At 34.6% G+C, this 288,358-nt stretch overlaps 1 pseudogene; it reads left to right on the plus strand.

Moving 5' to 3' along the window:
- The first annotated feature begins 224,985 nt into the window (after positions 1 to 224,985).
- LOC137765930 (dystrophia myotonica WD repeat-containing protein-like) lies at positions 224,986 to 242,447 on the plus strand (annotated as a pseudogene).
- Positions 242,448 to 288,358: the final 45,911 nt, after the last annotated feature.

Here is a 288,358-nt window from a genome sequence, read left to right on the forward strand (position 1 = left end):
CATTCTTATCATTTTTTTTCAATATAGTACTGCAAGCCCTAGCCAAAGTAATTAGGTAAGTAAAAGAAATAAAAGACAAATTGATAAGGAAGAAGTAAACTTGTCTCTGTTTGCAGATGATATGATCTTATATATAGAAAATCTTAAATACTGCACTAAAAGGCCATTAGAAGTAATAAACAAATTCAGAAAATTTTCAGGATACAATATCAATATACAGAAATCAGTTGCATTTCTATACACTAACAATGAAATATTTGAAAGAGAAATAAAGAAAACAATCCCATTCATAGTACCATCTAAAACAATAAAATACTTAGGGATAAATTTAACCAAGACAATGAAAGATCTGTACACTGAAAACTATAAGACGTTTTTTTTTAAAGATTCATATGCTTCTGATTTTTTAAAGTGTGCATTGTTTTATTTTTATTTAAAGACCCAATTTTATTTTATTTTAACCTTTTGGCCATGCCACATGGCATGTGGGATCTCAGTTCCCTGACCAGGGATTGAACCCGTGCACCCTGCACTGGAAACCTGGACTCTTAACCACTGGACCACCAGGGAAGTCCCCAAAACTATAAGACTTTGATGAAAGAAACTGAAGAACACACAAATAAATAGAAGGATAGTTTGTGTTCATAGACCAGTTGAATTAATATTGTTTAAATGTCCATACTACCCAAAGCAACCTATAGATTCAGTGCAATCCTTATCAAACTTCCAATGACACTTTTTACAGAAATAGAAAAACAGTTCTAAAATTTGTATGAAATTTAAAAAAGACCCCCAATACCTAAAGTGATTCTGAGGAAAAGGAACACAACTGAAGGCATCACAATTCCTGATTTCAAACTATTTTACAAAACTACAGTAATCAAAGCAGTATGGTGCTGGCATAAAAACAGACACACAGACCAAAGGAACAGAATTGAGAGCCCAGACATAAACTCATGTACATGTGGTAAAATAATATTTGACAAGGAGGCCAAGAATACTCAATTGGGAAAGGATAGTCCCTTCAATAAGTGGTGCTGGGAAAACTGAATATCCAGGTGCAAAATAATAGAATTAAACTTCTATATTACACTACTCACAAGAGTGAATTTGAAGTGTATTAAAAACTTAAACATAAGACATGAAACTACAAAACTCCTAGAGGAAAATATTGGGAAAAAGCTCCTACATTGGTGTTGGCAACATTTTTGTTTTTTGTATATGACCCAAAAAGTACAAGCAACAAAATAAAAAATAAACAAGTGGGACTCTATCAAACTAAAAAGCTTCTGCATGCAAAATAAACAATCAAAAAAATTAAAAGGCAACCAATGGAATGGGAGAAAATATTTGCAAGTCATCTATCTGATAAGGGGTTAACATCCAAAATATAAAAGAAACACATAAAACTAATGGCAAAATAAGCAACAATTCGATTTTCAAATGGACAAAGGACCTAAATAGACATTTTCCCAAAGAAGACACACAGATGGCCAACAGGTACATGAAAAAAGATGCTCAACATTACAAGTCATTGGGGAAATTAAAATCTAAACTACAGTGAGATATCATGTCACACCTGTTAGAATAGCTATTATCAAAAAGACAAGCGATAACAAATGCTGATGAGAATGTGGAGAAAAGGGAACACTCGGGCACTGTTGATGGGAATGTAAGTTGGTGCAGCCACTATGGAAAACAGTATGGAGGTTCCCCCAAAAAATTAAAAGCAGAATTATCATATGATCCAGCAATCCTTTGGTATACATCTAAAGGAAATGAAAATAGGATATTGGAGAGATATCTCCAATGTTAATTGCATCATTATTCACAATAGCCAAGATAAGGAAACAACCTGTCTATCTACAGATGAATGGAGAAATGCGATGTGATATTTTATATATATATATACATATATATACATATATATATGTATATATATATGTGTGTGTGTGCATGTGTATATATATATATATATATATATATATATATATATATATATATATATATATATATATATATATATATATAAAACACCAGTGGCTGAGGGAGCAGGGAATGTAGGAGGTGTTGGTCAAAAGGCATAAACTTCCAGTTAAAGATAAATAAGTTCTGGGGATCTAATATACAGCATAGTGAATATAGTTAACAATATTGTACTATGTACTTGACAGTTGCTAAGAGAGTAGATCTTAAATGTTCTCACCAAAAAAAAAAAAAAAGGAAATTTTGTGAGGTGATGAAAGTGTTTTGATGATCATTTTGAAATATATATGTGTATCAAATCATCATGTTGTACAACTTAAACTTACACAATGTTAAATGTCAATTATATTTCAATAAAGCTTGAAGAAAAATAAAAATAAAAACTTCATACTAAACTGAACACTGAAAAATAAAATGGGAACATTGCTTTCATAATTTTGAAAAAATTGTAACCTTTAAAGATTAAATTTAATAAGAGCCTAGGACCTATAGAGAAAGGTATAAAATTCTGTTGACAGAGAGAAAGGTAGTCTTAACAAGTGAATAGTGCCTGCTATGTTTACCAGTTTCTTGCATGTGAAAACAATATTATTGTGTAGTGATTCAACTAAATTTGATATATTCTACACATTTAAAACAATTCTAATTAAAATATCCTCTATCTTAAACAGCATTCATTCTTCTTAAAAGTTATACAGAAGAATAAATGCTTGTGAAGAGTTAAGAAATATGTGAAGAAATAGTGGTGAATGGTTAGTGTCCTTTTTAGTTATCAGAACATAGCTCTAAAGTCAGTGACCTGTGGAACTGAGTATACAATCCAGAAATAGATTCCCTAAAATGACATTCTAATATATAAGGAATGTGATATTTCAATTCAGTGGGAAAAAGATAGCTTATTTAGAAATAAAATGATACCAGCTATCCATTTAAAAGACTGTAAAATTAGAGCACGATTTAAACCATTTACAAAATCAGTTCCAGATGATTTAAAACAGAAAACAAAAATCAGTGATGCATACGCTGGTAGAGAATGCTAAAACACAAAAGCCGTAAAAAACTGATATATTTAACCATGTAAACATGAAAAGCCTTTGTGTGGTAAAACATACCACACAAAGTCAATAAAAATGATAGATTTGAAAAAAATTTGCAACAAAGATACAGGTAAAGGTATGATATTTATAATATGAAAACTTACAGTCTATAAACAGATACATAAGTCAATGTAAAATTGGGCAAGACATGTGAATACTGAATCACAGAAAATGGTCAAGCAACATAAAAAGTTGAATAAACTCACTAGAATTAAGGGAAATGCAGTTGAAATGATGAGGTCTTTCTTTGTACCTTTTACATTGGAAAAAGTTTCAAATATATGCAGTTGGTGAGGCAGCGGAAAGTATACTATCATATATACTTGGTAGAAACTAAAATTTTACATCCTATTAGGAAAGTATTATTACAACATTCTTTAAGAAAAACAATGCTTATGCCTTCAACAGAGTAATCTACTCCTGGAAATCTATCTATCCTTCAGAAATAAATACACCAGTTGAAAATGTTATGTGTTCAAGAATATCTATTGTGGAAAAAAAAAAACTTGAGAAAATGACCAGTAACAAAGAAACGTTTAAATAAATTGTGTTATATGCCCACCATGAATATCATACTGCTATTAACAAGAATGAATTAGGACTCTAAGAGTTGACAGGCTGAGGGTGGGGATGTGTCAGATTTTGTAAGATATGAAGAAAAGTAAAATGCTCATCAAGAAAATGAAAAGGCAAGCTACTGAATGGGAGAAAATATCTGAAAGTCACACATCTGATAAGAGTTAATATCCAAAATACATAAAGAACTCACAGAACACATCAAAACCCCAAAACCCCCAAACAATCCAATAAAAAAATGTGCAGAGGATCTAAATTTACATTATTCTAAAGAAGACATACAGATGGCCAACAGGTACATAAAAAGATGCTCAGCATCACTAATCGTCAGGGAAATGCAAATCAAAACCACAATAAAATATCAACTCACACCTGTTAGAATGGCTGTTATCAAAAATGACAAGAAATAAGTGTTGGCAAGGAAGTAGAGAAAACGAACCTTTGTGCACAGTTGACTGGAATGTAAATGGTTGCAGCCACAAAATTTAAAAATAGAGCTATATAATATGATCCAGCAATTCCACTTCTGGGTATTTATCTGAAGAAAATGAAAACACTAAATTGAAAAGATATATGTACCCCCATGTTCATTGCAGCATCATTCACAATAGCCAAGATATGAAAACAACCTTATCGTCCATCAATGGATGAATGGATAAAGAGTATATACATATACCATATATATCAATGTATAGCAATGCGTATTTTATATTCATACATATATATATATATATATATATATATATATATATATATATACACACACACAATGGAATACTATTCAGCCATAAAAAGAATGAAATCTTGCCAGTTGTGACAATATGGATGGACCCTGAGGGCACTATGCAACGTGAAATAAGTCAGAGAGAGAGACAAATGCCATACAACTCATATGTGGCATTAAAAAACAACAACAACAAAACAAGCTCATAGATACAAAGGAAAGATTGATGTTGCCAGAGGCAGGAGGTGGTGGGTGGGAAAAATGGGTGAAGGAGGTCAAAAACTACAAACTTCCAGTTATAATTAAGTCATGGGGGATATGATATATAGCATGGTGACTATAGTTAATAATATTGCATTGCATATTTGAAAGTTGCTGAGAGAGTAGATTTTAAATGTCCTCAGTATAAAAAAAATTTTTTTGTAACTATGTATGGTAAAGGATTATTGTGGAGATAAGTTTGCAATATACATAAATATCAAATCATTATTTTGTACACCTGAAAATAATACAGTGTGATATGTCAGTTATACTCCGATAAAAACATAAATTAAAAAAGAAAAGAAAATGCAGAAAACTGTACAGAATAACTCCACTTTGAAAAGAGCAAATTGTGACAAAAACCCATATAGTTATACCATCTGTATCATAGATCTATATCATTTATATATATATATATATGTGTGTGTGTGTGTGTGTGTGTGTGTGTGTGTGTGTGATGAACCTGGGGCAAACCAAGGGAGGATACCCACTAAGTTATTAACGTGCGTTTTCTGGGAGAATTGGGAGTGGTATCACTCAGGTAAAGAGAGTGTCTAGTTAGTCATACTCTCATACAGTCATTTTGAGGGTAATACCAACATTTATGTGGAATGCACATCAAAAAATGAGTGTGAAATATTAAGTACAAAGCCAGACTTTGCTCAGTTTCGTATTCTAGTTTGGTTCTGATCAACTGTCTTGATTTTTTCACATGATTTTTCAATTCCTGACCAAATAAAGGTACATTTTACTTAGCATCTAGAAACAACCACATATGGTTTAGGGCTATTTACTCTGAAATATCCTGTTAAAAAAGCCTTGATTTCTTTTTTATCTGCCTCAGGGCAGAATCTCATTAGTATCCTTCATAAAATCTAACTATATATCTATTTGCAGAGAAAAAACCCAAAACTTCTTCCACACAGGTCAATAAACTACAGATTTGTGTTAGTATCATAAACTCATATTTCTTTATTCCCACTTAGAAATATTTTTCTTGCTTCATTTTATTGGAAATTGTTAATTCTATATATGCCTTAGAATCTGTGGATAAAAACCGTAAGGGTATTCAGCTGAAATGCAAAGAATCCTTATATTCATTAGGGAAATGTCAGTATGAATGGACTTGGATATTTCTTTAACTAATTTCAATGCTTTGTCTGTGTATTGAACATCTAAGAAACAAAAGACCAGACTTATTGTGTGACCAATCATGTCTCCCCAGTGCCCAGGAAGTTAAAGAAAAAAAAATGTTTTTCAGGAAGCTATATTGTGCTAATGTAAAGCAATATATTTAACCAGATCCTGAATAAAGCAATGTGAGTTACATCCATGTATTACAGGTGAAAGAAAAAGAAATATTGTTATTTTAAGAGATAATCCTTGATTCCTCATAGGCAGGGAGCCGTTTTGTACAGGAAATAAATTTATAAGTACTGTTGAGTGTGGACTTAATCTCTGATGTATGGAAGGAAACAGAAAAAAAAGAGATACCTAAGTTCTCCAATTAATCGACAGAAATGTACAAGGATGAGAGAAGAGAGTAGACAGGTGGTTGGAGAATAAGAGAGAATAGATAACAAAACATAGCAGGAGGCTGCCAGTTTGGGAGAAGTCAACCAGTGAAAAATTCTATGTGTCAACCAGTGAAAAATTCTATGTGTTGGTAAAATCAAAGGGTGTATTCAAAGGGCTTTTAATGAAAAGCATACTTTATATCCCAGGACCACAATTGTTAGCTTTGTGACCTCTTCTTTAACTTTGTGTGCTTCAGTTTCTTCAAGTGAAAAAAAAAATAGAAATCATCATAAATTCTACCTCCTGGGTTTGTTATGAGAATCAAATGAGCTAAAACACATGAATCACTTATGCTGATGCATTGTAGATGTCATATGGGTTGGGTTTTACTGTTTTTGTTTGTTTATTTAAAACTGTTGATGTTGTTGCATGTAACACCTTGCATTACTTCTAAATTTCCAGTAAAATCTGCTGCAAACATAAATGAATTGTGTGACTAGTTGGGTGGGGATAGCAAATCAAAAAAGGAGCTGCATAACTTGGCTTTATTGGCTTTATGCCAGAGACAATAGCATAACTGAAACATGAATAGTAACATTTAATCAGTCAGAGACTCCAGAGCTAGAATTGACCCTGCTAATATAAGCTGTTGGTAATTTATAGACATTTGGAGGAAAGCTTTGGACTACCCACCCTATAACATAAGATGGAGATACAAGCCAATTTGTTGAAAACTTCAAAGAAAGGATTTTTTTGAGTAAAAATTACACAATTTCTTTATTAAAGTTATTCATTCAGCTTATTCAAGAAACATATTGAGAATTTAATATGTTCAGGTACACTGTTAAGCACTAGGCATTTATTTAATTCCTGCCTTCAAAGATCTCAAATTTAATGAGAAAGAAAGATAGAAAAAAAATGCAATAAACTGTGATAAATTTTTAATTTAGAAGTATTCAGCTAGCAATATACTTCCTACTATAGCAAGCAAAATCAGACCAAATGACAAGATGATAATGACATACTTATATTCAATATTAACTATATTGCATAATTATTATTCACATATTTTATTGCAAATTATTTAGCAGAAATAAAAAATAGAACAACACGAGTTATAATAAACAAAACCAAGAGACGGTTCTTTTAAAAGTTTTATAACGTAAACTTTTCGAAATATTGTTTTTTGTTCACAACAAAGTAGACTATGAAGAATTATGATTTTATGACTTTAAAAAATGGTTTTAAAAAAGAAACATAACTGTAGATACACTATCAATTTAAAACTCACAATTGAAGTCTATGAACAAGTTATAAGAACAAATATAAAAACTCAGAATACTTTATAAATCTTTAAATTACCAGAAAAAGAATTTAATAGAATAAAAGTTTTATAGAAAATGAACCAATACTTAAAAATTGTCCTTTCCCCAGCCAAACACTTATAAATTAAATAAGATACAGAGGAGTAGTTTTAAAGTTAAATTTCACCAAACCGCCAGGGGCAGATAAATTTCATTCATTTCATATACAATTTGCTATGAGAATTAATGGAGGTGACTCAATTCATTTTACAAGGCTAGTGTGTTCTCAGTACCCAAACTAAATAAGGAAAGCTTGAGAAAATAGAAATAGAGCCATTTTCACTTACAAACATAAATGCAAAAAACAATGAATACAGTATTAACAAATCAGATACATAAAATAGGACAAAATAATAAAATAACAAACAATAAAAATCTTTCTCTTAGATTTAATTCTCAATTATGTATGCATACATGCATATTATATATTATATACATATGTTATATATATTAACATGATAATAGAGAGAGACTATAAGTTTAATTTTGGAATAAGACAGTTCATATTCAAAAAGATTATAAAAAGACATGAACAAAATTTTTATGAACTTTAAGTTATTACTTCTAAAGCCACCATAAATAAGCTTAAAAGAAAAAGAAACATGAGGTGAAAATGCTTTTAACAGATGTAACATATATATAATGGTACAGGAAGAATATTTTAATGTGCATAAAATTACAAATCCACAACAAAAATGAAACAGGATATTAAACATATATTAACAGGTCACTTAAAAATAGTTTATATGTGTTTTAAATAATTTACACAAATGTTTAACGTTAATGGAAATTAAGGAATTCAAATGAGAGAACTTATTAAGTTGTACAAGTTTAAATTTTGATTAAAAATAATGATTAGTAAGAGTGGGGAATATATTACTTTTATACAGTAAGAAAGTAAAGTGGTGCAGCCTCTTTGGAGGAAAATTTGTAAAAAAATGGAAATGCGTAGATCCTAAGAATAATAATTTTCAGGACTTTTCCTAGGTAAATTTAAGTATATGTTGTGTAAAATTTAAACAACTAATCTAATTATTTGCAATGACATAACATAAGATATGATGTCAAAGTGCATCTGTATTAGAGAAGAACTACACAAACAGTGACATATATATGCCATGTGGAGTTTTTAAATAAAGTAGATATACATACCATCATTGATGTATTGCTAGGACATATTATTGGGAGCAAAAGGAAGGTGCAGGTCAACAACAGTGTTATGCTATATTTAATGTAACACAAATGCCTCCCAAACACCTACAAAAGTGTATGTATGGAAAGTTATCTACAATATATGATATATTTGAATATAGCAAAATTTCTAAATGCATAGAGAAAGGCTGAGGGTAGTCACACTAAAGTGATATCACTGGCTACTATTCATAAGGAATGAGAGTTGAATATATATACAATATAATGTTTCAACATTGATAGAAGAAAAATGTTTTCATAGTTTACTTACATAAATAAAACATAAAAACTGGAGGACCTTCAAGATGGCAGAGGAGTAGGACATGGAGATCACTTTCCTCCCCACAAATACATCAAAAATACATCTACATGTGGAACAGATACTACAGCACACATACTGAATGCTGGCAGAAGACCTCAGACTTCCCAAAAGGCAAGAAACTCCCCACGTACCTGGGTAGGGCAAAAGAAAAAAGAAAAAACAGAGACAAAAGAATAAGGACAGGACTTGCACCTCTGGGACGGAGCTGTGAAGGAGGAAAAGTTTCCAAACACTAGGAAGCCCCTTGACTGGTGGAGATGGGGGTTGGGCAGGGGGGAAGCTTCGGAGCCACAGAGGAGGGCGCAGCAACAGTGGTGCAGAGGGAAAAGCAGAGGGATTCTCGCACAGAGGATCGGTGCCGACCAGCACTCACCAGCCTGAGAGGCTTGTCTGCTCACCTGCTGGGGCGGGTGGGGGATGGGAGCTGAGGCTTGGGCATCGGAGGTCAGATCCCAGGGAGAGGACTGGGGTTGGCTGTGTGAACACAACCTGAAGGGGGCTAGTGTGCCACAGCTAGCTGGGAGGGAGTCCGAGAAAACGTCTGGAACTGCCTCAGAGGCAAGAGACCATTGTTTCAGGGTGCACGAGGAGAAGGCATTCAGAGTACAGCCTAAACGAGCTCCAGAGATGGGCGTGAGCTGCGGCTATCAGCGTGGACACCAGAGACAGGCATGAAGTGCTAAGGCTGCTGCTGCAGCCACCAATAAGCCTGTGTGCAAGCACAGGTCACTAACCACACCTCCCCTCCCAGGAGCCTCTGCAGCCCAGCACTGTCAAGGTCCTGTGATCCAGGGACAACTTTCTTGGGAGAACACATGGTGTGCCTCAGGCTGTTGCAACGTCACACTGGCCTCTGCCACCACAGGCTCATCCCGCATTCTGTGCCTCTCTCTCCCCCCGGCCTGAGTGAGCCAGAGCCCCCTAATCAGCTGCTACTATAACCCCGTCCTGTCTGGGTGGGGAACAGATGCCCTCAGGTGACCTACAGACAGAGGCAGAGCCAAATCCAAAGCTGAACCCCAGGAGCTGTGCGAACAAAGAAGAGAAAGGGAAATTTCTCTGTCCAGCATCAGGAGCAGTGGATTAAATCTCCACAATCAACTTGTTGTACCCTGCATTTGTGGAATACCTGAATAGACAACAAATCATTCCAAAATTGAGGCAGTGGACTTTGGGAGCAATGGGAGACTTGGGGTTTGCTTTCTGTATCTAATTTGTTTCTGGTTTTATGTTTAGTTTAGTTTAGTATTTAGAATTTATTATAATTGGTAGATTTGTTTATTGATTTTGTTGCTCTCTTCCCTTTAATATATATATATATTTTTCCTTTTTCTCTTTTTGTGAGTGTGTATGTGTATGTTTCTTTGTGTGATTTTGTCTGTATAGCTTTGCTTTTCCCATTTATCCTAGGGTTCTGTCTGTCCTTTTTTTTTTTTTTTAGTATAGTTTTTAGTGTTTGTTATCATTGGCAAATTTCTTTATTGGCTTGGTTGCCGTCTTCTTTGTTTCTTTTTCTTTTATTACTTTTTTAAAAAAAATAATATATATTTTTTTATTTTAATAACTTTATTTTATTTTTCTTTCTTTCTTGTCTTTTCTCACTTTTCTTCTGAGCCGTGTGGCTGACAGGGCCGTAGTGCTCCAGGCGGGTGTCAGGCCTGAGCTTCTTTGGTAGGACGGCCGAGTTCACGACATTAGTCCACCAGAGACTTCCCAGCCTCACGTAATATCAAACAGCAAAAACTCTCTCAGAGATCTCCATCTCAATGTGAAGACCCAGCTCCACTCAACGACCAGCAAGCTACAGTGCTGGACATCCCAGGCCAAACAACCAGCAAGACAGGAACACAACCCCACCCATTAGCAGAGAAGCTCCCTAAAATCATAATAAGGTCACAGACACTCCAAAACACACCACTGGATGCAGTCCTACCCACCAGAAAGACAAGATCCAGCCTCATCCACCAGAACACAGGTACCAGTCCCATCCACCAGGAAGCCTACACAACCCACTGAACCAACCTTACCCACTGGGGGCAGACACCAAAAACAACAGGAACTACGAACATGCAGCCTGTGAAAAGAAGACCCTCAAATGTAGTAAGTTAAGCAAAATGAGAAGACAGAAAAATACACAGCAGATGAAGGAGCAAGGTGAAAACCCACCAGACCAAACAAATGAAGAGGAAATAGGCAGTTTACCTGGAAAACAATTCAGAGTAATGATAGTAAAGATGAATGAAACCTTGAAAATAGAATGGAGAAAATACAGAAATGATTAACAAGGACCTAGAAGAACTAAAGAACAAAGAAACAATGATGAACAACACAATAAATGAAATTTAAAAATCTCTAGAAGGACTCAATAGCAGAATAACTGTGGAGAAGAACGGAGACGTGACCTGGAAGATAAAATAGTGGAAATAACTACTGCAGAGCAGAACAAAGAAAAAAGAATGAAAAGAATTGAGGACAGTCTCAGAGACCTCTGGGACAACATTAAATGCACCAACATTCAAATTATAGGGGTCTGAGAAGAAGAAGAGAAATAGAAAGGAACTGAGAAAATATTTCAAGAGATTATAGTTGAAAACTTCCCTAATATGGGAAAGGAAATAGTCAATCAACTCCAGGAAGTACAGAGAGTCCCATACAGGATAAATCCAAAGAGAAACAAGTCAAGACACATATTAATCAAACTATCAAAAATTAAATACAAAGATAAAATATTAAAAGCACCAAGGGAAAAGCAACAAATAACATACAAGGGAATCCCCATAAGGTTAACAGCTGATCTTTCAGCAGAAAATCTGCAAGCTAGAAAGGAGTGGAATGACATATTTAAAGTGATGACAGGGAAAAAGCTACAACCTAGATTACACAACCCAGCAAGGACCTCATTCAGATTCAACTGAAATTAAAAGCTTTACAGACAAGCAAAAGCTAAGAGAATTCAGCAACACCAAACCAGCTTTACAACAAATGCCAAAGGAACTTCTCTAGTCAGGAAACACAAGAGAAGGAAAAGACCTACAATAAAAAACCCAAAGCAATTAAAAAAATGGTAATAGGAACATACATATCAATAATTACTTTAAATGTAAATGGATTAAATGCTCCAACCAAAAGACACAGACTGGCTGAATGGATACAAAAACAAGACCCATATATATGCTGTCTAAAAGACACCAACTTCAGACCTATGGACACATACAGACTGAAAGTGAGGGGATGGAAAAAGATATTCCATGCAAATGGAAATCAAAAGAAAGCTGGAGTAGCAATTCTCATATCAGACAAAATAGACTTTAAAATAAAGACTGTTACAAGAGACAAAGAAGGACACTACATAATGATCAAGAGATCAATCCAAGAGGAAGATATAACAATTGTAACTACTTATGCAACCTAAATAGGAGCACCTCAATACATAAGGCAAATGCTAACAGCCATAAAAGGGGAAATTGACAGTAACACAATAATAGTAGGGGACTTTAACACCCCACTTTCATCAATGGACAGATCATCCAAAATGAAAATAAATAAGGAAACACAAACTTTAAATGACACATTAAACAAGATGGACTTAATTGATATTTATAGGAATTCCATCCAAAAACAACAGAATACACTTTCTTCTCAATTGCTCATGGGACATTCTCCAGGACAGATTATATCTTGGGTCACAGATCAAGCCTTGGTAAATTTAAGAAAACTGAAATCATATCAAGTAACTTTTCTGAGCACAAGGCTATGAGACTAGATATCAATTACAGGAAAAAAATCTATAAAAAATACAAACACATGGAGGTTAAACAACACACTACTGAATAAACAAGATATCACTGAAGAAATCAAAGAGGAAATCAAAAAATACCTAGAAACAAATGACAATGAAAACATGATGACCCAAAACGTATGGGATGTAGGAAAAGCAGTTCTAAGAGGGAAGTTTATAGCAATACAATCCTATCTCAAGAAACAAGAAACAGCTCAACTAAACAACCTAACCTTACACCTAAAGCAATTAGAGAAAGAATAAAACAAACAAAAAAAAACAACAAAGTTAGCAAAAGGAAAGAAATCATAAAGATCAGATCAGAAATAAATGAAACAGAAATGAAGGAAACAATAGCAAATATCAGTAAAACTAAAAGCTGGTTCTTTGAGAAGATAAACAAAATTGATAAACCATTAGGCAGACTCATCAAGAAAAAAAGGGAAAAGATTCAAATCAACAGAATTAGAAATGAAAAAGGATAAGTAACAACTGACACTGCAGAATTACAAAGGATCATGAGCGATTACTACAAGCAACCATATGCCAATAAAATGGACCACCAGGAAGAAATGGACAAATTATTAGAAAAGCACAACCTTCTGAGACTGCACCAGGAAGAAATAGAAAATAGAAACAGACCAGTCACAAGCACTGAGATTGAAACTGTGTTAAACATCTTCCAACAAACAAAAGCTCAGGACCAGATGGATCCACAGGTGAATTCTATCAAACATTTAAAGAAGAGCTAACACCTATCCTTCTCAAACTCTTCCAAAATATAGCAGAGGGAGGAACACTCCCAAACTCATTCTACAAGGCCACCATCACCCTGATACCAAAACCAGACAAAGATATCACAATAAAAGAAAACTATAGGCCAATATCATTGATGAACATAGATGCAAAAACCCTCAACAAAATACAAGCAAACAGAATCCGACAGCACATTAAAAGGATCATACACCATGATCAAGTGGGGCTTCTCCCAGGAATGCATGGATTCTTGAGTATATGCAAATCAATCAATGTGATACACCATATTAACAAATTGAAGGATAAAAACCATATGATCATCTCAATAGATGCAGAAAAAGCTTTCAGCAAAATTCAACACCCATTTATGATAAAAACCCTGCAGAAAGTAGGCATAGAGGGAACGTACCTCAACATAAGAAAGGCCACATATGAGAAAACCACAGCCAGCATTGAGCTCAATGGTGAAAAACTGAAACCATTTCCACTATGATCAGGAACAAGAAAATGTTGCCCACTCTCACCACTATTATTCAACATAGTTTTGGAAGTGTTAGCCACAGCAATCAGAGAAGAAAAAGAAATGAAAGGAATCCAAATCAGAAAAGAAGAAGTAAAATTGTTACTCTTTGCAGATGACATGATACTATACATAGAGAATCCCAAAGACGCTACCAGAAAACTACTAGAGCTATTCAATGAATTGGGTAAAGTAGCAGGATACAAAATTAATGCACAGAAATCTCTTGCATTCCTATACACAAATGATGAAAAATCTGAAGGAGAAATTAAGGAAACACTCCCATTTACCAATTCAACAAAAGAAATAAAATACCTAGGAATAAACCTACCTAAGGAGACAAAAGACCTGTATGCAGAAAACTATAAGACACTGATGAAAGAAAGTAAAGATGATACAAACAGATGGAGAGATATATCATGTTCTTGGATTGGAAGAATCAACATGTGAAATTGACTGTACTACACAAAGCAAACGACAGATTCAGAGCAATCCCTATCAAACTACCAATGGCACTTTTCACAGAACTAGAACAAAAAATTTCACAATTTCTATGGAAACACAAAAGACCCTGAATACCCAAAGCAATCTTGAGAAAGAAAACGGAACTGGAGGAAACAGGCTCCCTGACTTCAGACTGTACTACAAAGCTACAGTAATCAAGAGAGTATAGTACTGGCACAAAAACAGAAATATAGATCAATGGAACAGGATAGAAAACCCAGAGATAAACCAATGCACATATGGTCATCTTATCTTTGATAAAGGAGGCAAGAATATACAATGGAGAAAAGACAGCCTCTTCAATAAGTGGTGCACGGAAAACTGGACAGCTACATGTAAAAGAATGAAATTAGAACACTTCCTAAAACCATACACAAAAATAAACTCAAAATGGGTTAAAGACCTAAATGTAAGGCCAGACACTATCAAACTCTTAGAGGAAAACATAGGCAGAACACTCCATGACATAAGTCACAGCAAATCCTTTTTGACCCATCTCCTAGAGAAATGGAAATAAAAACAAAAATAAACAAATGGGACCTAATGAAACTTAAAAGCTTTTGCACAGCAAAGGAAACCATAAACAATGCAAAAAAGCAACCCTCAGAATGGGAGAAAATAGTTGCAAATGAAGCAACTGACAAAGGATTAATCTCCAAAATATACAGGCAGCTCATGTAGCTCAATATCAAAAAAACAAACAACTCAATCCAAAAATGGGCGGAAGACCTAAATAGACATTTCTCCAGAGAAGATATACAGATTGCCAACAAACATCACTAATCATGAGAGAAATGCAAATGAAAACTACAATGAGGTATCACCTCAGACTACTCAGAATGGCTATCATCAAAAAATCTACAAAGAATAAATGCTGGAGAGGGTGTGGAGAAAAGGGAACCCTCTTGCACTGTTGATGGGAATGTAAATTGATACAGCCACTATGGAGAACAGTATGGAGGTTCCTTAAAAAACGAAAATAGAAGTACCATATGACCCAGCAATCCCAGTACTGGGCATATACCTTGAGAAAACCATAATTCAAGAAGAGTCATGTACCACAATGTTCATTGCAGCACTATTTACAATAGCCAGGACATGGAAGCAACCTAAGTGTCCATTGACAGATGAATGGATAAAGAAGATATGGCACATATATACAATGGAATATTATTCAGCCATAAAAGAAACGAAATTGAGTTATTTGTAGTGAGGTGGATGGACATATAGACTGTTATATAGAGTGATGTAAGTCAGAAAGAGAAAAACAAATACCATATGCTAACACATATACATGGAATCTAAAAAAAAGGGAAAATATGGTTCTGAAGAACCTACAGGCAGGACAGGAATAAAGACAGAGACACAGCGAATGGACTTGAGGACACTGCGATGGGGAAGGGTAAGTTGGGACAAAGTAAGAGAGTGGCGTGGACATATATACACTACCAAATATAAAATAGATAGCTAGTGGAAAGCAGCCGCATAGCACAGGGAGATCAACTCGGTGCTTTGTGACCACCTAGAGGGGTGGGATAGGGAGGGTGGGAGGGGGATGAAAGAGGGAGGGGATATGGGGTTGTAAGTATACGTATAGCTGATTCACTTTGTTATGCAGCAGAAACTGGCACAACAATGTAAAGCAATTATGCTCCAATAAACATGTTAAAAATTAACCAAAAAAACAAGAAAACATAAAAATTTTGTGCTCCATCATAGACACACATGCACACCTGTGCATGCACACACAAAGTTTTGTGTGTGAGTTTTTTATACCTCTGCATCCCTACCTACAATGTCACAGGATTCCATATGTTCACAATAAAATACATATATGTATACATATTTATTCGACAAATATTTATTGAATGCATAGTATGTGCCAGACACTATTTTTGGCACCCCATATCAACAGAAAAATAAATAAAAAACCCCTGTCCTCATGAACCTTAACTTGTAATATTTAATATAAATGTTTGTGCAGGGAAACTGGCTTAAGAAGAGTTTATTAATTTGGATTTCAGTCAGAAGCTGAATTGTTTCTATTGCTAATGTGTAAGATATCATAGATGGTTTTTTCCCCTTTAATTTCAGAAGGTCATTTGATAGAAAATTTAGAAAGAATAAGCAGGATTTTTTTACATCTAGGTTTGAAATTTTTGTTACTACCACTCTTTCCCCCACTATAAGACCACTTGTTTCTGCTATTCCAATCTTATAGAATCATTTTAGCATACAGCTGTTGTTCAGTAACCTTCTGTCTATTAAAACCATACATTATCTCATGTAAAGAGGTAGGAGAGAGGGAGGGAGAGAGGGAGGGAGGTAGAGAACATGTCTGTTACTTTTTGAGCCTATGAAATTTTCAAAAGAGAAGTTTAAGGAAACAAAAGGTGATATTGTGATGGTAGAGGTATTCCCATTAAACTCAACAACGTTTTATTACTGCATGTCTTTTTGAACATGAATTCTGGAGATTCTCATATGCTATGATGGGATAAAACTCCATGGATAAGAATCATTGATTTAGAGATTCTGCTTCTAAGTAGATAAAGCCAAATATGATCATAATAATTCTTATGTATATTGGATTCCTTACATATTATTTTCTCTAATGACAGTTATGTCACAGCAAAATATTTTAAACCCAAATGCCTGCAAGAGTATGAGGACAAACATGTAAAGTAAGTAGATGAACAACTATGTTTACGAAAATAGGGGTTTGGAGGATTGTGTTGAAACAGAAAGTATATTTTCGATCTAAAAAAATATATATGTAAGCCCGGTTTTATTTTGACAAAACTTTTCTGAATATCAGTTCATTTTGCTCCCTCTTACTCTCAATATGTGACATTCGTAATCTACAGTCCCCTGCCTAGGGTGCCCCTTTTACCAATACAGGCAGATAATGAGGACTGTGTTCTCTGTTCTTACCAAGCAGAAGGCATATTGTATAGCAAAAAGCAAAGAGAAGTTTGATTTCTGTGACTTTTGTTTTCATAAGCTCTTACTGGAACTAAGAGGATTCAATTTCTAGAAAAAAAATTTTTTGAAAGAAGCAAGAGGAGACAGGGCTTGCCACTCTACCCCAAATCCCATTATAAATAAAGATCTGCTCGTCAAGGGGGAGAAGAAGTAGAAGGGGTAAGAGTGCTGTGTGAGAAATGGTACAGGATTACCTGTAATCCTTGCCTCACGCAGAATTTTGTGATAGTCAAAAGCAACGCATTTAGACAGGTATTACCATAGACAGCGTCATAGGATTTCCCATATCCCAGGTGTAGTAATGAACCAGAAATGTCTACGGTCTCCAAAGAGTGATGAAGTACTATAAATATCATTCACTGGCTAAAGCATGGCCTAGGAGCAAGGCAGGTCTACCTTATACTGACATATCCTGACAGTCTAATAACAGAGACACCTTCAAATAATTAATTGTTACTATATGCATCTCCCAAAATCTAGCCACATTCCTTAGGAAGATAGGAGTGTGGGGTGGTGCTGAAAAGCCTGAAGTTAATGTTTCCTGGAAACCTCACAGGATGGGGTTTGAAATTTCACAAGTGAATTTCTGAAGTGAGAGACCACTCCTGAATGAGAAATCCCATCTATTTTTAACAGCATAAATAGAATTCATTCATTCTTAACTTTACAGAATGGGATTAAAATACACGTTAGTAAAATTTTGAATACTTCAGGGCATGTCTTAAACTGTAATTTTAAATTTTAGGCATTTGAATTCATGATATTACTCAATATTCAATTTAACATTCTTAATGAATTATTAATTTAAATATTAAAAATCTTCCATATTTTCTATATGCTTTAGATACAATTTGAGAATTTTAAAGATTTTCATAAGGTGTATATCATGACAGTAAAAAGGTACTTATAGATGTATTTATAGTAACATTCCTATTTACTGGAAATATGTTCAAATTTACCCTGAAACAAACAAACAAAAAAGCACAAAATTTATCTGGGTAACCAAAAGAAATTTCATGAAGTCTAAGCCTTAAAATCTCATACCCTTCCTTCTTTGAAGGGCCCTCAAGACTTCACTCGAGGACTATTAACTTTAATTATATAGACATCTAATAAAATTGATATCGGCATTACCTTCCCTGACCAGATATAACCATTTTAAGGGAAACTGTAAAGAGTAAGTTCAAGAACTTGAAAAACATAACTGGCTGTATCCATATAATGTAAAGCACTATATCTGTTCCATGTACCTGCACCTTCCATCTGAAGCCCCACAGGGAAGAACTCATTTTCAGAAAAAAGTATTTATTTCAACCCTCCTTGAAGATACCAACAAATGAACATAATGAAATAATCAGTGTGAAACTGCAGTTGTCCCTGTCAGTTCTCCAAATGGATTAATATCATTTTATTTTTTCAGTCCAAACCACTTAATAGAATTTTTCTATTTAGATTTTTTAAAGATGAAAGAAAAAATGGTTTTAATAAACAGAAAACTTTATATATATATATATTTTATTAAGATGATTGTTTTATACTTTTCCTTCATTTATTACAAATATCATTGGTTCAATTAGAATATATTGGGACTTTAGAGGTTGTCTCATCCTCTTCTTCCAATTAAGCTGATTTCCACATATATTTTATTTCTTTTACTCATTTTAATTTGAATAATTTTGCATTTATTATTTCTTCAATCACTTATTTAATACATATTTATTGAGTATTTAATATGTGCTATGTCCTAAGTTTACTTTGGGGAAAATATTAGAAATAACTCAGATAGGAATGGCCTAGTGGTTGTGATTTTACTTCTAGAGACAAATACAGGTAAGGTAACCAGAAATTACAACCTGATAGTGCAGAGGGAATTACTGGAGAGTTTTCAGGAAGGGTATTACATGATACACTTTTGTTATTTATAAAGATCAACCTGGATTTCAAAGTGAAAAATGAATTAGAAGGAGGATTAATAGGAATTAGACCAGTTAACAAATATAAAGAAGAAGCAGAAAAGACAAGCATATATGTGTGATTAATAATTTCAGTTGGACTAGGTGATGAATTGAATGTGAGGGGAGAGAAAGAGGGAAGAACTAGGAAAGACTCTCAGATTTCTCATTTGATGTTGTCATTCATGATCATAAAGAATATGGAGCTAGTAATAAGAGAACAGGGTTGAGTAAACTTTAAGAAATGCTGAGTTTGAGGTGTCAATGAGATATCTTAATCTGGATATTTAAATTAGATATAAAAGGCTAAAAATTCCAGAAGTCATGTCTGAGCACAGAAATTTTGCTATGAAGGAATTTACTTTAGTGAACTAGTTTATACATAGACATCAGTTAGAGAAAGAAGAAAGTGGGTTTAAAGTAGAGAATTTTTAAAATATTTATTATTTAAAAATTATTTACTTAATGTGACAATGCAAAAATATTTCACTAGGTTTTATACTTAACTGGGTTTCCATACTCTCTTGAATGTTATAATAAGAGCAACTATCTGGAAACATGTTGAAAGATTTTGGTTATATAAATGCTAGAAACTATATACCTTTGCTACATTTCATATCTACATCACTTTCCCTGAATTCCAGTCAAATGGATGACATTTTCCACTTGAATTTCCTATGACATAGTGAACTTGGTATTTCCAAATTTGGACTCACCAACATATTTTCCCCTCCCCCTCCTTCCAGTAACTTCTCATATTTTCTCAATCTCTATCAACAGTTTCCAGGGTATCTTTGTTCAAAATTTTAGAGCTACTCCCACTCATTCCTTTTTTTTTTTTTTTTGGTTTCTCCCCTCTATATCTGATCAGTCATTATGGCTGAAGAGAAGTTTGGGGAAATATTTCTGATTTTGGTACATCTGCCTTCATTGTAGCTTTGGGTCCTCAAACCTGGCAAATTTTTTATTATATCAGCTTCAGAGCTGCTTACTCAAATTGCAATTACTCATCTCTACAACAATCTGATGTCATATTATCTTACTTCTTTCACTAAGTGGGTTTCCTGCTCAAAAGCTTCCAATGCCTCCTTTATTTTTTCTATCATGTTCAAAGTCATCCATGTGGCCTTTGGTGTTCTTCATAGTCTAACCACACCCTAACATAGGATCATATTTTCTCCCTGTCTTATAAAACTTATGGAAGCTTTTCCAACTTTACACACATTCTTTCTGCCTTCTAAGTTGCTATTTTCCCTGAACTGCATCTTTTCGACCTCAGTTCTAACACAATTCATTCCAAGACTTAGTTCACATTTAAAGTCTTCCACATCCTTCTCTGATCATGATACCCCATTCCTCATCCCTTCCTATTTTGAACTTCTACAGAACCAGTGATTTCGCTTATGTCACACTACCTTTGAAAGTCTTTCCTTTTAAATTCAGGACAGAATGTAAACTCCTTGAGGCAGGAACATGCCTTATTTAGAGATAATAATAATAGTGATAATAATAACAATGGCAATCATATAACATTGAGCACTTATTATGTTCTACTTATATATAATTTCTACTTTATGTCTTACAAAAACCAAAGATGTAGATGTTATAATTATTATTCCTATTTTATATCTACAGAAATGAGACAGAGAAGTGTAGTTATATCTACAAGGGAATAGAACTATTGAATGGCAGACGCTACATTTAAACACAAAGTATGTCTGACTTCTGTGCCTGTGCTCTTAACTATGACCTTATGTTACCTTCTTACTGTATCCCATGTACAGAGCACACATCTCAAGAGAAAGGACAATTTCAAAAATATTTTTGATAAAATGAATCAAAAATCTTGAAATAATATTCAGTGATTTCCAAGCAACTTTTATATCATTTAGACTGCCTCTCACAGTAATGAAACACCTGGGTTTTGCTACTAACTTTGCTTCTTCACATCCCTACCCTTCTCTTCAGCTGCATGGATAATTTTCCAGTAGCCCCAATGCTTTGACAGTGAGGTTTCATTAAACCTGAAACCAGCAAAGCTAAAACATCCTGAGTGTTGAGCAGTGACAGTGTCAGTAAGCAATTAATCTCCAACAGTTCATCTACCATGTATGAACTCCAGAACTTAATGCAGTACCTCAAATGACACTACATCCTAATTCTCTCCTGGAGGAGAAAGTCTATAAGCCCAAAACAAAACATCAGGAAAACAGTAAGAAATAAATGATGAGATAAAAACAGTTTTTCATCTCTGAAAAAGTATGATCCGTTTTTTTACAGAGAAAAATAATTCTGATCTTGGAACTTTCTTAACTGGTTAGTTTTCAGCTTGCCTCATTTTCACCCTCTGCAAAATGGGTTTAATGGTATTTGTGCATTTCAGAAGGATGCTGTAGGACTTAATTAAAGCTTGTGAAACATAGAGGGAGCTTCTGTGATTACCTTGCAACTCACCTTTGTCATTTAGCTTTCCTCAAGGGGACCATGCCTTTTATAATGTCGAAGAAAACCAGTTGTAATGTCGAAGAAAACCACAGAACACCATGCGATGTAATTGTGGGACAGGATTTTATGCAGCCATAAATAAGTAGCAACATAAAGCAATGCTAGGCAAGATAAAATTCCAAGCATAGAAATGCTGCAAAAATATAACACCAAACCTTGTCGCTGTGTCAGCTTTTACTCTTCTCTTACCCTCCTAGAGCCTATTCCCAACAGAACAGAGCTGGGGTGACCTTTTAAGAATATAAGACTTCCCCCCGCCCCACACACACACACATCACAAAAAGGTGATGGATGTGTTAATTAACTTGATGGGGAAAATCCTTTTTACAATGTATACATACATCAAATCTTCACATTGTATACTTTAAATATCTAACAACTTTATTTGTGAATTATACCTCAATAAAACTGAAAAAAGATAAGACTAATAATGAAATTTTGCTTCGCCAACTCCCAGTAGATTCCCATCTCACTGAGAGTAAAAGCCAACGACTCTACAGGAAGTCACCTACAGGGAAATGTTCTCTAACTTTCCTTCACCTCTCTAACCACACATACCATTCTCTCCAAAATCATATGGCTTCCCTGCCAGGCAAGCACCCACCTCATGGAGTCTGCACTACCTCTTTCCTAAGCTGTTTTAGCCAGATCTCTGGAGGGCTCATTTCCCTGTCTCTCCTTCAGGTTTTTACACAAATGACCCCTTGACAGTGAGGTCTTGTTTGCACACCTTATTAACAATTGGATCCCAGCCTTCACATTTTCTAATGCTCCTCCCTGCTCAATTTATTCCCTCATCTTTACCACCATATGACAGACTATAGATTTCAATGGTTTGTTTATTGTCTGTTTCTCCCTACTAGGTTGCAAGCTCCATGAGCATAGGAATATTGAGTCATTTTGTTTACTGATTTATTCCCAGTACCTAGAAGACTGCCTGTCACAAACTTGCTTTACTGAGGAAAATATTTATTGAATGAATAAATGAAATGGAAAAGTTTCAAATCTCAGAATGGAAATGAGGTAGCATGAAACATAGTCAATCAGGGATTTTCCACAGGAGGAAAAATGCCCAGGTGAATTTACAGATAAAATCTTCATTTTACATATATTATTTGTTGCTATATTAAAAATCATATGATTAGTCAGGCTATTGCATAATATAATATTTCTTTAAAAAATTTGCACGTGTAACATCTTTTCCAGTTTACGGGAAATAGTACAGAAAAGGTGGTACCATATCTAACAAAATAGCCAAGAAAAATCAACATTAAAAGAAAACTAGGATATCCTGTACTAAGCTACCTACTCTTATATTCCTATTTCTTGACTTTATAATCTACACTGCAATGAAAAAGAGGAGAAAAGAGAGAGTAAGAGAGACAGAGAGAGGTCCAATAAGCACAGAATACAAATAGAAATATATAGATTGAAAAAAATCATGTTAAATGGGAACTGATTTAGTGAAGTAAATCTTACTTTGATTTAATAATTAGATGTTTATACCAATAAATGCAATGCAAACTTACACACAAAGTACTGTTTTTATTTATAGGTACTACATTTAAAATGAAAAGTGACTAAGCTCTGGTAGGATTTAAAATCATGTTATATGAAGGTAGGCGAGCAAAGACAAACAAAACAAAACAAAAAAAGAAAAGCAGGGGAAACTGAATACTCATTAAATACATTTATCTATCATGCAGAAGATAAATTAAACTTGCTTGGTTGGTCCCCAAAGCAGTAGACAAGAACCAGACAAAGGATAACATATACGTGAGGAAGAATGTGGTGAATTTCCCACCCTGAAACGGAATGCCAGAGGTAGCACATTTTGTACCACTGAATATGTTCACATATAAACTGGTTGAATACTAGGTGGGGGAGATTTGAAGAAGGATTCAAGTATTATAACAATGGATGACAATCCTATACTATTAATAACTCCTTTCAACTTTAAATACAACTTATCTACATAAATTAATAATCAGCGGTAAACACCAGAGAGAGAACATGGCCACTACCAGATTTCTGATGTGTTGTCTAAAGGCAAATTTATAATTCTATTTCTAATTTTACTTATTTTGAAAGGCTATAAACTTTAAAAACATGTATCAAATTTTATAAAACATGCCCTTCAATTCCATTTCTGGAAATGTATCCTGAAGTATCATTAGGATGTATACTTCAACACTGTTTATAATAGAGAAAAGCTGCAAACCATTCACATTTCTAAATATAGCGAATGGGTTTAAAAATTCATGATATATCCAAATATTTGACCCATATATAGCTACTTAAGTGATGTTATAGAAGAAAATTTAATAACATATGAAGAGTCACATGTTACATATACCATTAACATTTTTTAAATGTATAAAAATCATTTGTATGGTATACTTAAATTATGGTTGTAAAAGTTAGTTTATATATTAATTAATTGACTAATACTGTCTGCAATGTGCCACCTGTAACATAAGTTTCAACTCATTATAAACACACATATATATGCATTGGAATAAAACAAGAAATATTTACAAAAATGTTGTTAGTGGTTTTCATCGCAGAACAAATTATGGGTGGTTTATTTCATTTTTAAAATTAGTTCAGTTTTAAAATAAATGCATATTTCTATTAAAATTATGCTAAATCCCACCTAAGAGAGAAGCCACTAATTCAATTTTATTTTACTTTCTCACATTCAATCATTAACCAAGCCATGCTGATTCTACATTCAAAATATTTCCAGAATTACTATTCCTTTTTTGCTGAATATTTCAAAAAACTCCTAATTTCTGTTTCCAGCCTTTTTGCCCTCAATGATGTCTTCAGTGTTAACTACTTCAATGGAGTTTTGCTGCCATTCACCAAGACAGTTATATAGGAGGAAAAATAAGAGAAGATGATGGATATTTTGAGGATGGAACCAGAACAATTTCTTAGATCACACATTGATCGATAGAGTTTTCCTCCACCACTTTTATGACAGTTTTCAGAGCTGTCAGTCAACAGATAGAGGTTTAGAGAGTATTTTATAGAAATATAATAAAATTACATTCTAAGATTCTTTTGTCTCATTTAGTTGTATTTGCATAACCAGTACAGATTAAAATCCTACCAAATACTTTCAAGGTAGAGATTTTAAAATTATGGAATTTGTCACATTCAAATCACTTCTCAGCAGTAACAGATACAAAATAAAAATCCATATATTTTTCTCACTTTACTATCTATTTTAGAAAATGTAATCTATAAATGTGTTATGTTTCTAATCTAGGTTTTGAAGAATAAGAAATGACTTTCTTAAACCTTTCTGTACAACTTGATATCCACATTGTGTTCTTGCGTTTTATTTAATACCAAGTTCTCTAGAAAAAAGTTGTAAAACAAAACAGGGCATGATTAATATTCTAAATGATTATCTTGGTTTCTCTGGTTACTTACTAGGTTGACATATACCTTAGAACACAAAGATATATTCTAATATTGAGTTTTGCCTAAAAGTCATTGTGACAGGATAAAAAAAGCTCACTGTACCAAATATTTCAGTTCTATGTGTTATTCTTCATATTATTTGTATTATTCTGAAAGAGTTCTTTCAATACTTCTCTACCAGAAAGAACTATTTATAATTTTATGGTAGGTTTTTTTACACACAGAAATATTTGTGTGGAATCAAATAAGGGTTGTGAATTCCTTTAATTTCCAAAAGACTTACTTAGTTCAGCTAAATTAGGTTCTTCATAATTTCTGCCAAGAAAAATATTAGAGAACACTACTACCTGTTCGTCTTACTTCTCTCATGCTTGCTTTTCCTGAGACAGACAAGTTTGTGAAACAATCTTTTGGATAGAGCATCTGGTGCACGAAAGGTGTTTTAAATAGGCTGGAAGACTAAAAACATCAACCAGGGATTTTATATTGAGTGACACATGTTGTTTCATATCTACTTTCAATTTCCAAAGAAAATGCCATTTATTAATTTTATTGCAATATATATTGGAGTGAGCATTTTTACCTTTTCAGCATTAGCTTAGACAATGACACTTTTTAAAAAATGTTGCTTATAAATCAATAGACTACAAAAGTGACATTTAAAACCTATTTTTAAGAGAATGCACTGAAGCTATGCCCATGTCCATATGCTTGATTGAATCTAGTATCCAGGCATGTATTTCAGTCCTGATTATAATTGCTTTTCAGATGCCATGACTGGGACTTCACCACAGTCAATCCAGTAAGGTCATTATTATCATTGGAGTTTTGCTTTTTTTTGGTCATAACTTTTAATGGCTAATTGGATTGGATATGTAGAAGCTTCATTGATCTCACAATGTCTTCAGTATGGAAGAGAATGAAACCTCAAACAAATTATTTTTGTGACTGGAGATTCCCTTTTTCTATATACAATGAATAAACAGGAGAAATGGAGTTATTTATTTGTTTCACTAGTGAAATTACATTATTAACTATAATATGCAAACAAAACAAGTAATTTATTCCCACTTCCTTTAATAGAGAATTAATTTTGCAAGTCTTTTTTTTTTTTTTAACAGTTTTTACTGTGGCTTAAATTTAAGATAAATCTACTTAAAATATACTCAAGACTAAGTCAGTTACTATTTTTTGCAAGGCTTTACATGAGTTTATGCATTAGATATTTTTACCATCACACACCCATAGCACAAACAGACACATACACACACAAACACCATATACATATAGACACACAATCATCAATCTACACCACAGATAGACACACATACACACACAGACCAGCTGTTTCACTGAGCAATGTTCTCCTACAAGGCCTTTGGTTGACCTGTCTCCAGTTATTGATTTTTGGCTATTTCACTTATACCAGAAGGAAATAGGTAGTGATTCAATTTCCTATTACTCAACTTAGAAGTAAGGAATTAGTGTCACAGTGAAGAAAAAAAGAAAGCACATACTGTGTAAAAATGAAATATGGTATATTTTGTGAAGGGAATGAAGAAAAGGGACCATTAACAAGAATGGGAAAGATCTAAAAAAGGTAAAAAGCTTAACGAGAAAAGGTAAAGGAATGACTATGAAAAATGACAAGGTAGACAGGGGAAGAGAGATGGGATTGAATAAAGAAAAGAGATTCAGTGAGCACAGTCTTCACTTTTTCTGTCAGAATGGCTTTCCTTCCTCATAACAAGGGAGAATATTTGCAAAAGGAATGAAGACACATCCATTTTCCTCTGGCATTTTTGGAGGCGGATTCTGCCTCTTTGTTAAATTCCTAAATGTAATGAAAAAAGTAAGCTGACAAGTCTGAAGAACAGGTCAAAAAAAGAGTTCAACTATTTGACATTTTTTTTATGGTTTAGTAAAATTCCTCTTCCACTATCACTATCTCCAGCCAACTTCCAGCACCAATGAACTGCTTAGAACTTAACTGACATAAATTATTTCATTTCTAGAAACATATTTTTAAAATTCCACCTTTGTTTGGAAGTTCTTTTCCCTTACTTTCTAAAAAAGACACTCACTCTCTAATGCTGCACAAAATTTTTTGTCAGATTTTTCTTAAGCTAACATGCTAGCTGACAAAATAGTCTATTAATTATCAGAAATAATCTGCTATTGTTTTTATTGGATACTTGTGACTAGGGAGCAGAAGAATAAGGGTATTTTATTTCTCTTTTTATTTGTTTTTCAATTTACAGCCATCTGACTAAAACCTGAAACTTGTGGCAGGAGTCCCATTAAAAAGAAGAATACAAAAACATGAATAAGCATCGTTTTCATAACTGAAAATTGAGACTAGGTTCACATTTTTATAGAGGATTGGTTAAAAGACCTAGTATGAGTACATATTTCATAAATCTGTACTTTAGGCTCTGTCATGACTTATGAAAAGAAGCAGAAATGTGTGACTTTCCCACAGGAAAAGAATGGATTATTAAATGGGGACTCCTTCTTACTTAGTGATTAAGGATAGAGGTCTGAAATCAGATAACTTGGATCCCTTTTCTGCCACATTCTAGCTGTGTATCTGTAGGTATTTCACAATTTTTTATATAAATGGAGATCATGATACAGCTTCCTGAAGGGGTTGGGTTAATGATTAAATGAGAATAATAGATAAAAACCCATTAGCCCTTTGCTCAGCTCTTCTAATTTTTAAGAAAATTGTGTCATTATTACTTGAGAAGAAAACATGGTTTTAGTCCTACAGTGAGGCCATAGAATGCTGTCAAAACTTTGTTTTAAATGATTTTTCTTCTATATGTGGACTCAAATGTTAACACTGAAAGGAACTTTAAACAGTAATATGTCAGGTTGAATTTCTGCTTAAAATGAAGAATGCCGCAAGTGAATGTCATACACTTAAAAAAAAAAACAAAGACAAAAAACTGAATAATCTACAAAATGACATATTTTGAGCCTATCTGAGAGCTAAGGTTGTAAGACAACTGGATGAATTAAATTCCTGGGAGTACCAAACCCCTCTGAGGAGAGATGGAGACACACAAAATGTCTCAACTTTTGCAGAAAACAGGAGGAAGAAGTGGAAACCATAAAAAGAGAGGAAAAAATGAAATTTTAATAAATTCTTAAAAGCCAAGTGTGGGCTACTGTAATAATGTAAAATCCTTGGGAGACCCAGACAAAAAGAGATATCTAATCAAAGACAATTTCTCTTCACCAAGCTTCTATCAGGAGCTCGACAGAAATATTAGTTGTGACAGATTTGTTAGATCTCCTTTCAGTGTCACAAGCATTCAGGAATGCCAATGTATGAGACTCATTTGTGAGTTTCTGGAGAAGCCCATTCACACTCTGGACACTGTTTGAATCCAAGCTAACAAGTTAACTTAGAAGAACTTAGAAAAAAGTCCTCTTTCTATTTTTTTCAGGTGTTCATGGCCTTTTGAAAAGTCTCGGTCCCTGCAGTCCTCCCACTGAGTACGAGGAAACAGTGGTAGACCACCACTGAAGGGATTGAGCCCTATCATACATTTAAGGTAACCACAGCAATGACAAAACAAATACCACCCAGACTATATTGATTCAGCTCACCACATTAACTGCCTAACAGGAAAGAGGGGTCCATTTCTGGACACAACTATTATTTGCTTTGGCCGCTACTTTTTCTTTATAAACTGTGTTTGACAATTAATAAAAAATTATGGAACATACATGAAAAAAAATTATGCATTATCAAGAGAAAAAACTCTCAAGATAGTTACATTTAGAGATGACCCAGATGGTAGAACTATCAGGAAGGGGCTTTAAAATAACTATGATTAATACATTTAAAAAATCTAGTGAAGAGACTATTTTTAAGGGTTATTTTCATACTCTACATAGCAAAGAATCAGTTATCTTGAATATAGGTCAGTAGGAATAATCTAAACATAAATACACACACCAAAATGTGGGAAAAGAACAGAACATAAAATCAGAGAGTATTAAGATAATGTCAAACAGTCTAAAATGCCTGGAATTGTTACCCTGAAGAGAAAAGTGAAGGAGTAATAAGAAATACTGAAAGAGACAGTGTATAAGAATTTTCTAACATTAATGAAAAATTTTAAAAAGCACAGATCAAAGAAGCCCAGAAAACCCCAAGTAGGAAAAGTAGTAAGAATTCAAATAATGAAACAAACAAAAACATGGCCACATAATTTTCCAGCTGCTGAAAACCAAACATAAAGAGAAAATCATGAATGAATTCAATGAAAAAAATAAATATTGCAGACAGTAAATTGAAAGTCTTGCCAAAAACTATGTCAGATATCAATGGAGAGGCATCTTAAAGTACTCGAAGGAAAAAATGTTATTTTAGAATTATTATGGCATATAAAACTATCCTTCACAAATGAAAGCAAAATAAAGATATTAAAAAGAGGGATAAAATTCATTGTCATCACTCTTATACTAAAACAAATATTAAGAGGAGTTCCTCAGGTAGAAATAATCAAATAGTACATGGAAAGTTGAATTTACAGAAAAAATGAGCATGGAAAATGGTGAAAATTTGAAAAATATAAACTGAATTTTCTTTATTTTTAATCTCCTTAAATGATAACTGTCTAAGTAAAAAATAGAAATAATTTTTACTATTTAAAATACACATAGGTTTAAAATATACATAGAATAAAATATGCGACAAAAATAGTACAATTGTATGGGAGGGAGGAAATGAAAAGATATTCTTGCAGACTTCTTATATTATGTGAGAAGAGGTATAATAATAATTAAAGGTACTTTGTGAGAAGTTACAGATATATGTTGTAATCCTAAATAACTTTTCAAAATAATATTAAAATGTATAGCTAACTAGTCAATAAGGGTGATAAAATAGAAACAACAAAAAAAAAGATTCAACTAATCTAAAAGAGTCCCAGACAAGAGAAAAAATAATTAAAAACAGATGGGGTGAAAAGAAAACAAATAGATTATAGATTTAAAACTCAACTATATCAATAATTACATTGAATACCTGATGGTATAAACACTCCAGTTAAAGGCAGATATTGTAAGATTTGATTTAAAAAAAAAAAAGAGCACTAACTAACAGTACAATGTCCATAAGAAACCCACCTCAACTGTAAAGAAATGAAAGACATAAAAGAGTAGGAAAAGTTATACCATGTTAACACTAATCAAGAGAAAACTAGGATGTTATATTAATGTCACACAAAGGACATGTTGGAAGAAGGAATTTTACTAGAGATAAAAAGAGTCATTACAGAAAGATAATGGGTTAACTAATCAATAAGACAACAATCCTATGTACTTAATAACAGAGCTTTAAACTGAAAAAAAAAAGCCTAGTAGAACTAAAAAAGAAATAGGCAAATCTACAATTATAGTTTGAGATTTCAGCACTCCTCTCTCTGTAATTGATAAAACAAATAGACAAAAATCAGTTAAGGTGTAGAAAACTGGAATAACACTGCTAGCCAACCTGACCTAACTGATACTTATAGAACATTCCAATCAACAATAGAAAACACATTCTTTTCAAATCAAATATAACATTCACTAAAGGTGTGATGTTAACACCTTACTAAATTTCAAAGAATTAAAATACTATAAATCATGTACTCTGATCATAGTAGAATTAAGACAGAAATCAATAATAGAAAGACATATAGAACATGCTAAAACATTTGGAAATTAGAGACCTCACTTGAAAATAAATTGTATTCTCCATTGGGATGAAATCATAGGGGAAATAAAATATTTTTTTACTGAATAAAAATAAAAGCACAACATATCAAAAGTTGTAGATTGCTCTAATTCAATACTTAGAAATACGTAGTTTAAATATTTATTTTAGAAAATAGAAATGTCTCAAACCAGTAATCTAAATTTTCAACTTAAGGAACTAGAAAAAGATGAGCAAAGAAAACACAGAGGCAGAAAAAGAAGAGAAAAATTTGAGGTGAAAATAAAAATGAAATGGGAAACAGGACAACAGTAGAGAAAATGAATAAAAGCAAAATATATTTTTGAAAATAATTAATACAAATGATAAATTTCTCACCTGTCTTTTTCAAGAAATATACATCTCAAATTATCAACATCTGAAAAGAAAAAGGGAACATTATTACAAATTCTACAGAGTTTAAATGGATAATACGAGAATGTTATAAACGATTATATATCAATACAACTTTAAAAAATATGAAGTGGAAAATGCCTTTAAATATATAAAGCTCACTAAGGAAGAAATAGATAATTGAAAAGCATGATCTTGAATTTGTAGTTAACATCTTCCTACAAAGAAAACTCCCAGCCCAACAGGCTTCACTGGTAAATCCTATCATCCGTTAAACAGACAAATACCAATTCTACACTTCGTTACAGAAAATAAAGGAGGGAAAGACACATTCCAAGTCATTTTATGAAGTTCACATTACCCTAATACCAATGCCAGACAAAGTAACTGTAATAAAAGAGAATTATAGCTCAATATACTTCATAATAGTTGAACCTCTATCATTACCTTAAACCATATTTAAAATATTAATTACAAATGGAAAATAGACCTAAATATAAAAGCTAAACCTATGAAATTTCTCTAGGAAAACAGTAAAAAAAAAAAATCTTTGTAACTATACATTTTGTTGTGGTCACCCTATGGAGGTGGCAATTTGTTTCAGATGTAATATAAAGAATAATGGCCTCTCAAGGATGTTCACATCCTAAGGCCTGGATCTAGTGAATATGTTATATTATATGGTAAAGGGGAATTAGACGTAAATGGAATTAAAATTGTTAATTAGCCGACGTTAAAATAGAGAGTTTTTTTTTTCTAGAATATCTGGATGGACCCAATGTAATAATAACAGTTCTTAAAAGTGGAATAGGGAAGCAGAGAGAGGCTTAAAGATGCTACACCACTGGCTTGAAGATGGAGGAAGGAACCGTCAGCTAAGGATTACAGGTGGTGTCTAGAAGTTGGAAAAGACAAAGCAATTAATTTTCCTCTAGATCCTCCATAAAGGAATGAAGGCATGCCAACACATTAATTTTTGTCCAGTGAAACTTCTAACATAAAGAACTATAAGATAATAAATTTGTGTTGTTTTTAAGCCGCAAAGTGTGCAGTAAATTGCTAAAGCAGCAAGAGACAATTGATTCAGATGTCAAGACTGTTGACATCACATATGCACTAAGAGGGCATAAAAAAAAATTTACTAACACATAATAAGGCTTTCTGGGGAGGTCAAGGTATCTCACAATTGAGAGAGCATGAAGGGGCTACTGGCTTTGGGATTTTCTTGTGTTTAAGAGGTGGAACTATGGAGAGGGTTCTCCTGTATTGCCTGAGGTTTACTTGGTTTGAACTTCCTGCCAGCACCAAATGAGGAAGCACCTGAAATTTCTTATCAGCTTTTCAAGATGTGGAAGAGAAGGCAGAGAGGTATGAGTGGAGCATGAAAGCTGTCAACAAACATCAAAAATGAAATCAGACTTTATCATAGTGTACAGTTTTCATCAAAATTAGAATCTTCAGTTCTTTAAGAGATACTGTTAAGAAAATGTAAACACAAGCTACAAATTGGGGAAAATATTTGAAAAAAAAGATACATTTGGCAACAGAACTATGTCCAGAATATTTTTTAAAAAGTGCTCTTACTACTGAATAATAGAAGAAAAATATTTGTATACAAAGTACTAACAAAGATATACCAATGGCAAAGAAGCACATGGAAAGATGTTTAAAATCTTTATACGCCAGAGAAATGCAAATTAAAACCACAATGCAATATATATATATTATATATATATATATATATATAAGTATATGTATATATATCCACTAGGATGGCTAACGTTAAAAAGACAGAGTTTCAAGTATTGGTGATCATGTGGATCAAATGGAATTCATACTTTGCCGCTGGGAGTGCAAAATGGTACAGATACTTTGGAAAACAGTTTGGAAGCTTCTTATAAAGTTATATATATAATTATAATACAATCCTGTGACATTTCTCCTAGATATTTATTCAGGAGAAATGAAATATATGGCTACACAAAGACCTGTACATAAATATTTATAATACCTTTATTCATAATAGCCAAATACTGGAAAATTCCAAAATGTTGATTAATTTGAAAATGGATAAAAAATATTTTAGTGTATCCATGCAATGGAATAGTATGCAATAAAATGGAATGAACTACTTACTGTTGCATGCTACCAAATGTTTTATACTCAAAAATATGTTAAGTTAAATAAGCTAGATACAAAAGTGTAAATGTGATCTGAATTCTTTAATATGACAGTCTAGCAATGGTAAAACTAGAGAGAAGGAAAATAAGAATTTGCCAGGGAACAAGATGAGACAAAGGGATGGACAGCAAAGGGACCAATGGCAAATTTTCAGGGTGATGGAAATATTCTCTATCTTGACTATAATAATGTTTACATTATTGTATATGTTTGTCAATTCATTAAACTCTTAAATCAAAAATGGTGAATTTTTAATGTAAATTACACCTCTCTAGATGGAACAGATAGGGTAAAATGTTAATAAACATTGAAAATTTTGTTTATATGTGTGCTCAAATTTCCATTCTTTCAATTTTTTCCCCTATGTTTGAAAATCTGCTGTAACAAATGCGGGCCATAGGGCTTTGGAGTCCTGAAAACTTGCATTCAATTCCCAACCAACTTTATTTATTAACAAATGCTTAAACTTGGACCATATTTTCCCTACTGCTAAGTAAGGAACACAATGTCTAACTAGTAGGATATGCAGATTAAATTAATCAACTTGTGTAAAGTACCTCTAATATAATGAATGCAGAAGACACGGTCCACTAAATTTTCTATAAAATTTTTCAGTTCCTTAATTTACTTTATCAATGATGCCTTACTACCATGGAACATGAATAAAATTGTCTCTTGTATAAGTAGTCTGCAGGATGTCCATTTAGGTATTTCAGAAAGCTTCCTTGTATCTAAATATTCTTTTCACTGCTACATGTGATAGAGTATTGCCGTTAATCATTGTTTTAAGTTAAATATTGAAGGGTCCTGTAAAAATAAATACATATTATGGAGCATAAACAAAACTTTAATTCTTGATGAAATAGACTGTATACTAGTTGGAGACAGGGAGCAGAGTTCATGATTCTTTCATTAGAATACTTGCACACAGAGTAAGTTGTCTAAAACAAATTCATGTTAAATGCAAAAAACCTGGGAAAGTTTCTACTGTTCTTTTCTATTCTTTTTTAACAACCATCTTCTTCCCCTCCCCTTACCTACTCATCCCGATCTTTTGATGTTATAATTTTTTTTTATTTTTTTCTTTTACTATCTACTTCAAATTGTACTTTTGTCATGAAGCCTCTTCTGATCTTATTTTAACAATCTCATTCTCTACTCACTTCATCATCCTGACCACACATAATCTCTTCCTTTTATGAATATCCACAGCACTTTTATTTTACTCTCAAAATTCTAAACTGAGAAACAAAAGAATTTGGGTTATTTTCCTCATTCTACTAGATTTTAGTCACATAGCATTCAGAAAGTTACATAATATGAAAAGCCACAGTTTTCTCATCTGTAAAATGGATATAAAATTACTTTTTCTGTTCCTTAACAGGAATGGTGAAGAGATATAAAAAGTACAAGGTTCCTGAATGGACAAAAATATATATATTTATTATCTGGTGAGATGCTAGTTTTTAAATATTAAGTAAAGAATGATGTTAAACAACTATGTGAGATTTCTATGGCCCAAAGATTGAATTCTGACTATTTAACTGAGGAGAGCTGGATCCAAAGAAACTTCTGGAAAGGATAAAGAGACAACACAGCAGAGACCTGTATAGACCATAGATTAAAATTTAGAATAGAATAATGACATCAAATTCAATGGCAGAATGAAGAGATGAAGACTCTGATTAATTGCCTAAGATAATTTGCTTCACACATACACACTTCTTGAAACACACTTGAACTCAGAAACAATCCTAGGAAAGCAGGAGAAAATATCTTCAGTTGCTGAAACTGTATTCCTTAATTGTAGAATGAAGGTTTAAAATATAATTGGGATTGAAATACAAAAAAAAGAAAAAATTACATGCTAAATCTGTATTTTCTACAAGCACACCTAATGAACTAAGAACAACAGCAAGACAATATGATGGGGTCAATGAAGAGTATGATTTAAGACTAGTTATGCCTGGGTTCAAATTCCATTTTCCCACTTACTAAATAAATCACTTGGGGTAAATCATGTAAACTCCTTGACTTTTAAGTTTCCTCATCTGTAGAAATGAGATAATATTAGGATATAATTCATTAGGTAATTTTGAAAATATAATGAGATAAAGAAGTGTTAAGTATCATTCCTGGAACGAAGTGAATACTCACTAAATATGTTTTATTATTATTATTATTATTATTTAGGGTGATGTTTTTATTCTGCTTGGTATAATATGTGTTTCCCATCCTGTTAATTATTGGGTTTCTTTTGATTACAGCATCTGTATTATACATAATTTATGTTCCAAACCAAACTTGAACTTTTGCTTGACCAGAGAAGTTACACAATATGTATTTATTGAACTGAGTTGTCAATTGCATTTTTTAGTCACTAATATATTTCCATTAGTTGGCTTATAAAATTATCTCCAAAGGGCAGAGCCCTGAGGGAATATAATACAAGGCAAAGGAGTTTTGATGAGGAAGGGAAAAGAATGTCTTGAATGAGGTGTTTCAGCAAACACAGGATTCAGTAGGTGCCCTTAACAATCCAGAAATTGTATTAGTATCAATATAGTGCATAGTAACGCCAGAGAAAAGGTGCAATGAGAAAGAAGGTGAAAGATGCTTTAAAGTTTGCTTACATTAGGAGTGGAAGTCTTGGTTACATATAAATCTAGTCTAAATTTCTCACCAAACCCCATATCCCACATCCCTTTTAGCAAATAATAGAACAGGAGGTATCTAATGTTCTTTTATAAGATTGCAATTATTCTCAAGTCAGTTTTCTCCTCTCCCTCTTCCTGACTACTGTGGAGCATTATACATTCTTCATTCTGAGAACAGACTTGATTTGTTTTAATTTTGGTAAAATGCACACAACATAAAATTTTCTACTTTAATCATGTTAAAATGTACAATTCAGTGGCATTAACTATATTCACAAGGCTGAGTAACTATCACCACTACCTAGTTCCAGAACGTTTTCACCACCCACCCCAAACAGAAACTTCCTACCCATAAGCAGCCAATCCATATTTGTCCTCCTCACAGTACCAGGCAAATATTATTTTCTGTCTCTATAGATTTAATTATTTTAGATATTTCATATAAATGTAACCATATAATATATAGCCTTTATGTCTGGCTTTTTTAGCTTCACCCAAGGTTTTCTTGGTTTGTCCATGTTGTAGTATGTAGTAGTATTTCATTCCATTTTATGAATGAATGAATAATATTCCCCTATATGGATATACCACATTTTGTTTGTCTATTAATCCACTGATAGGCATTTGGGTTGTTTCCAACTTTTGGCTATTCAAATAGTAGTGCTATGCATATAGTGTACAAGTTTTTATTCGAACACCTATTTTCCACCCTTTTGGTTATATATCTAGGAAAAGAACTGGTGAGTTCATATGACAGTTCTATCTTTAATTTGTTGGAGAGCTGCCAAGTGCTTTCCATAGCAGCTGGACCATTGTATGTTCCCACCCGCAATGAATGAGATTACCAAATTTTCTACATCTTTGCCAACACTTATTTTCTTTTTCCTTAGTATAACCAATGTAGTGTGTATGAAGTGCACCTCACAGTGGTTTTGATTTGCACTTTCCTAATGACCAGACATTGTGCATCTTTTCCTATGCTTGTTGGCCATGACTGTATCTTTTTTTTGTTTTTTTTTTGTTTTTTTTTTGAGAAATGCCTATTCAAGTTCTTTGACCATTTTTTCACTGGATTGTTTGTCTTGTTGTTGTTAAGTTTAGGAGTTACAGGAATCAGTCCTCTGGCCCTTATCATATATATAATTTGTAAATATTTTATCCGATTCTTTTCACTTTCTTGATAGTGTCCTTTGATGAACAGAATTTTTCATTTTGATGAAGTGCAATTTATCCGTTTTTTTCTTTTGTTACTTGTGTGCTTGGTGTCATATCTAAGAATTTCTCCCAAAACCAAGGTCCTGAGGAGATACCCCTATGTTGTCTTCTAAGAGTTTTATAGTATTAGCTCGTTTTTACACTTTCAGTAAATTTTGAGTTAATTTTTGTATATGGCATAAGGTAAGGTTCCAGCCATTGTTTTGCATGTAAATATCCTGTTGCCATAGTACCATTTGTTGAAGGGACCATTGTATGCTTGGTCTTGGCACCCTTGTGAAAAGTCAATTGACCGTAGATGTATAGGTTTATCTCTGGATTCTCAATTCTATTTCAGTTATCTAAATGTCTGAACTTACGTCAGTAATATACTATTTTTAACATGTAACTTTGTAATAAGTTTTAAAATTGGAAAGTATGAGTAATCCAACTTTTTTCTTTTCAAGTTTGTGTTGGCTCTTTTGGGTTCACTGCAATTTTATGTAAATTTTAGGATTGGTTTTTCCATTTCTGCAAAAAAAAAAAAAGAGCACTTAGGATTTTGATAGGAATTGCATTGAATCTTCAGATCATTTTAGTAATCTGTAGATTACTTTCATCTTACAAATATTGTCTTCCAACCGATGAACATGGAATATCTTTACATTTGTTTATGTCTTCTTTAATTTCTTTCAGCAATGTTTTGTAGTTTTCAGTGTAGAATCTTGCATCACTTTGGTTAAATTAATTCCTGGTACTTTATTATTTTTGATGCTATTATAGATGGAATTATTTTCTTAATTTCCTTTTTGGATTGTTCATTGCAAGTGTATAGAAATACCACTGATTTTTGAGTGTTGATCTTATATCTTACAACTCTGCTGAATTTATTTATTAGGGCTAACAGATTCTTTGTCTTAATTATTTAATATTTTCTATATATAAAATCATGTTATCTACAAACAGAGATGGTTTTACTTCTTCCTATTGTATTTGGATGCTGTTAATTTCTTTTTCTTATGCTCTGGCCAGAATCTCTAGTACCATTTTGAATAGAAGTGTTGACTGATATCCAACCTTGAAATTCTTGCAATACCAGCCTCATAGAATGATTTAGGAAGGCTTCCTTTCTCTTCCAGTTTTTGGAAGAGTTTCAGATGGATTGGATTTAGTCCTTCTTTAAATGTTTGGCAGAATTCATCAATGAAATCTTCATGTTCTGGCATTTGTTTGTTGAGATATTTTTTATTACTGATTCAATCTATTTTGTATAATTCTATACAGATTTTCTGTTTTTCCTTTAGTCTGTTTTGTTTATCTGATTTGTTGGTATAAAAGTGTTCATAATACTCTCATAATTCTTTTTACTTCTCCAAGGTCGGTAGTAATATTTCTAATTTCATTTCTGATTTTAGTATTATGTGTACTTTTGCCTTTGTTTTTTGGTCAATATACCTAACAAAATTGGTTTGCCAATTTTTTTGGTCTTTTCAAAGAACACACTTTTGGTCTTTTGGGTTTCTTTGTTGTTTTTCTATTTCCCATTTTATTTATTTCCACTTACATCTTTAGTATTCCTTTTACTCTGGTAGCTTTGGGTTTAGTTTGCCTTTTTTTTTCTAGTTCCTAAAGGTGTAAAGTTATTCATTTGAGACTTTTCTTCTTTTTTAATGTAGATGTCTACAGCTATAAATTTTCCTCTGAGCATTGCCATATGTATATCTTCTTTAGTGATGTGTCTGTTAATCTCTTATGAAGTAAATCCAAAATCTTATGAAGTAAATCCAAAGTAAAACCTTTTTGTTTTTCTTTGATGGATTATGCATTTCAACAGCCATCACCAAGACCAAAGACATGAAGATTTTCTCAGATGCTTTATAGTTTTGCATCTTATACTGTCTATGTTCCATTTTTAGTTAATAATTATCAAAAGTGTATTACCTAAGTCTGGGTACCTTTTCCTTTGCATGGAACATTTGCAGTTGTTCCAAAACCATTTGTTGAAATGGCTATCCTTCTCCATTATTTGATCGTTGCTCTTTTGTAGAAGATCAGTTGACTATATTTGTGTGGTTCTATTTGTAGGCTTTCTATTCTGTTCCACTTATATTTTCTCTAATAGCATGCTCTCTTGATAACTATAGTCATAGAATAAGCTGTGATATCATGTAGTGTGAGTCATCCAACTATCATCTTCTTCCCCACCCTTTCCCTTCTTCCTCTTCTTCCTCTTCCTCCTCCTTCTCCTCTTCCCCCAGTATTTGGTTGGGTATTCTAGGTCCTTTCCCTTTTCATATAAACTTTAGAATATGTTTGATAACATATAGATATAGATATAGATACAGATACAGATACAGATATAGATGTAGATAGATAGAACTTCTTTGATTTTTTATGTGTTTTGTAGTTTTCCACATGCAATTCCAATATATATTTTGTTAGGCTTATACCTATGTATTTCATTTTGGGAGATGTAATTGGAAATTGCATTTTTAAAATTTCAAATTACAAGCAGTTTCATCTAAATACACGGCACAACATAGTGCCTCTTGTATAGCACCCATTAAATAAATAGTAGCTATTATTATTTTTGCATGGGAAACTATAATTAAATAATAGAATGTGAGTTGATAGGGAGAATATAATTCTTAGAGAAATCAGATCATTTATCAGACTGTGCTTGAATGATTTTTATAACAAATAAGTGTATTCTGTATTTTCAATAACCAAACTGATAGGAACTTTAAACTTGGTTAGCAGAAGCAGTCTGTTAAAATTATGGATGAATTTGTCTGATAAATATGTTGGGCTTGGTAGTAAGACACAAAACTTATTTCTAGTGCTTATTATACACTAAAAAAAAAAAATCCTTAAACATCACGTTTAAAGAGATTGTAAGAAAATAACTTTTCTTTTATCAAATAATGTTGGTATTACAAAATCCATCATGGATAAAATCAAAGAAGAAAATATACTTATACCTGAAGGGGGTTCACTTGGAAAGAGTTAACAGTTTGTCCACCACAGAAAATAGAAGTAGTGGCCTTGTCTTACATTTGTCTCTACTCAGTGGATATGGTTTGATTTGTGAACACAATGGCCTTATTGATGTGGTAGAGACTGGAAGACTAGAAAGGATCATAGAAATAAAAGAGAATGAAAAATCTAGGATGTGGTCACCAAATTCAATAATCATTAGTTTTAAGTTTTGGTCAGTACAGTCCTGGTATCCTAAACCTACTAGGTTGTCTTTTCCTTGGCATACCCTGTTGGTTCATGCCACTTCACAGTCATGTACATTGCCTGTCCTGCTACCAGGAGTCCCATCTTTGCTCTCTGGCTACCTTTTTAACTTCTGTTACCATTGCCACAGAAGGTGCAAATACTAACCTAGCTGCTACTATATTGATTTTCTATCCTAATGCTAGTACAACACTTGCATTACATTCCCAATGAATATCTGGTTTCTTCAAAACCTACAATCTCCTCTCTCAAATAATTTGGCAAGCTACACTGACATTCTTGGATATCTATTGATTGTGGTAAATTCTGCTTATATGATAAATTCCTTTTCTTATAGGCTAAATTCCGACTCATAGTCTTTATTTTTAGAATTTACCATGTGATATAGTTCAAGATATAAAGTGCAAGCTTATATCTGTTAAGTATTTGGGGGAAAGCTTTTTTTTTTTTTGGAATAAAACTGACAAATGAGGCATGTGCCATCTATTCTATCTTATTATCTTCACCAGATATTTGAAGCTATAGACCATCTTATAAAATATGGAGTATGAGGGAAATGCCAAGGGATTTGCAAAGATGCCAGCCATAAACCAATGCCTGACTGAAGTCAACTATCTCCAGACTTGTATTTATGGGGAAAAATAAACCTCTAACTACATTAAGTTTTCTGTTACTTTCATATGACAGCAATCCTAATCCAGGTACTTTTACACAGAGTTTAAGTAAAGTAGTGTTGCCTGCATGTGGGCCCTTAGAGTACTGGTCCTTTGTTATTAATCTCAATATGACTTCCAGTAAATCTCATTATTCTTGTGCAAAAAGAGCCTGTTTTAATTTTCCAGATTGAATATATGGGATCAATTACAATAATTCAATTATTAAAGATGGTCTATTATATTTATCAAGAGTCTGTTAAGAAATTTATGGAGAGAGTTTCAGTTTGCTCAGTTTTTGGATCTTTGTTTCTCTTTTGCCTGAGATGAATACAGGTTGATTCCTTTTGAGAGCTGGGAGGGAGAATGTGTCTCATGCCTCTCTACTATCTTCTGGGGTTTGCTGGCAATCTTTGGCATACCTTGGTTTATACATGCATCACCATGACCTCTGCCTTCATCCTCACATGGCATTCTCTCTGCATTTATCTCTGTGTCCAAATTTCCCCTTTTTATAGGGACACAATCATAATGGATTAGGACCCACTCTCATGGCTTCATCTTGACTTGATCATCTGCAGAGATCCTATATCCAACTAAGGTCATAATATATACAGGTACTGGAAGGTAGGACTTCACCATATGTTTAGAGGACATGATTCAGCAGACAAAAAGCTCTTACTTTTCACTCTAAGGTGTGGTTGTCAGGAGCAGCTCTGCTTTAGGCCATCACAGTGAAACGGAGCAGGACCTTATGGTCTATGCCCCACTCCCATGTCCTCAGCCTGCCTTTTATCTGTGGAAAAACTGTAGCCAAAGGATAAGTTTAATCAGAGAAGTAAATAAATGCAGAAACAAAGGACAACAGTCAAAGGAGAACAAATAATAATAGTTTAGTCATTAAGCATAGTCAAGGACCTTTAGTTCTTCTTTAAGGGCTACAGAGAATATTCTGAGCCATATCCTGTGAGCTGTCTTATAGATACTAAAACCCCCACCAGGTGGGAGAAGTTAACTACATGATGACCAGGCTATAGCCATGACATAAGCTGTCACAATTCTGAGAGTTGGCCTCAAAGAAGTGGAAACAAACCAACCCCAGAACTGAAGATTAATTGTACCTAAAACAATCAAGATGATGCTGGTCAGACCACCGATGACCAATTTCAAGATGACTGTCAGAACTGACTGTGCCATTTCTGCATGTAGCCCCCTCCCTCCACCTATAAAAGCTCTTGTCCACTGATTGTCAGAGGAGGGAGTCAGCCTTCGGACAGGCGACCGCCCTCCCCTCCGGTTGCCAGCATACAAAATAAAGCAAACTTTCCTTTCCACCAAGCTTGCCTCTTTATTGGCTTTTGAGCTGCGAGTAGCTGGACCCCACTTTCGGTTACAACAGCAGAGGAGGCTGTGCTCTATGCTGCTTGTCAGTGGTTCAGTTAGGCTGGCTACACGCCATAGGAGCTCATTCTTAGGCTCAGGCTGAAGACACAGCTAATACCTGAAGAAAACTCTTCTCATGGCATAAATGGAAACACAAAAGTCCAACTGCCCAAGCACATCTGCTAACACCCCATTCAGCAAACAAATCACATGGCTAAACTCAAAATCAAGGTGGAAAGAGGTGTACTCTGCCCCTGTGGGACAAACTAGAGAAAAGGGAACACTCCTACACTGTTGGTGGGAATGTAAATTGGTGCAGCCACTATGGAAAACAGTATGGGGGTTCTTTAAAAACTAAAAATAGAACTACCATACGATCCAGCATGCCCACTCCTGGGCATATATCCAGAAAAGATGAAAACTCTAATTTGAAAAGGTACATGCACCCCAATGTTCATAGCAGCACAATTTATAATAGCCAAGACATGGAAGCAACCTAAGTGTTCATCAACAGATGAATGGATAAGGAAGAATGAAATAATGCCATTTGCAGCAACATGGATGGACCTAGAGAATATCATACTAAATGAAGTAAGTCAGACAGAGAAAGACAAATGTTATGTGATGTCACTGATATGTGGAATCTAAAAAAATAATACAAATGAATTTATTTACAAAACAGAAAAAAACTCACAGACATAGAAAACAAACTTATGGTTACCAAAAGGAAAAGAGGGTAAGGGATAATTTAGGAGTATGGTATTAACAGATACACACTGCTATTTATATAAAGTAAACAAGGATTTACTGTATAGCACAGGAAACTATATTCAATATCTTATAATAAACTATAATGGAAAAGAATTTGAAAAAAAAATAACAGAATCACTTTGCTGTACACACCTGAAACTAACACAATATTGTAAATCAACTATACTTCAATAAAATATATATATTGAAAAAAGGAAATAGTTCATCTATTTCAGTGATCTTAATGAAAATGACTACATGGTACCAGCTGTACATTGGTCTAAATTTCTGGCTCACTTTTAATTTTTAGATCATTTCTGATTCACTTCAAACTTTTAGAACAGTGGATTATCCAAACAAACAAAAATCAAACAGGTAGCAGAAGAGAGAGGGAGAGAGAGAGAGAGATTGACAGAGAGAGAGAAAAGAGAAAAGAAAAGTAAAGGAAATAAATGTCCTAGATGTCTAAAATTACTTATTAGAACTTAAATGCTAAATGGAAGATATGTATATGTTCAAGCATTTGTGTGTTTCTGGGCACTAAAGGTAATTACTCCAATCAAGTTAACCACTTACATGTATTGAGGTCATTTTCATCCATTTTCTGGAGATATGTAAGTTTATTATTTTGTGCCTAAACTATGAACACATTCAAATTATATCTTTTTAAAGACTATTTTGGTTATTGGTTTTCCCAACTTGGAAAATTACCGCAGTCATGTCTCCTCTTTGCTGATAGGAATATCTAATGAGATAATTTAACTGGAGGGAAAACATTACTTACTTGAAGGACAGGGGCGATTAGCAGTCAAACAATTTATCTCCAACAAATATTATTTTTTGAAAATCTTGAATGAAGGCAACCATAATTGCCACAGGGAGCTAATGAGTTATTACTACTGCATACCTCAAAAATGTAATGTACCTTTCTTTTCCCTTCTGCTGCAACAAACCTGGGTCCTATATATTTCTTCAATCTCTTTATTTATAGATTCATATATATCTATAAAATATGTGTTGTTGTTTGTCCATGGATGCCCAAATCACTTATAAAATTTAACCCAAATAAAAAATTTTAGTCTACTCTTGCAAAATAGGTGATAAACAAATATATACATTTATTTATTTATCCTATGAAAATATTATCTTTGGCAACAGAACCATACAAGTTTCTGTCATTTTGTGATATAATGTTTATTATCTATATTTTATCTCTAGTCATTCTGTAAAGTACTAAATGTTCCTTGTGGTAGGTATCTTGTAAGTATGGAATAACATAATTTGAAATTTATTTTCGTATAAAAGAGATAAAATATCTTTTAGTCACTGACTGTTACCATTTCTTAAAGGAAATCCTTTTGCTCTCACTTCAAAATCTGTGCAGAATCTAACTACTTTTCACTACTTTCCTCCTGGTCAAAGCTACCATCTTCTTCTACCCAGGTTTTAAAAATAGTTTCTTATCCAGCAGCCAAAGTGGGCTTAAAAAAAATCAGATCACTTCATAACTTTACCCAGAATCCTCTAGTGGTCTCCCCTTTGACACAGAATAAAAATGAAAGTTCTTACTATAGCTTCAGGTCATTAAGGAATCTTCCCTGCTCCCACTTCTAGTCCCATGCTTACCATTTATTTCCTGACCTCTTCTCCTTCACTCCTATCCTTTCCATATTGGTCTCTGACATTATTTCTAGAAATGCCAGGGATGCTTAAAGCCTTTCCACTACCTGGTCTCTCTAATTGGAATGCTCTTCCTCCTTATATCCATATAGCTCTTTCACTCACTTATTTCAAGTCTGTTCAATGATACCTTTTCCAGGAGGCTCACCATCATGAAAAATAGTTAAATATAAACTGTTTAAAACAGTAACATTCTCCTCCTCCACTACCATGACACTCCCAATTCCTCTTACCTATTTTCTTTATCTTTTAAAATAGCTGTTATTGTCTCATTTATTATGGTTTAGTGTCTATCTCTTCTAACTAAAATATTTACTTCTTAAAGGTGGGGTTTTTATATGTTCTCTTTAGCTGAAGTAACCTCAGTGCCTAGAACAATGATTGGAATATATTAGGTACTCCATAAGAATTGGTTGTGTAAAGAACCAAATCACAGCGATAAGAAAATGTTCAAATGACCCAAATCAATGAATGACAAGTAGGAAATGGTTAATCCAGGCCTGTAGAGAAAAGCATGAGTGGGACCTCTTAAGAAATCTTTAAAATGATCCTGGAAGAAGATATTCTCATCCACATTAAAAGAATGAATGGAATGAAGTCAATGTTGAATGTACAAAATAATATATGGATATTTTTGAGCTGTGGCACTTAAACATAGTTATATATGTCTATCCTTGACTATCAGAATGGAGAAAATGGCTGAAAAGGAAGATACACTAATCAAAGACATTCAGGAAAATATATGGCCTCAATCAATAATGAGGTATAAAAATATGATACAATACTAATAACTGGATGACCAATTTAATTTCAAAATATTATGATTTCAATTGTGAAATACTTAAATTTCAGAAAATTATTAAGAATAATATACCATATAAATAAATTCACTTGCTTACATTGCAATAGCATGAGTAAAATTATTTTCTGAAAATCCTAAATATTATAAATTTTCTTACAGTCTTTCTATGAGGAGTTTTGTTGTCAAATAATAGCAAGGTTTCAATTGTTAGAATTATAAGTGAGTCATAACTGAAATGTTGACTTAATTAAACTTTGATGGCTATACTCTAGGACTGTACTCAAAACAAGACTGTAGAAACTTTACCTGGAAGGGTCCTGCTCGTATTTCTAAACATGATTTATTTGAAAAATCAAATGTGCCTGTCTTCAGGATATATAGTGTGCTCAATGTAGAAGTTTCCATGAGGGCACAAACTTTCTATGATTCATTTTTGAAAAGCAATTAGCATTTATTAAAGTAATATTTAAGAAATATTTCTAAAATACATAATGAAAGTCTGCTGTGTTCCAGGCAAATACTGACAACACAAACAATGAAAATGAAATAAAATGAAACAAATAAAAATTTGTTCTTTTTACTTTTGAAATTTAATTTCAAGTTACTTTTAGTCTTCAAAGTGGATTTGTCCAACAAGCTGATGGATATATAACCCTGGAGCTCAGAGGAAAGATATGGACTAAAGACATGAATTATGGAGTCCTAAATATATAGATGATATTTAAGTCTTGAAATGGATAAGATAATCTAAGAAGAAAGTTTATAGAGGAGAAAAGAAGAAGCCATATGTAAAGAGAAAAAGTGTCTACAGAAGCATGGAAAACAAATAGCATTACTAATATCATTTTATGGAAATCATGACTAACCGTATCAAATGCTGCTGAAAATTCATGTAAAATGAAACAAAATAGAGGGAACCTTAAGGTAATGGATACTTTACTCACCCAAATCCTCACTCCAGTTTCTGAGAGTGTTGCTAATTGACAGCTCTCAACTGTCAGTCTTTTTTAGATATGCTGACAAATCACACAGTCTTCCTGAGTAAGCCTAAAACCAATAACTGGACTATTTGGGTTACATATACATTTCTGACTCTTTTCCCCAACTAGAGATAAATCAGAAGGGTCATCTCAGTTCCACAATTCCTTGTTGTGCATCCAAGCTAAAATTTAGTATCCAAACTAAATTCTTTTTCATTCTTCCCTTCTTTCAAAGGTAGGCATTCCCCAATTAATTTCCTGAATATCAATTTCTATCTCAGTGACTGCTTTCCAGGTAACTGACCTGTAACAGTTAATGATGGTAGTGGGCAGAGAAAGTGGATATCAAGTTGGGATTTTAGATCTGGGAAAGACGACTTCACCTGGTGGTAGTGGAACACAGATAGTTCCGGCGTAAGATGGCAATGCAATTGTTAAAGACTTTTATCTAATGGGGAACTGGGATAAAATAATCTGTAAAAGGAAATACACTAGCAGGCACAAGGCATCATTCATTTGAAAAATATAAGGAAGTAAATTGATGGCTTTTGAATTGGATTGCTTTTGCTAGGGGCACTTTCATGAACTTTGTGGATAAAGATAATGAAAGGCTAAACGTAATTAATCAGTAATTAAAGCCTGAATGTGAAAGCCAGAAAGCCTCCTTGGCAGCATATAAAGATACTGTAGTCGCCTGCAGTTAGAGGGCAGAGAAAGCTGAGGATCACATCCAGATTTAAGATGTGATTATGTAGCGGAACTTCAATGAAAGTTACATTTTCAACTGGGCAGGTCTGCTGTGTCAGGGTCAGAACTCTGACTGAAAGGACATGCAATGAAAGTCACTGCAAGGGAACATCTGGATTGGTGCATTAAACACTCAGATTCCCCTGAATTTTCAAGTTTGTAGAAGTGGTCGTACAATCCTCTCTCTTAAGAGCTAACAAACATTCGTTTTCTTGAAGGTGATGCAGAGGTCTCTGCCCTGCAAGAAAACAACCCACTCCACCAGAGTTATCCCCAACTTCCCCCTAACCATTAAGTCAATAATGAGAATTAAGTTACTACCTAACCCATAGAGGAAATCTTGCTAATGGAGCACAGAAGCTATAAATTCTGGACTGGTACCAGGAGGAGTGAGAGTGTTTATAGGTAGGAGACAGAAGATGCTGAATCGTAGGGGAAAGAATATAAAGTTTGACAACGGACAATTTATCAATATGGGAACACATTTTCAGATACATATTTTAGTACTCTACAAAAAACTTCCCCCAAAATTCAAACATGCTGCTAGGATGACCCTTAGAAACTTGGGGAAAATGCAGGACCATGCAAAGTGAAATAGAAATGCCAAATGTTTCATAGGAAATGACATGGGAAGGAATCAAAAGGTCTAGAGGTTTAGTCATTCTGCAGAGTGGATATAATGTGTAAGGCCAGAAAACCCACTAGATGATTATGTTCCACTGGAGGATTTGGAGGACATCAAATTTACAATAGTAGTAATGGCCCAGTGAAAAATGAGAAGCTTATCCATACCTGTATTTTCTAGTCCAGGGCTGATGTAGAAGGTGTTGTGACCGATTTGAGCTTTCCACTAGTAATGGGGATGCTATGAACCCAAAATACTAAAGTCTACAGGGTGGTACTTAACCATCAGAAGCCGGATGGGTACAATGATCATAATAAATGAGAATATTTGAGTGCCAGCAAGGAGGATTGGACATGAAGAGAGCTAAGAGAATGCTTAATAAAATATAGCATGGCTAAGGCAAGATAGAAAGACAGTTGACAAAGGTATTGCTTAAAATATTCAACCCAAAGAAATCATGAATGTGTTTTCAGGAGGCTAATGACACCTGCTCCTATAGAAAGGTATAATCTCTTGCCCAGTTTCCAAAATTTAATTGTTCAGATGTGGAATTCATTGAAGGAAAGGAAGATCCTAGGAGAAGGTATTCTGTAACATTACGTCAGGTATATAAGGTAAGGAATCACTCAATGCTTTCCTAAAGGAATGTATAGCTATTCAGTAGCTGTTACTGGTGTGAGGAGAATATCTACATGTTTGGAGGACTATAGAAGCTAGGATTGATAACTGATACACAGGATTTAAAGGATCCTCACTATACTTATGGTAAGAGTGGTGGCATATAGGAACTAGTTAATAGACTGAGTCCTGGAATAGGGCGAGCTCAGAGTGAATCCCCTGGGTACAAAGATTCTATGATGGTCATTCCTCTTGTTCCTCGATGTGTAATTAGAATGCAAATATGAGTGACAGGCACATCACTATCTTGGCTTGTAGGATAAGAGCAATTGTATTGGTACAGGCAAGTACAGACCTCTGAAACTGCCCCCTCCCTCATGTCCTAGACAATATAGTAGAATAATCATATATTCCTGAGGGAATGGGAGATATCAGAGTCACCACTAAAGGATCCAGGGATGGTGGTTCTCATCATATCACATCATATCACAATTTAATTCATCCAAGGCACCCATAGAAAAAACAGATAGTTCCTGGAGGATAACAGTGAACTGATGGAAATTCAATTAAAGAGTAGCTCCAATTGTACCTCCTGAGCTAATCGTTGTATCTTTACTAATGTGCATTACTAGAGTCTCAGATATGTGATTTGCGGCCATTGTCTAATGAATGCATCCTATCAAAAAAGGGGATCAAAAATAGTTCACATACTTAAGAAAATGAAAAACATTAACTTGAAAATTTATATGCACCACCAGGTTCACTGCAGCATTATTTACAATAGTCAAGATATGGAAGCAAATGTCCATCAATAGACGAATGGATAAAGAAGATGTGGTATATATATATATATATATATATATATATACAACGTAATATTATTCAGCCATGAGAAAGAAGGAAATTCTGCCATTTGGTACAACATGGATGGACCTCAAGGGCATTATGCTAAGTGAAATAAGTCAGAGAAAGACAAATACCATAAGATCTCTCTTATATGTGGAATCTCAAAAAACAAAACAAAACAAGCTCACAGACACAGAAAGTGGTGGTTGCCAGAGGCAGGGAGCCGGGGAGTTGGGAGAAATGGGTAGAAAGAGTCAAAAGGTAAAGAGAAAAAAAAGTTTATGCGCCATAGGATAATCAAAGTAACACCCGGGCAGTGGAGTGGTGGGAAATATATATATTTAACTTTATATTTTTATGAATAATATGTAAGGAATATTTTGACCTTCATAATAAAGGAGAAAAACTTATTTTCAAAAGGACAGTTCAGCCCCAAATTTACTTCTTCCAGTATAATTTATATAAATTTCAATTTCTGATTGCTAATTTTTTGCATAAGTACTTGCAAACTCTGAGACAAAGTGGCTCTACAGGGTGCAGCAGCGAAGAGGCCACTGATGTAATACAGATTATAATCTTGAGTGGAAGTGATTATTTGCAGAAAAATTATGGACCTAAATAAAAAGATAAAGTGTTTAGATCAGGGTCTGGCACACAGTAGGTGCTACTTAAGTATTAGTTGTTATCATTATTGTGACTATTGTTACCATTACTTAGCCTTCTGGGCATCAATTTCTCTCAGCCATTCCTTAGTGTGTAGGAGCTTGTTACTCAAAAAACAAAACAAAAATTCACATTCGCAAACACTAGACAAGAGTGCATACTTACAGTCTTGCCCCAGGGCTATGTAAACCTGTCTGTCCCCCACCCAGCATAGTATAGTTCAAATTCAAAGAAACCTGGATGGTCTGGACATCCAGAGAACATCACAGGAGTCCACTATATCAATGGTCTCAAGATAATAAGAACAAGTGAGCAAGAGGTTACAAGTGCATTGGAAGCCTTGGAAACACATGCTCTCCAGAGGTGGGAGATAAACTCTTCAGTTTCAGATGAACACCTTATAAATCATCCACTCATGAAGAAGTACTAAATCAATTAGCAATATTCTGCAAGTTTCCATCAGTCAGATTCTGTCATTGACCACCCCTTTGCTGGCAAGCAAAGTTGCCCACTCACCAACGCTGGTTAGGTACTGCTGCTGCTGAATATGCAACCTCCCAGCAACAGAAACCAACTCTAGGTCCCCTTGTATGAGACCATTCTCTTGGCCAGGAATTGACAAACTGTGGCCCATGACGCAAATCCAGCCCTGTTTTTACAAATAAATTTTTATTGGAACCTAATCCCTCTTTTATGTTTATATATTTTCCATGGCTGCCTTTGTGCAATAGTAGCAATGTTGAGTTGCGAGAGAGACTGCTAGCCCACAAAGCCAAAAACATTTACTTTCTAGATCTTTACAGAAAAAAATTGCCTACACTTACTCTAGAAAATCAACCAGACACTTTGGTGGCAAATTGCCTATAGTGTACCCCTTCCAACTTGGAACTGAAAGAGATCCATCTGACTAAAATCAACACATATTCTGAGTATAGATTTGCTTTCTCTGCCCAAAGGAGCTCATCCAGATTTGAGGCTTACAATCTAGAAACGTGGAACACCACATATTGCATTGGACCAAGGAACCAAATTAGCAGAAAAGGAGGTGTGTCAGTGGATACATGACTAAGATCCTATTACATACAGCATGATCTATAAGCTGAAGTCCTAATAGAGCAATGGAGAAGAATTTTGAAGAGGCAGATGAGATGTCAGCTAAGAAATGGTACCCTGTAAGCATGGAGAATCATCCTACCACATGTAGTGTACAATTCTCATCAATAATTATCATATGGTGCTATACATTAGCTTGAATACTTGGATTAAGAAACCAAAGGATCGAGACTTCCCTGGCGGTCCAGTGGTTAAGACTGGGTGCTCCCAATGCAGGGGGAGTGGGTTCAATCCCTGGTCAGGAAACTAAGATCCCACATGCCTCACTATGGGGCCAAAAAAATAGAAACCGAAGGATAGAAAAAGAAATGACTCCATGTAGCATGGCTCCTAGTGACTTATTTGGGTCATAAAATTTCTTTTGCCTGATATTAGTTTAGCTACTATAACTTTCATATGCTTACTGCTTTTATCATATCTATTTTTGCCAACCTCTTCCACCTGTTATTTAAAATGAGTCTCTTATAGACCTTGTATAGTTTGACCATCTTTGTTCTTAAATTTGAGTGTTTATTCATTAAATTTAATGCAATTTCAACATGATTGTATTTAACTGTATAATTTGATTAGAAATGATCTATTTTCCATCTTTTGACTAATTTAAAAAATATGTTTTCCTTTTCCTGCCTTTTTTGGGTTATTTAACTATCTTTCATTGTTCTATGTTAATTATTCCTTTTAGCTTTCTAGGTATAGCTTTTGCATTATTTTACTTTATTTTTCTTTTGGGGAATTATACTATGCATCTCTATTATAATCTATTAAGAATTAATAGTTTTCCCTTTTATGAAAAATATTATAAAAGGCTTACAAATTTATATTTCAGTTGAACTCCCAAGCTTTGTGCTATTACTATTAAATATGACAATAAGTTGCTGTAATTTTTGCTTTATATTGTCATCAATATTTAAAAGGAAATGTTTAATCTTCTGTATTCACCTACATAATTACTATTTCTTTTCTTGTCCATTTCTTCTTTTACATACTTTTTTCCATCTGTTGTCAATTCCTTCAAAATGAAGAACTTCCTCAGTATTATTTATAGGAGCAGATTTAGAAGCAAAGAATTCTCTCAATTTATTCATATATATGTATTTTACATTTTGAAAGTTGAAAAATATTTGTGTATATATCTCTGGATGTAGGGTCCTGTGTTCACAGTTTTTATTTTTTTTCCTCAACCGTTTGAATATATCACTCCATTGTCTTCTGGCCTTCATTGTTCCCAGTAGAGGTCAACTGTGGTCTCTATTATTGTAATTTTTCTACCTTTAACTATTTCCAAGATTCTTCTCCACCTTTCTTCATCCTCAGTATTTGATTATTTCGGTAATATAACTACTTTGTGCTGCATAGTGGCATCTATGCATTTGTCCCATTTGAGATTCACTGAGCTTCTTGGAAATGTATTTTATCTTTTTTCAACAAATTTTTGAATATTTGGGTTTTCATAGTTTATTTTATTTGGTCTCTTTTTTCTGTGTAGATTTCATACTTCTCTCCTTGTAACTTCAGATGTAAGTGTGCTAGGCTGTTTGATATTGCCTCAGCTCACAGAGACTTTTTTTTTACTTTTAAGATGTTTTGTGTTCTTCAGATTGCATTCAAGTTTAGTGATCCTTTCATCTGCCTTATCTCTTATGATCATGATCCTTTTCAGCAATTTTTTCATATCAGATATTATATTTTTAGTACTAAATTTTCTATTTTATAGCTTTAATATTTGCTATTATTTCCTTTCAGTTTGTTAAGCATATTTCATATTATATCTTTGAACATATTTATAATAGCTACCTAACCTTCGATATCTGTTAAATACAACATCTTAAACACCTTTAAATCCTTTCCCATTCCTTTATTAAAGAAATAAATTCTCTTGTGTATTTTCCTTCTTTTTCTAAAATCCAGTGGTTTTTAATTAAATGCTGATAATCATGTATTCTACTCGGAACAGTTTTTATGCTGCTTTAGAGAAGCTTCTGTTTTTTTTCAATTTGTTTTGCTTTCCTGGCAGGTAGTTTTTAAGGTTAGCTCAGATTGACCCCCTTGAGGCACGTATTAAGCATTATTAGGGCAGGTCTAGAGTTGTATGTACTATATAATTAGGATATCCCTACTCTTAACTCTTTTCTGGTGTGTCAGCTGAGTTCCTGTGGTGTTTAATGAAGTCTCTACACTTTGCCTAATTAGATATCTTACATCTTCTATGCAACCTCTGGAATCTCTGTTCTGATCAGAGTTTTCCTGTACCTTTTTCTGCCAGGCTTTATGAAGTCAACTTTATTATCAGCCACAGACTTAAAAGGAGTCTGTACAAACCTCTGGAGCTTCTTCTCTTCATACTTTCCTCCTTCCTTAAATTCTGTCCAGAAATTTCAGCTGCATCAGACCTTTGATCATCGCCTGCCAAGCATCTCCATACTCTGCTTAGTCTCTGCATCCCCATGGTGTCATCCAGAATGTGACCTTGAGCAGAAATCTAGAACAATCTTGGATTCATTTTGTGTTTTTTTCCTTTCTTTTGGTGCTCACACCAAAAGTGAGCCTTGTACAGTCTATATTACCCACTATCCAAAAACAGTCATTTCACATATTTTTTCCAGTTTCATAGATTTTTATATATTAAGGTCTAGATAAGTAGCAGTTATTTACTCATTCATGGCCCAAGGACTTATATATTAGGAGAAACACAGCATCAAATGTAACAGGGTGGAAAAAGGAATATGGGTATGAATGTATTTAGCTTATAGTTTCTTAATGTAAGGTAAAAAAAAGTTTCTATCACATGCATTCTACATCGTTAATAAAGTATGTAATCTATTAATAAAGAAAAGAGGGTGTTTGGGTCAAGGTTGGGAAAGTAAGGGTGAGGGGAATTTGCCAGACAGAAGTGAACATGTTTTCTTTTAAAAAATGAAAAAATTCACTTTACTAATATTTAATTTAAAATGTTTTCATCATTGTTTTAAAGTGGTTGTCTGCCTTACCAAATAAAGATATATAAGAATAGAGGATTTAAAGAAACTGAGAGTAAGTTAAAGAGTAAAAATTGAATTCAACACGTCTCCAAGTTGCCGAGAATTTTCTAAATATTTTCTGGATACAATTCTAACATATAAATATTAAATTTAAAAATACATTGTCAACATATTGACCGTTAGAGTAAATTGATTAAAAAAGACTATAGCATAATGCATGTTTCATCGTAACTAAGATGTTGTTATCTATAACGTTTAAACACCTATCATTTGACTTCCTCTTTATCCTACGTACATAAAAAGAAATAAACAGATACATAGGCACACAAATGCATATTAGATCATGGGTATCATAGGAATAGAACTGAATTCAATAACAGAAAATCTCATTCAACTATTTACCAGTCTTGGGAATTTGGAAGTCACTTAAAAATACCTGGGACTTTGAAATTGCATCCAAAAAATAATAGGTAATAAACATTACATATGCTCCTTATGTGTGTAAAAAAAGAACAAATGACATAAGTTATATGAAAGCATGATGTTGAGTTTAGGGAAGGCATAGAAAAGGCAACTTTATCCTATAAAGAGTTTTTTTGTTTCTGTTTTTGTTTTTTTTTTTACTTACAGAGTTTTAAAAATTTAACATAATAGAATGTGGCATATGTTGGTTTTGGGTTTTTTGTTTTTCTGTTTTTCCCCCCATTGCTTTCTACTCAGGAATAGTAAAACTCTGACTCAAGATCAGAATAATTTATTTGTGATAGTTCTAAAAGTCATTTTTTTCTTCCAAGAGTATGGTCTCCATTTAATAAATATGAAGTAATGAAAATTAAATGAAACAAACAAGAAAAACAGTAAGCAGGCTTCAAAGTTCCATCTTAATTTTTCAGAGTCCACTTAGCCCAGTGAAAAGAACATACGTTTACAGATCTAGTCATCTACGTAAAAATTAAATTAATGTGTTAGACACTGTATTAGGCTTTGTGAATTAATAGACAAAGTACCTAAATTTTGCTCTCATGAAACTTAACTTTTGATTGTCACAGTAGAAAATGAAACTGAACATAGAAAATGAAAATGAGAATAATCATAAATTGATAAATGCCATGATTGAGGTAAATGCAAGGACAATATTACCCCCTCAATTTCCACCCTCCTAACACCTGTACTTTAATTCCCCATCAAAAATCTCTCTTCCTGTGCTCTTTACATTCCTTCTATTCTTCTCAAGGGTGCTTCTACTGCCATAGGTCCTCTCTCTGCTGCATCGTAAATGTTATTTTTTTCTCTCATTACTACATCATTTCCAACAGTATACATATATATGATCTTAATCCACATACCCTCTGCTGTATCTTTCTCCTCTCTTTCAAAGCAAATGTAATGAAAGAATCATCTTCAGTAATAATCTATACATGCTCACGTCATTATCACTCCCTAGTCCATTCAAATTGTCCTTCATTTCTACAATTTCAGAGTGTTCTCTTGTCAAGTTTAACAATCTCCTGCACATACTTCTTGAGTGACTTCTTGGCAGCATTCAACTATGTGAGAATTGGTTTAAAAGTACTTTAGGATCTTTTTTCCATCTCACTCTGCAATATCATCTATGTCATCTATGACCACCTTTCTGCTTAATCTCTATGATCTAGCAACTCTGGCCTTCTTTCAAATTCTTCAACACCCCAGGGTGGGGCCTTTGCATAGGCAGTTTCTTCTGTGCAGACTTCTCTTTCCTCTGAAATTCACATACCTGAATTCTTTTTGTCATGTACATCAAAATTAAAGGTCACCTCATTTAGAGCTTTTCTACCTGCTTAAAGCAAAATAGACACACAGTTCATTTCTAACAATCATTTCAATTTTTTTGCATAGCTTGTGTGGTTCTTAATGGTCAACTTATTTTATTTATATATTATCCACATCTCACATTAGAAAATAAACTTCATGAAATCAAGAACTTTGCATGTTGTATTCACTACTATCATCAACACTAAAGATACAAGGCAGATAATTCATGATTAACTGACACTGGTTAAAATATTGAATGAATATATAAATAAATATGAAATAAATAGATGTCCTTAATCCAGACTAAGGTTTTCTGCTGCAGATGATACTTGAACTGAGCCTTGAGAATAAACAAATGTTCTGTTCTTCCAGTATAGGAGAGGAGGAGGGCTATTCCAGTTATAAAGGTCCAAGATGAGAAAGAACCAGGACATGATACAGATGGGATTTGTATGATTTGGCAATTCCTTATATATATTAGGTAAGTTTGGTAAGTTTATTAATATCTCTGTGCACAAATATTCTCATTTATAAAATAAAACATAATTTACCTTATAAGATTGTTTTGCAGAATTAGAGGATAAGAATAAACTTAATTAATTCAGTCCAGTGTATAATAATTCCCATTTTTCAGATACACAAACAATTGCCCATTCTTTCCCACTGTTCTTTAATAATGCATTAGATTTTTGTGTTAAGTAACAAATTACCACACATTTAGCATCTTAAAACAACACAAATCCATTATCTCACAGTTTGGCTGAGTCAGGAATCTGGGCATGGCTTAATTGGGTCCTATGCAAGGTTAGAATCAAGATGTTGGCAAGGGCGCAGTTCTCATCTGGAAACTCAACTGGCAATGAATCTACTACCAGGCTGACTGAAATAGTTGACAGAATTCATTTTCTTGTGGCTGTCTGACCGAAGGCCCTGGCTTCTTGCTGGCTAGCAGGCCATCCTCAGTCTCTAGAGGCCACCCTTATTTCCCTACCATGTGGAACTCTACACATGCCCTCTCACAACATGGCCTCTTCAAAGACAGAAAGAGAGAAAGAGTGTGAGTCTTCCAAGATGAAATCTTATAAAATGTAATATTAGGATTTATGTCCCATCACCTTTACAAAGTTTTTTTGATAAGAAGCAGTTCATAGATCCCACCACCACTAAAAGGGAAGGTATTATACAAGAATATGAACACCAGGAAGAGAGGATAATGGAGGCCTCCTTAAAATCTGTCCACTACAAAACATGATAATAATCTCAAATTCCCAAACTAAACTATCAGTGACTCCTACCTTCTTTATTTCTCTCTTCTTAAAAAAGAAAATCTGAACAGATCAGTAAGTTGCCCCAATTTTCAAATATTTTGTTTCTTCCAAAGATATCATTTCCCAGGTTATTTTTTAAGACCCTTGGCACAAACTCTTAAACCAGAAAACCAGAAACTACAACCTATTAGACAAACTGATGCTTTTTCCCATTGTCACTGCCTTTCTTCATTTCATGGCAATAGTTTTAATACAAAGAATTATAATGTACACTCTGTGATTTTTTTAAGCACAAAATCACCACCCCTCCCCCTATATTCTTAGGCTTTAGTTTACTTAATATTAACCAAAAATTTCAATCACTTGATGTTTTTCACAGTATAGTCTTCCAAACTGCTCCAATGGGCCCTTTAAAAATGATCCGGCTTTTGTAAGATAAGATAATGCCTGGCTATTATCTAGTTTGAATCCTTTAGCCTATCACACATAAAACAGGAATCTTGGGGTTTAGTAACTAATTTGTCTGAGTGACAAGTTCCTCTTTTCTACATTGCCTTCTTGGCCAGCCACGACTGAGGATCATTGCCTCTACCTCATTTAATGTGAAATTTACTCTATCCCACTCCGTTTCCTCCGTCTTACTCAGAAGAAAACAGGCTGTTTTTCTACAAAGAATCTCCTTAGTTCTCCAAGGAGGTTTACTTACTTTCATTTTTATGTTCTTTTCATAATTACAAGTGGCACTAGATTGCATAATGTAAAATAAACACATTGAAGTCAGAAAGAAGAAAAGCAACGTGCAACAATCAACATGGTTTTCTATAAAATCTGCTTTAATTAATAAGTGGACATTGAGTATGAATAGAAACTGTGGCTTTGGGAAAGGGGCAAGAAGTCTGTAGAGATTCAGGCCACATATAATCATGATTGCTATTTCATAAAACATTTCCCTTGAACTTATCTGTGTCACTACCAATTAAACTCCTCTTTTAAAGATAGTTTTCAGTTATAAACTTTTAAAAAAGGGATCAATTAACATATTGTCACAAAAGACAAGGGAAGCCGGAAGACAGATCAGAAAAAAATACCAGAGACAAAGTTAGAAGAAAATATGTTTAACCCTTATTTAGAACTATCTGGGTCTCATTTGAAATAAAGGGAGGAATTATTTGACTTTAAGCTCTTTTGTATTATTAATCCATTTGTAAAAACAGAACCTTTTAAGGAAAAGAAATGCACTCAGAGACTAGAAAGGGAGACTGCTGACAGTTATGCAGTTGTATTCTTGGATTTTTTGGCAAAGTCATATATATTCCATTTAACAATTTTTCATTCCTTAAGCTCCAAGAATATAGGCCCTATATAGTAATTTGAGACTTTGGGATCCTTCGAGACCTTGCATTAATTCCTGACCAATAGCCGTGAAACCACTAAATCGGTAGCAACATTAACTTTACACCACTCGCTATTTATTTAGGACTAGGTTGTTTGACTCGTTTTCCTTTGCAGTAGTCAGTGAGCAGTTTTCCTCTGTGAGGCTAACTTCAGGATTACATTAATAATTTATCATAAAGTTAGCACATAAGTAGACTGTTTTCATAGGATTATGAAATCAATCCACCAATATTAACTATTTTTGGAAATAAGACAATACATGTGAAGATGGTGGGTAAAATGAAGACAACAAAGAATTGGTTTGAGGAGTAGAGATGCAAAAGAAATTTGATTTAGACAAAATGTAAAATGTAATCTCTTTCAGTGGGTTCGACAAGTGAAAGCTGAAGAATATCAGCTTTAGATATTTATACTTAGGCATATAAAACATAAGATTGTTTCAAATATTAGATGCTATGTAAGGAATTCTACTCTGAATAGCACATGAAGATAAACAAAAATATAGGTTAACCTTGCACTGTAGTAAAAATGTGGGAAAAACTATCCTACAACTGGAGGACATCAGTGTCCAATACAGTGGTTAAGCAAGGGTGAAATATTTTCTTCAAGCAAAAATCACCTGCAAAGTTTTAATAGAAAAAGGGAGCATGTAAACTGATATTTCATATACGTTACATCCAGGAACACATTATGCTACCCCATTTATACATATAATTAGATAAATTATTTAGGCTAAAGTTTTCTGAAAACTTATCCCTAACATTTTAAGCCTCTTTCTTTTAAAAAATATTTTTGTTGTAGTTAACAGAATCAATGTTCACTATAATTTCTAGCCAATTTTTTCTATTAGAGTAGTAAGCCATTACTTTTGTGTGAGTCTGTGTTATCTTGTATTCAGCAACTTGGATAGTGTTTTAAGAATTTTATCTGTAATCTGGTATGTTTACACCTACAAATGCATAACCTAAAAGTAATGATATTTTGTTTCTTACTTTTCAATAAGAATGGATGCTAATATTGACTGCACGTTTGTTGTTTCATATTTGTTCTTAGAAATTCAAATCTGATCTTCTCTCTATGCATTATTTGTTAAAAATATTGTGTATTAAGATGAGACCTCAGGAAAGCTCACAATTTGTTTGTATACTAAATTTTGGTTTCATATATACTAATTTAAAACATCAATATAATTTGCAGAACAGTAGAGAAAGAAGGTACTTGTATCTTGTTCTTAACTTAAAAGTGAATACATGCCTCAAATCTTTTACTCTACATGATAATTTCTAAAGGGTATTTACATTAACAATAGCTGTGAGTAGGCAGGACGTGTTTTGATATCACCAATTTATAGATATGAGAACTGAGATTCAGACAAGGTAACTAACATGCTTGCAGTTTTTGACAAATGTTTAGAATTCTTTGACTCATACAGCCCAAGTCTGACTATTTGGTTAAAATGCTCTACATAGCTATATTATATATGGAGAAAATTTCTCGATGACTTAACAATTTTAGGATACAAGACATCGTAATGGAAAATAATTATTTTAAGAGGCTCTTTTTTTTTTGGCCAATTTTGAGCGTAGCTAGGGATAAAGGGACAGCTACTGTGTAATATGCTTCAACTGCAGAGGACAGGAGGCAGGGGGTCCCTGCATTGTGTTGGACAAACCTGTAATGTTTAGTAACAGTCACTAGGATGGCTGGAATTTTAAAGTAACTTGTGCAAGAACCAGAGGTTTCATAGAGCATTGTATGTTGGAAGGAAAGTGATCATTTACCGTTCAGTAGAATTTCCATTTCTGGAAACTCATCCTCTATAATGTCCTTCGATAACATTGAACAGTGTATCAAAGACATCCTCTGGAGCCACTGAGATTGATGAGGAGGAAGCTGTACCCTTCCACTCCAGGCTTTTTAAAGAATTTGCATTTTCAAAATTTCTCCCTCTGCATTTCCAATAGCTATTCACTAAGAGGATGGAAGCTAATATCGACTACATACTGGTTGCTTTATACTTTTTGGGAAATCTAATCAGATATTTTCCTTATGCATCATACTGAAAAGTTTTGTGTATCTTGTTTAATTAAGATGGGACCTCAGAAAAACTCGGTGTTGTTTCAGATACTTTGATCTTCTAATATTTGTTTTTTATATTTGATGTTCTCAGGGTTTGCTTCTGATGCGATGATAATTTTAGGATCGAATTTTGATTCTTTAGCCTTTCACTCCTCTATACCTCAAACTGTGCTTGTTTGTTTTATATTTTTAAAAAATGTGTTTGCTCATAGACATCTACTCCTAAAGGAAAGGATTTTAATTCGGTTACTCTAAAGTAGGGTTTCTCAATCTCAGCACAATTGACATTTTGAACTGGATGATTCTTTGTTGTAGGGAACTGTCTTGCACACTGTAGGATGTTTAGCAGTGTCCTTGTCTTATTTTAACTATATGCTTGTAGCACAAAGTAGTGGTTCTCAATGGAGGGCAATTTTGTCCTTCAGGGAACATTGCTAACAACTGGGGAAATGGGTGCTACTAGCATCTAATGTGTAGTGGTCAGGAATGATGCTAAACATCATACAATACACAGGGCAGACCCCACAACAAAGAGTAATCCTGACAGAAATGGCAATAGTTCTGAAACTGAGAGACCCATCTAAATCTGTTGTAGTTCTTTATTTAAAAGTTAGAATACCAGATTGATTTCTCTAGGATGAAAGCTTTCAGGAAACTTCAACTCTAGTTTTAGATGTGTGGCAGAAAGTAAAACAAGACATTTTGCTCTGTAATTTTGAAATTCTGACCTCCACCTTTCTCTGCCCATCTACATCTGTCAAATTCAGTTACACAGTCACCTTGTGTTCTACAAATGATGCTCTTCCATCAGGTTCTGTGGTTTCAGTTACACACCTTTCATATTTAAGATTAAGCTCATACGTGGGTAAGCTTTCAGATTTAGTTGCTCCTACACTTAACAGTGCTACATTTATAATATAGTCAGGGATATTTCCTCTCACCTTGAATTGCTTCAAACCACACCTGGTCTTTGTCCTCAGTACAGAAACTTAAATCTTAGCTTTTAACAACATTGCAGAGAAAAATGGAATACTATGGGGTCATTCCTCTAAGCTTCAATTTCCAACTGAATGAATATTTAAACTATACACTATAGAAGGGCATCTCTCTTAAAAACTTTAAACTATCTTTCATAAATTTCTCCATAAAATTCAAATCTTGGAATGTTGCTGCATGGCCGTTTCTCTCCCAGGGAACCTTGGAATATCTGAAATTTAGGATAACAAGGCACCACAAATTTTTATTAAGAAATTTAGTGTGCTGTAAAAGAGTGTTTTTCACCCAAAGTGACACTAACTGTGCCTGTACAGAGAGATACAGCCGTTTCCTGGGTCATCACAGCTTTTGCAATACTGAATCCTTTCACGTACCTGTGAAACTGAGGTGTGTGTTGATTTTGATTCAGATTTAACAATCCCATATCTGTTCAGAATTCCAGTGACTAAACTGACTCTGGGCTTATTTAAGGCTGGTACTGGACAATTTTTCATCAATGCATATGCCTGCCCTCTTCCTTTCCTGCACATACAGCAGGTAATGGATCTTAGAAATGGGTTGAAAATCTCTCCATTACATCCCGGAAGAGCAGCTATCTCCTCGCCAACTCCCACCTGTTGGCCTAGTGCTTGTACTGTGATCTGCTACAGTTACTGCCTTCTGAGAATTTATGGGCCATGAAGTCATCACAGGCTGCTTAGCCAGCTCTCAACTTGTAGCTTTGCATCAAATAATCCGTCTTATCCTGCCAAGTGAAGAGAAAGTATATTTTCCCCTGAGAATTCACAACTTTCTTGTTCTCATTTTTTAAAAAATAACTTTTTCTGTGCTGGCCAGACAGTCACTGTCAATCCTCTTCAGGGTCTTTTTCTCTAGATATATTTGGATTTTTCTGCCCAACTTGCCTTCCAATTTCATCTCTCTATTGTATATCCTATTATTATATTGTATTCCAACTATTTCTGAAGAGTAGCTTTCATCTGCCATTTAAATGCTGTTGACAAGACTATATACTCAGTAATAAGAACAAGATTTTTTTAAAAAAGTCTGTAGTGAGTACTCTCTCCAGGAGTATTCTCATATACTCACTCTCTTATTTTCCTGTTCCTCACAGTTTGTTATTTAATCACTCTTTGTTAACTGGATTTCTCAGTTACAAAGACACATTATATTCTACAATCGATGCTTTTCCATCAAATTCTGTAGTTTCAGTTACACACCTTCTGTATTTAAAATAAAATTCATACTTGGATAAGCTTTCAGGCTTAGTTACTTGGTTTTTAAACCTGTCAATGAATCTAGATTTATCCATCTGTGGATTCTACTCTTTGTCTCTGCTCACCTATAGTCCTGTCTATGGCAGTGATTTAAATCTGCTCCAGGTTCTAGCCGACATGTAACTTGGTGAGATGGATCCAATTTTTGCTTTTTAGCTTAAAGAGTGAAACAAATATTACCATAAGTAGAGACTCTGCAGAATTTGCAGCAGCATCTTGAAATACTTAGCCATTTTTGTTATAGCAAGAACAATTTTAAAATTTTTATAAAGAACTGGTAACTCATTCGATTCAGAAGACATGATGGAAGACGTGACGAGAGTAGTGATTTTTAGATACTTTGGCATAGGCTTTTGTATTCTGATAAAAAAAAATTTTTTTTCAGAATATAATACTTTAAATTTCAAAGGGTTCACTGACAGTAAAGACCTTTCATGGACACCTTAGTGGCCCATGCATACAAAGTTAAAAAACTCTATGCTAATGACTTTAAGTATCAAACACGAGACGTGAGATTTGTTATGGATACTCTATCTCTCTAGTCTAGAAACTTTTCACTACTCTCCTAGAATAGCACCAGTCAAATATAGTTGTGACAATTTCCAGAATAAAATAATAATAAAATAAAAATTAACGAGCAAAAACATACTCCAAGTCTTTCATTGCAATATGCGCCCATAAATATGCTCCAATGTAAAGAAACTATTACCAATACCCAGGCATAAATAGAAAAAACAAATAGATATTCAAATGTAGTATACTTTATGCAAAGAGACAATCATAGAATAAATAGTGAAACTAAATTCAAATGACTAGAGACTCATTGCCATCCATTCAAAGTTAAGGGACACTGGTATATAGATAAATTTTTTACACAAGCTTGGATGATTTGTCAAGAATTAGAAAAAGATATAAAAAGAGAGCAAGAGAATGAAAGCAAGAACAGAACAAAAAGAGAAGATGGGGCAGGAGAGAGAGAGAGAGGAAGAAGAAGAAGGAGAAGAGGAGGAGGAGGAGGAAGGGGAAAGGGAAGGAGAGGAGGAGGAAGGGGAAAGGGAAGGAGAGGAGGAAGGGAAAGGTGAAGGGGAAGGGGAAGAAGCAGGAGAAGGAGGAGAAGGAGGAGGAGGAGGGGCATAAGAAGAAGGAGAAGAAGAAGAGAGAGAGAATGTGTCTGTTATATTTACTTAATTTTTAAAAGATCTAATGTTAATTCTCTTTCATTTAATGCTTCATGATCCCATATTTCTTTGGTAATTTTTTCTAATGGCACTAAATAAATCAAGATAATGGAGACTTTAATTTCTACTGCCTTTAACCCCAACTTAAGTGATGATCCCTTTACCAAGATAAGGCAACATAATTACTGAAAGTCACACATTACCCAAGCATATCTGGTTCTTGAAAGTTGTCATGTCAGTAATTCTTTTTAACAGAACTTTTAAAAAAATAGGTTGTTTCTACTTAATGACCCTTATTTTCCTGCAAAATCCCTTCAAATTTCTTTTACTTTTTCTCTCTCTGCTAGTATTTATATTCCTGAATTTATCAGGTAATAGTAAAACTCTTAATAAGTTCTTTAAGATAAATTTCATTTGTATTGCTCACTACTTTCATTGCTGTTGCTCAGCATTTATATAAAAAACTTTTGTTTCTTCAACTTTTAACCATTATGAATAATGTCCCTATAAGCATAGTATTATATTTTTCCAATTAAGAAACCATCATTTTAAGTTGTTTAAATAATTTGTTTTGAGTGATGCAAGCAGATATAAAATTAAAATTTAGCACAGCTACACTTGGGCAAGATCTCAAGAAATGGGGGTAAGGGATCTGACAAACAAGTGCTGCCTCAGTTTTTCAGACTCTATCTCAATCCTACTGTACAATTTCTGATTTAACAGATCATTGCTATGGCAACTTGAGAGTAATGCTCAGAGGAAGGGGTCATAAATACAGCATAGGATTTTGTTTAGATTGCTATACATAGAATCAGGTGATCTCAAAAACTAATCAAGACAAAGCAAATTGTGCACAGATCTATCCCTTGTCAAGAGTGAGCTCTATTGCTGAGGAGAAAAGAGAGCTCTATGTGGGCAACTGAAATAGATATTTTGCAAGTATTTTGTCTTCCTTAAATGGAAGTAAAACATGTCAATACTTGTTGAAACTTACTGGTTGTTATTTCCTTTAGATAATTTATAGGAAATAATGTTAAAATGAGAAAACTAGTGTATTTCTAGTGATTTTTGTAATTAAAATATTAGGAAGAATTTGGGAAATGTAGGGTTTTTTGTTCAATCGACAGTTCATATTGAAAAATAATTTATTAATTCAACAAATACATATTAAATATTTACTCTGTGGATTAAATACAAATCAATTTTAATATATGTCCTTGACTTTGGAAAAATAAAAACATATAGGAAGTCAAGAAATGGAAATTAGTTATATCAAGGAGTCGTAAGTTCTATGGGGTCAGATATTAAGCACCATGCTATGTAATTTTATTATGAGGTTTGAGTGTGGCATATAGGATATGAGGGCCATGAAGTTCTCAGGGCTTCAATTCAAACTTCTGCTAGTTCTGGGAGCTTGATAAGGGTATTAGCAAATTATCAATGGCATTGTCTTGAAGGTGGGTGCTGATTTTACATAGGGTATGGTATAGAGAAACTGAAAAATGAACAAGGTTTGTATTTAATACATTAAGTAATACGTAAAAGATAAGTTGGTGTCTGACAGAGGTAAAATAAGTATAAATAAAAATGAAACAAAGAAAAATGTAAAGGGACATCTAATTCCAGACATGATAGAATCACTGATACTAGATAAGGCCTCTCACCCAGGCTACTACAAAACTGGAAAAAATATATGAAATACTGTTTTAATTCATTGGAAAACAGGTGACCCACAATGTACAAAACCTATATACTGACAACTACAAATCATTTTAAGAGATATTATAGAAAACATAATTAAATGGAGATGCACAGCACACTATATTTATGGAATGAAAAACTCAAAATTGTTTAAGATGCCAATTCTCTGCAAATTGTTTTAAAATTGTAATACAATTCAGTCAAAGTCTTAGCAGATTTCTCCTTTATAAAAATTAACAAGCTGATTCAAAAATTCAAATGAATAATCAACTTTAAGTAATAGTCAAATTTATATTTAAAAGGGGGAAATAAATGAGTAATAACACTACCACAATTTAAAAGGCTACTATAAAACTACATTAATCAAGACACTGTGGTATTGATCTAAGGATAAGACAAAACAATCAACAGAGCAGAATAGAGAATCCAGAAAGATACCTGGATTTACTTGGTAAATTGGTTTTCAACAAAGTTGCCAAAACAAATCTATGTGGAAAAGAAAGCTATTAAAAATAGTGATATAAAAATTGACTACTCATAAGGGTGAAAAAAATGAACCTCTATCCATACCTCACATGTACACAAAAATTAATTTGAAAGGTATAATGGCCCTAAACATAAAAGTTTAACTATAATGCTTCTGTGAATGAAAAATATTGCCTGCCATATCATTAAACAAAGGATGTTGCAGCTACCAAGCCATCACATTACATCCGCCCAGAAGGTGAGCCCTGAGGGAACTCAGGGTAGAAACAGGATGCCTGCCATCAAGCCCCCAGCCACTGTAGCCACCCCTCAACAATGCACCCTGAGGAGACTCAGGATGAGAAAGCACAAGGTACTGGCCCCATATAGCTGAGGTGCATATCAAAGGAATGATTTCAGTGAGCCCAGATTCTTGCATCTTCCCATACATAGAAAAGTACTAAATTCTTTAACTTGAGATACCTGGTTTTCTTTAACTAACAGTAATCTTTTGATGTTCCGACTACTTGGTGTTTGTTGCAAAAGCTCCTATATATCCTGACTCCTCACTTACCTCTTTGGAGCAGTCTCTAGAGGAGGTGTTGTGTCCTGGGCTTAAGTCCTCAGTTTTGTCTGCCAAATAAAACATAATTTTCAACTTTTAGGTTGTGCATTATTTTTCAGTTGACACCTCCAAAAGAAAGTGAGGAAGAATATCTTTGCAACCTTAGGGTAGGCAATGATTTATTAATTAAGATACAGAAAACACCAACCATAAAAGAAAAAAAATTGGCTTCAAAATAATAATTATAAAAATCCTGCTTTCCAATGACACATATTCAGAAGATGAGTAGGCAAGCCACAGTTTTTGAGATAACATTGCTAATACATGTTTTGATAAATGACATTTAAGAATGCATAAAGTACTCCTCAAAGTATTTGATAATCTTAGAACAATTCCAATGAGAACAAATCCAATAAAAATGTGCAAAAAACTTGAATAGTTATTTCATAAAGATAGACATTTTACAAAAATTGTATACAAATGACCACTACGCCCATGAGAAAGTGCCCAGCCTCACTATTTTAGAAGTGCAAATTAAAAACACAATGTGGTAACGTTATGTATAATTTAGAATGGGTAAAAGTAAAAACAGACCAATTTTAGTGATAATGTGAAGTAACCAAAATTTTCATACATTGCTGGAGGGGAAGCAAAATGGTACAACTTTGGCAATAATTTTGATAGTTCTTATGAACTAGTAATTCTACTTTGTAGGGATTTATTCAAGATAAATAGATGTATATGATCAAAAATATTGTGAACATAAATGCTCCTAGTAGCTTTATTCACAATAAACTCAAAATGGAAATAACCCATTCTCCTTCCTTAACAGGAGAATGGATAAACATAATGTAGTACATCCCTCCAAAGTAATTCTACTCACCTATATATGTGAATCACTATTATATTCAACAGGATGAGTAGATCTTAAAAATATTATGCTGAGTAAAACAAATCTGAATACAAAAGAATATCTATTGTATTTTCTATTTATATGAACTTCTAGATCCAGCAAAACTAATCTTGGTGCAATAAATCTGATTAACAAAAATCAAAGGTACAATACAAGAAATCATTCATTCAAGAAATATTTATTGCATGATAGCTATATGCTGAACATTTTTAGTGAGTTACACCAAAAAAAGGCAAAACTCTCTCCCTTTGTAGATTTTTCATTCAAGAAAAGTGGGGATACATACATACATACACGCACGCATAAAACACAAAGTATATCAAAACAATATGTGTCAAGTTGTATAGAGAAAAAAACAGGAGGATATGCTGGAAAGGACTCTTAGAGAACAATAACTTTGAGGGAGGAAATGAAGAGAAAAAAGCTCTACTTACAAAGAAGAAAGATATTCTAGGCACATGGAAGAGCAGGTGCAAAGTCCCTGAGGCAAGTGAATACCTAGATTATTGGAGGAATAGAAATGAAGCCAGTGTGGCTGGAATGGACTGACCAAAGAGAGAAGCAGTAAACAAAATCAGAGTCATGAGGCCATAGGAGGCGGAGCAGATCCTATAGGGTCTTGTATCTGGGACTTATATATATATATGTAAATCTCTGAGTACATTCTTACATTTGAAAGATACTGAAGGCTTGAAGCAGAGGTATGACATGATATGATTTACTTTTTAAAAAATGCTCTGCTTTTTGTTTTGAGAATAGACTTTAGGGCCTCAGGAAAAGAATCAGGGAAATCTGAAGGGAAATTATTGCAACAATTCAGGAAGAAGTGGAGTAGTGAATTATAGACAGATTCTACATATTTTTTTGACAGTAAGGCCAAGAGTATTCACAGACTTATTTGATGTGGGGTAAGAGAAAAAGATAAGAATTGAAGACGACATCAAGGTTTTGGTTTTTAGTTCTTTTGGGTTTCGTTTTTTGCTTTGTTTTGTTTTGTCCTGAGTTTATTTTGGACTGGAATAACAATTTACTGACATAGAGAAGATTGTGAGAAGAGTGAGTGAAATAAAAACAGAAATTCAGTTTTGGATATGTTAAGCATGAGATTTCTATTAGGTATCATGTTGGGTTTAAGTAGGTTTTTCATTACACGAGTCTGATGTTTGCATAAATGCCAGGACTTAAAATAAAAATTTGAGAGTTACTGATATCTGGATGGTATTTAAAACCATGAGACTCAACATCTAAAGGAGTGAGTATAGATAGCATAAAGGAGAGGCCCTAGGACAGAGTCCAGGTACCCTCCAACATTTAGAAATTGGAGAAATAGCCAGAAACCAGAAAAAGAGAATGAGAGGGAGAGAACAGCAAGTTAGGAGAAAATGCAGGAGAGTGAGGTGTCTGCAAAGTCAAATGAAGAATGTGTACCAAAGAGGAAGTGGTTAATGGTGTCAAATGCTAATGAAAGTTCACTTAAGATAGAGACTGAAAACTGGTGGCTTTAGCAATATTGAGGTCATTGGTGACCCTGAATAGAGCACCTTCAATAGAGTGAGTTTATGTGGAAGTCTCTTTAGAGGGAGTTCAACGGAAAGTGGGAAGAATGAAATAAAAGACATTAGTATGGATAGGCTATTTGACGTTTTGTGTTTTTTATCTCTTTAAAAGGTAGTACCTGGAGGTGGATTACTATGGAGTAAAGAGATACTTTTTTTTTTTTTAAGATAGAAGAATTTACATTATGGATATATCTAAAAAAAGAGCAAGAGAACAGCTTAATCTTCAGTTTCTTCTGTGTTGGGTCACCATGAGGTGACTGCAGACCATCAAAGAAAACTACAGGTCCTATGAAGTCCTAGCTTATATCTGCAACTACATTTTCCAGGTTCTATTAAAGTTCCTTTGAGTTACACCAAAAAAAGGCAAAAGCCATCCCGTCTATGGATGGCACTGGTTTCCTATGGTTTCCAGCCCTGCAGACTTCACCATTCCTTTGGTGAAGTGAATTTCACTTGTGAATGGAAACCATTTCCAGCTGGTTTCTCTCAGCTCTGCTCATATTTTGTAAATAGTTCATTTTTGCAAATTTTCCTAAATTAACACAATTTTGAATGTACTACCTCTATTGTGCTAGGATTTTGAGTGATTAAACGGCTTTATAGCTACATTTTTTCCTTAAACTGTATTATCTACATTTGAACATGTGTATAAAAAGGACAATTTCCTAGGTTACTCTAATATTGTACAATTAATTCAAGTAGAGTCATTAACTAAGTTCATAAGAAACAAAGGAGATATGCATAACTATCAGTAAATCATGGAAAGACCTTTCATGAGCAAATTCTTTCAAACTTTCAAGGAACAGAATAATTTCTATGTTACTTAAATTTTTCGAGGGAAAAGAGAAGGAAAAAATGCTTCTCTGGTATATCTTGTTTCATGCTACTAGCATAGACTTAATTTTTAAAATGTTAAATAAATGAAACAAAAATAAAGTTGGGTCTCCATTTATGCATGTAGATTTTAAAAATTCAAAATAAATATATTAGCAAATAGTTTCATTCTAGTTGGATACTTTTGTTTTACAAGAAACAAAATATATACTCCTATCTCAAGAGTAAATTGTTATGATTGATGCATTGATGCCTTCTGGCAATATTGAAATGGACACCTGTAAGAAACTAGGGGAAATATGGGAAAAAGTTATACTCCCATACTTTCATCTACATCATAGGATATCTCTGTTGTAGTATCTCTGCATATCGATTCCTTTCTTTCTTTGATACAGAATAGCATTTCCCTCCTCTAATATGTAATTCTTTTTTTCAATGCTTCATGACTTCCTCTTGACAGTATTGGATTAAAATACAAGTTTAGACTTACATGATACTGCAGAGATTTAAGTCTACCTCATAGCATTTTTCAGATTTGGATCCTATTGCTACTTCCTTTCCTTGGCATTTTAAATTCCTGAAAGGCTATCTCATTGACACAACAAATAGTTTTTAATACTATGCCCTGTCATAGATCACTGGATGGTTAATAAATACTGCTTCCACTTGAGAAGGTTTTTTTTTTTTAAATATAATTTTAACATTATGGTTAAAACTATTCACTCATCAACAGATCTTCACGAATTTCCCTATCATATATCAGGCATTGCACTAAGTGGTAGGGTTTCAAACACAAATAAGAAACACTTCCTTCCCTAATTAATCTTATGTTCCTTTGAGTGAGATAGACAGTAAATGTGTAAACAGATGTGCTACATAATTTCATACAAGCACTATGAAAAAAATAAAGCAGTCTGAGGGCAATATAAATGTGACAGACACATTTCAAAATGGAATCATTCTGGAAAGCCAAACTTGGAACTGCAATTGAAGCATATTTGACAAATATAATGAAAAATACAGTATAAGCAATATTTTCACAAATTGATTAGAGATTGAGATAATTTAAAAGAAAAAAAAAAACCTTACTCTAGGTGTTGGAAGGAGCATGGCAAATAAAATACATTTTCTCTATCCAAATGCTCAATTTATTAAAAAAAAATGATAAAGAAGTAATGTATACGGGCACCCAATTATGACTTGCTGAGTGGTTTATCTCTTTGTGCAAGTAAGTTCTTAATAACAATGAACTGCAGACTGAGAACAATTCTTCCCTTCCCTATCACAAACAGTGTGGGGCCAGGTCTAGGCTTACTATGCAATGTCAGAACATAACCTCTAAAATTAAAGTATAGGCAACAGAGTGGATATGACAGCTTGCTCACCCAAAAATAGGAAACAGAGAAAAAGAATGGGAAATATAAGCCAGTTTCTCCTTCCAAATCAAATTTAATCATGATTCTTTTCCAAAAAAATAAGGAATAAGGTGGTAAAAAGTTGTTGGAAGATTATAGGGAAAGTCACTGTTCTTAAAGTCACAAATAAGGAGGAAACATTCACAATCTGATATTTTCAAGTTTCTTAACAACTGGTTGAATTTAAGGACTTAAGCACTAAGCCTAGAGTTAATCCAGAGTTGGAGGCAAGATCAGCATATCACTGCCCCTACCTCCATATCAGCCACTTTTTAGGATCATCCCAGGATTACTGATGAACAGTGTCAGTTTTTTCCCACAAAAGGTTATGAAAAGGCTCAGAACACTACATTAACTAAAACTTTGAAGAGCTGGTATCTTCTCAAGGCTCAAAATTCACCATTTTATTTTTTGGCTCAAATTTGTTCCAGCCATGTTGTCCAATAAAACTCTTCAGAGGGTCTGCTCTGTGACTAGATAACAATATTAAAATTCTAGAACACAGTGTTAGTGGAGATCTTCCAAATTTGAATATAAATCCTTTATTAATTTCCAAAGAACTTCAAGTTCAATTAATTATCCTTGCAAAATAATGTCCATAGGAATTTAATCCCCAAATAATATTCTCATAATAGTCTAAAGTCTAAAATTGTTACATTAATCTTTTCTCCAATTTCTTATTTTAGTTTAATCCACCATTTTATCTGAGTAAACCAGAAAAGTTCTGCAAGCTGATGGAGATAAGGTCTCTTGAGCAGCTATGGTGTCGATGTCTCACTGGAATGAGTGAGCTCCTTCAGAAATTGTAGAAGATCAGTGACAAACCTCTGATATGTCTCATTTTTAAGAAAATCTAGAATTAATAAGATACAAAACATCATTTCAGCACCGGCATATCTTCCAATAAACTTAGAAAACATGTCAAACCTTGGTCACTAGTGCAGTTAAACTAGGCAAAATTTTGCTTTCAGAAGCCCATACTCAGACCTGCCAAAGACTATAACAAAACTCAATGGTGTTTGAGAGAAGGGGCATAGACGGAACATCTGGGTTTCAGCTTTGCCAATGTACCAGTCAATTTATGCCAGGTGACCGGATCCCATGGTTTGTGAATAGGTGAGATTAGGAAAAATCATACAAAAGAAGTTAATTATGCCACTACGTTTAGGATATCTGGAAGGAAATTCCATTATGCAAATGTTCCCTCTCTTAGAACAGCATTTAAGATATTCCTGCCTTCTGGTAAAGTTTAGAAATTTGTAATGGTGACAGCCTCAATCACCAGGTCTTAGTTGACAAGTCTTTCTTCCCCATCCAGCATATTCAAACTCTTAATTTACAATGTCCCTGGGAGTCCACGTTTTTGGCAGGACAACACTACATGGAGGTAGTCTGTGTTAGTAGCATGGCCTTTACTATCTCTTGTGAGCAGGTCTCTCCATCCTATTCCATAATGGCAGCTTAAGCCTATGACCCCCCTTCTCCTAGGCAAGTTTCTCTCAACCCCATATGTGTTTCAGCTGGAAATTTATCCACAAGGGTTTTCTGAACTAAAGCCACTATTGGTGCATCTGTCATATGCTTCTTATCACACTGCCTTTCCTTTGGAATAATGGAGAACTTTGATGACATTTCTTTATGTTACACATTTCTACACTGGGAATTGTTCTGTAGTGGAATATGTCTGTAGTGTTTTTATTTCCCTGTTGGAAGGCTTATCTGAAATTATAAGAGTTTAAACCATTTGTACTTTGATTCTTTCCTCTTCTATTCAATATAATATCAGCATATCTTGTTGAATCAAAAATCTTTCTATTTTACATTTGCTTCCTGTCTCAGATATTTCACTAACAGCTTCTTTTAGATTTTGAATTGTGGGGTCTCCCATAATTCGAATAAGATTTTACAATCAAAGACTTCTGCATCTACTAAAATCATCTATTATTCAAAAACAATTGTGTCTACATTCATTGTATATACATATTGAATAATTTTACCCAGAAAGTATTCTACCCATGAGGTATTCTCTCAGTAGACTAACTCCAGCCTAGTCTCTATTCATTATTATTCTATCTGGCTCCCTCTTAATATATTTTATCCTTCATCTTCTCTTAAAGTTTTAATTTCAAGGAAACCAGAAAATGTCTCCTCAAAAATGTGCATCTTTGACATAAAAATTATTTTGAGCTGGAGGCAATTAAGAAGCAGCAAACACAGGGAAAGTTTTCTCTACCTTCCTCTTTTCTGCCTAAAGGCAAGGTATAAATTATTTGCTTACAGGATACAGACTCATATCAGCACAGAGATGGCACCAAGGAACCTGCAAAAAACCATACTCCATTAGTACGGAGTATGGTTTACTTACATATTTACTTTCCCACAGTTTACAACACCTAATTCCCAGAGACAATCTTTAGATCACTTAAGGCTATACTTCTCAAACTTCAACACAAGTAAAAATCGCCCAAGGTTTCCATAACATGCAAGTTCCAATTCATAGGTTTAATTTAGGAGAAATGTATCAAGGTGTAAAAATACATCTTGACTGATGCCAATGCTGCTGGTGTGTGGACCACACTTTTAGTAGCAAGGTTTAGAAAGACCTTAGGGTGTTCTGTGACTTCAGAGTTGTCCATCTTCTTCAACCTAAGAAGATGATAATTTCTCCTTACCAACAGAGCTCCTATTTTTGTATGTTTTTTATTATAAAATATATCCTCCCTTCTTTGGGTAAAGTCATAATTTGCATCTCAGAAATCTAAAGCCATGTTTATAGATCTTGTATTCAATAAATACAGAGTCAACTTGGACAGACTACATTAATTCAAGGATAGTCATTTCAGAATTTTCCCTTTAGTTTCTAAAAGACATTTTAAAGAATATTTGAGACAGCACATCTATCATTGTCTATATGACTAAGAATAATGATTTAAAGCTAGAACTCCATTAGAGCTCTGTAGCACCAATGGAGTTCAGTTGCCTTATTATAAGCAGCATTCGTGGTTCTCCTCACCAAGGCTAAAGATTTTTAATCCTGCCTCAGCCTCATTTACAAATCAGGTCAGGATTTCTGTTTAGCAAAAGTCAACCTGACATAAATTGTAACCCAAACCCTGTCATTTTTCTGCAACCTAGAGCCCTGCATGGTTCCCTTTATACTTTTTTTCTTTTTAATATTTATTTATTTATTTATTTGGCTGCTCCGGGTCTTAGTTGCAGCACATTGGACCTTTGTTGCCATATGCAGGATCTTTGTTATGGCATGCAGGATCTTTTAGTTGTGGCATACAGAACATTTAGTTGTGGCAGGTGGGATCTTTAGTTGTGGCATGCAGGACCTTTAGCTGTGGCATGCGAACTCTTAGTTGCATGTGGGATCTAATTCCCTGACCGAACCTGGGCCCCCTGCATTGGGAGCGCAGAGTCTTAGTCACTGGACCACCAGGGAAGTCTGGTCCCCTTTATTCTTGAGAACTTTACACCATTCCTGAGGCTTTTGAGGCCCAAGACCTTTTAAAGAAATTTTTAAGGACTTTCTGTTTCTGAAATCCATAGGGTTTTTGTTAAACTATGGCTTTCCCATTAAAATTTTTAAAACGTATTTGTCCGTAAAAATGGACACCAAAATGTCAACAATATTCATCATTTCAAAATAGCATAAGAGGGGTGGAGTCAAGACAGTGGACTAGGAGGACACGGAATTTGTGTCTCCACAAAACTAGGGCACCTCCCAGGCACCGGTGGGAAGCCACAGACACCTTAGGGGATGGGATGAACCCCCAGTGACTGGGTAGGACGTGGGGCATGGGGAGAGTGAAGGGGGAGGAGAAGTGGAGGCGGGACGAGACTGGTGCCCCTGATGGGCAGCTGGGGGAGAAGAAGGGATCCCATGCCTGAAGGAGGAAATTGGGGGACCATTGGGAGGACAGAGGATCAAAAGGGAGCATGGCCAGGTTTCCTCTGCCCACTTGGACCCCCAGGAGCCTGCTGAGATCCTGGGCCTGATTCTGGGCCTCTGCCCACTGAGGCCCCCTCCAGCTGTATGGGTCCTGAGGGAGTGGGAGGGAGGGAAGGGGGAGAAAAAGTAAAGCCCTGACTTCTGGGACCAGCACCCCTGAGGGGTGGCTGGGGGAGAGGAGGAGTTCCTACACCCCTGAGGGGTGGCTGGGGGAGAGGAGGAGTTCCTACACCCAGCAGGACATGGTTAGGGGTCCAGAGGGGATGGGGGTGACTCTGGGGCAGATGGTGTGGGAGGCATGGAGGAATGGAAGGGAACACGGCCAGCCCTTTCCCTGTCCACTTAGGCACCAGGGAGCCTGTTGGGCTCCTGGGACTAATCCTCTGCCCATGAGCCTCCCTCCTGCAACACAGAGCCCAAACCCACCCCTACACCCCCATCCGGGACCCTACCTCTACACTCAGAGACCCCCTCCAACAAGCTGGGCCTAAACCCCACCCACACACCCTCAGGCAGGGCCCTACCTCCAGACTCCGGAACTCCACATTCCACAGACCCTCCTTTCCGATGTGCTGCCTCTCCCCTCCCGTGCAAATCCTGAGCCTAGGCCCCACCCCACGATCAAATGTCACCCCCCCACAGGCCTAGGTCCCGCCCCCTAAAACCCCACCCCTGCCTAAGTTCTAAACCTGCCTAAACTCCACCCCCATAGCCAATACTGTTTTTTTTTTTTCTTTTTTCCTCTTTTAGATTGGGGTTCTGTTTTACTTTGTTGATTCATTGTTGTTGATTCATTTATATTTTTATTTGTCCTAATAAATCTTTTATTTTTCTATTTTTATTTTATTCTTTACACTTTGTTATTGTTCTCTCCTTTTGGCTTGTTTCCCCTACACCTCCCTTTTTTTTTCTTTTATCTGTTGTGGTTTTATTTTACCTTGTTGCAGTTGTTTCAATTACATTTTGATTTTTCCTAATATATTTTTTATCATTCTATTTTATTTTGTTTTTTAGTCTTTGACATTGTACTCCTCTTTTATTCTTTTTTTTTTTTTCTGCCATGCCACACAGCTTGCAGGATCTTGGTTCCCAGGCCAGTGGTTGGGCCTGACTCCTGTGGTGGGAGCTCCAAGTCCAAACCGCTGGACTAACAGAGAACATCAAATGCCAGGGATTATTAATTGGAGTTAGGCCTCCTGGAGGTCCTAATCTCAGCACCAAGACACGGCTCATTCCAACTACCTGCAAACTCCAGTGCTGGATGCCTCAGGCCAAACAACCAGTAACACAGGAATACAGCTCTACCCATCAAAAAATAAAAAATGAAATGACAAAATAATATGTTACAGACAAACGAGCAAGGTGAAAGCCTACAAGACCAAATAAATGAAGACAAAATAGGCAACCTACCTGAAAAAGAATTCAGAGTAATGATAGTAAAAATGTTCCAAAATCTTGGAAACAGAATGGTGAAAATACAAGAAACATTTAACAAGGTTCTAGAAGAACTAAAGAGCAAACAAGCAGTGATGAACAACACAATAACTTAAATTAAGAATACTCTAGAAGGAATCAATAGCAGAATAACGGAGGAAGAACGGAGATGTGAGCTGAAAAATAAAATGGTGGAAATAACTGCCAGGGAGAAGAATAAAGAAAAAAGAATGAAAAGAATTGAGGACAGTCTCAGAGACTCTGGGACAACATTAAACACACCAACATTTGAATTATACAGGTCCCAGATAAAGAAGAGAAAAAGAAAGGGTCTGAGAAAATATTTGCGGAGATTATAGTCAAAAACTTCCCTAACATGGAAAAGGAAATAGTCAATCAAGTCCAGGAAATGCAGAGAGGCCCATACAGGATAAACCCAAAGAGAAACACTCTTAGACATATATTAATCAAACTATCAAAAATTAAATACAAAGAAAAAATATTAAAAACAGCAAGGGAAAAGCAACAAATAACATACAAGGGAATCCCCATAAGGTTAACAGCTGATCTTTCAGTTGAAACTCTGCAAGCCAGAAGGGAGTGGCAGGCCATACTTAAACTGATGAAGGGAAAAAACTACAACCAAGATTACTCTACCCAGCAAGGATCTCATTCAGATTCAACGGAGATTTTAAAACCTTTACAGACAAGCAAAAGTTAAGAGAATTCAGCACCACTAAAACAGCTTTACAACAAAAGCTAAAGGAACTTCTCTATGCAGGAAACACGAGAAAGAAAAGACCTACAAAAAAAAAAAAAAACAAAAAACCCCAAAGCAATTAAGAAAATGGTAATAGGAACATACATATTGATAACTACCTTAAGTGTAAATGGATTAAATGTTCCCGCCAAAAGACATAGATTGGCTGAATGGATACAAAAACAAGACCCGAATATATGCTGTCTACACGAGACCCACATCAGACCTAGGGACACATACAGACTGAAAGTGAGGGGATGGAAAAAGATATTCCATGCAAATGGAATTCAAAAGAAAGCTGGAGTAGCAATTCTCATATCAGACAAAATAGACTTTAAAATAAAGACTATTACAAGAGACAAAGAAGGACACTACAAAATGATCAAGGGATCAATCCAAGAAGAAGATATAACAATTGTAAATATTTATGCACCCAACATAGGAGCACCTCAATACCTAAGGCAAATGCTAACAGCCATAAGAGGGGAAATTGACAGTAACACAATCATAGTAGGGGACTTTAACACCCCCACTTTCACCAATGGACAGATCAACCAAAAAGAAAATAAATAAGGAAACACAAGCTTTAAATCGATACATTAAACAAGATGGAATTAATTGATATTTATAGGACATTCCATCCAAAACAACAGAATACACTTTCTTCCCAAGTGCACATGGAACACTCTCCAGGATAGACCATATCTTGGGTGACAAATCAAGCCTTGGTAAATTTAAGAAAATTGAAATCGTATCAAGTATCTTTTCCGACCACAACACTATGAGGCTAGATTTGAATTACAAGAAAAAGAACTGTGAAAAATACAAACACATGGAGGATAAACAATACTAAATAACAAAGAGATCACTGAAGAAATCAAAGAGGATATCAAAAAATACCTAGAAACAAATGACAATGAAAAAATGACAATGCAAAAGCTATGGGATGCAGCAAAAGCAGTTCTAAGAGGGAAGTATATACCACAACAATCCTACCTCAAGAAACAAGAAAAATCTCAAATAAACCTTATACCTAAAGCAATTAGAGAAAGAAGAACAAAAAAACCCTCAAAGTTAGCAGAAGGAGAGAAACCATAAAGATCAGATCAGAAATAATGAAAAAGAAATGAAGGAAACAATAGCAAAGATCAATAAAACTAAAAGCTGGTTCTTTGAGAAGATAAACAAAACTGTTAAACCATTAGCCAGATTAATCAAAAAAAAAAAAAAAAGGAGAAGCCTCAAATCAACAGAACTAGAAATGAAAAAGGAGAAGTGGCAACTGACACTGCAGAAATACAAAGGATCATGAGAGATTACTATAAGCAACTATATGTCAATAAAATGGACAACCTGGAAGAAATGGACAAATTTTTATAAAAGCACAACCTTCTGAGACTGAACCAGGAGCAAAGAGAAAATATAAACAGACCAACCACAAGCACTGAAATTGAAACTCTGATTAAGAATCTTCCAACAAACAAAAGTCCAGGACCAGATGGCTTCACAGGCGATTTCTATCAAACATTTAGAGAAGAGCTAACACTGATCCTTCTCAAACTCTTCCAAAATGTAGCAGAGGGAGGAACACTCCCAAACTCATTCTGTGAGGCCACCATCACCCTCATACCAAAACCAGACAAAGGTGTCAACAAATAAGAAAACTACAGGCCAATATCATTGATGAACATAGATGCAAAAATCCTCAACAAAATACTAGCAAACAGAATCCAACAGCACATTAAAAGGATCATACACCATGATCAAGTGGGGTTTTTCCCAGCAATGCAAGGATTCTTCAGTATACACAAATCAGTCAGTGTGATACACCATATTAACAAACTGAAGGATAAAAACCATATGATAATCTCACTAGATGCAGAAGAAGCTTTCGACAAAATTCAACAACCAATTATGATAAAAAAAACCCTCCAGAATGTAGGCGTAGAGGGAACTTACCTCAACATAATAAAGGCCATATATGACAAAGCCACAGCCAACATCATTCTCAATGGTGAAAAACTGAAATCATTTCCTCTAAGATCAGGAACAAGACAAGGTTGCCCACTCTCTCACCTATTTTTCAACATAGTTTTGGAAGTTTTAGTCACAGCAATCAGAGAAGAAAAAGAAATAAAAGGAATCCTAATTGGAAAAGTAGAAGTAAAACTGTCACTGTTTGCAGATGACATGATACTATACATAGAGAATCCTAAAGATGCTACCAGAAAACTACTAGAGCTAATCAATGAATCTGGCAGACTAGCAGGATACAAAATTCGTGTACAGAAATCTCTTGCATTCTTATACACTAATGTTGAAAAATCTGAAAGAGAAATTAAGGAAACACTCCCATTTACCATTGCAACAAAAAGAATAAAATACCTAGGAATAAACCTACCTAAGGAGACAAAAGACCTGTATGCAGAAGACTATAAGACCCTGATGAAAGAAATTAAAGATGATACAAACAGATGGAGAGATATACCATGTTCTTGGATTGGAAGAACTAACATTGGGAAAATGACTATACTACCCAAAGTACTCTACAGATTCAGTGCAATCCCTATCGAACTACCAATGGCATTTTTCACAGGACTAGAACAAAAAATTTCACAATCTGTATGAAAACACAAAAGATCCCGAATAGCCAAAGCAATCTTGAGAAAGAAAAACAGAGCTGGAGGAATCAGGTTCCCTCACTTCAGACTATACTACAAAGCTACAGTAATCAAGACAGTATGGTACTGGCACAAAAACAGAAATATAGATCAATGGAACAAGATAGAAAGCCCAGAGATAAACCCATGCACATATGGTCACCTTATATTTGATAAACGAGGCAAGAGTATACAATGGAGAAAAGAGAGCCTCTTCAATAAGTGGTGCTGGGAAAACTGGACAGCTACATGTAAAAGAATGAAATTAGAACACTTCCTAACACCATACACAAAAATAAACTCAAAATGTATTAAAGACCTAATTGTAAGGGTAGACAGTATAAAACTCTTAGAGGAAAACATAGGCAGAACACTCTGTGACATAAATCACAGCAAGATCCTTTTTGACCCACCTCCTAGGGAAATGGAAATAAAAACAAAAATAAACAAATGGGACCTAATGAAACTTAAAAGCTTTTGCAAAGCAAAGGAAACTACAAACAAGATGGAAAGACAACCCTCAGAATGGGAGAAAATGTTTGCAAACGAAGAAACTGACAGAGGATTAATCTCCAAAATATTCAAGAAGCTCATGCAGCTCAATATCAAAAAATCAAACCCAATATGAAAATGGGCAGAAGACCTAAGCAGACATTTCTCCAAAGAAGAAATGCAGATTACCAACAAACACATGAAAGGATGCTCAACATCACTAATCACTAGAGAAATGCAAATCAAAACTACAATGAGGTATCACCTCACACCAGTCAGAATGGCCATCATCAAAAAATCTTCAAACAACAAATGCTGGAGAGGGTGTGGAGAAAAGAGAACCCTCTTGCACTGTTGGTGGGAATGTAAATAGATACAGCCACTATGGAGAATAGTATGGAGGTTCCTTAGAAAACTAAAAATAGAACTACCATATGACCCAACAATCCCAGTACTGGGCATATACCCTGAGGAAACCATAATTCAAAAAGAGTCACGTACCACAATGTTCACTGCAGCGCTATTTACAATAGCCAGGACATGGAAGCAACCTAAGTGTCCATCGACAGATGAATGGATAAAGAAGATGTGGCACATATATACAATAGAATATTATTCAGCCATAAAAAGAAACGAAACTGTGTTATTTGTAGTGAGGTGAATGGACCTAGAGTCTGTCATACAGAGTGAAGTAAGTCAGAAAGAGAAAAACAAATACCGTATGCTAACACGTATATGTGCAATCTAAAAAAAAAAAAAAAGGTTCTAATGAACCTAGGGCAGGACAGGAATAACGATGCAGATGTAGAGAATGGACTTGAGGACACTGGGATGGGGAAGGGTAAGCTGGGACTTAGTGAGATAGTAGCATTGACATATGCACACTACCAAATGTAAATACATAGCTAGTAAGAAGCAGGTGCATAGCACAGGGAAATTAGCTCGGTGCTTTGTGACCACCTAGAGGGGTGGGATAGGGAGGGTGGGAGGAAGATGCAAGAGGGAGGGGATATGGGGATATATGTATGCATATAGCTGATTCACTTTGTTATACAGCAGAAACTAACACAACATTGTAAAGCAATAATACTCCAACAAAGATGTTAAAAAATAATAGCATATGATTTAAGACAATGCCTTTTTCCTTAAGAATTGGGAAGGATCTGAGATGTTACCTGCAAGCTAGCAAATTAACCTGCCACAGTTTAATGCAAGCTGGCAGAAGAAACAAGAGTCCTGGTCCAGAGACAAAGGACTTAGTTACTTGTGTCACATGCAGTATGAGCTCCCTGTTTGCATTACTTCATCCTTCCACGGGAGGATGAGAAATGAGAAATGGTCCTGGTGGGTGCTGCACATAGTAGATTTGTGTCACAGCTGAGGATCCCCAAGCTTACAACACACTCAGCCTTAGAAGAAGACTGGTAGCAACTGTACTCCATCTTTGCCCCAGAGGGAGACATTGTCTTTAGTATCCTGAAAGGCAAATAAATTTGCTCTGTCCCAAAGGAAGAAGCTATCTTTATAGTCCAAAGCTATTTGCTATATAAACATCTTTAAACAGATTTTCTGGAACAAACATTGTCAAGAGATGTGCAGAAATGCAAGAGAATTATCTATCAACATTGCCCAGGTCTCAGCCATTAACAGCCAACAACTCATCTGTAAAACCAGCCCTGCTACACAAAAAAAGACATTGCAAGTCACTAAATTCAAGAAGTTGCTTGATGCTTATTTTTAAAACACCACTGGAGAATAAACCCATTCACTGTAGCCATGCCAAATGTTTCAGTCTATGCTTAAAATTCACTGCCCCAAATTCCATAACTTTTATTTTCTTTGAATGTATTTTTTCTCACAAGATCTGATTATTTGTTTAAATGTAACTTTTCATCTAAAACTAACACATCTGCCATTCCCAGTCTGATGCACAGAGAAGTAGAAGTCTCAGTCCACATACAGGCTGCTATCCAAGAGAGAAGGAAAGAAAGGTGCTGAGCTGCATGTGCCGAGTTTTGTCCTCCAAAAAACTCCAGTCTCATGTGTTCATTTCTTTTTCCTGAGGTGGAATGAGGTATAGAGAGAAGAGAAAAGAATTTAGGGAAATTTTTTCCTTATGGCAACCGGTAGTAGAGAATGACAATGAATAGTAATTTATAGAAAACAATTTCTAGAATTTAGAGAAGGAATTTATAGACGAATTACAAATAACTAAGTGTATATAAAGATATTTAACTTCATATTTTAATTATCTAGCTTGTTTCTCTAAATGTCTGTGAAGATGTATGTGCCTGTCAGTATGAAAGAAAATGCTTTTTCCTCAACATTGCCAATGCAGATATTATCAAACAATGTTTTATAGGTAGACAAAGTAGAAAACTTGTTTAGAGCTGCAAATATAATAATTACCTACAAAGGTTTTTAAATAATAAAGGCATTTATGATCTAATATAACAAGAAGGTCAAAACCAGGGCAGTTCTAGAATTGGTTCATCGCTTAAATGGCTACTGTCTCTCTCAATATATGTGGCCTGCCATCTTCAGTGCAGTTTTTTTGGCTTTTGGTACCATTTGTTTCTGTTCTTAGCATCTCTTTGAGGTAAGTCTGCTATTTTCTTACTACTTAGATAGAAACAAGAATTTTCATCTGATCCTGTGAAATTTAAATTGTTCTATGACCTTGTGAATGTCCAATTTTTATAAAAGATCCATGTGTACTTGAGAATTGCATGTATCTATGTATTTGTCTATTAATTGCTCACTTTAATTGTTCAAATATCATATATTATTTCTATAATTTTTCATAACTGAGTGATCTATTTCACCCTTCTAGGATGATGTAGATTGGTTTTACATATTTTGAGACCAATTTATAGGGTGCATCAAGTTTATAATTGTTGTCTATTACTGGTGAGACATTTTTTTGTATGATATCAATATACCTATCCCATGTTTCATTTGCTTGGCATTTGCCTGACATTTTTTTTTTTTTTGTCTTTTTTTTACTGTCTTGTATAAAAGATTTTATTTTATACAAGATATTTGTTTTTATATTTTAGATATTTATTTTACATATTTTTCTTTGAGATTTTTTCATTTTATTTTAGTTATTTTAAGATATTTTTCCTAAAAATGTCTTTTATTTTAGATAGTTTTTAGATACTTTTATTTTAGATGTTTTATATTACAGTTTTTCTAAAAAGAGCATATAGGTGTATTTTTAATCCAATCTGACAAACTTTGTTAACTAGAAAATTCAATCTACTTAAATTTATTTTAATTATTGCAATGTTTTGACTTAATTTTAACATAGTATTCTCTACTTTATATTTTTCCATATTTTTCTTTATTCCTTTTAATATTCCCTGAATTGATTTCTTTTCCTCATTTCAATTTCTCTCCTTTGCTGATTTGGAGGCAACATATTTTAGTACTATTCTATTCTTTTATTGGACTCCTTAAAATTTTTCATGCATACTTACCATAAGGGAGTCCCAAACTAATCATGCTGCTGCCATTTATCTGAGAAATACAAAGACACTAGACAACTCTATTTCTAATCACTTCACTCATTATTCTCACTTCACACTATATTATTGTAATTTATTGCAGCTCTATCTTGAATTATTACTTTTAACCTATAGATTAGACATTATTCTTTGTTACAGTGATAATGAGTTTATATTTACTCACAATTATAGCCATTTCTTTGATCATTCATCCTAGCCTTTCTTCCAACTGAAGTATATAAGTTCAAAGCTCATTTTTTGAGGATCATCAGTAACAGCCTTTTTATGAATTTTTAAAAATTTCTTTGAAAAATATTTTTATTTTCCTCAATTTTGAATAATAATTTAGCTGAAGGGTCAGCTAAAATGTCTGAAGTGTCACCATAACCTATCTAGCTATAGACTTCTTTTTATTAAATCTACTTTATATTCTTACTATTTATTAGAAATTTCAATTGTTTCATCAGTTTTGGAAAATTTTTAACTAATGGCATTATCTAATGGCATTAGCTGTGAATAGTCTTTTTAAATTTTATGTCGCAGTCTCTTTTTAAATATCCATGCTTTAGCAGAGGATATATCCCTTCAATTAAATGGAAAAAAATACCTGCTATATCTTACTTTTAATTTTATCACCATTTTAATCTTATGCAATAATTAACTGATATGTATAATTGACATTTATTGAGTCTACTGTGCCAGCCATTTTTCTCCAGGAATTTATCTTTTATCATAAATTCTTGATTGCTTTCAAAAGTAAATATTTATTAAGAATCAATTATAACTCAGGCACTGTATTAGTCAGTGTTCTCCAGAAAAACAGAACCAATAGAATGTGTATGTGTGTGTGTATATATATATATATATATATATATATGTAAATACACATATCTTACATTTATGATATCATGTATATATGATATATATATATATATATATATATATATATATATATATATATATATATATATATATATATATATATATATATATAATAAAGAGTTGACTCATGTCATTATGGCAGCTGGCACATCCAAAATTTTCAGGGTGGACTGGAAAGCTGGAGACAAAGGAAAGCCAAGCCTGCAGGTCCAGTCTGAACACTGACAGGTTGGAGACTTAGGAGAGCCAGTGTTTCAGTTTGAGTCTGAAGTCCATCTGGTGCAAAACCAGAAAGAGTCAATGATGCAGATGAAGTCGAAAAGCAGTCTGATGAATTCTCTCTTGCTCAGGTGAGGCCAGTCTTCCTGTTCTATTCAGACCTTCAACTGATTGCATGAGGCCCACTCATACTATGGAAGGCAATATGTTTTGTCAAAGTCCACTGATTTAAATGTTAATCTCATCCAAAAACACCCTCATAGAAATATCTAGACTAATGTTTGGCCATATATCTGGGCCCAGCCACTTGGCACATAATATTAACTATCACAATCACCATGCACACAGAAAGAAAAGAAATATCCTTGTGCACATGTTGCTTATATCCTAACGGAGAAGTTGAAGAAATAAACAGAAAATACTAGCAAATTCAGCAAATGTTATGATGATGAGATGCATAAGATTGGTATATGTCTTGATTACATTTCAAGTAAAACACCTGATAAATTTTACTCCCTAAAATCCTTAATATGTACCATTAAGATTGGAAACATATGCTAAAAATGGTTAGGATAAGTTAATGTTGCAGGTTGGTTGGGTTTTACAGAAACAGACCCGGAGATAGAGTTTGGGTTACAAGATGTACAATGTATTAAGGATCAACAACAATGAAAGTAAGGTGGAAAAAGCAGGATAGGCCTGTGATAGAATTTTAACTATGATAAAGGCCCAGCAAAGCTTCAGCCAATCCAGTGTGACACACTAAAGCAAATGTTGCCTTTCAGACTTATTCTGTGTTAGACTGAAATGACAAGCCCTTTTTAGCCCCACCTTGCTCAGTCAACAGGTTCAGGCCATCTTGGGAAGGGTGTGACATTGGGTGAAGTGGCTCTCTACTGCTGAAACAGATAATCAAGAAACTGACTGCTGGAGGCTGTCTGCTGACCACTCTCCCTGAAGATGCGCAGCAAATCCTTCCCTGATGGGGATCTGTATGTCACCTTTCTGTGTCTATCCCGCTTCATGCTTGGTTTCCCAATCAAGTGACAAAAAGAAGTCCATACTCTGGAATAATTTGACCATTTCTTATGTATTGTAAACAGTTATAGGTGCCACTATTCAGAGGAAAATCAACACTCTGATAAGCATATAAAGAAGGGCCATCGATAACAGAGAGTGGCTTGCTTTACCATTTGGCATTTTTCAGCTGCAGTTACTGAAACACATAATGTAACTCAAATTCTCTTAAACCATAACCAAATATATTCATTTACATAACAGAACAACTAGAGGTAAATTGGGTTTCAGGATTGGTTAAGATGTGCCATTCACTTATGGCTTCAAGGATAAAACTTTTTTATAACTGCTTTTTTTAAAAAAAAATTTTTGGTCCTCCACGTCTGCATCATTCTAAGCCTCATTCTCATGATCAATGAATAGCTGTCACTAGCAATTGGGGATATATATTTCTAACATATAGCACTTTATGTCCAATTGTCCACAGTTTGGTCCCATAAATTTCTTTAACTACAGTAGATGAACTTACCAGGATCATGCCTACTTTTAGTACTAAGACTAATTCAGTAAACACATATAATTTGGGAGGGAAATAATTTATGCTAGAGATTCCACTATAGTGTCCTCTCTAATTTGAGATATTTTTTCTTATTAATGGTGATTGAGGAAGCATCTAACAGGAATTAAAGTACATGAATCCTAACTTTGGAAGGAAGTGGAGATTGACATCTAAGGTAGGGAAACTTCCAGATCTAAGATTATATGATTATATGCTATTTTTGCTGTCGTTGTTCGGTTGAGACCTCTTTTTTTTTAAAGTGTAGGTAAGTAGAGGAAGATATGTGACTGCTGATGTGAACACACCTGTTAAGTTAGCTGTCTATTGCTCGTAGAGATCTTTCCCTTAGTTTATATAACCTCTGATATAAAATTTTTCTTCTCCCAAATTGATTCATTGTGTCTACAAAAACTTACTTTCATCTCAAAATTCAATAAACCTTTGATGGCTTGTTAATCGGACAGAATTACCTAATCATTTGTTTTGATACACACAGCTTGGTTATTTGTAATAGATGTTTTATTTTAGTATTCACAGATCAACTCTTGGAAACTTATCAAATAACATCTAAACTTGAATACTTTTACTGTGACTGACATTTGGTGCTCATAATTATTAAATTGTGCTAAGTTGAGCAAAAATACATATAAACAAATTCACATTTAGTTGGATCAAATTATTTTTCTCTGCAAGGCTATTTATGCTATTTCAGTTATTTGATAAGGTCAAATCCTTCATAGGAAAAGAATTAAGCTTGCCCTTATTCAAACTAACAAAGAGAAAAGACAAAAATACAAAGAAAACCAGCAGATAGAAATGGAAGACCATGACCAAATCTCATCTAACATTTCCAAGACTAATTCTTTTCCTGTAAAACCTTTCTAAAGAAAAGTGATGCACAGTTATGCAGCTTCTATTAAAAGTATTATGGCCTAGATTTCGCCCTTTGTTTTTTTATCATTTCAAATTCAACAGATCACTAACTTCTCTTTTTCACAGAAGGTGTAGTTAGTGAAAAAGCAAAACTTCTTATTATACTGTCAAGAATAATATAATTCATGGTTGAGATTTTTAAGAAGACCAGTTTAATTTTTAAATGTATTATTGTTGTTAATTAGAATGATAAAGTTCAGTTACCTGTAATGATGCTCAACGTTAATGTTTTCCTTTTGTTTCTAGTTACAACTGAGATTTGCCTTGTTGTGCTGCCAAAATGCTACTCTGATGAAGCTCACTATGGTTAGCATCTAATTCAACCCTTGCTTGCATACGAAAGCCTTACTGATTTAACTTCCAAAGATGATTATCATACATTTAAAAATGAATAGAGGAGGGCTAGGTCAATATAAATGAAAATATTTTATTTAATAGCGCACTATCAGTACAGATTTGTTACAAATGTGTAAGGTTATCATTTTGAGACAGGAAGGAAGGGGGCAGGGCACAACAATTAAAAGAATGACACAATCATTAAGAAGAACAGGACACCACAAAAACCAGTTAGAACCTGCTAGGCCCAAGATGGTGGAAGATTCGACTTCCAGTAGACCCTGAGCCTCATTACACACTCATTGTAATGTATTAGCATGCTAAGTGGCACACCCACAGGTGCCATGACAGTTCCGAGGCTGACCATAAAAGGACAAATGTGGGTGATGCCGCAATTCCTGGAAATCCCCTTCTCCAAGATAATTAGAATATTCCTCCCACTCATTAGTCTATGAAATTACCCAGCCCATAAAAACTAACTAACCACCCCACACTTCACCTTGGCCATTCTCACTTCCCGACATGACCCCAAGCCCTGGGGCCACCTCTGTCACCTTCTGAGACAGCCCACACTCTGTCTATGGAACGTGTTATCTCTCTAAATAAACCTGCTTTCACTTTACTATGGGTCGCTCTTGAACTCTTTCCTGTGTGGAGCCAAGGACACTCACTTGGTGGCTTGTCCCGGGGACTCACCTAGACCTGGAACATGACCATCCTCTCATACCCCATTTTTCCTACAGCAGACTAATACCCCCAATTTCATCTGTCCCCAGTATAGTTTCTGCATAGCAGATAATGCTTTATATAAGCATGTATACACACATACAGATACATAGATGTATACATATATATGTATGTATATGTGTGTATATATATATTATTATTATTATTATGCAGTTTTGATCAAACTATGCAATGGCTCTCCATTGTCTTAGGATGAAGTTATAATTCTAATAATTCTTTATCATGGCTTACAGTGCCTTGATAAAGACACTGCCTCTTTGCTCTAACTCATTTTCCTCTAACTCCATTTTAAGTAGTTATCTAATTATTTTCTTCTCACTACACTGCAATTACAGTGGTCTTTTATTAATTACACTTACCAAGTTTTTAGCCATCTCTGTGTTTTTATACATATGTCTTAATACCTCACTTGACTCAACTTTTGGAGATTAGATTGAATATCTCTTCCTAGAGAGACTATCCATAGAACATCTTCCATCCATTTTTTCCCTTCGTTCTGGTCTTTCTATATTTTGCCTTTGAAATGATTATAGATATTTCATAGTTATATGTTTTTGTGTGTGTGTATGTGTGTGTGTTTGCACAATGCACACATATTTCCCCTTATAGATACAATGTTGTCTATAGTTCTTACATATACAGTATATGAGGGAAAGGATTCTGACTGCCTTTCTTTCACTTAATAGGATCTGGGATAGGATCAGTGGAAGATGAAAAATTCTCAATGTCATGAAAAAAAGAGTTGGAACAGTGTCTCCTTGGCATCTGAGTGCCACTTTTTCCTTTCAAACCTTTTTTGGGACTGATAATGTAGACAATGTAGTAGTGGGTTTACACCCACTACTGCTGTAGCCAAAATGATTGTCACTCCAGAAATAGTGGATTTCACTATTAATTCACAGGAGACAATGTCATCTCAGTGTAACCCTTGCTATCCCTCAATGGTCCATCCAATGTTTCCTTCTCCATCCTATTGACATAAAAGTACTTTGGCAACTTTTTTAAGACTATAAAACAGATCTTCAAAAAATGTGTCTGGGATTGGTACACAAAAGGCCATGTCAGTGAATTTCTCATTTGCCTGAAGACTTGGCAGTGTCTTTGAATGCAGGAATAATATTCTGGGTAGCACAACAACCATCGAATCACAGTCTGCCATCTAATGGCCATCTACTTTCTTTTGGATAGTAGTTGTACATACACTATGGTCATGATGGTGAAGTTGCTTGGATATTCTTGTCTAAAGGAAATGAAAAGTTGTTGGTGTGGGAAATATTGTTGACAGTCTTGAAAGAGTAAGATACTTTCATGGTTCACTTCTATCACAAACATGGAAATATCAACAAAATGGGAACAGATAATGACATTTTTATTCCATGCTGTAAGTGAGCTTAAACTTTCTGAGGCTGAAGATACCTATGAACTCCACATCATATTTAGCACTGTACCACTCCATTCAGGTAGAATTGCACTCCTGGAAAATAGAAATGGGCTTCCCACTGATCACAAACTTCCTATTCTCAGTCAGGATGGTGCACTGAGCATACCATAAGAATAAATTATGTAGTTGAGGATAGTGAAGGAGGTGGTAATTGTTAGAATAGCTTCTATGCTGGTATTGAAAACAGTCCTAGTGACCGGTTGCCCAAGGCTGCCAAATCTTTTTGCTCTAATTTTCTTCATCATGCTTCAAGAATGTGGCATTGAACAAGAAGGTATGACTATTTCATGAAATTTCAAGGGACAGTATGTTTACTTTCCAGACTTCCTTTCTCTTTAGAGAAATTTTGTAAGCTTAGAGACCAGGTCTTTCCAGAAGAAGTATTTGTTAATAAATGATACAAATGTAAATATACACAACTGAGTTCAACCTTCCCACAGTGATATATGGGAAGTCAATGGCTGAAGCAGTCACATAGATCACGTAGCATGTGCTAAATCACTCAAAAAGAAAAATTCCATATAGAAATTCTTTTACTTTTATTTAAATAACTCAATATATATCACCTTAAAACAACTAAAATTTACATGATTTTTATTATCAAATGATTCTGAATGCAAACTTCTTACATGACACACCTGTTTTGGGGATATACATATTATATCGCATGGTTAAGAAACAATAGAAAACATATTCTCTCCTTATATTTTCAAAAAAACCTGAAACTGTAGGTTTGTCTTTGGATTGTCTGATTTTATAATTTTTATTATCTCAGTACACCAAATAGAATGCAAGCACTGTCATGACAAATATACAGAAATATGCAGATCAACATAAAATAGTAATTTAGTTTAAAGGAAGGGAAATCTCTTTAAATGTTATGACAACGTACTCCTAAGAATCTTTTTTTCAGTTAATTATACATTTCAATAAAATACACTGTAATGAATTAAGTGGAAAGATATTATAATTTTTGATATTATAATTTTTAGGGAAGAGGTTTTCTAAATATGAAGGTTATTCTTATCTTGTAGGAATGTAAAATACCATTATAGAAAAATCATAAGATTAAAATGCCACAAGGAAGGATGCAGAGTGTCAGGTATAGAGGATAGCTTGGTGGGGAGGGGGATTCCCTTCTCATTTAATGTAGCTGCTTTCCCCTACTAATAAATAGTGATCTGTATGATTGTTAAATGATCCTGTAAGAGTTATTTTGCAATCTGCAAAGGAAAGTGATAGGTGACTGCAATTAACTTTAGACTTGTTTTTCATTTAGACTTTTTAAAGAATAGAGTAAGAAGAAGAGAACTTTGTTAAAAATGGAAGTAACAGTGGCCCTTAATTCATTTCATAAAATGATATTTAATAAAATGTAGTCAAATTTGCAGCCACTTTTTGAAAAAACATAGCCAATAATTCCTCAGGGCATAATGGTTCACTAATGTACACATGTAATATAAAAGCTTTCAGCCTTAAGCAAGAATAAGACAATACCTCATTCAATTTGCTTAGTAACAAAAATTAGTTGAACAATGTATGGTTAGCTTATCATCACTGACTGGAATTCAATTTCTGCATGTCTATTTATACCAACAAAAGCCATTATAAAAACAGGGATGTGATTATGTGGTAAAGGTAGACTTTAGGAAATGATTTCAAAGAGGTTATGAAACGTATTCTTTCCTAGCAAGATTATACCATTAAAATAAGGCCTAACATGTACACAAAATTAGAATGTTTTTTTTAAAAAATACTTCAGCATTTTTTAAATTTACACAACAGCTAACAAACAATGGTAAAGATTATTTTGTGATGAATAATAAACAAATTTCCTCAGGGTGGTGGAGACAGTGGACATCAGTAAATTCTGTAAATTTTATGAGTTTATACACAATGAAAAAAATCTTATTTTTTTGTGCATTGAGTAATGTGTATATATTTGTATAACCACATAACTCAAAAGTGTTAAAAGGGAAATCCTCCTTGGAAAACTTTCTGGCAATCATAGTTACTAGATATTACTCACTTCTTAGCCAAAGAAGTCTTTTCCTGGTCTCATTTGTGTTGCTCTCTACCTATCTATACAGACTGTTTCATTCTTCCCATTATTACTCAAGCCAAGGCCATCATATCTTGTTTTACTGAAGCTGCCTAACACCTGATCTTATTGACCCATAATTCATAAACCTGGAATTACATTACATTTACACTAATGCAAATCTGAGCATGTGTGCACCTCATAAAGATCTCCAGTCTCTACCCATTGCCCTAGGGTCATATCCAAGTGTCTTAAGGCCTATTTGACCTGGCCTCTGATAACCTCTAAAGCTTTACCACATGGCCCTTTCCTCTTGTAACATAACACTTAGAGCTCCTTATGTTTTCCCAATAGCCCTTGGCCTCTGATCTATGGTACTGGAAGGCACTCTTCCTCCTGGCTAGAATTCTCTGCTAATTCTTCCCCTAAGTCCTGTTCAGACATCAGCCATCAATTTAGGTACTCCTCACTCTAGGAAGAGACCTCATCCACAAAGCCCTGGTGAGGTGCTCAGTCTGTGTTCTTCTACAGCATGAATATATGTCTGTTTGTTAGATGTCTGAGTCCTTCTCAGTGTGTGAACTGCTTGGAGGCAGGCATTAGAACTTCTTTCCTCTCCTATCTCCACTACAAAGAGTAGTGCCTGGAATATAGTTCAGTGAGTAGTTATGGATTAATGAGTTCTGAAGGCCTTTAATAGGTTGAGTTACATGTGTATTTACATTACTATTATAATATACATGTCAATATTAGTATTTACTTATAGATGTTTATAAAATATATAGATATTAGATGTTTAATCAAGTTTCTACATAGTACTTTAAAAAGCCATATTTAGTAACTCTCATTTGTATGTTTTATTTCTACATATTTCATACATATCTCATACATACATATCTCAAGAAATCTAAATTGATTATTTGGCTATAAAATCAAATAATGATAATGTGGCACTCATCTGCTTGAGTGATTATTAAAATATCTCTAGTGAAAATGACAGGAAATATCGAAGAAGAAAGAGAAGGGAACAGAAATCAACACTTTTTCACTTTGTCAGTTTAAGCTTCTTAATGAAAAGAGAAAGTAGAGAAAAGAAGTAGAAAATATTAATTGATTTTAGAAAGTATTAATCAAACATTTAAATCCAAGTTAGAAGAGAGCCAAACACATTTAAGTAATCTAGGTCACGTGACAGCCATGCTATATTAATACAAAATTTACTAACTTACTTAGTGAACTCCTTGTAGTTAAGTGGAATAATTGATGATGGTCTGGGATAATACCAAGATCTGAAAAGGAATAAAGAAAACTGTGATACTTATTTTAAAGTATACAGAAAGCACTTTTACTTGTTACTTTAAAATAACATTTTTATAATAAGATCTTACATTTAAATAGCACTTTGTAATTTAGCAAATAAACTTTCGTATCCATTATCCAAAAGGACAGATAGGAAAGCTGTGAATATTTGTGCATATTTAGAATAATTTAATCCATCATTGCCTACATAAGCAAAATAGATTTTTGAGATAGAAATTATGTTTTAATGATCATTTAATACACAAATATTTTAATGAGAAGGTAGAAACCATCTTTTTTTTTCACCTTCACTTAGTTTCATAAACTGCTCTTTGAATATCGTCTGAATGTATTATACCATGGAATCTCTTTGTAACGTCTATTATACTGTTTCAAACCCAGGACAAACATATTCATCCAAAATATTTTACTACTATTAAAATTACTTTTGATATACTTGCTTAAACCTTTGGATGATTTAAACATAAATGAATCACTACAGATAGACAAAATTTTTAAGGTGTCATGAATTTTAATATTTATAAAAAAATGTGGAGTTAACATAAATAAATTAAGAAAAGCATGAGAATAAAATCAATGTTGTTAGTTTCCTTGACTAATAAGACCACTGAAAATCAAAAGTGCATAAATGTAAAAAATTTATTTAAGAAATTATTTATAAAAATACTTTGAGTTGATTTACATTATCTAAACTGAAGAATTAGTTGGAAGGGTTAAAACTCTGATGAAAACCATGTGAAATGATAAATACAAATGAGAGACTTAATGAGAGAATTTCATTCTTGTCAATCCTAAAGAAGTATTTAGTATTTTATTAATAAGTTTCAATTTCCAGAACAAAGCTTTTTTCTGGATCTAAAACTATAATATCCACAGGTACAATTAACTGAAACATTTCATTTATGATAATTTAGTGACACAGTTGGAAAGAGCTCAATGTTAGATGTCCAATACTGTGGTAAGCTTACTACTTTTTAATAATTTGTAAAAATAATTTTAATATTTTATTTATAATAAAATATAACATATAATTAAATAATGGCATTAAATATATAATGATATATTTATTTTTTTCAATTAAAGGTATTGTATTACCTTTGATTTCACTTTTTTTTTAATCCCTTCCTCCTATCTATCACTAAGTACTCTCAAGTGTGGTCTTTTCCAAACCATTAACTGCAATCCATTTCTGTTATTTCCAATATTCCTTCTTCAAAGCAATTCCCACTCTAAAAACAGCTCTCCCTTTGTCTGTACAATAATCTTACAATTGTTCACCCCAATGACACTACTCTTCCACTGTAATCCATACTCTACAGAGCACACTTTCTCTTCATTAGAAATGTATGTCAGATCTTCTCTCTCTCATAAATAACAGATTGCGTTAGTTCTCTCACTACACTTAATATTTTTAAAACCCCTTATCCCAATTTACAAAACCTTACATAATTTTTGTAAAAAAATAACTTTTAATGTTTCCTCTTGTAAGCTTTTAAATTTTTTCCAACATATTTTTGAACATATAATTATCAGAAGTGAAATAATGTTTTCTGCAATCAATAAAGAAGCCTATATGAGGTCAGAATAATCTAAAGAATCTAAAGGAAACCAGAGGAAGCATAAAATGTAACAGTATAGAACTTCAGATTAGACATCAAACATGTTTCCAATAAACTCTGACACTTGGTTGCTTTTTTTAAAAAATTATTTATCCTGTCTTAATCTAAATGCCTTTATCCTTAAAATATCAATAGCAATAGATCTTACCTAAAAGTGTGGCTATAACAATGACTTAAAAACATAGGTGTAAAAAGGTTATACCTCAAGTAATTAGCAATCTATAAATATTAGCCACTATTATGTGGGATTTAATTTTCTTCCACTTTTAGTTGAGAGTTTTAAAACCATTTTCATTATAGATAGAAATGCAATTGCAATAAATTGCAAAGATCAATATTATTTATAACAATATATTTTTTCTCATTTGGCCATTTGTCTCTTTAAGAAGAAAACTCATTCACTACTAAACATATCCTTTCTTTTTGTGTCCTTTGGAAAAGATGATCAGGTTGGTGATGGTAGATAACATATGAAATTCTGTTGCTGTTTCTCCCATCTATTCATACCTGTCCATATTGTCAAAACATTATTTTTGTGCCTCATCCACACAGTTTCAATTTTCTAAGTACTCACTTTATTTTCAGACTAGACCCTAGCGTATTATAATTAGGCTATTGTATGCATACTCTTAACACACCATCTTAACTGAATCACTCTTGCTCCAAACTGTCTATTACCACTGTGAAGTGAATTATATTTGTTAAAAGAGATTATTTCTAATCAAAGACTCACAAATATAATTGTATCTCTTTCTAATATTGTCTCTTACTTTTTCCCTAAAATGGATTCTATGTATTTAAACTTGATTAATCAATGTATTAGTCAATCTGGAAAGCATACAATTCTTTGGGTCTCCATCTCTTCTTCTATCTCCTTTATCACTCAGAATTTTTTACATTATGACATTTCATAATTTTTTTATGGATTCTATTTTATCTACTTATGAAATTTCACACATTCCTTATAGCCTCAAGTTCTTCCATGATGTCCCTAATTTTATGACCTAAAAACTGATTCATCTGCATTCTTATGATGACAAAACCCATCCTTCGGTATTCTTATGGTACTAGGTTCGTGTCATGCTTGATGACATATTTTACATTGAGAACTACATTAAGCTGTGTATATATATTTGTATATACCTAACTGTTATATTATTTTTAACATTTTTACAGAATCAACTACTTTATTGAATTATATTCTAACTAACGTCCAGATTATAACAATTGTTTATAGTAATCATACATTTCATATAAATTTTGTAAGATATTTAGTACAGCATATATATTTAAACCAAATATTGCCAGTAGCTGAAAGGCTGGGAAAATACAATTCTTTGGGTATCTCTTAAGAGTAATTAGGTAACTATTTAGAACAGAGCTGTCTAGTAGACTGCTCTGTGATAATGGCAATATTCTATATCTGTACTGTCCAATGTGGTAGCATTGAAGGTATTTTGCCTGTTTAAACACTTGAAATGTGGCTAGTGTGACTTAGAAACTAAAATTTTAATTAATTCATTTATTTATGTATTTTTATTTATTTATTTTTGGCTGTGTTGGGTCTTCGTTGTTGCGTGCGGGCTGTCTCTAGTTGCGGTGAGCGGGGTTACTCTTTGTTGCAGAGCATGGGCTTCTCAGTGTGGTGGCTTCTCTTGTTGTGGAGCACAGGCTCTAGGCGTGCAGGCTTCAGTAGTTGCGGTGCTCAGGCTTCAGTAGTTGTGGTGCTCAGGCTTCAGTAGTTGTGGCTCGGGGGCTCCAGAGCGCAGGCTCAGTGGTTGTGGCCTGGTGGCTTAGTTACTCCGCAGCATGTCCGATCTTCCTGGACCAAGGATAGGAGCTGTGTCCTCTGCATTGGCAGGCGGATTCTTAACCACTGCGTGACCAGGGAAGTCCCAATTTATTTAATTTTAATAAATTTAAATTTACATAGCCACATGTGGCTGTTGATTACTATACTGGACAATGCAGAGCAGATCCAGAAGGTCAAGTTGACTGTCTTAGGGGTCATTAAATAATGCCAGGATAACACATGTGCAATAAGACATATTCCTTGACCTTTGCTATGAATTATCTGTGATTACAGCCTAGTATGGACACCAATCTATGCTTTCATTTTCTCAAGGAGAGAATTCCATAGGCTTCTTTTTCCCTCCAAATTATATTTTGATTCACTTTAAAAAATTCATGTACAGAAAAATTCACCTTTCTTTGTTGTAAAGTTCTATGAGTTTTGACAAACACATATATTTGTGTAAATGTCAACACAGCCAAGATATTGAATAATGCCATCACTGTAAAAACTTTCTCATGTGCCTTTGTAGTCAACTTCATACAGACTTCGTTACTGAATGCAGAACATTTTTTTCAGAGAATCACATGTTCAAAAATACTTGGGAAATATTTTAAGAATTCTCAAAAGAACAAGAAAAACACCTTTGGAATTCATCATGAGGAAATATAAGGACATTGGCTAAATGATATGTGAGAGAGGCAGATAACAAACTGTTTATAAACTGTTACTGGCAAAGTACAAACGTCAAAGGAAGGGATGAATGATTTATTTTGCACAGGGGAACGTATTAAAACAGTATAATGGAAAGGGAAAATTTGCCTTTCAGAACAGATAGTGGATCATTGACATATGCATTCATTTAGAATGAATCTCTAGTGCCTATAGCAATGAAATAATGAAATAATGAAATAATAGGTATCCATATATTCCTTTAATTAATGGCAGCCTATTTGCATAGAACTTACTTAAAATGGTCAGAAAAATCAGAAAAAAATATTTTAAAACTCTGCTTTAAATCATTTTTTAGTTAATAGAATAGTGAAAATTTACTAGGCCAGGATTTGGGGGAGGTTGGAGACCTAGTAAATTACCCAGGTCATAGGAGCTACTGCTTTTCTGGGCTTTTACCAATTCAGTAGGAATCAGCTGTATTGCTAACAAATTAATAGAACTGGAGATACTGACCAACACTTTTGAAAGCTTCATGCAGCTACAAGCATCAGGTATTGAAACCTAGGGACGTATAAATTATGGATGAGCTCAATTAAAAATCTCTTCATTGGATTAGGACCCATCAAAGGTGTACCTTAGGCAGACTAATTATTTGCATAGAACTTACTTAAAATGGCCAGAAAAATCAGAAAAAAAATCTTACTACACCAAAGGCCCTCACAAACAGTATTTCAGTTTGGTGGTTCCTCAACAAGTTAAACACAGAACTTCCATATGACCCAGCAGTTTCACTCTTGGTTATATACTCACAAGAATTGAGAACAGGTATTCAAACAGATATTTGTACACAGATATTGATAGCAGCACTAATCACAATAGCCAAAATGTGGAAACAATCCAAACATCCATCATCAAATGGATATATAAACAAAATGTAGTATATCTATACAATGATATATTATTCAGCCCCCAAAAGGAATGAAGCCTGATACATACTTAAGTATGGATGAACCTCAAAAACATTCTAAATGAAGGAAACCAGACACAGAATGTCACATACTATATGATTCCATTTATATAAAATACCAAAAATAGTTAAATCCATAGAGATGGAAAGCAGGTTAGTGGTTGTCAGGGCTGGTGGTAAAGAGAGGTGGGGAGTGAGTGTTTAATGGGTATGCGGTCTTCTTTTGGGGTGATGAAATGTTTTAGAATGAGATACAGTAATGATTGCACAACATTGTGAATGCACTAATGCTACCGAACTCTAAATTTTAACATGGTTAATTTTATTTTGTGTAAATTTTATCTCAATAAAAAAAGAAAAACAAAAGCAAAAACAGTAGGTAAAATTAATATGTGACTACCATATAACCCAGAAATTGTACTCCTAGGCAATTAACTCCAGAGAAAGGAAAATATTATGTTCACACAATATCCTATACAGAAATATTCATATCAGCTGAAACTACCCAATGTCATTCAATGGGTGATTGGTTAAACAAGCTGCGGTATATCTATACCGTGGGACACTACTCAACAATATAAAGGAATAATCATTGATAGAAGCAGTAGCCCAAATGAACCTCCAGAGAATTATGCTGATTGAAAAACATTGACTACGTAATTTATGATTCCATTTATATAACATTTTATATGATTCCATTTACATAACAGATTAGTGGTATCCAGAGTTCAGGGATGGGGAGTAAGGGTTAGGAGGGATGTGGGGTGAGTATGAAAGGATAACATAATATATTATTTTATTGATGGAATTGTTTTGTCTTTATTGTATCAATGTCAATATCTTGATTGTGATATTGTATAGTTTCATAAAATGTTACCATTGTGGTAAACTCATAAAGGGTACATGGGAATCACTTTGTATTATTTCTTACAACTCCATGTAATTTTACAATAATTTTGAAATAATAAGCTTAATTTAAAAAGATTCACACAAACTCTTGTCATGAATATGAAAAGGAACACTTCCCAATCGATTTTATGAGTCCAGGTTAATTTCAAAAGTAAAACTCAAAGAGGCTATTGCAAGAAAGGATAGTTATAGGTCATCATTCATGAACATACTTGAAAAATACTTAACAAAATAGCAAAATAATCTCAGAAATATATTTAAATGGTTATATCTTATTAACAAATTGGTTATAAAAATTAACCAGGAGAGCAAAATTGATTTAACATTTAAAAAAATCAGTCATACAATCCAACACAGCAGCAGAATAAAGAAATAAAGGAAATAACCCATATAATAATTTCAATAAATGTGGGAAAATTATTTAATAAAGTTCAACATTTATGCATAGTTTAAAAAAACTCAAGTTACATATATGGCTTCTAAATATAACAGGAACTCTTTAATCCAAAGAATTCAGCAAACATCATAGTTGAGAGTGACGTTTTAAAACTGTTCTTTTGGAGATGTAGAAAAAAACAAGAATGACCGTGTTTATCAATTTTATTCAATACTGTACTATATTTTCTAGTTAATTAATAATATTAAGTATATAAAGATAAGCGTCAGGAAGGAATAAATAATATTACAGCCATAATTTCATAAAATTCTGTATTTAAAATTTAAAATGCACAGGTACATTATTAGAATTAATAAATCCTTGCTTTTGGGAGACTCAGAATTATTCCAAGGTTTATTATAAGGTGGCTATCAATGGCAATCCAGGCTATCTGCTTTTTCAGTCATTTACCATAAGAAAGGAAGTTTCATGATAATAACAAAGTCTTTCAAAAGACTCTAGCAAACTTTCTCTTCTTGAAGTTTTCTAAATTGCGTAACATAGCTTCCATGTATACAAAAGGGGACAAAACAAAAACCGTACAGCTCAATTATTTACCTCAAAGTGAACTTCTGTGTATCAAATACTTAGGTCAAGAAATAAAACACCTTGACAATTTGCCTCCTCTTAAATATTATTGAGATTCTCAAAGAGCTTTTTCTTAATGTGGGTATATCTATTAATATTCTCCATATTGAAATAATAAAGCAATAAAACATTAAATATTTAATTATTAACTAGGTTAATAATATAAAACCCGTTACATTTTGACAAAAGTTGATATCTCTTATAAAAATGAAAAATGACTACATTTCCAAAACAATAAAAAGCTAGTGAGGTAAGTAACATAGATTTACACTTATGTATATATCTTTAATTGCTGGCTGAGTAGAAGACAATTTTAATTTGCTCTTTTGATTGAAATATATGAAAAAAGTGGGGTTCCCACAAATACATACTTAAAAAAGGGAAAGTATTTTAATAGTATTTTTGGATAATAGTGGATATCCTTTTATGATACGAAACAAAATTCAACAAGTGGTAATTTCTTCAAAGTAAATTGCAATGTGGAATATGAAAGCGTATTACTAAACTTTAGTACTATCTTATATTTAAATCCATTTGTGTAGTTTGCACTTGGAAGGAACATTTTACCCATAAGTGATTTGGAACATCATGGACTCGTCATTTGGAAAATATTTGTTCACTGATTATGTCGTTCCAAATGTTATCACTCGCCACTTAAAAATTTCAAAAGAAAGTTATATCTTTGTTAATGTCACCACTGATCTAATTAGAAAAGTCTTTAAGAATCAGGAAACTGCCAAGCTCATGGTGACAGGTATAAGTTTTCCAAAATTTTAATTTTCTCTTAAAATCTTAAATTTTATCATTTAATATAAATACTGTAATTTGTTTTCCTTGACGTGGAATGCTCATTTTGTTCATTTCTAAGAAAATGTCTGCCAAATGCTGCAGTCTTAATAACCACAATTTGCCTCCCATTTTGTTGCAAGGACTACTTTCTTAAAAAAATATATTTTTAAATGATATATTTAATTTTATTTAATTAAATGAATAAATATCTCTTAGCTTATCTTATCTTAAGTAAAATTGGCATAGCTTAGCTTATCTTAAGTAAAATTGGCATTTTATTTTCTCTGTAAGTGACTACTGTTACAATTTAGTGCCATTGCCTAATTTATACAATCACTTTCACCCACTATTGCTTTTGCACCATTAGTGCAGTGTCAAAGAAGTGAAAATGGCAAGTAACACCTAAGTGTTATTATGAAAATAGTTTTAATCTCCATGATCCGCAGACCAGATGTTGTGAGAAATAGTTTATAGTGCAGAAAGAAATAAAGCAAGAAATACTTTCACAGTGAGAAATGTCTTATCAGCCTTCATGTACATTTCAATTTGGATATATAATATGTTTCTTAGTGTTCATTCCATTGATATTTTGTAGTTAGAAAGAAGATGGTCTATAAATTCTGTGACTTCTTTTTTTAGGCAAATTCAATCAAATGTTTATTTCTTAGAGAACTGGAGTCTAGGAGCTTCAATCTTTTTATTGCTAAATATTTAACATTTCCAGAGTACAAAGAACAGTAGTGAGGAAATAAAAGAGAGGAAGAAACTTGAATGTTAAAAGTGATATTCAACAATTATGCAGTTACACTACTTACAAAAAAACCCCGTAACTGCTAAATAACACATTCTTATACCTTTGAATGCCTATTTTTCACACATATATAGTTCTACTGGAAATAAAGAGTAATATAATTCATTATGAGAATGTGAATATGATACTAATGTTTAGAACCTTTAGTTCCCTTTCTTCAATCAAAAAGTAGTCCTCCTTTAAATACATATTTTTTTGTCATTGAAGTGTTTACTATTAATGAGTGTTAAACATAGGTGACCCTAGGAAATGGATAGGCATAAAAGATTGAAGTGTACATGACAATGTTCATTCTAACAGCTTGTTTTTATTCACAGAGATATAATGGAACAACTGACTATAAAGATAGGAATTTCAGAGTTATTGAAAGACCTTGAGGACTGGTGGTCTGAAATACTCATTTGTTAATGAAATGGAGAGTCTCAAAATGGTTGATAAAGAGATGCTCAAATTAGTAAAATGTCCATGGGGTGTATATGAAGAAAGAAATGAACGAAGAAAAAGTCCAGTACCCATTAAACCAATTTCCATTCAAAATACTAGAGAACAGCAACAACAACACCAAAAGAGTTATTTATAGGTTATGAAGCATTTGCTTTCAAAAAGGAAACACCATAGTGGACTGAGGATGGAGTCATGATTAGATTAGCTATAGGAATTATGTTTGTTATTTTTAAGAGTTGTTAGGTGAACTATGTTGAAAGTGGTTAAATTAAGTGCAAGGTAACCTAAGTTTATCATTAAAGTAAAATAATTATCAATTGATTATATTATTTCAACCTAAAAAATGTTCCTTTTCTAAAATTTAAATATATTTTTTGTGCAATATAATGTTAGTTTCAAGTGTACTACATAATAATTTGACATTTGCATACATTATGATATGATTACCACGATAGGTCCAGTAACCATCTGTCCTCATACAAAGTTATTACAATACTATTGACCATATTGCTTATGCTATATATCCATCTCCAACTTATTTATTATATAATTGGAGATTTGCACCTCTTAATCCCCTACACCTATTTCACCCAGTCCCCTATCCCCTTCCCTGCTGGCAACCACCAATTGTTCTCTGTATCTATGAGTCTTTCTTTTGTTTAGTTTATTGGTTTGTTTCATTTTTCAGATTTCACATATAAGTGAAATCATGTAGTATTTGTCTTTCTCTGTCTGACTTATTTCACTTAGAATAATATACTCTAGATCTATCCATGTTATCGCAAATGTCAAGATTTCTTTTTTTATGGTTGAGTAATATTCATACATATGTCACATTTTCTTTATCCATTCATCTATCAATGGATACTTTGGTTGCTTCCATGTCTTAGCTATTGTAAATAATGCTGCAGTGAACACTGAAGTATATCCATTTTTTTGAATTGTTTTTTTTTTTTTTCTCTTTGGGTCACAGCAACTTTATTTTTAATTTTTAAGGAACCTTCATAATGTTTGCCATTGTGGCTGCAACAATCTATAATCTCACCAAGAGTGTATGAGGGTTCCCTTTTCTCCACATCCTCACCAGCACTTGTTACTTGTTGTCTTTTGATGATAGCCATTCTGCCAGGTGTGAGGTGGTATCACATTGTAGTTTTGATTTGCATTTTGCTGATGATTAGTGATGTTGAGCATCTTTTCATGTGTCTGTTGGTCATCTGTCTGTCTTTGGAAAAATGTCCATTCAGGTCCTCTGTTCATTTTACAAATCTGGTTGTTTGTTTTGATGTTGAGTTGTAGGAGTTCTTTGTATATTTTGACTATTAACCTCTTACTGAACATATCATTTGCAAATATCTTCTCCTATCCAGAAGACTGCCTTTTCATTTTGTTGATAGTTTCCTTCACTGTGCAAAGGCTTTTAGTTTGATTTAGTACCATTTGTTATTTTTGCTTTTGTGTCCCTGGACTGAAGTGACATATCTGAAATATACTGCTAATTCCAATGTCAAAGAATGTCCTGTCTATATTTTCTTCTAGGAGTTTTATGGTTTCAGCTCTTACATTTAAGTTTTTAATCCATTTCAGTTTATTTTTGTATATTGTGTGAGAAAGTCATCCAGTTTTATTCTTTTGCACGTACTGTCTAGTTTTCCCAACACCGTTATTGAAGAGGTTTTTTCCGCATTGTATATTCTGGCCTTAATTAACCATATAAGTTTGGGGTTTATTTCCTATCTCTCTATTCTGTTCCATTGATCTATGTATCTATTTTTGTGCCAGTACTATACTGTTCTGATTACTGTAGCTTTGTAGTAGTTTGAAATCAAGGAGCTTATATCTCCAGCTTTTTCTTCTCTCTCAAGATTGTTTTGACTATTCAGAGTCTTTTGTGTTTTCATACAAATTTTAGAATTATTTGTTCTAGTTCCATGAAAAATGTCATTGGTATTTTGATAAGAATTAAATTTAATCTGTAGATTATCTTGAGGAGTATGGTCATTTTAACAATATTAATTCTTCCAATCCATGAGTATGATATATCTTTTCTATTTGTGTTGTCTTAAATTTCTTTCATCAGTGTCATATAGTTTTCTAAGTACAAGTCTTTTACCTCTTTGGTCATATTTATTTCTAGGTATTTTATTCTTTTTGATGCAATGGTAAATGGAATTGTTTTCTTAATTTCTCTTTCTGATAGTTTGTTGTTGGTGTATAGAAAAGCAACAGATTTCTGCATATCAATTTTGTATACTGCATATGTGGTTCTCCAGTTTTGTTTTGTTTTGTTTTTCTTTCCTGTTCTTTCATTTTCTTAAAGGAGCATGAATCTCCAAGGAGTAGAAAGCACATTATGTTACTTTTTGTGTATTTGCTGTGCTTAGGTATGTGGTGTTCACAAACTCTGATTAACTCTTTCCCATGACAGGATTCCATTTCATGATCGAATAAAATAAAACAATGCAAAAGAAGTCCAGACATATCACTTGTATTATATAAGTATTTTTGGTCACATAGAAATGTATAAAAGCAAAGAATAAATGGATAAAATCTTAACCTAATAAGAGAAGCTAATACCAATATTAGTTTTCACATTTTTGATTTTAAAAAATGTTTCTTGGTTGGAATTCACACATAAAACCAAAATTGAACTAACACTGAGTAAGTCTGGATATCAATTAAATCTTTAATACCTTATTTCACTTTTTTTATATGATGTCATTTTGGTGTCTGCTTTCTGAGCCATAATCCTTCTGATCATGTCAAGTGAAAAAGAAAATATAATTTTTTTCAAGCAAGATTTTTTTTTCAAGTAAAAACCCTACATATGTATTATTAATAACACATCCCATTAACTTTGGGGTTCTTTTAGTGAGAGTGATCCTAGATATTATTTTGCCTCTTCAAAATAGTGTTGACTAAAGCAGCCTAGGGAACCACTCCTTAATTGCTTCTGTACAATGCAGATGCTGTTTCATTTATTGCAGTAGTACAGACTTATCATAACTATTCGGCAGGGTGCCATACCACAACTACCTAACTTGTTCTTTGTCTTTCTTCCTATTGTAATTTTCCACCTTCTTATATAACAGAAATTTGGGGAGCTCTATGGACAAAAGCAAATGTACTTTTTATGCTCAATATCTGTGAGTTTCAAAAATATTGAGTTTCTTCTGCTGCTTATTACTCATTAAGTTTGAATAAGCCTGAGAAGCCTGTAAACACAAGTAATTGTCTCAGTATGTGTCAAGATAATGATGTATCACAAATATAAACTATCTATAATGGACATCAGAGATCTGTTACGAACAGAAGTAATTAAATACCAACAGAACATATTTTATATGTATTTACAATACTGGTATGTGAGAGTACTATATGCAAAAATATACTGCTGGCTAATTTTAAACTATGTGGAAGACTTAGAAGGTGTCCCTCCAGAATTTTAAACATGGAGGAAAATCTTGACTCTTCCTATGCCCACAGAAAAATTAATGTTTTTGGTAATTTGAGTATACTTTTTGTGGGGAGAAATAATCCATCTAGTCTTAAGATGTAACAACAAGCAATACTGAAATAGGATCTCTGCTAAGTGTAGACAGTACACTGATCCTAGAATTTCTTATGACATATTTTCAGTGAATAAAATGTAAAGTTTTGCCCCCCAAAAACTAATTGTATAAAAATTATTTTGTACCTACATTATGGATTTTTGTGTGTTCAAGCTGGCAATGGTCATGGGAGAATGAATGCAATAATTTAGAGGAAAGGAGAAATGAGGGTTTCTTTACATATTAATCTTATATGTGACTCATGAGAGCACCTGCCAACATAGTCACAGCAATGATGTAGAAATTTTGACCTATTGGTCAGGTGAGCAGGTTTGAGTTCAGAACAAAACAGGTTTGGAAAAAAAAATGAGACAGAATGCTATTTTACAAATGAGTACATTGAACTATGGTTGATTATGCTGTGAGTCAAAAATAAATCTTTATTATGTAAAGTCATTGAAAAAATGGGTAGATTAAAAATAAAAGGAAGAAAAAATATTTTAGAAAGTGAAGATCTGGATCAGGGATACTAAGGGATAGAGGGATAGATGAAGTGCACATGAAAAAGAAAAAGAAAGAAAGAAAGAAGAAAGAAAGAAAGAAAGAAAGAAAGAAAGAAAGAAAGAAAGAAAGAAAGAGCAAGAAAGGAAGGAAGGAAGGAAGGAAAGGAAGGAAGGAAGGAAGGAAGGAAGGAAGGAAGGAAGGAAGGAAGGAAGGAAGGAAGGAAAGAGAGAGAGAAAGAGAGAAAGGAAGGAAGGAAGGAAAGAAGGAAGGAAGGAAGAAAGGGAGAAAGAGAGAAAGAGAAAGAAAGGAAGGAAGGAAGGAAGGAAGGAAGGAAGGAAGGAAGGAAGGAAGGAAGGAAAGAAAGAAAGGAAAGGAAGGAAGGAAGGAAGGAAGGAAGGAAGGAAGAAAGAAAGAAAGAAAGAAAGAAAGAAAGAAAGAAAGAAAGAAAGAAAGAAAGAAAGAAAAGAAAAGAAACTAGTCAGAGCACTCTTGCAGGTCTAGCCAAAAGGGTAGACCTGAAACTGAAATAAGAAAAAGGATGCAAGGAGAGCTAAATTCTATTTAACATCTCCTAATTTCTAGGTGTTATGCTACGAAGTTTTATATTATTTTAATTGCAAAAATACCCTATGAGGTATGTGTTATTATCCATTTTAATGATAATTAAATTGTGCCTCAGAGACTTTAAATAATTGCAACAACAAAAAAGATCAGGGAAGTTGAGATTCAAAAGCTTATACTTACCTCATTAAAAAAAAAGTCTAGTTTAAAGAAAGTAAGAAAAATAAGGAAATGTTTCAAACAGCAGGAAATGAAGGAGGAAAACCTGGACTAAAGCTATAATTAACATAATACTGGTTCTAGCCAGTGTTGCATAAAGTGAAATGAACAGTTGTATCCTTTGAACTTGTAATTCAGGCTTTATCATACTGACTTGACACCACGCTGGAGAGCTTACTTTCTTAAATACTATACCTAAAAATGGTTGTGATTTCTAAAAGACGATGAGAATTTGTTCTGAGTTGCAACCTTTAGCAGGCTTCTAGGAAGAGACATAGTCTTAATTCAAGCTAGCTAAAACTGTTGGACTTCTTTTGGCTGCTCTAAAAGTTGCTTTAAAAAAATTGTGATATTGATCACAAGTGGAAAAAACTTGATTTAAAGAGTAATAAGGAAATAAACATCTATATATGGCTTAAATTTTTTAAATTACCAATGCCTTTAATTGCTTCTACTGCACTTCCTACCCATCTCCCTGTCCCCAGGTTAAATTTTCCCATTTTTCCCCAGATGTAGCTGCTATTCTGAATCCTTTGCTCATCATTTCCTTGTTTTACTTTATATGTATAACATATTTATGCATTCCTGGACAACACAGTGTTTAATTATTTTTTGTCTTTCTGAAGCTTGTACACACTGGGTTATATTGCATGTATTCTGCAGTTGGCTTATGTTGTTTAATATCACGTGGTTGAGATCCATTCTTATTGATGTACATGGCTGTATTTCATTTTTTTCCTCTGCTTTCAGGTAGTAAATGGTACATAAATACCAAATGTTAACCATTCTCTTTTTTATGGAAACTTGGGCTGTTTCTATTCTTCTTGTTGTATTTATTATTTAGCTTAGTTTTTGTGGGGTTTTTTTAGTAGTTCCTGTAGGTTTTGGTTAACTTGTTTGTTTTTGTAGTTATTATTACTAACAGTAGAGTCATGGTTATTTCTGTGGATGTCTTATTGCAATGGTTTAACTCTTGGCATGTGCACAGAAAATAATATAAGCATAAATCATAGGTTATGCCCATCCTCATCTTTACTAGGTTATGCTGAATTATTCTCCAACATAGTTGAACCATGTTATATTCTACAAACAGTGTTGTTACTTTTTCTTCCTCTATATTTTGCATTTCTTTATCTAACATGGTATGCACACACAAAAAATCTTGTATTCCATTTTACTTTAGAAGTTTAAAAAGTCTCCTTTTGAGATTAGACAAGTTTGAATTAGTCTTCTTTCATTTACTCATATATACAATAGAGCACATATGTATGTTGATATCTACTGATCATGGATATTTGAGAGACCACTTGGGGCTTTGAAATATTATTTTTAGAATCAGGAAGTTGTGAGAGCCCTTTTTATGATTAGGGTTTCAAAATGCATACTTTCGTATATCGTTTGAATTTAAATGACTTCATGTTAACATTTCTGAAAACAAACACCTTCAAATTTGATGTGAGCCTCACATTTCCAGGCCAGTTTCTTCTTAAATATTTTAGTAATTGTATTACTCAACTTCTTGAAATATTTGCGTTGATTTGGAGAGAAGTGGTGAAAATGTTAAAATGTGGGAAAAGTCTACTAATTGTATCACCATATTTCTTTAAACATCCTTTAAACATTTTTTTTTAACATTCTTTAAACATTCACCTATTGAGGAAACATTTTAGTTGTTTCCAGTTTTATAAATAAAACTTCTATGAACAACCATGTACAGATTTGTATGGACACAATTTTTCATTTCTCTTAGATAAATGTTCAGGTTGAATGGTAAGTGTATGATTATTTTTTAAGAAACTGGCAAACTATTATTCAGAGTAGCTAAACCATTTTATATGCTCACTTGAAATATATGAGAGACTCAGGTTCTCTCTATCTTTGCTAGCTCCTCATGTTCTGTATTTTTATTGAAGTATAGTTGATTTACAATATCACATTAGTTTCAGGTGTACAATATAGTGATTCCATGTTTTTGTAGATTATAGTCCATTTAAAGTAAAATAATGGCTATATTTCCCTGTGCTGTACAATATATTCTTGTTTCTTATTTATTTTATACATAGTAGTTTGTGTCTCTTAATCCCATACCCTATATCACCCATCTCCCTTCCCTCTCCCCACTGGTAATCACTAGTTTGTTCTCTATATCTGTGAATCTGTTTCTGTTTTGTTATATAAGTTTTTTTTTGTTTTATTTATTAGATTCTACATATAAGTGATAACATAGACTGTTTGTCTCTCTCTGTCTGACTTTTTCAGTAAGCATAATACTCTCTAGGTCATTCCACTTTGTTGCAAATGTCAGAATTTCATTCTTTTTTTATGACTGAGTAATATTTCACTGTACATATCCACATAGATACACATATATAGTATGTATGTATGTGTGGGTTTGTATATATATATATGGCCTATAATATATTGGCCTGTAATTTTCTTTTTTTGTAGTGTCTTTTTCTGGTTTTGGTATCTTAGTAATGGTGTTTGTAGAATGAATTTGGGAGTGTTGCAACCTCTTCAATTTTTGGAATATTTTGAGAAGGGTAGGTATTAGCTCTTCACCATATGTTTTGTGCAATTACCCTGTGAAGCCATCCAGTCCTGGACTTTTGTTTTCTGGGAGTTTTTTTATTACAAATTCAACTTCCCTACTACTCATTGGTCTGTTCAGATTCTCTATTTCTTCCTGATTCAGTTTTGGAAGGTTGTAAGTTTCTAGAAATTTGTCCATTTATTCTAGGTTGTCCAATTTGTTAGCATAAAGCTCTTCATAGTATTCTATTATGATTTTTTTGTATCTCTGTGGTATCAGTTTTTATTTCTCCTCATTCAATTCTTATTTTGTTTATTTGGTTCCTCTCTCTTTTCTTCTTGATGAGCCTGGCTAAAGGTTTACCTATTTTGTTTATCTTTTCAAAAAACCAGCTCTTGGTTTCATTGATCTATTCTATTGTTTTTTTGTCTCTCTTTTGTTTTTCCCCACTCTTATCTTTTTTTTTTTTAATTTTTATTTATTTATTTATTTATTTTTGGCTGTGTTGGGTCTTCGTTTCTGTGTGAGGGCTTTCTCTAGTTGTGGTGAGCAGGGGCCACTCTTCATCGCGGTGTGCGGGCCTCTCGCTATCGCGGCCTCTCTTGTTGCGGAGCACAGGCTCCAGACACGCAGGCTCAGTAGTTGTGGCTCACAGGCCCAGTTGCTCCGCAGCATGTGGGATCCTCCCAGACCAGGGCTCGAACCCGTGTCCCCTGCATTGGCAGGTGGATTCTCAACCATTGCACCACCAGGGAAGCCCCCCACTCTTATTTTTATCATGTTCTTCCTTCCACTGACTTTGGACTTTTTTTGCTTTTATATAGTTCCTTTAGGTGTAAAGTTAGATTGTTTATTCAAGATTTTTCTTGTTTCTTGTGGTAAGCCTGTATCACTATAAACTTTCCTCTTAGAACTGCTTTTGCTGCATCCCATAGTTTTTGGAAAGTTGTGTTTCCATTTTCATTTCTTTCAAGTTATTTTCTGATTGCCTCTTTGATTTCTTCATTGACCCACTGGTTGTTTAGTAGCATGTCGTTTTGTCTCCAAGGGTTTCTGATTTTCCCATTTTTCTTCTTCTAATTGATTTCTAAATAGTTTCATACCATAGTACTTGGAAAAAATGCTTGATATAATACCTATCCTCTTAAATTTGTTGAGACTTGTTTTCTGGCCTAGCATACGATCTATCCTGGAGAATATTCCATGTGCACTTGAAAAAAAAGTGTATTCTGTTGTTTTTGTCTCTATTTCTTTCAGCTGTTCCAAAGATATGTAACAGTGTGATACATCACATTAACAAATTGAAGAATAAAAACCATATGATCATTTCAACAGATGCAGAAAAAGTTCTGGTAAAATTTAATATCCACTTATAATAAAAACCCTCTAGAAAGTGGGCATAGAGGGAACCTACCTCAACATAATAAAGGCCATATATGACAAACACACAGATAACATCATACTCAATGACATACTCAGGACAACCTACAGAATGGAAGAAAATATTTGCAAAGGATGCAGCCAACAAGGGATTAATCTCCAAAATATACGAATAGTTCATGCAGCTCAATATCAAAAAAAAACAAAACAAAAAACAATCCAATCAAAAAAATGGGCAGAAGACCTCAACAGACATTTCTACAAGGAAGATATACAGATGGCAAACAGGCACATGAAAAGATGCTCAACATCACTAATTATTAGAGAAAGGCAAATCAAAACTACAATGAGGTGTCACCTCACACCAGTCAGAATGGCCATCATCAAAAAGTCTACAAACAATAAATGTTGGAGAGGGTGTGGAGAAAAGAGACCCTCCTACACTGTTGGTGGGAATGTAAATTGGTACAGCCACTATGGAGAACAGTATGGAGGTTCCTCAAAAAACTAAAAGTAGAGCTACCCTATGATCCTACAATCCCACTCCTGGGCATATATCCTGAGAAAACCATAATTCAAAAATATACATGCACCTCAATGTTCATTGCAGCACTATTTATAATAGCCAATACATGGAAGCAACCTAAATGTCCATCAACAAATGAATGGATAAAGAAGTGGTATTTATATATATATACACAATGGAATATTACTCAGTCATAAAAAAGAATAAAATAGTGCCATTTGCAGCAACATGAATGGATATAGAGATTATCATACTAAGTGAAGTAAGTCAGAGAAAGACAAATATTATATGATATCACTTATATGTTAAATCTAAATAAATGAAACAAAAATGTATAATAACTTATAATGATCATCTTTGTATTTTCAGTCTAATGTCTAGTGATGCTGAAAATCTCTTAACAGACTTATTTTTCTGTACTTGCAATCTATATATCCTCTTTGGTTAAACATCTCTTCATGTGTTTTTTCCCAAGTTCTAATTGGATCTTTTCTTTTTTACTACTGAATTTTGAGGGTTCTTTTTATATTCCCAGTATAAGTCCTTTGTAAGGACTCATGAGTCAAAAATACATGCTTTGCAAATATTTTCTTCCAACCTATAGTGTGTTTTTGATCATTTGAACAGAGTATTTTGCAAAGCAAAAATCAGAAATTTTGATAAATTACAATTTATTGACTTTTTTCTTTTATGGATCATGCTTTTAATTGCATGTCTAAGAACTCTTCACTGATTCGTAAGTCCTAAAGACTTTCTTGTGTGTTATGTTCTAAAAGTTTTAGAGTATTACAATTTATATTTAAATATATGATCCATTTTAAGTTAATTTTTGTATAATGTATGAGATTTAAGTAAAGCTCATTTCCCTTCTCTCCATGGATAATATCCCATTGCTCAAGTACTATTTATGGAAAATGCTGCTTTTCTTCAATAGACTTACTTTTGCAACTTTGTCATGAACCATTTGGCAGTATTTGTATGGGTCTCTTTCAGGGTGCTCTATTCTGTTCAAATGATCTATGTGTCTATGTCTCAAACAATACAACATAATACTGTAGCCACATAGTTACTTTTAGAAGCAGGTAGAATGATTGCTTCCATTTAATTCTTCTTTCTAAAAGTTGTTTTAGCTATTCTAGTTCATTTACTTTCCATATGAATTTTGGAATAATTCTGTCTTTATATACCAAACTTTTTGCTTTGATTTTCATATAAATTGTGTTAAACTTGTATACCAGGTTGGGAAGAATTAACATCATCTCTAGAATGAGTCTTCAAATCCATAAACATGGTACATCTCTCCATTTATTTAGATCTTCTTTGATTTCTTTAGTGTTTCCCATATGTTCCAAACTACATTAGACACTGATATGATTTTTGTTTCAACCACCAAACACATTTTAAAAAATTTAATAGAAGGAAATCTATTGTATTTAACCATATTTTTGCTCTTATCATCATTTTTCTTCTTTCCTGATAATCCAAGATTCCTTCTCTTATCATTTTTTTTCTTTTTAGAGAACTTGATAATTTATCTTGCTTTTCCTTCATCTAAGATTGTCTCAATTTTCCCTTCATAATTTAAGAATAATTTCACTGGATATAGACTTCTGTGTTAACAGTTTTGTTTTGTTTTGTTTTTATCAGCATTTGAAAAACACTGTGCTATTTCTTGCTGGTCTCCATGGCTTTTGATGAGAAATCAGCTCACATTCAAATTGTTTCTTCACTATATGTAATGCATTGTTTTTTTCTGGTCATTTTCAAGATTTTTTTCTTTGTGTTTAGTTTTCAGAATTTTGAGTAGGAGAGGTCTTGATGTGGATTTCTTTTAGTTTATGCTATGTGCAGATTTCTCAGTTTTCGACTCTATTGTTTGGGGGTTATAAGGCCAAATTTGGGAAACTTTAAGCCATTATTTCTTTGAATAATTTTTCAGTCCCATTCTCCTTCTTATCTCCTTTTGAGACTGCAGTGACATGAATATTAGATCATTTGTAATAGTTGTTCATACTTCTCAGGTTCTGATTTTTCCAATTTATTTTTTGTTCAGGTAATAGCTATCATTATATGTTCTACATGTTATAAGTTTTAATTGAACTTAACTGCTGATGATAAAGTAAATAAAATATATCATACTCAGAACAAAAAAAACCAAACATGGTACAATTTAGGAGAAAAATCTAAAATGAAAAATACAAGAGATTTTTAAAACCAGAAAGTAAACAATCATATTTTTGAAAATTAATGAAAGTATATTAGCCGTAATAATAAATGATAATAATTTGAACTAGAATCAATAAAAGACAACAACAGCAAACTCTCTGGAGCCTATAAGAGAATAACTAAACGTTAGATAAAACACAGGAATGAATTCATGTTAACTCCTCGGTTTGACTGTGACAACAGAGTTAGTAATAGAGTTACCCTCCTGCTCTGAACAATTTTAATTTTGACAAAACATATGAAGTGACGCTTTTCAGGTACTAGACAGCAGAATGCACAGTGTTCTGAACCCTGAAAAACAGATGGGGAAATTCAGGAAATGAAAGGAAACTCTAAATAAGGAACAAAATAAAAAATTAAATGACATAAAGTATCTAAAATAATTTTTTGATGGAAATAATAGAAGACTAGACATGGCAGAAGAGAAAATTTGTAAAATAAAGTAAGTAGAAATTGTACAGACTAAAGTATAGTAAGAAAAAAATAATAATTTTTAAAAAGATTAAAGTATCTGAGACCTGTGTGGAAACATCATACTATCGAATCTAGATATGACTGGCATTCCAGAAGGAGAGGAGAGAAAATAAAGGGCAGAATATTTTCTATAATTGATGAAAGATGTTAAGTGACTGATCCAAGGACTTAATGAATTCCAAACAGAAAAACACAGAGAAAGCCACCACTACATGCAACATAGGTAAGCTGCTGAAATCCAAAAGTTAGCAAAAAAAAATTTTTTTAAGCAGTCATGAAAAACATACACAATGCATTCAGAAGAAAAAAAAAAAAGTAAAGAAAAGCATTTGGCATCCCTCATATCAGATACAATGGAGCCAGAAGACAATGTAACATTTTTTAAGTGATAAAAGAAAATAAATCAAACTAGTATACTCTATCTAGCATCTTCTTTAAAATTGAAGGTGAAATAAAGACATTTCAAACAAACATAAGCTTAGAAAATTTGTTGTACTACAAAATTACAATAGAAATGTCTTATTTTGAAAGGCAATAATCTCAGACAGAAGCCTGGGTCTGTAGAAAAGACCCATTGAAACAGTAAATATGTGGATAAATACAAATTATTATTAAAATACTATTGAATGCTTAAGGCAAATTTAATAGCAATATATGGTGGGAGTTATAAAATATGCCCAATAGCATGTAGAGGTATAAAGGAATAAATGGAATTAATCAGTTATAAAGTCTTATATTTTTAGTAAACTGATCTAATATTTATTAATGTTGACTGTCATAAATTCTAGTCCCCAAATTCTAAAAAAAAATTCAAGAAAGTATAGCTAAAAAATCCAATAGAGGAGATAATGTAGAATGATTAAAAAAAAAAAAAACACAAAACTTGATTATCTCAAAACAAAGGGCAAGAAAAAGGAAGAAAAGAATAGATGAGACAGAGACATTTCTTTAAATATTTCTTAAATAAATTTAGCTTCTTTTTGAGTAGCATATCTATGAAATCAGTGGTTCTTAATGCTGATTTTATGTTTTCAACTTAAAAAAAAGGAACACAACTATTAATTATCTCCTAAAAGCACTGTGTGTACTGCACTTAGAAAAACAATGCTCTGCAGGTAATAGGGTTCAAATATCAGAGAGCAGGTCTAGTGTTTCAGTCAGCCTTTCTCATTTACTTGTTAACTACAAGTAATATGTCTTTAAGGAGAAATGAAATATATAAGTTCACCAGACCTAAATTCCCATTGTTAAGATAGAAACTAACATGTTTGGAGGCATCTGAAAAGTATCCTCACTATTTTTAATCAAATGGATTTCCTTTCAGTTGAACCATCTTCTGTGTTTTCCTTTATCCATGGTTTGATTTCTATGATTCACATACATGTGATTTTGAAATAAAATGGCTTCAAATTTTAAAACATAAATATATGATCTAGTATTAGATTTAGTTAATACATTGTATATCTTACATTTCCAGATCAAAGCATAGGAAATGTAGAAACTGAATGCATTCCAGTAACATTTTCCAATACAAAACTCAATTTCTCTCCAAGACAAATAAAGGACTCATAGTGGAAGCTTGTAAAAAATGCTTTCAGAGTTATGTATTGGATTTTACTCTTTTCACTACAGCAGAAAGGCTTTCTACTCAGAAAATGTGAAGTTAATAAACCCCATTTTCAATACATCCTGTGAATCTGCAATTCTCTGTTCCTTTAGCCAACCTGCTTTCTAAATGAGGAGAAAATTGACTTTCCAGGCAAAAAAGCAAGTACACATTAGATACATCGTAAGCTCAGCCAGACTGAGCTAACTAGACTATTTGTATTATTTTCTAAGAAATATGTAAATACACATGTGATATCTTCTCAAAATCCACATGCGATATCTTCTCAAAATCCATTTAGAAATTTTTGGTCTCTGTTGCTTTTTATTATTCTTCCCCATCAATACTCTACCTTCTCACATATAGGCAAAGCCTACTGACAGCCAATTGTTTACGATTTTATCTTAGAGACTTCCAGAAATGTTTTAAACCTTATGCTAAGGCATCTATAGAATCACATGTGAAATATTTGTTGAATGACCTGAACATTTTATTACTTTCAAGTTTACTAATCACCATGCGTTATCCAAAAGGGGGGAAAAAAGCAGACACTGTACTTTTCTTTTTAAAAATTTTCCAAGTACCACTTCTTGTTCCCAGAATAGCAAACTTTCTGAAGCATGCCACTACGTCCCTCCAGGTCTGCACAATTTTTGCTCCACCGATAGTTTATTGCATATAGGGAGGCATATAGGGAGGTAGCTTTTTCTATTGTCAAGCTCTGCTCTACTGCCCTTTCCTCTTTGTTGGAACAGCATATCTATTTGGGGCTGTGCATGATAATCCATGAAATCTCCAATGGCACAGTTTGCTGAACACCCAGTGAGTCAGGTACTGCAGCAGTTACAAAGAAAATTAAGTCTCATTTTGACCTTAAAGATCTTAGGTTTGATGGGAAAACTGAGCTAAAATAAAGTATGTTCTAAAGTCTAAAACATAAGATAGCAAATAAAAACTGCCATAGAGAAGAACACCTCATTTACAGGAGATGACAGTATTTACTCTTACCTGGTGAAATTAGGAAAAAGTGTTATTTCTCTGACTTTCTCTTTCTCTCTCTCTTTCTCTCTGCTATGAATTTCTTATAGCATGTAGGAATATGTGAAAATAACATCCAATTTTTCAAAGTTTTGCTGAGACTTGGAACCTCTATTTTTTCTGGTCCTATCTTCAGTGGCACATCATTCAAACTTCCATAATAAGGACTGACCAGAGAAAGATGAAGCACATATATCATTTGAAATGTTAAACAGAAATTTCATTTGTTATAATTTATTGGAATGGGATTTGTCAACTAGATATGTTTTCATTAAAAAAGCACCATGTCTGCAACATACCCTTTACATAGTTACTTCCAATTCATCACATGTTGTCAGAGAACAGGAACTAGTTAGGCATTCAAAAACAGCTATGTTTTCAGGTACAACTATAAAGAAATTTGCTTGTCTAATGTTGAGGAGCTATGTCAAACAGATGATTATTCGGTCATTCTTCTACAGCATAGGTTATTCAGCATTTTCTCTCTCCCTGAGACAGTGCCTTACACACAGGCCAGCAGAGCCTTGTGAATGTTTGGCTACGTATGTGTATGATGTTTGTGCTTCTCCTCTTAGAGGCACACTTATTGTTTCACATAACGCTCATATAAGGAACTATGATAGCTATAGCTACCTTACTATTTACAGTGCATCTGTACCGGTAGGCATAAACACATTCAGGAAAAGTCTACAAACGTTCATCGTAATTGTTATTTAGTGACATTAAATCCACCATTGTCCTTTTGTGTTTCTTGATATGAGTGCATACCTTTGTTTAAGAACTTAATTCAAGAGGAAAAAATTTTTTGAATGGGCTATTCAGGAGATATATATTTCAGTTATATACAATACCCATGAAGTTTGTGACTGTTTTAAATTAATCCTAGTTTTATACTGGAATGAGCACTAGATTATGACTCACAAAACCAGAGACTGAGTCCAAATTGCAGTATTTAATAACTGCAATGGAAATCATGGAAATCATGGAGATCATGGAAATAATCATGTGACGTCATAGCCTAATCCAGACCTGAGGTCTGGGATCTCTGTCCTGAGATTCTCTGGGATAGCTCTGTATCCTTATTGTGCATTACCTTTAGGTCCTGGCTAGTTCAAGTACATTTCTCCTATTTGCAGTTTTCACAGTTGAATTGTTTCAATTAGATAAATTAGCTGAACCTAATACTTATCACATGGTACACATAAATATAGACAGATACACTACTACTGATATATGTAACAAACAAATGCCATTCTTTTAATGATACATTTAATGATGACCAGATGAGAAGATACAGAGGTGCATTTCTAATACTCCAATTCAAGATGGAAGCCATACATATACGAAGACAGATGTATAGATTTAAAAAATAAATTTAAAAGGTGACGTTAATAGACACATTATTTAATAATCGGTACCTCAAACTATTTTTAATCAAAGGACACATCTTTCCAATAATATAGAGAATTTCCTAATGAGTAATCATAATAAATGGCTGAAAAGAGTCTATTTCAAAGTATAGGGTGAAAATCTAATGGCAAACTCTTGACCTTTCGAGTCATTCTGTCAAAGAGAAAATAATCTGAAACAGAGCTGTGCTACACAGCTGCATAATAGCCCCATTGTGAGAGTGAACTATCCTTGTTTTGTAACTGGGTACGAATCTATGAATAGTGTCAGGACCTTTTAAATGTCAGGATTTTCTGGCTCTGGGCCACCTCTGTCTGTTCTGCATGGAACATTATGACGGGTTTGCAATAGATGGAAAGATACTACTTAAAAATTTCCTGAATTCTCTCCTATGATCACAGATAGCAATAGTTGTATGAAGAAAGATTAAGGGAAGTTAGAAAGTACTGGAAAGAGATTGCTTGAAATTTTGGACTTGTATTAATCTCATAGTGGAAATGTATTAAAGTCAAAACCCCACAGTAGAATTCAAGTAAATACTTTGTTTATTGGATGTCTTATGGAATATAAGTACTTTTAAGGACACACTTCCTATTTTAAATATATATTTGTTCAATATATTGATTTCCATTGTTGAAAAATGGTAATAACCAAAACTTAACAAGTTTGCTTAAAAATAAGTCTTGGAATTCCTAATTGGATCTGTTCTTCTCTCCTTCTCATTTTCCAGACACATCTAATTAATGCATATCCATGTAGCCCTTATGGGTGGCTGAGCTTGTGCTTTAAATAGCATAAATATTCTTTTTATATCTAAGGTTTGTAAGAGAAATTGTCTTCAAGTGCTTCATGAAACATGCATTTATTTTTAATGTAGAAAATTTCTTGTTTTCCTTTCAAAACTATTTTAAAATAAAACTATACTTCAAAATTTCTCCAAGAATTAATAACGTCTGTATAGGATCTCTCCTTGAGAAGTAATCTCCAAGTTTTGTGAGAGTTTAGCATCCAGAACCAAGCACAAATAAGACAGATTAAGAAGTTGATAAAAATATTTTAAAATTTGGACACCACTTTAAGAGACACTTTTAAGTAGAAGAATAACTATAAGAATTCTGATGAATAACTCCCTGAATCTGAAGCATGTGATGGTTCATTGGCATGAGCATTATTTTATTAACAGTAACCAGGATTCTCTCACTTAACAAAGTAAATGTAAACATAGATTTCATTTAAATATATATACAAAGCAGAGTGTAATAAGATTTTTTGAAATTAGAACAAAAATGAAAAGAAAAATGACCCCAGTGCAATATTTATGTGAATGTATTTCTAACAAATTCTATGTCCTAAAAATATCATAGAATAATGATGCATTTACTTAAATCCTATTATTATTTTTGCTTTGTTAAAAAAAATTAAAACTGTGAGGGCAAATTTTTAAAAAAAGTTTTAATTTTCTACTGGATATTTTGGAAAATAAACTATGCATTTATTTGCTGTTACTACCTGTATATGTTGCTGCTTTTCTGGATTTACTGCTATTTAGGATATTTCCTCCAATAATATTTAAAAAATAATTCTTTGTATAGCTAAATTTTGGTAGTTCTATAAACCTCAGAATAGCTTTATTGTGTTCTCACATTTAATAATTGTTTATCTTAAAATAAAAAATTATGTTTCAGATTCTTTCTCTTTTCTACTTTTCAAATATTACTCCCTTTTCTTTTTTATTCCAATTTAGATTTTTCAAATATGATGTCAATGTATTTATTGTTCTTTTTAGATAATCCTTTTTGGAATATTTTACAGTAAAATTTAATTATCCTTTTGTTTTATTAATTTTCATTGTGAAGTGTCTAGGTGTAGGTTTTTTTCATGCATCTGGTTAGCTCTCCATGCATCTTTTCAATCTGAGATCCATCATTATACATTTTTGGAAATCTGCAGTGATTATTTTTTTTCAAATATTCTTCACCCTACATTTGCTATTTTCTTTTCTTTGGGATTCTAGTTACATAGATGTTAACATGTCAATTTCTATGTTTCTTATTTGATTTATTGTTTATTTTTTAGTCTACCTTTCTGATGCACATATATATTTATTTGCATTGAACATTTTTTCATTTTGTTATTCTAGTTCATTCAATTATTTCTTATCTATAACTATTCCTTATTCATTTCATAGCTATGTATTAATGGTCAATGTTACCTATAATTTCTATCTCTCTGAGATTTCTATTACATTTATGTTAAATATTTATTATTTCTCTCTGTTTCTTCTATTAATTCTCCTGACACTTGTACAAGTTGACCAGCTACTTATTCATTTATTTATTTCATGATAAGTGTGGTAATTTTCTGCCTGTCAACTTCTATTTCCCTGGGGCTATCAAGTACTTTGGCTGAAAATACATACACTGAAGAGAGATTTCAATGCTTTGGGCCTAACTTTTTTCCCTCTTGGTGAGTTTAAGTGTATATGTATGTGTGTGTGTGTGTGCATGTTGTGGGTGTTTTTATGGTGGGTACATAGAGCAGAGCCACCTCTATTGGCTGTTGCACTCCCTGACCTCAATCTTACCACTCTCCCATGGTAACTTCTGGAAATTTCACTCTTGATATTGCTCTTTTCCAAGAGTTTTTGTCTTTTTTGTCATGGTCTTTTAGCCTTGGTGTGTAGGTGAGAGTGTGTAGGGAATGAGGTGGTACCTAGCATCATCTATTATTATCTACTCATCTCTCCTGAGAATCTCTGGTTTCCTGGTGTTGCCCTGCTGAGCGCAATGATGCTACGAAAGAGGCCAAACATATGGTCATAACCAAACCGTTTCCATAACTATGGTATTCTGTCCCTTGCCCTGCTCTGCAGTTTTCCTCCCTCAACAAGTCACAAATGAATTTTGAAAGCCTCAGGATTTTTTTTACTATTAATATGGGTTTTTATTTTCCCTAAATCCATTCACATCTCTCCTTTTTGACTTCTTCAAGATTGAAATGTGGGAAGTAAACAGCAGCCCATTCTAGCAAGTAGTCTTTTCTTTAAGGTTTCTCAAATTCCTTTTAAAATATGTATATTTCACATTCAATGTAAGCTCTGAAAGGGAAGGAACCATGTTTAACTGCATCATGCAATATCCACTCCATTTCATATGTCATGTGTCGTTGGTAACATTTTTGTGGAATGAATTAATACTATGAATGCATGGTGGAATAACAAATACAAATGTTTAAATATATACAAAAAGTGTCATATCTGACTACTGAGTGGAAATTCAATGTTTCACCAATAAAATACATGTACTTTTGCTTTGTCATTCATTATATGTATAGATTAGAATTACACAGGCTTCTTAATTTCTGTGGAAAAATCTGGTCTTTATATGACCAGAATCAGATTCTCTGAATCCTGCTCAGACCTAGGTTCCTGGATAAATTCTCTCCCTCTCTCTGTCCTTCTTCCTCTTTCTGTCTCTCTCTCTCTCTGTCTGTCTCTTCATTTTTATTGAAGTCAAATGAATGTTGCTCATGTCCATAGCTGGCCTTTGTTCCAAACACATACATAGTCCCCTCTGTTGGTAAAACTGACTGGCTATTTGTGAGGCCTGATGTCTTCTGTAATCTATACTAGAGTGTAATTTAAGCCACTTCCTTTCTTTTGCCTTCCTTTATTGCTCATCTAGTGCCTGCTTGATATTATAATTTATCTTCTTCAGGCCTCGGACTGTGTGGTAACGACATAAGAAAGTGAATGGCGGTCCCTGAAATCCAGGAACCGGCCTTGTAATATCAGCTGGGCCTTAGTGTTGCTATGAGCTGACCTGGCCCTCACAACTTGGCCTTGGTGTTCTTCTGATGGACATAAACAATTTCACAAAACATCACTATGAGACAAGGCTACACTAGGCCTATGATACATTTAGACAAAAACAAGACCACTTACTAACAACGTGTATATTCAGGAAAAACATGAACATTGTCTAAATTGTAGACACAACAAGGAGAAGAGCACATTTAGAAAAATGACTAAACATTTCCCTAACCTGGCTAATATGGGTGACTGTTACTTCTTTACAATCACAGTGTTAGACTTGCTATCATCTATCCTTCTTTTAGATAAAATGTCTGAAGAGACCCAGTCACAGAACTCTCCTTACTTCATGAAAGCACTGCATCCAGAATAAGCCCTTCCTTGAATCCTTCCCCCAAATCACTTAAACAAAGCTCAGAGAGTCTAAATCTTTTCTAACACCCACTTAGTGAGACTCCCATAGTTCCCCATGGTGTGCATTCTCTTTTCTTAAAAGGTGAAATACAACCAACTTGTTCAAATACAGGTGTGTTCCAAGTAGTTTGGGATTAAAGGATAATGAAAAAAGAGAGAGAGAGAAAAGAAGCACAAAACAACTTATTAAAAATCACTCAAAAATAGTCACAAGAAGGATACTCAAAATATTTTAAATTTTTGTTATGTTCCACTAAAAGCTGTAAGCCCAGGTACGCTTTCTAAGTGAGTCTCTGAAATTCAATTCTATCACATTAGAATTTCTTTTCTCAGATAGAGACAGAGTACATGGTCAATATTGCTTTGGTAGGGAGGAGGTTCTTTTTAAACACATACCAGCTCTACGTCCCATTAAAAAGGGAATAAATGTAAATTAATTCAGAGAATATTGACCTCTGAAAAAATTGCTTGCACCTCTTTACAGATATTTATGTCAAAACATAAGGATTAGTATTATATGATCTTCCGGACCTTTTGTTCCCCATTCTTGAATCTGTTAATAAGTATGCTCTCTGCTTAGCTGAGATGGTCTACCTAGAAAAATGATACAGGCATCTAAGCTACCAATACTGTGGTTTTATTATTGAGAAACTCTGGGTTCTGTTTTCATTTTGGTTCTTAATAAATTTGACAATTCTCGGCATATCACTTTGCCTCTTTGTCAGATTTCCCTGCTGTGAAACAGGGAGAGCTGATCTGCCTGATGGGGAAGTGTGAAGGTGATTAATGTTCAAGAAATATTGTAAGGAAAAGTGCCACCCAAGTTCAATGCATTATTATTACACTAAATCACAATTTTCTTGATGTTCATGTCAGTGGCCTACTCTTTATGCAGCAATAACTGATTCAGACTTCATTAATAAAAAGGAAAAAAAAAAGCAAGAACAAAAGGCAAGAGAATTCACAACACAAAGCAAAGAGAAATTACAGCAATATGAACTCTAACACTGTAGTGTTCTTTCACGGTCTGGTACTTTTTTATCTTGAGCCATAGATGGAAAAAAAAAAGAAAAAAATTAAGGCATAACCATTGTACAGTAGGCAAAGCAAGCGAGATTGCTTGGACTGATTACTCTGAACTCCAGAAAACAGCTAAAGAATGTCTAGAATTCCCCAGACATGACTATTATGGTTCTGAGTAGTGGTTCAACAGCCTTCATTTTCAGGTTACTCTGGAGCACCAATTTTCTGTCTCAAACCCTTTATTTTAGTGTTGAATTGGAAATAACCCATGGCTATAGTATTTCTTTAGCTAATACCTCATAGATGATTTTGTTTCTGATAGCATAACAACTTTTACTCAGCGAATAAGAATTTGAGAAAAACATGTAGTTTATATTAGCTGTTTCATTTCACAATAACTCTACCAGGTTCATATAATTTGGTCTATTGTTTTTCTTTTTTTTTTTAATGTCTCTGATTGAGATCAGGTAGGCACAGTCAATTTGGAAGAGTTGTAGGGAAAATAGCTGAAAATAATGAAATTAGGTATGTGTTATATTGATCTTCATAATTTCTTAAATGTGTAATAACTAAATATTATCTTTCCATGAAAGAGATGCCTCTTTTAGAATATCTGAACTTTCTAAATACAAACACATGCAAACTTAACACACACTAAATTACATGTTGAGTAATATTTCAGTTATATTCAGAAAATTAATCTAAATTCTAAATATCCTCTTGTGAATGTGTACAATATTTATAAATCATTTGGAGGACAAAAATTCTGACATTGTTCTATAGCAACAAGGACGAGAAGCAGCTTAAAAACATCTGTGTAAAGAAGGATTTCAGGCCACCGTTAATGGTACAATTTAAGGAAGCACTTCTTACTATGAAATATCATAAAGCCATTTAAGATTGTGTTTATAACAAATATTTAAATACGTTGAAAAATGATCATAAATTGATTGTTTTTTAAACAGGCAAGCAAAACCAAATGCCACATAGGCCATATGATCTTAACTATAAATAGGTTGAAAGATAGGAAGCTAGATTGATGACAGATTGGTTGATACATAAAAGAGAATGAAGATGAAAGGGACAAAAAGAGACAAACAGAGAAAGAATAAGAGAGGAAGGAAAAAAGAGAGGGAGGGATGAAAGAGACAGCTGGAAGCAAATGAAAAGAATATTAAGTGTTATACTTCTGTGGGGTTCTGATCGAAAGTGAGTCTTACTATATGCTGTTAGATATCCCAAATTTTCTGTATTGGATATATATTTTCTGTAGCTAGAAACATTTTAAGTCAATTTTAAAAAGAAAAATTTTATTATTCTTACCTTCTAAATTCATGCTCCAATAATCATAGTCTAATGTTAATTGACTTGCACACAAGTTCTAAAGTCAAGGCTTTATATAATTTTTTTATTAACATAGAAACATTCATACTAGCACCTCATATTAGGATTTGTATGATTTCCCATGAGCTTGTTTAAACACCATATTGTTCAGTAAATGAAGATTTCTTATGACCCAATCCTAGGAAATTATTATTTTATTTTCATTTTACAAACCTCATTTTGAACAAAGTTTATCTATTGTTAAAACTTACGAGGTCCTATATGTGAAAAAGAAAGTATTGTCAATCTCTATCCCAATTAATACCCACACGTCATGGAAAAGTTAATTCCAGCCAGAGGGGTAACACTCTGTGCACAGAAAAGGGGACCCGCATTATTGTTTATGCTAATTTCTAACTTCACATCAATGACAGCAGTGGTAATGTTACCTCCACTAGTTTGAATCTATTATTAGCCTTTGCTATGAAACCTAACCAAGCTCACATTAACAATTACTTTAGTTGGGGCACATGGTGAATCATAAGGACATTTGTGAAATTAGCATCTAGGTCTTCAAAAATGTTTAATTACTTCTTTCAATAGTCTTCTTTGAGATATTTTTTCCTCTTCTAGACATCAAGTCCCCAGCTACAGACTAGATAGAGATAGTCCCTTCCTCCAGGCTCAGGCTGGTGTCATCACTACTAAGGCAGCACCCCACATTCTTGGTCTTGCAACATGTATGTGTATACAGATATAATGGAAAGAGCATGAGGCTAAGACTTAGAATGAGTGGATTTAAGTCCTGGCTGTTTGACTGTAGCTTTGTAATATAAAGTGTCTGTAAAGGATATTTTTCACAAGTCACACAAGGCTCTGTTTAGGCATTCTACTTAGATAGTTGTGCAGATTAGCCAGCATACCTGGATGATAAGAACTTCATTTAAAAATCTAAAAGTAACCTATTATTTAAACAATGTAGAAAAGACATAATAAAAATGAGATTATATAATATTTCCACCAGCCAGAGATAAATGTTATTCTACCAACCAATGATAGCTATTATTATATTTTATTATATTATATTATATATTATACATGCACAGTATATAATATTTATACGCTTTCTTACAGAGTTTTCTATGACTAAGTTGTATATAAATTTACTTTACAAAATTTTACATTTTTAATATTTTCTGCACATGTACTGTTATGAAATTATTTTCATTGTAAATTGCATACTATTTCTATTACTTTTGTAGTGTTACCTTAGATGTAAGAAAATTTATTAAAGCATATCCCTTATTGAAGTTCAGCTTCCTCTTAGATTTCCCTTGCTATTTACTACCTATTTATTAATATGTAGTTGTTAAATAATATATTTAATATTATTAACATAGTGAGATATGTTTTTATGAATACATTAGTTTTTGTATTTCAAATTGCTATCATAATATATACCTAGTGAATTATAAAATTAGTGAAATATAAAATTGGGGGAATTAAATTTTTCATATTTTTGTAGGAATATTTTTATATATTTATGATATTAAGCCCATGTTTATTACATTTTTTACAAATGGTTTTCCTGATGTTTGTCCCTCTTTTAATAATCTTGGTCTTTCATCATGTGGATTGCTTTTTTTTGCATTTTATATAGCAAAATGATTTCTTTGTTTTACACCTTCTTTCTCATCTGATGATTACTTAATTATCTGCCTATATGGACTTTTTCATATTAAATATTGAACATATCTGAATTTTGCTCTGGCATTAAGTATGAGATACACATTTGTCCTTTACTCACTGGGAAAAAAATACCACATATTTTATGTTTCTAATTTAAAATTTAATGTATTTATTGTATACTATATAACTTCATAATAATTGTACCCATTGATTGAATTGTTAAATTATAGCCTATTATATGATAAATCACCCTTTCTTACATGAGTCTATATATTATACTCCAAGATGAACTTAAGAAACATTATTTTTCAGTTCTAAAATCTAATGAAAATTTTCATTAAAAATCTAATAAATAGATTAATAGGCTAATATGAGAAGCAATACATGTTCGACAATATTGAGTATTCTCATCAAGGGACCTGCTATAACATTACACTTATTTAAATTATTTTGTCCATCAGTTAAATTCCATTTTCTTTATACAGAACATTTATAGATGTCATTAAGTTTATTATTTACTTTGGACAACTTTTGCTAAAGAGATGATTTATTATCATCTTATATAGCTGATTATTTCTTTTATTTAGGAAAGTTGCACTTAAAATACTTTGAAATGGACTAATATTTTTAATTTCCTTTTAGGCAATCAACTATACAACATTAAAATGTTTTCTCTTGTTTTTCAATATTTACTTTATTATTTTACTTTCTTTTGTCATTGTTTTAGGGTGATAGAGAGCTTCCTAAGTCATGTTCTTGATTTCTTATAGAAATGCTTTTGTCAGTGGAATATTTAAACATTAACCATGACTAGGGCTTTTGGTTTGATACAATGCTAATTTTATTATGTTGGAGCAATAGCCTGTTCTGCTTTTGTTGTTTTGCTAGGAGTGAATGTTGAATTTGATCAAATCTATTTTTAGCTTGTTTTAGTCTAATTTGTAGCTAATGAGTTTCCTAATTGGATCAACTTTGAATTTTAAGGATAAACACAAGTTGATCCTGGTATATTTAATTTTTAAATGATACTTAATTTAATTCACAAGTATATTATGCAGTGTTTTGTCTGTGTTTTTAAAAATGTTTCCCTCTGAAAGCTTATAAGGTATATGCTGAGTTCAAAAATGCAGTGAGAAATAGTTTTAACTGTTCCGTGTGCTCAAGAAATTTTAATATTGTAGGCTTAATCTATTGCCTAAAAATGTTATGGAAATCTCATATAAAACAGTTTGGACTCAGTATCATATAGGGATGTTGAAAGATAATTTTCTGTTCTGTTGGTTGTTATTCTGATCTAGTTATGAAAGATTTAATGTTTATCTATCAGTTAAAGAACTAATTCATCTTTGATCAATTATATTTTATTAGAATATTCTACAGTTTATTATGATTTTCAAATTAATTAGCAAACTGACATAATCATCTTTTGTTTTTGAAATGCATTTAATCTATACCGCTATATCACATTACTTATTGATATTGCCATGTATTTGTGACTTTATTTATCCATGATTTTATTTGCAAGAAATATGTCTAATATTTTCGGTCTTTAGAGGACCCATTTTCTGGATTTTCCATTTGTGCTATTTTTTTTTTTCTAAATTACCCATGTCTTTTTGCTATTGTAATTATTCTACTTTATTTTTGATATTTTTTACTATGTTGGATTTGAAGAATTTATTCCTTTTTTAATAGTTAAAACATTTAGGATTATAACTTTTCTTTACATATATATGTTTGCTACATCCCATTATTTTGTTTGCTATAGTATTATTGTTTTTTGTATTTGAGTTTATTCTTGACTCATGATTTATTTTCTTTTTCTTCTTTTTATTTATTTTTTAACTTAGTCCATTTTAATTTCTTTCATTTTTGTTTTTTCATTTCTTAATATTTTGTTGTCTTAATAATATGAAAAATAAGAACTCTTTGATTTCTTCTTGGGGAAATTAATCACATTTTAAATACTCATATATATAAAATATATTTATTAATTTTATTATTATTGATATGATTTATCCTTGTTATTTTTTCAGAGAATATTATATTATTGACTCTGATTTTAGGGCAGTTTTTTCTTTATATTTCTCCAAAATATTACTTTCTAAATTGAAATTCTATTGAATCTGACCAAAAATATTTAGAAATGTTATATATTCACAGTACTTTTTTTTTTTTTTTTAAACATCTTTCTTGGAGTATAATTGCTTTACAATGGTGTGTTAGTTTCAGCTTTATAACAAAGTGAATCAGTTATACATATACATATATACCCATATCTCTTCCCTCTTGTGTCTCCCTCCCTCCCACCTTCCCTATCCCACTTCTCTAAGTGGTTACAAAGCACCGAGTTAGATCTCCCTGTGCTATGTGGCCGCTTCCCACGAGCTATCTATTTTATATTTGGTAGTGTATATATGTCCATGCCACTCTCTCACTTTGTCCCAGCTTACCCTTCCCCCTCCCTATATCCTCAAGTCCGTTCTCTAGTAGGTCTGCGATTCTATTCCCATCTTGCTCCTAGGTTTTTCATGACCATTTTTTTGGTTTGTATTTTAGATTCCATATATATGTGGTCGCATACGGTATTTGTTTTTCTCTTTCTGACTTACTTCACTCTGTATGACAGACTCTAGGTCCATCCACCACACTACAAATAACACAATTTCGTTTCATTTTATGGCTGAGTAATATTCCATTGTATATATGTGCCATATCCTCTTTATCCATTCATCTGTTGATGGACACTTAGGTTGCTTCCATGTCCTGGCTATTGTAAATAGAGCTGCAATGAATAAACCTTGTGATACATGACTCTTTTTGAATTATGGTCTTCTCAGGGTATATGCCCAGTAGTGGGATTGCTGGGTCGTATGGAAGTTCTATTTTTAGTTTTTTAAGGAACCTCCATACTGTTCTCCATAGTGGCTGTATCAATTTACATTCCCACCAACAGTGCAAGAGGGTTCCCTTTTCTCCACACTCTCTCCAGCATTTATTGTTTGTAGATTTTTTCATGATGGCCATTCTGACTGGTGTGAGATAATATATCATTGTAGTTTTGATTTGCATTTCTCTAATGATTACTGATGCTGAGCATTTGTTCATGTGTTTGTTGGCAATCTGTATATCTTCTTTGGAGAAATGTCTATTTAGGTCTTCTGCCCATTTTTGGATTGGGTTGTTTGTTTTTTTTGATACTGAGCTGCATGAGCTGCTTGTAAATTTTGGAGACTAATCCTTTGTCAGTTGCATCATTTGCAAATATTTTCTCCCATTCTGAGGGTTGTCTTTTCATCTTGTTTATGATTTTCTTTGTTGTGCAAAAGCTTTTAAGTTTCATTAGGTCCCATTTGTTTACTTTTGTTCTTATTTCCATTTCTCTAGGAGGTGGGTCAAAAAGGATCTTGCTGTGATTTTGTCATAGAGTGTTCTGCCTATGTTTTCCTCTAAGAATTTTATACTGTCTGGCCTTACATTTAGGTCTTTAATCCATTTTGAGTTTATTCTTGTGTATGGTGTTAGGGAGTGTTCTAATTTCATTCTTTTACATGTAGCTGTCCAGTTTTCCCAGCACCATTTATTGAGGAGGCTGTCTTTTCTCCACTGTATATTCTTGCCTCCTTTATCAAAAATAAGGTGACCATATGTGCATGGGTTTATCTCTGGGCTCTCTATCCTGTTCCATTGATCGATATTTCTGTTTTTGTGCCAGTACCATACTGTCTTGACTACTGTAGCTTTGTAGTATAGTCTGAAGTAAGGGAGCATGATTCCTCCAGCTCCATTTTTCTTCCTCAGATTGCTTTGGCTATTCGTGGTCTTTTGTGTTTCCATAAAAATTGTGAAATTTTTTGTTCTAGTTCTGTGAAAAATGCCACTGGTAGTTTGATAGGGATTGCATTGAATCTGTAGATTGCTTTGGATAGTATAGTCATTTTCACAATGTTGATTCTTCCAATCCAAGAAAATGGTATATCTCTCCATCTGTTGGTATCATCTTTAATTTCTTTCACCAATGTCTTATAATTTTCTGCATACAGGTATTTTGTCTCCTTAGGTAGGTTTATTACTAGATATTTTATTCTTTTTATTGCAGTGGTAAATGGGAGTGTTTCCTTAATTGCACTTTCAGATTTTTCATCATTAGTGTATAGGAATGCAAGAGATTTCTGTGCATTAATTTTGTATCCTGTTACTTTACCAAATTCATTGATTAGCTCTGGTGGTTTTCTGGTAGCATCTTTAGAATTCTCTATGTATGGTATCATGTCATCTGCAAACAGTGACAGCTTTACTTCTTCTTTTCTGATTTGGATTCCTTTTCTTTCTTTTTCTTTTCTGATTGCTGTGGCTAAAACTTCCAAAACTATGTTGAATAATAGTGCTGAGAGTGGACAACCTTGTCGGGTTCCTGATCTTAGAGGAAATGGTTTCAGTTTTTTACCATTGAGAATGATGTCGGCTGTGGGTTTTTCATATATGGCCATGATTCTGTTGAGGTAAGTTCCCTCTATGCCTACTTTCTGGAGGGTTCTTGTCATAAATGGGGGATGAATTTTGTTGAAAGCTTTTTCTGCATCTATTGACATTATCATATAGTTTTTATCCTTCAGTTTGTTAATATGGTTTATCACATTGATTTATTTTTGTATATTGAAGAATCCTTGCATTCCTGGAATAAACCCCACGTGATCATGGTGTATGATCCTTTTAATGTGCCGTTGAATTCTGTTTGCTTGTATTTTGTTGAGGATTTTTGCCTCTATGTTCATCAGTGATGTTGGCCTGCAGTTTGCTTTTTTGTGACATCTTTTTCTCGTTTTGGTGTCAGGGTGATGGTGGTCTCACAGAATGAGTTTGGGTGTGTTCCCCCCTCTGCTATTTTTTGGAAGAATTTGAGAAGGATAGGTGTTACCTCTTCTCTAAATGTTTGATAGAATTCGCCTGTGAAGCTGTCTGGTCCTGGGCTTTTTTGTTTGTTGGAAGATTTTTAACCACAGTCTCAATTTCAGTGCTTGTGATTGGTCTGTTTATATTTTCTATTTGTTTCTGGTTCAGTCTTGTAAGGTGGTGCTTTTCTAAGAATTTATCCATTTCTTCCAGGTTGTCCATTTTATTAGCATATAGTGGTTTGTAGTAAGCTCTCATGATCCTTTGTATTTCTGCAGTGTCAGTTGTTACTTCCTTTTCATTTCTACTTCTATTGATTTGAGTCTTCTCCCTTTTTTTCTTGATGAGTCTGGCTAATGGTTTATTAATTTCGTTTATTTTCTCAAAGAACCAGCTTTTAGTTTTAATGATCTTTGCTATTGTTTCCTTCATTTCTTTTTCATTTATTTATGATCTGATCTTTATGATTTCTTTCCTTCTGCTAACTTTGGGGTTTTTTGTTCTTCTTTCTCTAATTGCTTTAGGTGTAAGGTTAGGTTGTTTATTTGAGATGTTTCTTGTTTCTTGAGATAGGATTTTATTGCTATAATATTCCCTCTTAGAACTGCTTTTCCTGTATCCCATAGGTTTTGGGTTATCTGTTTTCATTGTATTTGTTTCTAGGTATTTTTTGATTTCCTCTTTGATTTCTTCAGTGATCTCTTGGTTATTAAGTACTGTATTTTTTAACTTCCATGTGTTTTTACAGATTTTTTCCTGTAATTGATATCTAGTCTCATAGCATTGTGGTTGGAAAAGATAATTGATACAATTTCAATTTTCTTAAATTTACCAAGGCTTGATTAGTGACCCAAGACATGATCTATCCTGGAGAATGTTCCATGAGCAATTGAGAAGTAACTGTATTCTCTTGTTTTCGGATGGAATGTCCTATAAATATCATTTAAGTCCATCTTGTTTAATGTATCATTTAAAGCTTGTGTTTCCTTATTTATTTTCATTTTGGATGATCTGTCCATTGGTTAAAGTGGGGTGTTAAAGTCCCCTACTATGATTGTGTTACTGTCAATTTCCCCTTTTATGGCTGTTAGCATTTGCCTTATGTATTGAGGTGCTCCTATGTTGGGTGCATAAATCTTTACAATTGTTATATCTTCTTCTTGGACTGATCCCTTGATCATTATGTAGTGTCATTCTTTGTCTGTTGTAATAGTCTTTATTTTAAAGTCATTTTGTCTGATATGAGAATTGCTACTCCAGCTTTCTTTGGATTTCCATTTACATGGAATATCTTTTTCCATCCCCTCACTTTCAGTCTGTAAGGTTCCCTAGTTCTGAACTGGGTCTCTAGTAGATAGCATATGTCTGGGTCTTGTTTTTGTATCCATTCAGCCAGTCTATGTCTTTTGGTTGGAGAATTTAATCCATTTATATAAGGTAATTATCGATATGTATGTTCCTATTACCATTTTCTTATTTGTTTTGTGTTTGTTATTGTAGGTCTTTTCCTTCTCTTGTGTTTCCTGCCTAGAGAAGTTCCTTTAGCATTTCTTGTAAAGCTGGTTTGATGGTGCTGAATTCTCTTAGCTTTTGCTTGTCTGTAAAGCTTTTAATTTCTCCATCGAATCTGAATGAGATCCTTGCTAAGTAGAGGAATCTTGGTTGTAGGTTTTTCCCTTTATCACTTTAAATATGTCCTGCCACTCCCTTCTGGCTTGCAGAGTTTCTGGTGAAAGATCAGCTGTTAACCTTATGGGGATTCCCCTGTATGTTTTTTTTTTTTTTCCTCTTGTATGTTATTTGTTGTTTTTACCTTGTTGCTTTTAATAGTTTTTCTTTGTATTTAATCTTTGATAGTTTGATTAATATGTATCTTGGCGTGTTTCTCCTTGAATTTATCCTGTATGGGACTCTCTGTGCTTCCTGAACTTGATTAACTATTTCCTGTCCCATATTAGGGAAGTTTTCAACTATCATCCCTTCAAATATTTTCAGTCCCTTTCTTTTACCCTTCTTCTTCTGGGACCCCTATGATTCGAATGGTGGTGCATTTAATTCTGTCCCAGAGGTCTCTGACACTGTCCTGAATTCTTTTCATTCTTTTTTCTTTATTCTGCTCGCAGTAGTTATGTCCACTATTTTATCTTCCAGGTCATTTATCCGTTTTTCTGCCTCAGTTATTCTGCTATTGATTCCTTCTAGAGAATTCTTAATTTCATTTATTGTGTTATTCATCAATGTTTGTTTCCTCTATAGTCCTTCTAGGTGCTTGTTAAATGTTTCTTGTGTTTTCTCCATTCTATTCCAAGATTTTGGATCATCTTTACTATCATTACTCTGAATTCTTTTTCAGGTAGAGTGCCTATTTTCTCTTCATTTCTTTGGTCTGGTGGGTTTTTACCTTGCTCCTTCACCTGCTGTGTGTTTCTCTGTCTTCTCATTCTGCTTAACTTACTGTGTTTGGGGTCTCCTTTTCGCAGGCTGCAGGTTGGTAGTTCCCATTGTTTTTGGTGTCTGCACCCAGTGGCTAAGGTTGGTTCAGTGTGTTGTGTAGGCTTCCTGATGGAGGGGACTGGTTCCTGTGCTTTGGTTTATGAGGCTGGATCTTATCTTTCTGGTGGGCAGGACCATGTCCTGTAGTGTGTTTTGGGGTGTCTGTGACCTTATTATGATTTAAGTAGCCTCTCTGCAAATGGGTGTGTTTGTACTCATGTCTTGGTAGTCGTTTGGCATAGGGTGCCCAGCACTGTATCTTGCTGGCTGATTAGTGGAGCTGGGTCTTAGCATTGAAATGGAGATCTCTGGGAGAGATCTCGCTGTTTGATATTACATGGAGCTGGGAGGTCTCTGGTGGACCAATATCCTGAACTCAGCTCTCCCACCTCAGAGGCACAGGCTTGACACCCGGCCAGAGCACCAAGACCCTGTCAGCCACACGGCTCAAAAGATAAGGTAGAAAAAAAGAAAGAAAGAAGGAAAGAAAGGAAGAAAACAAAAAGAAATAAAGTTATTCAAATAAAAAATTAAAAAATTAAAAAGTAATAAAAGAAAAAAGAAGGAAAGAAAGAAGAGGGCAACCAAACCAAAAAACAAATCCACCAATGATAACAAGCACTAAAAACTATACTAAAAAAAAAAAAAAAAAAAAAAAAACCAAAGCAAAAAACGAACAGACAGAACCCTAGGACAAATGGTAAAAGCAAAGCTATACAGACAAAATCACACAAAGAAGCATACACATAGACACTAACAAAAAGAGAAAAATGAAGAAAAAATATATATCTATGTATAAAAATCAAAAAAAGGAAGAGAGCAACCAAATCAATAAACAAATCTCAATCATAATAAACTCTAAATACTAAACTAAGCTAAACATAAAACCAGAAACCAGTCAGTTTTGGTGTGATTCATTGTCTATTCAGGTATTCCACAGATGCAGGGTACATCAAGTTGATTGTGGAGATTTAATCCACTGCTCCTGAGGCTGGACAGAGAAATTTACCTTTCTCTTCTTTGTTCACACAGCTCCTGGGGTTCAGCTTTGGATTTGGCCCTGCCTCTGCTTGTAGGTTGCTTGAAGGAGTCTCTTCCCCGTGCAGACAGGACGTGGTTAAAGTAGCAGCTTATTAGGGGGCTCTGGCTCACTCAGGCAGGGGCGAGGGAGAGGTTCGGAATGTGGGGCGAGCCTGCAGCAGCAGAGGCCAGCATTACATTGCAACAGCCTGAGGCACGCCATGTGTTCTCCCGGGGAAGTGGTCCCTGGATCACAGGACGCTGGCAGTGGCAGGCTGCACAGGCTCCTGGGAGGGGATGTATGGAGAGTGACCTGTGCTTACACACAGGCTTCTTGGTGGCTGCAGCAGCATCCTTAGCATTTCATGCCTGTCTCTTGTGTCCACGCTGATAGCCGTGGCTCGCTCCCATCTCTGGAGCTTGTTTAGGCAGTACTCTGAATCCCTTCTCCTCGTGTACCCCGAAACAATGGTCTCTTGCTTCTTAGGCAGGTCCAGACTTTTTTCCCAGACTCCCTCCCAGCTAGCTGTGGCACACTAGCCCCCTTCAGGCTGTGTTCACGCAGCCAACCCCAGTCCCCTCCCTGGAATCTGAACTCCAATGCCTGAGCCTCATCTCCCAGCCCCCACCTGCCCCGGCAGGTGAGCAGACCAGCCTCTCAGGCTGGTGAGTGTTGGTGGGCACCGATCCTCTGTGCGGGAGTCTCTTTGCTTTTCCCTCTGCACCCTTGTTGCTGCACTCTCCTCCGTGGCTCCGAGGCATCCCCCCCGTCTCCACCAGTGAAGGGGCTTCCTAGTGTGTGGAAACTTTTCCTCCTTCACAGCTCCCTCCCAGTGGTGCAGGTCCTGTCCCTATTCTTTTGTCTCTGTTTTTTCTTTTTTCTTATGCCCTACTCAGGAATGTGGGAAGTTTCTTGCATTTTGGGAAGTCTGAGGTCTTCTGCCAGCATTCAGTAGGTGTTCTGTAGGAGTTGTTCCACATGTAGATGTATTTCTGATATATTTTGGGGGAGGAAGGTGATCTCCATGTCTTACTCCTCCGCCATCTTGAAGGTCTCCTAGAGACACATCCTTATTGTTACATGTAGTAGTAGTTTATTCCCTTTTATTACTCTGCATTCCATTGTATGAAGATGCCACAATTTACCTGTATATCTCTACTGTTGGTAGAGATTTAATGCATTTATTGTTTTGGGCTCTTAAGATTAATACTTCTATGAACATGTACGTGCTTATACATTTCTACAAGTGAACATATGCACGCATTTCTTGTGGGTGTATACCTAGAAGAATTGCTAAGTCAAGAGTCATGCACATATTCATCCTTAGTACACTCTTCCATAGAATTGTCCAAAATAGCTGTACCAGCTTACATTCCAAAGAACGTTATATTAGAATTCCAGTTACTCCACATTCTTTCCAACTCTTGCCATTTTGGTTCTTTACTTTTGCCAATTTGTTGGGTGTAGAGTTACTACAAAGTGGTTTTAATGGCCATATCTCTGATAATCAGTGGTACTAATTTTCATGTGCTTATTTGCCATTTGGATATCTTCTCTTGTAAAGAATCTGTTCAAATTTTTGCTATTTTTATATTGAGTTGTCTGTCTTCATCTTAGTGATTTTTAGCAGTTCTTATATATTCTCATTCAGAGTTATTTGTCGATGAATCATCTGTCATTTGTGTGTATGCAGATGTACAAATATATAATTGCAAATACAATATTTTACTTTTTAGATTGCCTTTTAATGGTATCTGTGATGAACAGATGTTGAAGTTACAACCGTATTAGTTGTTATATAATCCCATGAAATAGTTCTTTCTTTTTTTTAACTTCAGTTTTGTAGTTGCTTTCAGTGATGATGTTAACTTGATATTGGTTATCCCACTTATGCTAGAAGCAGAATATCTAGTTCATTTTCTCTCTCCCTCTCTTTCTCTCTGCCCCAACTTCCTCCCTCCTCTTTCTCTAGGTAGGTAGATAGATAGATAGATAGATACATACATACATACGTAGATTTACCACTGTAGAATATATAATTCAGTAGTTTTAAGTATATTCATAATGTTGTACAACCATTACCACTATCTAATTCCAGATCATTTTCATCAGCCACTTCCAAATTCTGTATCCATTAAGCAATAACTTCTCATTCATCCTCCATCATGTTTGTATTTATAGTAGCTTTATTTATAATAGCCAAAATTTGGAAGCAACCAACATACCCTTCAGTAGGTGAATGGGTAAATAAGCTATGGCACATCCAGATATTGGAATGTTACTTAGCACTAAAAAGAAAGAAGCTATCAAACCATGAAATGACACAGAGTTATCTTAAATACACTTACTAAGTAGATGTCAATCTGAAATGGCTACATACTGTAAAATTCCAACTAGAAGACATTCTGGAAAAGCAAAACTATGGAGAATGTAAAAAGATCAGTGGTTGTCAAGGGCTGAGAAGAAGGAAAGATGAGTAGGTGGAGCACAGGGATTTTTAGGTCAGTAAAACTCTTTTATATAATAATATAATGGAGGGCACATGTCATACATTTGTCTGAACTCACAGATTATACAGCACAAAGAATGAAGCCTAATGTAAATATGGACTTTAGCTGATAATGATGTGACAATGACGGTTTATTGATTATAGCAAATTTACAACACTAGTGTGTTAATGATGATGGAGGCTGTGTGTGGGGGGAGAGGAGATATGCAAGAACACTCTATTTTCTACTCAATTTTGCTACAACCTTAAAAGCTATAAATATATAGTCTGTTAATTCATAAAATTTAATTAAAATGAATTCTTGAAAAATTTTTAATTTTTCTGATTAATCAGAACAGAAAAAGAAATCAATAGTTACTAAGCCAATAACAATGAAAAACAGAAAACAGCAAAGTCGAAATTAAAGAAAAAGCAAGACAGAAGGTATAAATTAAAGTATACTCATTAATACATCATTTGTGAATATATTAAATATTCCTTTAAATACAGAGACTGCATTAATAGATTAGAAATTAATCCCAGCTATATGTTTTTATAAGAAATAAAACAGTAATCTAAAATAGGTAAAAAATGGTTAAAGTTGAGAGATGAGTAAATATTTTAGAAACTGGTAAAAACCTGAGTAGCAATATTACAGCAAAAAATGTGAAATTTAAGGTCAAAACATTAAGTGCGAAGTGGGACCCGGGATGACATTATGTAATAATAATAGGTATAATTTAGGAAAAAAAAATTTAAATCTATAAATGTTTTTATACAGAACAATAATAGCCATAACATGTAAAAAGGAAATATTCCTAGAAATACATCAAGGACCTGACAAAAATATAATTACAGGTGGTGATTTTTTAAATGCCACTTCCAGAATGTGGCAAAGCCAGTTAAAATAAGGACAGTGAGGATATTAATAATAAAATCAACCTCAGTCCTTGAAGTATGTTTCTTCTGACTATAACAAGTACTACCCTTTCCTTATGTTTTTTCTAACTAATTTCCTACTGTTCTCCCTTATTCACCAAGTAGTTCAGCACCTGGGTGACTCTCTTTTTCTTTACCATTAGTCTTATCATGATTATTGATAATTTCAAAATGTATAATGATCCATACACTATCTGGGATTCTGATTTTGTTGATCATCTCACTTCCAAAGATAGTGACCATTATTTCATCTCAAGTATTTTACTCCTATGGATAAACTTCATCATCACCAAAAACCACACTGTCCCCACTATCTTGATTTGGAGAATTCTGTTCTCTAACACACACATGTCACTTTCCATACAGGTTTCCTTCTAGTACACCAAATATGAAAATCTTTTATACCATTAAAGTCGTCAAATCTATTGATCCAACACCTTTTCACTGTCCATCATATATTTCCTACTCTCACTATCCTCCTTATCTAAATTATTACAGATTCCATGAAGGAAATTATAGTTACACTCATGCAAATACTCTCAAATTTTTCCATCTTTCCCTCAGTCTTACTCACTTGGAAAAATCCTGCTCTTTGTGAATCCCAAACTTCTGCCTCTGCCTGGCCACCACCAAAGCACCTGAACATGGATGGAGAAAACAGACAGACGTGTTTTAATGCTTACTATGCCCAGGCATTGTTCTAAGTGCTTCATACATGTGAACTCATTTAGTGTTATCAGCAAGCTTATAAAATATTCAGAATTATTATCCAGATCCGTCTCAATTCAGAATATAGATATAAAAGTATAAAGCAAAATATCTGTACCATCAAAGTATCTGTTATTCATCAAATGGTATCAAATATGCAAACACAATATTTTTTAATGGAGTACTTGTCATATGTTTTAATAATAATCCAAAAATGGATACTTTTTTCCATATTAATTTGTAACTTAATAATTCATGATAGATATGATGGATATGCTAGTTCCATTGCTACTAAATTACCCTATAGACAAAAGCATTTATTTCAGGAATGAAAGAGTTTAACATCAGGAAATATATTAATATAGTGCATTATATAGACAAAAAGAACAGAAGGTATTTACTTTCATAATATATGCTAGAAAACAAATCACCTGATAAAATACAGCCCTTTTAAAATTGGTATAGATATAACTCATTCTTTTTTATAACTGCATTACAAATGTATTATGTTTACTTGTAACAAATATTTAAGTAAAATAGACTTTAAGCAAATAATATAAATATGGCTCAATACTTAATAAAAGCCTATGTACAAAGGGGAAAAATCCTAAAAGTGTTACATTAAATTTTAGGAACAAGAGAGGATAATTATCATTATTCTATTTCAAAATTGTTTGGCTGTTTCTAGGTAATAAAATTAGAAAGGAAAATGAAATAATTGACCATCATAAAAGAGGGGTTATAATTATCCTTATTTGGAAATAATATAATTATCAACATATTAAAACATTCTATTATTAATAAGTTAATTTGTTAAGGTAACAGGATATAAATTTTTTTCCATACTAGACATTATCAATTAGAAAAAAAAGTTTAAAAAATACTCTGTTCACAATATTGTTGAAAACTATAAAACTTAGAATTAATTTAACAAGAAAGGAAAGAAATACGACTTGTATGAGAAACAGTTTAAAATATTATTATAGGGTATAAAATAAGATCTAGAGCAATGGAAAGAGTTAACATAGTTCTCTGTAACAGAACTGTTAGATAAATTCTAGCAAATACATAATACACTATTCAGCACTTAAAAGCAATGAGGTATACTTTTATAACAATTGTTCTGGAGTTATGTTTCTATGTAATTCATGTTGGAAAAGTGTATTGTAGAAATGATATTATTTCTGTAAAGGACAAATATGTAAGGTGTTATTAATTTTTAAAGGCAAATAATGATCATTTTCATGAAGAAGAGAAGAAAGATTGTATATCAACTATACCTCAATTAAAAAAAAAAAAAAAGACACAGGGAGAAGACAGTCATATATAAGCCAAACACATATATCTTGGGAGTCTAGGATTATAAGATAAATTTCTGCTGTTTAAGACAAAGAAAGAAAGAAAGAGAGAGAGAGAGAAAGGAAGGAAAGAAGGAAGGAAGGAAGGAAGGGAGGGAGGGAGGGAAGGAGGGAAGGAGGGAGGGAGGGAGGGAAGGAAGGAAGGAAGGAAGGAAGGAAGGAAAGAAGGAAAGAAAGGAAAGGAAGAGAAGGAGGGAGGAAGGGAGGGAGGAAGGAAGGAAGGAAGGAAGGAAGACTATCCTTAATATACTAGGAATTTGCACATATTCACGTGAGAAAGGTCATTAGTCTGGTAGGATAGACATGAAGCTTTAGAGACTCGTTTAAACCACATCAGATCTTTGAGCTATTTTTATACAGTGTACTTCTACAGATGTTATAAAGCTCATATGACATAGTTATTATTGTTGCTCTTCACAATCAATGTTCCTTTATATTTGCAAACATATTACCTCCTCCATGAGAGTTTTTTAATAGTTTCTTATAGTTCCATTCTTCTATCTCTTGTAATATCCCTTTATCCTAGGGAAAATCAAATTTATTCTTAAACCACTCATATTTCCTATGGTTTTCCTTAAGTAATCATAAGCTAAGTGGTGATGATAATTGGAAAATAAAAATACTTTTTATTTTTAATCAGATTTCCATAATCTCAGAACAGTGTTCTCAAATCCACTGGGTTGCAGAATGTAACTAGGAACATGGCCTAAGTTAAGTTGTTTCCTCCTCCCTAAACTCTTTTACTAGATAATTACCAGATGGCAAACATCTTGTGCATTCAAGGCAAGAGAAGTGAGTAAAAGCAAAAAATAGAACCCAATCTCGGGAAGCAAACATGATCCAAACAAGTTGAATTTCATCCTTTCTTTTTCATGGGAATTTGAATTTTAAATGAAGTCACTCAAGAATGCAAGAAGATAAATCATCCTAATGGCAATACTCTAAGTCTAGAGATATATTAAAGAGTTCCTGCTGCTAAGATCACCATTGTTGCCTTGTTTCTTATCCTTCCTGTATCGGCCTTTTAGCCTCTTCCTTTTATTATTTTAGCCACTTTATCCTTTCAAGAAATTGATTATTCTCTTCTACTTAATTAAATGGCTAGTCAAATTATCCCTGATTAATGTGGCTAGCCAAATTATCCCTGATTCCTAATATATTTAAGGTAGAGTTTTTATTTCTTTTTCCCTAGAGAAGATGTGCTTCAGATCTGACTTTCCCCCATTACAGTGATGGGATTTTGTTCTCAGGCAGAAATTCCTGCTATTCACTATACCCTGACTGGCACATTGGTCTGGAAATTATTTGTTTCTTGAAAATGTGATATAAATTGTTCATGCACTAACTAGTCAGGGAGCTTTCTGAGAAGCTAAAGTGTGTGTGTGTGTGTGTGTGTGTGTGTGTGTTTGTGTGTGTGTGTATGAGAGTTTTACATTTCATCTGGGAGAGTGATTAAATTATTAAGATATTTTATGTTCTATAATATCAATTTTTGTAATGGATATTTTTCCAGAAAATCATTCTAATATCTGAGAAAAATTAGCATCCATTTGAATTAAAGATAAATTTAAATTTTTACAAATTTGCTATATGCAGGCTTTCTTATAGCAGCTGGTACAGAAAAAGACCAGGCCAGAGAGATGTTTTGAAGTATTACTATTTCAGTTAAAATATGATAATTTTCAGACAGTAACTAAGAGTTTTGAAAATGTAGCATATGGACAACCTCAGTAGAAAAATATCCACTTGAATGTTTTCCTAAGCCAGTTCCTTTTGTATTCCAATGTCATTTCAGGAATACCTGTGCTTGCCTATGAAAAATGAAAATATCAGCAGAAATTTTGGTCATTTTTACAGGAAATTATAAAAAATTTTATGAAATTATCATGAGATATTTTGAGCTATCTGAATGAATGCATATATTTCCATTTGTAAATTAATATTAAATAAATATTAAGGTTATATTATATTCAATATTTAAAATAATGTATAATATTTATAGTATATTAATAATTTATTCTTGCTCTGAAAACTTCCTGAGTGCTCACTACATTTAAGGCTTATTACCAACCACTTCAGGGTTTTTTATAGTGGAAGGAAAGTTGGTAAAGAATAGGTGAACAAATACTATTCATCACTTTCCATGTGTCTTTATACTCTGATGTAGAGTTTAGCACATCTGTTTCATAGGTGAAGAACTAATGGTCCAAAGGTAAAGTAACTTTAAGTTTTAAAATTTAAAAGTAATAGGGTAGAGACTGGGATTTAACTCTGTTTTATTCCAATGCAGTGTTCTCTTCATTACATTATATCGATTCAAAAAACAGTTAAGACCATATTTTCAAGGAACTCAGAGTTTAGTCAAGAAGTAAGAAAAGCAAAGAAGTTAATGATAACTATCCTTAAGTAGCTGTGAGAAAGAGGGAAAGGGGAATGATGTTTCTTAGGTGAAAACAATCATATCTTTGTGTTTATTACATAGAGAGGTGTTCTAAAGATTGAGGGGAGGGAATAAATCTAAAGTGACTGCAGCAGCAGTGTCAGAAAATAGGCAAGTCAAGTTTTTAGGGCTATAGAGAAAGGGTGACTGATGATACTGGAAGAGTAAATTTATGGGTTTTGTTTTTGTCTTTTTTAGTAATATCAGGATGAGTAATTTGACCCATTACAATTTTGAGCCAACTGAAATTAGACTATTAATCCCAAAATATTGTATAGGATAAAGAGAAACACAGATCACAGGGGAGATACTGCAAAACAAAATTAAAAAAAGAATTTTAAATGATATTAATATAGGATATTTAGGAAATTTTTATGACAAAGTATGATAGCAAAGTACCTCTTCGGATGTTAGAATCTCTATAGAAGTTCTAGTTTAATGGTCTAGATTATGGAATGATCTACAAAGCCTTGGATTCTGATGTCATATCAGAGGATGCAATCTACATGAAGGGTATTAGAGAATTATTTGTGGGCTTGATATGGAATTTGAAAGAAAAGTTTAACATCAAAGTTAAAGTGGTAGAAGGGAGTCATGGAAGAATGCTCAACACATTGTGGGGAAATAAAGGCCCATGTTATGAAAGGAATGATATTGAGATCTTCATGGAGAATGTAAAGAATTTTTCAAATGCTGGAATGATACTCTAGTGGATAAAGATTTCAGTGAAGACTGAACAGACTCTTTGACTTTAGGGATAAAAGGTAAGCTAGAAAGAAAACTATTTACTGAGCATCTAATATGTATCAGTCACTTTCCCAGGTATCTTTTCTCATTTAATCCAAATGAAGTACATCTTGTAGATGTGGAAGCTGAGGCTCAAAGCAGTTAAGCAACTCCACAGGGACACAAATATTTTCCAGAACTGAGTTTTAAACTTAAGCCAGTATGATTTCAAAACCCTTGCTCTTTCCATTACTCCATGATAGCTTTTTAATTCTTGCAGTGAAATACAGAAAACCAATTTGAGTATACTGGAGGTGTGAAAGGCAGATTACATGGAAAGAGTATGACCAGGCATTAATAAAGTAGAGTCAGCAGTCTTAAAATTTAAAGGTGAGGGAAAGAAAATGAAAATCTCGTGTCAATATCAGGATGTAATAAAATGAATTGAGTTGTTGCATTGATCTTAGGATTAGTTAACATTTATTGAACATATACTATGTACAAAGCACTGATCAAAGCATTTTACATATATTACTTGTTAGTCTTCCAAATAATTTTATAAAATGGGTTCTATTATTACCTCAATTTAACAGTTGAGGAAATCGGCACAGTGAGATGAAATGATTCAGAAAATCATAAAGTGGTAAAGCAGCATTTGAACACAAGCAGCCTGACTCCAGAATCAGTAGAATCAACCACCCTACTGCCTGACACTCTATGTTACAGAGATCTGAAACTCAAATTATCTGACAAAGCATATTCAGTAGAGGTAACCTCTAAATTAGAAGTGTCGGTAGAAATGTTTGATCTTTGCCTATATGGAAAATTTTAGTGAATTTGCCCCAGGTTTCTAGGGCCTTGAACTACAATGAGAGGACAGAGGACAGTTCCATTATATTTCTTGGTGGCCTCACATTTCCCCCAGGCAGTCAGGGCCCTTTTCAATTAAGTGCTTTATTGAGTAACCCAATAAAATGGAAATTTGGATTTTGGCATTCTACCTATAGTTCATCAACACCTCCTGTAAATCATGTTCTTAGTGGTAATAAATGCCATGATTTCTACTTTGTTATCAGGAAGTAAGAAATAATACAAAGCCAGATAAATTGTGATTCTGTTGAATGCACCATATGAAGTAAACATTTTCAAATTTGCTTTATCCTTTTGTAATTATACCTCTGGGTAGATTAACTTGCTCTTCACTTTATCCAGTCTCCTTACATGTGTAGGACTTACAAGCAGGTAGTTTACTGCCAGAAAACAAATGGCCTTTAGAAGCGTGGAGATATATTTACAGCCACAGGTAGAAGGCTGGGGGTGGGGGGAGGATAGCTAATTAAATGACAATCAGAAGTGTCACAAATTTCAGGCACACAGAATTGACTACAAGAATTATAAATTAGTCAGAACTACAATTTGAGCTATTACTCAGCATTTTCTTTCCTTTTTGTATAATAACCGAACTTTTCCTTTAGAGCAGTGAAGCATATAAATGCATATCTAAGGAATAATCACAATTCCTTTAAAGGATTAAAAGTAGAATTTTCCCCCCAAATAGGTTAATAGTTTGAAATTGTCCTTTAAAAATTGTATCCTTAAGAAACAAACTTTCATTATGTAGGTGTTTCTGTCATTTAATATTCCCTAAGTTCATGTCTACATTAAGTCTTATGCTCCACTTGCAGCACTTTGTTGATAGCACTTGAACATCCTTGTTTTTAATGGCACATCTCTTAATACATCTATAATTTATTTATTTTATGTGAAACATAACCATGGACTCTATAACAAAAAATGCCATTGCTTTAACATGAAAAATTTTGAACCCACAGGCAGGTGCCATTAGTGCAGAGACAAGAAAAGTTTAGACTATCCAATGTAATAATAGAGAATCAGAAAAAAAAATAACAAGACCAAAAGCATTAATAAAAATAAAGAATAAGTCTATGTATGTAGCTGTCTGTAGCTAGAAACAAATTGTGAGTAGAAAATATACTGAATGTGATTAAAAAGACAAAGAAAAAGGGAAAAAATGGTGTTTCTTATTTAAAAAGTAGTCAGTGTCTGTGCATATTCATAGGAGAGAGAAGGCAAATAACGGTATTATAAGAATTTTGTTAAGGAAAAGTTAGATAAAATTATGTATGAACAAATATATATATATATAGAGAGAGAGAGAGAGAGAGAGAGAGATCAAGCTTCAAAATCATGAATTGTCTCTATCTGAGATAAGTAGTCCCTGGCCTCTGAAGGACATAAGCCCCAATGAAAAATATCCTCCCTCCCAGTTTCTGTTCTAATAAAACAAAAAGATTATTGTCTGAAAGGCACAAGAGGCTTTAAGTCATGCTCAAAGGTTGACTAGAGAAGGTCACTTTTCTAGAGCTTGTTATTTATTTTTCTAGCTGTATCCCCAGGCTTCAACGGCCAGAAGGGTGGGAAGGGGAGCACACTAGGTTAATAACAACAGTTTTTTAGCTTAGGCTGAGTTTCTGTATTCCTTGATAATCCTTTTTTCCAGCTTCAGAAGCTGGTCTTGTAACTTGCAATGCCTACATTTGCTCTGGTTTTAGCTGCTCTGGTCTTTGACTTTTTTTGTATACTGCTCTTCGTGATCCTTTGTGACTTGGCTATTTCCATTGTTTAATTTTTCCTCTTAACAGTCATTTTACCACTTAATGGGTGATACAGAAAATTACATTGACCATAAAATTATGCTGTCCTCTGTTCTTTGTATCATACAGAGATTCTAATAACCTTACTTTTTCTTGTTAATTCAAATGATACCTGTTTTCCCAAAAAAAATAGTGGATGAGAGGAAGCAGGAGGGAGGCATATCTAATGAGATTTTTAGTAATGTGCTCCTGTGCAATCCTCTAGTGTTAAATTTCTTTTAACAGACAAGCCCTTGCTTTGGTCCTAAGCTTATAGCCACTACTTTTTTCTCTTAAGGCAAGCTTCTCCTCACAATCTCCTCAATTCCTTATTTATTGATCCAATAACTTTCTATTGAGGATTTACTATATCTTGGGTACTGTTCAGATACAACATACCAGGACCCATCTAACATGCTTGTATGTATAGAGACCATGGGATCCACCAAAACAATTTTGAATTTTTGATGTGTACATACCTTATATGGATGGAATCAAAATTAAAGTGATTATATGCTAAAATATACACATGCTGGTCCATTGTATATGGGAACAAAACATTAGAGCTTCTGTTTGTATTGTTTTAATTTAAATAATAAGAAAAGTTAAGTTTTACCTGTAACTAATGTTAAAAAAGAAAGAACAGGCCCAAAATGGAGTCACTTAAGCTAGGTCCCACCAAGACGTAATGCCTAACATAACTACAGTTTAAACCTTCCTCAGAAATGTGACTAGACAACCTGAAATGTCCTGGTCGGCACTAAGAAACTCGCTGATAGACACTTTCCATTCCCCATAGGAGGGCGGTCTTGCCTAAAACAATGCATTCTTTGCTGATTTTCTTTTTTCCACTCCCTCTCTGCCTTTAAATTTTTTTTTTTTTTTTCCTGCAGCTTGGCAGAGCTTTTTTCTATGGCTAGATGGGGTGCTGCCCAATTCATGAATCATTTAATAAAGCTTATTAGACCTTCAAATTTACTCAGTTGAATTTTTGTTATTTGCCACCAATAAGAATTGATGCTAGCAACTTCATTCAGTCACAGGTCACATGCCCTCAGATTTCTTATGGGATGAGGGCAGTTCTGTAACATTGAGGGGGCAACGGTGCCATTAATTTTTTTGTTTATCTTTTGGCATCTTGGTAGGCAGAAGTCTGAAACTGACCCCAAGATTGCTGTCTTCTAGTGTATATGCCTTGGATAATTCCCAATCCTTAAAAATAGATATCATTTTAAATAAAAGTAATGTTATAAGTAAAAACTATCTAAATGTAAGTAAGGTTGGTGTGGTTTCTTTGATTGGGATATGAAGGGGACTGCAGGGTAAATTTACAGAAAATGCATCAACCAGAAATCCATTCACTCTATCATTCAAAAGCTAACTTTTGCATCAAAAATTCCCTTCAATTTAACAATCACTTAATATACACCCACTATGTGCCAGGAAAAAGTGGGCAAATCAGAGAACAATCTAATGAGCATGCAGCTTGTCTTCTGCTTTAGAAGTCAGAAAATAAAGATAAATAAATAACATACAGTATGGTAAATTGTGAAGGGCTATGGGAAGGCTGACAGTGCATAACAACACCTTCATCACATTCTTAGCCACACCATGAGACTACATTTTCCAGACTTCCAATGTGGCTGGATCCCTAGCGGTTAAATGGAGCCAAATGACTGAATTTGATCAAAGGAATGAAAGTTGAAATGATGTGGTCTCAGCCAAAATGGCTAAAAGTAGATGTGCTTTCTTTAAGTTCTTGCTCTGCTCCAGTTATCTAATGCTGCAAAACAAATCACTTCCAAATTTAATGGTCTGAAACAATTTTATTATACTCATGGAGTCTATAGATTAGAAATGTGGACAAGGAAGATCAGGGATGGTTTGTCTCTGCAAGTCTGTGTTCTTAGTTGGCAATACTAGGTGGCTGGAGATGATTCTATGTCTGGGATCTCGTAACGCAGAAACTACTTCACTCACTTGTCTAATACTGGCTAATACTGGCTGTAATTTTGGAATTTATCTGGAATTCTGTGCCAGAAGACTAAAACATTATCTCTCCATGTACACTTGGCTTCCTCACAGCACAGATGTTGGAGCATCCCAAGCGAACAAGACCTAACTTCGAAAGTCACATTGTGTCACTTATTTCATACTAATAATTACACCCAGTTCAAAGGAAGGGAACATAGATCCACCTCTGATTGAAGAAGTGTCAATATCACTTTGCAAGAAGAGCATATAGGATGGGAGAAATTGTTGTTGTTTTTGAAAATAGTATCTACCACATTCTCTTTCCCTATTACCTATGTGAATACAGATGAGAACAAAATTGGAAAGATCCCACTCTGCTGATTCACACTGGTCTCTGATATGCATGAGAATACATTTTTATTGAGTTAAGCCACTGCAACTCTTTGGGTTTTTTGTTTTATTTTGTTTCTATTAAAACAGTTACTCTGTTTGGATTTACATAGAGCTAAGGATAATACATAAAGGAGCAAAAGAGAAAGAAAATGTCAGCCACTCACAGATGTTGATGTTAAAACTTAACTCACTGAGCTGATAAATTTTAAAGTAAAGGTCTTAAGGAAGTAAGGGAACTAGCCTTATAGGTATCAGGTAGTAGGAAAAGAAGCACAAAGATCTTAAGTGGGAGTGTCAGATAAACTGCAAAGAGGACAGGGTGGCTGAAGCAGAGGGAGTAAACAGGTGAGTCAGAGAAGATGAGATAAAGGAAGTACCAAGGCCAGATCACGTGGAGCATTACAGGTCATACAAATGACTTCAGATTTTACCCTAAGTGAGAGGGGAGACCATTAGAGGAAAGTCATGATCTGACATATTTTAATAAGAGCACTTTGGCTGTTGAAAAAGAAATTGCAAGGGAACAGGGGCAGAAGCAGAGAGACCTATTAGAAAACTATTGTAGGAATCCTAGCAACATATGATAGTGATCTGGCTTAGGGTATTTAGAGTGCCAGCACTTCGGAGTGGTCAAATTCTGGACTTTTTTTTTTGTTTGTTTTTTGGTACTTGCTGAGGTTTTTTTAATTACTTTTAATTGTACTGAAATACACATAACATAAAATTTACCATTTCAAACATTTAAAAATATACAGTTTGGTAGTACTTCATTCACACTGTTGTGCAACCAACCTCCAGAGCTCTTTTCACCTTGCAAAGTTGAAACTCTGTAACTATTAAACAACAACTTGGATATATTTTGAAGGTAGAGATGACAGAATCTGTAGGAATACATAGGTGTGGAGGTTGAAGAAAAGAAAAAGAGGAGTAAAAGATGACAAAGATTTTGGTCTAAGAAACTGGAGGAATCTTGCTGCTATAAGCTGAAATGTGTAAGACCTAAGAAGGTACTGGTTTGTTACGGAAGGGGAAAGCAGAAGTTCAGTTTGAACATGTTAAATTGGAGATTTCTATTATATATTGAAGTGAAGATATCAAAGAGGCAATTGTGTGTGTGTGTGTGTGTTTATATATATATACCATAGGCTTATATCTATATATCTAGATTTCAGGAGATAGTTCTGGGATGAAGTTATACATTAAGAATTCATGAGCATAAATGGTATTTATTTTATTTTATTTTTAACATCTTCATTGGAGTATAATTGTTTACAATGTTGTGTTAGTTTCTGCTCTATAACAAAGTGAATCAGCTAAACATATACATATATCCCCATAACCCCTCCCTCTCACCCTCCCTATCTCATGCCTCTAGGTGGTCACAAAGCATGGAGCTGATCTCCTTGTGCTATGCAGCTGCTTCCCACTAGCTATCTATTTTACATTTGGTAGTGTATATATATCAATGCCACTCTCTCACTTCATCCCAGCTACCCCTTCCCCCCCCCAACCCCCCCGCATCCTCAAGTCCATTCTCTACGTCTGTGTCTTTATTCCTGTCCTGCACCTAGGTTCATTAGAACAACTTTGTTTTTTTTGATTCCATATATACGTGTTAGCATACAGTATTTGTTTTTCTCTTTCTGACTTACTTCACTCTGTAGGACAGATTCTAGGTCCATCCACCTCACTACAAATAACTCAACTTTGTTTCTTTTTATGGCTGAGTAATATTACATTGTATATATGTGCTACATCTTCTTCATCCATTCATCTGTTGATGGACACTTAGGTTGCTTCCATGTCCTGGCTACTGTAAATAGAGCTGCAATGAACATTATGGTACATGACTCTTTTTGAATTATGGTTTTCTCAGGGTATATGCCCAGTAGTGGGATTGCTGGGTCGTATGGTAGTTCTATTTTTAGCTTTTTAAGGAACCTCCATACTGTTCTCCATAGTGGCTGTATCAATTTACATTCCCACCAACAGTGCAAGAGGGTTCCCTTTTCTCCACACTCTTTCCAGGATTTATTGTTTCTAGATTTTTTGATGATGGCCATTCTGACCGGTATGAGATGATATCTCATTGTAGTTTTGATTTGCATTTCTCTAATGATTAGTGATGTTGAGCATCCTTTCATGTGTTTGTTGACAATCTGTATATCTTCTTTGGAGAAATGTCTATTTAGGTCTTCTGCCCATTTTTGGATTTGGTTGTTTTTTTTGATATTGAGCTGCATGAGCTGCTTGTATATTTTGGAGATTAATCCTTTGTCAGTTGCTTCATTTGCAAATATTTTCTCCCATCCTGAGTGTTGTCTTTTCATCTTATGGTTTCCTTTGCTGTGCAAAAGCTTTTAAGTTTCATTATGTCCCATTTGTCCATTTTTGTTTTTATTTCCATTTTTTTAGGAGGTGGATCAAAAAGGATGTTTTTGTGATTTATGTCATAGAGTGTTCTGCCTATATTTTCCTCTAAAAGTTTTACATGTCTGGCCTTACACTTAGGTCTTTAATCCATTTTGAGTTTATTTTTGCATATGGTGTTATGGACTGTTCTAATTTCATAGTTTTACATGTAACTGTCCAGTTTTCCCAGCACCACTTATTGAAGAAGCTGCCTTTTCTCCATTGTATATTCTTGACTCCTTTATCAAAGATAAGGTGACCATAGGTGCATGGATTTATCTCTGGACTTTCTATCCTGTTCCACTGATCTATATTTATGATTTTGTGACAGTACCATACTGTCTTGATTACTGTAGATTTGTAATATAGTCTGAAGTCCAGGAGCCTGATTCCTCCAGCTCCGTTTTTCTTTCTCAAGATTGCTTTGGCTATTCAGGGTCTTTTTTGTTTCCATACAAATAGTGAAATTTTATGTTCTAGTCCTGTGAAAAATGCCATTGGTAATTTGATAGGCATTGCATATTGAATCTGTAGATTACTTTGGGTAGTATAGTCATTTTCACAATGTTGATTCTTCCACTCCAAGAACATGGTATATGTCTCCATCATCTTTAATTTCTTTCATCAGTGTCTTATAGTTTTCTGCATACAGGACTTTTGTCTCCTTAGGTAGGTTTATTCCTAGATATTTTATTCTTTTTGTTGCAGTGGTAAATGGGAATGTTTCCTTAATTTCTCTTTCAGATTTTTCATCATTAGTGTATAAGAAGGCAAGAGATTTCTGTGCATTAATTTTGTATCCTGCTACTTTACCACATTCATTGATTAGCTCTAGTAGTTTTCTGGTAGCATCTTTAGAATTCTCTATATATAGTGTTATGTCATCTGCAAACAGCAACAGTTTTATTCTTTTTTCCAACTTGGATTCCTTTTTTTTCTTTTTCTTCTCTGATTGCTGTGGCTAAAACTTCCAAAACTATGTTCAGTAATAGTGGTGAGAGTGGGCAACCTTGTCTTGTTCCTCGTCTTAGTGGAAATGGTTTCAGTTTTTCACCATAGACAATGATATTGGCTGTGTGTTTGTCATATACGGCCTTTATTATGTTGAGGTAAGTGCCCTCTAAGCCTACTTTCTGGAGGGTTTTTATCATAAATGGGTATTGAATTTTGTCGAAAGCTTTTTCTGCATCTATTGAGATGATCATATGGTATTTATTCTTCAGTTTTTTAATATGGTGTATCACATTGATTGATTTGCATATATTGAACAATCCTTGCATTCCTGGGATAAACACCACTTGTTCATGGTGTATGATCCTTTTAATGTGCCTTTGGATTCTGTTTTCTAGTATTTTGTTGAGGATTTTTCCATCTACGTTCATTAGTGATATTGGCCTGTAGTTTTCTTTTTTTGTGATATCATTCTTTGGTTTTGGTATCAGGGTGATGGTGACCTCGTAGTATGAGTTTGGGAGTGTTCCTCCCTCTGCTATATTTTGGAAGAGTTTGAGAAAAATAGGTGTTAGCTCTTCTTTAAATGTTTGATAGAATTCACCTGTGAAGCCATTTGGTCCTGAGCTTTTGTTAGTTGGAAGATGTTTAACACAGTTTCAATCTCAGTGCTTCTGACTGGTCTGTTTCTATTTTCTATTTCTTCCTGGTGCAGTCTCAGAAGGTTGTTCTTTTCTAAGAATTTGTCCATTTCTTCCAGGTTGTCCTTTTTATTGGCATATGGTTGCTTGTAGTAATTGCTCATGATCCTTTGTAATTCTGCAGTGTCAGTTGTTACTTCTGTTTTTTCATTTCTAATTCTGTGATTTGAATCTTTTCCCTTTTTTTCTTGATGAGTCTGGCTAATGGTTTATCAACTTTTTTATCTTCTCAGAGAAGCAGCTTTTAGTTTTATTGATCTTTGCTATTGTCTCCTTCATTTCTTTTTCATTTATATCTGATCTGATTTTTATTATTTCTTTCCTTCTGCTAACTTTGGGTATTTTTTTTTTTGTTCTTTCTCTAATTGCTTTAGGTGTAGGGTTAGGTTGTTTGAGATTTTTCTTGTTTCTTGAGGTAGAACTGTATTGCTATAAAATTCCCTCTTAGAACTGCTTTTGCTGAATCCCATAGGATTTGGGTCGTCGTGTTTTCATTGTCATTAGTTTCTAGGTATTTTTTGAGTTCCTCTTTGCTTTCTTCACTGATCTCTTGGTTATTAAGTAGTATATTGTTTAACCTCCATGTGTTTGTATTTTTTACAGATTTTTTCCTGTAATTGATACCTAGTCTCATAGAATTGTGGTTGGAAAAGATACTTGATATGATTTCAATTTTCTTAAATTTCCCAAGGCTTGATTAGTGACCCAAGATATAATCTATCCTGGAGAATCTTCCATGAGCACTTGAGAAGAAAGCATACTGTTGTCTTTGGATGTAATGTCCTATAAATAACAATTAAGTCCATCTTGTTTAATGTGTTATTTAAAACTTGTGTTTCTTATTTATTTTCATTTTGGATGATCTGTCCATTGGTGAAAGTGGGGTGTTAAGGTCCCCTACTATTTTTGTGTTACTTCCAATTTCCCATTTTATGGCTGTTAGCATTTGCTTTGTGCATTGAGGTGCTCCTATGTTGGATGCATAAGTATTTACAGTTGTTATATCTTCTTGGATTGATCCCTTGATCATTATATAGTGTCCTTCTTTGTCTCTTGTAATAGTCTTTATTTTAAAGTCTATTTTGTCTGATATGAGAATTGCTATTCTAGCTTTCTTTTGATTTCCATTTGCATGGAATATCTTTTTCTATCCCATCACTTTCAGTCTGTATGTGTCCCTAGGTCTGAAGTGGGTCTCTTGTAGACAGTATATATATGCATCTTGTTTTTGTATCCATTCAGCCAGTCTATGTCTTTTGGTTGGAGCATTTAATCCATTTATATTTAAGGTAACTATTGATATGTATGTTCCTATTACCATTTTGTAAATAGTTTTGGATTTGTTATTGTAGGTCTTTTTCCTTCTTTTCCTTCTCTTGTATTTCCTGCCTAGAGAAGTTCCTTTAGCATTTTTTGTAAAGTTGGTTTGGTGGTGCTGAATTCTCTTAGCTTTTGCTTGTCTGTAAGGGTTTTAATTTCTCCGTCGAATCTGAATGAGATCCTTGCTGGCTAGAGTAAACTTGGTTGTAGTTTTTTCCCTTTCATCACTTTAAATAGGTGCTGCCACTCCCTTCTGGCTTGTAGAGTTTCTGCTGTAAGATCAGCTGTTAACCTTATGGGGATTCCCATGCATGGTATTTGTTGTTTTTCCCTTGCTGCTTTTAATAGTTTTTCTTTGTATTTAATTTTTGATAGCTTCATTAATATGTGTATTTGCATGTTTCTCCTTGGATTTATCCTGTATGGGACTCTGTGCACTTCCTGGACTTGGTTGACTACTTCCTTTCCCATATTAGGGAAATTTTCAACTATATTCTCTTCATATATTTTCTCAGTCCCTTTCTTTTTCTCTTCTTCTTTTGGGACCCCTATAATTTGAATGTTGGTGCATTTAATGTTGTCCCAGAGGTCTCTGAGACTGCCCCCCTTTCTTTTCATTCTTTTTTCTTTATTCTGCTTTATGGTAGTTTTTTCCACTATTTTATCTTCCAGGTCATTTATCTGCTCTTCTGCCTCAGTTATTCTGCTATTGATTTCTTCTAGAGAAATGTTTAATTTCATTTATTGTGTTGTTCATCATTGTTTGTTTGCTCTTTAGTTCTTCTAGGTCCTTGTTAAATGTTTCTTGTATTTTCTCCATTCTATTTCCAAGATTTTGGATAGTCTTTACTCTTATTACTCTGAATTCTTTTTCAGGTAGACAGCGTATTTCCTCTTCATTTGCTTGATCTGGTGGGTTTTTACTTTGCTCCTTCATCTGCTGCCTACTTCTCTGTCTTCTCATTTTGCTTAACTTACTGTGGTTGGGTTCTCCTTTTCACAGGCTGGAGGTTCATAGTTTCCATTGTTTTTGGTGTCTACCTCCTGTGGGTAAGGCTGGTTCAGTGGGCTATGTAGGCTTCCCACTGTAGGTGGAGGGGACTGGTGCCTGTGTTCTGGTGGATGAGGCTGGATCTTGTCTTTCTGGTGGGCAGGATTGTGTGTGGTGGTGTGTTTTGGGGTGTCTGTGAACTTATTATGATTTTGGCAGCCTCTCTGCTAATGGATGGGATTGTATTCCTGTCTTGCTAGTTTTTTGGCATGGGGTGCCCAGCACTGGACTTGTTGGTCATTGAGTGGAGTTGGGTCTTAGTGTTGAGATGGAGATCTCTGGGAGAGCTCTCGCTGATTGATATTACATGGGACCGGGAGGTCTCTGATGGTCCAATGTCCTGAACTTGGCTCTGTCACCTCAGAGGTTTAGGCCTGACACCCGGCTGGAGCACCAAGACCCTGTCAGCCACAGGGCTGGAGGATGGGCAAGTCAGAAAGGAATCAGGTTTCTGGCCCTTGGATATTGGTCAACTTGGGATTGGGGCTCCACAGCTGTGCCTCAGTGGTTGGCGTACCCGCCCCAGGAGCTTCCACGTGTTGGTTGGTAGGGGGCCATGTGCAGAGGCCTTGCACCTGACACGTTGGATTGGCTTTCCCAGCACAGAACTTCTGCAGGGACACACCTTGGCTCCTGTGTGGAGAAGCGCTGTGCACACCACCGCAACCGAAGATGGCAGTGGCCAGCTCATAAATGGTGTTTAAATCCATGCACCTGGATAGGCTCACCAAGAGGCAGAATATAAACAGAAGAAAGAAGAGGTATGAGAACAAGCCCTAGAGCATTCCAATATTTAGAGGTTTGAGAGGTAAAAATTACCAGTGAAAGAAATTGAGTAGGCACAGAATGTGTGCTCTCCCAGAAACAAAAGGATAAAGTATTTCAAGGAGGAGAGGTTAATCGATTGTGTATAATGCTATTGACAGGTCAAGTAAAATGGATGCTAAGAAAAGACCATAGGATTTAATCATTTCAATGTCATCAGTGACTTTGAGAAAAGCAGTTTCAGTCATTTGATGAATTCAAAAAGCTGACCAAGTGGGCCTAAGAAAATTCCAAGGAAGAAAGCCTGGAAACAGTTAAGGTATACAGTACTTTCAAGAATCTGTTCTACAAAAATAAGAAAATAAATAAGGGAGTACTTGGATGGGAATGTGGGATCAAGGCTCAGATGTGCAAAAAGTGGTATATGACTTCACAACATGGTTAATTTTATAAAATAAGACCTTAAAACATATATTCATTACAACATTTTGAAATAAAAGAAGGGCAGTACTGATGAACAGTGTTTGTATCACACAGTGGTAAGTTAACGATCTTGTGGCAAAGTTTTTAAAAGAGTTATTGAATATATGATGAATTATGCATTTCCAAATTTGCTATCTTTTCTCTGGTGACGGTAACTGTCAGTAATTTGCTACATAGCGGTATTTTAAGAAAATAAACACAATCTTTCCAGGGTAAAGGTGACATTTTAACAATAAATGAGAAAGTAACTGCTTTTTGAAATTGTTCGCACTGAATAATTTCCCTCCAAGGGTGAGTACAGGCCTTCCCTAATTCCCATGACACGTGTGGATAGCGCTTAACAGTTAACAGGTCTTTACTAAAGACGTGGATAGCAAAAGGGAAGTATGAAACAGGAAACAGTTATAATACTACATGTGACTTAACATTCTATCCAAGGGCCCAGTCTTTTACATCCTGGCTCCCAGAAACCCTAAAACTCAGATAAATCACTTCATCCCAAACATCCTCCCAGAAAATGTTCCAGGCCTTTCCATCACTAGGAGTCTCACTGGGACAAACTTATCACAGGCCCAAAGATGGAAAAAAGTTATCCCTCATCTAAATTTCAGGATCTAGAAGAGAGCCTAATTCTGCCTAAAGAAAAAGAAAAAGAAAAACACACTTGATTCCTTTCCAGAATAAAACAAGGGAAATGTCTACTTCCTTCATTTCAAAACCTGATTCTGTTACATAGACATGAAAATCACAAAAAAAGTTCAGCACTTGTATATTTTTTTCAAAGTACCAAGTTCATTCAATCTCTTTATCTATAAAATAAACATTATTAACTTGTTGAATTACTTTGCCCTTTCATAAGAGAAAAATAAAGTACTATTTAAAACAGGATTTTACTGGCAATAAATTTCAATTTCTGGCTGGTCTACTGACATCTAGCACATCATTTTCCAAGTCGGTGTAGAACTAGAGCATTAAGTTATAAAATAAAGTTTTTGAGTGTCTTTGCAATATAACATATTGATTAAGAGAAGGACATGGAAGTCAGTCTTATATCTGGGACCAAATCCTGGTCCCTTCACTTAGTGCTTTTATCTCTCTTATCATGAACTTCCTTACCTTTAGTATTAGTCATAATACTACCTCTTTCATGAGCTCTTGGTAAAAATAAATATGATGATAGAAGTATCATCTTAGATTTCAGAATAGGATCTGCCACACAGTAAATGATCAATAATTAGTATCTATCATTTTTAATGCTGTTTTCAATACTGTAGATTGTCCTCTAATTAGCTCATGCCTCAATGTTTTCTCCTAAAGAGTTTCTGCTAATGGGAGAGGAAAGCAAATTTTTTCTACTTGGATCTGGAGCCTAACTCAAACCTTCTCTCCTTAGTTCCATTCACTCACAATCATGGCACTTGTAAAGTCTCATGTTATATCTCTTACAAATTATGTTGATTGGAACTCCTAATCATTATATATGTTTTTTGCATTCATAAATGTCTTCCAACTCACTTATCAAATACACTATTTTATTTCCTCCAAATGCTTAAGTAAACACAACATTCCAGGAGGACAAACCATGCTTATCATGTGTCCTCTAGCTTTATTCCCAAGGGTTTCCACATGCCTTGTTTGAAAAGTAGGAACCTCCATCATACAGTGCACTCATATCCACATAGCATTAAAGTCCCACATCTGTCACATGGTTACCTCACTGGCCTCATAGCCTCACACTTTTCATCTCCCATTTTACTTTCCAGTTGTGTCAAATTGCCTGCATATCCTTAACTCTATTCTTTTTCTTGCCTCCAAGCCTTTGCTCCTGCTATTCCTAATGAAAGCATAACTCAGTCTGAAATTGATCCTGTCCTTTAAGATGAGATGGCTGTTCTTAATTCAGGAAGCCACCTTCCCATTCTCATATGGCTTTGTTAATATTTAGCTATATTTATTGACTATACAGAATTATATTATTATAAATACATTATATACAACTATAGAATTGGCTATATACAGTTATCAAGAAATATAAAGGTATGTTAGCTTTCTAGGGCTGACATAACAAAACTTGATACCTAAAACAATAGAAATGTATTCTCTCACAGTTCTGGAGGCCAGAAGACTGAAATCCAGGTGTCAGCAGGACCATGCTTCTTCTGGAGACTCGAGGGGAGAATCCTGCCTTGCCTCTTCCAGCCTCTAGTGGCTTCCAGTGTTCCTTGGTTGCAACTACATAACTCTAATTTCTGCCTCCATCTTCACGTGTCTTTCTCCTCCCCAGGTATCTCTTCTCTGTGTCTTTTAAGGACACTTATCATTGCTTAAATGTCAGAAGAAAAATGTAATCTGATTGTTGGCAGTTACTACATTAATTATACAACTGCCATTAAAATATGAATGTAAAAAATATAATGGCAGGCTAATGTGAACAAAAGTAACCTAGTGAGGCTTTAGAAATCCTCCTGCTTGGTTAAAATGAAAAACAAAACATTTGCTTCTACTTTGTGTAAAATGCAGTCATCCCAGAGTTCCATCTTCTTACAAAGAAATTCATCAAAATTACACAATTTTGTTACCTACTTATTAAGCCTGAATATACATGATCACCATTTCAATGTGCAATTTTCTTAGATACTGAGCTTATCAGGATATAACATGTTAAGCCTATTGGGATATAACATATAGTGTGTTCCATTTGTCTAACCTAGTAAACTCAGAGGGTATGAATCATATTTCCTCAATGGTTTTATGTTATATGTTACAGAAAATAGGGGGGAAATGTAGGAGGTGTGATGTGGGAAAGGTATGTCAAAATAATGTTGAACAGTTTGTCGACATTTTCCAAACAGCTTGCATTCAGTAGAGCATGCTGGATCTTGGACTTCTCAGCAACTTTCTCTAGTTCTTCTAGTAATATTCATAAATTCATTATTCAGCTTTGTTCTTTTTCTCCCTGCATGCTGATTCCCCAGCTGTTTAATTTTTTGCTATTACTTATTTCAAAAGCATCTCAGGGGGCTTCCCTGGTGGCGCACTGGTTAAGAATCAGCCTGCCAATGCAGGGGACACGGGTTCGAGCCCTGGCCTGGGAAGATCCCACATGCCGCGGAGCAACTGAGCCCGTGAGCCACAACTACTGCCTGCGCGTCTGGAGCCTGTGCTCCGCGACAAGGGAGGCCGCGACAGTGAGAGGCCCGCGCTTGCCGCCACCAGAGAAAGCCCTCGCACAGCAACGAAGACCCAACACAGCCAAAAATAAATAAATAAATTTAAAAAAAAATAAATTTATTTATTTATTTTTGGCTGTGTTGGGTCTTCGTTGCTGTGTGTGGGCTTTCTCTAGTTGCAGTGAGCAGGGGCTACTCTTTGTTGTGAGAAGCGAGCATGGGCTTCTCACTGTGGTGGCTTCTCTTGTTGTGGAGCATGGGCTCTTGGTGCATGGGCTTCAGTAGTTGTGGCACACGGGCTCAGTAGTTGTGGCTCACGGGCTTAGTTCTGCGGCATGTGGGATCTTCCTGGACCAGGGCTTGAACCTGTGTCTCCTGCATTGGCAGGCAGATTCTTAACCACTGCACCACCAAGGAAGTCCCTCACACATTGTTTTAAGACCACCATTCAACCCACTATAGGGGAGATGGTGACTAGACCTGTTTTAGTTAATCTGGTTCTTGAAAGGTTACAGGACATTTTAAATAAACTGACAATAATCATGAAAAGACACAGATACCACTAAGAGTACTTGGGCTTGGCTGATGGCTAATTATAATAAAAATAAATTTCAATATAAAATATTAAAACATTTAAATGTCAGAATATGGAAATTCACACTGCAAAAAATGGTTTAGAAGTAAATATTTTATGTGAATTTTAAAGTGCCTGAAAAATATTAACTCAATAAGGAATAATGATGATGAAATTTGACTTCAGAGGAAGTGATGGTTTTCAAACACGCATTATCCCTCCCAGAATTGACCTTTAGTATTCATACATTGTGCCATAATTTATCTTCTCTTTATCCGAAGACAGTGTAAAGAAGTCATGAATCTTAATCAGAGGTTGTTCCATCCCCTCAATCGTCACTTTTATGGCCCAGAAAATACTCACCATTCTAAGAACCTGGTAAAGCAGGGAACTGACTCCTGTGTTTGGACTGTGTTAGAGCAGTCCTCAGCATGGTCCCCTGATTAGATTTTTCAAATGGGATGTGAAGAATAGGCAGCAACAGGAAGGGCCATAAATGAGTGATTTTGTGTTTTGCTGAGTTTTTCAGTTAAGAAAAAAGGGAGATCTCCAGAGAGAGAGCCAATAATTAGCCTTTGTCCCTGCAGTTGCAAGACTTGGGAGACTTCACACTTTGAGCAGAAAAGCCGTGTCTGTTATTGTTAACTTACAGTGAATTTTGAAAGTCTCAGAAAGTGTAACAAATAGAACTTGGATAAGGAGCAGGGAGGGGATGAGGTAAAAGTCATGAATACAGTTCAAAATCAAGGTAGACATTCTAAAATACAAAGCATATACAATGACCACAAGGCGATGCCAGGAGAAAAATCAGAAATGAATCAATATAAGTTACCACAGTTTACTTAATAAAGTCAGAACTTTAACTTGCAGAGTCTATATGTATCAGATAAAATTAACCTGCTATATATGAAATAAGAACATAGAGAACCAATGGAGACAGACTGATAGCAAGGGAGAGTAATAAAAGAAAGATGTGGTTCTGTTGGGAATAACTGCTCTAATTCCCTCCCAATCATTTCAGTAGTAAAGAAAAAAGCTGACTTTCTTAGCAGCATCTGAATCTGCTAATTAGCAACATAATTCGGGCCTGATGTTCATTGTCCCAGTAATGGCTTTCCTACATTAACTCTCAGTATATGCAAGCAAGCATGAAGTATGGAAACATCCTAAACAATTTCTAAGGTTTTAGGATATTTGGACTGAAAGTGTACTGCTATTCATGAATTAAAAAGAAAATCAAGCATAAGAAAATATCTTCAGTCAACAGACAGAGAATTATTGACGAAGGTAAAAGAGGTAATAAGTGAGTGAGTGATTTTGTTTACAGACATGACTGGTTGACTAGCATGCAATTATGGGACCTGTTTCCAGTTTGTTCTTTGCAAAAATAATTGGTGTGTGCCACATAAGGATCTGTTTTAATAAATGGATCTCTTCAGGAAGCAGAATGGCATGGGATGGCAGCATAATTTAGCATGGTGAGTAGTAGATGTGGACACCATTAGCTGCAGCATTTCTTATGACACGTTGTACTTAGAACGACTGCTCAGCCTGGAAAAGAAGTGCAAAAGATAAATGGAGTGGCAGCTTGTAGTGTCATGGGTCCAACTGAGCTAATTAATTAGTCTGCACTTCTGTATTAGCAGTGTCTCAGTGAATGCTATGGAGATGGGAAGACAGAAAGAGCTAGCTCTTGAAGGAAACATACATCCAGACAATGGATGACATACTGAGTATATAGCTCAATGGCAAAAAGATAACTGGAGTTTTCTTAGGAAAAGTGCATATATAAAGGGATCTGTCCATGTCATAGCTATTTTGCTGTAATGTGTGTTTGTTATACACATAATGACATAATTTATTATGAAATCCTCAAATAATGGTAAATTAGTTAAAGCAATAAGGGTAATCTCTATTGCATTGGTTCCCAAACTTAGATTTACATTGGATTCACCTGGGAAGCATTAAAACTACAGATGCCTAGGTCAAACCCCAGAGATTTTGATCTAAATGGTCTGGGTTGGAGTCTGTCCATGGGATCTTTTTGAAGTTTCTGAGGTAATTCTAACGTGTAAACAAAGTTGAGAACCACTACTCTAGTGTGTTCAGTCATCTGTACCAAATGAACAGTATGCAACCCTCCCTACACATTAAAATCACTTGGGAAACTTTAAAAATAAATCAGATTTTAATAGAATAAGGCCTGAGTTTTGGAAGTATTCAAAATATTATTGATTTACTAAAAATACATGTAACAGTTACTAAAATGCACCAAGTACCACACTTAGCAATAAGGAAACAAATGCAAGATTGCTCTTTGTTCAACAAATGTTAAGTATTTTGAAAGGAGTTTACAGTTTAAAAAGGATTTATAATTGCCTAATTCATTGTATATTATTGTAAGATGAACTCTGCCTCTTGCCCAAGGACTATTCCCATAGAAGTATTTGACAAATGGAGAAAACTTTTTGAGACACTATTTTAGGATTACAGATCAGATTACAAATCAGAAAGGCAAAATGACAAGGTACAGAGAGCATAGAGTGGGAATTAGTTATGACTTTGCCACTAGTTTGTTCTGCAACTTTGGGAAAGTTATTTTATTTTAGATTTATATATTGGGGAAATAATGTTTGCTCAAACTGTCACACAATCTTGTTATGGATATCGAACCAATTCAATCAAGTAAGATAATGGATATCAAAATGCTTTGAAATAGATCAAGATTTACAAAAGTATTTTCATGATTAATGTGGAAATGGTGATAAATCAGACCAAAGTCATGTGTTTGCTATAGAGAAAAATCTGTCAAACTGATAAAATATCTGTGTTGTTTATCATGACACTCTGCCATTTCAAAATACTTTCATAACTTGCTACATGTACTAAGATTAACATATGTTTAATATTAATTACATAATATCTTTAAATGACTTCCTGGTGGCATGATGAAACCTTAATATTAGCATAATCAAATTACTTATAATTTAATTTAATTCTATAGATTATTATTAAACTTGTTATGTGAAATGTTTTGTGTCAAGAACTAGGAATACATAAATGACTAAGGCACAATTTCCACCCTTCAAGTATCATAGTCTAGTTTGTTGATACACACACATACACACCTCAACATCTATCTATTTACCATATATTTTTCTATCCATCTAGTACTAAAATGTGAAAATTCAGAAGGTGATATGAATTAAAAGGCTAAGGAACCAGAGGAGGTAAAACTCATTCTGTTGGAAGCAGGCTTCACAGATAAAATGACATTCAAATTGTTTTCAAGAATGAGTGGGAGTTTGCCAGACAGGACAAAGAGCCTCCTTGATAGAGAAAATAGCAAGTGAAAATACAGGGAATTGTAAAAATTTACAGTGTGTCTGTAATGTCACAATCCCCATCTTGAAAGTTTCTTCAGTATGGCTAATCTAATCTAAACTGTGTGGATTTTTCCAAGCATCTTTCAAATGGACTGCTACTTTCATGTCATTATGGATGGTCTGTTCTCTTCAAGAAATTCACTGTGCAAATGTCAAAGTCAATTTTACATTTTAGCCAAATACCTTCCTGACTACTGGTATTCCAATATACTTTGTAGGTCAAGTGTTTTGGTAACAGCTATCTAATTTGACCTAGAGCTCAACTCTGCCCATTTGGGAAACACATACATGAACTCACAGGGAATGATTTGGGAGTCTGAATGACAGAATCTGAATGTAATGCCTTCTCAAATGATAGTTTATTAATGAACATACAGAGGGAAGTATGTGAATTTACTGATTTTGTAAAGGTATAACTATAACTTTTCTACATATGTAAGTATATAATTTACTGAGTTTTAAAGAGTTTTTCAGAATTTAGCCTAGAGGCTCTGATACATATACAAAATCACATGATCACTCCAATCCAGTGGCAAATGTGTCTCTCCCTCCAATGGCAATTCCACTTTGAGGAAGAGACAGTAGCATTTTCACCAACATGTTGCCACTTAGAGACTGTACTTCCATACCTGGCAGATTGTATATATATAAAAAAAATCTTTAGAAAGCAACAAGACAGAATTAAAATAAAAATGTAAAAAAATTAGCTACAATAATTTAAAAGTATAAATATAAATAGAACTTATTGACAAGAAAACCATGAAATACTGTTGGGAAGTGTCTTTTTTCATGTTAATATGGAATGAGGAGCCCAATCCAATGAGAACCTTTTATAGTTCTAAAAAAAGTGGATGTGGCAATTAGAGAAAGTAGATCTGTTCAGTAGAAAAATAAAAACTTAACTATGGAGACACTTATAGTTTACAGTTGTTGTTTTTTTTTACTTTGTATGTTTTAATTTAAGTACTTGTACTTGTCTAAAAAGTTTTATAATAAAAATCAACAGTTCCTAGCTGTAACCTCCACATGCCCAGTCTCAATCTCCAGTTATAACTTTCTCAACATTTTTTCACTTTTTCTATTGTGTTCCTTCAATTTCCCAGATATTTTGCTTATGCTGTTATTTTATTATTTACCCAATCTAGGACTAATATAAAACTTTTAATATGAGAATGAACTCATCTTCATAGCTCTTTTATCCTATCCCTCACTTCCATTCACCACTCCCTAGCAGTACATTTTTAAAACTTATTTCCTTTGTTTTTTTTAATCACCATTACATCATCATATGGTTATACCAATGGGATCCTAGATCCAGTGCCAGGAGCAGTGGTGCATGAAGCTGTAGTCTATTGCCCTGTAGCTTTGACAGAAGTCCCTACTGCCCTGCTTCTGTGCTTGACTGGGCTGTTGTTCTGGCTACCTAGCATCCATTTATGCCCACATTCCAAGTCAGCTTCCTTATTCCAATAATTCTATGAGCTACCTACTATTATTTCTATAAATTATTTTTTCTTTGTTGAATTATCCATGGTGATTTACATCTAGAATACCATTTATCACTGTTAGTTTACTTTTTTAGATATAATAGTTGGTATGTTTTCTCTAAAAAATATTTTAAAAAATTGGTTTATTTCATCTTCAGTCTTCCACTTCTAGATGACTAAACAGACAGAGAGGCTTAGTCTTGGTCTTTCAAAAAATGAAAAGAGAGAAAATTATCAATTGCTCAGCCCTTATAATAGCTCAGTTGGGATATAATAATACAAGTCTAAGTGAGAGATTATTGAATAGAGAAGCAAATGACAGAACTTTGAGAATGGGGAAAAAAGAAAAGGAAGAGAAAAAGGTCAGCCATAAAGAATGAAAATGAATTAGGGAAATATAGTTCATGAAAGCCAAGATTACAGATAATTATAAGAACAAGGAAGAGGTCATAAGTAATAAGTCCCAGAATTTTTAAAGAATATAAGGTTCTGAAAGAAATTGTAGCCTTTAGTGACAAACATATCCTTTGCTACCATCAAGAAAGGAGTTTAAAAAAGAAACGAAGCAGAAGTCAGATTGCAAATATCGTGAGGCACATATTGTATAAAGGTAGTGTAGGGAATAATCTTGCTACTATAAAAATAATAAATGTGACAGTGTGATGTGGAATCAGTCAGAGTTATATCTAATCCCAGTTCTACCATTTACTTGCGGCATTGGGCAAATCAATTAACCCTTAACCCTCTAGACCTTAATTAACTCATCAATAAAACTTGAACTATTATATCAGCTACAATACATAGTTAATGCTTTCTATAAATACTTATCTCTCTCCTTAAATGGAGTGACTGATAGGACTTCTGACTTTTTCCTTTTCTTTTTCTTTTCTTTTTTTTTTTTTCAATAAGAGAAATTGGAGCATTTTATGGCCAGATTTCAGGGGGAAAAACCTGTAAGTGACAGAACAGATACAGTGAAGAAGAAAAAAATAAAATAGAAGAGAAAAAAGAGTGTACTAATTGATGGAGCAAGGTAGGTGTGTGTAAAATTTTACAATCAATCAAAGCTAAGCCAATAGAATAGAGCTGTTTTCTCATGATGCAGGCAAGCAGAACAACAGATGATAAAGATAAAAATTTAGGGGCTTCCCTGGTGGCGCAGTGGTTGAGAATCTGCCTGCCAATGCAGGGCACACGGGTTCGAGCCCTGGTCTGGGAAGATCCCACATGCCGCGGAGCAACTAGGCCCGTGAGCCACAATTACTGAGCCTGTGCATCTGGAGCCTGTGCTCTGCAACAAGAGAGGCCGCGATAGTGAGAGGCCCGCACACCGCGATGAAGAGTGGCCCCCGCTCACCGCAACTAGAGAAAGCCCTCGCACAGAAACGAAGACCCAACACAGCCAAAAGTAAATAAATAAATTTAAAAAAAGAAATAAAAATTTACAAAATTAAATTTAAGGAGGCTCATGTTAAATGGCTTCCATCTAAGAAATTTAAGAACTAATGCCAACTATATGTATGAAAAGGTGGGGTTAGAAGTGGATGAATAGAATTACTGAAAATGTTTGTAGTAAATGATGTAGGGGATGACAATGAACTGGAATAATGGTGAAGGCAGAATCATTACAAAGAAAATGATATAATGTAGTAGTAGAATCAATTATCTTTCAAGTAATTTTTAAGTATCTTTTAGTGTAGACTCATCTATCTTATGGCACAATATAATAGCAATAGAAAAAACTGGAAGCTGTAATAAATTTTTATTGGTTCTAGAACATATTTTGACATTGATTTGTTGACTAAATTCTCAGTTGCAATGTTTATTTTGAAATTTAACTATTTTGTTTAAGGTTAATTATACAACATTCTGAAGGAGGATCTGAAAACTGGAGGTTGTTCTTAAAGTTCCTTAGAAAGTAAAAATAAATATTTTCCGAGGTACACTTATGAATAAAATAAGAAATAGTATTAGAAGTATAACATTCAGGAGTTATTTTCCTTGCTTCATTTCCAGTTATACTATGCATTTTCAATTGGTGAGTCTCTGGAGAATATGAATATGGAAAAGAGAAATTCCAATTTCTCTAATTATCACATTGAATAACATAAGCTATACTGATTTGCTTATATTTTTGTCTCTTTCAGATATTGTGGATAATCAGCTTGACTGCAAAATGGAAAGAACATGGGAGCTTTTTGAACTCAGTCTCATGTGAACTTAATGAAAAAAATGGAGAATGAGTTAATAGCTTTCAGAATCAGTTCTTATCCCTTTCTCTGCTTGTTTCTTCTTTGTTTTCTTCCCGTATCTTTTACCTTTTTAGATGAAGGCATTTCTTCATACTATTCAATTTTTAAAAAATTATTGAAGAGGACTGCTCCTAACTGGAAAAGTGACAGTGATTAATGAAACTAAAGACCAACAGAATATTCAGTATGAATCATGTTTGTCTTTACTGTACTTTTAAATTAATTTGTATATTTTCAAGTCTTTTGTTTTCTTTGTTCCTTATTCATTGACTTGCAATAAAAGTTAACAAAAAGTTTCTTCAGTTATTGCCATTAAGTCATTTAGATGTAAAAGCATATTTTCATCTACTTAGCATTGGAAGGTGTATTTTACATCATTTCCTCAACCAAGTGTATAAGTAAAAGAAAACAGGTGGCAGAATACTTAGTTCTATTTCGTACTCTATCTTCTGATTCTTGAACCTTGAATCATGGAATAATTCTGCTTGATTAGGGGGAAGATAAAAGGCAAGTGAATATACCCTTTATTACACTGCTATCTTTTAAATTAGCAGTCTTGAAGAAGGCATTCATTATCTATTGCTCTGGCATGTTTCTGCTCTATAGCTGTTCTTCAAATATGACCATGCAAAGCTGGCAGATTCTGCAACATTCTAGAAAAGCCTTTGAATTCACACCTCTTCAGTTATTTAGAATATGTAATTTCATAGAAAAATATGTTGGTAAAGAAATTCTGAGGAAGAAGGGACACTAAATAAGGTTGAAGCTCAAGATGAAGGTGAGTTGGTTTTGTCTCAGCCCATCTTTAACAGAAGCATTAGAGTCAGTGATATTGTAGGTGTTTTCAATCATTTTATACCTCTTTTTATTATGATTATGTCACCAGTAATTATTCTCATTAAACAAATGGAGATTTGATGGTCCAAAATGGTATATCCGTTTTTTTTGGTTTTTTTTGGTATATCAGTTTTAATGCCCAATTTATTTGCTTATAAATGACATTGATTGTTATAACATATTTGTTATTAGAGCAATATATTTTTCTTCTTTTCTTAATTGTCTGCTTACTCACTTTGTCTGTTTGTTGTTTTGCATTTTAGCTTTTTTCTTATTGAAGTGTATGAGCTCTTTTATTGACATTAAAGTTGTCAACCTTCGTCTATTTTTTTTTCCTGCAATGATTTCCCAAGTGGGTACATTCTAATGATATAAATTTCAAAGTTACATTATAGACATTATCAAAACTTTCATTCTGAGTTTTTTTATTATTTTGTTAAAATATTTCCCTACAGTACAGAAATTTCATAAACATTTATATATAGTAGTGAATTATATTATTACAAAATATTGTATATTATGTTACAGTTATAATTATATTATAGTAACAAATTTATATATAGAAACAAATTTATACATAGTAAGGAAGTCTTTATAGTTCCAATCTATATCAAATTTTGGAAAAATAATTTTCTTCTCTGCATTACTTACATTTTTCGTTTTTCAAGACATGCTTGTGTCATCTTGCTAATGTTTGTTGTTGTGAACAGAGCTGTTCTTCTTACTCCCACCTAATCCCAGGGTGAAATAAATCCTGAGGGTTTTATAAGCCACTGATAGTGCTGAATTTTCCTCTGAGTCTGTACTTCTTACATTCAGATTTGTAGCCTTACTGCAGGAGCTAAGGAGGTGGTATGCAAGAGAAACAGAGTAGTGTAGTGAATGGGAATGCCAAAAGGATACGTGGGATCTAGTATCTGATATGTTAATTTTCCACTTTAAATAAATTTTCATAATCCTTTGTCCAAATTCTGTTTGAAACCCAATGGTTGGGCAAAAATAGAAGGTATTATCCTTTTCTTTCCATTTTTTTCTCTTTTCCTTTATATCTAATTAATTTATTTACTGTTTCCTGGCTTTATTTTTACTTCTACAAGAAGATGATTATTCACTATCAAACAGTATATGTCATTTAAGTCACTCCCCCACCAATAACCTCCCTTACGGCGTGTCCTCCAGCTGCTGGTGGCTGCTTCTCTCCATGAAGGGCTCACCTCCCCAGAACTTTGAATAACATTACTGTTAAGAAAGCCCTTCTACATAAATGCCCTGTTGAATTAAATATCCTGATAATGCAACAGGTCAAATCTGGTGTAGCTGACCTTAATTATTTTAATATGCATTAATGGATTTAAAAGAATCTAAGAAAATATGTTGGATCTACATTGCTCTTGGATAAAAAACAAAAAAACAAAAAACTCATTCAAATTATGTTTTAGTGCCAGAGAGCAAAAGAAAGGTGATTACTATTTTAAAAGGCAATTAAAATATGTACATCTCCAGGTGAAATTGTATTGAATGAGTCATGTAATATGTTAAAAATATAAATGTACAGGGTTAATTTATTTTCTAATTAAACATCTACTTTTGTTTCAAATTCCAGGGCCTCAAGAGTCATATCTACCTCTAAGCTGTCAGATCATCCAAAAATGAATACAAATTATAACTGTAACTCTCTTATATCTTAGGTCTCTGAGAAATTTGTTATATTTAAATATGTCTAAAATAATTAAAAGCACATGTCACAGAATAGCAGATAAAAATGGTGTAAAGTTCCATAGAGCTCCTTTAAATCTGTAAAATAAAATCTGTTTCACTTTCTGGTTGAGGTCATTCACTCTTTCGAAGAAGGGGGTGGTTTAAGACCCAGACTCAGGGTAAGGAAATGTACACAAATTGGGATATGTGCATGTTTATTTATGGCAACTAAAACATCAAAGTCATCTGGAATGTTTTGCAGCTGTACAAGAATTTATGACCTTCATGGCAGTTTCCTGCTCTGAAACTGGGAGTAAAGTACTAACCAGTAACACATAATCATACACATTCCAAGAGATAGAGTTGTTTGTTCCTCATTCTGTCAGGTTAGATTTCTTGGTCAACTCAAAAGAGTCTAAATGTGCCTTGAAGCAACAGGAACAACTGAAACTTCTAACCTATGATTGAACTCCACAGGGCAAAGGGAAAAAGATACACTGGATAATGTGGTGGTGGCAGAAGGAAAACACAGGGCAAGTGAACTACAGCAATTCACTATTCAGCTGTAATGCACAGCACACAGGAAAACTTTAACCATACTTTTAAGGCCAGGTAGCATTACTGTTCAGCACACTGAAACTGCTCATGCTAAGAAAAAACAAACATATTTCTTCCTGGGCCCAAGCCCTTTAATCTCCCTAAAGTACTGTAACCATTTTTACTTGGGTAAGAGAAGTTGGAAAGGAGCATACCCACACAGTTCTCAGCAAATCTCTGATCAAGTTCCCTTTACACCTTGCATAATACAATGTTTCTTGAGGCCCAAGTCTGGGCTAAGAAGATGTAACCCTCGCAAAATCTTATAATGGGGATTGCATTAGTTTCCTATTGCTGCTGTAACAAATTACGATAAATCTTCTGGCTTATAAATTTGTTGTCTTATACTTCTGGTGATCACAAGTATGAAATGGGTCTTCTTGGCTAAAATCAAGGTGTTGGCAGGACTGCCATCCTGGAGGTTGTAGGGAAGAATTGATTTCTTGACTTTTTCAGCTTTTAGAGGCCACCCACATTCTTTGGCACATGGTCCTTTTCTGTCTTTAAAGCTCACAAAGGTGTGTCAAATCACTCCAACCTCTACTTTTGTTGTTCACATCTCCTTCTCTGACCCTGCTTCTCTTGCCTCCCTCTTTAACTTATAGGGACCCCTGTGATTACATGTGCCCAACAGATAATCCATGATAATCTCCCCATTTCAAAATTTTCATCAATCATGTCTTCTAAGTCCGTTTGCCATGTAAGGTAACATATTCATAAGTTCTAAGGATAAAAACATGAGCATCTTTGAGGGTCCATTATTTTGCCTTTTACAGGGTGCTCCCCATTCTGTGTATAGGAAATAGCCTCAGAGAGTTGAAGTGACTTGTCACTCAGTCTTTAATTCCTAAAGCCAGAAGACTGCATGACTATATCACCTGTGTACTTTCTATTGCAGTGCTTCATGCATGAGGTGCTGTGGTCCAATCCTCTGTCAATTCTCCATCTCTAGATTTTCTACATTATCCTTGGGCAAACGTTAGAAGCTCTAGTGTGCCCAAAAGTTTACAGTAAAAGGAACAGCCAGGAAAATTTGGAGTCTAGCCTTAAGGCTGTATGTGACCACCCATATTTCTTGTGAACTTTGCTGACCACAGCTATATTAAAGAGTGTTCAGATATCTGATAGAATTATATTAACACTCAAAAATGATGACCCTTTTACTATGGAATACATTTCTCATGAGCAAGAGAAAAATGATACAGATACAAAAAATAATATGAGTTAAGATTTGGCTTTAATCTGTTGGAACAGGTAATGTTTATACCGACAGATAAATAATAAAAATAAAATGTGAAGGACATTAGATTGCAAAAACACATATTAATAATTGTATCTCTATTTCTTGGCTTCCCAGATAAGGTTAACATTAACACTGAAATTATAATATAAGGAGCTGTTCTTATTCTGCCAAATTAGGGAATCATAAAATTTCTGTTTATGTCAAGAACATAAAATATAATTACAGTACCACATAATACTCATCTTGAACTATAAGAATTACCAAGGGTAAAATACGATCAAGAAAAGGAAAGATCTATTCCTCCTAGCTAAATTGTGGGTTTCCATGATATTTAATAAATTTTCAAAAATATCATGATGAGTTCTAAACTTGACCTCCCATTTATTGAGACTGTTAAAGTACTATGACAAAGTGTAAGGGCACTTTACTTTTTATGTAACTACATACTGTACATGTCCTTTGCTCAAGTTGTTTCTAGAGATGAATGACTCTAAAGAAATAAAAGAAGTATTTGGGACAATCTTTTTCTCTATACACAAACACATATTTTTAAAAATTTACGAGGCCTAAAAGTGGTGTTTTAAAGAATGAATTGTAGCTTTTATACATCATTTTGTACATTGTCTTTATTATAATGGAACTAGAAGCAACATTTTCCAAATTCAAGGGGAATATGACACCTATGGTGGTTAAAATGAATAATGTGATCATATTAACTAAAACAATGACTAGAGTTTTAAGAGGTGATGATGTTTTAGAATACATTCAAAGAATCTAATTAAACGAAGGTCTCCCTGTACCTAATCAATAGAAACTGCTCTGGTTTCATTCATCCTTAGTTGTAACTTACATTGAAGAATTATTTCAGGAGAAAAAAAATGGCTTGGTACAAGAATTCTGATCTTGCATTAAGATGTACAACATTAATTACTCAGAGAATTAACAGGTACATATTTTCCTCCTGTAAAATGATTGTATGCATTGGACTGCTATTTTGTCCAGAATGTGGTCTTGAGAATGACTATTTAAGAATGAGGGCAGTTCACACAAAAGATTCAGAAATAGATGACAAATAGTAAATTAGAAAATGAAGAAAACAGAATGGGATTAGATGTTTTTATTTCTGTCACCTAACTCTGAAATGTTTCTTTTTCCAACAGCACTGTCCAATTTTCAACAAATACGTTCATTATGTTTACCTGGAAATAATATAATAACGATAAGAAGCTTTTCTTATGTAGGACCATCAAACGTAAAGCCCAAATTATTATTGTATTTGTCTTCTTCCTTTATCATTCTAGTGAATGCCTATTGCAAACATAAAAGAAATTGAACTCCTTTTTATACCAAATTATTATACATACCCTAGTCCCCATCACCTGTCTCACCTCATCTCCTACCATTTGTCACCTGCCTCACCATCCAGTCATACCAGTTTGCTTTCTCATACTCAACAACAGCTAAATCACAGCACACTCAGTGCTTTTACATTTCTTATTTTCTCTGTCTGGAATGTCCTGCTCACATGGATACCTTGTTGATACCTGAATTCAAATAAGACCTTTTCAGAGAGATTTTCCCCAACCTCATTAACTAACTAAAATAGCCCCATTTCCCCTCAGACTATCCCTCTTTGTTATTTTGTTTGGTTTTCTTCATACCACCAGGTCTGGTTACATTATTTGCAGGGCCCAGTAAAAAATAAAAATATGAGACCCTCTTGTTCAAAAACTATTAAGAATTTTAAGACAGTGAGAGCAGAGCATTAAACCAAGTGCATGGCCCTTCTAGGTTCCTGTGTGACTGCACAGATTGTAAGTCCATGAAGTCAGCCCTCTATAGCAGTATTACCACTTGAAATTAACCTCTTAATCATGCTTGTTTGATCTGGCTCCCCTGTTAGAATGTGCACTCTGTAGAGCTCAGATCACAACTATCATATTGACTATTGTATTTCACATGTTTTGAATATCCCCCCAAACCATAATTAAATATTTTTTTAACAAACAAATGAAGACAAGCAGAGAGAGAGGAACTCTATCTCATTTAGCTTTTTTTGTTCTAGTTAGATCTTCAACAGATTAGATGAGGTCCACCCACATTAGGGAGGGCAATTTGCTTTTCTCATTCTACCAATTCAAATGTTAATCTCATCCAGAAACACTCTAATAGACAGACCCAATATCTGGGCACCCTGTGGCCCAGTCAAGTTGACACATAAAATTAACCATTGCAAATCCACCTCTTGTCAATTTGGCACCCATACACATCTCCTTAAAGCCTACTTAATCTCCAAATAAAGGTAACAACAAGGTCAGAGGAGTGGTTGTAGCCAGGTGAGCCTTGGTAAAAAGTCAGTGATGCCAAGCCCATGCATAACCTCCATCCCTGCCATCATAGTCACTTTGTTCATGAGTCCATTGGATGTAACGGAAGTGGCTGGGGAAAGAAGTTGACTTATATCCACAGAATTAGTCATGCTATCTACTTGATTATTAAAGTCCTCCTCTGCTGAGGTCACTCTGGTGAGCATTAGCATGGGACACAAATATCTTCACATTATCTGACTGTTCAGATAGGTCTATTCACATACTTCTTCCCCAAATTTTCTTGTCATCTATTTTCCAATCCTGAAAGAGGGCTTTCTTCAGAACCTGACCATGCTTGCACCCTGATCTTGGATTTCCAGTCATCAGAACCATGAGAACTAAATTTTTATTGTTTATAAGCCACCCAGTCTGTGGTATTTTGTTATAGAAGCTCAAATGGACTAAGACATCTGGTTTCACAGGTTCACTGCTAGAGAAGAACTTTGCCTTAGGGTGAATCATATCTCAAGTCTCACTCATATTTGATTTAGAGGATATTTATATAAGACTGTGGACTTTAGACTTTAGAGTTGATGCTGAAATAAGTTAAGAATTTTGGAAATGTTAGAATGGAATGAAAATAGTTTACATGTGAGAAGGACATGAATTTTGGAGAATGCTATGGACAGAACTGTGTCCCCTCAAAATGCATATGTTAAAGCCCAAACCCCTAGTGTGATGGTATTAGGAGATGGGACCTCTGGGAAATAAATAGGTTTAGATAAGACCATGAGCTAAGTGTGAGACCCTCATGATAGGAACAGTGCCCTTATAAGAAGAGGAAGAGAAACTATAGCTTTCTCTCTCAGCCAGGTGAGGACACAGGTAGAAGACAGTTGTCTGAAGGCAGGAAGAGAGCACTCACCAGAATCCTACCATGTTAACATTCTGATCTCTGCCTTTAGAACTGTGAGAAAACACATTTCTATTGTTTAAGCAACCAGTCTTAGTTGAGCCAACTAAGACAGTATGCTACTATTAAGGACTATGGCAAAACTGTAAGCGTAAGCATTTTCTTATCAAATCAAATTGATTGTGGCTAGTCAAGAACCATGATTATTATTTGAACCAATCAGAATGTTCATTTGTAGAATGGTTGGGAATACTATACTTTTGAATCCAATCTTAAGGTAGTGAATCAGGAAAATAAAGCACCATTTTTGTATATTAAATAAATCATAGACCTAATTACAGAAGAATAAATTTCTCTTGAAAGGCAGAGGAACAAGTTGCAAAGCCTTGGGAATTCATCTCTGACTAACTTACTCTGTTCATGTCAAGGCATACTCATTGTTTGGTTTTCATCTCAGTGGGCATCTAGTTTAATCCTAAATTCTAATTATCTATCCAGCATAAAGGGATTTCTACCAAGTCTTTATACCTGAATAAATATTTTTAATGCTGGGGAACTCAACATTTCCTAGGGAAGTTTTTATTTTCACATACTGCAAATAACTATACTAAAAAGTTTTTATTGCTTCCCTTTTTCTCAAACTATGGTTCCCATGTATAATAGCTATTCTCTATTCCTCTCACTATAACAAACGAAGCATTCTACATGAAGCACATTGACAGTAATCCGATAATAAAAACACAAATTCTCAAAATATCTTAGCTAAAAGTTTACCTCAGTTATATAAATAACCAGTTCAAATTTACTAGCAAAAATTTTGATAATATGAAGTGTAACTTAATGAGTTGAAAACATGATGACTTGAAAGAAACAAGAGCTAAAGTTTAAAAAATTGCAAAAGAAAAGTGCATCTGAATGTCCTTAATTGGTAATAACTTTTTATTTTTTTATGGAGTGCCAGATTAAGAGTGAGAAAAAAGTAATCAAATTTGATTTATTAGACATATATAGTAAATCTATGCTTTGAAAATTTAGTGCTTTGAAACCAAAACCTCTAAAAAAAAAAAAAAATTAGAAATCTAGCACCCTATTTCAAATGTACAAATGTGTTCATTCATTCAATTGAGATTTTTGTAAACACCTGATCTTAGTCCAGACTCTCATCATCTCTGATATCTGCAGCAGGTCTTTTAGTCAGTCTCTTTGCCCAGATCTGCTTGCCTTTTTTTGTCTCCCCCTACTTTATACATCTGCCAGACCAATCTGCCAAAATAGCAGTAAGTATGATGGCACTAACCTCTCAATAACTTACAATAACATCCTATGACCTACTGAGTCAAGTGTAAATGTTTCTTGAATTTCAGAATATTCTGAAAGTTGTTCTTCCTTTACCTACCCAAACCCTACTCCCTGTTTTTTTTTTTTTTGTAATTTTATGTATATACTTAATTTTTACTTATTTATTTTTAACATCTTATTGGAGTATAATTGATTTACAATGCTGTGTTAGTTTCTGCTTTATAACAACGTGAATCAGCTATACATAAACATATATCCCCATATCTCCTCCCTCTCGTGTCTCCCTCCCACCCTCCCTATTCCACCCCTCTAGGTGGTCACAAAGCACCGAGCTGATCTCCCTGTGCTATGTGGCTGCTTCCCACTAGCAATCTATTTTACGTTTGGTTGTGTATATATGTCCATGCCACTCTCTCACTTCATCCCAGCTTACCCTTCCCCCTCCCTATGTCCTCAAGTCAATTCTCTACATCTGCATCTTTATTCCTGTCCTGCCCCTAGGTTCGGGACCTAATGAAACTTAAAAGCTTTTGCACAGCAATGGAAACCATAAATAAGACACAAAGACAACTCTCGGAATGGGAGAAAATATTTGCAAATGAAGCAACTGACAAAGGATTAATCTCCAAAATTTACAAGCAGCTCATGCAGCTCAATATCAAAAAAACAAACAACTGAATCCAAAAATGGGCAGAAGACTTAAATAGACATTTCTCCAAAGAAGATATACAGATTGCCAACAAACACATGAAAGGATGCTCAACATCACTAATCATTAGAGAAATGCAAATCAAAACTACAATGAGGTTATCACCTCACACCAGGCAGAATGGCCATCATCAAAAAAATCTACAAACAATAAATGCTGGAGAGAGTGTGGAGAAAAGGGAACCCTCTTGCACTGTTGGTGGGAATGTAAATTGATACAGCCACTATGGAGGACAGTATGGAGGTTCCTTAAGAACTAAAAATAGAACTACCATACGACCCAGCAATCCCACTACTGGGCATATACCCTGAGAAAACCATAATTCAAAAAGAGTCATGTACCCCAATGTTCACTGCAGCTCTATTTACAATAGCCAGGACATGGAAGCAACCTAAGTGTCCATCGACAGATGAATGGATAAAGGAGATGGGGCACATATATACAATGGACTATTACTCAGCCATAAAAAGAATGAAATTGAGTTATTTGTAGTGAGGTGGATGGACCTAGAGTCTGTCATACAGAGGGAAGTAAGTCAGAAAGAGAAAAACAAATACTGTATGCTAACACATATATATGGAATCTACCTCCTGGTTTTATGCCAACTACACCTCTACATATATTACACATATTCTACTTATGGCTTACTCTGTTCTTCTGCCATATGGAGTAACTTCCATTTTTGATTCTTAAACTCATTCTCATTTTCTTTCAAAATATGGTCTTCTCTCAGTCTGCTTTGGAATTTTTATTTTATAAACTTTAGTTTCATTTATTATCTGTGTCATATAGTTTAGAAGTTGTTATTTTCTAATTTTTAAAAGTAGGTTTCCCTTTCAACTAATTTACAAGCTATATGAGAGGAAACAATCACTTCATTCTACAGAGGCCTTCATGCACAAAACTTGGCAAATTCTTACTTCATAGCAAATATTTCATCATGGTTTAGGAGCTAAGTAGACTATGAAGACATATAAGAAAGGAAGTGTCCTCAATGGAATGATAAGTTAAGTGGAAGAAACAGTATGTATATAACAGAATATGTGACTATGCTTGTGATAGTCTAAGCCAAATTCTTAAACGTAAGCTATTAAAGAGAGTAACAAAGACCAACATGCACACTGAGAAAAGAGGAATGCAAAGAACAATTCATGTTTTCTCATTTTTGCACAACAAATGGTTTAATAATGATGATGATAATAATAATAATAATGAACAGCCCAGGTTCCAGTGGAAAACATAGCTCTTCTCCTTTTTAAATGAAAGTTATGTAAAACACAACACCTGGGTAATTCATTATTAGTAAGGATAATAAAGAAGAGAATTCTAGGGTTTTTTTTAATATTAAATTAAACCTATGGCATCTGTTATAATATTTAATGCTTATTTTATTATATTTACTGAGGGCAAACCTAGAACTTTTTGAAACTACATAAACTTTTCTAAGCCTATTGGTCATTATTTGCTCTATGACCTACCCACATTGATTAAAGAAACAGGAGTGTTTAACATGAAAAGAAAAATAAAAATAAAAAACAAGATGATGATAACTTGTAGTTATGTTTTATAAAAATGAATTAGAATTATTAAATTTAGATTCCAAATATGCAAAGCTCAAATTAAAATAAAAGCCCAATTTTTTTTTAATTGGGATATAGTTGCTTTACAATGTTGTATTAGTTTCTGCTATACAGGGAAGTGAATCAGCTATATGTATACATATATCCCCTCTTTTTTGTATTTCCTTCCCGTTTAGGTCACCACAGAGCATTGAGTAAAATTCCCTATGCTAGCTATACAGCAGGTTCTCATTAGTTATCTATTTTATATATAGTAGTGTATATATGTCAATCCCAATGTCCCAATTCACCCCCGTCCTCCTTTCCCCTGTTGGTGTCCATATGTTTGTTCTCCACATCTGTGTGTCTATTTCTGCTTTGCAAATGGGTTCATTTGTACCATTTTTCTAGATTCCACATATATGTGTTAATACATGATATTTGTTTTTCTCCTCCTGACTTACTTCACTCTGTATGTCTGTTTCTAGGTCCATCCACGTCTCTACAAATGACCCAATTTTGTTCCTTTTAATGGCTGAGTAAAAAGCCCAATTTTTAATTATAAAAATGAATTTCTAATCATTGGAAGTGTCTAAAAATAGTATAATCTACGTTGTGATTTGATGAGTTTACTGACTCTGAAAACATTCAAGCAATGACACTTCTACTCATTACAATAAAATCTGAGACAATCTATAGTTGTGTGCTCGATGAGTGGTGCAGATAATAAGTGGTCAAAGGAGGAAGTTACAACTCTCCATTAAGGAAAGCAGAACACTTTCATTGAGGAGGTCAGAATTGATCTGAGCTTTCTTAAAAATTGTTCAAAATTTATAGAAAAATTATCATATGTCAAATTTGTTGAAACTCACGATAACACTTAGGAATTAAAGAAAGTAAAGGTGAGAGACAGACAGACACACAGACGAAGAGGGGGAAGAAAAGGAGAGATGGAGAGAGACAGACACAGAGATACAGAGTTAGATAGATAGAGAGTTATCAGCTTCCAAAGGTACATAACTAGAAAGATGGAACTGAGATTTGAACACTGGTGGTCCAACACCTGAGTTCAAATCCTTAACCTTTATTCTATTCTACCTACTAGGCTATATGTGTAAGATATGGTAGGTAAAAAAGAGACAAGAAAAATCAAAGGTAATAAAAAGCTTAGTACAACAAAAGTAGAGCACTCCCATTGGAAAGAATTGAGAAAAATAATTGTAAATTATATTGGGGCCAGATTGCCAGTGTGTAGCAAAATGTCCTAGCACTGCAAAATGTCTAAGTTGTTCATTATGTTCAGGAGTTATGCTGCTGTATTTTGCACAGTGTGAAATGTCTGGAGGTTTTTCAAGAAAAGTGTCATGTGTACTAGTTTTCCAACTGTGAGTTAACAAAGACCAACATACCATTGGGAAAACTGTATTTTAGACAAAGCAAAACTACATACCAGTGAGTTCTTAAATGAAAGAAGGTACAAGTTCTGCCAACTCCTCATGTGTAAGAACAATAAGAAAACAATATGAATCAAAAGTAGAAGCAAAATGGGAATTCTGACTTCTTGAATACTAAACTGTTCTTGTCCACTGACCCTTTGCCACTTTCACTTTTCTCAGAATTGATTTTCAGCTAATTTCTCATTCAAGAAGTAGCAATGCCCTTGCTTAATTCTTGGGTTCTGCATTAAAAGAGATTGTAATTCAAACTCTGCTTCTAAGACATGCTAAATATGTGACTTTGGAAAGGTCGAGGAACCTCTTTAACTGTGTTCTTGTTATGTTTTTATCTCCTAGATGAGGATATGAATATAAATTATTTTTCACAGATGTGATATATATAAAGTGCTCAGCACACATTTAACATAATAATAATTATTATTATTTTATTTTGATTCTTTTTTCTTAAGCTCTTCAAAATTAATAAATGGTAACTGATCCATGGATAAGTTTGGTATTAAGGAAGATATGTGGACTAAAAATAAATTCTAAGACTAAGATTCCAGCCCCGAGAGTTAAACATACTGATCAAAATACTAGTTTTCTCAAGAGAGTAGTGTCTCCTCTTCAATCATACTGTGAAAAGACCAAAGAATTTGTCTGACAGTGTCCTCCTAAAACCTTAGCATGAATAATTTAACTTGCAACATCTCTGTGAAGTAGGTATGGAATAGAAGATATTATCCTGATGTTACAATTCAGCACATTGAAAAAATTTACCCAAGGTTCTGGAAAAGTTAATTAGAGGTAAGGATCAGATTCAGATTTTCAGATTGCCAACCCAGTATCTTTCCACTTGGCTGGAACCTTATGATTTTGTCATGTGTGATATCAAAACAAGATGAATGGGGATCCAGATAACCTCTGGAATACTTGCACAATTAGAAAAGTTCTGGCAAAATTTCCTTAATAGATTTCTCCCCAAAAGATAATTTGAGACTATACGTAATAACTACTAAATCAGTATTATTTAAAAATGTACTAACTCAGGAATGTCAGCCCAATGTAGGGAGATAATATTGCTTTGAGTTTAAACAGTGTAGACTCTGGAGTTAGACTGTTTGTATTTAAGTACTGAACTCTGTTGCTTTAAGGCAAATTAATCTGTGTAAATCTTAATGGCCGTGTTCATAAAACAGGGCTATCTACCTTATAGGATTTAATCTACCTTGAGGATTTATTTAAATGGTGAATATAAAGACCCGGACAATGAATAAGTGCTTAATACATATTAGCTATTACTCCTACCTGTTGTATTTATTATTGAACACATTTCTTCCAAAACAATAACTAAATTATTGTTTTAAGACATTTATTAATCTTTGCAACCAAGTTTTAAAAATAAAATTCGAAAGACTAAACCTAGGAACTTCCCTGGTGGTCCAGTGGAATCCACACTCCCAATGCAGGGGGCCGAGCTTCAATCCCTGGTCATGGAACTAGATCCCGCATGCCACAACTAAAGAGTTCTCACGCTGCAAATAAGAAGTCCACATGCCACAATGAAGATCCCATGTGCCACAACTAAGACCCGGTGCAGCCTAAATAAGTAAATAAATAAATAAATATTAAAAAAAAAAAAAAAGACTAAACCTAACACCAGAATTTGTGTTCCTTTTGTTGTATATTTTTTCAATAAGGAAGATAAACTTTTAAGACAAAGAATTAAGACTGATACACGATTTAGAAAATACACTCGAAAGATGCTTTTGGTTTCTATAGAGATATTGATGTATGCCAAAGGAAGTCCAGTGTTCTCCTAATCATATTATTTTCTTAGATATTTGGTGTATTTCTCTAGTGAGTACTTGAAATCAAAACGCAACACAATAATAGAAGAAGTTTCTGGACCTTAATATGTAAGACTCTTAAAAGGAAGAACACCTATGAAGAATGATTTGTCAAACATAAAATTAGGAGAAAAGTGTAGATTTTTCATGAAATCGGAGAAAACTAAGGCATATCAGTAATGAGATCCTTTAATAATTGTTTCAGTAGAAATTTGCTTCACTTACTCATTGAGCCAAAAAAAAGAAAAAAATGCGGCCCAACCAATGGAGAGAATTATACCTCTATCTTTCAGATAAAATCGTCTTTAACACCTATAGAAAAAAGGATATATTATGCAAGTAAATTATGGCTTCATCTTAAAGAAAAAATAAAGTTCAGCTTGTTTCATGAAAAAGGGTAGTAAGAAGCCAATAATCTTTTAGGAGATGTGTCCTTCAGGAGCCTTGGAAGAGACTGCTCAAACTAAGATGACCCCAGAGGATTTAGAGATGATATTGAAACATGTTAACAAACCTCTAGGTGATTCCTAGGTGAAAGAAACATGGGAAGTATTTCCCTAGTCTAATTAACGTGGGAATTCTTGAATGTGAACGTGTGAACAACCATGGAAGATTCAAGAACCTTGGTTGTTGATGTAATGAGACATTTAGAAACAATACTGGGGAGAGGTAAAACAGAAAGTTTATAATTGTACCATGTTATGATAAAAATTTCATGTAATTTATGCATGTAATTCAGTAAGCCTGCACTCCAAATGGAATCAGCAAATCTCATATGCTTGCTCATGATGATGTGTCAAAAGGGGGGGTGGTGGTGTAGCATTGTTTCTTAGAAATCTGATAACTATTTTACATAAATCATTTAATTTAAACTTCACTTATGTCCTAATAGCCAAGCTTTGTAAATCACTGACATATGCAAAAAGAAACTGGGGCCAGGGGACTGTTTTCATACATCAAGTAAGTTTAGCAGCCAAGATCCAAGATTTAGAAAGATTAGCTCTTTCTAAATCAAGGTTCAGGCTATTCCAATCTATTCATGCCTTTTTTTCCCCCCAAATGTCCTTGAAGCTTGAGAGTAAAAAGAGATTATTACTGACCTAAAAAACTGAGATATAAGTATGTTTTTTAATGTTATCAAAAACATCTGTTAAAAGTTGGATAAGCAATCTGTTTTCCATATTTCAATCTTAGTAAGTGGTATGTGGTAAAGCATAAGTCTCTATAACCTGAGTGGCAAAAACAAAACAAAACAAAAAGCTCCAAAAATATAATGGAGACATAGTAAAAATATGAAAGATAAAGAAGCCTGGGTAAGCTCTTCATACATCTCTCACTAATTTGGGAACTCTGCACAGGAACAAAGAAAACAGTGGAAAGTAAAAGCTGAGACAGACTTGAAATTGATCATAAGATCATATACTCCAATCCACACACAAATCCATTCCTCAAGATATTTGAGGGAAAAAAAACCACTCAGCTATTGGCTGACCACTAATCTACTAAGACACTAGGGTAACTTCTAACTAACCAGTTTAAAGATAAAAAAAAGAAAAAAAAAATGATCAGGGACATTAATACCTGTACGCCATGAGGAGAAAGATTAAATAAATGCAAGTTACCAAAACAAAACAAAAAAAACCTTTAAGACAGAAAAACTATCTGGAATTGTTACACTATGTTATCTAACATATACAATTTTCAACAACAACAAAAAATTACAAGGCATACAAAGACATAGGAAAGTGTGACACACGCTCAAGAAGAAAATAGTCAGTGGAAACTCTCTAAATGGGTCCCTGTGCTGGATTTAGCAAGGAATTCAAAGATGCTTTTATAAATATGTTAAAAGACTGAAAGAAAACTATGCTTAAAAAGTTAAAGGAAAATATGATAACAGTGATTTTTCAAACAGGGGTTCCAGTAGAGAAACAAAAACTATATTAAAAAAAAATTCTAGAGTTCAAGTATGCAAAAATCAAAATAAAAAAACAGTGACTAGATGAATTCAAAAGCAGAACAGAAATGGCAGAAGCAAGAATCAGTTAATTTGAAATATATCAATAGAAATTATCCAATATAAAGAGTAGATTGCAAAAAGATTAAATAAAAATAAACAGAGATAAGTGAGATAACAAAAAGTATACCAATGAATATATAATGGATTCCCAGGGAGTGAGAGGAGAAAGAACACACAAAAAATATTGAAACATTTCCAAATTTGATTCAACTTCAGGTAGGACAAACAAAAGGATATTCATAGCTGGATCATCAATAACAAACTGCTGAAACACAAAGAGGAAAATATCAAAGCAGTAAGAGAAAGATGATTCATCACTTGTAGGTTAGCAATAATATGATTTACCACTGACTTCTCATCAGAAAAAAAAGACAGGCAGCAATGGAATGACAAAATGCTAAAAGGAAAATAAAGTCAACCAAGAATTCTATAACCAGTAAAACTGTCCTTCAAAATGAAGGAAACATACTCACTGATAAACGAAAAAGAAAAGCCTTACTTGTTAGTACAGTTGTCCCCAGTATCTTCAGGAAATTGGTTCCAGGAGCCCCCATGGATACCAAAATCTTCAGATACTCAAGCCTCTTATATAAAATGGTGTAGTACAATGAATACAGTCAGACCTCTATATCTATGCGTTTTGCATCCTAGGATTCGACGAATAGGGGATCAAAATTTCAATTCACAATTGGTTGAGTCTTTGTTGGTTGAATCCTTGGATGTGAAACTCAAGGATAATGAGGGCTGACTGTACTTCTGACTCATAAGATAAAACTATAGAAACAGATTTTGAATATACAAGCAAAGCTGTGTTTCTTTTTATATCTCCTTTACTACAAATTGTACAATATACATATACATATATATATATATATATATATATATATATAGTTTAGGTATTTGTGTATAGCTATCCATCTTCAACAGAATTAATAAGTACAAAGAGCTAATTTACAGTTTGACAAAGGAGTTTGTGCCAAAAAGTAAATCACCTTTATTATTAAGCTCACATAATGATATTCTTTTTTTTAATAGCAAGACATTCTCAATGAAGAAGACAGTGTGTTTTTTTTTTTAATCCTAGTATAGTAACAGTTTGTGATCTGGCAGCTGGTCTATTGACCTCACATTGAATAACACTGCCTACAAGTCCATTTATGAAACAGATATTGTATTTTAACAAATGTTAAAATTCCTTATTAGAAAAGCAGTATGAAAAATATAACAATATTTATTGAGTTTTGTATGTATTTACTTCTTATTTGAACAATTATAACCTAACAAAATGGATCAAACCTGAATTTTACTTCTACAAAATTCTTCTAATTTTTATTATTATACTCATTTCTGAATTGTATCACAAGGTAATAGTTAAATATTTGTTAGTCCAATTTTCATCCAGAAAAGTCTATTTACTTTCTAATCATTCATATCCTAATTACTTTCCACAATTATACAAGTTATAATAAAAATGTTCTTTCATGTTTTTCCTTATTTTCTTTCCAACTCATGTCTAAATATTGTGAGGTCTAATGGTTATGTCAGAAGATCTCTGATTACTCCATTTCCATTTGAAAAATAATGAAGAACTTAACCTCAGATTAATTTACATTTTTGCATATCTGAAAACTAAGGTTATTCTATCCAAGTAAGCGAAATTTAAAGCTGAATTTTCAGTTAGAAGTTTGCTTTTTACCCATGATCAATTTATTTTTATATGTGAGCCCTCAATAAATTATAGGTCAAAGGATCTGATCTTTCACGTTTTATCAGTGAAGGTATGAAAGTAAATACTCAACACACCTTTCTGGGACCAGCATATCTTACTGTAATTTAACCACACATTTTTATTGAACCATAGCTATAGTTCTAGCCCCACGTTCTCTCTGGGATTTCAAAGAGGAATAGTGTATGACCTTTGGCCACAAGAGGTTAGCATCAGGCTCTAATTACAGAATTTCACAATAGATAATGTGGATGTGGTATTGGAGAAATATGTATATGAAAAAGTGTAAATTTAAGAATTCTACAATTGTGTAGGTGTGATCAGGTGCACACATGAATATATGGTAAATAGTAAATATATGTGACACAATTAGAAAACTGAATGTCATATTAAGATGTTGATTGTGTTACAGATATACTGACATTTGATAAGTTCATTAGAGAAGCTTCCAGAAAGAGGTAAGAAATGATGAATGACAAATTTCATTGGAAACAGAATTCAATATGAAATGTTGGGTGAATTGTGAGAAAAGAAATTGGCCTGACAGCAAAGTATAAGGGCTAGTTTATAGGAGTAAACACAAAAGTTGCTTTTACATTTTACTAAACAAAAATCTAGCTGTCATAAATCTACCCTATTAATTTACCCAATTCTTACCAAATGTCAATACTTTATTAGATGGTTATTATTATTTCATTTCTGATTTCCACTTTTAAAAAATATGCAATAATCTAAAAGCGGCATGTGAAAACTGCCATCCTAGTTCCCCAAACTGGACAAGTGAAATGCTGTTTTCTGGGGATTCAGAATTTAGATAAAGAGAAACTCCCATTAGTTAACTGAGAAAGCTCAGAGTCAATGTAGGGATCAAGGGCTATGGCTGCCATTTGGCATGGGATGCGTGTTTGGTGCAGGGGGTGGGAGGGGCAAATTAAACCATGTGCAAGTAGAACCAAAAGAGTTTGTCTGTAGAATAACAAAAATAAAATGACACACAGAGAGCTAGAATACAGAAATCAGCAGTTTTTAGAGATCTTTAAACCACAAAGAGAGACTAGGTTTTCCATTCTTTAAGATGGGTTTGTACACTTCTACTGTTTCAACTGATCTCTTCTGTGAACTGAAATAGAGCTTATTCAAATTACTTTTTGATACTAAACTACCAATTGCCTTAATACTTTTTATTTCAAAATCTGTTTGAAATTTAAGCCTTTTATGGTTATTTATCTAACTTACATTTTGCGGCATTTTTATGTGCTTCAAACTTTGAAAAAATCTGTTGTATTTCTTAAAATGTTCTACTGTTTTTACATTTTAGAAATGCAAACTTATTACTCAGTTTCATTTGAATACTGAGAAAACTTCACAGAGACCGTGGACCTAGTTTGTTAAGTATTGTCACAATTTTTATTCCTATGGATAATGAATTGAGGATTTACAGTTGCACTGACCTGAAATACAGTAAAAGTAGACCAAGAGTCCCATTATTTACATGTACAAGATACAGTGGGTAACATAAAGTTATGCTTAAATATAATAAAATATTTTAATAGTCAGAGTTCAGATTATCCTTAAAACATAAAAGCACCTAGGCATGAGTGGGCTCTTTCAAAGATTCAATGTTAAAATAAGTAAATTGAGACTCTATGTTTATGAAATATTACAAATTTCACCCCTTGAACAATTGCTGTTTTGAGAGTCAGTTATCAAAACACCAACTCCTGTTCTAGGCAAAATACAGGGCATGTGAGAAGAAACAGTACAAAATTTCTTCAGTCTATCATCACAAAGTTATTTTGAACAGGTTTGTTTATAATCATAAGAAACAAAAAGTCAATCTTTAATGGTAAACTCCCATTTTTACCCCAGAGGGAACATGGGGCTAGAAGACAAAACATAGGAATTCTGGCAGGAATAAGACTTGTTAAAGCATCTTATGCACCTCCTGTGGACATTATCTCCCTATGACACTCCAGTCCCTTCATTTTGCTATTGTTTTAAGGCACATTATAGAGACAAAAAAATAGGCATTTACAAGGCTACAGTGTCTCTTGTGTGGCAGCAAACTACATTATCAAGCAGCCAGGTGTACACCACATGAAGTGGTAAAATGTGATTTGTAGAGATTTAATGACAAATCTGTCTCCATAAGGCTCCATCCCAGGTTGTGCTCTCCATCTGTTCTGCAGGACTTCACTTGGTTGCATCTAAAAGGAAGTAAAATATCTTCATCTTGAGATCTAAAGGAGTAATCTAAAAATGAATTAGTTTGATAAAGGGAAAAAGGAATTTTTCACATTTACTGTAATTAAAAATTTAATAAAGGCTGTTACTTATCAAATTAATTTTAAAATGCTCCTACTTATGCTATTATAATGTAAAGGCTGACTACCATTCCAAATCAAAGCCAACCTCATTGGTTAAAGTTAATATTAGCAATATTCTCTCTAGTTGCTAAATCTGTGTATTTTTGCTGAATTTTCTATCTTGCTTCAATGGAAAAACAGTGAAAGTAAAATTCACTTTTAGATATTTAAGGAGATTCTTTCCTATAATATAGCATATTTTCCTGCCTTGATCATTCCATTGTGAAATTCTAACATTTTTAGATAGACTAAACTTTTTGGCTGATTGTAATAAATAGAGAATAGATGTATGAACCAAAACAAAAATCACATATATAGACAATGAATATGAAAGAGCTCGTTATTATTCAGTGACAGCTTTGTCTTTCTGTCTTTAGATTTTGACTGCATTTAAGGGTTAGGGTTGTTGTTTGGACCTCTTCTATTTGCTGAAAAGTGGAGTTGATCATAAGACTCACATGACAAGTGAGGTGTTCCTCCTTTACCTCCCATTCCAAATTGTATTTATAGCTTAATATTTCTTCTTCCTCAGCTTACCCATAAATAATTTATTGCACTGAGCTAAATTTTATTTTTTAAAAGCATATGAATTAATAGTTTCATACTCTGATGCTCATTCATTTACATGTATTATATGTATGGGAGATAGCTGATGAAACTCATCTGGAGTTTTTAAAATACAATTTTTCCTTAGAGAAATAAAAAAAGACTTAATTTATTTTGCTTCAAAAATTAAAAACACAATACTTAATAAATATTATTACTGCCCAAGTTTTTAAACGTCATCTTAAAGACCATAATTGTATTGGGATAATAGAAATAGAAAGAAGGCAGGCAAAAGAAATGTCAGGAGAAATAGAAACTAGAGGCGCCAACAAGAAGTATGGTTGTATGTCAGGGTCAAGTCAGAAGACATAAATTATATCAATAATGTGAGCAGGGAGAATTTAATATTAAGAACTGTTAACTAATATGAGGTGATTACTAAATAAGATAAAGAAGACTTTAAGGAGTACAGAAAGAGCAGATGTATAAATTTGTTCCTACCTCTAGGGCTGAGGGAAAGTGAATAAGAAAGGAACTTAAAAACTTATGATAGGGACAGACTCAAGGCTAGGATTCAGACCTCTTTGGATAAAGTATGGGAAAGGGACACTCAGACTCTTGTGGCAAGTAAACTTGCTGAAGGGTGTGGGCAACCCTCCAAGTGGCGAAGAAACTTGTGCAACTGTGTGAGCTGTGGCTGGTCCACAGCAGTGCCACTGGGTGGCAGAGAAACCTATCAGAGTGTTTGGGTTTCAGCTAGTTCACGAGGGCCTCTGAGGTTAACGCTACCAGGCCATTTCACCAACATTCCAACATTCCAACACCAACATTCTAATCTACTGCCTGTCAGACGGAAAACAGCTCAACCCCTTCATCCTGCCTTAGTTTTGCAATCTCTATCGAGTACCCTCTCTTGACAAAACTGAACATCAAAATCACTTGTCCAAAGAGTAATGTCCAGGTCTAGTATAGCAGTGCAGAAGAAGAAAGGACTGATCTGCAGCTGGCAGTCAGTAAATTGATAACTGTTGCAGTCTATGCTGATGGCTATTCACATTCCATATACACCTTTATACAAATGTTTGAACTTCCATAAAACAACAAAAACAACTTCATGTTTCTACCTAACAAGATGTAGTTATTCTTCGTACAAAGGATGAAATTCTCACCCTCCCCCAAAGTGAGGGGACACAAAATCCTAATTGTCACTGGGTCCCACCACTGGCTATATTAGTTACTACTCCAATCCAGTCACCATTTCACTGAATATTTGTTACCTAAAAAAAATACAAGTTTAACTTTCAATAATTTTTATATTTAACAATAAGAGGAAAGAGAGAGATGAAAATAGGTAATATGCGTATAGAAATAAATATATATACATAGTAAGTAAAAAAATTATAGGCAAAGCTACCAGTCCTCACTCCTATAATTGACTATGAGGCTATATTTGATATCTGCAAATTATTCTCTTGTTACTTATTCCATATTTTATTTGCTTTCAGCCAGAACATCAGTTAGTTGGTGTTCTTTACCGGATGTGATAACTCAAACCCTTCATTTCTGCAGGATTTGAGTCCTCAATAGTTCTCCTTTCTTTGGATGCTCTAGTTTTCCAATTACCTTTACTACTGTGTATAGAAGTCTTAAAAGTCCTCTGTGTTCCTATGGTGTGGAAGCAAAACCTTTATCTAGTGGTAATCAGTATTAATCACCTCAGCCATTTAGAGTAATGTTTTTCTGTCTATTAGTTCAGTGGATATGGAGCCCAAATTGTGGGTGGCAAACTTGTTTTCCAATTCAATAGTACCAGTGTTGCCCTCTCACAAAGGAAGCATTCCCCCCTTAAGAATTAAGTCTATTTTACAAGTAGAGCTTAAAGTTGCCAGACAAAAAGTGAAAAGTCATTGAGTAATTTATTAGGAATAATAGAGAAGACAATCACTTGATCACTCCTTGATTTCCTGATTCCTGTATTCTGTCTAAGGGGTGAAAGAATCATACAACGGTTTCTAATTCAGAGCATAAAATGCATCCTGTAAGGGAGATCCCCATCCTTTCAATAAATTGTCTCCCAACTAATGCCATGCTTGAGTCTTCAATAAGCCATTGCTTTAGACCAGCCACTTTTTGGTAATGAGGTACTTGGTAAGTCCATTAATTCCATGGGCATGTTTAAAATCCTCTTGACAAAATTGAGCGCAGGAGCCAATAACTGAGGCCAGTGCATTTCTTGAATACATACTCTGGACCTCTAGACCTCCTTGAACCCCGGTTTTTTTTGTTTTTTGTTTTTAAGAACAATGGTTTTCAACAATAACCAGATAGTCAGTCTAGATCTGTTTTTGCTTTTTAAAAAAGCATTTAGGGCTTCCCTGGTGGCGCAGTGGTTGAGAATCTGCCTGCCAATGCAGGGGACACGGGTTCGAGCCCTGGTCCCGGAAGATCCCACATGCCGCGGAGCAACTAGGCCCCTGAGCCACAACTACTGAGCCTGTGCATCTGGAGCCTGTGCTCCGCAACAAGGGAGGCCGTGATAGTGAGAAGCCCACGCACCGTGATGAAGAGTGGCCTCCACTTGCCACAACTAGAGAAAGCCTTCGCACAGAAACAAAAACCCAACACAGTCATAAAATAAATAAATAATTAATTAATTAATTAAAAAAAAAAAAAGCATTTAAAATTTATCACCTTCAAAAATCTGTTATTCTCCTGATTTGGGGTCTATACTATAAGATGCCCATAGTGTTTCCTTTATCATAATTAATTTGTAGTCTAAATGGTTTTGACACTTCACTTTATAAGCTCCACTTTTTGGTGTTGAGTCTTCATATGAAATAAAAATTGAAATTTGCGTGTGATGGGTCTCATCTAAGTCATATCTGATTGGCACAAGAAGTATGATTCAGTTGGTGTAACCAACATACTACCAGTCCTTGGAAGACACTTGGCAGATAAAGTTACTCAATTACATCCGAACAGGGCATTCTGACCCAATAACTGAAATTAGGTCTCCAGCATTTACAATGTAAATCCTACCATACATAATAATTTTAGTTCTTCCATGACTTACAGGTGGATGGCAAGAATAATGTGTTGTTATATACACATACTACAGTTTTATTATATTGCACATATACCTTCTTTGTTATAGTCTTTTTAATTTTCATTTGTTAGAAAATGTACTTTTTTGCAGGGATTCATGAAGTCCTAGCTACTTAAAAGTGATGTTCTTGATTGTATCTCTTACAGATTCCTTCTACAACAGAAATGCCATTAAAACTTGATTATTTTGTCTATTCCTTCAGCAACGTGTCTAAATCTACTTTTTCTAATCAATAGCAATGACAGCTGTGCACAGTAGAACTGCAAACAGTCTTTCTTTTTATGCTGCATGATTAAATTCTTGTCTGGGATAGTGAAACCAGTTTTACATTGTTTTTTGTTGTTGTTGTTTTGTTGTGTTTTTTTATAATTTACTTATTTATTTTATTTTTGGCTGCATTGGGTCTTTGTTGTTGCGCGCAGGCCTTCTGTAGTTGCGGCGAGCGGGGGCTACTCTTTGTTGCGGTGCGTGGGCTTCTCATTGCAGTGGCTTCTCTTGTTGCGGAGCATGGGCTCTAGGCGTGTGGGCTTCAGTAGTTGTGGCACACGGGATTAGTTGCTCTGCAGCATGTGGGATGTTCCGGGACCAGGGATCGAACCCGTGTCCCCTGCATTGGCAGGCAGTTTCTTAACCACTGTGTCACCAGGGATGTCCTACATTGGTTTTATATCCAAGTTTGTCTTTGGTATTTTGCCTCACTGATGTTCAAAAAATATATGCAACATTATCTCATTTTTTGCTACCCTGATAATGTTTATTTACGACTCAAGTAATTTGGTTTCTTTTGCCACTGAGATACCAATTCTGTCTCAATCAGGTGACTTCTGGGTTCCCAGGCAGAGCTGCTTTACTGATGAAAGAATACAGATCTGATTCTTTATGAGTTATTTATACTTTGGATACACATTGAACTAGCAACTTCAGTCAACAATCTTATAAATGTTTCCCATGACACAGTAAAGACAAGGGGAAACTTTATGGGAATGTCAGTGCTGAAGATGACTCAGTAGCATCTTCACTTTTAAGAGGATAATGCTGACCAGTTACAGATGTCTTGAGAGCAATGAGCAGCATTTAGGAGAATTTTTCCAGATAGAGCATGTCCAGGGAAAGGAGAGTTACTAAGATGTTGTAAGTAGATTTTAAGGGAGAATGAAACTTCAAGATTTAGATTTAAGTGGCTTTGTAGAGTATGCTTTTGAGCTATTGCCAGGCATTTATACCTGCATCAAAGAAAAGTGAAAAAAAAATATTTTCAATGATTAAACTAAAAGGAAAGGTAGAGACACATACTAAAGCTCCCAAAGTATTACCCTTGTGAATATCTGGGATAAACTGAACCTAAATATTCATATGTGACTTGTTAGTCTACTGTTCAAGGAATATACACTGTGATTTCCTTACACTATAGCAAATTCATGTGGCACACTTACTCTAATTTCAGTTGCCTATTTCAGAAAAAGGGCAGCAGAAGAAACACATGGGAATATCTGTTTTAAAAAGTAGCTGTATTAATTAGTTATTGCCAAAATAAAAGAAACAAACAAAGAAAAATATGTCTTCGTATCAAACTAACTCAAGAATGAGAGCCTTACTCATGCCCTTAAAGGTTAGTTATGAGTGGCTGACCAAGGCAGGGCTCAGCTTTGCAGCTCTGTTAATTTTGAGCTGTTCCCTTATGAATGTGAGAGTCAGTTGGGGGTCATCTACTTCAGATGGGCAGTTTTGTTCCATGCTGCAGATCTATGGGTTCTGGTCTGCTTCCCATGTCTCTCATCCTCCTTGGATCAGCAGACCAGCCAGGGCATGCTTTTCTCATAGCAATAGCAAGAGTACAGAAGAACACACAGAACCATGCTAGGCTTCTGAACACTTAGATTCAGCTATGGCACTCTGTCAGCGATCACTACATACATGCCTTTAGTCAAAGCAGTCCACATACAGCCAAGTCTAAAGTCAAGAGGCTGAGAAACGTACCACACCTACACTAAGACCATGCCAAGGGTAAAGTCATAGTTCAGTTTACCTCAGTAGCCAATGTCAGAAAGGAAGAATTAGTGGCAAGTACAATGATACCTGTATCCAGAAAATGAATCAAGATTTTTCTCAATGATTTAAAAATATGACTAACAGCTCATTAGCCTTTTAAAAAAAATTTATCTCAAATAGGTAGCATATTTTACTTTCAGTGGTGACCAGACATAATCAAAAGTCCCAGTATGAAATAAAATATTTTAATAATTCACAAATTTTGCCCTTCCTCTGCTTCAATTTTTTTCATTAAAAGGAGAACTAATGATAAGACACAGAATGTATCAATTTTGCCCCTGCTGTATTTGGGTCATGATTCTTGGAACTCAAAACAATGATTTCCACCCCTAATGGGGCAAAGTGTTTGTATTGCCAACAGCACTGAAGTTAGTACTTAGTCATATCACTGTCAGCTTCAATGTACAGAATTTCCAGTGTTGCAAATCACCACATCTCTATCTTCTCTTTCATTCTCACATAACCACTAATATTATTAGTGATTAATATTATCTCATAGGCTCTTCAATATGTGTCTGAAATCATAATAAACCTTTATAGCACATCACTCTTTTTCTATTTATAAATTATTTTTTGGACCTGGGTTCAACACTTTCATTGAAAAAAGCTGTAGATTTTAAGAATGTGTTAATAGAGAGGAAAACAAAAACTAAGGTGATATTTACAGTGAGCATATTCTACTGCAATGTTTGAAAATAGGCTTTATACTTTTTTCTTATGGAAACAACCTACAGTATCAGTGTAGGTAAAGGACGGTCATTTATTCAAACTGCTAACATGGCACTAATCTGCCTCTTATTTTCCTAAGTTTACAAAAACCTGTTACCTTTTTGAGAACTCATTCATTGCTAAGTACATAAGTTATTACCAATCACCTTATTAAATAAAGTTAATGTCACTGAGCAAATTGTGGATCAACTAAGCAGAGACAGGCAAGAAAGTCCACCACAGAAAACATTCATCTCTTTACTCCCATGGGGAGACACATAATTTGGCAATGCTGGCATTGCTGGTTTGTCTGCTTGTTTTATTTTACACATAAGGCCATATTTTGTCATTAAGTCTGGTAACAGAAATTCAGCTTCAGCTTCAGCTTGAGTTGAGAAAACAAGGCATTTGAATGCATTTTCTTCACTCCTTCACTATAATTATGTTGTACTTTGCAAAACTCAAGGTTATAATAAGAAGATGGATGGAAGAAACAAGAGGAAAGGAGTTGGAGAGGAGAAATGTGACAAAGATGTGATAGAAAAGCACCTGGAGAAAGAGAGGTAGAATTAATATTGATAAGATGATTGAAAGGCTGTTTTTCTCTCTTAATTATCTGTGTCAAATTTGTCCTAGCCTAATTTATGAGAAGAGAAGTGAAATGTTAATTCAGGTCTTTATCCCCTGTCCTCTCTGCAGCAAAGACCCCTCAGAGCTTTGTCTAGTACCTCCTGCTTCCAGGTATATCCATATTCAACACTGTATATTTAGGTTATGTATAGAGGAAGCATATGAGATTAAATCTGAGAGGACAGATAAAAAGATTGATATATCAGGCTATTATTTCAACAAAACTCTATGCTGCCCAGACATTTAATGCTAGCTCAATTGGTTCATTACAACACCATCTCCTTCTACCAAAATTTCAGGCAAGTAATACTCAATATCATATTTACATTTTATGTCACTAGAAAACACATGTACTATAAATTGGGAAATAGATCTATTACAAGAATCTGTGGTAATATTATGGAAAACAGAAGAAAATGTGAATATCTGAGTCATATCTGAGTCATATCAGCAGATAATGATAATAAACAGTTGCATCTGGTTTTTTTTTTTTTTTTTTTGGAACTCAGAGCAATGGCCCTTGCATTTTTTTTTTTTTTAATATCTTTATTGGAGTATAACACACACAATGGTGTGTCAGTTTCTGCTTTACAACAAAGTGAATCAGCTATACACATACACACATCCCCATGTCTCCTCCCTCTTGTGTCTGCCTCCCACCCTCCCTATCCCACCCCTGTAGGTGGTCAAAAAGCACCGAGCTGATCTCCTTGTGCTATGTAGCTGCTTCCCACTAGCTATCTATTTTACATTTGGCAGTGCATATATGTCCACGCCACACTCTCACTTCGTCCCAACTTACTCTTTCCCCTCCCCGTGTCCTCAAGTCCATTCTCTACGTCTGTGTCTTTATTCCTGTCCTCCTGCTCCTAGGTTCTTCAGAACCATTTTTTTTTTTTTTTTTTAGATTCCGTATATATGTGTTAGCATACAGTATTTGTTTTTCTCTTTCTGACTTATTTCACTCTGTATGACAGTCTCTAGGTCCATCCACCTCACTACGAATAACTCAATTTCGTTTCTTCTTATGGCTGAGTAATATTCCATTGTATATATATGCCACATCCTCTTTATCCATTTATCTGTCGATGGACACTTAGATTGCTTCCATGTCCTGGCTATTGTAAATAGAGCTGCAATGAACATTGTGGTACATGACTCTTTTTGAATTATGGTTTGTTGCATCTGGTTTTGATTTTTAACTTTATGATCCATTCAAGAAACACAAACACACCAAAAAAGTGAAAGAATGTGGAAAAGACTTAATGAATCCAAAACAAAACAAAATCTGCATCTGTAACCTGTTTTTCACTTTTCCTGTTAACAGTCAAGATTATATTTGTCATTTTCATCACCAACTGGAATTAAAGATTTTATGGCTGATTGATGCTTCATGGCTCTTGTTTATGTTTCTGTGGATAGGACTATTCATTTTCAACAAAGTTTTCACCCTAGAACCCATAGCATGGGTCCTGTTACTGGCCTTTGGGTGTGATGATGAAGTAATTTGAATAAACATTATTCATAGGTTACAAAGTGAATGTATTGACCAAAGACAGATCTTGTTCCATTATGTTCATGATCATACTTGCAACCTTCAGCTTTCAATTTCGTGTGCACATCTGGTTGAGGCTGTAATGCATTCAATTTTTAAATTCATTTTCTGTGATAATTTATCACATAAACTCTTCTTCATTTTTACAGGTTCTTTAAGGAGACATACGAGTGACTTTGTTAACATTTCTTTTATTCAAGGGTCCTCAATACCACCCACAAATTCACAAGCATCACAGTCTCTTTCCTGGCTCTTGTTTAAAACTCTTGTGATTCTAATCATCTATGTCACTTTCCTCTTAATTTGTGTTGTGTCTACATTGAACTTACATATCACCTAAGTTGCCTGTGTTGTTTCAAAGTTCAAGGAGTATTGTATAGTTGAATTTAGTCATTTAATCTATTTACATTCATGTTTGTTTTACCAAAGGTCTTTGAGGTTGCATAAGAAAATATTATTTCAAGAAAATATTTAAATATATATGCATACATATGTATCTGGTTATTATTTGATGAACATTTTAATTGCAATACTGATGCAAATTAGGTTAATTGCAATGAGTTAAAATTAAAATTGTAGCTCATGACTGATGTGTAAATAGTACAAGTAGATGTATTTTTTTAAATAAACAAAAAACACAACCATCAACAATTATGATTACTTCACAGTTAAATGATAAGCTTAAGGAACAAGCTATATGATGAAAAAAGAATGTTATTTGTGAAAAAATAAATCACATATGTGATTTACCACAACTTAGTAGCTGGAATTTGGAAACTGTATTTCTTTAAAACCACTGAAGGAAACAGAAGTTTCTCATGAGCTGTCAGTCAATAGATAGACTAATTGAAAAAAATTGTATGTCATTTTTACTTGACTCATCTTGCTTTTGGACATTCTACTGAGGCTAAAGTATCATACATTTGTTGGTTCCAAGTAGACAGTTTTCTTTTACATACCACTGATTGCTTATACATGAGGAGATTTGTTTTAATCCCACATCTTTAACTTCATATTATCAATAGTGAATTGGTTAATGTTTCTAAGATGTTCATTTATTACACTATAGTCAGTCCATTTCACACTAACAGCAATACCATTCAATTTATCACTGTCACTCCAGGCAATGTTTTATAGATGTGTTTACCTGAAAAGGGGCATGTAAAACGATGTAGAATAGTGTGAGTGCAAGAAATGAAAGGTCATAAGCAATATGGTAACAAACTTTTCCCTGGATTTCCTTTTCAATTTACCTTCTGTTACTCAAGTCCCATACCTGGTAAAATATTTAGAAAGAAGCATGTGGCAACAAAACTGTTATTACTTGTGGGAAGAGATTGCCCCAAGTCTGATAGTAGTTTGAATATCTGAACAATATCCCAATGGGTGCTTACCATGACTGCAGCATTGCCTTTACATCACCATAATAATTTAATTCTGTCATTGAATATATTTCTTTAGGTTTATCTCTAAATTACCCATCCTAAGAGCTCAGATCTTTGAATTTGATCTTCTCAGTCTGAGCAAAGAAGGAGCTAACTGTCTAGGTTGAGAATATTGTTTTAAGCCTGTTACAGTTGAGTGTAATGCTTTATGACATTATGAATCTGTCTAGATTCCCGAAGGGTTGTAGAGTGGTTTAAAGTTAAATTATACAATCCTCCAACTTTGTTATCCTTACTCAAGACTGCTTTTACTACTCTAGATTTTTTGCATTATCATCTACATTTTGTCTATTTTGCAATTTACATTTTTCCAAAAGCATACTGGAATTATAATGGGATTGCTTTGGTTCCATAAATTAATTTGGTGAGAATTGATACATTAACAATATTGAGCTTTCTAGTTTTTAGCCTTGCTACAAGTTTCGATTTATTTCATACATTTAATATGTTTTTTAAGCCATTGGGTATATGTAAAATAATTGCTTTAAACTTCTTAACTACTAATCTCAACATATGCTTTGCCTCAGTGTTGTTTCTCTTGACTCTATTTTCCCTTCTTATAAATCTTATTTTCCCACTTCTCACATCCACCACTTTTAAAAATACTTCACTTTTTTAAGGCAGTTGTAGGTTCCCAGCAAAATTAAGAGAAAGTTATGGCAATACCCAAATGCCCACTGCCACCACCCATGCCTAGCTTCCCCCATTATCAACAACCCCCACCAGATTGGTAAATTTGTTACCAAACTCATGAACTTACACTGACACGTAATAATCACCCAAAGTGCATAGTTTACACTAGAGTTTACTCTTGATGTTTTACATACTAAGGGTTGGAACATAGGTATAATGACATATTTCCAGTATTATAGTATCATACACAGTGCTTTCACTGGCCTAAAAATCCTATGTTCTGCCTATTCATCCCTCTTCCTTCCAACCCTTGGCGATCAATAATTTTTTTACTATCTCCCTAGTTCTGCCTTTTCCAGAATGTCATATACATGGAATCATATAGTATGTAAACTTTTCATGTTGGCTTCTTCCACTTAGATTTAAGATTCCTCCATGTCTTTTCATGGATACATAGTTCATTTTTTAAAGCAATGAATAATATTCTATTGTATAGATATACTACAGTTTATTTACTCATTTGTATACCAAAGTACATGTCAGTTACTTCCATGTTTTTGGCAATAATGAATAAAGCTGCTATAAACATTCTATGCAGGCTTTTATGTGAACATAAGTTTTCAACTCCTTTGGATAAACATGAAAGAGGGTGATTGCTGGATCATATGGTAAGAGTGTGTTTGATTTTGTAAGAAACCACTAAATGTCTTCCAGAGTAGCTATAATTTTGATTCCTACCAGCAATGAATGAATTTCTGTTGCTCCACATCCTCATAAGCAGTTGGTGTTTTCAGTGTGCTGGATTTTGGTCATTCTGGTAAGTGTATAGTAGTATTTTATTGCTATTCTAATTTGCAATTCCATGATGTAGAACATCTTTTCATATGGTTATTTACCATTTCTATATCTTCTTTGGTGAGGTGTCTGTTAAGGACTTTGACCCCTATTTCAATCAGGTTGTCTGTTTCCTTACTGTAGAGTTTTAAGAGTTCTTTGCATAATTTGGATAATAGTCCTTTATCTGTGTCTTTTGTAAATATTTTTTCCCAATCTGTCGGTTGTCTTTTCATTCTTTTAACATTGTCTTTTGCAGAGCAGAAGTTTTTAATTTTAATGAGTCCAGCTTATCAATTATTTCTTTCATGGATCATGCATTTGGTGTTTTATCTAAAAAGTCAGCATGATACTCAAGGTCACCTAAGTTTTCATCTATGTTATCTTCTAGGAGTTTTATAGTTTTGCATTTTACATTTAGATCTGTGGTTCATTTTGAGTTAACTTTTGTGAACTGTTTAAGGTCTGTGTCTAAATTCTTTTTTTCCTCTTTCTTTTTTTGTATGTAGATATCAAGTTGCTCCAGCATCATTTGTTGAAGGACTATGTTTGCTCTATTGCATTGCCTTTGCTTCTTTATCAAAGATCAGCTCATTATATTTAGGGGGGTCTATTTCCAGGCTCACTATTGTGTTCCATTGATCTGTCTTTTATTTTGCCAATACCACACTGTTTTGATCACAGTAGCTTTATAGCATGTCTTTAATCCGGGTGGTATCAGTCCTCAGACATTGTTCTACTTCAATATTGTTCTATTCCTTCAATATTGTGTTGGCTACTCTGGGTCTTTTGCCTCTCCATATAAACTTTAGAAATCAGTTTGTCAATATTCATAAAATAACTTGCTGGGAGTTTGATTGGTTGCTATAGATCAAGTTGGGAAGAACTGACATCTTGATATTATTGAGTCTTCCTATCCATGAACATGAAGTGTCTCTCCATTTATTTCTATGATTTCATTTATTAAGAGTTTTGTGGTTTTCTTCATATAAATCTCCTATGTATTTTGTTAGATTTATACCTAAGTATTTCATTTCGGGGGTTACCAACATAAATAGTATTGTGTTTTTAATTTCAAAATCCACTTGTTCATTGTTGATATATAGGATAATGATTGATTTTTGCATATTAACTTTGTGTCCTGAAACCTTGCTAATTTTTTGTTTTCAATTTCGGCTCTAATTATTATTTCTTTTATTCTTCTTACTTTGGATTTAATTTGCTCTTCTTTTTCTAGTTTCTTAAGGTGGAAATTTAGATGATTGATTACAGATCTTTCTGTGTTAATGTATGCATTTAATAGTATAAATATCCCTGTCAGCACTGCATTTGTTGCATCTCACAAATTTGGTAAGTTGTGCTTTCGTTTTCATTTATTTATTTCAAAATATTTAAAATTTTTTTGAGATTTCTATTTTGGTCATGTGTTATTTAGAAGTGTCTTGTTTAATAATCAGGTATTTTCTAGTTTTTTGTTATGGTTTTCTACTTTAAATCTACTGTGGACTGAGAACAGACATTGTTTGTATTTCTATACTTTTAAATTTGTTAAGGTGTGTTTTATGGCTGAGAATGTGGTCTATCTTGGTGAATGACCAATGTGAGTTTGAGAAGAATGTGTATTTTGATGCTGTTGGATGAATACTCTATAAATGTCAATTATATCCAAATGATTATTGGTGTTAAGTTCAACTACATTCTTACTGCTTTTCTGCCTGATGGATCTGACCATTTCTAATAGAGGGATGTTGAAGTCTCCAACCATGATAATGGATTACTTTATCTCTCTTTGCAATTCTTTCATTTTTTGCATCATTTAATTTGACACTCTATTGTTAAGTACATACATGTGAAGGATTATGCTATGCCTTTTTTGGAGAATTTATTTTATCTTTCTATGATGCTCATACATATATCTAATAACTTTTCATCCTTTTGTCTGAAATTACTATAGCCACTCATGCTTTCTTTTGATTTGTGTTAGCATATTTGTTCATCCATTCACATTGAATGCATATTTATCTTTATATTTAAAGTAGGTTTCTTGTAGGCAACTTACAGTTGGTGCTTGTGTTTTTATCCACTCTGAATCTGTCATTTAAATGCTATATTTAGACCACTGACATTCAGTGTGATTACTTATATTGTTGAATTAATATCTACCATATTTGTTACTGTTTTCTTTTTGTTCCCCTTGATCATTGTTCCTACTTTTGTGTTCCACTATTTTTCTGCCTTCTGTGGCTTTATTTGAGCATTTTATGATTCTATTTTTTCTTCTTTCTCAGCATATGATTTATATTTCTTTTTTTACTTTTTTACTGGTTGCCCTAGAGTTTGCAATATACATTTACAACTACAACTGACCCTTTAACAAAGTGGGGGTTAGGGGGCGCCAATCCTCCCCTGCCCCTCACAGTTGAAAATCAGTAGTTGGTCCTCCATATCCATGGTTCTACATCTGCATATTCAACCACTTGTGGATTGTGGAGTACTGTAGTATGTATTTATTGAAAAAAATCTGGGTATATATGGACCCACACAGTTCAAACCCATGTTGTTCATATGTCAACTGTAATTCAAGTCCTCTTTCAAGTAACACTACATCGCTTCATAAGTAGTGTTTCCGTAATAACAAAATAACCCTAATTTCTCCCTCTTGTTCCTTTTATCATTGTTGTCATTCATTTCACTTATATTAAGCATACAGAACCATATATGTATATAAATACACACAAATATATGATATATACATAAGTGTACACATTTTAATACATTGTTGCCATTATTATTTTGAACAAACTGTTATCTGCTAAATCAATTAAGAATAAGAAAAATAAAATTTTTGATTTTACCTTCACCTATTTCTTTCTAACGCTCTTTTGTGTGTGTGTGGACCTGAGTTTCTGACCTATATTATTTTCCTTATTTCTAAAGAATTTCATTTAACATTTATTGAAAAGCTGGTCTGGCAACAAATACCCTCAGTTTTTGTTTGTCTGATACAGTATTTCTCTTTTACTTTTGAAAAATACTTTCCAAGGTACAGAAATCCTGGTTGGTGGTTTTCCTCTCTTGGAACTTTAAATATTTCACTGGATTCTCCACTTGCTTGCATAGTTTTTGAGAAGTCAAATGTAATTGTTGCCTTTGTTCTTCTATAGGTGAGGTGTTTTTTCCTATGGCTTCTTTCAGGATTTTTTCTTTCTTTGATTTTCTGTAATTTGAAAATGATATGCTGAGGTGTAGTTTTTTTGGTATTTATCATGAGTTGGATATTTCTCTTCTCCCAGGTCATTTAGACTCTGATAATACCTCAGCAGAATTAGCTCAGACTTTTCCACACTAAGCCTCCAGCTATTCATCAATTACTATTCAGGTTTTCCGACCCAGGCATTGGTTCCTGCAGAGGTTTCCACTCATATATCTCTGCTTCAATAAACCATGACTCCCAGTATTCACCTATCTCCCCAGTCTTGGTGCCAGCAGTTTGCCCCATATATTCCCTGTCTAAAGGATGCAAGAAGAGTCATTGATTTTTCAGTTTGTTAAGTTTTTTACTTGTTGTTAGGAGGGAGTGGTGACCTCCAAGCTCCTTACACGTGAAACTAGAAACTTTTTTTTCTCTTTTTACTGATTTTTAATTGTATGCTAGATATTGTGGATATTTGAGTCTCCTTAAAATGCGTTGTGTTTCAGCTCACAGGAAGTTCCTTAACTCATGCATCAGATTCATCTTTACGAAAAGTTTTTTTTAAGTTATCTTAAGACAGATATAAAGTATACAAAGCTAGACTAGCCCTTCTCATAAAGGATGACTTTCTAGCATGTAAACTGATTGTCCTGGAGGTGCAATAAGCTTTCTTTTGTCTAGCTACTTAGAAGTCCTGTGTCTCTCACACATATATGACCTTTAGAGTCTCCATCCAACTCAGAGATCAACAGCTACTGTGTCCTGCCAGGCCTATAGAATCTTGGCCGGTATAAGCACAGCTTAATATTTTTCTGAAGACGATGTAACATTATTACATTTGGGGAATTTCTTCTTTGCGTATCTTCCTTCTTTTTGATACTCTTTCCTTTGAATTCCTATTGCCAGAGCAGACCCACACTCTGCTCATGGAATTCCTATCTTCTACTTGGATTAAACCTCCTCACACTTCATTCTGATTGCACTTCCAGGCAGAAGCCAGGGTAAGCCTAAATCTCATCTTGCATGTGTTGACCTGAAACAACAGTCTGCCAGATATTTCCCCAGCAAAGATGGGTTTATTCAGGAGCAGAAGAGAACTGCAATTTGGGGTCAGCAACCATTCCAAACCACTTGCAAGTCCCAGTATGGCAAGGGAAGGAGAACACATTTATAGAGGAGAAAAGGAAGTTGGGAGGGCTATAGTAAACAGAGTCCATGGCTTTTCATTAGTTAAGTCCTTTCCAGGAAAGAACAGGCATCTTTCTTCTTCCTGTTGGGCTCTGCTATCATTGCAGGGCATGAGAGCTTCCCCTTCTGGTCTTCTGACTCTATTTAATTGAGGTTTCTGTTTATTAATTTTTTAAACATTTTCCTGTGAAAAGAGATCACAGCTTTGTGCTGATAGTTGTACAATGTCTGAAAATTAGTGACTCATTTGTTTTATCTGGTTCTCTAATTTACTATGAGAGTGATAGCTCCTTACTGGTTGCCCTATCATGGCCAGAAAAATAATTAAGCTATCTTATTGATCCAATATTTATTTCTAATATTTATCATTAGAAATTGGCTAGTATAAAATATGATTAAAAGCATAATACAATATAGCTAAAATTCCATTTTGTTATGAAGCATCTACAACTACATCAAAATCACAGCAAATCTTTTAATCTAGATCAAAATATTACTTCCAAAAGAACCGTAAACAACAACAAAACAAGTCAATCTGAAAGCCCTTTCTAGTAATACTTGTCTCAAAGCTTTATTGATATTAGTTCTCAAGAGATCAATTTCTTTTAAGAGAGTTCATTCTTCACTGATTGATTTTTTAAATCCCCACTATCTAGAAAAAAAAAAAAAGATATTTCCAGAGAAAATTGTTGAAGTTTATATTAATGTAGCCACCTCCCAGATCATATAGTCTCTTCATTTTACCAGAGAAACCTCTTGTTATGGTTAAATTATTAGTGCCAAGACCAATTTAAAAAGCTATTTCTGAAATGAATGGATTGGTATGCAATTACCTTCCGAGTTAGATCATTCCAATATTTTAAACCACATGGATGAGATCATTAAAAAGCTACTGATAGAGAGAAAAAATTCAAGCAGCTTGAATATTTATGCTTGAAACAGCATTAATATTTATCCTTCGGGCTTCCCTGGTGGCACAGTGGTTGAGAATCTGCCTGCCAATGCAGGGCACACGGGTTCGAGCCTTGGTCTGGGAAGGTCCCACGTGCCGCGGAGCAACTAGGCCCGTGAGCCACACTACTGAGCCTGTGCGACTGGAGCCTGTGCTCTGCAACAAGAGGGCCGCGATAGTGAGAGGCCCGTGCACCGCGATGAAGAGTGGCCCCCGCTTGCCGCAACTAGAGAAAGCCCTCGCACAGAAACGAAGACCCAACACAGCCAAACAAAATAAATAAATAAACTCAAAAAAAAAATTTATCCTTCCACATTCCTTAAATCTTGGTGAGTCAATGCCAACTCCCAACCATAGTATACATAGGGAGGACAAAAATGTCAATCATTTCTTTTCTTTTTTTTTTCCCATGATTTATTTATTTTTACTTTTTTAAAGATTTATTTATATTGTTTTATTTTTGGCTGCGTTGGGTCTTAGTTGCGGCATGCGGGATCTTTGTCGAGGCATGTGGGATCTTTTGTTGCAGTGCGTGGGCTTCTCTCTAGTTTTGGCGTGTGGGCTTTCTCTTCTCTAGTTGTGGTGTGAAGGCTCCAGAGCACGTGGGCTCCGTAGTTTGTGGCACACCATCTCTCTAGTTGAGGTTCATGAGCTCAGTAGTTGTGGCGGCGTGTGGCCTTAGTTGCCCCGCAGCATGTGGGATCTTAGTTCCCTGACCAGGGATTGAACCTGCGTCCCCTGCATTGTAAGGCAGATTCTTTACCGCTGGACCACTAGAGAAGTCCCGATTTGTTTATTTTATAACTGGAAGTTAAAAATGTCAATCATTTCTGTTTGTTCATTTTTAAATCTCTACTCAAGCAGGGATACAAGATATCCAATTTTGATAATATACAACATTATATTAAGGTTAAAATAAGAATATACAAGTTGGATCTACTAGAAATATAACCCTGTAATTTTATTTTATTTTATTTTTAAAAATTTATTTATTTGTTTTTATTTTTGGCTATGCTGGGTCTTCATTGCTGTGTGCAGGCTTTCTCTAGTTGCGGCGATCGGGGGCTACTCTTTGTTGCAGTGCGCGGGCTTCTCATTGTTGTGGCTTCTCTTGTTGTGGAGCATGGCCTCTAGGCACACAGCAGTTGTGGCACGCAGGCTCAGTAGTTGTGGCTCACGGGCTCTAGAGCTCAGGCTCAGTAGTTGTGGTGCATGATCTTAGTTGCTTCCCGGCATGTGGGATCTTCCTGGACCAGGGATCAAATCCATGTACCCTGCATTGGCAGGCAGATTCTTAACCACTGCACCAGCAGGTAAGCCCTAACCCTGTAATTTTAGAATTATTTGGAAATATGCTTTGTTACAAAGCAATTTCTAATCTCCTAGAGAATTAGAAAATAAAGCAGTAGTAAAACATGTAGGAGAGAAAAATAATAATTTTTCCTTTACCCTTCTGAGTTCTTGGCTATGACCCTTTAATAAAAGACAGGTTAACAAAGAAAAAAACAAACAGAAGTTTATTGACATGTATACTTTATCTATACATGGAAGATACCCAAGGAAAATGAATAACTCTCCCAGGTGGCCTAAGCCACCACCTTAAATACCATCTTTAGCTAAAGACAAAAGAAAAGGTGTGTGTGTGTGCATGTGTGTGTGTGTGTGTGTGTGTGTGTGTGTGGTGGAGGGAGAGTGCAGTGATGGGATATTACCAGATAAAGCAAGGAAAATAAGGGTAAGGTCTGTTATGCAGAATTAAGTCTGTGCTTCCTCCATTATGATAAGAGTTCCTGGTGATATAGAGCATCCTTCTCTTTCTGGTACAGAAAGGGTAAGAACACTACAAATGGAGTTTTCCTTTATAAATATAAATATATGTTGCAAAAAGGCTAACTCCTACTCTGTTTTCTGAGCTTCTCCTGAGTCTGCTGCTTTTCAAAATAATCAGCGTAATATAATTCTTATGCCAAAGAGACATATTTTAGGGTTGCATATTCTCCTACCCTTCAAATACAACAAAAAGCAAAAATGATTTCATCTATAAATGCCCTATATCTCATACCATATTAATATTGTTAATTAAGAAAAAGAGAAAAATTAATTGAGATATTACTGATGACACTGTACTGAATATTTTAATGGATGATCTCTATATTTCTACCTATGCTTATTATAGATAATAAGCAGCTAAGACCTTCTCAAAACGTCTATTCTCCTCTTACTATTACTTTCTCTTTTTCAGCCAGGAATTATTTTTTCTGTCTTATATTCTTCATTCAGAGGAATTGGAAATCTGTACAGCACCACAGTCACTAACCAATATAAGCACAGTAAAGTCTCCTGGAAAAAAATACCCTCTATGCCTCATTGACTTTGTTAGAAGATAAAATGAGGCATATTAAAAATTTTAAGAGTTTGAGAAAAAATCGATTCAAATTGGGCAGCAGCCAATCTAGCAGATAGAAAGGAACTCTGAGGAGCTGTACGAAATGAAAGACTTTTATAGGCAGAAGGGTGTAGGAACAAGAAAGTTATACTAGGCAAAAAAGCAGGTTGGTTATTGCAAAATTATTTTCCTTTAGGGAATGGCAGAGGTCTATTAGATGGATTATCTATCTAGTGCTAATCAGATGATACCTGATTGACTGGTTTAAGATTCCATTTCTGGAAAGCCAAAACTAATTTAAGTCTTGGTTTGGTGATGTCGGGCTTAGTGTAAGTGACGGCATATTGGGCCTGTTATCTTGTTTTTAACAACTGACATCTAGTCCATGACCCTATTTGGTTAAGTGTTTAGAATATCTACTTTTCTTTGAGTAGTTTTCTTTACAGGGACTTGATATATAAATATCTCAGATCAAATTATAGGGCAATGCTGCTCTAGCAGCAAATAAGTAGTTGATAACTTTTATGTAACCTTGTTAACAATACTTGTATACCGTGGCCCTGGGTTGAGGAAGAATGTAGTCAGGGCATCACTCTAGTCCAGCTCTGAGTCCTCATTTTATGAATGGCTAAAAAGCTCCTTTGAAACTATCTTTCAGGCTATCCTTTCATAAATGATTCAGCTCTGTTCTAATGCATGTAAAACTCAATTCAGGGTTTTAAATTAAAGGGCAATGACTAAAACGTCTCACTTTCTCCTCTCATGGATTTTTCATAATTTTCCCTTTTAAATTTCTCTACGTCTTAGTTTTCTCCAGTCCCAGAAATGCTCTTGATCATTAGAATACACACAGTACATTTGAGAGGTGAAAGGTATGTGGGGTAGAATTGCTTTGTCAGGGAGGAAAACTCCTCTACCCTTCTAGGTTCTTCTGGCTGGTCTAAGAATTAAACTGATATGAGACATATTAAGAGAAGAAAATCAAAAGTTTAATGACTATATACATGGGAGAGACCCAGGAAAATTGAGTAACTTACCAAAGTGACTGAAGCCCTCACCTCAAATAAATACCATCTTCACCTAAAGACAAAAGAGGATGTTTGGGGTAGTGGTTTGGGACTTCAAAGGGGAGGAAGACAATTCACATGGAGATGGAAAAGCAAATGCTTGGTAAACAAATGTTTGCTGCACCATATAGAAACAATGAGACACAGAGAGGAATTTTAACAAACAGACTTTGCTATGTTCCTTCCTCTCTACCACAATTAGTTCATATCATACTGTACTTATCTCTGGTGATAGATAACTATCCTGGAACAGGTCCTCTATCTAATTTCTTTTAGGCAGTTAGGGGGAAAGTCAAATGCTCTTCCTGAGTCTTCTGGGCCTTGACTGTTTTCAGCTTGAAATAATCCCCATGCCAAAAAGACACATTTTGGGGTGGCAAATTTTGTTCCACTACAGTCTACTAGTTTTTCCTGCTCATAATTGAAGAATGATGACAACAGGAAAGGGTAGTGAGGTCTTACTAAGACGCATGAAAAAACATTCCTGCCAGTGATAACAAGGGACATTTTTAGGATTGTGCTCCAAAGGGAAAAATAAAAAAGGAGATAGAATCCTAAAAGAGGGCAAAGAGAAGACAGAAGTAATAAATGATGAAAATGAAAGGGGCTGTGCTTCCACCTCCTGCATGAAGCTTTCTCCAAGTTACAAGTAGTTCTTTCTGAATGACCACAGCACATTGCTTTTTTCTTTCATATACTTCACTAATTCCAGTTTGGTTTATGGTATGGTTATTTTCAAGTTCCTTTCCCTATTAGAATGTAATTTGTTTAAGTACTGTATCTACAGTATTAATCTTTCTGCCTCCTTTCCCATCACATGTGATAGAATTCAACAAATTTTGTTGACCTAAGGTGAAATATGTGCAGCTTCATAGACAGGTTAGGACACAATAAAGTAACATCGGAAACCCTGGTGTTTATTCTTACAAAGATAATTTTTTTAAATTATTTTAATAGAACTCATTGTTAGTAATAAAAAAAAAGTTACATGTTTAAAACAAAATAGTCAAAGATGATGCCTCCACCAGGTCTTGTAACACCACTAACATTTTGGTATACCTTTTTTCAGATCAGGTGCCAAAAAAAAAGAGAAATTATACATACACACACATACACATTTTGGGATCTGAACAGTCCAGTCACAACAACATTTACTATTCATTAGAGCTGTTAGGTAGTCAGTCAGACATTAGCAGCAAGGAGGTGACAGTGGCGAGAAAGACAAGAAGAAGAAATCGAGTCACACCTAGCCATCTGGGGACTCTCCCTTGACCCCACCCAGAATGGGTGAAACTATGGTCCTTTGGTGGGCAGCTTATCCTGATAATGAGGGGACAGTAACACGAGGGGACTTACCCGGGCTGCGCATGCCCAGACCAGACAGGCATATAACCTATAGTAAACCCAAACTCATTATACCATAATTATAATAAAATCTACTTGTGGTTTTGCCCCCCCCCACCCCCCCACCCCCATCTCCCACCCAGTGGGCGTTTCTTAGAGATTCAAGGGTGAGAGCATGTGCAGCAGTAAGCTTGTTACATAGCTCGGGGCTGTCAATCAAATAATGTTCACCTGTCACCCCCTGATCCTTAAAAGCGCTCTTAAGCCTGTACAGGAAGGCTGCTTTCAATTCACAGAAACAGCCCGCTCTCTCTCTCTCTCTGAGAGTGTACCTTGCTTCGATAAACTTTGCTTTGGGCTTGCTTCACTTCGCTGAAACAGCCCGCTCTCAGAAGCAGCTCGCTCGCTCTCTCTCTCGCTCTCGCTCTCGCTCTCTCTCCCACTCTGAGTGTACCCATGCTTAAATAAACTTTGCTTTGTGCTTAAGCCTATCGTGGTGGTTTGCAATTCTTTGCTTACTATCGTGGAACTGAGATTGCTGGTCCGAGCCTTCCGCTGACCTCCTCGGTTGAAGCTATTTTGTTATAACTCAAGTCCACCCAGTGACAGAGCCGTATGATAAATCTTATTATCAGACACTTAAGTTCCTTCTCTAAAAATTATCTTGTTTAGACTTTTCCCTTCATGACAACAGCCACCGATCTTGCTTTTTCTTTTTTATTTTCCTTTTTCTCACTTGCACTAATTTCACACCCAATATCCCAATGACATCTTATTTTTCCTCCATTTTTTTAACCCTTTCCTTTATGACTTTATTTATTCTAGAGTTAACAGTGAATTATCACAAACATGTATCACACAATTTGTGTCAAAGAAACAAAACATTTTCTTCTCCTACATACTTAGTTTATTTAATCTGCATGAAACTGAGCAAGACTATGGTGCTCCTGGGCACAGAAGCTTTTCTGTCCCCCCTTTCTTGACTCCAGCCTCCATGACTTTCCCTGAGTTCCAAAGGGCAGATTCGAACAGTTGCTAATCCAGGAAGGGAAGGAATGCAAAGACAAGGGAGTGGCAGCCAGGAAACAATAGTGCAGGCTTGGGGCAGGGTTCTGGTTCTACCTCAAGGGATACACATACCAATGTCTTTAAGCTCTCAGCATTCTTCATACCAGAGAAAGATCATCTGAGGCTACATTAAAGGAATGAGAGAAGCTCATCAAGAAGATTACCTGAGACCAGAATAGAGAAGTGGAGGCCCTGCACACACCCTAATCTTAACAGCAACCCCACCCTCGAATCATTGCTATAAAACTCCTTGTCAAATCCTCCCAGGTTGGGACACATAGTTATTCAGGACAGGAGCCTGTAGTGTCCCCCTTTGCCTGGCAAGGCAATAAAGCTACTCTTTCCTGCTTCACCCAAAACTGTGTCTCCGAGATTTGATTTGGCACTGGTGCACAAAGGCCGAGCTTTCGCCATCATGCATAATCAAATCAATATGGATACCTCAAAAATATTTTAAAAATCCTGGCAATAATCTTACACAGTAAAGATTATAATTCACATTTTATAAATAAGAGATTTAGGACTTTTTCCAGGATCTTACCGTTTTCATCTAGATTTCCCAATATGTCCTGTAAATCTTGAAATTCAAATCTAAATTACTTCTTATTTCAATTCTTTCATAGTTCTCAACATAGACATTTTCAATACCCAAATCCTATGTTGATTCTCTTCACTTTCAAATGTCTCAAAGACCATAAATCTTTGTTATTAATTTCCTGAATGATTTACTCCTAAGTCAGCATATGATGAAATTACTACCTATTATTCCTTCCTCACATATATTTTCTATCAAAACACATGCCCTTGCTATTTCTCAATATTAAATTCACAACAAGTGCCCTAAATTCCTTCTTTTTCTTTCTACATTGTAGCCATGCTATGATAATTAATTTCAATAAGTAAATCAGCCTTCTCCCTTGTTATATCAATATACGTAGTCTCTTCACCATTCAACTTTACTTTCCTCTTAATTTCCCCTTATGTTTACCACTATACTTTAAGCAAAATTTATATTTACTCACTCCTCTTCATTATTTCCCAGTCTTACTAAAAAGATGTTCCTCAATAGTACTCCACTGAATTGACTCGAGAGAGTCAGCAATGATTTTTTACTTGCCAATTCTTGTTGTCTCTTAGAAATTATCTTACTGAAATTATAAGTCTGATGTGAGAGAGCTGACCAGTCTCTCCTTGATAATTTCCCTTGCTTTGTGTGACACTGTATTTGCTTCTGTTTCCCTTTCTAATCAATTTAGTCTTTCTCTTACTTCCTCTTTCACTCCATTTCTCTCTCTACCCACACCTTAAGTGTATGATTCCTTTTTTTTTTAATAAATAGGTTTTTTCTATTTTTTTTTATACAGCAGGTTCTTATTAGTCATCAATTTTATACACATCAGTGTATACATGTCAATCCCAATCGCCCAATTCATCACACCACCACAACCACCCCCCCGCAGCTTTCCCCCCTTGGTGTCCATACGTTTGTTCTCTACATCTGTGTCTCAATTTCTGCCCTGCAAACTGGTTCATCTGTACCATTTTTCTAGGTTCCACATACATGCGTTAATATACAATATTTGTTTTTCTCTTTCTGACTTACTTCACTCTGTATGACAGTCTCTAGATCCATCCACGTCTCAACAAATGACCCAATTTTGTTCCTTTTTATGGCTGAGTAATATTCCATTGTATGTGTGTACCATATCTTCTTTATCCATTCGTCTGTTGATGGGCATTTAGGTCGCTTCCATGACCTGGCTATTGTAAATAGTGCTGCAATGAACATTGGGGTGCATGTGTCTTTTTGAATTATGGTTTTCTCTGGGTATATGCCCAGTAGTGGGATTGCTGGATCATACGGTAATTCTATTTTTAGTTTTATAAGGAACCTCCATACTGTTCTCCATAGTGGCTGTATCAGTTTACATTCCCACCAACAGTGCAAGAGGGTTCGCTTTTCTCCACACCCTCTCCAGCATTTGTTGTTTGTAGATTTTCTGATGAAGCCCATTCTAACTGGTGTGAGGTGATACCTCATTGTAGTTCTGATTTGCATTTCTCTAATAATTAGTGATGTTGAGCATCTTTTCATGTGCTTCTTGGCCATCTGTATGTCTTCTTTGGAGAAATATCTATTTAGGTCTTCTGCCCATCTTTGGATTGGGTTGTTTGTTCTTTTAATATTGAGCTGCATGAGCTGTTTATATATTTTGGAGATTAATCCTTTGTCCGTTGAAGGTGTATGATTCCTTAAAGCTATTCCTTCATCTCTCTTTGTTCTCCTTAAAGAACACATTGCTTCTGAAATACAGTTTACTTCCATTTCTTTAATTATAGTTCTTTAATAATTGCAATAAAATTTATCTTTTTGCCCCAACCACTTAGAGGTGCTTCAGACATAAATTCCAGTTGTTTACATTATTTATTGCACTACTCTTTTGCCCATTCCTCAAACATGGCAGTCCAAAATGAGTTCCTTATTTCCAAATGAGTTCCCATTTTATTTTAGATGCTAACACTGGGCACTAACTAAAGAGTCATAAATGCACATATGAGTGAAAGCGTACTTTCTATCAAGATAAAAAACTGCAATGATTAATTGTAATATAGTGTATGCTTTAAAGTAAACTGATGGACAAAGTGCTACTGTAGTAAAGCGAAGTCAAAGTGATTTTGAATAAGTTAGTGTGAAGTAGGAACATATTACCTTTAATCCAATTTTGTTAGACATGCTATCGCACAAGCCACACAATCCCTGTCTTCCATCTAAGAAACACACACTCGGCTAATTAACATAAATATTTATAATTGATACATTCTATTTAATGTTTACTGAATGACAGAACTCTGATAACTGCTTTGCAAATAACATCACTTAATATTCAAAACAACCTGTGGATTAAGTGGTACCACTATTTTTCTGTAAATGAGGATTTAGGAATTAGAAATATTAAGTTAAAATATTCTGGGATCTCTCAGGTTTTCATTAGCAAAATTAAAGGAAAAGTCCAAATTTGTCTGACATTAAACCTATGATCTATACTCATTTGCCTCCCTGAGTAATAAAAACTGCTTTACTGAGTTTCACAGATTACTTTTTATTAAAGACCAAACTACAAATATACGTCAAAGCAAAATCTTTTGTTTTTTTACTTACAATAAGTGAAATGGATTAACCATATATAGCAATTAATTTAAAAAAGAATATTTAAATAACTTGTGAAAAAAATATATTAAAATTCCATCTGAATTCAGTTCAAAATGTTAAATAAATAAATGTCTGGAATTGCACTGTGAAATATTAATGATTTAAAAATGTTCCATATTGAGACAAGAGGCACCTATAAGTCATTGCTGAGTATTGATGAAAAATTATTTGTACCTCCTAAGCTGTAAGATATACTGCAGTCAATAGAAATGTTTTTCCACTTCATGTTTTTATATTTAACAAGGGATGTCAGGAAATATATAAGTAACTAAGGAAGAAATGATTTGGAAATTAAAGACTACATCAATGGTCGCTTTTTCAAATTCCTAAGAGGATAAACTAGAATGAAAATTTCCACTTTTCACTTAGGGTAAGGAAACTTCACTGACCATGACCATAGAAATAATATAAGAAGTATTACTTGGTGAGAGATACTAATGATATATTATGTTTAGCAAATAATTGCTAACTATAAAATGTATCACTTGTTTGGCATAAAATTTTATCATAGTACAGAATGAACTGTCAACGATTAACCCCTACATAATCAAAGTAAATCCAAATTGTGTTATGCATATACAAACAGGATTATATAAAAAATAGCTGAACCAATTAGTTTGATAAGGGAAATCGTAAGAAAGCAAAATTTGCCACCCCAAAATATGTCTCTTTGGCACGAGGATTATTTTAGGCTGATTATTTTCAAGAAACAGAAGACTTAGGAAAACGTCCTTTTTACTTCCCCCTTAGCTATCTAAAGAATTTAGTTAAAGAGCCTGGTCCAGGAGGAGCACCATCAACAGAGATATCTACAAAGAATATGGACTACATGTGGTATGGGAACTCAGCAGGGCCTGGAATCCAAAGTCCTGTCTGTGTCCCACTGTCTCTGCAGGGCCCAGCAAACATCTGTTTACCAAATATTTGCTTTTCCATCTCCAATGTCAACTGCCTTACTCCCCTTTGAAGTTCCAAACTACTACTCCCAACAACCTCTTTTCTCTTTAGCTGAAGACAGTATTTAAGGTAAGGACTTCAGCCATTTTGGAAAATTACTGTTTTCCTGAGTTTCTGCCACATATACAGAAGGTATACATGTTATTAAACTTTTATTTGTTTTATTTTTTTAAAGTTTTTTTTTGATGTGGACCATTCTTAAAGTCTTTATTGAACTTGTTACAATATTGCTTCTGCTTTATGTTTTGGTTTTTTGGCCCCGAGGCATGTGGGATCTTAGCTCCCCGACTAGGGATCGGACCCACACCCCCTGCATTGGAAGGCAAAGTCTTAACCACTGGACTACCAAGGAAGTCCCAAACTTTCATTTGTTAATTTATCTAATTCTTAGACCAGTCAGAAGAACCTAGAAGGGTAGAGGAAAGAAGTTTTACCTCCTGTGAGCAAATGTTGATAAACAAATGTTTGATGGGCCATAAAGAAACAAACGGACACAGAGGGGAATTTTAACAGACTTTGCTAGGTTCCTCCCTGTCTACCCTATCTAGTTCATATCATACTATAGTTATCTATGGTGATAGCTCCCTTCCAGGAACAGGTCCTCTGTCTAAATTCCTTTAGGCAGTGGGGGAATGTCAAAGGTTCTTCCTGAGTCTTTTAAGCCTGATTGTTTTCAGACTGAAATAATCTGCATGCCTGAAAGATACATTTTGGGGGTGGCAAATTTGGCTCCAGTACAGTTCTGCCTTTGAAACTTCTCCAAGAAGTTTCACAGTCCAGAAGTTGAGTTGATAGATTGTTTTATATCTCACTGAGCCCCTCTCTTAGTCCTGACAATAGATCAGTGCAGTTAAACTTATTTCAGAAGGTGGTAAAGCGGGTGGGCTCTCAAAGTTAGGCCCATAAGGTACAAGCAATCAGGTATTTAATAAGAGGCATTTCTATGGAAACAAAAGAAAAACAATGCTTAGTAATTAGAGCAAACTATAATCCTAGTTTCTGAGTTCTAAAGTCAGGCAGTCGAGAAGATTTTTAGATGTCTGGCTTGAAGCATCATCAGATGGAGTGAGGTCAGGTGGCGGCAGACTGACATTTTCCTGGTTTGCAGTTTGAATGTCTCTGGTAATCATTCTAAGTGGTCCATATAGCAACAGTCATGAAGATTGTCTATATACGATCTATTGGGTGATTTCTCTGAAGTTTATAACAAGTTGTAAAATATTAGCTTGAATAGCTTTGGAAAAAGGGCAATTTTAGTTCTTAATGATTCCAAGTCAGAAAGATGGGAGAAAAATTAAAAATGTTAGGGCCCAGAGTAGGTGGCATCCTCTGTCTGGCCCAGAAGAAAAGTGTGCATGCTCAGAGCAAGTGGGTCCCAGGCTGGGTGGCCCTGGACTGCAAAGAGGTGCTCACCTGGTAGGCAGCAGCTTGGGTGGCTGGCAGTGGGACAGTGTGGCAGCACCCCCCAGGAGGCCACGAGCCCCCCACTGCCTCCCACTGCTGCAGAGAAGCTGGGAGACCCACCTGGCCACCCCACCTCCTCATCCCATTTCTTAATAATCATCTAAAGATTTACATAATTCTGGGACAAGTCCCATGACTCTTCCTTTCCAATTCCTCTTTGTTCTGCCTCTTCCAATATTTGCATAATTTACATTATTTCAGTACTTTGTTTTTTTCTATTTTTTGGCCATGCCATGCAGCATGCCCTTAGTTTCCTGACTAGGGATCAAACCCATGCCCCCTGCAGCGGAAGCGGAGTCTTAACCACTGGACGGCCAGGGAAGTCCCATATTTACATTATTTCTTAATACTCCTGCAAAAACTTTCATCTGTTGGGAAGAGCTCCTTGACTTCCCCCTTGGTCTCTTCCCATTCTTTTCTTAATTAACCTAATGTTTTTACTAGCATCTCTAAGACCCATGAAAGGAGGCTGAGATGACACATTTGATAAGGTTTCCCAAACAGGTTTCTTTCTTTCTTTTTTTTTTTAATGGAAGTTCTTAAAGTTAGCTGTTATATTTCTTTGTATCTATCTTTTAATTTGTTCTTTCCATAGGTACCAATAAAATAGCTGTTTACAATGAGAGCTTTCTAAAAATCTAGCAATTTAGAAGCTTTTCTAATTCAAAGGATCCATTGTCTGGCCATTGCCTTTATTAATATTGACTTATACCAATAAGCCTTTTTATGGCTTAACCATGGATGCAAGAGGAATCCCCAAAGGAGAGTGCAAAAAGATGCAGCTCTCATAAGATCAAAAAAGTTCACTCCCCAAAATAGTCTACGAAAGCAAAGAATTTCATCACACAGGTGGTAAAGATGGTGCCACTAACAAAGCAATAAAGTTTGAGACAATAAAGGTCCCTTATGGACTGAGAACCCTTATGACAAATTTCCCTGATAGCTGGCATGGCCAGACAAGGAGATGCCAGTCACAAGCCCAGGTTCTGCTATCTGGATTTCTGACAAACTCGATACAGCTGCTTGGAATCCCAGTCTATTTGACTGATGGCCAAATGCACACTGATAGTTGTACTTTCTAGATGGTGGATAGCAGATAGAATATAATCACTGGTCATAAAGTCAAGCTCTCAGAACACAGAACAAGACAAATGACACAACAGACAGAGACAAAGAAAAACTGTGACCATCTCTAGAAAGCAATGGATCAATAAAACCAAGAGTATACTACCAAATTTACCAGAGTTGTTAAGCCCAAGAAACTAGCTCTACAAATATTTCTCCTGATAATATAAATTTAGAAAAAAGAAAAAGGGCTGTTACCACTCTTGCTTCCAACAGACCTGGCAGGTAGAGATCTGGAAGACTGACACGGTGAGAATTCCTACCTTTTGTGGGCACTTATCAGATGTCTCAGGATCTCTCAGCTGCAGCAGCCTCAGAGATAGCAGAGTTCAACCAGAGAAGTTAATCCTGCCGACTACACCATCTGCGAGAGAATGACATGAGACAAATTCACAGGAAACAATCAAGTTTAATTATGTACATATGGTGGGGGTCCGATAAGAATATGGGGCCCAAGGACAAATTAGGCAATCGAAGCTTATATGCTATCTGAGAGAAGAAGAAGGGAGTGGGGGTTTCGGACTTCAGAGCGAAGGAAAGCAATTCACAGGAAGAAGCAAAAGAAGAAATGTTTGGTAAATGAATGTTTTCTGGCCATAAAGAAATAATGGGACACAAAGAGGAATTTTAGCAAAAAGACTTTGCTAGGTTTCTCCCTGTTTACCACACCTAGTTCATATTATACTGTAGTTATCTATGATGATAGCCCCCTTCCTGGAACAGGTCTTCTATCCAAATTCCTTTAGGCAGTTAGGGGAGAGGTTAATGGTTCTTCCTGAATCTTTTGGGCCTTGATTGTAATAATGCACATGCCAAAGAGACACCTTGTGGGGTGACAAATTTTGGTTCCCTACACTCTCACTCAAAATATAATCTTAATTGAGAAAATTCTAAGCAACTAATTGCAATATTGATTTTATGTATAACTGACAGACAACAAATAGAAATATTTGATGTAAGATAAAAACACAAACCCCTCAATTTTTTAATTAAATCTATTATTTATTTGCTTATTTTTATTTTATTTATGTATTTTGGTTGTGCCAGGTCTTAGTTGCGGCAGGTGGGCTCCTTAGTTGTGGCATGTGAACTCTTAGTTGTGGCAGGCATGTGGGATCTAGTTCCCTAACCAGGGATTGAACCCGTGTCCCCTGCATTGGAAGGCTGATTCTTAATCACTGCGCCACCAAGGAAGTCCCACAAAACCCCCAAATTTTCAACACTTCAAAATAAAATAAAAGAATACCTTTGAACTGTGGCAGGATTTGTCTGAAGTAGTTAAATACAAAAATGTCATATTTTAGTGCTTCAGAGAAACTGCTTTTATTGTTCTCTTCCACAGAGACCCCGTATTTTCAAAATATTTACTTACCAAAAAATAACATATATAAACAGACATGTTCTTTTCTCTTTTTGATCAAATAACCTCAGATCATGTCATCAGAAATTACATTAAATTTATAAAATTTTAGTATGAAGTAATGAGACTTGATATTCTCTTTTCTTAGAAGACTTTAAAATATTGAAAATAGCTCAAAATTCTCATTAGTACAATGTCAATTTCTAAAAGAAGTTTGCAGATGAGGAGACTAGTTTAGCCCAAAGCTCCCAAGCTATAGATAAAAAAAAAAAGACTCGAAGATTTTAAATAATCTTTCAAGGTCATATGGTGAATTAAGGATAGTGATTGTATGAAAGCTTAAATTTTCTTGATGCTTAGTAGATTGATCTGTCGTACAACAGTACTCTTTCTTCTAATGCCTGAGAATTTGAAGGATTAGGAAGGCATATTTATGGATATCTGTGACAAACTCAGGAGGTCTTTCTCTTTTTAATAAGAGAATTTATAATTTATATTGCATTTATAATTTGTATTGTTGGAAGATTACATTAAATAGAGTAGTATATGAAATTGAATACTCTATTCAAATTCAATGAAATCTATCTGTATTTGATCTCTCCTGGTACTCTGTTAAACATACCAATTTCTGCATCTATGCCATACACTTAAACTTTAATGGGTCTTTCTTTCCCTTTTAAAATAATACCCTAAGGTGTGGTTTTGTTGATAATTATTTCAAAGTATATTAACAAAAATTAAATGGCATTGAATATTTAATAAAGAAAACATATTCCACTTCGTAGTTATTACTTTAAGAAATATTATTATACCTAATTTAATGAAAAATGTGTATGGTGTGATGGGGAGGATTTTTTTTTTTTTTTTGTAGTTTGTACATGAGATTATGAATAGCTATCAAGCTCTCTTCTGAATTTATTTCATTGTGTCCTCTTCATTGAGGGTCAGCAATGGTGATTTTGTAGATATTGGCATAACTTGCAAAAACAAGTTCTAACATGAGGAATTTCCCCTTTGACCTTCAGCTTCTCCTCTCTCCTTGCTGTGATATGCAGGTCTTGCTCTGAAAAGTTCAAAATTGCATTTTGGTTTCAATTTTAAAATATATTCATCAAAAGTGTAACGGTTGATAAAGCAGTCATCTCACTAAAAGAGACATATTTATTTCCTATGGCAGGTAGTTAAAGGGAAGTAGTTTTCTTCATCCCCAAAATGCCACACCACTTACAGACAAATCTTTGGCTAAATGTCTTCTTAATATTACAATGTTTGTTTTCTTTTGTATTTTCTTTTTATTTATTTTATGATCCTCTCTCCTCTTTTATTTCTTTTTTGTTGGCTGGGTTTTGTTTCTTCATAAGCCTTATATATTAATCACTATAGCCACAACATTTTGAAAGTTTCTTGCTGTTTTTATATTTTAACAATTAGAAGCAAGAGGAAAACCAAAAGATAACTATAAGTAGACCTTCATAATAAGAACAACAACAAGAAAAACCTTCCAAATATAACCTTGGCTTCTCACTTCCTGGTCAGTCTATGCTATCTGTATTTTAATGTCCCTATGGCTAAACATGCCCATTCCCCTCTAAAGGTCACATGTATGCTAGTCTGAGGTATATGAAATCTCACGATATTAACTATTATGACGTGAAAACTTCATGACATTAAGAAGAGACAGGAAATAACTCTTTAGGGTGATGGTCCTGCTTGATGAGTTTGCTAGAATAGTTCTAGAAAGGTAATTTTTCCCATGAGAAGTAATAACAAACTCAAACCATTGGTCAAAATACAGTGATTTTTGTAGAAGATAAAAATCATTATGGATAACTGCACAGATAATAAATTTTAAAGTTTTTCTTTTAATTAAAAAGCATCTTGAATACATATACACATATATATTATATATTAGGAGAGTTGAGTCAAACTTATTCATAGATTCTACCTTTTCAAAATTTATGTTTAGTTTTTGTTTTGCTTTTTAATATTTAATGGGTTTATGTTTGTACATGGTAGGGATGGAATGGGGGTTGCTGATTCACCTAGTTAATTTTTATTGGAGTTCTAAAAGACATAATAATAATAAAATAATTGTTTTCCTATACTGTCTAAAACTCACTTATTCTCTAACTGTACACCTGTATTAATACAAATAAGTTGCACAACAAACAACGAAAACTTGAAAATGATCAGGACTCTAGGGATCTTTTGCTATACCCTCTCAATTTGCCATCAGATAGAAGTGAACATAATAAATGTGTATGCTGAATAATCAAATGCCTGAATTTTGATTGATGATGGCAGCCATAGCATATCAAAATGCAATTGGACATAAATACAGGTGTGTTTATATATGTTTATTATATGTATATGTACATAAATATATTTTGTTTGTTCATGAAACATCTACACTAAATTTGGATATTAGAAGCTCAATTCTGTGGCCTCAAACATTGAGAAGTTTAGTATTATAAACAGTTTACCTTTTCTGCATGGCAAAATTCTATGTCTTTCTTAAGACTGTTCAAATGTCTTTTTTTTTTTTTTTTTGGTGATAGCTTCCTGATGATTTTCTCCTATCTTCACTCTCATAAATTATCAGTCTTTCCTTATATATCCTGCACCTTTGTCTATTAAAATATCAAACCACTTGTAGCGATTAAGAAAATAAAAGGATGACTATATAACAAATGATATTGCTGGTGAGGAAGTTGTACTCAGCCTCCAAGATCCCTAACTCCCAGGCAGTGAGTTTTCCCCAGCATCCAGACAATTCAATGACTGGGGAATTAAAATTCACTGGGATGGAGCAAAGTGTATTACTTTTTGGGGTTCAAGAAATTATTTGACTTTTAAAATTATTTCATACTGGTAAAATTTTGTAAATAAGAAATTTTATCTATATCTATATAATCAGAACTTAATTTCCACATTTTTCCTATATATTTTAATATAACATAACATATTTTAACATTTTAATCCTGTTTATTTTTCACTATCTTGGCACTCTCACTTCCACAATTAGAACTTTCAAATTCATTTTATATATCACTAAAAATAGAAAATATTTACTGGGACAAAATAATACATAACTTATGTATGTTACAAAGATGATAATACAAGCATAATATTTCAACTTTACTCACCAATCAGCCTTAGGATTGCAATATTAGAGTTCTGATAAACCCTTAGAAAAAATTTTCAGGTTGCATTTCTCTCATACAATTACAGAATAACCATTAACCTAGGATCTGCTGGAAGATTTTGTCTCTAGCCTAGTATTTATATAGTAACCAAATTTATATAGTAACCAAATTTGCTTTAGTTGAGTCTTAAACTTTATAGATTTAAAATGTGCCTGCCTAAGTAACTTTATTTTTTTCATAGTTCACTGTTTTAATTATTTCTGTGCTTTTTGATTTCTCTTTAATTCTCCATTTATGAACTTTTATACCCATACTTAGTGATGGGCTCTTTGAAGTAAAAATCTGGGTATTATTTTTTATTAGTTCAATAAGACATTTTACTTAAAAAAATTGCAAATTGATGCCAATTACATATATATTTGCCTCCCTTCTACTAATCATGATCCTTGATCACTCCATTTCACTTAACATTCTATGCAATCCTGCATGCACTATGTTATATTTTCCCTCATGTTATCATTATCAAAATCATGTATTCATCTCTATAAAAGTTTTGCTATCAATAGTCTTCTTAGATACCTCTCTCATTTCTACATTTCTCCACATTTCCATAACATTTCAATCTACAGGATAAGAAACTGATTTATCAGGATGAAAATTCCAGATGGTAACAAAGCATTTCACATACGTAGCATGTGGATTATGTATCACATACGTTCATGCTCACATATCATACCAGGAAAGCCACTGTCTTGGATTTCACAAGTATGGATAGTAAAGATGTTGGGAAGATTCAGGAACTTTTCAAAATCTCTGAAATCTTACCAGGGAACTCATAACTAAGCATGTGCTGTGTACTTACCAGGGCCTAGGGAAACCCCAGCTGTGAGCAAATACAAAACTTAGGATTTGGGTTTCAATAACAGTTCCCTTGATTTCACAAGTGCAAAAATACACATCATCTCCAAAGAAAACTGCCACATACGGTCTTCATTTAATTTGTGCATCAGAACATCCAAGGTCAACATATCAACACCAGAAATCATTGGATTTCATTAAAAGGTGTACCTTCAGAAGCAGTAGATATTAAAAAAAGAGAATGTTTTGACTCCACCTCATAAGAGATAATGCAAGACCTGGTTTAATGTTCTTGTTTAATTAAACACATTCCATTTGATTTCCTGGGATCAAGTGAGAAGAACAATTTGGCTTAATGCTAAAGACATATGAAATTAATTGGCATATAAATACTTTCAACTTACATTTAGGGAATAAAATCAAATCCAAGACCAATGTTTCATTCTGGCTTTTGATGTTTTTAATAATATGGCTTTATCTTTTCTTTCCAACCTTCTCTGCCATTACTGTCCAGTATTAAACTTTCACTATAGTCAGGCCGAATTCCACATAGTCATTCTAAACTGGGGATTGGCACATTGTAATCCACTGGCCAAATCTGGTCTATTGATTATTTAGGTACAGTCCTCCAGCAAAGAACAATTTTTTTTTTCACATTTTTATATGGTTCAAGGGAAAAAAGAAGGAAAATATACGATAAAGGCTATATGTAGCCTACAAACCTAAACTATTTGTTTTCTGGCTCTTTACCTAACATGCATATTTCTATACCTTCTTTATTGTCCTTTCTAGAAATCTGTGGTTCTCTCCACTATTTGCCAAGCTCTAATCACAGTCATCATTTAAGACCAATCTCCATTATTCACCTTCAGGAATGAAGAGAGTGTAAAGTGTATACATTTGACTCCTGTTGCACTAATTGCTAGCACTACAAAATATCACTTTAGTATTGAGTGGGCCAAAAGGTTCGTTCGTTTTTCTGTAAGATGGCTCTAGTAGCCCTTAGTTGTCTTTAACTTCATTCAAAACAATTTTGTTAGATTGTATGTGAGAGCTGTCATATCAGCGTGCATTTAAAAAAGACATTAAAATTGGTAAATTTTTGTGTAGCCATTTTAATATTGAAGATGGAAGGAAAAAGCAGCATTTTCAGCATATTATGCTTTATTATTTCAAGAAAGGTAAAAATGCAACTGAAATGCACAAAAAGATTTATGCAGTATATGGAGAAGGTGCTGTGACTGAACAAACGTGTTATAAGTGGTTTGTGAAGTTTCGTGCTGAAGATTTCTCGCTGGACGATGCTCCATGGTCGGGTAGACCAGTTGAAGTTAATAGCGATCACATCGAAACAATAATTGAAAACGATCAACGTTTTACCACGCGGGAGATAGCTGACATACTCAAAATATCCAAATCAAGCGTTGAAAATCATTCACACCATCTTGGTTATGGGAATCACTTTGATGTTTGGGTTCCACATAATTTAAGCAAAAAAAACTTTCTTGACCATATTTCCACCTGCAATTCTCTACTGAAACATAATGAAAACCTTCTGTTTTTAAAACAAATTGTGATGGGCAATGAAAAGTTGATACTGTACAACAGTGTGGAATGGAAGAGATCATGGGGCAAGTGAAATGAACCACCGCCAACCGCACCAAAAGCCAGTCTTCATCCAAAGAAGGTGATGTTGTGTATATTGTGGTATTGGAAGGGAGTCCTCTATTATGAGCTCCTTCTGGAAAACCAAACGATTAATTCCAACAAGTACTGCTCCCAATTAGACCAACTGAATGCAGCACTCAACAAAAAGCATCCAGAATTAGTCAACAGAAAACACGTAATCTTCCATCAGGATAATGCAAAATCACTTGTTTCTTTGATGACCAGGCAAAAACTGTTACAGCTTGGCTGGGAAGTTCTGATTCATCCACCGTATTCACCAGACATTGCACCTTCAGATTTCCATTTATTTCGGTCTTTACAAAATTCTCTTAATGGAAAAATTTTCAATTCCCTGGAAGACTTTAAAAGGCAACTGGAACAGTTCTTTGCTCAAAAAGATAAAAAGTTTTGGGAAGATGGAATTATGAAGTTGCCTGAAAAATGGCAGAAGGTAGTGGAACAAAAGGGTGAATACGTTGTTCAATAAAATTCTTGGTGGAAATGAAAAATGTGTCTTTTATTTTTAGTTAAAAATCCAAAGGCACTTTTTGGCCCACTCAATATTATGTCCACTTTTTTAGATACATTAGTCTTGATTCTCCAAACAACCTGTAAGGTCCTCATGGGCTAGGAATGCGCCTTCAGCCAAGCAAACAGCAAGAATTTCTTGAATACTGACTCATGAGTACTCACCGCTTTTTAGAACAATGCCTTTGCATCAGCATGCAATCTTATTTTATAGATGCTTAACCTCCATCTTGTCTACTCTAGAAATAAACGCATCCTCCTTTCTAGTCTAAGGATAGCCCAAAATGTTAAATATATCTCAAGAAAATGTCAAATCCATCATCTTTCCTTTACTCAAGGAAGGTATTAAAGCATAATATGCTTATGCAGAAGATATCAGTTCAAGCTTTTAACTCAGTGGATAGTTCTTTTCTATTTTCTAGAGATAGGATGTGGTGTTGATAATAGAAACAAATAATCCCCATTTCATTCCCAGTAGTTTGTATTGCATTGGGCTTTTTAAAATTTCAAATCATATTTTCTTTATGATATTCTATGGATGGTGATATTAAAATAAGATTACACTCATTTCATTTCATCATATCAAGAGATATGTGAGGCAAGCTAAAAGACTGGAAACGCCTTTTTAAAATATTTGATATTCATAGTTGAAAGGCAACATAGCATAGTTATTAAAAGTAAAGATTTTGAAGCTAAACAGCCTGGCTGCAGATCCTGGCTCTTCTACTTAGTGGCTATGTAAGCTATGGAGATTACCTAATCTGTCCATGTATCAGTTTCTTTTTGTATATTGAGGATAATAATAAAACCTATATCACAAGATGGTTATAAGGATTAAAGAAAATAATATATATATATATAATCCTTAAAACGGTGTCTGACACATATTCAATGTGTAAAGGTTTGACTTTTTGATCAAAAAATTATTTGATCAATATCAAATATACATATCAAAAAATAAGATTTAACAGTGCTTTTTTTTGGAGAGCATAAGTGGTATTTTTTAAAAATCCAAATAATGAATTGACCCATTTGGCATAGCAAGAGATTAGCAAAATGATCCTATTTTAACTTTTGTTTCAGTTTTATTTGTTTGTTTTAAGCATGTAAGGTCAATATTTTCCTGAACGTTACTCTTCCAAGGTGAATTACTTTACTTTTATGGAATGTGAGTGATGGGGGGAAAAGGAGACTAGAAATGATGATGTAGATGCTTATTAATTTTACAGGATAGATCATTTATGATCTAGGGTGTTCTCAATAGGCCTTATACCGTTAATTAACATAAACTACTGTTGACCATTGAACACCATAAGTTTGAACTGCATGAGTCCACTTATACATGGATTTTTTTCAATAGTAAATACTACTCTACTACAGGATCCAAGGTTGGTTTCATCTGTGAATGTGGAACCAAGGATGCGGATGGCTGACTATAAGTTATACATGGATTTTCAAGCATGCAGAGGGTGAGCACCTCTAACCCCCATGCTATTCAAGGGTCAACTGTATTTCATACATTTTAGCAAACCAATTAATCTTCCTCTAGTTGTCTCCTCATTTGACTATTGAGAACATAAACTACATAGCATGAAAAAAAGAAGTTTTGACCTTACAAACCAGATCTGAGTTATAAGTTCTAATTATGCAATGAAATCTCTTTGTGTTCATAGACATGTCACTAGGCTACTATTTCTTCAACTGTGAAATAAGGTTCTATCTAGTAAGACTACACGATAAGACTGTATGGTGAGAAGTGAGAAGACTGGGTTGAAAAGTATCCACAAAGAAATTTATCAGAGCTAGGGCTGACACTGGAGGTAAGGAAAGTGAGCATAATTGCAGTCTTTTTTTCTTACAAAGTCAGTGAGAATTTAAGAACATTCTTCTCAGAGTTAGCCAATAGGTACTATGTAAGAAAGACAGTGAAAGCAAAGTTACACAGTAACCAGAAAGTCCACCACCAGGAAGAATAAAATCGGAGGTTCTTTGAAAAGGACTTCATTGAAATAAAAATTGCTGCTCACTTCCAAAGTGTAGAACATAAAATGGAAGATGAAAAGCTAAACACAGAAGTAAGTGGAACGCCAGGTTATGTGCACTTTCCCAGATAAAGGAGTCTAATATCAGTGAGTCAGAAGAAGGAAAACAATTTTTTTCAGACAGGTAGCTCAGCCATTCATATAGATTTTATCCAGTCTGTGGATATAAAGCTGATTATTCACTCCTTTGTTCATTTATTCATGCATACATTCATACAACAAAAAATTTAATCACAATGTATTTCATTTTGTCTGTTGTTTTCAGATTGCTTTTTTTTTGTTGTTGACTATTTTTGGTTTTGGAAGCACTATATGTCCCTCAAATCTCTTCCAATGACAAAATTTGCTTTTAATATCTCATCTGCTTTTAGAATTAGATCAATTTCCTCTGAAAGCACTTGTTTGGTTACCCTTATCTTGGTTATCTTGATCATCCTGCTTCCTTCATAGGTTCAAATGAAGTACTCTATTGGAACAGGCAATCTTCATGAGTTCATCTATATCTCTGAAAACCTCTGAATAAGGAACCTCAAGAAGAATTCACTGAAAGAAGTCAGGAGTTATCAACTAGCTGAATTTGTATAGATAGGTAGGTTGGGGGATCAAGATTTGCCAAATTAAAGAGACCTTTACTCTGACAATGAAGCAGTTTAAAATACTTTCCCATTTGAAAGGGCTGCCTTTTTAGTTTTTCTTTACCCTCTTTGAGGCTTGCTTCGCATTTTGCTCTGTGTTCCACTCAAGACCTAGCAGGACAGGTACTTACTTTCCTTAGTGAATTGCCTTTTGCAATTAGCCTGAGAATACAAATCATTGCTGATGTTGAATTTCCTCGGAGAGAGAAAGGGAGACTGTTGATTGATTTTAAAACCTCTTAGGGTTAATCTAAGAATTGCTACAATTGACCCAGTTTCTTAGGATGTAGCTTCATCTCCTCCTTTAACTTAAGTCTTATAAAATCTTCTTTCTGTAGTTTAGGAGTTCCTCAGATTTTATGGTAGCTGACTTTCATTTCCCCAGTTCTTTTATATTTTCATGTATTTTGTTTGGTTTTGGGTAGATGGAGAGGCAGATTAAATTTGTGGTTGGACATCCTGAAATCAAAGTATAAATCTGAAATTTAGACCATTCTGAACAGAAGTGTATAAATATGTTAGGAAAGGGCTAAATCAGAAGCTGATAAATCAAGACTATTGTATCAACCTAATTAAGAGATAATAATGACTTAATCTAAGGCAAAAACTACTAGGGATAGAAAAGAACAGCTGCATTTGGGAGACATCTGGGAGAACACCACCAGGATTACACAATTATTTTGAAGAAAAATAATAAGGGTTAGAGAGGAATAAAGATTTACTTTCCAAATTACCTGCAACAGCTGTCTATAAGTGAAATATCCAAGACATAGAATACAGAGTTGGAATAGAACATGAGTAGGGTAAGTTTTAGTGGAGAAATATATGAATTAATTTCTGGAATTTTTTGAGTTGCATGTGATTTTAGACATACAGATGTTGTTGCCCAGAAGGCAGTTGAATATATGACAAATTCTGGTGCAGTGATTGTAAGAGAGATGAGTTTTAGCAAAATGACAACAACAATAACAACAACAAGGATACTCTCTAGGGAAGGGAATTGGGCATGGCTTCTATGAACCATTTTAAGCTCATCAACATTGTGATTATTAGCTAGGTTTCTATAGGATGATTCTGGGACTTTCTTGTACATACATAATTTGTGAGCACTAAAAGAGGTAGCAAAACATTTACTGAGATGGAAGCCAAAAGTGAGTTCCTTGACTTGAAACATCAGAAAATAATTTTGCCTGTTTGAACTTTATATGAATGATAACATACATTTTATAATCTGTTTCTGATTTCTTTTACTCAACAATATACTTGTAAAATTCATCTGTGTGGTTGTAGGTAGTTGTAATTTATTCATTTCAGTATTATACAACGATCCATTCTTTTGTTTGTGCACTTTTGTGTAATTTCCAGTTCTCAATTATAAACAATACTGGTGCGAAAATTCTTGTACATGTTGTGTGGTAAACATTTGTACACATTTCTTTGGCATATTAATTTAAATGTGAAATTGCGAAGTCACTGGGTAAGCACATATTCAGTTTAGTTGATATTTCTAAAGAGTTTTCCAATGTGGTTGTAATTTACTAACAACAGCAATGTATGAGATATCCAATCGCTTTGCGTCATCACCAAACCAGAGCACCACTTCATCAAGGATGATTATTCTCCATTACAAAGGCAAGACACTTCTGATACTCTACACAATGTGCTGTGCATTATGAGGTTGCACTGGTGTAACAGGCACTATCCCTGGGCTCTTGAAAGTCTCAAATACAGGTCTCTGTTTTTTGGGTGGTTCTTTTCCTTAATTCAGGAAGTTTCCCTGTATGTATATATAGTATGCTTCTGAATCCTCCACAAGGATCCTCTGCAGATACCCAGATTTTTCTCTGTATGCAATTTCCTCTTCTTTGGTACTCTGTCCTGTGAAGTCTAGCCATCTAGAGGTCTTGATATCCCCGGACACTTAGCTTCTTCACCTCTATTGAAGGGGTTAGTCAGGATCTGCCTGGGTTCCTTCTCCTTTCAGCACAGCCTGGAAATCTCCTCATCCTATGGATAGTGATGCTATTGGCTAGAAATGTCTGAGGGCACTCACCAAGGTCCAGGTTCCCCTTTTGAAACCAATGACCAATGTTGTAGCTGGACCAGTCCTTGTAGTTCTTATTATGATTGCAAGACATCTTCAGCAATAAGGAAGCAACAGGAAACTTTGAAAGAAACAAGGTTTATTACTCCTGGTTTTATTAGTCCTAGAGGGTTCAGGGCATGACTGGAGCCACACAGCAAGGTTCACTCTCTCTCTCTCACTCTCTCTTTCCATTTCCAGAAACCTGGGACTACTTTATCTAGCATTACCACAGCTACTATGGTCAGTTCATCATGTTACTGTTTCTTTCATTTCCTTTCTTGGTTTAATTTGAATTAATCATATATTTTTCTGCTTTTCCTTTAATAGTTATTTTTCTTACCTCTAGTGATTAACTTAAAATATGACTTGAATGATTACTGTGTAACTTGAATGATTACTATATTACTTATATAACAAATTCTTTTACTTTACCACCCCCTGATAATGCCAGAACTTTAGAGCCTTTAAACATATTTACCTCCTCTGTTTTTGTTTCATGATGTCTGTTTGCATATATTTTACAGGCCAAGATATTAAAATATTTGTTTTAGATACTCAATATTCACTTATATTTACTCACTGTTTACCTTTCCCATCATTGAAGGGCATCTTTTCTTTTTTTTTTTGGAAGGATATATTTTGCTTCTTACATAATTCTAGACTGGTGCCACTTTACCTAATTTCTGTAGTTTATTCAGATTTTCTAGTTTCCAGATGTAATGTTGGTTGGTCTGCCCCAAGCTTCCCCATCCTGCTTATAACTGGAAATTTGAGTGCATGAATTTATCTTCCATTTATACAGTCAATGGAAGAAAATAGGAATTTTCTTTTTGCAATCTAATCTAACATCACCCTTTTCATAATTATTTTCTTCTGAAACCAAAATTAACACTTTTGTTTTCTGGATACCCTGTTTTATGCTATTACTAAAATGGATTTTTTTCAATTATCTTTTCCACCTGGTTACTTTTCTATATATGAATGAGAGTGATTTTATGGTTTATAATTTTGTACTTGGCAAACTTTCTAAAGCACTTTATTAAATTTGTGGATTTCTCAATTTATTCCCTTGGGCCTTTTACAGTAATATTTCTACATTAATTAGTGAAGTACTTATATCTTTATAATTATGACTCATATCTTCTGTATTTCTGTTTCTTAAAATATTCTTTAAATCATATAATATTCTCATTAAAATTATTTCTAAGTACTTCACCAATTTTTTCCTAAGGCAGTTCTAAATATTTTGTTTATATTTTTTATAAGTTGTTACTGGTGAATTAGTAAGGGTTTAAAATTTTTATATCCATAAACTCATCAATTTTATTCATTGTTTTTGCTAATTGTCTTGGGTTTTATAGGTAGATAATTACATCTTTTTTTTTAACATCTTTATTGGAGTATAATTGCTTACAATGTTGTGTTACTTTCTGCTGTATAACAAAGTGAATCAGCTATATGTATACATATATCACCATATCCCCTCCCTCTTGCCTCTCCCTCCCACCATCCCTATCCCACCCCTCTAGGTGGTCATAAAGCACCAAGCTGATCTCCCTGTGCTATAAGGCTGCTTCCCACTAGCTACCTATTTTACATTTGGTAGTGTATATATGTCAATGCCACTCTCTCACTTCGTCCCAGCTTACCCTGCCCCCTCCCCGTGTCCTCAGGTCCATTCTCTACATCTGTGTATTTATTCCTGTCCTGCCTCTAGGTCCTACAGAACCATGGTTTTTTCTTTAGATTCCATATATATGTGTTAGCATATGGTATTTGTTTTTCTCTTTCTGACTTACTTCACTCTGTATGACAGAATCTAGGTCCATCCACCTCACTACAATTAACTCAATTTCGTTCCTTTTTTATGTCTGAGTAATATTCCATTTTATATATGTGCCACATCTCCTTTATCCATTCATCTGTCAATGGGCACTTAGGTTGCTTCCATGTCCGAGCTATTGTAAACAGTGCTGCAATGAACACTGTAGTACATGACTCTTTTGGAACTATGGTTTTCTCAGGGTATGTGCCTGAGTAGGATTGCTGGGTCACACGGTAGTTCTATTTTTAGTTTTTAAGAAACCTCCATACTGTTCTCCACAGTGGCTGTATCAATTTACATTCCCACCAACAGTGCAAGAGGGTTCCCTTTTCTCCACACCCTCTCCAGCATTTATTGTTTGTAGATTTCTTGATGATGGCCATTCTGACTGGTGTGAGGTGATACCTCATTGTAGTTTTGATTTGCATTCTCTAATGATTAGTGATGTTGAGCATCCTTTCATGTGTTTGTTGGCAATCTGTATATCTTCTTTGGAGAAATGTCTATTTAAGTCTTCTGCCGATTTTTGGATTGGGTTGTTTGTTTCTTTGATACTGAGCTGCATGAACTGCTTGGATATTTTGGAGATTAATCCTTTGACAGTTGCTTCATTTGCAAATATTTTCTCCCATCCTGAGTGTTGTCTTTTCATCTTGTTTATGGTTTCCTTTGCTGTGCAAAAGTTTTGAAGTTTCATTAGGTCCCCTTTGTTTATTTTTGTTTTTATTTCCATTTCTCTAGGAGGTGGATCAAAAACGATGTTTCTGTGATTTATGTCAGAGAGTGTTCCGCCTAAGTTTTCTGCCAAGAGTTTTATATGTCTGGCCTTACACTTAGATCTTTAATCCATTTTGAGTTTATTTTTGCATATGGTGTTATGGACTGTTCTAATTTCATTGTTTTACATGTAGCTGTCCAGTTTTCCCAGCACCACTTATTAAAGAAGCTGTCTTTTCTCCATTGTATATTCTTGCCTCCTTTACCAAAGATAAGGTGACCATATGTGCATGGGTTTATCTCTGTGCTTTCTATCCTGTTCCATTGATCCATATTTATGTTTCTGTGACAGTACCATACTGTATTGATTACTATAGATTTGTAATATGGTCTGAAGTCCAGGAGCCTGATTTCTCCAGCTCCATTTTTCTTTCTCAAGGTTGCTTTGGCTATTCAGGGTCTTTTGTGTTTCCACACAAATTGTGAAATTTAATGTTCTAGTCCTGTGAAAAATGCCATTGGTAATTTGATAGGGATTGCATATTGAATCTGTAGAATACTTTGGGTAGTATAGTCATTTTCACAATTTTGATTTTTCCAATCCAAGAACATGGTATATGTCTCCATCATCTTTAATTTCTTTCATCAAGGTCTTATAGTTTTCTGCATACAGGACTTTTGTCTCCTTAGGTAAGTTTATTCCTATGTAATTTATTCTTGCTGTTGCAATGGTAAATGGCAGTGTTTCCTTAATTTCTCTTTCAGATTTTTCACCATTAGTGTATAGGAATGCAGAGATTTCTGTGCATTAATTTTGTATCCTGCTACTTTACCAAATTCATTGATTAGCTCTAGCAGTTTTCTGGTAGCATCTTTAGGATTCTCTATGCATAGTATCATGTAATCTGCAAACAGTGACACTTTTACTTCTTCTTTTCCAATTTGGATTCCTTTTATTTGTTTTTCTTGTCTGAATGCTGTGGCTAAAACTTCCAAAACTATGTTGAATAACAGTAGTGAGAGTGGGCAACCTTGTCTTGTTCCTGATCATAGTGGAAATGGTTTCAGTTTTTCACCATTGAGAACGATGTTGGCTGTGGGTTTGTCATATATGGCCTTTCTTATGTTGAGGTACATTCCCTCTATGCCTACTTTCTGGAGGTGTTTTTATCATAAATGGGCGTTGAATTTTGTTGAAAGCTTTTTCTGCATCTGTTGACATTATCATATGGTATTTATCCTTCAATTTGTTAATTTGGTGTATCTCATTGATTGATTTGTGTATATTGAAGAATCCTTGCATTGCTGGGATAAACCCCACTTGCTCTTGGTGTATGATGCTTTTAAGGTGCTGTTGGATTCTGTTTGCTAGTATTTTGTTGAGGATTTTTGCATCTATGTTCATCAGTGATATTGGCCTGTAGTTTTCTTTCTTTGTGACATCTTTGTCTGGTTTTGGTATCAGGGTGATGGTGGCCTCGTAGAATGAGTTTGGGAGTGTTCCTCCCTCTGCTATATTTTGGAAGAGTTTGAGAAGGATAGGTGTTAGCTCTTCTCTAAATGTTTGATAGAATTTGCCTTTGAAGCAATCTGGTCCTGGGCTTTTGTTTGTTGGGAGATATTTAATCACAGTTTCAATTTCAGTGCTTGTGATTGATATGTTTCTATTTTCTATTTCTTCTTGTTGCAGTCTCAGAAGGCTGTGCTTTCCTAAGAATTTGTCCATTTCTTCCAGGTTGTCCATTTTATTGGCATATAGTTGCTTGCAGTAAGCTTTGATGATCGTTTGTATTTCTGGAGCGGCAGTTGTTACTTCTCCTTTTTCATTTCTACTTCTGTTGATTTGAGTCTTCCCTTTTTTTCATGATGAGTCTGGCTAATGGTTTATCAATTTTGTTTCTCTTTTCAAAAACGAGCTTTTAATTTTATTGATCTTTGCTATTGTTTCCTTCATTTCTTTTTCATCTATTTCTGACTTGATTTTTATGATTTCTTTTCTTTTGTAACTTTGGGGTTTTTTTCTGTTTTTTGTTTTTTCTTCTTTCTCTAATTGATTTAGGTGTAACGTTAGGTCGTTTATTTGAGATTTTTCTTGTTCCTTGAGGTAGCATTGTATTGGTGTAAACTTTCCTCTTAGAACTGTTTTTGCTGCATCCCATAGGTTTTGAGTTGTCGTGTTTTCTTTGTCATTCGTTTCTAGCTATTTTTTGATTTCCTCTCTGATTTCTTCAGTGATCTCTTGGTTATTTAGCAGTGTATTGTTTAGTCTCCATGTGTTTGTATTTTTTAGTTTTTGTTCTTGTAATTGATATCTAGTCTCATAGCATTGTGGGCGGAAAGGATACTTGATAGGATTTCAATTTTCTTAAATTTACCAAGGCATGATTTACGACCCAAGATATGATCTATCCTGGAGAATGTTCCATGAGCATTTGAGAAGAAAGTGTATTCTGTTGTTTTTGGATGGAATATCCTATAAATATCAATTAAGTCCATCATGTTTAATGTGTCATTTAAATCTTGTGTTTCCTTATTTATTTTCATTTTGGATGATCTGTCCATTGGTGAAAGTGGGGTGTTAAAGTCCCCTACTATGACTGTTTTACTGTCGATTTCCCCTTTTATGGCTGTTAGCATTTGCCTTATGTATTGAGGTGCTCCTATGTTCGGTGCATAAATATTTACAATTGTTGTATCTTCTTCTTGGATTGAACCCTTGACCACTATGTAGTGTCCTTCTTTGTCTCTTGTAATAGTCTTTATTTTAAAATCTATTTTGTCTGACATGAGAATTGCTACTCCAGCTTTCTTTTGATTTCCATTTGCATGGAATTTCTTTTTCCATCCCCTCACTTTCAGTCTGTATTTGTCCCTAGGTCTGAAGTGGGTCTCCTGTAGACAACATATATACGGGTGTTGTTTTTGTATCCATTCAGCAAGCCTGTGTCTTCTGGTTGGAGCATTTAATCCATTTACATTTAAGGTAATTATCGATATGTATGTTCCTATTACCATTTTCCTAATTGTTTTGGACTTGTATTGTAAGTCTTTTCCTTCTCTTGTGGTTCCTGCCTCGAGAAGTTCCTTTAGCATTTGTTGCTACGCTGGCTTGGTGGTGCTCAATTCTCTTAGTTTTTGCTCGTCTGTAAAGTTATTACTTTCTCTGTCAAATCTGAATGAGATCCTTGCTGGCTGGAGTAATCTTGGTTGTAGGTTTTTCCCTTTCATCACTTTAAATATGTCTTGCCACTCCCTTCTGGCTTGCAGTTTCTGCTGAAAGATCAGCTGTTAACCTTATGGGGATTCCCTTGTATCTTGTTACTTTTCCCTTGCTGATTTTAATAGTTTTGCTTTGCACTTAATTTTTGATAGCTGGATTAATATGTGTCTTGGCTTCTCCTTGGATTTATCCTGTATGGGACTCTCTGTGCTTCCTGGACTTGACTATTTCCTTTCCCATATTAGGGAAGTTTTCAACTATAATCTCTTCATATATTTTCTCAGTCACTTTCTTTTTCTCTTCTTCTGGGACCCCTGTAATTCGAATGTTGGTGCATTTCATGCTGTCCCAGAGGTCTCTTAGACTGTCCTCAAGCCTTTTCATTGTTTTTTCTTTATTCTGCTCTGCCGTAGTTATTTCCACTATTTTATATTCTAGGTCACTTATCTGTTCGTCTGCCTCAGTTATTCTGCTACTGATTCTTTCTAGAGAATTTTTAATTTCTTTTATTTTGTTGTTCACCATTGTTTGTTTGTTCTTTAGTTCTTCTAGGTCCTTGTTAAACATTTCTTGTATTTTCTCCATTCTATTTCCAAGATTTTGGATCATCTTTACTATCATTACTCTGAATTCTTTTTCAAGTAGACTGCCTATTTCTTCTTCATTTGTTTGGTCTGGTGGGTTTTTACTTTGCTCCTTCATCTGCTACGTATTTCTCTGTCTTCTCATTTTTCTTTACTTACTGTGTTTGGGTTCTCCTTTCTGCAGGCTGCAGGTTGGTAGTTCCCGATGCTTTTGGTGTCTGCCCCCAGTGGGTAAGGTTGGTTCAGTGGGCTCTGTAGGCTTCCTGGTGGTGGGGACTGGTGCCTGTGTTCTGGTGGATGAGGCTGGATCTTGTCTTTCTTGTGGGCAGGATCGCATCCAGTGGTGTGTTTTGGGGTGCCTGTGAACTTATTATGATTTTAGGCAGCCTCTCTGCTAATGGGTGGCATTGTGCTCCTGCCTTGTTTGTTGTTTGGCATGAGGTGTCAAGCTCTGGAGCTTGTTGGTCGTTCAGTAGAGCTGGGTGTTAGTGTTGAGATGGAGATCTCTGTGAAGCTCTCGCTGTTTGATATTACGTGGGGCCGGTAGGTCTCTGATGGTCCAATGTCCTGCACTCGGCTCCCCCACCTCAGAGGCTCAGGTCTGACACCTGGCTGGAACACCAAGACCCTGTCAGCTACACGTCTCATAAGAAAGGGAGAAAAAATAAAGAATGAAAGAAAAAAAATTTTAAGAAAAATAAAATAAAGTTATTTAAATAAAAAATTTAAAAATATATTATTAAAATAAAAAATTTTAAAAGTAATTAAAAAAAAGGAAGAGAGCAACCAACCCAATAAACAAATCCACCAATAATAACAAGTGCTAAAAACTATACTATGATAAACATAAAAATCAGAAACTAGTCAAGTTGCATACAGCAAACCCTAAGTCTACAGTTGCTCCCAAAGTCCACCAACTCAATTTGGGGATGATTCATTCTCTATTCAGGTATTCCACAGATGCAGGGTACATCAATTGATTGTGGAGATTTAATCCACTGCTCTGGAGGCTGCATGGAGACATTTCCCTTTCTCTTCTTTGTTCGCACAGTTCCTGGTTTTGAGCTTTGGATTTGGACTCGCCTCTGTGTGTAGGTTGACCTGTGGCATCTGTTCTTCGCCCAGACAGGAGGAGGTTAAAGGAGTGTCTTATTAGTGGGGTCTGGCTCACTCAGGCCCGGTGGAGGAAGGGTTACAGAATGCGGGGCACGCCTGCAGCGGCAGAGGTCGGTGTGACATCGCAACAGCCTGAGGCACACTGTGTGTTCTCCCAGGGAAGTTGTCCCTGTATCACAGGACCCTGGCAGTGGCAGGCTACACAGGCTCCTGGTTGGGGAGGTGTGGATAGTGACCTGCGCTTGCGCACAGGATCCTTGGTGGCTGCAGCAGCAGCGTTAATATTTCATGCCCGGGTCTGGTGTCTGCGCTGATAGCTGCGGCTCATGCCTTTCTCTGGAGCTCATTTAGTTGGTGTTCTGAATCCCCTCTCCTTTGCACCCTGAAACAATGGCCTCTTGCCTCTTCGGCAGGTCCAGACATTTTCCTGGACTCCCTCCCGGCTAGCCGTGACACACTGGCCCCCTTCAGGCTGTGTTCATGCAACCAGCCCCAGTCCTCTCCCTGGGATCTGAAGTCCAAAGCCCGAGCCTCAGCTCTCGGCCCCCACCTGCCCCAGTGGGTGAGCAGACAAGCATCTCAGGATGGTGAGTGCTGGTTAGCAGCGATGCTCTGTGCGGGAATCTCTCCGCTTTGCCCTCTGCACCCCTGTTGCTGCACTCTCCTTTGTGGCACTGAAGCTTCCCCCCACCGCCCACCTCCCGTCTCCACCAGTGAAGGGGCTTCCTAGTGTGTGGAAACTTTTCCTCCTTCACAGCTCCCTCCCACTGGTGCAGGTCCCATCCCTAATCTTTTGTCTCTGTTTTTTCTTCTTTCTTTTGCCGTACCCAGGTATATGGGGAGTTTCTTGCCTTTTGGGAAGTCTGAGGTCTTCTGCCAGCGTTCAGTAGGTGTTCTGTAGGAGCTGTTCCACATGTAGATGTATTTTTGATATATTTGTGGGGAGGGAGGTGATCTTCATGTCTTACTCCTCCGCCATCTTGAAGCTCTTCTTGATAATTACATCTTTGATAAATTTGATAGCTTACATTTATTAACTTGATACATGATTAACATACAAATATTCATATATCTTTATATAATTGCCATTGATACAAAATTTCATTCCACAGATTCAAATACACAAGAATGATAACTTTTTTCTTTTAAGTTTTTAGAAACTCAACTTAATTTCTATTATGAGTCCCCATCTCTCCCAGATATCAAAACTGAATCCAAATCAATGTTGGGCTCCGTCAACATCAGTCACACTTCTCCAAGAGAACTTATACAATGAAAAGACTTTATAAAGATGTAGAGTGAGAAACACTGGACTTTTCATTCTTGTTAGATGTTTTCCTACATTGCCATCACATAAAGAGACACTGACCATTTGAGTTTGTGTCATTGTACCATGAATATTGCTACTGAGTTACCCTGGTTCCCACTAGCAGTTTCTATGGAACTAGAAGGCATTCTGGTTCTTTAGGCATATTGGGCATAGTGAAAACCTCAGTCCTTACACAGCACTGGGAGTCAGAAAATGCAGTGAACTTGAGGGCCCTTTACATTAGAGAACTATTTCTTCTATAGAATGTTGATAGAACAACTAGTCCAGCCTAGGAAGTGATGCAGACATATCTTTCACTCTTAGATTCCAGAAAATTATCTGAGAGTTCTGCCACTTCTCTCACTAGTATGTTCCATATCTCAGGGACCTCAGAGTTTCTCCTCCCCAGAATAAGAAACCTCTACATATTCTTGAGTTAGAGAAGCTCTAGCTCATTAGAATTCTTTGTAATTTATTGCCTATGACCTAAAAACCTTTCTGTTACACTAAGGCCTTAGGCTTTTGAAAGACAGATTGAATCATTGACTTTTCTACCCACCTCTGTTTTCCACTACAATCCTTTCTCAATAAATAGTAGACAGGTCAAACAGAAATTAGAAACTCTGAAAAAAAAATCCCCCAAACAAAAGCATCAATTAATACAAAAAAATCACACTCTCTTATTTATTACACATCTGTTTTGCCTAAATTTACAATTGTTTCCATTTTATTTTCCATGTATTATATATATGAGCGTGCATATTTTAGGTGTGCTTTTTAAAAGCATCATAGAACACTTATCATTATTACTACTATGATCATCACTATTATCTATTGAGCACTTACTTTGCTCCAGAACTATGCAAATATAAACCTATAAAATCTGAGAAATATTAATAATACAATTTTACATATTTATGTTAATAATTAATGTGCTAAGGCCTTTATGTTTATGACTTCCATATTTATGTATCTTTGCATTGCTTTATTTTCTGTTTTCTTCTGCATGGTCATTACTTTGCTTTCTTTACTATTGGAGACATTTGAGAGGTATGGCTTCTGCTTTTAATTCACTCTCTATATATTTGAAAACCCTGCCTTTACTTATATTTCTCTAATTGGAGTATTCTAATTCCTCTCTGCATAGGAAGGAATTTAGGCCAATTTGATTTTAGTTACTTTAAACACTAGACTGCTCAATTAGTTTTTGTTAAGATAAGTTCTTTGGGTCACCATTTCACAGTGTTTTTACTATATATTCAATATTTTGCAATTAAATTTTATCCCTCTATGTACAAATTTTTGTTTAGATATTTTTGATACATGCCATTTCACTGTTTAGTAAAGGTATTATTAATTATTTTATTTTTATTTTTTCTGGTTAGAAGAATTTATTTCTTGATTCGGTTTCATCATCTTCACATCTTTCATAAATATTTGAACACTGCTGAAGACTCATGGATTGGGATATTTTTATGCTGTTCTAAGTTTAATGTAGGAAATCATACTTTAGAAACTAGAGGGGGATTAGTTTTTCAACCATCACAGAAAACAATATAAAGCTGTCCCATATAAGCACAAAAAGTCTCAATATCTGTTTTCTTTCCTAAGAAGTCACCAAAGTAACACTTATCCAGGTATAAAGAGTTTAATTAAATAAAATAAATTAAATTAAATTAAAAAAATAAAGGTATTATTATTTTTGGCCATACTATTTCATTCTTGAGTTTGTAATTCAGTCTAAGGGTGAGTTGGAGTACTACTTTAAATAACGTTTTATTTTTCAAAAAAAGTTTTTTGTAACGTTTTCAAAATGAGTTATTTTTAAATTTTGAGTTAGAAACTTTCAAAATATTGTTGACAATGCTCTGCTCTCTGAGTAATTACTATTCTAGGTAGGACATATTTTGTATTTATTATCTCTTTCATAACTTTTATTTTTTCTCTCCAACATGAGCAAAATTTTTAATCTTACATGCAATGTTATTTAGAATTTTCTTAATTTTAGTACGCACAATTACTTATGAAATTTGAGTTTTCTTATAATTCTTTCTTATTTCCCTAAATTTTCTTTATATCTTCCTTTATAATCTCTGCAGAAAATTGTCTCTTAATTATCATTATCTCTCTGAGAGTCATACAGACTTCTCATTCTAGTGTTTCTCCTTATATGTGTCCATTCTTATTTAAAGGAAGTCATCAGTGTCTTTCTGCATTATTTGTATCATCTATAAGGGCACACAGCACCCCTGCCAAGACTTCAACCAGTTTACTGATGTCTCAAAGACCATCTCTGTCTTGGTGGGGTTCTCCATTGACCAAGTGCAATACCTGAATCTCATCAAGAAGGACACTAGCAAAGCACTCAACTATTAATGGCTGATTGACAAGACCAAGGTGACATATCTGAAGTGGCTGTCTGGATCAGAGAACCTGCTTCTGTCCCTACATGCCAGTGGATACCTGTAGCTGTATGAGGAAAGCCACCTATGCACCTGGGTCAGCCCTGGTGTCTGCTGAAGCAGGGCCAGGGCTTCCCTGTTTAAACTGCCAAGAGCAAGGGACCCATGACCCACTGCCAAGTGGGCCTTCCCAGCCCATGGCTTGCACCTAGCCTGTCAGCCAAAATGGCTGTAGGCGAGTCCCCACTTACACACCCTGCTCCTGATGGGCTCATACAGATCTACTTTGGGCGTTCTGCTCTGAGTGTTGCGGAGCTTTGACTGCCGCTATGTGGGGACAGGTGGCAAAGATTACCTGCTCACCGTGTGGTTCTTCACCGAAGGCCGAGTGGTGGCCTACTCCACGGCCACTGGTCCTAGGTCAAAGCAGTGACTTTGGACCTCTACTTCGCTGGGGCTGAGTGGGCGGCGGCAGCCAGCACTGACGAGGTGGAGTGGAGAGGAGGAGGAGTTTGGGGCAGAGGCTGAAGCCTTCTCCCCTCAGGCTGAGGCGGATTCTCTTGCCGGGTCGGCTCCAGCCCGGGCACGCGCACGCGCGGCTCTATGGGTGCTCACTGAGCATGCGCCTTATCCTCGCCACCTTTGAGGTGATTCCTGCGCTCCCGCCCGGGCACGCGCACGCGCGGCTCTGTGGGCGCTCACTGAGCATGTGCCTTATCCTCGCCACCCTTGCGGTGACTCCAGCGCTGGCCCTGTGCCCTGCTCTCTGTCCTGCTCCAGAAGCCGCGCACCCGGAGTGCGACCCAGGCTCAGAGGCTGAGCTGGAGATGTTATTCACCTTCTGCCGGGGCCACACCAGCCAGGGCGGCTGTGGGGGCAGGGGCAGCAAGAACGAGCTGAGAGGCCCCGTCCTCTGAGGCCCGCAGGCCCCAGCCTAGGTGCTGGACACACCGCTGTGGCAGCGCATACGTGAGGTGCTGCTGCTAGAGGCCCTGGAGTGCAGGACGACGGCTCAGGGGCGGCCTGGTTATCCTCTCCTTGGAGGACTGCATGCTCACTGCCCGGCGGGAGGGCCTCATCTGCTGCTTGGCCAGACGGCAAGGCCTTCACAGATAAGGAGACGAGGGCTTGGCAGGAGAAGGAAGTTGGACCAGATCACCCAGGTAGAGAACGTCTCCTCACAACCAGGTAACTTCTCAGGCGGCACTGATGGGAAGCCGTGAATGTGGTGGACGCCCACCCCATGCCTACCCCTCCCCACTGACCTGACTGATTGACCGAGATTAACCATGGCCCATGAACTGCTAGGGTCCCCACCCTGTACAGACTTGGGGAATGGACAGAGGATCCCCAGACTGACTCCGACAGACACAAGGGGTATGCAGTGCAGTGACCCGTTCTTCTGCCTGTGTCAGTGTTTCCTTCTTCCCTGTCCCTAGGATATGACAGGTCATTCCCCAGCTCTCTGCAGTGTGCACCTCTCTGGCCAGTGGGCAGAGCAGGGATGGGGGTCTACCCTTTGATACTACTACTGTCTGTGCTTTCAAAGAGTGTTCAATCATGGAAGCCCCTCTGGGCCCTCCCTGTTCTCCAGGATCTTTATTTATACTAAAGTTCCCTGTTTTTTGAAATTGTGTTCTTGATACAGTTTCCTCTGACTCTTCAAGATGATGTGCCCTTTCTTTGTACTTCAGTTTCTCATACATGCTTATTTTTTTGGCACTTGTCAACATTTTAAGTGATTGATGTAGCTTTAAAAAGCTCACATTCTGTTTGGTTGCTGGTAATATCTACTTTGCAGCTAAAGAGAAGCTTGATGTGAACAGGTCATGTGCGTATATTATAATATTTAGGAGCCATTCACATAGACTAGCTCCATAGGACTAAGGGCAGATATTCTCCTAACACACCCTCTTCCTGGTCTCTACACCAATGGATTATATATATATATTAAAAAAAAAAAAAAAAAAGACAAACTATGGTATTCTAGGACTCTTCTTATAATTCCTTTCTCTCTTGTCTGCAAATATACTTCTGGAAAACACGTAATTACATTCATCCTGAACTTTACCCTTATCCAGAATTCCTGACATACAACAGATTGCCAATCCCTCCACAATATCTCTGCAACTCTCACTCCTATCTGTATATAAATCACATATAAATTTTCTCCTCAATAAATACAGTCCCCCACTCCCAACCCTGCCAGCTATTCTTTTTACTGCTGCTTATGTTCTGTGCCAAATTATTCTCTACATCAAGAGCAGGATATATTTACCTAAAATGTAAATTTATGTATGTCATTTATTTGCTGAATATCTTCATAGGCCCACCTAGTGACCTATTATACTAATAAAAATGGCACAGGAAATGAAAAATGACTAGTCTCATCTCTTCTTCCCAAGTAATTGATGTGTACCTATTTATAAATAAGATTCGTTTATCTCTTAGGCATTTACACTATTTACACTACAGTGATAGTGCCAAGAAGTGGATGAGCTTGGAGTATTAAATCCATAATCTCCATTAATCCTTCCATTACAGTCCCCCCCAAATATACAGCCTGTGTAAATACAGAGTAATTGCTTTGCTCAAATAGGTTCAAAGCAAATCTTATAATTCCCTTTCAAACCAGATTGCCACCCTGAGGTAACTCACAACCTGGGATTGTTGAATCCTATAAAAATTGGAGCACTTAGCTAGTATCAAAGTTTACTAATTTAAAAATTTCAAAAATGATGGTAAATGTGAGACATGGGTGAAGAAGCATGGTGAACTGCAGGACTCTGCACAGCTCCCCAGGTTGTTACTTGCTGCATTAGGATGTACTCTGGTTTGATTTTAACATCTGTGGTCCCTAAATAATTCATGTAGGTCATCATTAACACAGAAGGGAGCTAATTTATGAAACACCTACATGTTATACCTTGATGATTGTAGTTTATATTACATTTCTCAAGGGTCCTAAAATACCGTGTTTATTTTCCACAAGCAATCCTGAACAGGCTAAGTACATCTTGCAAAAGCATCTCAAATATAAGGATTCTTCTACTACCAAATACCAAGTATGTGTGATTACCACATACCACTTTGCATGTTTGCAAAGCGATTGGACCAGGCCATCTTTCTTTTTCCTTTTTTGCAGCATCCCTGCAGTTAAAGAGAGACAGTATACTCGTGTTTCCAACATTTCCTTTTCCACACAACAATATCCTAATATATAGAAATTTAATAGTATCTGTGGTTGATTATCACTGATTGTTTACATACCCATTGCACTTCAATTAATTATGATATACATGATACTCTACAGCATTTCATTTTGTATAGGTGCTTTATAAAAGTACAATTGAATGATCATTAAAATAACAAAATTTAACTAGCTGGAGTAACAGAGGATGAATGTAGACTATGGCAGTTCTGATTTTTGTAGAGATAATCTGCTCATATTTCAGGACAACTTTGGGATTTATTCAACATAGAGTAAAAGTGATAATAAAAATTATTAATTACATGGATCATTAGATTGCCAATTTTATTCATATATTTTAAAAGGGGGACACCTAAATTAGAGAGGTCAGCTGCCTTTGAAATGGTGTATTTATAGGAAAAAATCTACATTTTAATATCGAGTCATATTTTCTTTGTCATGATACCTAGTTGCCCTCAGTTCTAAAGCTTGTGTTCCTATTTATTATGTAATTGGGCAGGAATAATCTTTCTGTACTAATGGTAATATCTGTGTAGATCTTGTCCTTTTCCATCTGTTTTATCTTTGATCAAAACAAAAACTCATGATATTTGAATTCAAATAATTTGAGGGAAAGAACTTACTGTTACAAAAAGCCTCATGCTCCAGTGAAACATTACTATGAAAAAGGAAACTTCCATTGATTTGACAACTTACCTGTCAATATAAAATCATTTAAAATTTATTTTTCTTAAAAAAAAACCCTTCAAATTACTGCTTTGTATTTACTGCCATAGTTTGAATAACACATTTGCAAAGAACTTTTTTTTTTTTTTTTAAAGGCAAAGGGAAATAGATTTCTGTTTACTACATGGGGCATTCCTATTTTTTTTTTTTTTTAATTTTATTTATTTATTTATTTATTCATGGCTGTGTTGGGTCTTCGTTTCTGTGTGAGGGCTTTCTCTAGTTGCGGCAAGTGGGGACCACTCTTCATCGCGGTGCGCGGGCCTCTCACCATCGCGGCCTCTCTTGTTGCGGAGCACAGGCTCCAGACGCGCAGGCTCAGCAGCTGTGGCTCACGGGCCCAGCCGCTCCGCGGCATGTGGGATCTTCCCAGACCAGGGCTCGAACCCGTGTCCCCTGCATTGGCAGGCAGATTCTCAACCACTGCGCCACCAGGGAAGCCCCTGCAAAGAACTTTTGATACTTGTTGAAAAAAGACTATTCTGTGCTGTTTATTAATTATTTATTCCTACTTTACACAATTACTCTGTAAGCTACTATTTGTCCTTAGTGTTAAATCTTGGTTCACAAGTTTTCATTAAATTAATTTATATATGTATCTATCTAATGAATACTGTATGTTACATATATTAATACATAGCAAAGTAGCATATCTATTGAATAGTAAAAATATGCACTTGGCACAATGAAACATTTCCAATATGAGTGAACTTACAAACAAAACCATTTTACTGAGCAGGAATATTCAATCAATAATTCTGTCAAATTGAATAAAACATTCTTTAGCAAGTATTCATAGAGAAACTTTGTTTTCAGCTAGAGATGTTATTCTGTTTCCATAGTTGTATAGAATATATAGGTTTAACTTTTGGTTCACACTAATTCTTTGTTAAATTTTTTCTTCTCATTTTAAAATGAAGGATTTTGATTAGTTTACAGTGAAGCTTGTTGTGCTCATTTTGATTCACAATTACAGGTTTATTTTATTTTCCTAGTCACAATTTGATAGATAGTCTATGTGCCTGTTTATTAATGCCTAAATAACAACCTCTGAAAAATAACTAAAAAGATTTGTTTTGGAGCCTAACATGTAAGTACTATGGCTCATCAAATTTGTTGGAATTCCAGTCTCCTTAATGTTATAAATGCATGAACCAACTAGGTAAATAACTAATCAAGAGCTCTTTGGTTTGGTTCAATTACCAGGCATGAGGGTGGGAAGAGAGAGAGAAAGAGTAGGGGAAGGGAGAGAGGGAGCGAGGGAGGGAGAGAGAGAGAGGAAGTGATAAAGGGAGATAGATAGTTACTAGGCAGGAAATAAGAAAATGAACATACATGAATTTTCCTATATAATTAGTAAATAAAACCAAACTAAATTATGAGTAAAAGCTCAGAAGCAAACAAAATTCAAGACACAGTAACAAGCAAGTTTTCTTTTTCATGGATAATGGTCCGTGCTATTCCGTTACAGAGAAGAACTGTCTTTCTATTTCTATGCAGATGGCATAAGAGTTAAAAAGTAGGCAATGTGTTTAGATGTGATGTCTAAGATTTTCAACATGTAGTGTATGTCTTTTGAAAACTAGTAATGTATCCGTGATGCCTTCACACGGATGATGGATGATATCACTTGAATCGGCAAAACAGATGCACCCATCCATTTCAAAACTTAATGCAACTTAAAAAATGCAAGAGGAGCTAACTCTTGGTAATTTAGCAGCTTAGTACACCTTTGAGACAAGACAAAATGATTGAGAAGGAAAAGTAAATTTCATGTATGTATTTTAGAAACCTCTTGTTGCTTTTTTCAGTGTCCTAATTGTGCATTACAGCAAACAATCAATTTTGTTAAGATATTTATAATAAGCCCTTACATTTTCTGTGTCTTCCATCTAAAAGAATCATGCGGTGCTGTGCAGATGACAGGATATTAGCCTTAACCACCCCTCAAGTGAAGTTATCCTTAGGTTGAACAATGTAAAGTTCTCTGCCAGTTACATTTCAGTGCACTGAAGACTAACTCATCTTACTTATTAGTTTGAAACCACAGCCAGACTTTTACAGGATAGAATGTTGTCATCTATCTTGGATCCAGAACACTGAAGCTAAAATTATTCTATATACAGAAAATAGTATTGATTTATCTGGCTAAAAGAGCATAATTAAATATTTGCTGTTTCATTAATTATCAGCCAAACTAGCACATTCCAAGTAGAATAGAAAAGCAGATATATTACTTACTATCACATGTGGTACACCTATATCTTTTGGTCTTCGATTGCACCTAAATATTCTTAAAGCACATTTTACTGATTGCAACCCATAAATATCGTCTCTGATGGCATGTATATAAAAGCATTTGTTATGATATTTTCTGAACCAGTATCAACGTTGTTAAAGGTATATATTCAAATTTTATAGCATAAAAACTATAGCAAATAATTGAGGGTTTTTTTTTTTTTTGTCTTTTTAACAATAAAGACAACAATTGTCTTTTTAACAATTGTCTTTTTGACAATAAATGTAAATTTGATCATCTAACATTCAGAGTTATTTCTGCCTTAGAGATAAACTAACTAGAGAGTAATATAATGATGGTATTTCCCCCCCCCCCAGGAGAAACTCTATTTATTTACTTACTTACTTACTTATGCATACATATATACTTCCCTCCTAGAAACTTTCAGCCATTTGCCTATTGGTTTTTGTATTTATGTGACTGAGCTAATTGCTCTCATGTACTCAGCAGTATTTACTGGAGGCCAGCACAAGGAGGTCTGCTTCTTTGCTGTGCTTCTGATGATGCAATTCCAGCTTCTGAATGCAGACCCCCTCCCTGCACAGGCACACTTCTCTACTCGTACTCACACTGTTGAATCAAAGAGAAAGAGGGAGGAGGAGAAAGGGGGCAGGGCCACGATGAAAAGATAGTCAATAGGGAGAGAGGTGGAGGACTAGGATGGTGTAGTGGGTTGAGCGGTGGCCCCCCAAAAGATATGTCCAAGTCCTAATCCCCAGAACCTGTGAATGTGACTGTATTTGGAGAAAAGGTCTTTGCAGATGTAATTAAGCTAAGCATTTTGAGATGAGATCATCCTGGATTACCCAGGTGGGCCCTAAACAATGATGGTATTTTTGCTATCATGGTCTGCTGTCTCTCTAAGTAACTTTTTGTTAAAGTTTTAATGAGATCCATTTTCCTTACATTTGTAGATTGCTAGAACCTTGATACATAACAAGTGTGCAACATAGGAAGGCATATCTGAGAAACACAGATTAGCTGAATTAAAATATGTTGACTCCAACCTCTTTTTACCTGCATTTATTAAATGTCACATTTTCTTTCACTTATATTAAGGGTTTTAATATTTCAGCGCTAGTAATCCAATGACACATCTTTCATACCAAGTTATCTGTAACACCTTTGGACACATGCCCTTCAAGATTACCTCCCTCCCTACCTAGGCAATAAAAATTAACATTTTTCTAGTGATGAGATTTTTACTCCTACCATGTTGGAACACAGTTTGATATTTATTATCCGTGAAACCAGAATGAGTTTTAAACTAGATGAAATATGTTCTTCTCTTCTTAATTAAAAAAATATTTTTTGCAGCTTTCTATTTCCTGTGTTTATATTGGAGAATATATACTAAACCACATTCTATCCAGTTATGTTATGATTACTAGATTCTTCTTATACATGCCCATTAAGTTTATTTTCTCACTTAGTATATATTATAATGGGATCACAGCAGGTCTCCATGGTGTTCTCAGATTATATAATAATTTTTGAATGGAATATTCTGATTCCCCATGTTTGACATAATGCTTGTGACAGTATCACAGCCACACAAGCCCAGTAGAAAGCCAGATATACATTATTCTCATAAAAGCTGTCTCATTTACGCCAGTTCTTACAGAGATGACAGACATTCCTGCCCAAAATGAATGAAGGACAGTAGCTGGTGATTGCTCATTGACATGAATGAGACAGCCCTCCTGGAAGCCATTTTGGTTTCCTTGCTTCCTTTTGTGTGGATAGAAAAATCTAATTTGAGACCTAGAAGTAAATGAATCCTTGTCATTTTATTTCCTGATTCATCATCTTATATTAGATAGACTTGGAGTTATATTCAAAATGATATTATGTAACCCAATGAAGCACAGCATAACCTGTCATCCTAATATAATAAGATATGATGTATTGGAAATCATTTAAAGCAATCACTTCATTGCAGCTTGGGTACCTACTATTGATTCATGTGCATTCTTATCCTGAATTAATTTTGGTAAAAGTGAAACAATGTTATTAGAATAAAAATTCCTCTTAAATCTTTGTAAGTTGACTGAATGTATTCATGTATTTGCTACAGCTTTATTAGTTTCTTGCATGGCTGTAAATACCTACTTTAATAGTAGAAGTATTATGTATGCATTCTTTCTTGTCACCTGTTCTGTGCATCCTTCTTTATTTTAATTTTCTATAGACATTTGAATGAAGCTAGCAGAAATTCAGTAAAGAGAACAATGGGGACATGCCCTATATTGATACTATTTAGGGATGAGTATTTTTTTTTAACTATTTACTTTTTTAACTTTTAACTTATTGGACGGGACATAGGATGACATGAAAAAGCATATTATAGCCATAGTAACAGCTATATTATGGTAAAATAGTAGACCCTTTAAAAAGAAAGAGCCTGTGAAATGCAATTCTCCTGGCTAAATTTAAGTAAAGCCACAACTATAAACAATTTAATATTATATTTTATTAAAAAAATCTTACATAAGCTATTAGATCCTTTGATTATCTGAATGAGACTTGGCACCTTTTTAGATCTGGCATTTCTTATGTGGAATGAAAGTGCAAAAGAGCGCTTAAAGGATTGTAATATCCCTCAAAGTTGTTTTTTTTTGCGGGGGGAGTAGATTTTAATTTTTGTTTGTTTTGGTTTTTATTAATTTTTCTTTTTCCCATGTGAAGGGAGAAAGCAGGAGTCTCTTCTCATGCATATGACATATTTCAAGATGAAGATAGGTGTTTCTTGAATTTCTGGAACTAACCATGAAAAGTAGAGGGTTGATGTCAATTACACTCTTGTTCCCCCTTTTCAGTTGTGTTCTTCTGAGGTCTTTAAAGATAAGGGTGTATACTGAGTAAGCGTGAAGCGTACAGTAGCACTTGTCTATTTGGGAGTATATATGTAAAATATAAAATTTCTCAAGTTTCTTCAAAAATAGAAACATGAATTTTTGTTGTTTTCTGTTGTTTTTGTTTGTTTTTACACAAAAACAGACTCTGTGGTCTTTATACATTGTTCCTTATTCAATAAAATAGTACTACCAAAATAGATAGATAATGGCCGGAGATGAGTTTAACTCATCCTGAGTTATTTCATTAGGATAAACTATCTAGAGGCCCACCCAGCTCTTTAGCATAAACTATCCAGTGTAGTCCCCAGGGGCCCACTGTGAATAACAAAGAAAGTCCTATCATTCTGGAAACTCTGAGAATTTAGAGTCTTCCTCCCAGAAACAAGGGACAAAGGCCAGCCAAATTTTTTATTTGTACATAGGCAGTTGCACAACAAATATTTACTAGCTTTTATTAATTGGGAATGTAATCTAATCTTTGTTCCTCAGTTTCATCATTTTTAATGCGGGGATAATATTAGTACTTATGTCAAAGAACAATTATGGAGTTTTGATAAGTTAATATGTATAATATATAGTTAATATATATAAAGCATTTGGAATGGTGCCTGGCACATATAAGCCCCATTGAAGTGTAAATAATTATACTAGTTATTATATTTATTATTTACTAATAATACTGACTTTTATTATTTCCCAAAATGAGGCACTTTTTCTCCATAGACAAATACAAATAAAATAACATCAAAAGTTCTCTTTTAAAGCAAGAGAATTTGGTTAGATGAAATATCCGAAAAGAGCATATAATTTGTATCTGTTGGAAAAAGTAATTAGCATAAGTCCTTTTAAACAGAGTTAATACATATGTATGTATCAATATTGTATATAAGCATTCATCTCTATGATTATAACAATAAGAAGAATTCCAACCCAGATGCAAAACATCCAAGTAAATTGTACCACAGCAGAAAGGTCTTAACATCTAGATCAGGTGATTGGTTTTGAAGACTTTAGAGCTGTCACTTCACTCTAAGTTAATTTCTTTGGCTTTGTTTGGAGGTGAATGGTAAGAATATTATCAATACTTGAAATTTTAACTGTAATTTTTAAATGTCAAAATTTCCAGTCAATTAGAGCTTATTCAAAAGGTACTAATTCTGTGATTTTTTTAAATGAAGCATCATTTTATTTTCCCCTCGTTTTTACAGTTAATACTTTTTGATATAGTTAACTGCAATGATGCTGTATAAATATGAAAATATTTTTTCAATGAATAACTGAATGATTATGCTGAAAAATAGAAATACTTAGTGTTTGTTTATATCTTGACAATGAAAAACACAATGTAGAACATAATTTGCCTTGCCATTCCAATTTCATCAGCATAGGAGGGCCAGATTTCAGTAGATAGGACTAGTGAAGAGGTTATTACCTCTACAAACCAGAGAAAATATTTCCAGTTTTATTTTTAAGTTAAATGGAGATGTTCAAGCAACTTGGGTACAATTTATTCACTTCCTTATATTTTTTCCAGTTCTTAAATCATGCTCTCCTTATTAAACTTTAACAACTTGCTGTCTTCCTCTAACCCCACAATTGTGAGAATCTAAGGCTTTTTACAATAATGTTCCTTTATAACAGGCAAAATTCTGTCAAGCCTGTTAATTTTGCAGTATTTGTATCTTCCTCAAAATTGTAGTATTTTTACATCTTATTATTTTCAAATGATCAGAAAATGTTTTTCTCATTGCTGAGGGAAAAACTAAGTATTGTTAGCCTGTGCAAGACTGCTTGAATAACATACATTGTAGCAAACTTCAGAGGTGAAGGTTAGCAGGAGCCAAATTTGGGACCTGTAATTTACCAGAGAGACTTTTTAAAAAATAAGCTCTCTGTGTATTTCTATTTCTTACAGTCTAAATTATCAGTATGTTATACCATTTTCTATTTGTTTATTTTTTTTAAAAGGATATTGAGGCTTCCAATATATAATGCCTGATTTCTGATATCTCATACCATCTTGCTAAAATACTCATAAAAACACAAACATAGATCCAAGAGATTTAACTGCCTGGGAATATAGGCATATTGGTCTATTATAAGCCAGAAACCATGAGGAAATTTTATTGAGTGAAGTAGAAGCTATGGGCTCAGGCGGAAAAGTGATGGAGCCCAAGCAATATTCTGTAGAAAATTATGTCTTCCCACTTTCACATATCATCATTATATCACAGTGAAAGGAGTTGAGGCTTTTCACTAATATTCACAATTAGTTTCCCAAATAATTAGGGCTTTTTCACCCTGCACTATAGTTCATTATTACCTCTCTTCTACAACAAATATGTAAGTGTAAATCTTAGAAATGTTGCCTAGGCAATTAGGGAAGTGAATAATGAGTGAAGTTGTAGGTTGGGGGAAGTTAGCAAAAGTAGAGTGCTAACCCTCAAAGAGCCATTAGATTTTCAGAGGGACATATTTTGCCCTCCATTCATTCTCTGATATATTGAAATGCCAGGCACAAGTTACTTCAAATTATAGGCCTTATAATATCATGCAAATGGAAAGTAAGTATCTGCTTATATCATCACTTCCCCAGGAGCTAAGTGATTTAAAACAAAAAGCAAGATACTTGGCTTTAGGGAATGGGCATAAAATTGAGCCTTCTAGTTGAAGATGTAAGAGGAAGATTCTAACGATAAATAGGTAAACAGAGAAGAAAGACCAAAGAAAATTCTACTTTATTCTTTAGCAATAAATTGCAGACCTGAATAAGTCTACTCTCGTTTAAGTATCAGTAACACCCCTGAAATATTCCCAACTTAAAAAGTAGAACACAATGCAACTTCCAACCAGAGATGAAAAGCTTACTTTTCACAAATGTATCATGTAGAAATTAGCAGTAATCTTTTAAGTGGATGATTTGTAGGCTAAGTAGCAGTGAAGCATATATTGGATCACATAATGGAGTCCAAACCTCCATAATGGATGTAGTAGAGCACTACCAGATCACCCCTTCGGGAGGGAAGCACTTATGTTCCCCAGCTTACAGGAATGATGCCTGTTGATAGCCCACAGCTAAGTCTTTCCCCAGGACCCTGCCCAAAGAATCTGCTTCTATGAAGCATGCACTACCTCGGGGAGTCAGCCGACATGTATTTTTTTTTTTTTAAACATCTTTATTGGAGTATAACTGCTTTGCAATGGTGTTAGTTTCTGCTTTATAACAAAGTGTATCAGGTATACTTATATATATATCCCCATATCTCTTCCTTCTTGCGTCTCCCTCCCTCCCACCCTCCCTATCCCACCCCTCTAGGTGGTCACAAAGCACCGAACTGATCTCCCTGTGTTATGCGGCTGCTTCCCACTAGCTATCTATTTTACATTTGCTGGTGTATATATGTCCATGCCACTCTCTCACTTCGTCCCAGCTTACCCTTCCCCCTCCCTGTCTCCTCAAGTCCAGTCTCTACATCTGCGTCATTATTCCTGTCCTGCCCCTAGGTTCTTCATAACCATTTTTTTTTGATTCCATATATATGTGTTAGCATATGGTATTTGTTTTTCTCTTTCTGACTTACTTCACTCTTTATGACACAATCTAGGTCCATCCACCTCACTAAAAATAACTCAATTTTGTTTCTTTTTTTGGCTGAGTAATATTCCATTTTATATGTGCCACATCTTCTTTATGCATTCATCTGTCAGTGCACACTTAGGTTGCTTCCATGTCCTGGCTACTGTAAATAGTGCTGCAATGAACATTGTGGTACATGACTCTTTTTGAATTATGGTTGTCTCAGGGTATGTGCCCAGTAGTGGGATTGCTGGGTCGTATGGTAGTTCTATTTTCAGTTGTTAGGGAACCTCCATACTGTTCTCCATAGTGGCTGTATCAATTTACATTCCCACCAACAGTGCAAGAGGGTTCCCTTTTCTCCACACCCTCTCCAGCATTTATTGTTTGTAGATATTTTGATGATGACCATTCTGACTGGTGTGAGGTGATACCTCATTGTAGATTCGATTTGCATTTCTCTAATGATTAGTGATGTTGAGCATTCTTTCATGCGTTTGTTGGCTGTCTGTATATCTTCTTTGGAGAAATGTCTATTTAGGTCTTCTGCCCATTTTTGGATTAGGTTGTTTGTTTTTTTGATATTGAGCTGCATGAGCTGCTTGTAAATTTTGGATATGAGTCCTTTGTCAGTTGCTTCATTTGCAAATATTTTCTCCCATTTTGGGGGTTGTCTTTTCGTCCTGTTTATGGTTTCCTTTGCTGTGCAAAAGCTTTTAAGTTTCATTAGGTCCCATTTGTTTATTTTTGTTGTTATTTCCATTTCTCTAGGAGGTGGGTCAAAAAGGATCTTGCTGTGATTTATGTCATAGAGTGTTCTGCCTATGTTTTCCTCTAAGAGATTGATAGTGTCTGGCCTTACATTTAGGTCTTTAATCCATTTTGAGTTTAGTTTTGTGTATGGTGTTAGGGAGTATTCTAATTTCATTCTTTTACATGTAGCTGTCCAGTTTTCCCAGCACCACTTATTGAAGTGGCTGTCTTTTCTCCATTGTATATTCTTGCCTCCTTTATCAAAAATAAGGTGAACGTATGTGTGTGGGTTTATCTTTGGGCTTTCTATCCTGTTCCATTGATCTATATTTCTGTTTTTGTGCCAATACCGTACTGTCTTGATTACTGCAGGTTTGTAGTATCGTCTGAAGTCAGGAAGCCTGATTCTTCCAGCTCCATTTTTCTTTCTCAAGATTGCTTTGGCTATTCGGGGTCTTTTGTGTTTCCATACAAATTGTGAATTTTTTTGTTCTAGTTCTCTGAAAAATGCCATTGGTAGTTTGATAGGGATTGCATTGAATCTGTAGATTGCTTTGGGTAGTATAGTCATTTTCACAATGTTGATTCTTCCAATCCAAGAACATGGTATATATCTCCATCTGTTTGTATCATCTTTAATTTCTTTCATCAGTATCTTATAGTTTTCTTTATACAGGTCTTTTGTCTTCTTAGGTAGGTTTATTCCTAGGTATTTTATTCTTTTTGTTGCAATGGTCAATGGGAATGTTTCCTTAATTTCTCTTTCAGATTTTTCACCATTGGTGTATAGGAATGCAAGAGATTTCTGTGCATTAATTTTGTATCCTGCTACTTTACCAAATTCATTAATTATCTCTAGTAGTTTTCTGGTAACATCTTTAGGATTCTCCACATATAGTATCATGTCATCTGCGAACAGTGACAACTGTACTTCTTCTTTTCCAATTTGGATTCCTTTTATTTCTTTTTCTTCTCTGACTGCTGTGGCTAAAACTTCCAAAACTATGTTCAATAATAGAGGTGAGAGTGGGCAACCTTGTCTTGTTCCTGATCTTAGTGGAAATGGTTTCACTTTTTCACCATTGAGAACGATCTTGGCTGTGGGTTTGTCATATATGGCCTTTATTAGGTTGAGGTAAGTTCCCTCTATGCCTACTTTCTGGAGGGTTTTTTTAATCATAAATCGGTGTTCAATTTTGTTGAAAGCTTTTTCTGCATCTATTGAGATGATCATATGGTTTTTATCCTTCAGTTTGTTAACATGGTGTATCTCATTGATTGATTTGTGTATATTGAAGAATCCTTGCATTGCTGGGATAAACCCCACTTGATCATGGTATATGATCCTTTTAATGTGCTCTTGGATTCTGTTTGCTAGTATTTTGTTCAGGATTTTTGCATCTATGTTCATCAGTGATATTGGCCTGTAGTTTTCTTTCTTTGTGACATCTTTGTCTGGTTTTGATATCAGGGTGATGGTGGCCTTGTAGAATGAGCTTGGGAGTGTTCCTCCCTCTGCTATATTTTGGAAGAGTTTGAGAAGGATGGATGTTAGCTCTTCTCTAAATATTTGATAGAATTCACCTGTGTAGCCATCTGATCCTGGGCTTTTGTTTGTTGGAAGATTTTTAGTCACAGTCTCAACTTCAGTGCTTATGATTGGTCTGTTTATATTTTCTATTTCTTCCTGGTGTGATCTCAGAATGCTGTGCTTTTCTAAGAATGTGTCCATTTCTTCCAGGTTGTCCATTTTATTGGCATATAGTTGCTTGTAATAATCTCTCATTATCCTTTGCATTTCTGCAGTGTCAGTTGTTACTCTTTTTTTTCATTTCTAATTCTATTGATTTGAGTCTTCTCCCATTTTTCTTGATGAATCTAATGGTTTATCAATTTTGTTTGTCTTCTCAGAGAACCAGGTTTTAGTTCTGTTGATCTTTACTATTGTTTCCTTCATTTCTTTTGCATTTATTTCTGATCTGATTTTTATGATTTCTTTCCTTCTGCTAACTTTGGGGTTTTTTGTTCTTCTTTCTCTAATTGCTTTAGGTGTAAGGTTAAGTTGTTAATTTGAGGTGTTTCTTGTTTCTTGAGGAAGGATTGTATTGCTATTACCTTCCCTCTTAGAACTGCTTTTGCTGCATCCCACAGGTTTTGGGTCATCGTCTTTTCATTGTCATTTGTTTCTAGGTATTTTTTGACTTCTTCTTTGATTTCTTCAATGATCTCTTGGTTATTAAGTAGAACTAAAGAGCAAACAATGATGAACAACACAATAAATGAAATTAAAAATTCTCTAGAAGTAATCAGTAGCAGAATAACTGAGGCAGAAGAATGGAAAAATGACCTGGAAGATAAAATAGTGGAAATAACTACTGCAGAGCAGAATAAAGAAAAAAGAATGAAAAGAATTGAGGACAGTCTCGGAGACTTCTGGGACAACATTAAACACAACAACGTTCAAATTATAATGGTCCCAGAAGAAGAGAAAAAGAAAGGTACTGAGAAAATATATGAAGAGATTATAGTTGAAAACTTCCCTAATATGGGAAAGGAAATAGTCAATCAAGTCCAGGAAGCGCAGAGAGCCCATACAGGATAAATCCAAGGAGAAACATGCCAAGACACATATTAATCAAACTATCAAAAATTAAATACAAAGAAAAAATATTAAAAGCAGCAAGGAAGAAACAATAAATAACATACAAGGGAATCCCCATACGGTTAACAGCTGATCTTTCAACAGGAACTCTACAAGCCAGAAGCGAGTGGCAGGACATATTTAAAGTGATGAAGAGGAAAAACCTACAACCAAGATTACTCTACCCAGCAAGGATCTCATTCAGATTTGATGGAGAAATTAAAACCTTTACAGACAAGCAAAAGCTAGGAGAATTCAGCACCACCAAACCAGCTTTACAACAAATGCTAAAGAACTTCTCTAGGCAGGAAACTCAAGAGAAGGAAAAGACCTACATTAACAAACCCAAAACAATTAAGAAAATGGTAATAAGAACATGCATATCGATAATTACCTTAAATATAAATGGATTAAATGCTCCAACCACAAGACATAGACTGGCTGAATGGATACAAAAACAAAACCTGTATATATGCTGTGTAGAAGACAGCCACTTCAGACCTAGGGACACAAACAGACTGAAAGTGAAGGGTTGGGAAAAGATATTCCATGCAAATGGAAATCAAAAGAAAGCTGTAGTAGCAATACTCATATCAGACAAAATAGACTTTAAAATAAAGACTATTACAAGGGACAAAGAAGGACACTACATAGTGATCAAGGGATCAATCCAAGAAGAAGATATAACAATTGTAAATATTTATGTACCCAACATAGGAGCACCTTAATACATAAGGCAAATCCTACCTGCCGTAAAAGGGGAGATCGACAGTAACACATTCATAGTAGGGGGCTTTAACACCCCACTTTCACCAATGGACAGATCATCCAAAATGAAAATAAATAAGGAAACACAAGCTTTTAATGACACATTAAACAAGATGGACTTAATTGATATTTATAGGACATTCCATCCAAAAACAACAGAATACACTTTCTTCTCAAGTGCTCATGGAACATTTTCTAAGATAGATCATATCTTGGGTCACAAATCAGGCCTTGGTAAATTTAAGAAAATAGAAGTTATATCAAATATCTTTTCCAACCACAACGCTATGAGACTAGATATCAATTACAGGAAAAAAATCTGTAAAAAATACAAATACATGGAGACTAAACAATACACTACTTAATAACCAAGAGCCCACATCTATTGACTGATCCACGCAGGAGTACAAGGATTCATCCTGTTTGTCTCAGTTGTGAACAAATCTGAAGGGACCTCTCAGCTTCAGAAGTCTCTGTGGGATCAAATGAGGTCTTTAATGCAATTCCTCCTTTGCCTATTTGCCTCTTTTGCTTCCCTTATTTCATTACAGTTGTTGTTTCTGAGTGCCCCCCGCCCCCGCCATAAAACTTCATGGACACAAATCTCCCTCTCAGACTGTTTCCCAAGAACTAGACCTATGACATTTGGTATCAGAAGCGGTCTAAGGAATCACACTGCAAAATGGGTTTTTGGAGCTGAGTTACCTCTGGTTACCTACCCAATAGCAATGCAACTGTTAGAAGTTTTAAAGGTGTTAAGTGGAGATGGTATACTAGGAAAAGTGAATGTGCCTTGGAGGTAAAATGTATCAGATTTCAGAACTGTGAGTAAAAGTTATTATAGGGACTGTAGAATTAGTTTTTTTGCTGCTAGGGGCAATAGATGCTTTAGTAAAAGAAAATAAAAGGCTGAGGGTGATAATTCAACAATTAAAGGCTAAGTGTGAAAGCCTCCTGGACAACTTAAAAAGGGAATCTTACTTCCTCCACCTACAGGACAGAAAGGTAGAGTACTAAGTCAGACTTCATCATAAGGGTAGCAGATCTCCAGAGTTGGTTGAATTATCAGGCCTATAAGTCATGCATACCAAGAAGGAATTGGACATTGACACATGGTATAGGTTAATGTGCTAAAAATTCTTGAACAACCACTTTCCTTTAATCTTCTGAGCTTGAGCAAGTAGCCCATTCCTCACTGCTAACCTCTACCCCTGCATTTCTTTAAAGATGACGGTGATGTGGTAGGTCTTTTACATAAGGAGAGTTTATAAATATAGGAGCACTTTCTTGGGATATATTATTTAACAAAATGCAAAGGATTCCATGACATGGTACTAACATACTGTTAGGATGACTCTTGGAAACAGAGAAAACAATGGTCCTTATTACGTGAAGTCAAAATGCCAGCATTAGAAGAGGTCAAAAGTCTCAGAAATGGGCATGAAGTCAAAAGAATTTTGTGTAGCACATGAAAGCCCACCAGATACCATTCTTCCCACAAAAGGCACTAAACAACCAAGTAGACAAAATGACTCAGCTAGTTGATATCAGCCAGCTTCTGTCATCAGCCACGTCAGTGCTGGCACAATAGGCACATGAATGCATTAGCCATGGTGGCAGGACTAGTAACTATTCTTGAACCCGATGGGCTTCTACTCATTGGTTACTGGTCTAGTTACTGCTGTTGGTGTATATCCATTTGTCATCAACAGACTGACATTAAACCCTTGATATGGTACCATGTCTTTAAGCTATCAACCAGATATGTCTAGAGGTTTGTTTACATTAGATCCCTACATCCCTGGAAAAGGTAGAGATGCATCTTAATTGAAATATGGCCATATTCTTTTTGTGGGTTTCCCTGTCCTGCCTATATAGCCTCAGCCATCTGTACTATTTGAGGCTTCTAAAGTGTTTGATCCACCAGTCCAAGACCCACCATAACATTTCATCAACTCAAGTATTCTACTTTATAGGAAAGGACTTGCAATAGTAGTCACATGACTATGGTATTGTATCCACTGGTCCTATCAAATACCAAACTACTAAGATGCTGCTGGCCTGATAGAGCATTGAAATGGCTTATAGAAGTTTCAACTAAAGCAAAAGCCTTGAGATGATACACGGAAGGGATGGAGTGTCATTCTCTAAAATGGAGTATAAACTTTAAATCAATGGCCATTATATGGTGTTATATCCTTAATATGAAATCAAGAGACTGGCAACTAAGAGGTGGAAATAAGAGTGATATCACTTAACATTACTGCAACTCAGTCATTTGTGGGAATTTGTGCTTCTCATTCTCACAACTTTAGACCCTGCTGGTATGAATGAGCTTGTTAGAGAGGAAATGATTTCACCAGGGAAGCTTCATCTTCCACTCTATCACTTTAGACTCCTTATGTCAACAGACCAGCTGGCAAAGAAAAAAGAGTTGTCATTTTACCAGGGTAATTTATCTTGATCATCAGAAGGAGATAGAGTTGCTGTTACATTCTTGGGGTATGTAATTTGGACCCAGGAGATCCACTGGGGATCTTGTAGTACTGCCTAAAGTTTAATGGTAAATAGACAAGTGAAGTAGCTATAACCTGAGAAGTACGTGGTATCTGTTATGAATTAAATGTTTGTGTCCCCCCAAAATTCATATGCTGAAATACTAACCAGAAAGCGATGCCTCACCATACACCAGATTTCTTGATATTGGCACCTATGGCCTCATAGGGAGTTCTTTACTGTGAGCTGACAGAGGAAAGAAGACGTGGGACTAGTTAACAGATGATTCTGTATGATGTGCAGGCACCAATAGAATGTGGACAGCTGTGACACTATAGCCCCCTTTTGGGCATTCTTGAGCGACAGTGGTGAAGAGAAACCTCCCTATAGGCAGAAGTTCGAGCATGCGTCACCTCTGGTGGTTCACTTTGCTTGGAAGAAGAAATGGCCAGTCACGAGATTATGTACTGATTCATGAGCTGTGGCCAGTGGTTTATCTAGGTGGTTAGAGGCTTAGATGATTATGACTGGAAAATAAGTGACAGGGAAATTTGGTAAGGAGGTATGTGTATAGACCTGAATAGGCAAAAAAAAAGTCTAAATATCTGTATCCCATGTGAATGTTCACCAAAGAGTGACCTTAGCAGAGGAGAATTTTAGAAATCAAGTGGATGAGGTGACCCCGTCTGTGAATATTAGCCTGTTTCCGCAGCCTAATAAGCTTATGAGCGAAATGACCAAGGTGACAGAGATGGAGGTTATGCCTGGGTTCAGCATGGACTTCCACTCACCGAGGGCCCTACTGAGTGTCCAACTTGCCAGCAGCAGACACCAACAATGAATCCTAATATGGCACCATTCCTCAGGATGACCAGCCAGCTATTTGGTGGCAAGTTACTTACATTGGATAGCTTTCATCATGGAAGGGGCCGCATTTTGTTCTGACTGGACTAGACCCTCTAAAGTGGATTTTCCTTCCCTGCATACAATGTGTCTGCCAAAATTATCATCCACAAACTTACAAAGTGCTTTATCCACTGGTGTGTCATTCTACACAGCATTGCTTCTGGTCAAGGAATTCATTTCACAGTAAAATAATTGTGCCTGTGAGCCTATGCTTGTGAAATTCACTAATCTTACCATGTTCCCCACCATCCTGAGGCAGCTGTTTTGATAGAAGGGTATAAGACCTTTTGAAGACTGAGTTACAGCACTAGCCATGTGGCTCTACCTTGCAGGCCTGGGAAAGGTTCTCCAGAGGGCTGTATGTGCTCTGAATCAGTGTTCAATGTATGGTGCTGTTTCGCCCATAGCCAGGGTTCAGAGACCTAGGAATACAGGCAAGGAAATGGGAGCGGCACTGCTCACTATTATCCCTAGTGATTCACTGCAGAATGTTTGCTTCCTGTTCCCTGGCCTTATGCTTTGATGGCGTAGAGATCTCAGTTCTGGAGGAGGGAGTACTTTCCACCAGAAGACACAACAATGATTCCATTGAACTGGAAGTTAAGACTACCACTGGCTACTTTGGACACCTCATACCTCTGAGTAAACAGGCATAGAAAGAGTTACTGTGCTGGCTAGGGTGATTGATCCTGACCACCAAGAGGAAATTTGTATACCTCATGTATTCATGGGAGAAACCCAGGAAATTTTTCTGAATTGGCCCAAGCCGCCACCTTAAGTACCATCTTCAGCTAAGACAAAAAAAAAAATGTTGGGGGTGGTAGAACAGTTATGCAAGGTTATCAGTAAAAGCACAATAAACAAGGGTAAGGTGGTTATGCTGGTTTGTCTGTGCCTTCTCCATTGATTAGAGTTTCTTGTGATTTAGAGTCATCTTTCTCTTCCTAGTACAGAGAGGAAGATAGCCTTACAAATGGAGATTTCCCTTATAAATTTCCCTCACAAAAGGGCAACTTACACTCTGTTTTCAGAGATTCTCCTGTGTCTGCAGCCTCTCAAAAATAATCAGCTCAAAATAATCCTTATGCCAAAGAGGCATATTTTGAGGTAGCATATTATGCTACCCCTCACTTGATATCATAGTATTTAAGTATTGTTAATTTTACATCATAGTACTTAGGTCACAGGATATCAAAGGGAAGAGTAAGCATAACTCAAGGACTTTTCCTCTTCTCTGTCTGACCATCTCAGTTGGGGCATTGGTGTTCTCCTGCCTTTGGACTAGAACTCAGAGTGGAACTATTCCCTCATCATGTATCATAAGATATATTTCTGCCCATTTTTTAATTGGGTTGTTTGCTTTTATTAAATTTAGTATATGTGTTCTTTATACATTTTGGATATTAACCCCTTATGAGATATAGCATTTGCAAATATCTTCTCCCATTCAGTAGGTTGTGTATTGTCTATTCGTTTTGTTGATGGTTTCCTTTGTGTGCAGAACCTTTTTAGTTTGATGTGGTCCCATTTTTTAATTTTTGCTTGTTTCCCTTGCCTGAGGAGACATATCTAGAAAGACATTGCCAAGATGTCAAAGAGCATACTGCCTTTGTTTTCTTCTGGGAGTTTAATGGTTTCAGGTCTTTCATTGAAGTATTTCATCTGTTTTGAGTTGATTTTTGCGTATGGTGTGAGATAGTGGTCTAGTTTTTTCTTTTTCTTTTTTTCATGAGTCTGTTCAGTACTCCCGACACCATTTATTGAAGAGGACTATCTTTCACCATTGTATGTTCTTTACTTTTTTGTCGTAAATTAATTGTCCATATATGTGTGAGTTTATTTCTGGGCTCTCAATTCTGTCCCATTGACCTGTGCATCCGTTTTTCTGCCCATAACATGCTGTTTTGATTACTATGGCTTTGAAATCAGGAAGTGTGATACCTCCAGCTTTTTCTCAGTATTGTTCTGGCTGTACACAGTCTTTTGTGGTTCCATATACATTTTAGAATTTTTTGTTCTGTTTCTGTGAAAAATACCCTTGGGATTTTGATAGGGATGGCAATTGAATCTGTAGATTGCTTTAGGTAATATGAACATTTTAACAATGTTAATTCTTTTAATCCATGAGTATGGAATATCTTTCCCATTTATTTGTGTCTTCAGTTTCTTCCAACAACATCTTATAGTTTTCACTGTATAGGTCTTTCATCTTCTGTGTTAAATTTATTCCAAGGTATTTTATTCTTTTTGTTCCAGTTGTAAGTAGAATTGTTTCCTTAATTTCTCTTTGTGCTAGCTCATTGTTGGTGTATAGACACCTAACACATTTTTGTATGTTGATTTTGTACCATGCAATTTTTACTGTATTTGTTTATTATTTCTAATAGCTGGTAGGGTTTTGAGTCTTTAGGGTTTTCTACGTATATAATCATGTCATCCACTAATAGTGACAGTTTTACTTCTTCCTTTCCAATTTGGATGCCTTTTATTTCTTTTTCTTGACTAACTGTCCTGGCTAAGACTTCCAATACTATGTTGAATACAAGTAGCAAGAGTGGTTTTTTTGGTCTTGTTCCTGATTTTAGAGGGATAGCTTTTAGTATTTCACCATAGAGTATAGTGTTAGCTGTGGGTTTGTCACATACATCCTTCATTATGTTGAAATATGTTCCTCTATACCTACTTTATTGAGAGTTTTTATCAGAAATGGGTATTGAATCTTGTCAATGTCTTTTTCTGCATCTATTGAGATTGTCATATCATTTTTATCCTTCAGTTTGTTAATGTGGTATATCATGTTGATTGATTTGTGTTTGCTAAAACACCTTTCATCCCTGGAGTAAATCCTATGTGATCATGATGTATGATTCTTTTAATGTATTGTTGTATTCAGTTTGCTCATATTTTGTTGAGGATTGTTGCATCTATGTTCATCAGGGATATTATCCTGTAATTTTCTTTTTTTGTGTTGTCTTTGTCTGGTTTTGTTATCAGGGTGATGTTGGGCTCATAAAATGAGTTAGGAAGCATTCCCTCCACTTCCAGTTTTTTGGAAGAGTTTGAGAAGGTTAGGTATTAAATTGTCTTTGAATGTCTGTTAGAATTCACCTGTAAAGCCAAGCCATCTGGTCCTGGACTTTTGTTTTCAGGGAGTTTTTTGATTACTGTTTGACTCTCTGTACTAGTGACTGTTTTTTTTTTTTTTTTATTTTCTATTTCTTCGTGGTTTGGTCTTGGAAGGTTGTATGATTCTAAGAATTTGTCCATTTCTTCTAGGTTGTCCAATTTGTTGGCATATAACTGTTCATAATATTCTCTTATAATCCTTTATATTTCAGTGGTATCCATTTTTATTTCTCCTCTTTTGTTTCTAATTTTACTTATCAGGGCCTTCTCTTTCTTAGTAAAGTTGAGGTAAAGGTTTGTCAAATTTGCTTATCTTTTCAAAGAACCAGCTCTTAGTTTCACTGATTTTTTTTTCCTATTGTCTTTTTAGCCTTTATTTCATTTGTTCTGCTCTGATCTTTATTATTTCTTTTCTTCTACTGACTTTGGCCTTCATTTGTTCTTACTTTTCTAGTTCACTTAGGTGTTAGGTTACATTGTTAATTTGAGATTTTTCTTGTTTCCTGAGATAGCCCTGTATTGCTATAAACTTCCCTCTTGGTACTGCTTTTGATTCATTCCATAGATTTTGGTACATCATATTTTCATTTTCATTTGTATTCAGGTAATTTGTGATTTCTCCTTTGATTTCTTCATTAACGTGTTAATTGTTCAGCAGCACGTTGTTCAGTCTCCACACATTTGTGATTTTCCCACTTTTCTTCTTGTAATCAATTTCTAGGTTCTTAACATTGTGATCGGAAAAGATGCTTGATATGATTTCAGTTTCTTAAATATATTGAAACTTGTTTTGTGTCCCAACATATGCTCTATCCTTGAGAAAGTTTCACATGTACTTGAGAAGAATGTGTATTCTGCTGCTAATAATTATTTTATATATTTTCTTGCTCCCATCTTAGGTGCATATATATTAATAACTGTTATGCCTTCTTGATGAATTTTCCCCTTTATCATTATATGTTGTCCATTTTTGTCTTTTGTTACCTTTTTTGCCTTGAAGTCTGTTTTGTCTGATATGAGTATGGTTATACCCACTTTTTTTTGGCTGAATTTGCTTGGAGTATTATCTTCCATCCCTTCACTGTTAGCCCTGTGTTTGTCTTTAGAACTGAGGTGAGTGTTCTGGAAGCAGCATATTGTTGGGTCTTTTTTTTTTTTTTTCCCAATCCACCCAGCCACTCTGTTTCTTTTTGTTGGTGAATTCAATCCATTTACAGTTAGAATGATTATTGACAGATGAAGGCTTAGTACTGCCATTTTATCTTTTGTTTTCTGGTTGCTCTATATCTCTTTTGTTTCTTTTTCCTTGTGCTTCTGTCTGCAGTTTTGGTTTGATGGTTTTCTATGACGTTTTCCTCAATTTCCTCTTTTTTTATGTTTCATGTGTCTGCTCTAGATTTCTATTTGTGGTTAATATGGAGTTTATATAAAAGGTCTCATGGACAAAATAGTCTTTTTTCTGCTGCTACTATCTTATCTTCATTTACCTGTAGGCAGACCATCCTTTTCCCCTTTTGTGTTTTTGCTGTCTCAAATTATCCCTTTTCATGTTGTGAGTTTGTTACCAAATTGAAGTACCTATAGTTATTTTTTACCCCCTCTTTAACCTTTATGGTATAATAAAGTGTTTAAAAACCTATTCTGATAAAGAATTGCAATTTTCTGATTCTGTCTGTTTATCACCTTACTCAAAGTTTTGTGTACTTTGGCTTTTTTGTTTGTTTGTTTCTGGTAGAAGAGCTCCTTTCAACATTCCTTATAAGGCAGTTCTAGCATTGATAGACCCTGTCAGATTTGGTTTGTATTGTAGAGTCTTTATTCCTCCTTCATATCTAAATGATAACTTTGCTGGATAGAGTATTCTTTGGTGACAGTTTTTGTCTTTAAGTATTTTGAGAATGTCATTCCACTTCTTCCTGGCCTGTAGAGTTTCTGTTGAGAAATCTAATAGGGGTTCCTCTGTAAGTTATCAATCTACCAACCATTTTTCCTGGCTGCCTTTAAAATTCTTTATCAGTTACTTTTGACAATTTTAATATAATGTGTTTTGGAGAAGTTCTTTTTGTATTGAGGTAATTAGGGGTTCTCTTAACATCATGGAATTGTATATCTAGTTCCTTCCCCAGTTTGGGAAGTTCTCAGCTATTATTTCTTTCAATAAACTCTGCTCCTTCTCTCTCTCTTCTCTTTCTAGGATACCCATTAGCCTAATGTTGCCCTTTCTAAAAGAGTGGGATTACTCTTGTGGAATTTCCTCATTTTGAAAATATTTCTCTTTTCTCTTCTACTTGTAACATTTCTAGATTTCTGTCTTCAAGCTTGCTAATTCTCTCTTCTATATGGTCTGTTCTATTTCCAGTGCTTTCTAATTCATTCTCTATCTTGTTTATTGAGTTCTTTGCTTCAGAATTTCTGTTTGGTTCTGTCTTAGAGTTTCAGAATCTTTGGTAAAGTGTTCCTTCTGTTAGTTAAATGAGCTCAGGAATAAAATTAACAACCTTTCTGAGTTTTCTTATAGCTTGTTTAGTTTCTTCATGAAAGCTATTTTGAAATCTCAATCAGATCACAATATTCTGTGACTTTAAGTTTGTTTTCTGGAGAATTATCATTTTCTTTTTGTGGTATAGTGTTACTGTGGTTCTTCATGGTGCTTGATAAGTTGCTCCTCTTTTAGTGCATTTGAAGTAGCAAACACCTTTCTGATTGATTCTAAGGTTTCAACAGAAGTTAGAGGCCTTTCTTTTGTTTTCCAGAAGGTGTCACTATAACACAAGTTTTAGGTTTCTATTACCTAAGCTGCCTCTGATTATGTTTGAGAGTATGCACTTTCTGCCCTCCACCACATCTGTCAGATGTGTGGCCCTGTGCCCTCATTATCACTTATTGTGCCTCTAGGGTCCTTCTGCCATGTCACTGGCATTGCCACCTGGTGCACAGGGATGATGGGCTCTTCCCTTATGTCTGGGATCCCCTGAGTTGCAGGCTACACTGCTGCAGGGGGTGGGCAATGGTGGGGTGGGGAGCTGGTAAAGAATAGGCACCTCTATCATATCTGGTGTTGTAAGGTTCATGGGCTCCAATGCTGTGGGCAGGGTCTGGAGACATGGGGTCTTCACCAGCTGAAGGGATGGGGTCCCAGACTCAACTGCCACTGCTGCCCAGTTAACTGTGGCCTCAGGTGCTGCTATGGCCATGAGGCTGGATATTTGTGTGCTGCCTCCCCTTCTATTACTGTGTTCTTAGTGGCTACCGGCTCAGCTACTGCAGCTGGGGGACCAAGAACACTGACTACCTTCTCTCTTCCCCCCAGTTCCACCCCCTCTAGGTGTTCTAGTCCACCCACCATTAGATGTACAGATGTGTGGAATTCTATGGCATCCTGGTGTTTTGGGCAGAGGCACCTTTGATGTGTTGTGGAGGTTTTACTGGTTGTAGATTGAAGGGGAGAGACGAATGTAGCTTTTCACTCCACCATGTTACTGACCTCATCCTAATTTTTCTTTTGTTATTTGTGCCTTTGGTGCCATATTCAAGAAATCATTGCCATATCAAACGTCATGAAGATTTTGACATGTTTTCTTCTAAGAGTATTATCTTTTAGATAAAATTGTCAAATTCTTAAAAAAATTACAAAAGACAAACTATCTAATTTCATAGGTAACCTGAATAGTTTTATATTTATTAAAAAATTGAATTCATACTCAAAAATCTCCAACAGGAAAAAAGGTTCTAAATAGCTTTGCTGGTGGTTTATACTAATAATTTCGTGGAGAAATGAACTTTCACACAATATTCCAGGAAAATAGAAGACAGGAAACATTTTCACCTCATTTTATGAGGCCTGCATCACTGTGAAACCAAAACTGAACAGATGTATTTCAAGAACGATACTGCACATGATAATAGATGCAAAAATTCTCAACAAACCATGAACAAATTGAATACAGCACTATGAACAAAAAAAAGCATACATTGTAAATTAGTTGGGGTTTCCCTGGGAATGCACACTTGATTCAGCATTCAAAAAACAACTGATGTGATTCATCATATACACATACTAGGGAAAGAAAACATGTAATTAGCTCAACAGACACTGAAAAGCATTAGGGGAAATTATATTCTCAGCAAAGTAGGAGTACAAGGGAACTTCCTCAGTATGATAAAGAGCATATACAAAATCTCAACAATTAATATCGTAATTGATGATAGACTGAATGCTTTTCCCTAGAGATTAGAAGTTAAGGATATTTGTCTCACTATTCTACATTGTCCTAAATATCTTAGCCAGGGCAAAATGCAAGCAAACAAACAAACAAACATTAAATAAAAAGACATATAGACTGGAAAGCAAAAAGCAAAACGGTCTCTATTCATAGATGCAATATTATCTTCATGGAATATATCAAAGAATCTACAAAAAAAGCAAGCAGAACAAATAAATGTATTTATCAAGATCATAAGATATAACGTATATACAAGTACATTTTTATTTACCTGCAGTTAAGAATTTCTGACATTTTAAAAAGTATCTTTTACAATAGCAATCAAAAATATAGAATAGTTGGGTACAAATCTAACAAAATAAATGTAAGATGTGTAGGATGGAAAGTATAAAAAATTTATTAAATCTATAAAATAAGGCCTTAATAAATTGATAGATACACCTTACTTGTATATTGGAAGTCTCAACATCATAAAGATGTCATTTCTCCGAAGTTGAGCTATAGACATGGTGTAGTAACAATCACAATTCTAGCAGAAACTTTTTTATATTTAAGAAACTGACAAGCTGATTCTAAAATTTTAGTATAAAAAATCATGGACTGGAATGACCAATATCACTTTGAAAAGTACTGTATTTGGAGGGCTCACAATACCTCATTTCAGTATCTTTTAAAAAGCTGTAGTAATCCAGACAGTGTGGTATAGTAAAAGTTTAAATAAAAAAGAATAGAAAATCTAGAAATTGATCTTCACTTACATAATCAGTTGATTTTTGACCATGGTAGAACAGTAATTCAATGATGAAATAATCTTTTTAACAAATGGTGCTGGGAAAAATTGATATCAATATTAAAAAATATTCAACCTTAAATCATACCTTGGAACATATACAAATATTTATTAATTCAAAGTGGATTATATAGCCAGATATAAAACCTAAAAGTGTAATAATACTAGGAGCAAACATAAGAGGACTTTTTTGTGACCATGACTTACTCAAATATTTCTTAGATAATACAAAACATGATTCATAAAAAATATAAATTGGAGTTTAACAAAATTAAAAATGTTTGCACTTTTAAAGACACTAATGTAATATAAAGACAAGACACATACTGGAAAAAAAGATTATAAAACATATCTAATAAAAGGATTGTATCCAGAATACATAAGAACTTTCAAAATATCACAAGATATCACAATTTTTATAAAGGTACAATATTTGAAAAGCCTCTTCACCAAAAGATTTACAAATGGTAATCAAGCACTTGAAAATTTGTTCAACATCACTTGTAATGAAATAAATCCACATTAAAGTAAAAATGAAATATCACTACATATAGGCATACCTTGTTTTATTGTGCTTCACTTTATTGTACTTCACAGATATTGTGTTTTTTTACAAACTGAAGGTTTGTGGCAACCCTATGTAAAACAAGTATATCAGCACCATTTTTCAAACAGCATTTGCTCACTTTTTGCCTTTGTCGCATTTTGGTAATTCTTGCAATATTTCAAAGTTTTTTTATTAATATTATATTTGTTATGGTGATCTGTGATCAGTGATCTTTAAGATAATTACTATGACTCTCTGAGGGCTCAAATGGTGGTTAGCATTTTTTAGCATTACAGTATTTTCAAGCTAAGGTATGTACAGATTTTTTTAGACATAATGCTACTGCACACAATAGACTACAGTATAGTGTAAACGTAACTTTTATATGCACCGAGAAACCAAAAAATTCCTGCGACTTGCTTTATTGTGGTGGTCTGGAACTGAATCCACAATATCTCTGAGGTATGCGTGTACTTCTTAGAATGGCTAAAATAAAATAAAACAAAAATTCTGACAATAAGTGTTGACAGGATGTAGAAAAATTGGAAAACTCTCATATTTTGCTTTTGGGAATGCAAGATGGGGCAGCCTTTTTAGAAAACAGCCCCTGGAATTGAATGCACATTTTAATAACTTCCTTCATAATTGCCAAAATTAAAAAAAAAATTCTTTGCTGAATGGATACACATACAAAATGGAATTCTACTCAGTAAAAAGTGGAATGAACTACTGATATCCACAACAACAAGGATAAATCTCCAAAGCATCATGCTAAGTGAAAGATACCAGACTCAGAAGTGGTTAGTGGATTAAAAAGAATGTCCTTTTTGGGCCCTTTATATATGTTTTTATTAGTTTCCTGTTGCAGCTGTTACAAATTACCATATACTTAGTGGCTTAAAACAGCACAAATTTTTCTCACAGTTCTGGTTGTTGAAAGTCCAAAATGGTTCTCAGTAGGCTAAAATTAGTATTGGCAGGGCTACATTTCTTTCTGGAGGCTCTGTGAGTGAACCCATTTCCTTGCCTTTCCCAGCTTCTAGAGGCCACACACATTCTCTGTGACCCTCTTTCATTCTTAATCTCTTTCTCTGACCATAGCTGGAAAGGTTCTCCACTTTTAAGGACGCATGTGATTAGATTAGCCCAGCAGAATAGTCTAGGATAATTTTACATCTAGGCAGTTAACCTCAATCACACCTGAAAAGTTCCTTTTGCCATATAAGGTAACATTTCACAGGTTCTAGGAATTAGGACATGGGCATTTTGCGGGGTGGGGAGATCATTCTGCTGGAGCACAATTCTTCCTAATTCATAAAGAGCCAGGTAAGCAAATAATAGACCAGTTCACAGTTGAAACTTTATATACAGGAATTTCATCTCTCCAAGAAAAATTGACCATAGCATTTTTCTAAACTTGCTTTTGCAACATTTCTTCTCAGACTGTGTTTCTTAGAGGTAAAAATTTCCAAAATACCTAGTCCTTAAAGAAAATTCAAAGACATTGAATAATTATTTCAGCTGATTTGAATTCACAAAGAATAAAGATTTGTCCTTTTTTTTTTTTTGGCTGTGTTGTGTCTTCGTCTCTGCGTGTGGGCTTTCTCTAGTTGCAGCGAGAGGTGGCTGCTCTTCATTGTGGTGCACGGGCTTCTCATTGCAGTGGCTTCTATTGTTGCAGAGCATGGGCTGTAGGCACGAAGGCTTCAGTAGTTGCAGCACGTGGGCTCAGTAGTTGTGGCTCACAGGCTTAGTTGCTTTGTGACATGTGGGATCTTCCCAGACCAGGGATCGAACCCGTGTCCCCCGCATTGGCAGGCAGATTCTTAACCACTGCGAATCCACAGGGAAGTCCCCAAGATTTGTTTCTAAGTTACTTATTTGTACAACATGCAGCTTGGTTTAGCAAGACCCAGTAAATGGAATAAGAGAGAAGTTACCTCTGGTTCACAGGAGAGAGATTTTTTTTTAAATCTATTTTTGAGGTCTTTCTGAATAAAATATACTGAACATATTTGGAGGCTATCAGTGTGGTTTACAATATGCTTGATTTATAATTATGAATGATTGGCAGACTTTTAACTGGAGGTGTGACATCTTTGAATAAAATTGAGTTTAGAAAAATTTCCATAAAGCACTAAATATGGATTTATTGAAAAACATTTAATGTGTTTAATCATTTTCCTTGAATTAGCTATAATTTAAATTATTATAATAACTATGTTTAAAGTTTTTTGAATGCTGGCTTATAGGGAACAAGTGATGAACTCACCTGTATACCATTTATGCTGAGGCAAACTCTTTCACCATGTTCCATTCACCACAGTTATATGGGATGTGATAGGGTATTGCTCTTACTGCAGTTTGACGAATTACTGTAATATTAGCAGGGTATATAAGGAGTGTATTATCATGGCACTTTTTATTCCCAGTACCCTGATAAAAATGTCACACTTGCTTTGTTACTTCCTATTTTTTACAGTTGTTTTGAGAACATGATGATATGAGACTGCAATTATTTAATATGCTATTAAATAATGTGGAAGCAGCATCTGCTCATCATCCTTGAATATTATTGAGTTTAATAAGTGGTAGAACATCTTTTCATAAAATATTGATAGCTTTGCAAATGATTCCGGCTATAAAAATAAATGCAATTATGTGCAAATCCAAAAACAGCAGTGAAATTTAAAACTTGAAAAAAGTAGTCCAGTTATTATCCAAGTTTCTTTTTCTGAAAATGTCTTTGCTCAAATGCCAAAGAAAATAATTATTTTAAATGGGAAAAAGGTAAAGCAGTCTATAAAAGAACTGGGAAGAAGGCTAACTAGGTTGTCTGATTTATCAAACAGACTGATCACCAGGAGTGGTAGGGGTATATGCAACTTTAGGAGACATACAAATTATGTGAAAATATTGCTTCAGGGTGTTTGAATGAAGCAGAAACTGAGGGTATGCTAATGCAAACAGATGTAGAAATCTGAAAAATGAAGGATTCAATTAATGATTTTAAAGGTAAACATTTCTTCTGTCCAATTCACAAATACTTATATGGTATAAAACACACACATTAAGAATCAGAGCTAGAGGGATATATTGACAATAAAAGACAACCGAAAGAAAGATGTAGACTTTTGAATTTATATTTTCTGGGTTTATATTCAACACTTAGGAAATACTATGTATAATGGCATGGTGGGGGAGGGATCCTTTCACTATGATGACTTCTTGGTTCCCAGAGCATTATTTTGTAGTTTTTAAAGAAGCAAGATGATCTTTCCAGGTTAAATTAGTGATTATATGCTGGTGAAGAAATGTTTTCCCGAGGAAGGTGATAAAAGTCTCATTTGACAGGATAGCATAATGTGTCAAAAGTCATGGGGCTCTTTAAGGTATTAATTAGTTTACTGTTTCTATAAATATATTCTCTTTTTTTTTATAAATTTATTTATTTTTTATTTATTTATTTTTGGCTGCGTTAGGTCTTCGTTGTTGCACGTGGGCTTTTCTTTAGTTGCAGCGAGTGGGGGCTACTCTTGGTTGCGGTGCGCGGGCTTCTCATTGCGGTGGCTCCTCTTGTTGCAGAGCATGGGCTCTAGGCACGTGGGCTTCAGTAGTCGTGGCACGTGGGCTCAGTAGTTGTGGCTCGCAGGCTCTAGAGCACAGGCTCAGTAGTTGTGGCGCACGGGCTTAGTTGCTCCGCGGCATGTGGGCTCTTCCCGGACCAGGGCTCAAACCTGTGTGCCCTGTATTGACAGGCGGATTCTTAACCACTGCGCCACCAGGGAAGTCCCTATAAATATATTCTTGCTGGCAGGTGGTTCTATGAGCCATATGTTATGTTGACTGCCCCAATGCAATTGCAAAACCACCTACAAAAAAAGTATAATTATTTATTTTATTGAGAAAAAAAAGATGATCTTAACTCTTTCCATTTTAAATTGACCTGTCAAAAATATAGTTTGACATTTTAATTATTTGATATTTATTTAATCAAATCAGTTATTTTAAACAGTACATTAAATTTACTATTGTAATAAATATAAGAAGATGTTTCTTATTTAAAGTTGGTATAATTTCTCAATAATATATTCTGTAAGGCATAAACTTGAAGTGGACATTAGATCATCTTTTCAGAATTTTTATTTGCACAAATATGAATACAGCTTTTAAATATATGCATTAAGATCATTAACATGGTTTGTAAGTTATACTATTTTCATAATTTTTAGAGTCTTTAAATATATGTTACATTGCATTTGCATTACACTTGCATTTATATTAATCAAATTATCATTATTTTTTTTTTCCTGCCAAAATACATAGAAAGATGGAAAGACAGTAGGAAGAACTTAAAATAGTCATGTCAGTCCATTTCAGTGAGTTGATGCCTATAGTAACACAGAGATTACTCAAGCTTGAAATAGTCAGCACAGGAGGCTAAAACTTGATTGACTTGATTAAAGGTTTCCAAAATATTGACTAAGAAGAGAAATGCATTGATCAGATTCTCAAGCATATGGGAAGTGGTAGCATCTTTGACTTTCTTGAGGAAGAAATTAAATATTATTTTAATATTAAAATATTTTATTGGGAGGCTATGGTAAGAATCTGCCTCCAACTCATTAAGATTGTTGGCTGAGGTCAGTTACTTGTGAATGTGGAACTGAAGTTCCTCTTTCCTTGCTAGCTGGCAACCAGGGGGCTACTTTCAGCTTCAAGAGACCACGTGTATTCCTTGACTCCTGATCCCTTTCTTCCATCTTCAAAGCCAGCAATAACAGGTGAAGTCTTTCTTGTGTTTTAAATCTGTCTGATTTCCCTTCTTCCTCATCTTTCCTCTGCTTCCTACCTCTCAGTCTCAAACTTTTGCCTTCCTCTTCTGCTCTTAAGGGTACATGTGATTACACTGGCCCTGCAAATCCTTATCCAGTATAACTTCTCTGCTTTAAGGTCAACTATTTGCAACCTTAATTTCATCTGCAAAATCACTTCACAGCAGTACCTAGATTAGTGTTTGACTGAATAACATGGGAAACTTGGGAGGGGGAGCATCTTTATAATTCTGCCAACCAACACACCTTATGTCTGTAATATTAGCAGAAATTAAGGGTGGCGATAATGAATTGTAACATGAGCCTTCAAAATGTTTCTGTTGGGAGTGTAAATTATTGCATCTATTTTAAAGAGCATTTAAATATCATGTGTTTTTCTTGTATGCATACATAAATAACATGTGCATGTGTGTGTATTGAAAGAAAATTTGGAAGACATACATTAAATATATAATAATGTGTATTTATAGTTGATGAGGGAGGGATAAAAGAAAATAAAGGGTAGAACTTGTTATGCTGATAGAAGTTTGCCCTGTCCTGAGAAGTATGGTCAAAATGATTCTGTGAACCTGAAGGAAACAGTCACATAAAAAACAAACAAACCAAAAGAAACATAAAACAAAACAATAAAACATAAACCCTCCTGGGAACACAAAATAACTAGGAGAAAAATGTGGTGGAACGATAATCTTCTTTTCTTTTTTTTAATTTACCTGTATCTCTTGTCCTTCCATCTTATCTTTCCTCAATTCAAACATACATTTAGGGCTTCCCTCGTGGCACAGTGGTTAAGAATCCGCTTGCCAATGCAGGGGACACGGGTTCGAGCCCTGGTCCGCCTGTCAATGCAGGGGACACGGGTTTGAGCCCTGGTCCGGGAAGATCCCACATGCCGTGGAGCTACTAAGCCCATGCGCCACAGCTACTGAGCCTGCGTTCTAGAGCCCCCAAGACACAATTACTGAACCCACGCACCTAGAGCCTGTGCTCCGCAACAAGAGAAGCCACTGCAATGAGAAGACCTCGTGCTGCAATGAAGAGTAGCCCCCGCTTGCTAGAGAAAGCCTGCGTGCAGCAACGAAGACCCAACGCAGCCAAAAATCAATCAATAAATAAAATTATTTAAAAACAAAAAACATACATTTAATGCTGTGCTCATAGACACAGGGAAGCCTGAAATAGGTGGAAATCAGAAATATATAGCACATTATATTTTGTCTTTTAAATGCCAAAGCACTTTTTTGCAGTGAGGGGAGTAGATGAAGATGGGGGCAGGTACCAAAGGAGATCAAAGTTGGGCGTCTGTGGGCATAGTTTAAATTCCTTGAAAAAATATACAAGGAGAAATATTTTCCATTATCTTCAAGGTTTTTTCCCCTCGTGGGCTTGCAAGAAAGAGGAAAAAAATAATTAGGGCGGGGAGTTCACAAAGTACTGTATAGTAGTTATCAAATGAGAGGTAATATGAATCCAGGTACATATTGCAACCAGTCATGTGAGAACTTACACAGCCCTACAATTGAGATAGAAAAATCAGAGATGCCAGAGCCCTGTGGACATGGACTAAGGCTATCGTAGAAACAGTGCAAATGTATTGTTATTAAGGAATAGTTGGGGCACCAAATCTTCCATGGCTCAAATGCCATGCCATTGCGTAAGATTACAAAACTATGTCACAATTCAAGGTAGTGAAGAACCTCGTAAAGGATAACAGTGGTTACATTTGCCACTGGTATGCTGAAATGAGGTCCAGAAGTCAAGTTAAAGTTGCCATTAATAGAAAATAAAGTTACGTAATCACACATACAGATATTTGAATTGGTATTCATACTTATCGCATGTTTCAAGAATGATGTTGTAACCAAAAGTTTCAAACTTGATATTCATTGCATTTTACAATGTGGTCATTGGTGATGTTAGTAAGAGATAAAATGCATTGTAAAGTAAGAAGGAGATGAGAAAATGGAAATTCATGATAACTATCTCTCTAAACAAGATTGTGTCTGAAGCACAGCAGAGAAATTAGACAATGGCTGGAGAATAATTGCGGATTGAAAAGCTGTCAGATCTCATCTACAACTAATTTATGTCAATGTTAAATCCTAAATCTCTTTCAAATCTATTTACTTTTCTCCATTGCTTCCACATTAACACAAACCTAATCCAATCTACAATATTCTGTCCACTGGAGTATGAGCAATATCTTCCTGACTTAGTCTAAAAGTTCCTTAAAAAAATAAAACAAGAAGATAAGAACAGGAGATTCAGACTGACTGCAATTCACTGCATAGGATGAGAGTAATAGTGTGGAGGAATGAGGTGTGAGATGGAAATAGTGCAGAAGGAGTTCTACTCTTCCAAATATATTACTCTCACTCCTCACTAATAGAAATGTATTATATTTTATTATATAAATTTGAAGAGCATATGCTGCTCTCAAGAACCTTCAGATTTGCAATGAGTATGAAACAAATGCATAATTCTAGGTAGATTAGCCAGGGAAAAGAAAGGAGGGAATTAAAAGTAAATAGAACCATAAGGGAAAGCAGGAAGCCCAGAAAGTAAGTGAAACATTCAGAAAGTAACCATAGACTAGAAAAGGGTAAAGTAAATACAAGAGAATTTAATAAGGAAAAAGTCAGAAGTAGGGTTGCATCATAAATTTTGGAGAAACTTGTAAGACATGGAGAAATCTGTACTTTATTTACCTAGAAATTAGGAAACCTCAAAAATTAATTACAGGAAGAAGCCATAAAAGAATTACACATTGGGAAGATCATTCTGGCATTATCCTATGTGATTACCCTGACAGATGATCACTGGGTAGTTGTAAGCAAAGCCCAGATATAACTTAATTACATATAAATTAGAGTGGAAGGACTTAAAGGAGGTGTTAGATTTAAGGAAAAAAAAAAAAAAAACACTGAAAGAGAAAAATAATGAAATCAACAGAAAAATAATACAAATAATTAAGTAAAATAAGTAGAATACAAAATTTAAACCTTTTATCATGGCAAATATTTATTTAATCCAGAAGTATATGGATAATGTATAAATAAAATAGATGGTTTATATATAGCAATCATGTTTGCCTTATCAATGATGTCATTTATGTCTTATGTGATGTTAGGGTTTTGTTTGTTTTACCATTGGATTAGTCATGACCTGGGAAAGATAAATTAGTCTCTATAATATGTTTTGATTTCTCCTTTTATCTCATTCAATTTCTGTTTTATGATTGTTGCTGCTAGGATAATTTGTGCATGAATATTCACAACTGTTATACCTTCATTTTATGAATTAAACCCTTTAGCATTATTAAGTGCCCTTCTTTGTTTTATTCAATGCCTTTGGTTTAACTTCTACTTTACTATATAATTTTGTTGTATAAATTTTGCTTTTGTCTTTAATTTCACACTTTTTGTATCCCTTTGAATTAGATTTACTTCTTATATGCATACTGCAGTGGAATTTTGCTTTGTGATTTAACATGAAATGAAAATCATTTTTTTTTAATAGGGGGTTAAGCCATTTATGTTTTAAATGACCTATATTTGGTTTTAGTTCTGTCATACTGTTTATCTTTTTATAGTTTTTTAAAAAGTCTGGTTTCTTTGCTGTTGGTATATGTGTCATTCCAATATTTCAAGGGATATCCATTTTTGTTGTAGTGATTGTGCTTATAATTATGAGGGTTTTTAGTCCTATATTTCCTTAATTCCCTCTGAAAGTCAGTGGAAAAATTAGCATGTTTCTTCTCTCACCCTCTTCTCTTTTCTATAACATAACATTAGCCTATAAAGTGATCTTTCTGTAATAAACTTTGTACTGCTAAATATGTTCTACTGCTTTTGTTCCCATTTAATGTTATGGTTTAACACAACTATTGCAATGTGATTAGAAAATGTACCCTACCTACCACCATCTTTTGCTTCACTGCCTAATTTGTGTTAGTTGACATTATGATGGTCATATCCTCTTTTCTTTTTTTTACAGTCAGTTCTTTCATTCATTATTTGTTGTTCATTGCCAGTCATCTTGCTCTGATTTCCTTATGAAATTTTTTTTGCCTGATGTTCATTCTTCAGTTTCAATCAGTTTTTTCCCCTGGCTCTTGGTTACTCTTTTGATATATAAATTCAAGTTTTTGTTTATCAAAATAATATTTGCCTTAATTATATCTCTAATATTAGATTAGTTTCATTGTCTATGTTTTTATTTTCCAGGGACCACTATTTGTGTGTGCTGGAAATCCTTTGCCTGCTTTCTCTATAATTTTCTCAGTAATACTTTTTTTCAGTTTCTACTTCAGTTATTTACTTTTCTGATGTCTATAATGCCTTTGTCTTTACTTGAGTTTTCCATATTTGTCATTTGTATTTATTTCTGTGTCTTTTTGTGGTTTTTCTTCTCACTCAAATTTAGATGATTCAAGTTTCACTTCATCCTTTGTTGTCTTACTGTCTTTTCATCATTTCTTGCATTTCTTCTTTGTGTTTTTATGTTATAAAGGCACACATGCCATATATATATTTTTTTTGGTTTTTAATTCATGAAAAAATATTCAGTCACTATTTTACTCTGCTCCCTGGATTCAGCATTTTTTATGGTGACATTTAACTGTAAGCATCTGGGCTGTGTTCTCATATTTTTTAAACAAGACCTTTATATCAATATTGCATGTGTCCTTTTTATTGTTAACCATTTAATAATTTGTACTTTCTTCTAGCCAGTAGATTTTTATAGGGAGCAGAAACTTAGAAAGGGTTGGGAGTACAAAGGTTTTGGGGAGCATAACATCTGGGAAAGAAGAGGGGAGGAAACAAGATTGAGCATGGGAGCATTTCGATCCCAGCACAGTCTTGACTCTGCCTACCCATCAGGATGCTCTGGAATAAAGATCACCCATTAGAGGAGTTCTTTCTGTGTATAAGTGTGTCTGTAGCTGGGTGTAGGGCAAGGAGTGGGAAATGGGATAGTTAGATCCTAATAGTACCCCCTTGCTGAGGCACTGATTGAGGACTGTCATACTTACTGCATTTGAGCAGTGAGTCTTTCTTGTAGGAACTTTGAGCAGTATCTGTTACACTGAACCAGGTATTTTTAAGAGCTCCCTAGCATGCATGCATGCAGTGTACTCTTCCTATTCCTATTGAGGGTCCATGATTCTGCAATACTAGAGTTAAATTATAGTTTTCTTCTTTAAAATATTATAATTTTAAGATATAATTTTACTAAAGGTTGTTATCTGTATAACAACTGCTGTTTCCCCTTCCTAGTATAACTTATTATTTATTATTAATCTCATAATTTGTTGAAGTTTCAGTTCTGTTCTTCTTTCATATTGATGCATTGCTTTGACAAGAGGAAGATACATTACTCTTGAAGATGGAAAAGTAAAGAGAATATATATATAATATCATGTATGTGTGTTTGTGTGTGTGTATGTATATAAAAATGCATAAATGCAAAAATAAATGTTATGGTTGTTGTCTTGTGTGGCTATGGCCCCAGCCATATGAGCTGTGTCTTGGGCTGCTTCTCCATTGTGCTTTTTTTTTTTAATTTATTTTTAATTTATTTTTTATACAGCAGGTTCTTATTAGTTATCTATTTTATACATATTAGTGTTTACATGTCAATCCCAATCTCCCAGTTCATCCCCCACCCCACCCCCCGCTTTCCCCCCTTGGTGTCCATACGTTTGTTCTATACATCTGGGTCTCTATTTCTGCCTTGCAGACCAGTTCATCTGTACCATGTTTCTAGATTCCACATATATGTGTTAATATACGATATTTGTTTTTCTCTTTTTGACTTACTTCACTCTGTATGACAGTCTCTAGGTCCATACACGTCTCTACGAATGACCCAATTTCGTTCCTTTTTATGGCTGAGTAATATTCCATTGTATATATGTACCACATCTTCTTTATCCATTCATCTGTCAGTGGGCATTTAGGTTGCTTCCATGAGCTGGCTATTGTAAATAGTGCTGCAATGAACATTGGGGTGCATGTGTCTTTTTGAATTATGGTTTTTGCTGGGTATATGCCCAGTAGTGGGATCCACTGTGCTTTAAGCCAACCCTACAGGGGGAAGAATACAGAGTAAAAGTTTAGTCCATTGTAATCACACAATTACTAGAGAGAAGAAAATTGAGATATTAAGATTGAATCAAGAGAATTTGTTGCTTTTTCTCCTTTTTCCTCCAGTTATTTTCAACCATTTTTTTTTTGTAGTTATGTTCTAACCTTTCCTCAGTGACTTATTAAGAAAAGTCTGACTGTACATTTCTAACAGTCACAGGTTAGTAAGCTTCCTTTTATTCTGATAGAACAGATTTGTGGGAGATTCATACATAATTGGATTTTCGTCACCATCTCCACTGGTCTTCTTCAGAAATGTGACATCTCTTATCAGGGTGTTACTTTTGCCTCTTTACCTAATGTGTGGAAGCCCATTTGGTATAGAACAGTAGTTATTTTAAGCTCTTCCTAGTTTGTGAATCATACATATGATCCTCACTAACTATTGCTCCCCATCCATCAAGCAGTGAAGTAAAGGAAGTGGGTGTGTCTACCAGTGACATTATTGAGATTTATACGGCTAAGTAGTTCTCTAGTTAATAAGATGGGCACAGCAGAACTGCCAGCTGAAATCAAATTGAAAGAACACAGTGTACCCATCCTATTTTCCAACCACTGAAAAGGCCTGACAATGGCATTAAATCATATGAAAATAATCTGTATCCTACAGGATGAGACCAGAACTCAGGTAGTCTGACTTCAGCTCTGCTTACTGTTGGCTCATTGCTTCTTTTATTTTTACTTTGACCCGGGTGAATAGCAGCCTTGACCACAAAACAACAAAAAAAAAAAACAAAACCAACAAACAAAAAACGGTTTTAAGTGACAAAGGGACAAAGGCTTTTTAATAAAAATTTGTTTAAATTTATTCACTTTAAATTCACTCATTTGCAACAACTGAAATGTTTATTTCTGTGTAATTATAACTTATCACCTTATGTTGTATTGTGAAGGAAGGAAGGGTTTCATCTTCTCTTTTTTAGTCAGGATGCATAAACCATTCTAAGTTCCATTCTGCTCTTATTTTTCCCTTTACAGTGGAGAAAACTACCTCATTCCATAGGAAAATATCAAATAAAAAAGAGAGCACAAAATTGGTTCCTGAAGTCCTAGCACCAGTATCTCTAGTCATTTTCTTAAAATATTTCAGTGTTATTAGCAGAGATGAAATCTTGAGCCATGATGATGACCCAACTTAAAAAATTCAAATAGCAAGTCATAAATATTTTAAAAAATTTAATAAATGATGGATATCTAACAGGCTTCTCAAAATTAACATTTATTGCTGAACTCCTGATTTCCACGCAGAATCCTTTTCCACTTAACCTTTTCCTGTCTCTGGAAATAGCAACTGCATTTCACAGTTGCTTAGTCAAAAAATCTTGGAGTCATCCTTGACTTCTCTCTTCCTATGACACTAATTATTCAATCACTCACCTTTACCTACAAAATATATCTGGACTCAAACTATTTCACACCACTACCTTGACTGCCGTAATGTTCAAAATACCATCTTTTCTGACTAAGGTTATTGGAATAGCTCAGTGACTTGTCTTTCAGCTTCCATTTTTGTTCCTTTTGTCCTTCTGGCAGAATTTGTCCATTCTGACACATGATCCACAGGGAAGCTTGATCACTTCTCTTTTCAAAGTCCCAAAAGGCTCCCCGTCTTGCAGAAAATAAGAGGTAAGGTCCTTAAAATGACTCAAAAGGTCCTGTAAGTGCTAGACACACTTACCCCACTATCTCCCTTTCTTTACTTTCTTTGTTCTAGTGACATTAACATCTTTGCTGTTCCTCAGATTCACCAAGCAGTCACATGTCTCTGATTTTGCACTTAATACTCTTTTTTTCTAGAAAGCATGTTCCTTAAATATCTTTATGGCTTTGCCTTTATTTCATCAGGCCTCTGCTTAAATATTGGATTATCAGAATGTCTACACCATGCATCCTGTATAAGTTGTATTCCTTCCATTTTCTATCTCCATTACCTAGCTTTGCTTCCTTCATAGCAGTTATCACCTCATGTCAAGTTGAATAATCATTTGTGTGATTACTGGTTATTCTTCCCTCCTAGAATATGAGCCCAGTGAAGGTGAAGGCTTCATTTGCATGCTTCACTTCTTTGTGCCCTTCATCTCAGAAAAGTGCTAAGCATGTTGCATAATTAGTATTTTTGAAGATTGAATGAAGTCCAGGTGTAGGATACATGCCTTCTGAATCTCTACATAGTAACAGATAATTAACTTGTTCTGCACCAGAGAGAGTTACCAACTGACTTTATACTCTTCTCATGTTTTTATTCTACATTATTTTTTATTAAAGTAGACTTTTCTCTGTCGTTTTCTTTTCTTATAATGTCTTTGTCCAGTTTTGGTATTAGAGAAATGCTGACCAGTAGAATTAGTTAGGAAGTATTCCCTATGCTTCCATCTTCTGACAGAGATTGTAGAGAGTTGGTATAATTTCTCCCTTAAATGTTTAATGGAATTCACTAGTGAACCCTTTTGAGCCTGGTGCTTTCTGTTTCAAAGGTTTTAAATAATTGATTCAATTTTGGTAATAGATATAGGTCAATTCAAATTGTCTATTTCTTCTTGTGTGAATTTTGGCAGATTGTGTCTTTCAAGGAATTGGTCCATTTCACCCATGTTATTAAACTTTGGAGCATAGAATTGTTCATATTATTCTTTTATTATACTTTAATATCCATAAAATCTGTAGTGAGCCTCCTCTCTTATTTCTGATTATAGTAATTTTTGTCCTTTTGTTTCTTAGTTAGCTATATTAGAGACTTACTGATTTTATTGATCTTTTAAAAGAATCAGCTTTTGGTTTCATTTATTTTCTGTATTAATTTCCTGTTTTCAAATTTTATTGATTTCTGTTCTAATTTTTATTATTTCATTTTCCACTTGGTTTAGTTTTAATTTAATTTTATTTTTTTAGTTTCCAAAAATAACAGCTTAGATGATTGATTTCAGATGTTTCTTCTTTCCTAATATAGTCATCCAAATGCTATAAATTTTTAAAAATCTAAGCACTGCTTTTATTGCATCCCACAAATTTTGACAATTTGTGTTTTCATTTTCATTTAGTTAAAAATATTTTTAAATTTCCCTTGATATTTCTTTTTTGACCCATGTGTTATTTAGAAGGGTATTATTTAATCTCCAAGTAGTTGGGATTTTGTAGTTATCTTCCTGTTACTGATTTCTAGTTTAATTACGTTGTGGACTGAGAGCAGATAGCGTATGATTTCTGTTCTTTTAAATTTGCTCAGGTTTGTTTTATGGTCCAGAATGTGGTCTATCTTGGTGAATGTTCTATGTGAAATTGAGAAGAATGTGTATTTTGCTATTGTTGCTAGAAGTAGTCTATTGATGTCAGTTATACACATTTGATTGATGGTGTTGTTTGAGTTCAGCTACGTACTTACTGATATTCTGTTTGCTGGATTTATCCATTTCTGATAGAAGGGCTTTGAAGTCTCCAACTATGATAGTGAATTCATCTATTTCTCCTTACAGTTTTTTCAGTTTTTGCCTCACCTATTTTGACATTCAGTATTTAGGTGCATACATGTTAAGGATTGTTATGTCTTCTTGGAGTATTGATCCCTTTATCATTATGTAAAACGCCTTTCTCTTTATCCCTAGTAACATTCCTTGTTTTGAAATATGCTCTGTCTGAAATTAATATAGTTACTCTTACATTCCTTTGATTAGTGTTAGGATGGTGTATCTTTTGCTATCCAATTGCTTTTCATCTATGTGGCTTTTTTGTTTAAAGTAGATTTCTTGTAGACAACATATAGTTGGGTGCTATTCTTTTATCCACTCTAACAGTCTTTGTCTTTGAATTGATATAGTTAGACCATTGATGTTTAAAGTGATTATTGGTATAGTTGGATCAATATCTATCATACTTGTTACTGTTTGGCTTTGTTCTTAGTTTCTATTTTGTCTTACACTCTTTTTCTGCCTTTTATGGTCCTAATTAAGCATTTTATATGAATTCATTTTCTCCTTCCTTAGAATATCAATTATACATATCAATTATATCAATTATATATATCTATATCTTATCTATCTATCTATCTATCTATCTATCTATATATATATTTACTTTTCTTAGTAGTTTCCCTAAGGTTTGCAATATACATTTACAATTAATACAAGTCTGCTTTCAAATAACACTGTATTGCTTCACAGGTAGTGCATATAACTTATAATAACAAAACTTTCCTAATTCTTCCTCCCTCCCATTTCTTGTATCATTGCTATCATTCATTCCACTTACATAAAAGCACACATAAGCATATGTGTTTGTATATATATATACATATATATATACACACACAATATAAAAGTATAAGTACATATACATATATATAATATATTTATGTAAAGTAGAAAACATTGCTGTTATTATTTTGAACAAACTGTTGTCTGTTAGATCAATTAATAATAAGAAAAATAATAAAAGTTTTAATTTTACCTCATTTGTCCAGTGCTGTTTCATTCTTTATGTAGATCTGGCTTTCTAACCGATTTCATTTTACTGCTCTCTGAATAAATTGTTTTTACTATTTCTTGCCTGGCAGGTCTACTGGCAAAAATTACCTCAGTTTTGTTTGATTGAGAAAATATTTTTTCTTCATTTAGAAGATTAATTTTGCAGGTTGCAGAATTCTAGATTGGTGGGGTTTTTTCTCTCAACACTTTAAATATTTCACCCATTCTGTCCTTGCTTTCATGGTTTCTGCAGAGAAGTAGGATGTAATTCTTATCTTCTCTATGGGTGAGGTTTTGTTTTTTCCTCTCTGGCTTCTTTCAAGATTTTTCTTTATCTTTGATTTTCTGCAGTTGACTATGATATGCCTAGGCATAGTTCTTCAGCATTTATCCTGCTTAATGTTCTCTGAGTTTCCTGAATATGTGGTTTCTTGTCTGACATTAATTTTTAGAACTTCTCAATCATGATTGCTTCAAATACTTCTTTTATTTCTTTCTATTTTTCTTCCCCTTCTGTTATTCACATTTTGCATATATTGTACCTTTGGTAGTTGCCTCACTGTTCTCAGATATTCTGCTCTGTCTTTTTTTTCAGTCTTTTTTCTCTTTGATTTTTAGTTTTGGTAGTGTATATTGTCATAATCTTAAGCTCAGAGAGTCATTTCTTAGTTATGTCCAGTCTGCTAATAAGCTCATCAGAGGCCTTCATTTCTGTTACAGTGTTTTGATCTCTAGCATTTCTTTTTGATTTTGGATTCTTTTCTTAGAATCTCCATCTCTTTGCTTACTTTACAAATCTATTCCTGCATATTGCCCCCATTTTCTGTTATGTCTCTTAGCATATTAATCATAATTTTTTTCTGAGTTGTCTTTCATACCAGCTCTGTACCTTCTTCACCATGTGCCAGTTGAGACTTACATTACTGAGGGTTGAGTAATGACTTGTTGACACTTATTATATACACAAATTGCTACATTATCCTTCTGTAATCTCTTATGAAGCAGCTAAACAAAACAACACACACACACACATACACATGCACACAGATGCACACAGCCAACCAATTTACTCAATTGCTGGTCAATTTCAATACTCACCATCAAGAATACATTCATGTGGTTAACAGTTTCTTTGGCTTATGTTTCCATTCTCAGACACCATCAACATTTCTTTCACAGCTGATATTAGAGATTGAGAATATGTGTTTAGGATGTTTCCTCTGAGTTCTTAATTTTTTTCAAGGAACACTCACTGGATCTATATCATTATTAAAAGTAAAAGATATTTCAAGGACTTCCTTGGTGGCGCAGTGGTTAAGAATCCGCCTGCCAATGCAGGGGACATGGGTTCGAGCCCTGGTCCAGGAAGACCCCACATGCCATGGAGCAACTAAGCCCGTGCCCCACAACTGCTGAGCCTGTGTGCCACAACTACTGAAGCCCACGCACCTAGAGCCCATGCTCCGTAACAAGAGAAGTCACCACAATGAGAAGCCCACACACCGCAACGAAGAGCAGCCCCTGCCCGCTGCAACTAGAGAAAGCCCGTGCACAGCAACAAAGACCCAACACAGCCAAACATAAATAAATAAATAAATAAAAATTTTTTAAAAAAGTACTGCATGTGCCAGTTACGGTTTTTTTTTTTTTTTTTAAAAAAATGTAAAACATATTTCAAAATATTTTCCATTTTACTGTTCGCATGAGTTGATCTGCTGTTTGAAAAGAATATGTACTTTTAGCAAAAGTAAATAAATTTTATTTGCTAAAGAAACTAAAATATCCCAATATATATATATTTTTTAATAAATATTTTAGGTTACAAATACAAATTGACTTTTTAAAAATTTTATTTATTTATTTATTTTTGGCTGCGTTGGGTCTTCGTTTCTGTGCGAGGGCTTTTTCCAGTTGCGGCAAGTGGGGGCCACTCTTCATCGCGGTGCGTGGGCCTCTCACTATCGCGGCCTCTCTTGTTGCGGAGCACAGGCTCCAGACGCGCAGGCTCAGCAATTGTGGCTCACGGGCCCAGTTGCTCCGCGGCATGTGGGATCCTCCCAGACCAGGGCTCGAACCC

The sequence above is a fragment of the Eschrichtius robustus genome, chromosome 6, assembly GCF_028021215.1.
Source record: "Eschrichtius robustus isolate mEscRob2 chromosome 6, mEscRob2.pri, whole genome shotgun sequence".
Lineage (NCBI taxonomy): Eukaryota > Metazoa > Chordata > Mammalia > Artiodactyla > Eschrichtiidae > Eschrichtius > Eschrichtius robustus.